At 40.3% G+C, this 243,793-nt stretch overlaps 2 protein-coding genes across 6 annotated transcripts; one reads left to right on the forward strand and one right to left on the reverse strand.

Moving 5' to 3' along the window:
* Positions 1-119,819: 119,819 nt before the first annotated feature.
* HDDC2 (HD domain containing 2) lies at positions 119,820-139,928 on the forward strand. 3 transcript variants are annotated; one of them, XR_011074971.1, is made up of 8 exons: positions 119,820-119,939; positions 121,186-121,307; positions 123,165-123,267; positions 129,760-129,828; positions 133,899-134,037; positions 137,247-137,345; positions 137,987-138,105; positions 138,957-139,928. XR_011074971.1 is itself a non-coding variant. In XM_068551278.1 (7 exons), the coding sequence occupies exons 1-6, from the start codon at positions 119,868-119,870 to the stop codon at positions 137,342-137,344; spliced, it is 603 nt and encodes a 200-aa protein (XP_068407379.1). In that variant the 5' UTR covers positions 119,820-119,867; the 3' UTR covers position 137,345; positions 138,957-139,928. The 3 variants fall into 3 exon arrangements, 2 of the variants coding, with proteins under 2 accessions (XP_068407379.1, XP_068407378.1); XM_068551278.1 differs by lacking the exon at positions 137,987-138,105; XM_068551277.1 differs by lacking the exons at positions 137,987-138,105; positions 138,957-139,928 and having other exon boundaries at positions 137,247-137,594.
* A 2,511-nt stretch (positions 139,929-142,439) lies between these two features.
* TPD52L1 (TPD52 like 1) lies at positions 142,440-240,456 on the reverse strand. Of its 3 annotated transcripts, none has more exons than XM_068551245.1 (8): positions 240,233-240,456; positions 179,367-179,482; positions 170,056-170,204; positions 156,645-156,746; positions 152,571-152,585; positions 150,908-150,946; positions 147,747-147,807; positions 142,440-143,081 (listed from the first exon to the last, which is right to left on the reverse strand). In XM_068551245.1, the coding sequence occupies exons 1-8, from the start codon at positions 240,249-240,251 to the stop codon at positions 142,953-142,955; spliced, it is 630 nt and encodes a 209-aa protein (XP_068407346.1). In that variant the 5' UTR covers positions 240,252-240,456; the 3' UTR covers positions 142,440-142,952. The 3 variants fall into 3 exon arrangements, with proteins under 3 accessions (XP_068407346.1, XP_068407345.1, XP_068407347.1); XM_068551244.1 differs by lacking the exon at positions 240,233-240,456 and adding an exon at positions 196,407-196,458; XM_068551246.1 differs by lacking the exons at positions 150,908-150,946; positions 152,571-152,585; positions 240,233-240,456 and adding an exon at positions 196,407-196,450.
* Between the last annotated feature and the right edge of the window lie 3,337 nt (positions 240,457-243,793).

A 243,793-nucleotide genomic window follows, 5' to 3' on the forward strand; every position in this document is an offset into this window, starting at 1 on the left:
AAAACTGGACAGCTACATGTAAAAGAATGAAATTAGAGCACTACTTAACACCATACACAAAAATAAACTCCAAATGGATTAAAGACTTAAATGTAAGACCAGACACTATAAAACGCTTAGAGAAAAACATAGGGAAAACACTCTTTGACATAAACCGCAGCAAGATCTTTTTTGACCCACCTCCTAGAGTAACAGAAATAAAAACAAAAATAAACAAATGGGACTTAATTAAACTTAAAAGCTTTTGCACAGCAAAGGAAACCATAAACAAGACAAAAAGAGCACCCTCAGAATGGGAGAATATATTTGCAAATGAAACAACAGACAAAGGATTAATCTCCAAAATATACAAACAGCTCATGGAGCTCAATATCAAAAAAACACACAATCCAGTTAAAAAATGGGCGGAAGACCTAAATAGACATTTCACCAAGGAAGACACACAGATTGCCAAGAGGCACATGAAAAGATGTTCAACATCACTAATTATTAGAGAAATGCAAATCAAAACTACAATGAGGTATCACCTCACACCAGTTAGAATGGCCATCATCAAAAACTCTAGAAACAATAAATGCTGGAAAGGGTGTGGTGAAAAGGAAACCCTCCTGCACTGTTGGTGGGAATGTAAACTGATACAGCCACTATGGAGAACAGTAGGGAGGTTCCTTAAAAAACTAAAAATAGAACTACCATACGACCCAGCAATCCCACTACTGGGCATATACCCTGAGAAAACCATAATTCAAAAAGAGCCATGTACCACAATGTTCATTGCAGCACTATTTACAATAGTCAGGACATGGAACCAACCTAAATGTCCATCAACAGATGAATGGATAAAGAAGATATGGCACATATATACAATGGAATATTACTCAGCCATAAAAAGGATGAAATTGAGTTATTTGTAGTGAGGTGGATGGACCTAGAGTCTGTGATACAGAGTGAAGTAAGTCAGAAAGAGAAAAATTAATACTGTATGCTAACGCTTATATACGGAATCTAAAAAAAAAAAAATGATATTGATGAACCTAGCTGCAGGGCAGGAATAAAGAGGTAGACATAGAAAATGGAGTTGAGGACATGGTGTGGGAGAGCAAAGCTGGGGTAAAGTGAGAGTAGCATCGACATATATACACTACTGAATGTAAAATAGTTGACTGTGGGAAGAAGCAGCATAGCACAGGGAGATCAGCTCGGTGCTTTGTGATGGCCTAGAGGGGTGGGATAGGGAGGAAGGGAGGGAGGCTCAAGAGAGAGGGGATATGGGGACATGTGTATACATATGGCTGATTCTCTTTGTGGTGCAACAGAAACTAACACAGTATTGTGAAACAATTATACTCCAATAAAGATCTATTAAAAAAAAAAAAAAGACTTGATGCCACAAAAGGCTGTGTTAGTGGATGTTGCCGCAGTTCTTTTCCTCCTGGATTTTCCTGTATTGGTTTGTCTCTGGAAGCTGTGTGTCCAAATCTACACTCCCCATTATGATCATGAGTTGATTCACCTTTGAGTGTGCTGCCTCGGTAGCTAAGAGATGGGGCCGGGCAACTAAGGGGCTTGTTAGATCACTGCTCCAATGGAGCCAAAGTGTGAGCTCCAGCCCACAGAATCGCTAGGCTCAGTTCCTCCAGCCACCCCACAAAGGCCTGGGCTTGGCCACAGAGGCATTGAGTTAAGGTGCTGGTGAAGTTTCCATGCCACAGTGCCAAGAGAAGAGCCTTAAAAATCATTGCTTCACTGGTAGTAGCGAAGAACTTCATTAAAACTAGGTAGTAGATGTACGTAGTTCCACTTAGTAGTGCAGAGTAGAGAGTAGTTGTAGCTACAGGGTATAGAGAGAAGTGAATATCTGAGAGCATCCAGAAGGCTTCACAGGAAAGGAGATATTTGAACTGGGTCTGGAGAGAGGCAAGATAGCACTGTTGCCCTGTGGAGAGAGAGACAAAGCATGAGCCATGAAACTCTACGGTGCATTCAGGTTTTCTAGGGGACTTAACTTTTTTTTTTTTTTTTTGGCTGCGTTGGGTCTTTGTTGCTGCATGCAGGCTTTCTCTAGTTGCAGCGAGCGGGGGCTACTCTTCGTTTCGGTGCTCGGGCTTCTCATTGCAGTGGCTTCTCTCGTGGCAGAGCACAGGCTCTAGGCACACGGGCTTCAGTAGTTGTGGCACGCGGGCTCAGTAGTTGTGGCTCGTGGGCTCTAGGGCACAGGCTCGGTAGTTGTGGTGCAGGGGCTTAGCTGCTCCGTGGCATGTGGGATCTTCCGAGACCAGGGCTCGAACTGGTGTCACCTGCATTGGCAGGCGGATTCTTAACCACTGTGCCACCAGGGAAGTCCCCACATTTTTTTTTAATAAAAGTAGAGATGATGACATATTTCAGACAGTGCAGTAAAGAAAATTCTTTTTCAGACAACATTAGGAGGCAAGTGAAAGTTTAGCTGTTTGGATGCAAGAGGGGCAGATTGGCCCTGAGAGTCTGGCCCAGAGCGCTTTCTGATTGCACATTCTCTTACTTTCTTTTGGTTTCTGAACTCCCAGATTCTCTCAAATTCTAATTTTTTGTGTTTTGATGTGCAGTTGTCGTGGTGGGGTGGGGAGAGGCAGGAGAGAGGAGAGGGAAGGCACTCAGGTTCCAGGGAGCTGCGAGGCAGGTACTGGCTGCTCAGGGACGTCTCCTCTGTGTGAGGGAGGGAGGTGGGCACGGACGGCCCCTCTGCCCCAGGACGGAGCCTGCAGCGGCCCTCGCAGCTCCTTCTCCAGCCTCACCCGGCGCTGCCCACGCCTGACACTTGGCCCTGACCTCCCACGCTGTGCAAGTCCAGCACACTGGGCTGTTCTGTTGAGTGTGCCCCAGGTCTCCAGAGGGAAGGGAAGGAGGTAAAGGGAGGTAAACAACAGTCCCCGGAACCATACACGGCCGGCCACTACATGTGTCCCCGTGAGACTGAATTCTCATTCACAGGTATATTGAGCTAAAGGGTCCTGTTGTGGGAAAGGGACTGCAGGATGGATTTCATGACTTTTTCACTGCAAGCAAAAGAGGCAAAGAAGAGTGGAGACTCCCCATGGTCATCAGCAAATGTCCGCGTTTCATCTGGCCTGTCTGTGTAAATCTGGTTCCCTGCCCTTGACCCTGAACGACTTGATCCTTTCAGAAGGCAGCTGCTTTGGTGGCAGGGTGGTGCTCAGCAGCCGCCTGGGGTAGGGGGCCAGGGGGGCCAGGAGGTGGCCTCCCCGACTCCAATTGCGGCTGCTCTGGGTGAGCAGTGGCAGCGAGAGGTCCTGTGAAAATTGTCTGGGCTGCCTCTGCTGGCCCTCCTCCAACAAGAGCCGTTCACAGGCCTGTTCTCAGGCGGCCTCGTTCCAGAGGCTCTAACTGGGAACACAAAATGCATGGCTTTTTTTTTTTTTTTTTTTCTACCAACCTCAAAGAGGTCCTTTTATGGACAGACCAAGCCTGCCTCCTTTTTGAAAATTCCCGTTGAGAAGCTGACCTCCTTTGACCTGGGCGAGGCAACAGGTGATGACCCTCTCGGAGAGTGGGTGGTCAAAGCAGCTCTGCCTCTGGGGTGTCCGTGGAACTGAAGACAAATAAAGCTTTCAGCCTGAAAGGACACAGGCGATGCCTCGGGACATGCCCTTGAGTTTGGTGGTGCGTCAGGGCAGTGGGACTCCTGGCCTCACAGAGAAGTTGTGGCTGTTCCTAACCCTTGGGGAACTCACTGGGTTATGGTGACCGTGTTGGCAAACAGGAGAGCGGAATGTGTAACTACCCTTTGGGAAAAGTTCCTTGGGTTTTTACCCACATATACTTGGTTGCATTTGGCTTAAAAACTTACCCTCAGTGCAATCTCCTCTGTAGACAGTTGTGGAGAAGAGATTCTGAGTTAGGTCAAGACTGTCAACATCACTGACTGGATGGGAAACTATACACTAGGTTGAAGAGATTTTTCTTAAAGACTGTGGTGTCTGGGATTTTTCAAATCTCCCAGAAAGCATTAATTTGATGTCGCTAATTTATCAAGACATAATTAAGCACTAAAACAGGAAATGAAATGAAATTCAAAATCAGCTCCAGCTACCACTCAAATGTCAGCAACTTGATGTACAGATCTTGTTCTAGGAAAGGACTAACAGACCTGGATCCATATAACAGAAAGTCAAAAGTTTTGGTTATTTTTGGTGCAAATGCTTTTGAGTCCGTTTTAATGGCATTCTTTAGCCATGTATTTAGATCTCTATATTTATTTTATGTTGTTTTTTTTTTCACACACACACACTGTATTTTATTTTTACAAGAGAAAAATAGACTGACACCAAGCATTGTACATGGATGACCACAACAAAAGCAACAATGATTGCACTTACCAAACATGAAACACACTCATACTATGTCATAATATTGACATTCAGACCAGTAATCCTCCACTGTAACAGCTCCTTTACTTTGCAGTGAAAATTGATTTGTATATTCTTTGCCTCTGAGTCCTTGTGGGATTTTTTTTTTTTTAAATTCAGACAGAAAGTCACGAAAATTATACTCATCCTCATCAGTTCACTCAGTCCCATGTAATTAATTTTTTTTTTTATCTTGATCTTTTGTTAGCACTTTTATGAGTTCATCAGTTTTTCATTAGAGTTCTGAAAATGCTTATTCATTCAGTTCAGCAGTACAGTCAGTTACCAGAAACCTGTACTTGTCAGAGTCTTTTCCATGAATTTTTTGAAGATGAAACCCTTTTATAGGAACATATTTGCAAAATCATCAGAGTACACCCAGAACTGTCTGTAAATGACAAAAGACTTAAAAATGACCACAGTTAAAGATTTGATGAAAGTTCATAATAATGCAGTTGACAAGAAAATTAGTTATTTCTGAGATATACATTTTAAAGTAATAACTAGGATTATTACATATAACATTATACCAGAACATATAAGATTTTTAGAAATTTCATGTAATGTCTGAAACATTTATATTAACATATTTCCATACATATTTCCATACAAATAACCCAATAAAAGTTTAGTATTAGTTGTTTTGTTTGTTTTTTTATACTGCAGGTTCTTATTAGGCATCAATTTTATACACATCAGTGTATACATGTCAATCCCAATCGCCCAATTCAGCACACCACCATCCCCACCTCACCGCAGTTTTCCCCCCTTGGTGTCCATATGTCCATTCTCTACATCTGTGTCTCAACTTCTGCCCTGCAAACTGGCTCATCTGTACCATTTTTCTAGGTTCCACATACATGCATTAATATACGATATTTGTTTTTCTCTTTCTGACTTACTTCACTCTGTATGACTGTCTCTAGATCCATCCACGTCTCAACAAATGACTCAGTTTCGTTCCTTTTTATGGCTGAGTAATATTCCATTGTATATATGTACCACGACTTCTTTATCCATTCGTCTGCTGATGGGCATTTAGGTTGCTTCCATGACCTGGCTATTGTAAATAGTGCTGCAATGAACATTCGGGTGCATGTGTCTTTTTGAATTACGGTTTTCTCTGGGTATATGCCCAGTAGTGGGATTGCTGGGTCATATGGTAATTCTATTTTTAGTTTTTTAAGGAACCTCCATATTGTTCTCCATAGTGGCTGTATCAATTTACATTCCCACCAACAGTGCAAGAGGGTTCCCTTTTCTCCACACCCTCTCCAGCATTTGTTGTTTGTAGATTTTCTGATGATGCCCATTCTAACAGGAGTGAGGTGATACCTCATTGTAGTTTTGATTTGCATTTCTCTAATAATTAGTGATGTTGAGCAGCTTTTCATGTGCTTCGTGGCCGTCTGTATGTCTTCTTTGGAGAAATGTCTATTTAGGTCTTCTGCCCATTTTTGGATTGGGGTGTTTGTTTCTTTGATATTGAGCTGAATGAGCTGTTTATATATTTTGGAGATTAATCCTTTGTCCGTTGATTCATTTGCAAATATTTTCTCCCATTCTGAGGGTTGTCTTTTCGTCTTGTTTATGGTTTCCTTTGCTGTGCAAAAGCTTTGAAGTTTCATTAGGTCCCACTTGTTTATTTTTGTTTTTATTTCCATTACTCTAGGAGGTGGATCAAAAAAGATCTTGCTGTGATTTATGTCAAAGAGTGTTCTTCCTATGTTTTCCTCTAAGAGTTTTATAGTGTCCAGTCTTATATTTAGGTCTCTAATCCATTTTGAGTTTATTTTTGTGTATGGTGTTAGGGAGTATTCTAATTTCATTCTTTTACATGTAGCTGTCCAGTTTTCCCAGCACCACTTATTGAAGAGACTGTCGTTTCTCCATTGTATATCTTTGCCTCCTTTGTCATAGATTAGTTGACCATAGGTGCGTGGGTTAATCTCTGGGCTTTCTATCTTGTTCCATTGATCTATGTTTCTGTTTTTGTGCCAGTACCATATTGTCTTGATTACTGTAGCTTTGTAGTAGAGTCTGAAGTCAGGGAGTCTGATTCCTCCAGCTCCATTTTTTTGCCTCAAGACTGCTTTGGCTATTCGGGGTCTTTTGTGTCTCCATACAAATTTTAAGATGATTTGTTCTAGCTCCGTAAAAAATGCCATTGGTAATTTGATAGGGATTGCATTGAACCTGTAGATTGCTTTGGGTAGTATACTCATTTTCACAATGTTGATTCTTCCAATCCAAGAACATGGTATATCTCTCCATCTGTTGGTATCATCTTTAATTTCTTTCATCAGTGTCTTATAGTTTTCTGCATACAGGTCTTTTGTCTCCCTAGGTAGGTTTATTCCTAGGTATTTTATTCTTTTTGTTGCAATGGTAAATGGGAGTGTTTCCATAATTTCTCTTTCAGATTTTTCATCATTAGTGTATAGGAATGCAAGAGATTTCTGTGCATTAATTTTGTATCCTGCAACTTTACCATATTCATTAATTAGCTCTAGCAGTTTTCTGGTGGCATTTTTAGGATTCTCTATGTATAGTATCATGTCATCCGCAAACAGTGACAGTTTTACTTCTTCTTTTCCAATTTGTATTCCTTTTATTTCTTTTTCTTCTCTGATTGCCGTGGCTAGGACTTCCAGAACTATGTTGAATAATAGTGGTGAGAGTGGACATCCTTGTCTCGTTCCTGATCTTAGAGGAAATGCTTTCAGTTTTTCACCATTGAGAATGATGTTTGCTGTGGGTTTGTCATATATGGCCTTTATTATGTTGAGGTAGGTTCCCTCTATGCCCACTTTCTGGAGAGTTTTTATCATAAATGGGTGTTGAATTTTGTCAAAAGCTTTTTCTGCATCTATTGAGATGATCATATGGTTTTTCTTCTTCAATTTGTTAATATGGTGTATCACATTGATTGATTTGCATGTATTGAAGAATCCTTGCATCCCTGGGATAAATCCCACTTGATCGTGGTGTATGATCCTTTTAATGTGTTGTTGGATTCTGTTTGCTAGTATTTTGTTGAGGATTTTTGCATCTATATTCATCAGTGATATTGGTCTGTAATTTTCTTTTTTTGTAGTGTCTTTGTCTGGTTTTGGTATCAGGGTGATGGCGGCCTCATAGAATGAGTTTGGGAGTGTTCCTTCCTCTGCAATTTTTTGGAAGAGTTTGAGAAGGATGGGTGTTAGCTCTTCTCTAAATGTTTGATAGAATTCACCTGTGAAGCCATCTGGTCCTGGACTTTTGTTTGTTGGAAGATTTTTAATCACAGTTTCAATTTCATTACTTGTGATTGGTCTGTTCATATTTTCTATTTCTTCCTGATTCAGTCTTGGAAGGTTATACCTTTCTAAGAATTTGTCCATTTCTTCCAGGTTGTCCATTTTATTGGCATAAAGTTGCTTGTAGTAGTCTCTTAGGATGCTTTGTATTTCTGTGGTGTCTGTTGTAACTTCTCCTTTTTCATTTCTGATTTTATTGATTTGAGTCCTCTCCCTCTTTTTCTTGATGAGTCTGGCTAATGGCTTATCAATTTTGTTTATCTTCTCAAAGAACCAACTTTTAGTTTTATTGATCTTTGCTATTGTTTTCTTTGTTTCTATTTCATTTATTTCTGCTCTGATCTTTATGATTTCTTTCCTTCTGCTAACTTTGGGTTTTGTTTGTTCTTCTTTCTCTAGTTTCTTTAGGTGTAAGGTTAGATTGTTTACTTGAGATTTTTCTTGTTTCTTTAGGTAGGCTTGTATAGCTATAAACTTCCCTCTTAGAACCGCTTTTGCTGCATCCCATAGGTTTTGGGTCGTCGTGTTTTCATTGTCCTTTGTCTCTAGGTATTTTTTTATTTCCTCTTTGATTTCTTCAGTGATCTCTTGGTTATTTAGTAACGTATTGTTTAGCCTCCATGTGTTTGTCTTTTTTACGTTTTTTTCCCTGTAATTCATTTCTAATCTCATAGCGTTGTGGTCAGAAAAGATGCTTGATATGATTTCAATTTTCTTAAATTTACTGAGGCTTGATTTGTGACCCAAGATGTGATCTATCCTGGAGAATGTTCCGTGCGCACTTGAGAAGAACGTGTAATCTGCTGTTTTTGGATGGAATGTCCTATATATATCAATTAAATCTATCTGGTCTATTGTGTCATTTAAAGCTTCTGTTTCCTTATTTATTTTCATTTTGGATGATCTGTCCATTGGTGTAAGTGAAGTGTTAAAGTCCCCCACTATGATTGTGTTACTGTCGATTTCCTCTTTTATAGCTGTTAGCAGTTGCCTTATGTATTGAGGTGCTCCTATGTTGGGTGCATATATATTTATAATTGTTATATCTTCTTCTTGGATTGATCCCTGGATCATTATGTAGTGTCCTTCCTTGTCTCTTGTAACATTCTTTATTTTAAAGTCTATTTTATCTGATATGAGTATAGCTACTCCAGCTTTCTTTTGATTTCCATTTGCATGGAATATCTTTTTCCATCCCCTCACTTTCAGTCTGTATGTGTCCCTAGGTCTAAAGTGGGTCTCTTGTAGACAGCATATATATGGGTCTTGTTTTTGTATCCATTCAGCCAGTCTATGTCTTTTGGTTGGGGCATTTAATCCATTCACGTTTAAGGTAATTATCGATATGTATGTTCCTATGACCATTTTCTTAATTGTTTTGGGTTTGTTTTTGTAGGTCCTTTTCTTCTCTTGTGTTTCCCACTTAGAGAAGTTCCTTTAGCATTTGTTGTAGAGCTGGTTTGGTGGTGCTGAATTCTCTTAGCTTTTGCTTGTCTGTAAAGCTTTTGATTTCTCCATCAAGTCTAAATGAGATCCTTGCCGGGTAGAGTAATCTTGGTTGTAGGTTCTTCCCTTTCATCACTTTAAGTATATCATGCCACTCCCTTCTGGCTTGCAGAGTTTCTGCTGAGAAATCAGCTGTTAACCTTATGGGAGTTCCCTTGTATGTTATTTGTCGTTTTTCCCTTGCTGCTTTCAATAATTTTTCTTTGTCTTTAATTTTTGCCACTTTGATTACTATGTGTCTCGGCGTGTTTCTCCTTGGGTTTATTCTGTATGGGACTCTCTGCACTTCCTGGACTTGGGTGGCTATTTCCTTTCCCATGTTAGGGAAGTTTTCGACTATAATCTCTTCAAATATTTTCTCTGGTCCTTTCTCTCTCTCTTCTCCTTCTGGGACCCCTATAATGCGAATGTTGTTGCGTTTAACGTTGTCCCAGAGGTCTCTTAGGCTGTCTTCATTTCTTTTCATTCTTTTTTCTTTAGTCTGTTCCGCAGCAGTGAATTCCACCATTCTGTCTTCCAGGTCACTTATCCGTTCTTCTGCCTCAGTTATTCTGCTATTGATTCCTTCTAGTGTAGTTTTCATTTCAGTTATTGTATTGGTCATCTCTGTTTGTTTGTTCTTTAATTCTTCTAGGTCTTTGTTAATCATTTCTTGCATCTTCTCAATCTTTGCCTCCATTCTTATTCCGAGGTCCTGGATCATCTTCACTATCATTATTCTGAATTCTTTTTCTGGAAGGTTGCCTATCTCCACTTCATTTAGTTGTTTTTCTGGGGTTTTTTCTTGTTCCTTCATCTGGTACATAGCCCTCTGCCTTTTCATCTTCTCTATCTTTCTGTAACTGTGGTTTTTGGTCCACAGGCTGCAGGATTGTAGTTTTTCTTGCTTCTGTTGTCTGCCCTCTGGTGGTTGAGGCTATCGAAGAGGCTTGATGGGAGGCTCTGGTGGTGGGTAGAGCTGACTGTTGCTGTGGCAGTCAGAGCTCAGTAAAACCTTAATCCACTTGACTGTTGATGGGTGGGGCTGGGTTCCCTCCCTGTTGCTGTGGCGGTCAGAACTCAGTAAAACCTTAATCCACTTGACTGTTGATGGGTGGGGCTGGGTTCCCTCCCTGTTGGTTGTTTTGCCTGAGGCAACCCAACACTGGAGCCTACCCGTGCTCTTTGGTGGGGTTATTGGCAGACTCTGGGAGGGCTCACGCCAAGGAGAACTTCCCAGAACCTCTGCTGCCAGTGTCCTTATCCCCACAGTGAAACAGAGCCACCACTCGCCTCTGCAGGAGATCCCCCAACACTAGCAGGTAGGTCTGGTTCAGTCTCCCCCAGGGTCACTGCTCCTTCCCCTGGGTCCCGATGCACACATTACTTTGTGTGAGCCCTCCAACAGTGGGGTCTCTGTTTGCCCCAGTCCTGTCAAAGTCCTGCAATCAATTCCCACTAGGCTTCAAAGTCTGATTCTCTAGGAATTCCTCCTCCCGTAGCCGGACCCCCAGGTTGGGAAGCCTGACGTGGGGCTCAGAACCTTCACTCCAGTGGGTGGACTTCCGTGGTATAAGTGTTCGCCAGTCTGTGAGCCACCCACCCAGCAGTTATGGGATTTGATTTTACTCTGATTGCGCCCCTCCTACCGTCTCACTGTGGCTTCTCCTCTGTCCTTGGACGTGGGGTATCCTGCTTGGTGAAGTCCAGGGTCTTCCTGTCAATGATTGTCCAGCAGCCAGTTGTGATTCTGGTGCTCTCGCAAGAGGGAGTGAGAGCACGTCCTTCTACTCCGCCATCTTGGTTAATCCTCTATTTTATGTTTGAAGTGATAAAGAGGAAGGAAGCTACAAAAATGCTGGGCTCTTATATAGAAAACAAGTTTGTGGTTATGAAAGGGGAGAAGGAAGGGGGAAGGGACGAATTAGGAGTATGGGATTAACAGATGCAAACTACTATAAAATAGATAAGCAACAAGGATAGACTGTATAGCACAGGGAATGATAGCCATTATCTTGTAATAAGCTGCAATGGAATATAATCTGTGAAAACACTGAATCACTACGCTGCATACCTGAAACTAACATAATATTGTAAATCAACTATACTTCAATTTTTTTTAAATGCTGTGTTCTTTTTCTACTATTAGGAGATTTGGAGTAGATGACTCACTTATCCCTTTTGTGTATTTTCATTCTACTTTCAAACACATTTTTGTTTTATTTTTTATTCTGTTAGATTCTCATTTATTATACATATATGTATATTAAAAAAATTTAATAGGTATTTAGCACTCATACAGTGCCTTGCACTAAATTAATCATTTCAGTTGGTGTTATAAATCTGGAAGACACAGTGGTTATCACAAGTGATATAAAAGACCTAAGGAAAAAAACAGTGCCAAACACAGAGTTCTTATAGACTGTAGAATTTAGGTGTGTATTATTTCACCCAGACAAGAAGCTGACAAACCAAGTATCATGGCTTCTGGGAGTTGACCCAGAGTCAATCCGAAGTTGAGTCAAATCTCATCTCCAAATCATTTGACTCCTCCTCTTTGCTCTTTTAGCCATTGGTAAGGAGTCTAGGGAAAATCACTGGCAATTAAAAAAAAAAAATTCTTACAGTGCTTGCTTGCTTCTGAAGAACTGAGCCCTGGTCTTGAGTGGCTGTTAGGCTCTAGGTCACTCCCTACTGCCCTGTATATCCCAGCGTCTGCATTTGTGAAATGGGGATACTTAAAACACAAGTTATTCTGCAGCTATGTCTCAGGGGGTAACAATGACAGTTATTTACATAGAGATCATTCTTTATTGTTTGGAAAATTCTTTTTTGTAAACAAAGAGCTTTGAAAGGTAAAAGACTGTACAATTGCAAGTGATTACTGTGCTTCACTTTTTAGAACTCCTGTTTCCCCAACAGTAAAAAAGATGGCTTGTAACAGTCTCAAATATTTAACAGGAGTTTGGAAAGTCATTCAGTGTCACTTGGACAGTCTTTTCTGAGCTAAAGAGATGGTCATTCAAAACATTTATAGAGCATCTGTTATCTGTTAAGCATTGTGTTAGGTACAGGACAGGTGAGCAAAATCCTTAATCCTTTGATCTTGCCTCCAGGGACTTGCATCTTCACCTCACTTCCGCAGTCCATAGTAATTGTTACACCGTTAACCTTGGCAAATGAACTTTTAAATTTCAATATCCCACATTTTTAATGTTATCTTAATGCAAACCAATTAATGTTATTGAAGTCCAAGATAAAAATTGTCCCGTATCACACTACCTAATTTGCCTGTGATATCATCTACTACTTGTCCATATGTTCATCAATTTTTGCATATTTACAGTATTGATATCAATAGAGTTCTTCAAGCTGTACTTTGTCACTTAGTATTATACCAGAAGACTTTATTTTTAAACTTTCCTAGTTTTTCTTTTCTGCCTCTAATAATCTTGTTCTAATATACTTTCTCTGTCCACTGTGGTGGATATAATGGTGGATATTTGCTTGCTTAATATCTATTCTAATCTCCTTCTACTTTTCTTCCTATACTAAAAAGGCTTGAAAACTAAACAATGACATTTCCCAGATGCCCTTGAAGCTAGAGCTGATTGTGATTTACGTTCCAGCACACAAGTTACCAGGGCAAATTTAGGCCCTGGACAGGAATGATAACCAGAGTCAAAGTCCTCAGTAAATGAGAGAGTGATTGGAGAGTGGTGGACAGCAGAAAAGAGGGAAGAAGGATGATGGTGTGAATCTAAAACACGAAAAGTTTAGCATGAGGTTGGGAGACGTTCAGACAGTGTGGGCATTTTATGAAATGGCCAAGGGTGCCCATGACCCTCTATTGCCTTTCTCCTCTGCCCCCAATGCTTTCATTTCAGTACCTGAGGGGAACTTCAGCTCAATGTAGCTGCTATTCCTGTAGATTCCAAAGGGTCAAATTCTATCATTGAGCCTCTGCTCACGCTGCTTTCCCAGTGCCAAAGCCCAATCCCTTCTTCTCAGTTTACACACTTCATGGTCAACCGGAAGCTTTTTCTCTTTCATGATTTCCTTGTCAGTTGTGACTCTAAGAAGTGTGTGCCGTACATGAATATCTAACACAGCTTAGTTGTGTCTTCATCACAGACTGCCATTTATTACTACTCTTCAATGGTTCAGTAGATCTTGTTACACAACAGTAGTGTCAAAACCTCATTATTCTTCTCAAGCCTTCTACCCTATCAACTGCCCATTCTTTTTTCACTCTTTCATTTCACGGAGAAATAAAACATATCAGTTGAAAAAATCCCTCACATTTCTCCCTCCTCACAGTCTTCCTTCATGTCTTCTTATCAGGGAGGAAGAGGTACCCCTCCATGTGTCAAAGACACACATCCTCTACTGGCATCCAGTTCTCTTCATAATTTCCTGAGCACCTAGATGTTCCAGCACCAGCCCAGGTGCCAAGTAGAGGGTGATGATCTACACAAACATGGTCCCTGCCCTCAGAAGTTGAGAACCTAGTAGAGAACAGGTATTTGGTTATTATAAATAGGATGAGTGTAAAGTCACACAGGGATTCTCTCTCCTCCTGCCTTCTTGGAAACTGCCATTGGCCAACCCCTACCATCTTCACTATCTCCAAGCGCTTGCTTTTTATAACATTCCCCACGATTAGTATTTATGCTTCCCGCTTCACCTTAAAAGTAAGATAAAAATTCCTTTATGCCTATTTCTCTCTAAATATAGTCCTACATTGTCTTCCATTCCCCAGCAAAACTTCTAGAAAGAGTTGCTTATAATCACTGTATTCTTTTTCTTACATCCTCCTGCAGCTTGGCTTCTGAAACACTTCCCACCTCCATCATCAGATCCCAGGATCCTCTCCCACCAAAAACAATGACTTTCACGTTGTGAACACAGTGCGTATTTTTCAGTTCTTGTTTGACCTTTCGGCAGTATTTGAAGTTCTTTATCATTCCCTGTTTCTCCAAACCCTCTTTGTTTAGCTTCAGGCACTCCACAATCTTAATTCCTCTCTCCTCTTTTGCTACTCTATTTCCATCTTCTTTGGAGGTTCATTTCAGCTGTTAGACCTCTAAGATTCAGTTCTCCCCTCTTTTCATGTGCTGTCTTCCACCTAGGCAATTTCATCCATTCCTGAGCCCTAAATTAACATCTTCAGAGAACTGTTCCACATTTATACCTCCGGCTCAGATCTTTTCTCTGAATTTCAGACTAGCATACCTAATAGAACTTGGGTAATTTCCTCTGGGAATGTTTCACAGAATTCTTGACCAGCTTAAGGTCTCTTACAGTGCATTCCCATTTCACTTTGTATTTTTCTGTCTACTTTATTGTGATTTTATTATGTCTTCTTCCCTGAAATGTACTCTGTGAGGGCAGGAACCCCAGTATGATATCTATTTTATTCATCACTTTACCCACAGTGTCTAGCAAAGTGCCTGCTTTGTAATTACTATTTATTGAAAGTCTGAATTGATCAATTTAATGATTTTCATTTAAGCCATTGTAGGAATTGTCTGTTTTAAAGGACATCAAAATTAGTGTGTCTTTCATCTTTTACAATATGATAGCCCTTTAATAACTGATACTTTTGTGAAATATTTATAAAAACAAATTACTAAAAAAGTGAAGCCAGCAATAACAAAAAAGACATACAAAATGCAAGCCCCAATTTTTCATTATTAGATGCAGCAGACTTGTTATTACTCTATGGGATAACTGTAAAGGTTTCTAAATGTTTACTCTAAAGTTCTGCAATTTTCCTGATGCTGCATGGTGACAGCTCACAAACCAGCATTAGACAGCTGACCATACTTTGAGTAGTGCTGGGTCGGATGACAGAGGTGGTCATACCTCTCAATTTTTTTGCATTTGCATCTTTCCCTGATCATTTTATTTGCCAAGGAACATCAGAGAAAAGTCCTTTTTGTTTTTGCAAAGCAAGCAAGGAGCTGCTTCTCTAATGGTCAATGAATTGAGTATCCCTCATAGTTCAAGTTGTTGTAGAGGGTACAGATGTCACGGATGGTGCTCTGGGGTGGTGCAGGGAGCATCAGTGTGCACATGTACCACGAAGACTGCTCGAGCCTTTTGCTGCATGGTTATCACATGGTCCTCGACAGCGTGACCACTGCGTCAGTGCCCTCTATCGTGCAGCCTTATCCTTGGCACTGAGTGCCTTCAAACCAAAGACTTCCTGAAGATACCTGCATCCTTTCGTTGTTTATCAATACTACATTCAGAACCCCTCAAACACTACAAATATTATAGCCGTTAGAAAACTCTTGCATTATTTCTGCTAAACATATGAGAACTGCAACTTCTCATGGAATTGCCAAAACTTTTTTTTCTAGGACCAAATATCCATGACACCAAAAGTTCAGGGTGATGATATCTATAGTTTTCCCACATATTTTTTAACAGTAAGACTATGGGGAAGTTTCAACCTCTTCCCCTTGTCAACTTTGGAATATTTCTCTGTTTAATATTTGAAGAACTAATAAAAGCCCAGCCTCACACTGGAACCTCAGATTATCTCAGGCAGAAATTGCTGGACAGAAGCTGTGTATTTAATATCTTATTAAGGTTGCCAGATTTAACAAATAAAAATACAGGGCACTCAGTTAAAATTGAACTTCAGATAAACAACAAAAAATGTTTTTAGTATGGATGAAGCACATATCCGTTGGATGGGACACTAAAAATGTATTCTCTGTTTATCTGAAATTCAAGTTTAACTGAGTGTCCTGTATTTTATCTGGCAACGCTGTCTTGGGTAAATTATTTTATTTAGATGGACGCTTTTTCCTATGTTACCACTGTGGGTTTTTTTGTTGCTGTTGCTTGTTTCTTTTTTTGTTTTTGGACTCTTTTCTTCACTATTTGAACACACTTTTTAAAAGGCTCTCTGCCAATCCCCAGCTCATTATCAATGACATCATTAGCATCACCATAGCTCTAAATTATGTTGAAACAGGATTAGAACTACTGACAAATTGTAAAGACAAGAGGCTCCCAAGGAAGTTAGGATCAAATTATGATCAAGAAAGGAAAGGAAGGAAATGCCAGACTTAGCCTGTAGATAATGCCCAGCATAGTGAATGCTCTGTGAAGGCAGTCAGACACGAAATACCCCTGGGAGGCCCATGGGCACTCAGCCTCGCATTTCACAGATGGAGAAACTTGAACACAAAGGGAGTTAGTGACTTCTAGAGGGGGCAGGAAGCAGCTGTATAAAGGGATGGGGGAAGAGAAGAGAAAGAAAATCTTCTGAAAGCCAGTCTTACCTGGCAGGGTGTGGAGAAGGCAGACATCACTGAAATGTGGATATTTTATTAAAATATTTTTCTTCTAGACGAGTGGGAAAGTTTGGTCTCTACAATCCCACCCTTTACATGCACAAATTGCGGAACGAGCACAGTCTAAAATTTGGAAGGGACGTTAGAGAACATTCATCCCAATTCCTTCATTATATTGATGGAAGAATGGAGGCCAAGGGTTTGAGTGACTTTAACCAAATTGTATAACTTGTAAGACTCCACCTGGGTGTAGGCCTAAGGATGTCTACTTCTTAATGTTTTCATCCAGCTACTTTTTAATTAATAATTGATCCATTAACTATAAAAAGAAAGCCAGGGTGAGTTTTTTCAACCAAAGAAAGTGACTCCAATAAATTGGGGCATAAAAGGGTCTTAAAATATCTCTCTTTTCAGTAAGTTTAGGAGCTGCCATGTAAGAATAAAGTCTGATCCTCTTGTTAAAGGGTAAATTATAAAAGAGATATGACTTATGCAAGTATAAAAAAACATGTCAAATATTTGATTTAACTAATTAATTAATGAGGGAACCAGTAAGATATTACAATTGATTTAAATGGTAGTTTGACATACAGAGATAATATATTATCTACCTGAGTGCTAAGGACTGAATTGTGTCTGCCCCTCACAACTCCCACCCAAATTCGTATGTTAAAGCCCTAACCCTTCATATGACTGTTTGGGGTTAGGGCCTTTATGGAGGTGATTAAGGTTAAACGAAGATTTAAGAGTAAATCCTTGATCCAGTAGAACTGGTGTCCTTATAAAAGAGCAAGAGATACCAGCGATCACTCTCTCCCTGCCATGTGAGGACACAATAAGGCGGCAGCCACCTCCGAGCCAAGAAGAGAGCTGTCACCAGAACGTGACCATACTGGCATTCTGATCTCAGACTTCTAGCCTCAAGACCTGTGAGAAAACAAGTTTCTGTTGTTTAAACTACCCTCTCTATACTATTTTGTTATGGCAGCCTGAGCTAACACACTGAGAAATCCATTTGCATTGCCTTCAACAGGAATCATTTGCATAGCTATGGACAGAAACATTAGCAGTTTTGTACGGTTAACTTCTCTCTACAGAGTTGTAGGAGCCTAGTCAAAGAGAGACAAAGGCACACAACCCTATAGAATTAGATAATCCCCATAAGCTACATCATTCCATGGAAAGGCTATCTAATAATCTCTTTTAGCCATTTAAACATCTTCTATAATTTCCCCTCACGATTTTTATGAAGATACCTCTGTAGGAAAATATTTTACCCTTGCTACTTTGAGCCCGCCTGCACTTCACTGGAGGTCACTCCATTCCTTACAGCACACTTTTTACGGGCTTCTATGGACAGAGAGCTCTACCTACTTCTCTTTCCTCCATTTTCAACTTTTTACTCTCCTCACTCTCCATTCTTTCCTGTGATTGAAAGTGTTAATTACATTTATCTGCAGTTAATTTGTATAAAATAAACATAAAACCTCTTTCCATTGGAAGATTAAAACACTTCCAAAATCAATAACCAGTTTATTTAGGAGAAAGAAGAGGAAGACTCTTTCCTAAATGTGTCATACTTCTCAGAATTAAGAGGCATCTCAATAGATAATTTTGTTCTTCATATTTAAGTACCTAGAAGATAAAGTTTTATTTAAACGATTCAAAAATGATTGAGTCATCCTGTTTCTAGATGATTCATAATAAAAATTTTATAACTACTGATAGAAATATAAATATTCTTATTGTAATGGTACTCATCCTTAGAGAATCACAGATTTAAATTTTTGAAGAAATTTAGAGATTGAAGAATATTTTCCCACCAATTTTTCATTCCTTTTGTATTACTCTTCAGAAAAATTAAGACTGCTTAAATATTTTTGATTATCTCAACACAAGAGGAATTCCTTTCTCTTGTTAAATAGCTCCAAAAATAATCATAATTCCCCCTAAGCCTTAAAACATTAAAAATATACTACTAATGCAAAATAATTTTAAGAACTTAGAGAAAGCTACTATTTCTCTGGTATGATAGCTACCAATTACATATATTAATCCATCTGTTACAATGAAGCTCTTCCAAGATTATTTTCCATCTTCTGAATTCATATCATCTAATGATGAGAAGTCTAGATTTTGGAATATATATATAGGTTACTAAGAAAGATTTCAATTCTGCTTAATTTAATCTTCATGTGACTTTGGCTTCTCTATAAAATTCCACTTATTTTCTAGACTTTTATGGAGATTTATAATGACAATATTATAAATATTTTATATGAAAATGATTATAATTATTCTATTTAGGAAACCTGTAACTGTACTTATGGAAATTAAAAAACGCATCCTCTAAAGTTAACCAATGAGTTCTTTGTAAAGTGTATCTTTACAAACTCATTGATTTTAATGTATTTTTGTATATCCATCCACTGCTGTTCTTCTTTCTCTTTTATGTTCAAAATTTTCCATCTTTGGCCAGTAGCATTTTCTTCAAGTTGGCTCCTGAGTCCCTTTGTTACAATTCCAATAGTCTTAGAAAGCTTTTACGTTTTTTGATATGGCATATTCCATCTTGTTCATCCTGGCCCAGGCCTGGAATCAGCCATTTCTTTCAAGCCCTTGGTTTCTTCTTTAGGAGGAAAATAGTAGTATTATTATTGTTTTTTTTTTTTTTTTTTGGTTGCGCCGGGTCTTAGTTGCGGCAGGCTCCTAAGCTGTGGCATGCAAACTCTTAGTTGTGGCATGCAAACTCTTAGTTGTGTCATGCATGTGGGATCTAGTTCCCTGACCCAGGACTGAACCCGCGGCCCATGCATTGGAAGGTGGATTCTTAACCACTGCACCACCAGTGAAGTCCCAAAACTAGTATTTAAATTGCATAGTCCGTATGCCAACATTAACAATATTACAGAATCAATCCATTATTCTAATAACTGGCAGAATGGAAAAGAATCAAACATCTATATTGCTTTTCAAGAACAAATTGTACCTCAGGATAACCAAATAAGTGAACATTCTTCTTTATGAGAAGATTTCCAATTAATAAGTGCAGAAAGAATGGTAGAATTGGAATGTTACCATTTTCAAGACCCTAATGAGATAATGGATTTAGACAGTTATTAAGTAGAAAGTTGTTGAACAATTTATAATGGATTGGGCTGACAATATCAATCATTGATCAATTGAACAATTACAATGATAAAACAAAAAGAGGGGGCTTCCCTGGTGGCACAGTGGTTGAGAATCCGCCTGCCAATGCAGGGGACACGGGTTCGAGCCCTGGTCTGGGAAGATCCCACATGCCGCGGAGCAACTGGGCCCGTGAGCCACAACTACTGAGCCTGCGCGTCTGGAGCCTGTGCTCCGCAACAAAAGAGGCCGTGACAGTGAGAGGCCCACGCACCGCGATGAAGAGTGGCCCCCGCTCGCCGCAACTAGAGAAAAGCCCTCGCATAGAAACGAAGACCCAACACAGCCAAAAATAAATAAATAAATAAATAAATTAAAAAAAAAAAAAAGAGGGATAACCATAAAATATGTACCTTCTGATAGGATGTAACAGGAAGTACAGAACATCACTTATATAATGTCTCTCTCCCCTCCCCCACCAAAAAAAAACAAAAAAACTGGAACCAAATCAAGCCTCTAGATCTAACTACCAGTTTGCTAATATGCTGGAGACAGTGGACCATGTTAAATGACACAACAAGGGCACAATTCTACATCCTGTTTTCCTAATAATTTCCTAAATTTTAAAGAACTAAAAAAAGGGGGAGAAGGAACTTATAGACTAAGAGAAACTTATAAAGCATATCAACCAAATGAGTGTGCAGACCTTGCTTGATCCTGATTTGAACAAAACAACTATACAATATGTTACAAAACAATCAGGGAAGTCTGAATATTTTTGATAATATTAGGGAGGGGATATGAGGATATATGTATACATATAGCTGATTCACTTTGTTATACAGCAGAAACTAATACAACATTGCAAAGCAATTATACTCCAATAAAGATGTTAAATTAAAAAAGAAGTTATTAATTCGATCATGGTATTTGGCTATATTTTTAAAATGAAAGAATAGATATGAAGCAAGTTTAAACATGTGCTGATAATTGTTGATGGTGGAGGATGGGTTTCTGGGGTGTCGCTCTCTACATTTTGTAATCCCCCTATTTTTGTATGCTTGAAATTTTTCACTATGAAATACTGAGAAAATTTTAAATCCATGTATCCTTTCTTTTAAGAATTGTATTTCTAAGAATTTTGTCTTGGAGATATATTTGCATTTGTGCTGAACAACATGCATACGTGAATATGCATTGCAGTAGTGCTACAATATCAAAAGATTAGAAAGTATCTAAATGTCCATCACTGAGGTACTGCTTATATAAATTAAGGTATATCCATACACTGGAGTACCATGCAGTCTTTAAAAAAGAATGAGGTAGCATTAGATATAAAATTAGGAATGATCTCCAAGACATAATGTTAGGTGAAAAAAGCAAGCGGAAAAACAATTTATATACCCATATATTATTGACTCTGGACATAAATCAGGGAGCACATATTCTCAAGTACCATTGGAAGATATTTTGTCATCATGAGGAAAGCTGGTGTGAGAACTAAGCTGATACAAGGGCAGAGCTGAGTGGATGTCAAAGGCATGGAGCTATTTCATTTTTTAAGTCAACTTGGTTTTCCATGCTTGCAGTCTAAACTAGCCTAATGAATGCATCAGGGCTAGTCCTGCATCACCAGGAGAAGATCACAGGAAAGGATTGGGGTTGGGATGTGGGAAAGACACAAATCACCTCTTCCAAAAAGTGACAAGTCAAGGAGAGATATTAAAATTTTTCATTGATAGCAAAGCACACTTCAGAGCAGTTTAAAAAAACTCCTTTAAAAGGTTACTAGTATAACCCCTGAAACAAATCTAGTACATTCAGATGGGATATCCAAGATTTCTGTCTAATTTTCTGCCCTAAGATCTTCCTATCCACTCAAATGTCCAGAAGTGCATTCTGGTATCTATAACACATAGTGTGCTGGGCAGGACTGTAAAGGTGTTTTTTGAAACCTAACATAAGCAAAAGTTTCCTTGTCTGATTTTTGCTCTAAACACTAACCCAACCTGAGTGTGTGTGCATGATTTATAAACCACAAAGAATTCTGGGCCAAGTTTCAGGTGAAACTTCTTTTTTCCCCCTGGTTTCAAGTTAGGCAAAAATCAATGTTTCGAGCCTATTAAAAGTGAAAGTTATTGAGGTCAACTGACAGGAATTCAGATATAAGATTTTCCAACTCCGGTCTAAGCAGCAAGCTGCATAGAAAAAAGTTCTTTTATTCAGATCATTCCAACTGGTAGGCATGATTCTCCACAGACAAAAGGGCTTTGCTTAGTTATTGTTTGTAAACTAAACTTTAACAAATTCGATCAGGTAACTCATCCAAAGCTAAGAAAGTTTAAGTCAAAAGGATCCCAGGATTAAATTATCAAAGCAAGCCTTTAGGGTGCTTATTTTAGGTGGTTTAAATGCAATCGTTATTTACGGAGTTTGTAGACCTCCGATTTGGTCTACTAAGGAATACAAATGGCTCAAGTCTCTTATTTGGCTTATTAGGTTCCAACATCTTCTCAAGGGTAATAAAGGAATCTCAAATAACATTCTTTCCAAAAGTTCATCCAGGCCTTTAAAGTCTCTGAATTGAAATTACTCTTTTATTAACCAGATTCATAGTCCTAAGAAGACACGTTTCCATGCTGATCTGCAGAAGAGAGAGGTAAACACGTTTATCTCTGATTGTAAAAGGCAGGGAGTAGAAGTTATAAAAGAGGAGACTATGTCACAGATGAAGGGCTCAGATTCCCAACCCAGGAGAGAGTTGTCTTTTCCCTGCTCCAAAAGACTGAGTGGCTCTGAGAAATAGGTGCCTGCCCAGGTCAACTAACTAACATATATATATATATATATATATATTTGTGTATATATATACACACACACACATATATATATGTGTGTGTATATATATATATGTATATATATAAATAGGACCGCAAGCCCCACAATAAGCTTAGACAGGCAAGAGATAGGAAGAAGACCAGTAAGACAGGAGCAGGGCTACCAAAAAGGAGAGTGGAAAAAGAAAGATCAGGTCAGAGAGAAGGACTACCTAGAGCCTTGGAACCAAGGTCAAGTGTTCATATTCTTTTCTAATTAGAATGGAGAGCCACTGGAGCATTTTTAACAAGCCACAGTCTCTCCTTGTAAAGTGGTAAGTGTAACTACTTCAAAGGAGTGAATCATAGAGTGCCTGTTTCTTAGTAAGGGTTCCAGAAATGGTACCGTTGCTATTTTTTTCTGGATGAGAAAAGCACTGCCCACCTCGTCATTCTTTGCTCATCAGCACCATATTCCGAGAGCATCTTACTTGTCCTGTATCTCATTATGTCACAGTCAACTGACAAGTCCGAGAAAGCTACTTCTGCAGCGCTGTGTGGTACGGGAAGCTCCTGGAGGATGGGTGTGCAGTAAAGGTGGCTTCTCAGAGGTCTTACAACATCCCTGTTCTCTCAGAGTGGAGGGCACCACAGGATCACTAGTTTTTAATTGAAAAAAAAAACCTGCGGGTTTAATAGTAACTCCAAAATTGAAAATGTGACTTGAGTAAGCATCTTCAGTAGGGTGACAGCTCATACGCTCCCCCGGACCCCCAGGAGATTTCCTTAACCCCACTTATGGGTCAGGCAACAGCAACGTGTTTTTCCTAATCTTCCAGCCTGAACCAAATTAATAATGTCATAGTTCATCTTCTGTGAAAATACATGAATGTTTCTAATACTATCTCACATTGTTATTTTAAATAAGGATTAAATGACTGTTCCAGAAGAATCATTTGTGGTTCAAGTAGTCTACCCTTGGCCAACGAATACTTTTTGAGGGTTATCACCAGCCAGGCATTAAAGTTATTTAGTACAGTGGTTTTGCACTTTTTTTTAAGGCAGAGACAACTTTCTTCAAGCAAAATCTATCAAATGAATCCAATCTGTGAAACAGACCAACATGAAGCACCTTTTGTGAAAGCAGGGATGGGGTCTCAGGCCTGAGATGGGACTCTCAGATCAGCCATTGCTTTCCAAGGGGATCCCTGAAGGGTTTGGAGGAATTTGAGCACATTTGAAAACTAGTGCCCTGGGTGAAATTCAGATACTGACAGAAAATAGATTTTTAAAAAAATCACTTGGGAATGGTGGCCCAAATGTTAATCCCTCATTCTTTTCTCTGTATAAGATTTTGCGTTGGGGGGGGGGTTATGAATTATATATCAAATCCTTTATAGTTTTAACACTTAATGTGCCTTTTTAGTCAAAGTTCCTACAGTCTACTGTTCACATAGCTATCCTGAACCTTCTAGGTCCAAGAAGCCCCATCCCCTTTCAATCACTCATCACTGCTGCATCCCACCAATAGCATCTAGGAAATAAAATCCCACCAGGTGCAAGACTCCTTCACAAATGTGCATGAGAGAGTCAACTGACTCCTAATGTACCCCCAGTGAGGTTGGACTGATTTAAGTATGTTAAAAGATAAACCGAGGCCTGTTAAAAATTTTAAGAGCTTAATTGAGCAAAAATCGATTCAAATCAGGCAGCACCAAACCAGAAGTGTTTAGTAGCTCTGACAAGAGCTGGGGAAAGTCTTTTACAGAGAAGAGGTGGAAGCAAAGAGAGGAGATTATTTGATTGGCTGTAGCTTAAGTGCTTACCTTATTTGAAAAACGCTAGTTGGCTGTGTGTGATTGGTTGTCCATTAGGTTCCAATTTTTTCATCTTGAGGCATTTACAGGCTTAGGTTTTGCTTGCTAACAAAGGCTGTGAAGGCATTAGAACCTCCTCAGTCTAACGGGCTCCTTGCTTACTTAATTTAATAAGCAGGAACATGGTGGGGGGGTGGCGAGTGCTGTGATTTTAAGTTCTTGCTCTCCCACTTACCAATAGTTGGACCTGAGGCAGGTATTTTAATTTCTCCAAGTTAGCTGTACACAAAAGAAGGATAATAAATAATACCTTTCTTACCCAAGAATGGTATGCAGTCAGTACTCAATAAGTGTAGGTTTCCCCTTTTCACTCTTTCCTTTTCCGTTGTGTGGCACAGTGGTTCCCTCCTGCGAGCCTGCAGGGATGAGGGAGAGCTGGGGAAGGGCTGTGCCACGATTTGTAAACTATACCCCCTGTTTTCCCATGTATGCAGCTGCTGTTGAGCGAAGAAAATAAAAATTCACTTAAAGTGTTTATCAAATTCAAGGTAGCCTCTTTTTAAAAAAAAATTTAATTTATTTAAAAAATAACATGCATCTCCACTCATGTAGAAGGCCACAAAATAGGTTGATATTAAGAGGTCCTTTGACTTCTAAGGAGTGGAAACAGCTTTCGGGTGGAGCAAAACGGCAGCCGCAGAGCTCTGGGCCTCGCATTAAATCCTGCTGGCTTCGTTTCCTCTGGTAGCACCATCTCCGCATCTCTCATTACTGGTTATCAGTGGGTAGGTAAGGACGATAGCTTTGCTTTTCTTCACATTGCCTGTCGTGTTTCCTGGCTTCCTGCCCCTCCTCCTCCCTGTCTAAGCCCCTCGAGAGCACATCTTAGGAGCGCGGCCGCAAGCAGGCCACTGAGTCACAGGCTCCGTGGTGGCGTGGGCCCTGCTCCCGACCCGGAGACAGCCCCGTGGCTGTGTCTGATTGCTAATGAGCCTTCTGGAAGCTGCGCCTTCTCATCTGCACCGTTTGTTTTTACAGGGCGCCGGTATAGACTTGACACGTGTTTTCCTTGCCTCCGAGGCCTCCGAAGGTTTTCCTCTCTCAGCCTCGCTGTCTCCTTTTCTTTTGAGACTGTGTGGGAGCTAAATTTAAACTTGATTAACAACCTTTTAGCCCAAGGAGGGTCAGCATACTATTTTCATGTTAAATGCTGCTCTTTCGGGGGATTCTGTTTTAAGACACAGTAGGCCCTCACGATGGGAGCCCTTCTGATTTTGTTGCTATGGTGTGAAAGACAAAAATAGCATAAAGCCTTGTGTCCTTTGATTCCCATCAGAGATGGAGGGGGAACTGATACCCTTTTGTGAGAATATAGTCTACTCTTGACAGAGATATTTGACAAACCTCACAAATACTTTTAGTAATGACATTTTGACACTTTACTTCTGAATACCTTCTTCCACTCAACATTTGGGGTCCAGCTTGATGTCATTTACTCAGGTAAACTCCCTGACTCCCCAGATATGTCAAGTCCGCTCTTAGGGATCTCTTTCCACACCCAGGAAGCATGGTCTAAGGCCTGATTAAACCATTATTCATCATCTGCCTTCTTCCGCAGCCTGTAAGCTGCACAGATGGGGCATGGCTTCTCTGGCTCTCTACCAAAGGGAATGAATATATAAACGGACACTGGCCAGATCACATAAGACAGTAGAACTCTGACCCTCAACCTCTGCAGCAACCAGTTCCGGAAGTCAAACTGCAACTTCTTTTTTTTTTTTTTTAACTTTTGGGTTTTATTTATTTATTTATTTATGGCTGTGTTGGGTCTTCGTTTCTGTGCGAGGGCTTTCTCTAGTTGTGGCAAGCGGGGGCCACTCTTCATCGTGGTGCGGGGGCCTCTCATTGTGGCGGCCTCTCTTGTTGCGGAGCACAGGCTCCAGACGTGCAGGCTCAGTAATTGTGGCTCAAGGGCCTAGTTGCTCCGCGGCATGTGGGATCTTCCTAGACCAGGGCTCGAACCCGTGTCCCCTGCATTGGCAGGCAGATTCTCAACCACTGCGCCACCAGAGAAGCCCAAACTGCAACTTCTTGATCCAGAATGATCAGGAGAATCATCAGGGCTTGGTTGATGCCTGCCAGCTTCTCCAGTTTTGTCCCCATACCCAAATCAGGACCAAACAGAGAAAGCAAAATATGCTCCCCAAACTCATCACATAGGATGCTTCACTCCCAGTCAGCCCCCCTCCAGCTTCCCCCAGGCCTAAAGCCTTCCTTTTTTTCACTATATTGCTTTACCACTCCCCTGCCTGCCTTGGAGTCAACTAAACTTAAGTGATGGTGGCCGATTCCCTTGCAATAGCAAACTCTAAACAAATGGCCTTTGTTTGTTCTCATTTGGATGGTCTTCATTTATTTCCACACTCTAACCTTGTACTCAGGATAGTGTCTAGCACATAGCAGGCACTCAAAAGTAATTTAATGAGTGAAAGAGTACTCATCAATCCATTACTGGATTATAGTTCAATCTTCCTGAACAGAAAATTCAGGAGCCAAGAGGACCTGGGTCTTCACCTTAGGTCTTTATGTATCTGACTTAGGTCTTTAAGTATCTAAGGCTTTGGGAAAGTCACTCACTGAATCTAGGTATCATTTTCCTCAAGCTGTAAACTAGCAAGTTTTGACATGATGTCCGTGTTTCAAAGATCTCTCATTAAACCTCTCTCTACAGCTGGGAGCTCAGGATATCCACCTAAACTTCTCCACATTGTGCTTAAAGAGAAAACGTACTGAGTGCTTTCTCTGATAACCCACCCTAGCTGACTCATGGAAAGAAAGAATAGCTTTAAAGGAAATGAGTTTTTTCCTCCTGAATTAGGACTCGGTGAGCCATGATGTGTGCAGGGAAAGAGCAAGATCGTTTTTGTTATTTATTTCGTAATCTGCTAAAGATCCTGGGGAAAGCATCATGCTTTCATGTTGGAAGGCCATACTGTTAAGCTCTCTGCACCTCTGCTTTCCTTCAACTTATTTCACTTGGCTAGGATGTTCCCTCCTTCACTCCAGCAATGCAAACTCTTCCAACTTCAAGGCCTACCTCACATTCCATATTCTACATGAACTCTTCCCCAATTTGTCTTGTTCCTGATAATCCTCCTTCTCAATTCTCATAAGACATCATTGGAAGTTCACATACGATCTTTTCAACTAGAATATAAATTGCTTGAAGAAAGGGATTGTATCTTCTGATACTTCTACATTTGGCCTAATATCTTTAAAAAGTATAAAAGAAAAGTATCACTGGATGAGCCAGTATTACATGCCAGCTGTTTTCATTTCTGTTATGTCATTGGGTTTCTGCCACAATCTCAGGTAATGGTTATAGATTCCATATTACAAAAGGACAGACTGACTTTCAGAGAGGGTAGGTGAGTTCTCCAAGGTCACCTGGGTAGCTGTGTTGGGTCTCAAAGCCAGATTTCCTGACCCCTGGTCCAGCACTACACAGTTTACCCCACACATGTTGATTACTAAATCAGTTCTTGTGCTCGTTGACAAATCCAGCTGAAATATCTAAAATGGTAGCAAATACAGACTGGAGGACAAGTTCCAAAGTTTCAAGTTATATTTTCAAATTCAACTGAAATTTTCAGTTGGTCACAGCATTTAAAAAAATTTTTTTTCCTAGATGTTTTGACCACACAGACTTATGTCCATTTGTATGGCAGCAATAATGTTTGTCTTTATGTACTGAGTAATTTAAATATTCTGAAACTTTTTAATAGCTATTCGGTAAAAACCTAAAAACCAAAATAGGCAAATCAGAAGTAATTCCACTGCAATAGAAGTTTAGTTCAAAGTCAATGTATTAGATACTAGGAGATATTGTCACCTCTCATGATTTTTTCTCTTTTCACCTCCATAACAGGGATGTGAAAATAACTGGAAGAAAACCTAAAAGGAGAAAAGATTGAGTAGTATACAATTCAGTAGAGTAATTACTGTTAAAAGTATTTTTAGAAGGCTGGGGTGTAGAATTGGAATAACGCATTTTTTATTACTGGTCAGACCTTTACCAAAACAAGAAGTTCGAGCTCTAGAATACAAAGTTTAAACACCTGGGGAATTTAGAGACAAATCAGAATAGAGTGTAGAAATGTTTAAAATGATCAAAAATGAACCGGAAATTCGACTAAAGCAATTGTGATTATTTGGCCTATAGAATACAACTCCACAGCTCTGAGTGAATAAGGACCTCTAGGAGTATCAAGTACAATAAATAAGACAAATATGAGTGACTTTCTATTTCCACTGAAGACTACAAAAAACAGAAGAAATGGGCATATGTATAACTGTGTCTTTCCCTGGCTATACTCCCTAATACTTTACAGGTACTTCTCCCGGGGTACTCATCACTTTCTCTGTGTCTTGTCAGTCATCCTCCTCTCTTACTTTCAGGGGCTATTTTTTATACATCTTACATTCTTACATTCTTGCATTTAGAAGAAATGAAACCAATGGGAGAACAGCAGAACTGAAAGATGCAAAGAGGCCAAGTCCTGACTATGGTGATGTAGCGCTTGGATCCAGCCAAGTTTTAAGGTGGTCTGCCGTGGACTTTTCAAACCATGATTTTATAAATTCATATTTTTTCTTCATCAAGTTTGAATAGGAGGATTTTTAAACTAGAATTATGGGTAGGTGACCAGGACCATCAGAATAATAACAATGTTTAGCTGGGTTTTTAATTGGCATCTATCCTAAGCCTGGTTTTCACTCTTCATGGTCTTCTTGTCTGGTTTTCCTATCCTCACAGTTTCAGTAACCTCTATGACAATGACTCCAATATCAGTCCATATTCATAGGTCAGGACTTCTCCAGGCTTACACATCTAGCTGCCTACTGTCCCCTTCATGGGCACTTCAAACTCAATATTGTTAACACCACTTGTTTCCTTCTCCTTCAGACCTGTACATCCTCTCGTTTTCCCTACCTCATGTAAGGAATTCAGGCACCCAAGTCAGTCTTTTCTAATTAAATGATCTCCTCATGGGTGGGCATGATGTTTTCCTCTTGTTAGCAGTCCTAGCAGCATACCTAACACTTAATAGATACCTCCCAATTTTTTTGCTAAATAAATTATTAACAAAAACAGAATGAAGAAATGGTAAGACTACTCTGTTATTCAGTGATATCAAGAGCAGGTCTTAATCGAAAAAGAATAAACTAGAGGACCTCTTAGAATTCCTTCCAGCAAACTAACGTTTTTAAAAAATGACTCCTTTGCCTTGTTTTTAAAGTAAAGAGGTAAACCACTTTTACAGGTAAAAAGTGTTTTTGGTTGTTTGTTTCTTTATATTTCATTTCTGATCCATTTAACAAAGTAAGATGTCTAATTGGTGTTGATGCAATACAGTTGGTCAATCATAGACCATAGACTAGTCAATGGACTAGTTTCTTAATTCAAAGATTTGGAGTTGTCCTAAGTATCAATAATGCAACTTTGATCAAAAGTTGTTCTGAAGAAATACCTCTTTTATAAGTAAACTAGGAGGAGAAACAGGAAACTGGAGGAAGTAGACTAAGATGGGAATGGATGAAAAGACTATGGGAAGGTCTTAGTGGCAAACAACAAACAACTTCACATCAAAAAAAAAAAATGTATAAGACAATTCAATATAAAGGGAGTATTGAGAGAAGAATAAAGAAATTATATGCTGGGGGAAGTTCTAGTTTGATGAGCATTCTCTAAAATTTATTCCCGAATATAGCATAACATGTTTTTGTTTAAAAGAAAGTTTATAAATTAGGAGTTTGGACTCAGCAGATACAAACTACTATATATAAAATAGGTAAACAACAGGGTCTTATTGTATAGTACAGGTAATTATATTTAATATCCTGTAATAAACCATAATGGAAAAGAATATGAAAAAGAGTATGTATATATATAACAGAATCACTTTGCTGAAGACCAGAAATGAGCACAACATTGTAAATAAACCACACTTCAATTATAAATAAATAAATGCAGAATGGGCTCCAAAAAAAAGTTTAGAGTAATTGTTTTAATTGCAACATTGTAAGATGTTAAGATTGACTTCTTGAGGAGTCTGTATTTTATTTTTTATTGTAATTGGGGGTGGGAGAAAGGAAGATAAAAAATAGTAAAATTTTCAGAAGCCTAATTTCTTCCCAGGGCAAGTTCACAAACTCTAGATTTAGATTGGAAATGTTGCAATACCAACTACTCCTGTGTACTTATTTACCACACAAGTCTTGTGTTCTGCCACAAAATCCTTTCCTAGCTAGCATATTGCTCCCACAGTGGTTTTAACTCAGGACTCTGAGATGCCAGTGATGACCACCTCTGACCTGGAGAGGCTAATGGTGCTGAATAAAATCACCTGAGAGATCTCACACAAATTTCTTCACAAAGCAACCACTTCCCAAAAGGGCATTCATCAAATTCTTCAGTATACAACCTTAAGATCTAGCCTAGACCTAATTACCATAATCTTCTTGCCATTTTTTCCCTGTAGGACAAAGTCAAGATGCAGTGCTTGTAATCAACGGTAATCTCCTCTCCAGAATGCCATATTTGCTCAGAATGCCCACCAACATGGAGAGATGTGATGGTTCACAAAAAGGACACGAGAGAGAATGATTTATCTGGCAGCCAAGAACACAAACTCAGGCCTAATCTCTATTGCTTAGATGTAGAACAGGGCAATCAGGCAGAAGGCTCAATGAAATACAAACAATAGCCTGAAAAAACATGAATTACACTCTAATATCTTTTTGCTTGTGGGAGAATTCTCTGTGTTTGCTAGGTAGAAATAGCAAACAGATTTCTTGTTTCAGTCAAGAAATCTGGGACTCCGAAAGGAGAAGCGAATACGACTGCAGCGGGGGTGAAAAGGTAGGGGAGATATCAGTAAATGTGGGCACACCATGAGGTCCCTTCAGAACCTCACTTTGGTCAGAAAATATGTTCATACAGTCACTCTAATCACACCTCCTCTCCCCACCATGGCTCTCATGCACATCACTCCCTAAACTTTACTTTTGTTGTACATAGTTATATGTATTCCTTTGTACACATCTATTCATATATATGTTTCCGAGTTGGTTTAGATACTCCTGCTGGCTCTTGAGAATTTTAAGGTCAACCTTTATATCTAAAGTATTTTCATTCCTTCTCCCTTGGGTTACTCCATGATTCCTTTTTTTGAATCAATGTTACCGACTAAGCTGTCTCATTTTCAATCTCAGAGAATCCCTTCTGAGAATAATGAAAATGTTATGGGTATCTATAGCTATCATTATGACTATGAAAGAAGAGTCTGGCTAACACGGGTGTGATGTCATATTTATATGCCAAGGGATATATGTTTTGAGGACAAAGCTACCAATTTTCTTCCCACTATTCATTTGTTTTTAAAATAAATATCTATCAAGTGCCTGAGTATTAAACCTAGAAAAGAAAAGGAGATTCAAAATATTAAGACAGGATCTGACTTCGTTGTACTTTTGCTTTTAGCCCTCTTTTATTGATTAGGACATCAGTTCTCTATTATTGCATAACAAACAACCTCAAAACTTAGGGGCTTGAATAACAACCACTTTTTAGCTCACAATTCTGAAGGTTGGCAATTTGGGCTGGATTCAGCTCGATGGTTCATCTGGTCTCAGCAGGCTCATTCATGCCTCTGTGGTGAGCTGGCATGCTTGCTGGGGCACGAAAGCACCAAGGCTCAGAGCAGTGTGACGTCATTTCCACTACATTGTAATACAGTATTAAAATAATAATTGTTATTAAATAAGTAGTATATGATATGCTATTAAATAATAATTTAATAATTATTAAATAATGTTAAACATAATAATTATTTTTTAAAATCTCATGCTTTTATGGTTTTAGTTTTTTACAGATAATCTTTGCAGTTTCTGGAAAGCCAGGGGCTCTTTATAAACATACATGAAATTATTGTTTTTCATCACAAGCGAATTGTAGCAAAAGCAAAGACCAGAGAGTAAAACTTTAGAAGCAAGCACTGACTCTGACGCTTTAACTCTTCTAGCTCTAGTTTTCAATCTGTTGTCTTATCTGCAAAATGGGGTGTCATGGACTTGTCTCCCACCCCAAATTAACATGTTGAAGCCCTAATCCCCAATGTAACTGTATTTGTAAATAGAGCGTTTAAGGAGGCAATTAAGGTTAAATAAGTTTGATCCCTCATCTGATAGGACTGGAGTCCTTATAAGAAGAGGGAGACAGTGGAGCGCACTCTCTCTCTGCACATGCGCACGGAGCAAAAGCCCTGAAAGAACACAGTGAGAAGGCAGCCACCTGCAAGCCAGGAAGAGAGTCCTCATCAGGAACTAGCCCTGCTGGTCCCTGGACATCTAGCCTCCAGAACTGTGACAAAATAAATTTCTGTTGTTTAAGCCACCCAGTCTGTGGTATTTTGTTATGGTAGCTTACAGTAACTAATCCTGTGAATTAAGATAATACATTTCGGAGGGATTTGCGGGGTTCAAATTAGATTTGCAAGTAAAAGAAATTTATAAACAAAAAAATCACACAGTAGCTAACTATGAGTAATATTTATTGATAATTAGAATTGGTAATTATTTATACTTGAATTTAATAATGGAATTAAAAATTGCCAAATGTATGTTAACAGGGTAGGGACAGGCTTGGTGTAGGGGTGTAGGATTTATTAGCCAGCGGAGATTGTCTTTCTGCATTGCTGTTGTTACTGACTCTGCACATCGTGCAAAGAACCTGCCTACTTTCAGGATGATGAGTGGAGGAACATTCATGCTTTAACCTATGATATGCCACTCAAGTACATTTCATGTCAACAGGGGACAAACGACTCCAGTGATCAAACTCCAAATTATAGAGATCATCATCAAAAGCTAAATGGATTTGCTTGCAATGCAACACTTCAAAGACTAGTAAATCACATACATAAAAGTTGAGAAAACTCATAAGAGTAGATGGAAGAGAATTTTCTGAGATTAAAAAAAATTAATCACGTTCAGCTGATAGGTTTTCCTGATGCTTTTCATGAACATTTACCATTGTATTATTTTATTATTATTATTATTTATTATTAATATTAATAATATTATTATATTATAATAATTATATTAATTTATTATTATTAATATTATAATATAAACATAATAATTATTATTAATAAATTATTTATTATTATTTATTATTATTATTTATTATTATTAGCAGTTCCCCTACAATCTCATTGTCACTATGAACTGGGTTTTAGAATATGGTTTAAAAGATGAGCTCCAGGGGCTTCCCTGGTGGCGCAGTGGTTGAGAATCTGCCTGCCAATGCAGGGGACACGGGTTCGAGCCCTGGTCTGGGAAGATCCCATATGCCACGGAGCAACTGGGCCCGTGAGCCACGACTACTGAGCCTGCGCGTGTGGAGCCTGTGCTCCGCAACAGGAGAGGCCGCGATAGTGAGAGGCCCGCGCACCGGGATGAAGAGTGGCCCCCACTTGCCGCAACTAGAGAAAGCCCTCGCACAGAAACGAAGACCCAACACAGCCATAAATAAATAAATAAAATTAAAAAAAAAAAAAAAAAGAATTGTCATTATTGGGCATATCGAGAATTTCATAAAATACTAACTCATAGGGCATTTAAAAAAAAAAAAAAAAAAGATGAGCTCCAGGCTCTGTCTCAAAATATAAAAGGTCATCCCATAGTATTGGGTGTTTTCTTATATTTTAAGTGATACCTAGTTGGCTCTTTATCAAAACTTGAGGAGAAAACAGAAGTCCTATGGTAATAAAAATAAGATTGCGTCAGTTTTTTCCTTTCCATCTGGGCTGCCCTAGAGAATGGTGTGGTCACTGCAGCAGCTAGACTCCAGAGGCAGCGGCCAAAAACAACCCTTGGACACTGCATGGAGATGCTGGCCCAGGGGCGGCGAGAAGCAGTGAGCAGCCCTAGCTCAGTGACACCTTCCCCACTTCCAACCTGCCTGAAGTCCAGGTGTTCTAGGGTCCATGTGGCCAAGGGAAGAGGAGCTTCCGTCCAGGAAATAAGGGCACCATCTCCTTTCCTTTTCTATTTCAGCCACTCCCCTTGCCCCACTTGTTTTTTCGAATACTTGAAACTGCCTGGCTTCTCTCTTCCTCCTGAAAGGAAAAAAAGTCAATTCCAAAATGACATACTTGTCCAGCATCATTTTCTCCAAAGAGCTCAAAATATATTTTTAAAAACCTTCTTGTTTGCATAGCTCTTGGAAAGATAGATGGCAAATATTAAGTTTACAAATAGGAAAATTTCCAGAAAAAGACTCTCCAGGGACTTTCATGAGAGAAAAGTTATAGAGTTGGACTGAGTTGTTTGAATGTTTTTCTCTATATTATATCCCATTACAAAATGCCTGGAAAAGTATAGTCTTTGTGTCTTGTACCTCTTACAAATTAAAAAACAGGATACTTAACATGAAGAAAGAAGGTATTATAGGTTCTTCAACAGTGTACTTCCAAAATTTCTAATGGGATATGGGCAAAGGATGGATATTATGGTACTCCTTTTCCCTCAAAAATGTCTAAAAATATACAAACTAATAAAAACATCCCAATGATTTATAAAGAATGATTTTTTAAATAAATCAAGTTGAGGTGTGCATGCAGAAGGCCCTGGGTCTTGATGACCATTAAGTGGAAAGACAGGGAAGGATTGTGGTCTATTTGACATATACGATCTTTGGGACTTTTTAAGCCCAGCTGGTGAAGCCATGGCCACAACTGCTGGTTATTTCCATGAGTCATATTAGAGAGCTTAGACCAGTGCAATCATCAAAGAAGCTCTGCCTTCTGGTTAACTCTGTTTATAAATATATCACAGCTAGTTCCTCCCTGGGGCTACAGAAAAATTTGATTTGTTCTTTGGGTCATTTTAATGAAATGCTGACTTTCAGTTTGTGATTCTTGGCACTATCCCAATTGCTAATAAAAAGAATTAGGAAAGAGACCCCTCTAAATATATACCATCATCTCCTAAATATACACCAGTATCTGAGAAACACTCTCAATTCATCACTCTGGGATGAATTTGTTTATGTCTGTGTCTATGTAAGAGCCTACACATGGTCTTAGAAGGAATTATCAGACTCCGGGGTCAAAGTGTATATTTCTTAATATGTAAACTAGTTTCACCAAGCCAAACAATCAAAATAGGCTTTGCTGCCTTGTAAGCAGGGACTTCAGAGCAATTTTGAATATCCAAGAAAGACAATCTTAGTAATGAGGCTAGAGAGAAACATTTTTGTGAATGAATGCATAGAGACTTGTGTGATTGTAGGCAAGTCATTCACTCTTTCCAGGTATCAGTTTCCAAGATTCCTTTCAGCTTTAAAAATCTCTGCTTTATAATCCCCTCAAATTGAAATTTTCAATTCCAAAATTATCACTGAGTACATAGGGTGAGCCAATTATATCCTAGAGCTGCAGGGGGTCAAAATATTAAAGAATTAGATATGGTCCCTGCCTTCCAGGATTATGCACCAGACAGGACATCTAGATGAGAAATGATAAAATAACGATTCAGATTAAGGACACAAATGATAGCAGGGAGTTTTTAGCAGAGAGAGTAATGTGGACAGAAAAATAATTACAAAAATGTCATTCTTAAAGGATAGGTTAGATTTGAATTGAAAGTATTCAGTGTGTTCTTCCTCACTTAATTTCTTCTCTCCACTTTGGCATTTTCCCCTTACTGATGTCTTTCCTTCCGCTGACACTAATTGGTCCAGTTGTCACCAGTGTTGGAATGCTTCCTAGAATTACTTTTTCTAATAAAATTTTTGTTCTTTATGTCATTCCTTCAAAACAAACCATAGATCAGAGCAACATATAACATTTACTAAATGTTTGTTGATGGTGATGATAAAAACTCAGTTTCGAAGGTAACAGCTAAATAATTTGGGGGACTAATCTAATCCGTTCTAAGTTTATTAAAAAGAGAGAGATACATACACAAATTTTATATATGTTATATATAGTTTATATAATATATAATATGTACTTTATACATAATATAATTAATATAACTATAACATAAAATAATGAGCTTCTAGATGATGGAGAAAATAAGGTAGTGACCACTGAGTGCCATCCTGGATTCAGTAGGAAGAAGTCATAGCATGCTAACCTCTTTTCTTTAGTTAGCAGAGTTGATGAAAGAACAGACTATGGAAATGCAGTAATCCAAAGATCTCCATATGGGATTTTTTAAAGGTCTGGAAGAAAGTTTAGTTAAATGGATTCTTGTGATGAACAACAATGCTCAATGAACATTTCCTCAAAATAAACCTGATGGGAGGATTCAGTAGGCTGTTTGGGACACTCTCCTCAAGTTCTGTCCTGCTCTGCATTTTAATCAAGGAGTTGGATTAAGTGATGTAAAATTTGCATATTAAATTTTCAGATGCTTTGAGACTGGGAAGAATAGCTTATTCTGTTTGCAGAATATGAGACACTTTTCAGAGACTTGAACAAAGAAATGAATCTAAGATTGAATTTTACAGAGATAAATATAAATGCCTGTATTTGACAGCAAAAGCCAAAACACAGGATGGACGAGTTATTGGTGTGGTAGGGTTGATAACTTGGAGACCTTAGTTGATAGTTGATTCTTAATCATCAGAGGTGGGATGTGGCTTTTAAATAAGTTAACATGTCCATGTAGTATATAAACGAAGGAGTTACAAGTTCTACTCTCCTCTGGGCTGTTTATCCAGACTGCACCTAAAAGATTTTCAGAACAGTATATTTTAAAAGAAGATAAATCAGACTGCATTTAGCAGAATGTCACCAGGATGGTTGAAGAAACTGGAGATAATTAGATTATTAAAAAAAGAAAGTTTCCAGGAGTGAGGAAAGAATAGAAAAGAGGCATATATATTACAAAGGCTTTCAGATATATATGTTCTCTTTAGATCCAAGGTATTAAAGAAGGCCCAGTAGATTAAAGATCACAGATTAGATGAGAATTTTTAAAGAAAAATGTTTAAAAGTTAGATTGAGTTGCTTTGTGTGAGGAAGAAATTTTCTTTTTGGAAAGGATTTGGGCTTCAGTGGTATTTGAATCAATGGCTTTTAAGATAGTATCTGTTGGGAGACAATTCTTCATGAATCTCTCATGTGTTTGTGCATTTTGTGAGCAGAGTTACTGATTGTATTTTAATCATAATTTAATCTTAATTGAGGTATGGTGAGGTCATACACAGATCAAAGAGAAAGGGGCCTTGAAGTCATGGAAGTTTATGATACTCACAGTTCCCCAGGGGAAAATTCAGCGGGCCATGCAGGACCACATGGGGAAACACCAGGGTCAGTCATGAGGTAGAGAGGAGGAGAGGATGGAACATAGGCAAACAACTTTATTGTGGTTTCCACAGGAAGGAGGAGGTGAATCAAGGAAGGATGCTCTGGGGGTTGGTTAAAAGTGATGCCTCTGCAAATCCTTGCTGGGTGAAGAGTGTGAGGATGCCAGGTGATTAACTCAGGTCCCAATTGTTTACTTAAAGTAGCTGATAACCATCTTGAAGATGTTAAAGCATCGAGTTACATAAAGCCCAAAACATAGTTAATACAGATACTTTTATTCAGAACTATCTTTCAAATTTGTTTTTACAGAAATCAGTCTTGGAAGTTAGATATAGTATCTCCCCCCAGAGCAAGGGGGTAGGCTTGTTTACTCATCAGTACAAAGCAAACAAAGGGCAGGCAAGGTTATCGTCCATTATAAAATATTAGGGTTCCCTAAGTTCAGGGTTCCTTTCCCTAATGCATCCACTGCATGTGCAGGTATCATCTGACTTTCTTTGCGTTACCTTGTGGGAAGTGGGGCTCAGGGAGCCAGAGAAAATGCTGATACTTTGGCTACTGCTATGCCTGTGAATAGTAAACTGTTCTTATCTATGACCCAAACCTCTCCTGTCTTCTGCCAGCACCTAAGAAACTGTGACTGGTTAACCTGCTAGCATGCAAGTAGGATAAAATCTGAGACCCTTCACAGTTCTTTTTTTTTTTTTTTTAATTTGGGTATAGTTGCGTTACAGTGTTGTGTTAGTTTCTGCTGCACAACAAAGTGAATCAGCTGTATCTATACATATATCCCCTCTTTTTTGGATTTCCTTCCCACTTACGTCCCCACAGGAGACCCTTCACAGTTCTTGACAATACCTTTTGACACCATGATTCTGTGATTTTCAAGAGTCTGGAGATAATGCCTTACTGCAAAAAAAAAAAAAAAAAAAAAAATTCTAATGGTGAGAATTCCAGAGTCTGCTATATGATAGAGAGGTGACTGAGAGCAGGTGGGAATTTGAAGAGACTATTGGGACAAATTTCATGGACAATCATCTGTTCAGCCTCTGTCATTGTCCCTTCTCATGCAGTGAAAGATCTTCAGCACAACATTGATGGGGCCAGAAATACAGCCACTTCCCAGGAAAATTGTGTTATTTCAAATTTCTACTGAACAAGGATATTCTGTTTTGAAATATGACATAATCTGAACTGTATTTGAGTTCATACAATAGTGGGCTGCATCATACAAAGTTCCTCTTCTTTTATTGTCCCCAAAATGTATGAAGATTTATCTGGCAAACACATGACCTATTAATTTTACTATCAACACCAGATTACATTTCTTCTCCATGAGACCTTCCCGTTGGTGTGGTTGAAATCATAAAACTATAGTGTAAGGTTTTTTTCTTTAATATCAATTCTTTTTGAGAATAGTGATAGAAGAGTGATTTATTTCCTTGAAATTCCAGCAGCTTTAGCAAGACCGATGTCTGATTATTTTTCCTTTTTCTTTAAACAAATTTTTACAATTATGTTGTAAGTATTTTATCAAGTAAAGGAATGTGAAACATCACATGTACCTGGGAATTTATGTGTGTGTAAACTTACATGTAACATGCACATGTGTTGAAGTGGGATTCACAGTCTAGATTCTTCAGGTCTTGAGCTGGGTGAGAGAAAGCTATAATGAGAGTCAACCCTAGCCACTCATCCCATGTCTCCCATGACTGGGTTTAGGACTGATATTTAGGATTGATTCTTCATCCAATCTTGCTCTCTAATAAGGGGAGGCAACTGATATAACACCCAGACTGGAATGGGAGCAAGGAGTGCCTGGATCTCCTTGTGGACAAGTTGACAGCTGAAGACTATGAGTGCCAAACTGGTGTCTGGCTCCGGAATGCCTCTGGTCTATGACACAACACAGCTTGTACCCTAAAGACTTTGAAAAATGAAAGGGAAAAAAGTTTGCTTATTGAAATACTTATAGTTAGGGTGGGAAAACTGCTTTCATTGTTTATAAAAATAATACATTCCAAGAATGGTGTATAGGGGAGAGCTTTAATTTTCTCACTCTCCACTGGATTTTTTTCCTCTTATTTCAGAGAATAATATGGGGAAAAATGGAAACTGATAGCATGCGTTTCCGTTGGATCGCTTGTAATTGGAGACAGGGCAATCCTAAAGAGAAAAAGAGTTGCTTATCTTATGGAAGAAAAACTTTAGTCATTGGAAACAGAGCAATATTGAGTTGACCCGTTAGAAGCAGGAAAGCATCTGTACTTACATTCATGACTGATCAGTGAGATGCATAAAACCCTGGATCATTCCACTGATCGTGTAAACCATGAGAAGACTGGCTAGCATTGCAGGTCGGGCATATGCCCCAAAGGGCCCATGCCCTGTGGAACAGGCATCAGACACAATTCATGAGGAATATCCCAGTCTCTCTGATTCTTCTGACAGGCTCGGCCCCAGTATTTTTCATGGGTCTTGTATCTAACTGGCTCTGCTTCTCATTAGACAAATCAATTTAGTTCTCAGTGTTCCCTCACCTATTCTTTGGTTCCTGGATTCATCTCAGCTTCCCTTCCCATTCTTTTCCCGTTTGATTCTCAGTTTAAATTGGTTGCTCGTTCCCATTTCCAGTTTTTCTGATATCAAATCTCATCCCTCCCTCTACCCCCATCCACACTTGCGGCTCCCACCTTCATCATAGCACCTTTGTCTAATGATTGACACAAGAGTTTTCTTGCCTCTTAGGTGCATGTGAGCCTACCACTCCAGCAGTGCTTCATTTAGGGCATCCTGTTAGTATCACTTGCTATAATCACTTACAAACACTTTGGCAGCCTGGACTTAACTCTTCAAATTTTGACCCTTATTTATGTCTCGCACTGGAATTGGGGGAAATTTTCTTTCAAAATAGGAATTGGATTACAGGCAGAAGAAAGGTGTAGGCATAAATGGTTGCATTTTCTGGATAAAATGTACAAAATGTATATTCATTAGGAATCAGTACTCAGACTCTTTTCTGACCTTTATTAATTAAATGTTACAGAATGAGGAGTCCAGTGAAACATGTTAGTAAATTAAATTCTTCTTGGAAATGAATGTCTGTGTTTGGGGAGAAAAATCACAAGCAAAATCTTGTAGAAATATGTAAGTAATAGAAATGTGGCAGGTAAATTTCAGTCTGAGCAATTGTAAGGTAATGAATTTTAGAGGAAAAAATCCAAAAGTTACTTATGATTATTATCTTTGAGCTACCAGAGAAAGTCTAAGCTAGCAACTGGTGTAATCATTGCAGACTATTCCAACATCCTACCATGACCAAAAAAGGCTAAACGACATTTTCTAGTATAAATGAGATACATAAATACAACATCACCTCGATCATACATAAAACTTGGTGAATTTGCACTGGAGTATGCTGTCTTGATTGATACATTTCAATCAAGATGAGACATACAGATCTCAAGGAAGCCCAAAGGAAGGTAAAAAAACTCCATCTGTGGAAGGAGCTTTTCATAATAAGAGAAAGTAAAAATATTTTTTAAAAGGGACATCAATCTCGAAAGATATAGGCAAAGAGGACACATTTTCCTGATGACTTTTAGAAAACATAATTTTAAAAGATGACAAAATAATTCTTTTAAGCCAGCAGCCACCTTTACACTTAATGATGTCCCACCAGAGGCTTTCTCGTTAAAAAGCCAGACAACATAACAGTATTCACTCTATAACCCTCCTATCAGGCTACTATTTCACAGAGCTGAAGCAATCAAGAGAGAAAGTTCACAAGGTCCCACCACAACAAATTTGCTCAACTATATATATATATATATATATATATATATATATATATAGTTGTATATATGACTACATACTCTTTCTTGTTTTCCATTATTATTCATGAACTGGCCATGTTCCTACCTATGTCAATCCTGTCACTTGGGCATCAGAGCCCACCTACTTTTGCCCACTCCAGAATATTGCTCCAGCAATTCTCCCCATCTTGCATCATGATTTTTCTCTGTTTACTTTATTATTCTAATGAGTATAGAAATATGCTGTTATTTTCCCCACTAAAAACATTCTCTTGATTTGAAAGCTCAGTATTGTAAAGATGTTAATTCTTTCCAAATTGATTTAAAGATTCAACATAATTCCAATAAAAATATTTGCTGTGTGTGTGTAAAGTGATAAGCTGCTTCTAAATGTTTACAAAATTAAGTAGGACTAAGAGTAACCTCAAGAAGTACAGAATTGGAGGAAATACACCACAGATTATTAAAATTTATTGTAAAGTTATGTCTTGTAACCCTTCAGGAAGAACAGACTTGAAAGGAATGGAATACTGGATATTAAGATTTATTATGAAGTTATAAGACTTATTTTAATAGTAATCTTCAAGAAGAACAGAGCTGGAGGAACTACACTGCCAAATATTTTGATTTATTATGAAGTTATGACTTATTTTAATGTTATAAAAAGTAATCTTCAAGAAGAACAGAGCTGGAGGAGTACACTGCCAATTATTATGACTTATTATAATTTACAGAAAATAAGGTGGAGTATTTGTGTAAGAATAAACAAATAGGCTAATGGAACAGAATAGAAAATACAGACAAATACCCACACATATATGGTCACTTGATTTTTGATAAAGTCACAGTGCAGTGCAGTGTATAAAGAAGGGTCTTTTCAGTTAAAGGTGCTAGATCAACTGGATAGTCATATTAAATAAAAAAAAAGACTCCTACCTCACACTGTACCCTAAGTCTCTTCCAGATGGGTTGTACTCTTTCTCATTTCAATTAATGGACAGTTTATCCCTCTAGTTGCTAAGACCAAAAATTTTGGAGTCATCCTGATTTTTCTGTTTCTCTTATATTTTACATTCAAGGCATCAACAAATCCTTTCAGTTCCTCTTGAAAACATATTCAGCACTAAATCAATTATCCCCACTTTAAGGATACACTTTGGTCCAAGTTATTATTCTGTCTTGCCTGGATTACTACAACTCCTATCCTAGTTTGGGTGCCTCCAGAAACTGTCCCTAAGAGGGTGATCCAGGAAGCATGGTGAGTTAGATGGAGAATGAAACTGGGAAAGTTGATGAAGCCGCACTAACGAGCAAGATACTGCTTGGAACATCAGAGCTCAGTTCTGCTGGGGACCCTCCTAGAGGCTGTGTAGAACACACCTGGGAATTATCCCACTGAGAGAAACTGGAATCTTTATGCACAAACTCCCTCCCCCATTTGTTGAGAGTCCTTCTAGGTGTAATTCCCTGGTGCTTCTGCTCCCGCTGCTGTTTTCAGACAGAGAAACAGGAAGCAGTCAGTATATATGAGAACTGTCTACAGGTGCCTTTTGGGGTGAACCAAGGCTGTATGGCCAGGAGAATGACAGCTTCTGTTCTACTCCCCAAATGGTCTCCTTGCTTTCATCCTCTTCAATCTGTTCTTAACACAACAGCCAGAACCACAGCAGCCTGAAGCAGTTCATATCACTTTTTGGCTCTAAATCTTCTAATATTTTCCCAACTCATTCCAAATAAAAACTCCAAAGTCTTTGCTATGACACACAAAGACCTCCATGATCTAGACCTTCATTATATATTTTTAAAATCTCATTTACTACTACCCTCTTTCTGAACTGTTCCAACTTCTTTACTCAGAAGATATATTTTGGTGAGGCTTTTACTCTATCTAAAATTTCAATATCCACCCTGGTTATTTTATATGCCTCTTCTTTGCTCAATTGTTTTTCCTTTGTCCTAAGCACTACCTATCCTAATTTATGTTATCTTTGTTAAAAGCTGGATTGTTGTTCCTCTCTTGGCTAGAAATATACCATACTCCCCCCCCCGCCGCCCGCCCCCATCCCAGTATTGTGTGCCCAGTGCTTAGAACATTTGGCTGACACAGAGTAAATGCTTAATAAATATTTTCCATTGAATGAATAAAACATAATTTGTAGATTATAAGATTTGCTTTTGAGAAAGCCCAAGATAATCAATCTAAAAACTATATATATAAAACTATATATCAATTATAAGCACTTATAAAACATAATAAACATATAAAGCATGATAAGAACCTAATAATCTAACAGTAAAATAATCTAGTAGTACCTTATCAATAAATGTGAGACTTATGTTAAGAAAACCATAAACATTTACTGAGATGGAAAAGAAAGTTTTGCTATATAAAGAGATAAATCATATTTCATGGAAGATGGAATCTGACAAATACGTTAATTACTCTAAATTAATTTACATGTTTATACAGGTTCCAATAAAATTCCACCCCTGCCCAAAAAAATTGTGTTGTTTTGGGACATTAAAAACTACTCTAAACATTTTTAGAAGACTAAAGAGAGAAAGTTAGCCAAGAATATTTTGGGATTAAAAAACATAGAAAGAGTAGCTAAGAAGGAATTTGTTTCTTTAGATATTAAAACTTTATGTAAAAATTTAATATGGGGCTGAAATCAATGGATACATCAATGTAACAGAATATATAGGTCTGGTGCTGACCCTTTACTCCTTGGGGATAACCTATGCAATCATAATTATCCTATTTGTGGGTTGCCTACCCCAGGAGTGTAGGTCTTGACTATACTAGGTCTCTACCTTTTCTACCCATCTCATTGTGGTTCCTTCTTTATATCTTTAGTTGTGGAAAATTTTTTCTGATAGTCTTCAGGTCGTGCTCATGGATAGTTTCTCTGTAAATAGCTGTAATTTTGACGGCCTGTGAGAGGAGGTGAGTTCAGGGCCTTCCTACTCAGACATCTTGGCCACACCTGCTAGTTCTAAACAAAGTAAATTTCATCAAATCCCTGTAAAACAAAAAGCCTGTATAAGTAGAAAAGCTTTGCAATATAAGTATAGAAAAAACGGGTTCTTCTGAATTAACTTGAACTACTATACACAGTTAAACTTTAGATTTATCTAAACCCATGGCATCACTTATTTAGTATCTTGCTTTTGAATTTTGTTTCTATTAAATTCGCTTTGATCAGAAAAATCTAGTCATCTAATTTTTCTGTTTTTATTAGGGACCCAAAATATTATTTTTTAAGTAAAAATTTTTAAATAAAAAGAGAAAAAATGAAATTTGAGCTTTACCTTCACCCTTAACCTCTTTGTCAGAAAAATAATTCTACAAATTCTTCTACCTGCTAATAAGCAGTCATCTAAAAATAAAAACACTGCAGGCAACAAAGCTTCTGTTCTAAGAAAAAGATTGATTTCCTTGTTTTGATGATTTTAGTCTTTTGTAGCCTGTCTCCACTGAAAGAGAGCTTTCAATTCCCCTCAAGACCTCAAAATACCCCCACTTCTCCCTCATCATTGTGGTTACCAGTTTATTTATCAGTTGTGGCAAATGGTAACCCTTTACACCATACTTAGCTAAATGTTGTTTGCTTTAGGAACAAAGCACAGAGGACAAATATTTCAGTGTGGCTTTTCACTTGGGGAGGGAGTGCGACAAACACTTGAACTCCAGCTGATTCTCATCCTCTCAGCCCCATGTTATTTGGCAGCTGAGACTTCACAGAGCCCTCAAGCCTCCAAGGCCTTGGACCCTGACTTGCACAGAGGAGGCAGGAATTAGACTGGTTGCAATTAACATGAGAAGCCCATAGATTCCAGGCCCCCGGTAAAGAGAAAGTTCGAAAGACCACTAGAGCACCCTAAGTTAATTATTACATAAATAGCTCATAGGGAAACAGTGTCTCTTCTTTTAAGGACCCTCTGCAAGGGATTTTTTGGGTCAGGATTTATGCTGATTTCAGTAAATTTGCAATGAATGTTAACTCAAGCAAAATTAAAATTAAAAGAAACTACCTCTACCCAAGGCCACCCAATATGAATCAAAGAAAATCCCCTTCAAGCCTAATATATTAGTGGGGGTCAAATGGTAGAGGAGAGAATGTACTCTATCTTACTTAATTAAAAAAATACATTAGTTATGACGCACTGAATTGATTTCATGGTGCACTAATGGGTCACAGTCCTCAGTTGGAAAAACACTGGTCTTATGGGAACCCATTTATGAGTGGGAAAAGATTTAGATCTGGTGCATTGAGCCTGTGAGTATCCCAGATGTGTAATTTTTTTTAAAGCAGAATGGCCTGAGAAAAAGGAAGTATAGGGTTGCAGGGCCACCAAGGAGGAAAACCTACATTTTTTTCCACTGGCATTAGATTTCCTGGAGTCAGAAGCTGATGTGCAAGAGTGTGGGCTATTTTACTGGTCTTACCCACTTGTTTTTCTACAAATCGATCAGTCAAGTTTTGATAAGACTATCGGTTCAGGCTTTCATTTTTACCAATGGAAATGACAAAAAGCACAGTACAAATGGGGCAAAAAAAGACTTTGAAGTACTGGATAAGAGCATAGACTATGGAGTCAGGCAGGCTTTGAATCCAGTTCTGGCCCTGTCATTTACTAGTTGGTTATCTTGGCGATTTACTTAACCTCTATGACACTGTTTTCTCATCAGAGTGTCTTGTGACACTAAAGCACTTAGCATAATAGTGGGCACAAGACGCCTAATAGATATATATGATGTGATTTTCATAGCATGGCTCTGTCACTAATAAATTATGTGACATTGTGCCAATCACTCAACATCTGTGAGGCGAGAGGAGCCATGACTTTCTCATCTGTAAAGTGAGGGCTTGAATGAGATGGGTAATGCGTTCCCCAGCTTTAGGTTTCATTAATTAAAATACACTACCACTAGGAATTTAGGAATACTGGGACAAGTTAGTGGAAATATACCTCTTAGCTGGATTTGTGGAGAACAGTCTTTTCGTTTTTCTCTATCATCCAGACACTGACTTCTTTAACAAACTGCCTTGTTTGTAAAACTCGTTTAGAGACCATTTCAGAAACAGAATAGGGCTATAGAAGCCAAACAACAATTTTTCAGCAGGAAAATAAGCAGGCTGCAGTGCCATGATATTGTGTTATTTAGATGCCAGAAGTCATGAAAGATCTTGCTGCATATCACTGGTAAAGGTCTAACTATGAATAAGGTTTTCCTGATCCAGGTATTATGAGATTTTCTGTCTTTAGTACTATAAGGATTATGTATAGGTGCTTCTTTTGCTTTTATTTTTTTTTAATCTCAACCAGTTGCTTTTCCATTAAAGGAGGACATCTTGTCTTAACTATTGGAAAAATAAGTCCTATTTTCCATTTACCCCTATTCTACTTACTGCTTTATTCTAGGCCAATGATCCATTGTTTAATTTAGTGAGAAGTCATTCAAAATGAGATTTTCCAGTCGTCCCTGAGCTTTTAGTCTTCCTCTCCCCTTCACTTTCCTCCGTTCTAAGAGAAATGAATGTCCTCCTTTCTGTGCATTTACCCGCTTTTGGTTAGAACCCATACCCTTCAGCTTCTCCAGCTAGGGTTATTTCTGCCTTATCTATATCTGTAGACTCTATCTCTATTTCTAGGGAATTTATTCTCCCTTCTCTATGCCTCCATTTTGGCATAGGAATTTATTATGTCTCTCCTTCACAATTGAAACAGCGTCTTAAAAGTTCACCTAGCCTCTCTTTTTTTTCTCATTTCAATATATTCTTGCTACAACTGTTAGCCAAAACTTTCTAAATCATATCACTAAGTCACAACCCCACTTCAAAATCACCAACAGCTACTGAGTGTTAAGTAAAAGAAAAATTCAAACTGGGGAACTCACTATTTCTTGGCTGCTCATTACTTATTTGCATTTAAAAGCTACCCTATCAGACTTCTGCTTCTGGCCGTAATGTTGGGACTAATACTAAACTTATTCTAAGGCATAAACAACTATACAACTGGAAAAAATTAAATGAAATAATTATTTCAAATGTTTGACAAAAGGTAGCACAGGGCAGCAAGCCCTGAAAAAGGAAATAAAAATGAGGTGAACCCATTTTTTCCTAAGGCATATAATCTTAAAAGCAGACAGAGGAAAAGACACATCACCTTCAGGGGAATGTAGTAAGAATGATTGTTGCCTTCTAATCAGATATAATGGAGAAAAAATAATGGATCATTATTTTTAAATTACTAAAAGAAAAGAAGACTGTGAACCTAGAATTCTATAAACAGATAAAGTATTTTTCAAATGAAGTTGAAGTGAAGAAATTATTAGACCAAGCAAATCTGAGAGAATTTATTGCCAGAAGACCTGGGCTACAAGAAGTATATAAAGAAGGTCTTCAGGTTGAAGGATACTGTTGTATTAAAATGTGATTCTACACAAAGAAATGAAGAGCTCCAGATATGTTTAATATATAGGTAAATATAAAATCCTTTTTCACATCATAATTTTTTAAAAAAACTAGTTGACTCTTCAAAGGAGAAACAAACTATCATGGGGTTTATGATGTGTGGCAGCACAAAAGATGAGAAGGAAGAAAATGAATTTATTCTGTTGCTAAGATTCTTACGATATACATAAATTATTATAATATTTTTGGTGGCAGAGTCTAACATATTAAAATTCATGTAATAAATCCTAAAGTGACTATTAAAAAATAAAATTAAAAAATATGAAGATAAACCAGTAGAGGAAATGCAATGAAATGCTAAAAATTGCTCAACCCAAAAGAAAGTCAGAAAAGCAGGGGAAAAGCCTACAGATTATGTGAACAAATAAAAAGCAAACAATAAGATAGTAGATTTACAACCAAACATAAACATGCCAACAAAAATAAATTCACCAGGCCTGATTAAATCCACAGCCAAATTATTAGCTGCTTAAGAGAGGAGTAAATTAAGTGTAAAAAAAGCTACAAATAGGCTAAAATTAAAGGGTGGTAAAATATGTATCAGTCAAACACTAATCGTAAAAATTTGCCTATATTAAAAGCAGACAAAGTAGACTTCAGAAAAGAAGTACTGACAAAGATAAGAGGAACATTTCATAATGATAAAAGGGTCAATTCATCAGGAGGAGACAACCCACAAATCAATATGAATCTAAAAAGAGAATACATGAAACAAAGACTTACAGAATCAAAGGGAGAAATAGACAAATCCATGATTGCAGTTGAAGATTTCAATACTCTTCCCTCAGTAAATGATGGAAAAATTGGCATAAATCTCTAAGGATATAAAAATTTTCAATAATACTAACAACAAACTTAACCCATTTGATATTTGTAGAATACTACATCCATTGACAGTAGAATAAGTACTTTTTTCAAGTGCACTTAAGACATTCACAGAGATAGATCAGATGCTGGGCCATAAAATGAGTCTCAATAAATATCAAAGAATTGGGATAGTTCAAAACGTTCTCTGAACACAACAATACTACTTTAGAAGTCAGTAAAAAAATACACCTGGAAATCATCAAATATTTGGAAATTAAACAACGAAGTTCTAAACCATCTATAGATCAAAGAGGAAATTCCAAAGAAAATTGACATATATTTGGAACAGAATGATCCTGAAAAAAATTAAAGTATATCAAAATGTGCGAAACATAGGTGTAGCAGGGCTTGAAGGGCAATTTGTAACTCTAAATGCTCATATTAGAAAAAAAAAAGGTCAAAAGTCAATGATATGTTTCTACTTTAAGAAACCATAAAAAGAAGGACAAATTAAACACAAGCAATCATTAGGAAGGATAAAATAAACACAAGAGTGGAAATCAATGAAATTATAGACAATAGAGAAAATCGAAGAAACTGAAAGCTTTTTCTTTGTAATGATTAATAAAATTGATAAATTAACTCGACTGACCAAGAAAAATAGAAAAAAAAAAATCCCCACAAATTACAATTTTTGCGAATTAAAAAGGGACTTTATTACATACTCTACAGACATTAAAGCAATAACAAGGCAATATTGTAAACAATTCCATGCCAATAAATTCAACAGCTGGAGAAGAGCATGGATTCTAAAAGTAGATAAATGCATAGAAAGAGGAAGGCATTTATTTCTTTTAGACCCAAAGAAAGTGAAAGGGAGAGGAAGCCTTAAAGATCAGAGACAACTGAAGGATCTCATTTTGAATGACTTCTTGCTAAATCAAACAATGGATCATTGGCCTGGAATGAACTGCAAAGGGAGTTGGAGATAAATGGAAATAGGAATTATTTTTTCTGATAGTTAAGACTAGATTGCTTTCTTTAATGGAGAAGCATCTGATTATTGAAATTTTTTAATGCCAAATGTGAATGTTGAATTACTCTTTCATTGAAAATGTTAGAAAATATATTATTATGCTCAAGTTTAAAAGTGGATCAGAATTAGACTAGTATCTTCATTCAGGTTAGACAAATTTTCATGTTAGCTGATTACATGGATTTCAATTCAAGAAGTAATTTTTTAGAAGGAAAAGGTATTTTTTTAGTGGGTATTGGTGCTTTCAATTCAGTCCCCAAACGAGGCATCTATGGGTCCTTATCAGTATGAATTCAGAAAGTATAGATATTAGGTGTTCAGCAGATAGTATTCTCAAAGATCCCCTTCTGTACACACAGAGTAGTCACCAAATGCATAAAATGTAAGCATGAAGAAAGTCTGCCACTGCTTTCCCGGCTGGCTGGGTTTCCTGGACCCAAGTTAAAGAGTGAGCTTTTCCAAGTATCTGCATGTTGTAGGGGGAAGAAGAGTTAAATTCAGCCTTTCCTGGGTAAACAAAAGAACTCCTTTTCCTAGTCTTATTATTTTCTCTGTCTCCCTGTTCTCTCTAAATTGATTCACTTTCTTCTTTTTCATATTGTAAATGAACTTTTTGCCCTTATTAGTCTACTTCTTTTTAGAGTAAATCAATTTGTTCACAATGTGCTATTGAGTTAAAAAAAAAAAAAAAGACAGCATTACAAAATATTGTATATATTATTATATTTTATACACATATATAGAAAAATGCCCAGGATAGATACAAATATGTTAGTCATGGTTCTCTACGGATATGGGATTATCAGTGTGTTTTCTTTTTAAAAAATTTGTTTACTTATTTACTTACTGTAATTTTTCTAGAATAAGCATAATTTTTTTAAATTAAAAATCAGGGGGCTTCCCTGGTGGCGCAGGGGTTGAGAATCCGCCTGCTAATGCAGGGGACACGGGTTCGAGCCCTGGTCTGGGAAGATCCCACATGCCGCGGAGCAACTATGCCCGTGAGCCACAATTACTGAGCCTGCGTGTCTGGAGCCTGTGCTCCGCAACAGGAGAGGCCGCGATGGTGAGGGGCCCGCGCACCCAACATAGCAATCAATCAATCAATCAATCAATAAATCTTTTAAAAAAAAATCAAAAGCTCTAAATATCAACTGAGAAGATATCAGTAATATTGGAATTATCAGTATATTTCTTCTTTTTTTACTTTTTTAGCTCTCTCTTTTTCTACTTATCCCCATTCTCTATTTTTTTCTAGAATAAGCATGATTTTTTTAAATAAAAATATCAAAGTCTATAAAGAATCAACTAAGAAGACATCAAAGGAATTTTTTAAAAAGTTTAATTCCAGCTGTTTTGTGGAAACTGAAAAGATTAATGCCTGAGAAATAATTTCTGAAATATAAATGTTATTGTAAACAGGTGAAGGGCTTGAACTAGTCTTAGAATAAGACAATAGAAGATTGAAGTCCTCATCTCCTTGGCCGGCTCTCTCATCACCCACATTATCTTGTCACTGTGCCTAGGTGTCTGAGTCATCATGTTTGAGGTATGACTAATCTGATGAAGACTCACTTTAGGAAGTGAGGAAAGAGAAAGAGTCTATGTGGCTGACATATAGGAAATCATATGAAAAAAAAGGTTAACTTCCTTTTCCTCCCAAAGTTGTCAATAGTTAGAGAACAGGTCAGATTTCTTTTGTTAGCTCACATTTATTGATCATGTAGCATGTGCATGAGTCATACTAAGCCCTTAACTCATTTAATTCTTACAGCAGCCTGTGAGCTAGGTAAAAGTATTATCCCCATTCTTCAGATGAGAAAACTGAGGCATAAACTTAAGCAGCTAGTAACTCAAGATCTGGGATTCAAAGCTTAGCAGTCTGTCTCTTAACCACTGTGCTATACTGCTTAGAGACTTTGGCCATGTGACAATAGAGGAGATAATGATTGCACCACCATAGTGTATCAGACGGAATTGACCAAGAAAAGAGAAAGAACCCATTTCATTACAGAGAGTATAATCATAGGGGTGAAAGGAACTTTTGAGATAACATCAGTTTCTACCTTCAGGCAGGTGAATACCTGTTCCTTGCCTGACCAAGTGTTGTCTATTCTGTTCTAAAATATCCAGTAATACAGATTTCTTTGTGGAGTGCTGTGGTAGGCAGCCCTGAAGAAGGGTCCCAGGGATTCTTGCCTCCTAACATCGATGCTTTAGCACATCCCCTCTGCTTGAGTGTGGCTGAACACAGTGACTCACTCTGACACATAGGATAGTGCAAAGGCAATGTGATGTCACTTCTGAGATTAGGTTAGAAAAACTGTCGCTTCTGTCTTACTCTCTCTAACATTCTTTCACTCTCTAGCTCGCCTCCTGCAAGGGAAGCCTGGCTGCCATGTTGTGAGCTACCCTATTAAAAGGCCCATGTGGCAAGGAACCAATATCTTCAGTCACCAGCCAGCAAGGACATAAGGCCTGCCAACAGCCAGGAGCATGACCTTGGAAGTGGATCTTCTCCTACTCTCCTACTTGAGATGACTGCAGCCCCAGCTGACTCCTTGCCTGCCACCTTGTGAAAGACCCAGAGCCAGAGACACTCAGCTAAACTACTCCTGGGTTCCTGATCCACAGAAACTGGGAGATGATAAATGTTTGTTGTTTTAAACTGCCAAGTTTGGGATTATTTTGTCACATAACAACAGGTAAATAATACCAGCATAATCACTGATCTCATTGAATCCACTGACAGTTCTTTGGGAAGATGTCTACTTCCTCCCCAAACTAAAATGCACGCGTCCCAGTCTCTGGTGTTGGACAGTGTCTTAAAGATGTTGCCTAGAATGACAGGGCAATGTCCTTCAGGCAGCGCTAGACGAAGGAAGAGCCGTCTGACTTCTTTGGCTTTCCATGTTCCTGCCTTCAGTTCCTGGGTTAGTCTTACAGGTTACAGTTTTTCTGCTCCATCTTCCAGCCATGTCCCTGGCAACGCCCCCACTTGGCTCCTAACCATCAACCTTGGCTGACCCCTCACCCTCCACCTCCTGGACCACAAAATAAACCCAGGCCTCTGATCAGAGCTTCTTCAAGACTGTGTTTACCCTTTGGTTTGGCTCTGCCCGGACTTTCATCATGCCTTCCAGAGAATCATCTCTCTGTCCTGCACCTACAGATGAAGCAAACCATTTATTTCTGAAACTATGCTAGGTAAGGCCAAGTTATATTGTAAGTAAGTTAATAATGTAGAATTTCCAGAGTTATAAAATAAAGAAGTAAGGTTATAATAACTATCTATTTTTAATGGGTTATAAAATAAAACAATGTCATTATTTCCAATAAATTTTGAACAATAGGCTATAAGCATAGCTCACTTCCTAAAGATAAATTTGGGTTCTTGAGGATTAAAAGGTTAGAATTAATTATGAACCACACAATAAAATGTTTATTTTTCAGCTTAGATCCGGCACAATATTTTTTTCTAGAATGAATTTGAGGTGCTCTCTAAATTAAGAATTTGCCCTATACTACTCATAAAATAATTGTGCAACATATATTCGCTGAAAAGCCATGAAATGCAAGACACCAGGTTAGGCTTTATGGGAACATAAAAATGAAACTAGAAAAGTTGGGGGGAAATATTTTTAAGAACTTTCCCCTCCATTCCTCCACTCCCTTGTGAAATAGTTTGAAAAAATATTTTTCTTTCTTACTTATGTTACACTTGAGCCTTTGATCACTGAATATAAAAAATTTTTAAATTTTGAAAAAAACCACTATAAAGTATTTTTGCTCTTCAGACTACAAACTAAGAAAATCATCTTATATTTGTTTTAAAACTGCTAAAACATGTTTTGTATATATTCCAGTTTTCTCAAATGTTTGAGGATTTGTAAAACATTTCATGATGCTAGGACCTCAAAAAATTTTGTATCTTACTCTTGACCTAATCTGGGCACATATATATGAGAGTGTTTAAAGCAAATAATCTCTGATAAATAAAGGATGTTTTAGGGCATCTCTAATTTGCTACCTGACCTCCCATCCCCAAGACTCTCAGTTTCTTAAGGGCAAGGATTTTTACCTGTTTTGTCCACTGTGGTATCTCCCGTGCCTGAAAGAATGAATGCACGACACATAATAGGTGCTCAATAGATGTGTTGATTGAAAGAGCGATCATTCTGGAAGAAGAGGGTTGGGGTTTTGTTGGCATTATTATTCTCACTTGTCTTGCCATCACATGTAGATGAGTGTGGAATAGATATTCTTTCCTGCTGATATTATGATTCTGGCTTTTAACTCCAGTAAAGGAATTATATTTTGCTTTAAATAGAAATAAATGTGAAAACATGCTCAAAGGCCTAAAGTCAAAAGACAGAAAAAACCCTTCCCCAACCTGTTGTTTATCTTAATCTTTTTTAGAGTGAGACTTTGCGGTCCTCAGTCTTTTAAGCACCTTCTAAAGATGAACTAGATCAGATTCAGAAGGATGAAAGGAAGTCAAAGACTCAGATTAAAACACGAGCTAACAACCAAATAGTGGCGCTGCTACAAAGGACTCAGCAGGAGAAGAGCAAGTGACTTGTGAAGAGCGGAGATTCATTTCCTTGTTGGGTCTGACCTTGGCTTTCTCTCCTTTGTTTCTTCCCTTCTCTCCCCTCCATTTCCTTCCTTTCTTCCCTCCCTCCTTTCATTCTTTCATCTTGATTTCAGGGCTTTCTAAGAAACTTGGGATCTTACGGGGAAGGCCTTTCTTCCTACTGTATTTTTTCCACTTGTATTGCATTGTGACATACACAAAATGAGGATGGAATTACTTTTTTCTGGGATTTTCTTTTAGGAAAAAAAGAACAAATTTATTTTTTAAAAAAAGAAAAATTGCTGATGGGATTTTTTTATCTCTTAAAAATATTTTCAATTTATGTCTTGAAGTTGGTACACATTTAGACCAAAAATCTATCTTTTCTTGTCTTCTGCAACCATATCTACATCTCTGAAACAGTAAGAATTAATTTTTAACATTTGGGAATATAAATTTATATAGTTCTTTAACAGCTTACAAATGCTATCTAATCCTCACAATAACCCTATACAATTATAACTCAATAGAGTGAAAGACAATTTTGTTACCACCACATAGAGAATTCCTTGTATTTCACTCATATTTTATTTAAGCAGAATACATGCTGAAAATCACATCTGATTTTCATTGAAATTTCTTAGGCAGTTAGATGTGGGTATGAACTAGGGAATGTGTTTTCTTTGAATTCTGTAGCTCTTCTGCTCATTTCTTTATGTTCTCTTTCTTTCTTAACCATATGTTTTTGTATTATATTAATGAAAAATGTGGGATCCCTTGCTGGGGGGATTAGACTTGAGGGAACTTGTTATATGTTTAGGGAGGGGGAGAGTATGTGTGTTTGGCTTTGTCTTTCTATTGTGCTATCACATTTCCCAGTGCCAATTCTGGGGAGGGTAGGAATTGGTCATGAAGTGCTTCTATTATAAAAAGAATATGCTTTCTTTATTGCCAATTCGATTTTTATTTGTGTAAATGTGACAGGCTGGTGTAAAATTAAATGAAAATTATTATGCTTTGAGAAACAAAATGCTGTGAATGTATAGACATTATTTCTAAATTCTCCAAGTATGAAATATTAATTCAAACCCACTCAGTGCCAAGACACGAGGTTGGTAGTTAAAGGAGGTTGAAAAAACTTTCAGTGCCTTTTGGAAGGTTGTAATTTTATTTGAATTCTTGTGATCATTCCAGTAGCTCCTTCTTCCCTCCTTTCCTTCCCCCCACTGACCCCCGCTGTCCTTACCTCTCCTCTTAGAAGTAATTTAAGAAGGAAAGTAAAGGAAAAGAAACATTATTCTAATTCCTCACTAAAATTCCATCCACATCAAGCCCTATTTCACTCCTTACTAATCTCCCAAAAAGAACAGAGCTGGCTCCTTCCCTGTGTTCACCAGGACATCTCTCTACCAGACGATATTTGACCCCTTGCTTTCCAGATGTCATTGGAAGTGAAACCACATGTAGTCTTCTGAGTCAGAGTCAGCCCTTCTTACATGAGAAGTTAGCCTGGATAGCATGGACCCATGTATCCCCTGGGTGAAAAAGAACAAAAGTTAAAACTCAGTCCCCCACTGCCTTGCCCAATAAGAAGGGAGAGAGTTGGGCTACCAAATTGTGTGGGGTGGCCAGATATTTCTCCTCCAGGGTAACTATTGTGCATCTGTGTTCCTCTGGGCCTGCAGCCTCTTTAGTTTGCTGATTGTTGTTGTGGTCATTTAACCTGGCCAGCTGTGAAGCTCTACTGACAGCAAGAGCTTCCAGGAGGCTGTGGACTTTCCAGTACAGTGAACAGACACCTGCCCATGAGCTACTGAGATCTGGGCTACAGTAAGGCCCAGTATAATTCCATTTATTCCTTTACTCTTTAAAAATTACATGCCAAAGCACTGTGCTTACTCTTTTCTTTTAAAAACTTTAAAAAAAAGAAAAAAAAACTCCCCTATCATGGGCTCATCACAGACCCCTTTAATGCTTTTAGTTACTTTCAAGAACCACCAATCATTAGTCTCACTGCCTGATCAAATCATAGCCACTTCCTTCTATTCTTTCTTCTGTTAAAGTGTTTTAGATCCATTGTGCCTTCTTTTTGTGTTTTCCCACTATTTTCATTTCCATTGTTTGTCCAAGTGACTTTCTGCTTATCTGTAATTTACAACGGTTCCCGTGATCATATTCATTACTCACCTTTCCTCTTTCTCTGCATAGGTCAGCACTGATTGGAGATGGTGGTCTTTAACCTTATTATGGCCCTCCAACCTTCAACTATTCAAGGGAGCCTTGGCTCCTTTGTCACACATGAGACTTAAGGCCTAGGTTTATCCTCACTCTCATGGTCTCAAAGCCAAAGTTGCTGCAAGATCTGGTTCGTAAAACATTGGCTAAGCAATGTGCCATCGTGCAGTGTCATCCTATTATTTAAAACAACTTGGCTTTTCTAGCTATTCTGCTGTCTTATTACTTCCAGATTAGCTGTCTCCCTGAAAAAGGTCTTTTTCTGGCTGGTCAAGAAACAAAGCAATGTATTGGGAGAAGGAAGGTGAAAATTCAAATGTTAATTTCACTCCTCAATGGGTCATTGAGTTCACTGCCATGTTAGAGATAGAAGGACCATCCATTCACTTCATAACCTCACTTATTCCCCCGCTTCCTCAAGACAACTCATGAAAATACTGGGCAACATTTTCACCACACAACACATAACACCCAAAGCCATCTTCATTCTCTTGTCTGATTGGTCATGACAACAGAACAGGCAGATTCCCACCATCCTTGCTTATGAGGTAGAATTTTAAAGACAAAGAGAGACCAGTATTCATCTATCAACTCAAGGTGAGAGCTGTTACTCTTTGGGTCACTTGTCCCATGTTGAATGGTCTTGTGGGACAAGTTTACTTTTTTCACATGGGTTTTCAATCTAGGAATGCTTAGATGATAAACCAGGGGAGGGAGTATAATGGGAAGAGCGCTGTTACAGAAGTTGGAGGGATTTCAATTGTTAAAAGGCGGAAATGCCCGCTTTGTCTCTGGTTTAAATTTAAGTTTACTGCCAAAGGTCACATGATGCAACAAGTCATGCGGGCAGTCTTCAAGGCGCCCAAGGGACAGAGCTTGTTCTCTATGAAATGATGTCCAGGCAGGATGCCCTTTAGAAGGTTGTGGTTTCCACAGCAAGAGGCTGAATTGTGTTGCTGTCTCTAATTCCAGCTTATAAAAGCATGCAAAAAGATTATCCAAATCCTACAGAGTTTAGTAACTATATTAAAGACAGATTTGCTTTGAACATCAGTGGCCAAAATGATCGAGAAGATGAGAGAAGACAGAAGTGGAATACAATCAGAATTTCTATCTACAAATAATGTATCTTTAAAACTAAACCATTATTGCAAGACCTTTCTATACTCTCTGGATTTCAGTCTGCTTTGGCACTCAGCAGATGACCTTTGATCATGTCTGCAAAGAGACCAAAACATGAGTAACTTGAAAATGACAAAACTGAAAACCAGATACTCCCGTTACTATAAGAACCATTCTTGTGTTGTTGTTGTTAGATATTTTAGCTGGGTTCCCAAGTCGCTCTTCAATGGTCAAACCAAGTAAACAATCTTTGGTTGTTTGGCAATATCTATTATAGCTCCTTCAATTGGATAGATCCTTCAAATCAACATTTCCACCTTTAAAAGTTTGTCCCTAAAGTATACTTGCTCATTAGGGAAATGACGTATGTTCAAGGTTATTCCTAAGTTAGGACTATTAAATATATTCTGACACATCTGTTCAAAGGAATAGCATACTGCTATTTAAAAAAAGGCAAAGTGCATTATATATTGATGTGGAAAGATCTCCAATATATATTGTTAAATGGAAAAAAAAAGTCAAGGGGCAGAACAATGAGGATAGTTTTATTTTGCTAAATGTGTTTAAAATAAGAGAGGCAGTAGGAAGGGAAGAAGGAAAAGAGAAAGAGGAGAGAGGAGGGAAGGTAAAGGAAACCTGGGATAGCAACTGGAAGATGGGCATGTACTTTTGTACCTTTTAATATTTTGAAAAATTTTGTAGCTTTTAAATTTTCAAACCAAGTGAACATATTACTTGTCCTATAGAAGTTGAGAAGGTTGCCATACTTCCCTGCTTCCTTTGGAGGAGCTGGAAATGGGCAGTGGTGTTTAGTCCTGTAAAGTGTAAAGCATGAATATAGAAATGGGCATTTTGTTTCTTTCATCTTGATGATTTTACTGTCGTTTGTATTGGGATTTGAACATGTTATGCTTAAAAAGAAGAAGCTTTAAATATCCTTCTCTTGCAACTCTGGCTGGGTGGTAAGTAGTGAGGGCAAAACAATTAGCAAAAATATTAATAAACTGAAGGTAATAATGTTACAAGGAAGTAGAAAGCAAATTGGTAGTTTATAGAGTCTCGTAAGAGGAAATAACATGAAACTGCTGAAGGATAGGCAGTTTGAAAATAAAGCACATATCCGCATCTATATGCAATTGAGTGTGAATGAAATCCACTTCTCCCGTGGAACTTTTTTCATATGTCTATTTACAGTGTCATACAGCTCTGTGCTGTATTTGTCTGTTTACATGTTTCCTGTATTGTGAGCCCAGGGAAGGCATGACCTCTGTGCTAGTCACTTGCGGACATCTATGCCCAGCTCAGCTTCTGATGCCTGGCAGGGATTAATAAATGATTATTGCCTGTGTAACTGTGAGCCCCAAAACAATAGTGTAAGTTTATTGTCAATAAAGGAATCTAATGCTTTGTAACATAAAGGTGCCAGAGTGTGTAGTATTTCCACCCTAAATTCTTTTTACCAAGGCATATACACATTTCCTAGAAATAAAAATATTGTCTAAAACCGTAACAAGGTTTATTTATGCAATTTGTAGCAAGCTTGTGATAGAATACAAATATACAGATAAAATGCTAAAACGGTTTTAACAAGAACCAGTAAAAAAAATAGTATACGCTATGATTTCTTTGCTTTAAATTTCATGAATACTAATTGTAAACATGTTGGCATTTATTTGTTAGTGATGTCACTTTACAAAATATATGAGACACTTAACAAAGTGATTTAACAATAATATAAAGATACAAAGAGCCACAAGAGATAATGCCAGGAGTCCCACTCTTCCCACAATGTAGTGACCATGTTCGCAAAGCTTTTAATTCTACATTTAACTCAAAACCACAGAAATGTCTTTATGATCAACTTAAATGTATAGTTAAAAAGGAGGAAGACATGTAAAAATGCAAAAAACAACCCATACTCTCCTCTGCTTTTGGCTCTTGGGTGCAATCTCAAACACAGATTAGCATTTGGAGTTTGATTAAAAAAATGAATGTCTTTTTCCTGACTAGCAAACATTTGCTAGTCTAAAAGTTGAGTCCATCCAACTGAGAGTTTGAATTATTGATAGAATGAAATAATATAAAGTCAGGAGTGATTGTTTGACTACGGGATTTTTTGCTTTTTCTTTTCTTTTCTTTTTTAAAACCAAAATAGTTTTAATTGGTCTTTCCTAATCCTGGATTTTTAGAGTTGGTGTTTTCATATAAGTCAGAGGTAAGTTTAAATACAGAATGTATGAACTTCCTGTTCCTCAGGGAGAGCTGTGCTTTTGTGAGAAATCCCCCAAAAGGGGCCACAGCAACTGATGGAGACAGAGGGCTTGGGAGGCAAGAATGGCTTTCAGTGTGTGCACTGCATAGGCTGCCTGGACTCCTCTGGTCATGTGACCCTGGATAAGTTTTACAATCTAACCTTAATTAGAAACTCTGTGATGTGAGGAAAGTACTGTGTGTCTTCAATTCTAAGACATTATCAATTATAGGCTGCACCATCAATTTTTGTCATTAATAACTAATATACAACTGAGAAAGCACAATTAATGACTTGTCGTTGTCTGTAAGATGCATTCTAATTTCAGAAATGTTAGAATGTTGGGGACGGTGGGGAGAGTGCATATTAGAACCCTTGAAATGCAGTAAGGGTATGTACCTCGTAGAATTGTGAGGATTAAATGAGTGAATGCATGTATATGGCTAGCACATCTCAGAATGCAATACGTGCCCAATAGCTATTGTTATTATTCACAGTATCCTCAACTTGAGAAATGACTTAGCTTCGGGATGGTGTCCAGCTAAACTGGAAGCAATCTGATACACTGACAAGGGGCAGAAGGAGAGGAGATTGAAATGTAGACCACATAGAATGGAGACTGATTTCATCTCTTGATTCTAAGCTGATTTGCAGCCATATATGTATCCGTTCATACATGGCTTGAGAATAGTCACAAGATTTAACTGTAAAGTAACTCTTATGTCAAGGTTCTACCAAGGTTGCTGCTGCTGCTGCAGACCTGTTGGTTTTTCTTTTCCTTCTCATGTGTCATTTCCTAAAGCTTCTTATTTAAATGTCCTTAATGTTGACAGCCAATCAAATTTTAAATGTTATTGTAATTTTTACATAGGCCTCAAATTATTAGAAACAAAACTAGTGAATAAGGGATTTGAATTAATTTAGGTACAAGCATCATAAAATAAACAAATAATTGGAACAGAAAAGAAAAAACAGACCACATAGCCCCTCCCCTACCCTTAGTTTTGTACTTGATTAAAATTTTAAAAATCTTCCAAATAATGGAGCTAGTTTTCTCGAATAGCTCATACTTTTTATTAAAAAAAAAGCAACTCCTTAGACTGAAAATGTTAAATATATATATATATATATATATATGAAGACAAAGGTGAATTTATTGTATTTATTCCATTTTAATCAAATATATAATGTCATATATTATCTCTCTTTCTTATATAGCAATATTAAGAATAGTACTTCTATGAAATCCCAAGTTTCCTGGAAATCACAGCATTTGGATTCAAGTTGTCTGTTGATTATGTTATTTAGCCTTTCTGAAGTTTGCTCCTTAAATGTCCTCCATATCCAACTCTAAAGTTCAAAAGGGTTTAAAGTGAGAAAATACTATCTATCCACATAAATGGCTCAGGGTTAGGTTTATCTCAGATTTTATTTAATGATTTTGTCCGAATAAGGTCTCAGGCTTTAAAACTTCAGTTTGTAAAGACAAGTGCTATTTATTCCAGCTAAGAGAGGGCTTCCCCACTTGTTCAATGTTCGTGAGGCTATCGCATGTGTATGAAGCTTAAAGAACCCTAGCGCAGGAAGAGAAGTTAACTCTCCACCCCCACATGCTTACTTGCCAAATTCACTTTCATTTTATTCCAAGTTGAAATGTTTCCCAGTGGTCTCAAAGTTCTTTCATGGGTATTTTTGAAATGACTTGCTTTTTGCCCAGGAAATGCTGTCATTTGGGATCCCAGTCCAAGCCTGGCATTTCTTTTTACAGCCATTGAGCAGTTTCAGGGGTAAATAGTGTTCTCTTTCATTCAGTGCCACTTGCTTGTGGAAGCCTCAAGGACCACTGCCCCATCAGAGTCGCACACAGAGCGCCCTGCTTCTGCATCTTTAAATTGGCCTCCTGAGCTGCTGAACATGTCAGCTCTGGTGATCCACTCTCAGATATCACAGGCACCTGCTGTGTCTGACAGGGGCCTTTCTGCAAGTACACATGGGGGTTGGCCTTGTAAAGTCTTTATCGTTTGCAGATTATTGCACAGAGTGGATACGAGCTGTGGTGTGATCCTGTCACATGGAGAGATTGGCCACGTTTTCAGAGCACCAGGAAAGGGACACCTGTAAGCTTAATACTCATGGGATTTTCAAAAAATTTTGTGTTACTCTAGGAAAACAAGACTCAAATAAATTCAATCATTGAGCTGTGAAATAATCTGACAGGAATGCATCAATTGACATTTTGGCCTAGGATTTTAGGCACAAATGAAAATCAGGCACAAAAAGTTTTTTAATTTATTATTATTTCCTTTGATAGTTTAACAAACTTCTAAAAAGTTTCATAAAACTACTTTCTGGGTTTCCTGTGACATTTTCCCCATGATATAAAAAGTTAATATTTGATAGCTTAAATATCAATATTGACAGAAACACAATTATTTAAATAGAAGCGCAGATCATAAAACAACAATTTTATGTGATATAAAATAGTTGAATATTTTTAAAACTCCTTGGAGCAGAGATGCACTTAACATGTGGTAAATATTAGATACTAAAACCATCCCTCAAAAGTTGCTTTGGTAATCCTCCCTTTCTCTCCTGGCCATTTAAAAAACATAGGTTGTGGTCATCTGAATTTCCTTATAGGTTTAAACTAGGAAAATGCCTGCACTTAATACAAAGTGGCCCTTCCCGCCCCTTTTTTCACAGAAATGTATAGAGTTACAAGGAGAGTCTCCTCTTAGGTCTTATAGAAACTTCTTGGATATTATTTAAATCCATTTTAAAAATTCTGTTAAATCTTTAAATTGTATTTGGTTTTATTATTGTCCTTCCCTCTCATCTCCATTGTAATTCGCTACCTACATTTTTTTTTAATGTATGAAATGTCAAACCTGCCAACATACCACCAAATCAAACAAACCAAACAATAATTATGATGGGTGGTTTTCCTTATATAATTTCTTCTATCGTTTCTCCATTCTCTAATTTATATGACTTCTCTTATGTGTTAACTGTCTTCTCTTTTCTCTTAATAATATTGTCCTGATTCCATTGTTTATTTTGTTCTAAGAATGGCACTCTAGTGCTAGCACCCTTTCATTACATTTTTATATAACCTATACCCTCATCCATTCCATTCAGACGTTTCTGTATTCCTCATATTTTGCTCCTCCAAACTCAACATCATCCTTCTATTCTCAGGGGCTCTGTGCTTTATTCTTCTATTTGTAACCATTAGGCACTCCTTCCCTTTGGAAAATAGAACAAACCAACAACCAACAGCTTTTTGTCTTTCTTAGCTCTTAAATAGTTACTTCCAACTATACATCCATTCTTCCTATATTTGCATTTTCTTAAGACTCCTCAACATGTATTTGCATTGTTCTCTTTTGAATCAAGCTTATTTGCAGAAGTTTCCTTCAAAGTAGATGCAAGAGTTATTTTCCATTTGTAGGATACAATTGCCATCTATTTATTACCCACTGATGTTATTTTACTATCTTGCCCCTTTCCCACTTCTTTTTCTTTGAAAAGAGCCAACTCTCCCATCGTGATTTTGAGTGGGAAATTTGAAACATCTTTTTCACCGTGCCCTTTCCCTCTCATTCAAATGGTAGCAACAACAAAAAATAAAAGTCACTGTAAAGGGAAGCTCTGAAATCATTATCTTCAGTCGTTTATTTCTCTTGGATGAAAAATCACTAGGATCCTTTAAAATCTATTTACCCTATCATTCTAGAAGGCAAGAAGATTCTTAAGATGCTACACACATAGTTACGGGAAGTTAAAGATAAATTTGTATGCATAACTATAAACATTTAGATAGATGTGAAATAATTTAAATAGAAAAATAAAGGAAGAAAATGTAAAATACAATCTAAACAAGACTTGCCATGTGGTTGGCAGGCAGGATATTTCTTCCATGAGGTTTTTTTTAAAAGCATGAATGTACGTAGACCGCATGTCTTTTCTTTATCACATGAGATTTAATATCATACATCTTTTAAAATGTCTCCATGTGCTGACACAGATTTTATATGACAATTAAGGCAACTTACACTATATAAATGAGGCTTTTTTGCCCAAATACTAAAAGACATTGAAAATAATTTACCTTTGCAAATGTTCTATTTCATAAAATCCTTTGACATACTATCTCACAGGTTTTTCACAACAACTTTGTGATGGAATAGAGGTAGTTATTATTATCTTCCCAACATTTTAGATAATACAAGAAGCTCAAACCCTACGTGACTTGTCCAGTGTCACAAAGTAGGTGACACCCGGAGCTCCAATGTGGTCTGCTACAAACAAAGCCACAGCTCTCTCTACTTTGGGACTAGTGTAGGATGTTGGCCTTTCAGTTCATGTTCAAGTTTTAAATAAGGAGTTCCAGATGTAAAGACCTTTCTTTGCTACTAAACCAGCTATTTATGCTTTGGAAGGATATTAACCTCTCTCTCTTTCACTTTCTTCCGTCATAAAACTAGCAGGTGCTTCTCAACGGTCTCTGTTCCCTTTGGCTTTCACAGCCTCAGATGCAACACCACCAGTGGTTGGTCTCTTAATACAAATAACTTTCACCACTAGCCTAATTATATTTTTGTCTTTAATTATTCATCCCTAACTCATATTACAGATTCCTTTTTGCTTTACCCCATTTTGTTTCCCGGCTTTAGTTTTTGCTTGGGAAATGTGTTAAGGTTTGTGTCCACAAATATTTATTGAGCATCTGCTACTTCAGATGATGTGCTAGGTACCAAGTCTGCTGATGTGAGCAAGGAATTTTTCTTCCTCTCAAGCCCAGAGACCATCATCCAGGTATACATCACATCAGCTCTGCCTTCCTCTATTCTTTCTCCCAGGTCCTGGGCTGAGGAAGCCTGCATTTCACCTTGCCATCCTCCCCTTTCCAAGGCTTGATAGGCCTTTAAACTCACCCTCAAGCAGAATCCTTCTCCGCAGGGAATCAGCACCACTGCTTTTCATTATCTTTCCCCCTCTGCCAGACTTTCTTCCTCATTTCCACTTCAACATGTCCTCCGTGTTCAATTTGTAATTCACAGTTTCTCACACTCTCATCTTGAGGCTTGAAGCCAACGAGTGTTTGTACTGAGCCCTGGAGGGATGGAGAGCATCTTGCAAACACGAGCAAAGGGGGAGAGTAGATGTCACAATGACACTGATCTGTCTTTATTATCTGCCTTGGCCGTGTGGAGCAGTGTAAAGGAGGAATGAGAATTCCCCATGCAAACGGCACCTAAGGGAAATAGACTTCTGAGAACTTGAGTTCAAGTCTCAGCTCTGACAATCTCTTCCTGAATGGCCTTGCAGCAAATAACTTAACCTTCCTGTAACATAGGAGTGCTAACGGTATATATTTTAAATTCCTTTTTAAGGTGTGGCTCAAATGAGCTCATTTGTCTGGATAGACTCAGTGGGACTTTGTGAGGTGAGCTAAATAAATTAGTTTCTGAGAGCAGCAGGGGCTGCTGAGTATCTGGGAGACAAGGGAAGGAGCAAGAGATGGGAGAGACATTCAGAAAAAGAAATGAAAGGGGCACGAAACCCAATTCTACATATTCTGTGGTTTTGCACAGGTCCCCTCAGTAGCCCACGGCCACTGATATTGCTGCCTTAGCCCCGACTGCTGAAGTTAAGAAATCCGGACTCCTTGAAAGGCTGCAGGCTTCACATTTGCCCAGGTCGAGCAGGCACATGGATGGGGGCTTGCGGCAACATCGTCTTAATTCATGCTCATAATAGAAGAGAATTTCCTCCTTCAGCCCCACCCGGTATCCCCACTCAATTCCATCTCTTCTCTAGTGAAAATAAAAGAAAAAGAAAAGGGGAAGTCATATACCCTTAAGTTCAGTCTCTCTGGATTATGAGGTTGTACACGGGGAGTCCCTGTTCAGAAGAAACATCTGATGGGAATGCAGTGGTGGCACCTTGCTTCTTTGAATTTCTGTCCTCCAGCTTCTACCCGCCCTCACACTTCACTGTCTCTTACCTTTGGGTCTTTCCCTCTTGTATCTACAGTGGTCATTTGGAGGGAACTTTAATGTGGTCATCCTTTTATGCCCTTTTTCATTCTCTGGTTCTCCATACTGATTTTGCCCATCCTCACCAGATGGGATGTATTTTTTGGTGACTATTCACCTCATACCAAGATATTTGCTTCCTTCATGTCCACAGGAATTTGATACGTTTGCTCTCTCCACTCCAAAAATTCCTTTGGCTAAACGTCTTTTCTGGCTTCTTCTAATACATGTTTCCTTCACAGTTATCTTTTCCTGACTAAAAAGGTCAAGAGTCTCACTCATCTGACTTACGATGTTGCAGTCCTTTGCCTCTTCTGGCAACCATTTGATTTCTGGATGCTCTGGACACAGGACGTTTTTATCTGTGACCTACTTATAATAATAGTACTGCAAAATCAAGCCAGGAGTTCTTTCTCTTTTCCAGACATGTCTTCCAAAATCAGCATCTACTACCTTTCTCTTAAAACTCAGCTCGTATGTACTCACTCACAACTTTTTTTTCTGGCCATGGAAATGTCTCTCAGAATTATACCAGCTGCCAGTACAACCAAAGTTCCTACCTTATTATCCGCATGTAGGAGTTTCCTGCCTCTTTTTTGAGCCGCATTTATATTTTATAGAGTAATGGAGTTTCTTTCCCCCTTGTAACGTTAACTAGGTCCTTATTTCTTTTTGTTCATCTCCTTTTTCTTTCTGGAATTTTAAAGAAATCCCATCAAAAATAGTTATTCAGCCCCTGTTGTATGCCAGGCATAGTTCTCAGTTTTGAGAAGAAGTAGAGACATAAGCCATAGTCTTGCCTTCTAGAAAATTATCATCTAGTTGTGGAATCAGGTCATGAATAAATATGGAATTGGAAACCCAGATCCCTGTGGACCATTTCAGTTCTATCCCTAACTCAATTTTGTGGCCTTGATAAAGGTTAGCTTCTTCTGTGTAACCTAATCACCACCCCAGTAACAAAGGATTTGTGAGGTCGACCTTGGTTCAAGAGAATTGAAGTGCACCTGGGGATGCTTAAACAAAATAAAAGCAGAAATAAGGTTAGAGGGACCTTGTTTAAAAGCATAAGTAATCTTAAGACTATCACTAAATGAATTGCTCTGATTATATGTGTCTTGTTTGTTCATTCGACCAGATCCTGAAGGACTGGCTATAGGTTATTAGTAAATATTTGTTATTTGTGAAATAATCACATTAGAATATGTATGAATGTGTGTACAGTATGTGTGCTCATAGCCACATTTGAAAGTCATGACCAGAATCGTGGTCTTTGAAATCGATCACTCAGAACACTCGCCTTACGCCAGGTGCTGGGACTCACTGATATTTTGCTGCCTCATTTCTGGCTTATGTCCTAGAAAGCATCTGAGTATTGATGAAAAGGGGAAATTGAGCGACAGGACTGCCTCGGATTAGAGAGCCGGTTAGGGCTGGAGCCAGGAATAGCCCGCAGCAGGATTCCTGAGCGCTAATCAGGCAGCGTGACCGCGGGCGGGCTTCCCCCCAATAGCGGTCGGAAGGCTTATCAGTCCTCAAGCTCTCCGTCCTCTCCTGAAAGGGGTGCTGTGGGCAGCTGGAGACCTAAGACCTGGAGGGGTGAAGGCAGTGACCTCACTCAAGTCAGGGCAGAAGGCAGCCCTGGCTGATCCTTTCTTCTATGGGTCCTCCTTGACTAGGTACATCCTTGTCAAGAACCTTCCAAGACCCGGGTGCTGGCTCTTTGCCCAAGAGCAGTGCGAGGCACACAGGCCAGCCTGGTGGGAAGACTAGCCAGACGTGCGCCTCCCTTTCAGCCCTTGCTGCCCTATCATTCACTGGGTGACAGATGCATTGTTCTGTGGGAGAGGCCGGCCGCTCGACGGGGCGGCTCCGCGCCCCCCCCACCCGTCCTCGGGCAACCCTGGCGCAGCGCGCAACGCAATCGCCCACCGTGCGCAGCCAGGAGGCCCGGCGTGGTGGTTGGCGCTCCCCGAACTTTTAACAACACCTGCTACAGGAGTGTCTGTTGGTGGCATGAATGAAGGTGGCTGTCCGTGCAGGGGGGCTTTTATATTTTTTGCCCCGAGGGGGGAGGCTGGGAGCTGTCCCGTGGGACCGGAAAACGGCAGGGATGTCGACGAGAGCGGGAAAGCGATAAAGCGTCCGCGCCAGGAGACACTTCACCGGCCTCGGGACTGGCCGTCTTCCTCCTACCTGGCAGAGACGAATGCATTGTCTTGGGAAGTTTCAAACGACCTCATTTGTCCTACTGCAAGGAAGCAGTTGGCCCCGCAGAAGTGGAATCTGCAGAGTTTCCTCCAGGCAGGAGCTTTTCACGGTGTGACTCACGCTCACTTCTCCTTGGCGGGAAGGGAAGGGCCCTGAGTGAAGGAAATTTAATTAAAAAAAAAAAAAAAAATGCTTAATTTGTACCAGGCAAACGCATTTCCAAATGCCTGCTGAAATTTCCTCTTCTAGTCGCTTAAAATAAGACACATCAAAAACTGAACTTGGTATTTTCTCTCCTGTCACTGGTTTCTCTGCTCAACTTACTTATTATGTTAAACGAATTACCATCTCTTCTAGGTTTGCAGATCTGAGATCCTCTTGACTGCCCTCTACCCTGCCTGGCACATCCTGCCAGCTATGAAATCCTTTCCCTTCTGCCTTTGCACCATCTTTCACTGTGGTGGTCTTTTCCTTGATGTTTTCACAGACATGGTCCTAGCTTAGGCCATGATCTCTCTTTGCCTCCTGGACCTTAGCCAGAATCTGCAGTGTCTCACTCTCCAGATCTCCTGCCCCCCCCCCAGTCCAGGGCACACGTTGTTACCATATTGTCATATGGTCACCCTCCCAGTGATATTAGATGACTCCTTATTCTCTATAGCAAAATGTGCAGCTCCTTGGTGGGACATTGAAGACCTTTATTTACCAACATTATTTGCCTCCTCTCTATTCAAACTCTTTGCTTTGGTCAAAATAATCCATCAAAAATTCCGTAAAAATACCTCATGTTTTTTTTTTCTTCTGCCTCTGTACCATGTGCCCTATCCAAGACACCTCTCGCCTCTCTATTGAAACTTTACCAAGTATTCCTTTTACTATGACTACTTCCCCAACTTCTCAGAGAAAAAATTATGTTTCCTTTCTCAAGAAACCTAACACTTGTTTGTATCAGTCTTGGGCAATTTATTATACATTGCTGGCAATTTGTCCACATACCTTGTCTCTTTCTATCTCCTCTTACTATACCCTAGGAAAGATGAGCAAAATGATTAGTTGCCTGCTTAACTGATGCAGCCTTGAAAATATCCATTAAGTGCCCATGAAGTACTCAGTAGTGTTTTGACACTATTCATTGATGAATAACCTACTTAGAGTAAAATAAAGGACATTTTAAAGCGTCAAAGGAACAGTCACATCTGTTTCCCAAGTTCCTTCCAGTGCTGACCCTGACATGCATCCTGCCACACCTACATCTGACCAAGGGTACGCATTTGTGTAGTCTGTAGCCATGGAAGTACTGAGATCAGCTAACATTGGAATATTGGGCTTAGTAGCTCTATGCAGAGCCAAATGAACTAACGAAGCCCAAGTAACAGGGGTTTATAATATGGTCTAGAAGCAAAAACATCTTCTTAAATCCCAAAGTAGAACCAGCTATTACATTTTATTTAATACAAGTAAAGTAAAAACACACATGCCTCCATATGAACTAGTCAAGCAATGCTTCCAAAGTGTGAAGTTCCCCTAGAAATGCTCTTGTTGGCTTAATGTGCTTATGTGAAGTCTGATATAAGACAAAATCTAGACCTCCTACTTCAAAATGCATTATAACCAGAAGATGCTGCAAACCCAAGTGGCCCTGAAAAGGGTTCAGGAAGCAGTGTGTGTGTCAGCAGGGGCAGTGTTCCTCATACCATCAGGCAACGCTTTGAACATCAGCTGGGTGTCCAATAATTCAACTCAATTCTGACACAGTCTATCCCAAAATAGAATCAGATCCCACAAGTTAAAGTTCTACATTTCAGACGTTGCTTAAATCTTGGCATATCTGCCAAGCAAGAAGGTAGATATGACAAAATGATTCTTCTTTTTATTTAGGAGAATTAAAGTACATAATGAATTTTTCATTACTATTGATCCATAAAAGGATCCGTAAAAGGAATACTTCTTTCTAGAACATTTTTCTTTTAAAACTCTAGCCAGTGTTATTAGTCATCATTTTCTCCTCATTTTGTTTGGCCTCCTTATCTCAGAATGTCTCCCGCCAAGCTAGGAGAACGTAGATAATACCTTGACAACCAGGAAAACTCAGTTTCCTAAATCCAGCTTTTATAAGAAAGGCTGCAGTATCATTTCACACCTGCCAGGATGGCTATAATACAAAAGACAGACAATAACAAGTGCTGGTCAGCGTGAGGAGAAACTATAATTCTCATCCACTGCTGATAGAAACATATATTTGGGCAGACATTTTGGAAAACTGCTTGGCAGTTTCTAAAATGTTAAACACAAATTTACCATATGACCCAGCAATTCCACTCCTAGATATTGACTCAAGAAAAATGAACACATATTTCCCCATACATACTTGTACGCAAATGTGCGTAATAGCACTATTCATATTAGTCAAAAAGTAAAATCAATCAAAAGTCAATTAACTGATGAATGGTTAAACAAAATGTGGTATGTCCGTGCAGTGGAATACTATTCAGTAATTAAAAAAAAACAAGGGCTTCCCTGGTGGCGCAGTGGTTGAGAATCCACCTGCCAATGCAGGGGACACGGGTTCGAGCCCTGGTCTGGGAAGATCCCACATGCCGCGGAGCAACTAGGCCCGTGAGCCACAACTACTGAGCCTGCGCGTCTGGAGCCTGTGCTCCGCAACAAGAGAGGCCGCAACAGTGAGAAGCCAGCGCACCGTGATGAAGAGTGGTCCCCGCTCACCGCAACTAGAGAAAGCCCTCGCACAGAAACGAAGACCCAACACAGCCATAAATAAATAAATAAATAAATAAATAAATAAATAAATAAATAAATAAATAAAACAAAACGAAACAGAGTACTCACAGATGCTACAACATAGAAAAAACTTCAAAAGGGCAGCTTAGGTGAAATAAGTCAGGCACGAACAAGCAAAGAAATGTATGTATGATTCCATTTACATGAAATGTTCAGTAAAGGCAAATCCATGAGACAGAAAGTAGATTAATAGTTTCCTGGAGTTGGGAATGGGGATTGGTTGATAAAAGAAAGAGGCGTTGGGGGGTGGTGATAAAAATGTTCTAAAATTGGATTGTAGTGATGGTTGCACAACTCTGTAACTTATACTTAAAACAGGTGAATTATGGTATGCAAATTATAAGTCATAAAGCTGAAAGAAAGAAAAGGGAAAGGAGGGAAGGCAGGAAGGAGGGAAGGAAGGAAAGGAGAGAGGAAGGGGATGCCGCAGTGCAATAACTCTCTAAACCGGAGAGCCCTGCCTTGTAAGCATCATGCACAAGGCACCCAACAGCCTGAACACACAATGTCCCACTGGACTCCCTGTTTCTGGAAGAAGGAGCAAGTTATGCACAGTGCTAAGGAAGTTTACAGGCTGCAAAGGGTGGAAAAAACAATCCTTCCTTTTATCTATTTTTGTAAAAGTAGCAGAAGCTATAAAAATCTTCTCTTTCCTGGGCTGATAATTTTATCCCTCATGACCTGTCTGTAGCCCCAGAGGAGGAAGTCATGTAACTCAAGCCATGAGGATGGAGAGGTACTTGGAGCTCCCTGAAGCCCTCTTGCCAGCACGGAGCTGCCTCTGTGGCCACATCTGCTCTCAGCTGCTTCTGGCATTAATCTTGCCAATCAATGGCAAGAGGGCAGGAGAATTAGCTGTTGAAGTGGTAACCCAGCACAATGGGCTGAACCAGGGGCCCGGGAGCAGTTTATTTGTTTGGTACCATTTCCTCAGAACTGACAGGCAACACTTCCTTCTGAAATCCCTCCTGGGCCCCCAGCACACTCTGACAGTGAGGGCACTCAGCTGGCAAGAAGCCAGACTCGACCTATGTCCTTATTACCCGTTGCCTTAGAAACAAGCCAAGGACTGTGTGGGTGCTTTGCTTCCTGACAGGGTGAACCTCGCAGAGTCCTGCCAAGATGCTGCTTCTGCTGCTGCTGAGAGAAAGAGAAAGGGGGATGCACCAAACATACAGAAAGTAGGGACATGGACCCATTCTCAGAGCGAGCAAACCCAGCAAGGAAATGAAAACTCTGGATGTCCTTGGAGTTAAAAACACACGCACTTGTTCAGGTCTATACAGGGATGGGCTCGCTCCTCGTAATCACATCCTGTGCACATTGAAAATCTCCAATAGAATGTAATGCAGTGAGTGCGCCAACAATGTCACCTTCCAGCCAGAGCAGTGTTTTCTATTTTGAAGAACAATTTCCAAGAGGATGTTTTTCTTTTTCACAGCAAGTCCAATATCAGATTGAGTGTGTTTGGGGAGGGAGGGGGTAGTCTACTTCTAAACAAAAGGCTGTTTACCTTCTTATCTTTTGAACTAAATATAGAGATTTCCCTAAAAATGATCACAGATGATCTATGAATGTGGTGAGCTCAGGACAAGTAAGTGGGGACCTAACCTGTTGTCCACTCCCAGGGAAGGACTTCTCCCACGTGACTGTCAGAAGCCTGAAAATGCTGGTATGTTCAGAACAACCGCAGCCCAGTGTGGCACATCCTAGGGGGACGCATGCTCAAGTTGCATTGGGAGCACACAGAACATGGGTGTAACCTGGGCACAGACGGTCATGTGAGGCTTCCCAGAGGAGGGAGTGTGGGATAAGCCCCATTGCACTGAGACTACTCAGGTAACTCCAGTCTTTAGAAGAAGCACCTTAAGTTGCTCTACATATGCTTTCAGCTACTGCCCATTTCTCTGATCTGCAGAGAAAAATTTCTAGAGTGTTCCATCCACGGTAGCGCCTTTCCTCATCTATTTACTTTCCATTTCCTTCTATCTGCCTTTTGTCCTAAGCCAGTCTTCTGAATCCACTCTGGCAAAAGCCACTGGTCACCTCCTTGGTGTCAAAACCAACGGATGCTGTTTTGGCCTCATCTAACTCACCTTTTCAACAGTGTTTAACACAGTTGAGCACTACCTTCTTCTTGAAACACTGTATGCATCCAGTTGCTTCTGCCTGGATGTAAAGAGCCATCTTTCTTTGTCAAAGGTGACATCTGTCCAGCAAGCTGAGCACCAAGGGGGTTGTGTCTGCCTTAAAAGGTATCTTTGTTATCCTTACAAAGGATCTGTGTAGGTGAATTACAGCCCCCCATCCACCCAGTTACCAAGAATGGAAACCCCGTTACCAAGAATGACACCTGCCAAATTCACCAGCAAGTCCTGTTGATTCCACCTCACTTCCATGGCCACCTTCCTAGTTCACACCACCATAGTCTAGTATACAGACTACCCTAACCTCCATCAGATCCTCCGTTTTTTTCATATTTGTCTCCTCTGATCCGTTCTTTACAAAGTAGCCAAAGTTATTGTTTAAAAACAAAATCAGATGTTTTAAAACATCTCCCTGGGCTTCCCTGGTGGCGCAGTGGTTGAGAATCTGCCTGCCAATGCAGGGCACACAGGTTCGAGCCCTGGTCTGGGAGGATCCCACATGCCGCGGAGCGACTAGGCCCGTGAGCCACAATTACTGAGCCTGCGTGTCTGGAGCCTGTGCTCCGCAACAAGAGAGGCCGCAATAGTGAGAGGCCCGTGCACCACGATGAAGAGTGGCCCCCGCTTGCCGCAACTAGAGAAAGCCCTCGCACAGAAACGAAGACCCAACGCAGCCAAAAATTAAAAAAAAAAAAAAATTAAAAATTAAAAAAAAATCCCTTTTGTCCTGCATAATCTTTTAAAATTATTCTCCATTATCCTTAGAATGAAGTTCCCGCCTCACCTCTCCAGCCTCTTCCTTTTGTGCTTGTCCCCTTGCTCATCACGCATCACCAACAATGACCTTTTGTCAGTTCCCAGAAAGGCCAAGCCTCTTTCCTCCTTCAGGGCTGTAATACTTACTTTTCCTTCCCTTGCTCTTCATGGGGTTGGCTCCTTCTTACCCTGAGTCTTCAACTTAAATACCATCTCTCTCTAACAATCTAAAATGGGTTTCTCCTGTAATGGTCCATTCCAGAACCTAGTTAACTTATTTTATAGACCCCAAAACAATGTCTAGTTAATATGTCTATTTATTGTCTATTTTCCACACTAGACTCTAAGTTCCTGAGGGCAGACCCCTCACCTATCTTGTGTTCCCTCATATCTTCTGGGCTGACACTTTCTGGGTCACAACAGGCACTTAGTAGGTACTTGTGAGTGAACCAATGAATTAATCTGAGTTTCAGATATGAGTTTTGAAAGATAAAGAAGTTATTTAAATGAGACACCATTAGGGGCAGTTCCAAGTGTAGAGACTCAGAAGATAGAGCTTGTGGTTGAATGAGGAAGGTAATTGGTCAGTTGGAGTAGGTAATTAAGTAAGGTTGAAATGTAAATTAGAGGGGGAAAGTAACCTAAAAATGGACAGACAGGGCCATTGTGCCTCAGATTAAACTGGAGGGAGAAATTCTGAAAGAGCACACGAAAGCTACCTTTCCAAAGAACAGAGCAAAGTGGCTTTGAAAGCCACGCATAACTGGAATCTTCTGGTTGTGCTGTCAATTGGTCTTTCATACAATTTTAAAAGAAATAGAACACAACACTAGGACATTTCATGATGATTATAGTACAGTTGGAGCATTCATGTCATTCATCTTGATGTTAAATTTCCAAACTTTTTTTTTTTTTTTGGATTTAATTTCCTGTTGCGAGAACAGTTGCAAGTTTAATACCAGATCCATATTGGATTCTGGAATCCATTTTCCTGTTTCGCTACTTATCAGCTATGGATCTTGAGCAAGACAATTAACATCTCTGAAATGTGGTCATCTTGTTTGTGAGCAGATGAAAGGGAATTAATGATGGATCAGAGATTTGGGAATAGTAGGACACCTATGTATATTTAAGTTATCCAAAGCAGGGTGAATATTGTGTACAGTATGTATGATTGTGTAAAAAGGGGGGAGGGCTAAATATAGATATTTGCTAGTATTGCTGTAGAATACTCTGGAAAAATAAGTGAGAAAGGAGTAAGAGTAATTGCCTCTGTGGTGGGGATCTGGATGGCTGGAAAGGTGGGAGAAGGGACTTTCATAGTATGTCCCACTCTTCCTCCTTCTCTCCCCTCACCCATCCCTGTTGTTCTCATTGCCAGTAATAGCTATTTTAAAAGGTACCATTCTTCTCCTTGACTATCAATCCTTATCTCAGCACTGTGAATTCTACTTCACAGAAAATGTAGAGATCATCTGCAGACATGTTCCTCAATTATATGACCACTTTCTTATATATCACCTGTCTTGGCATTAGATTTTACTTTCCACCATTTTAGATAATAAGATCCCATTCTTTCTCTCTCTCTCTCTCTTTGTACTTTCTTGGTAGTATTAAAATACCCTTATGTTTTCCTATCCTTAAAAAACCTCTCTGTACCCTAGAACTCTTTGCTGCCATTTTCCCTCTTTTCCCCTTTAGAGCTAAGTTTCTTAAAGAGTTTTCCATATTTTCTCTCTCTATATCATCGTTAACAATTTACGTCCTACCTCACTGGATTTTCTTCCCTACACTCCTCTGAAATAGTGTTCCCCCAGCTCACTAAAGACCTCCTTTGTTAATAAGCCTGATGAACATATTTTCTGTCTTTATCTTATTTGACCTCGGCCCAACATATTGTCACTGAAGATTACTTCTTCCTTTCCAAATGTTTTCTTTCATGGTTTCCATAAAGCCTTCTTCCTTTCCCTCTCCCTTGCCTGAGTAGGGAGCTTAGCCTAGTTGTTCTCATAGAAAGCTATATTTACTTCTGTTATGTGATCACCTGTGAACATGAACGGGAATATCTTCTCCATTAAACTGTGGTATCCTGAAGGCAGGAAGTGTGTCATTTTGGTCTTTGAATCCTCAGTGCCTAGGTCAGTGTCTTAATCAATAAATATTTGCTTATTGAATCTTGAATGAGTGAGAAATTTTTCTTCTATAACATCAGTTTTAATATTAACTATGGCAGGAACTGACCATTGCCTCTAATATCTGTTTCCCCCCTTTTCATTTATAACAGAACCCTGAGTGTGTTCAGCTGAAAAACTGCATTTCCCAGCCTCCTTGGCGTGACCATGTGGCCATATTCAGGGTAATGAGATGGAGGTAGAAATCTCTAGAGTACTTACAGAAGGCTCTTTAGAAGGGAGGTGCACCCCTTCTCTGCTTCTTGTTTCCTCTAATGTGAAGTGAATGGCTGTAACTTTATCAGCCCTCTTATGACCCTGAGAACGGAGGGCAAAGCAGCAGAAGAAAAGGAGCCTGGTGCCCTGATATATTTTATAGGGTAACCCCACCAGCTTTGTACCAAATACCGCTGGACTTTTTAAATGTAAATTAATGGACCCTTAAACTGTTCAGTCCATTCTAGATGGCTCTCTGGTATTAGCAGCAGAACTTAATCCTAACCTACACACATCCTACAATAAAAATTCTTAACAGAGTTTAGCACACCTCAGTGATGGAGAGTTGGAGCCTTTGGTTCCTTAATTCACTCACTGCACAGGGAAATGGGGGACAGACAGCAGTTTAAATTTGGGTAATGCACAGAGACCAGATGATCACTATCATGTTTGATGCCCATCGATTAATGGATTTATCTAGAGCAATGGGCTCCTGTAGGGAAAAAAGTGAGAGTTTATCAGACTAAGATACGTGATTATTCAGTAGGCAGTTTTTGAGGGGATAAGTGACTGGATTAAATCTACACTAGATTATTCAAAAGCGTGATTGGATTAAATAAGCCAGTTAATTCAGCCCAAGCAGTTATCTTCTTTTAAATAACTTTAAAATTGCAAGTTGATCATTCTAAGACAAAATGGAAATTTGGTCACTAAACAGGACATTTCAACACCACAGGATCATGTCACCCAGGAGCAGTCCAGGAAGTGCCTTCATTCTAAGTATGGGAGCTAAAAGTAACATTTGGAAGAAGGACTGTGGATCTAAAAGGCATGGACCACAACAGGTAGAGATGCAGGCTGGGTGGTAACCAATTTTTTAGTGTCTTAGAAAGGCATGCAGTTGATTTATTCTTAGCAGGGCTCAAAAGATTTAGCGGACATAATCTTAAAATACATTTTCAAATAATTTGAATACCTGAAGTATGTGAGAGAGTCCAGACTCCTGCATTTACACTGGAAAGTTTGATAAGCCGGAGTTTTTCCCATATAGGCACGCAATTGATTTAACTATAGGCTTGACCCATGGAATTCCCTTGTCAACTGACAGCCATGAGAAAACCCACTCTTGCAGTGGAGTCCTCCTGAAAATAGAGCAGACACTTCTTGCCCTTTCTCACAGGCCTCTTGGCTGCAGGGAAACAAGAATGCCCTTTGTCAAGGCATACCCAGGAGGAGCATTTTGGAGCTCAATTTTCTCATGGTGTATTCAAATAAAAGGAATGATGATAATTCAATTTGAAATATGTCCAAGTGTTTCTAGTATCATCCCTGTGCTGTGGTATGTTTCTGAAGCAAATAAGATAATATGGAATCCAATATGGAGAGTCAGCTAAATGTCTAATATCCTAAAAATAAGATAGATTGTAGATTTTTGCCATGGCTTTCTTTTGTCCCTCCTTTTCTGAAATAAAATGTTTGATAACCTGATCTCCTGAATCCAAGAAACATACAAACAGAAATGATTACCAGATCATGTCTGTGACCACAACCTATCTCAATATATAAAGTAGCCATTTCTTCAGTAGTCCTGCAGCTTAACTAACTGCCTTCTGGACACAGTGAATGAGTCATGAGTCCAAGAAGACTTAGCTGGAGAAAGGGTACCCAGGTGCCATCCACACAGACTAAGCCTACAGGGCCCTGCATTGCTGCCTATAAAGGGTACTTGGTGCCCTGAAATTATCCCATCCAGGAGCCTCAGTAGGAGGCAGCACCTCCGCAGAACATGACCTAGCAATTTGCTGCTGCACTTGACCTTGATCCAACGTGTTACTATAGCTGCAGGCAGCACCTACTAGGCACTCAGTTAAGATGAAATATTGAGGAGTATGTGAAAAGCTGTTTTCACTTTTTCCAACTTATATACACTTTACTCACCAACTAATGTCTCCATAACCATTATTGGTTTAAGGCTGATGGCTGAAAACTATTTTTAAATGAACACATGCAGTGCTTTAAATTTTGCTGAATGTGATTTTCATGCTATTCACATACCAAGAAGGTTAAAAGAAGAGGCTCTGTAGTCAGACTGCCTAGGATCAAATCCACTGGATCTGCCACTTACTAGCTGTGTGATCAGGGAAGGTTACTTCCCCTAGCTGTGCTTATTTGTCATATGTAATAAATGGGGATGATAGCAGCAAGTACTCAATAAAGCTGATTATATATAGTGGAAGGCATCAAATATATAGGATGGAAATTCAGTTGCTATATACATGGAAAGAATTCCAATGTTACAATTAATGTCTGTGTGTGAATGAATCTGGAGATTTGGAATTACTCTATTTCAGTTGTGCACAACCATATAGAACTCTCTAGGTAAAATGTCTTTAACTGGATCACATCAAATAGTCTGATAATTCACTTGGCCTGCTGCAATGACATTACAGATGTGATTATAAAATTGCAGGATGAACTGAAAAAAAAAAAAAGCACAAACTGCTATGCTAAATTTACATATCAAAAGAACTGTTGACTTTCAAAGCTGTCACCTTGTGAGACATTTCTAAAATTTATTCTAATGCTACTCTGAGATTGCTGAAAATATTCTTGGTTCTTCTGTTTGGGAAGACGGTTTATAGGCTACAGGCAAAAAGTAATCAAACCTATTTTAGTTTTCCATCACATCTGACACTGATTGTAACTATTCTCCAAAATCCTATTTAGTCTTAAAAAGAATTGTTAACACTAATAGAAATCCACAGAATGAATAACTGGCCCTGAAAGCAATAAATGAATGAATTCCCCTTTCATCCATAAATATTTACTTCAATGCACTACAAAAGATGCTTTTACAATATCAATCACACTGGCTTTAGTAAAATATTTTAAGTGATTGCTTTGATAGGAATGTGTATAAATTCCTGCCTATATTTAATTAAATAAAAGCTATTCAAATTAGTTTATAGACACACGCCAAACTTGAAAGCATCCACAAGGATGCCTGCTGAGGAGACCACAAGAAAATCATGGTAAATGTACTACTTTTTTAATGGAAGTGAAGTTTTAAAAGTTGGTGAGGTAGACATTATTTAAATTTATTATGATTTAGTGTTATGTTTAAGATTCTCTGCTTAGTTTCCTTGGGCTGCCATAAAAAAATACCACAAACTGGCTTAAAACAACAGAAATTCATTGTCTCACAGTTCTGGAGGTTAGAAGTTCAAAATCAAGGTGTTGGCAGGGCCATGCTCTTGCTGAAGGTGCCAATGAAGGATCCTTCTTTGCTTCGTCCTAACTTCTGGTTTCCAGTAATCCTTGACGTTCCTTGGCTTGTAAATACATCACTCCAATCTCTGACTCCATTGCCATATGGCATTCTTCCTGTGTGTCTGTGTCCAACTTCCATCCCCTTCTTATGAGGAAACCAGTCATATCCAATTAAAGGTCACCCTACTCCAGTAGGACCTCATCTTAACTTGATCACATCTGCAAAGATGCTATTTCCAAGTAAGGTCACATTCACAGATACCATGGGTTAGGACTCCAACATTACTTATGGGGGGAACACAATTCAAGTCATAATACCTTATGTGTCAGTTTAGCTAGGCCATAGTCCCCAGTTATTCAATCAAACATAGACATTGCTGTGAAGATTTTCTTTTGGTGTGATTAAAATCTATAATCAGTTTGCTTTACGTAAGGAAGATTATCCTAGATAATCTGAGTGGTTCTGATCTAACCAGTTGCAAGGCCTTAAAAGAAGAACTGATGTTTCCCTGAGAAAGACAGTCTACCTGTGGACTACAGTGTCAGCTCCTGCCCCAGAGTTTCTAGCCTGCCCTTCCTGATGACCTGCCCTGCAGATTTCTGACTTGCCTATCCAGCCCTCACAATCACATAAGCCAATTCACTGCAATAAACCTCTTAACATATGTATATACATATATAGTACTGGTTCTTTCTCTGGTGGAACTCTGATACAATACCTAAAGGAGTATAAACTTCTTGAAATCAATATTTCATCATTCAGAAATCATTTACTGAACACCCATACGACTGCCTGCAGTATGGTACCGGGGTTAAGTGTGTGGACTCCGGTGTTAGGCTGCCTGGGCTCAAAGCCTGGCTCCACTGCTTACTGGTTTTGTCACTTTTGGCAAAGGAACATAACTTCCCCATGCCTCAGTTTCCTTATCGGTATGAGAGTGTGTGATAATAGTATCACTCGATAGAGTAACTAACACTTGTTAATACTCAAAGCAGTTAGTACCAGTTAATACTTAGTACCATCGGTATCCTGGAGCTGACTTGTACTGGCTCAGGAAAGCCAATTATGATCATTTCTCTATTCCATATTCACTTTCAAGAACTTTGGCAGCTTGAACTATGCTGTGGAGGGAATATTTACACTATGGAAATCGACAAACACTGCAGTTCAGGGCTTTTTTTTTTCCAGAGCTGGATTACCAGCATGATATATACTTATACTAATGTCTGCTAGTCCTTGGTAAATAGTAATGATTAGAATAGGTAAAGTGCAATATGAAAAAAAGAGGATACTGCTGGTCCATTATGGTCCCTTTGTACAAAACAAACAAACCAACAAAAAACACCCCTCCTTCGAGAAACTTCACTGACACTTGCCAGGAAATCATGATATTAAATTAAATCTATAGTGTGAATGGTGACACCTAGAGTTACATCATGCATAACTTAGACAACTAACTACACTCAGTATTCCTGCAAGAAACTACACCCAGTGACAATTTCATTTTTCTATTATTGTTTTAAAGGTAATTTTTCTCAGTAAATATGTGAGTGGTCCCCCTATTTTCATTTTAACCTCAAATGAGCTTTAATTCTTGTGAAGAAATTAATTGAAAATAATGATATTTCTCAAATAAAAGAAAATATTTTCTATTCCAGGACATTTTGAAATACTTTTTTTCAGTGGAGATAAGAACCTCAGCAAGAGCATCAGAAAGAGAAATAACCAGTTACTGGGAAGAGCAATGCTGAAGGGAAGGGATGGGGGCACATATTTACAGAATATCTTGACTAAAGCTGGATAATACACAAGGACAGCCAAACAAAACACGACGACAACAAGGACTTCCACATGAAAGGGCCCTTAGAAACTTGTGAGAGCTAAATCTTTCTTGCTAGTGCCCAAGTTTGCATTAAGATGCCCTGCAGTTCAGCCCTTGGCCTGAGCTGGCCGATCCACGCGGCCAGCAATTCTTCACAGGCCCAGGGTGGCCGTCCTTGCGAGGCACCGTGAAGATAGTCTCCCTGGCACATTCTTGGTGCATCCACAGGGTCTGCTGCTTCCCAAGTCTTGAAGATGTGAAATGAAACCCCAAGGGCTACATTAACAAGGGCCCAAAACACAAGCAACCCCAGCCAGCAAAGCATCCTGGATTCCCATGAGAAACTCTCGGGATCTAGTTCATGTGAGTCACATGAGTCTGCAAACAGGAGGCCACAAGAGTTTAAAAATACTGGGACTGAAAAACGTAAAATAAAATAAAAATAAAAATACTGCGACTGTTGGAGATTTCCGTGGCCATATTTAGTTCATAGGTCTCGCAGGAAAGAACTGGAAAGAGACATAAGGCAGATGGAGGGAGAGAAAGAAGGCAAGGGGTGCTGCCCACATTAGGAATCAGGATGCAATACTGCACCACCTTCCTGCCCCCACCTTCCCTTCACCCCTCACGCCCCACCCGCAAGGCTCCGTTGAGCGCTTGTTTTCTCTCCAAGGAAGCTGCAGCCCAACGTAACTCCTCCGCCATCCCTGGACATCTGCTAGGCTTGTCTATTTTCTGCTACAGGCAGAGGACAGGAAGGAAGAGTTTGTTTCCTGTAAATAGAGGGAGAGAAAATTACAGCTATTATTGTTTTGACAACGGAAGCCCTCCCTGAAGCTTGTACCACGGTTCATTCCTGACAGGCATCGGGTCTGAGTTGCCGGCTCTCGGCAGCAATTCCTCTCAAGGGGTCCCCGGGGAAAGCTGAAAGCCTTGATGGCTTTGCATTAGATGTCTAATGGCCTAAAGATGTAATTCTGGGCAATCTTGATATCGGGCTGTGGAAATGGAATGCAGCCTGTGTTTTGATGAATGTTTTGAGGCAAACCTCTGCTACCCGAAATGAGCGTGCTGGAGCTTGACACACACACACCGGTTCGTGCAAAACACATACCCCAGGGTTGAAAACGCCTTGATAACACAAATTATTTATCTTTTAACTATCTCCCCTTGCTCCCTGCTCTCCCAAACTTCATTTCTTTTGAAGATTCCTGGGCTTTTTAAACTATAGACACATACATATTCAGTGGAAAGGTATAAAATTATCAACTACATGTTGGGTACCCCAGCTTCTACTTTCCACGTTTGATGTGTCCACATGTTGTTGTGAATATATTTGACTGTGATCCTCAGGCATAAATTTGTTATTTTCAGATGTTTTAAAGTCACCTTTTACCTGATCAGTGTTTGAAATCTAAAAAGAAAAGAGGAAGGAATTAACCAGAACTCAGGTTGGGAGCCAGGGGAAAATCTAATACTATGTGCATTTACTAATAAGAATGAGATTTGTTACTCAAAGGGAGAGATTTCTCCTCTTGGTAGGAGAAATAAACTTAATTTTGATAGCTGAAGCAGGATTCATATTTTTGTCAAATATACTAAAGAAGGGTTATTTAGAATTTTTTTTTTTTGCTGAACTTGTAACAATAACAGAACACCCTATGCAGAATTAAATTAATGGGATCATTTTTACTCTTGGCCGTCTTGACAGTACACCCTTTGGTTGTCCTCTCTCACTGGCTGCTCCTTTTAGCATTCTTTCCTAGTCGCTTGTCCTCAACTCCACCCTGAATGTCCCAAGGCTCAATCTTGGACCCTCTTCACTGTTCTTTCTAGGCTTATGGCTTTAATAGTATCTATATGCTGATGGTTTTCCAATTTGTGACTCCAGACATCACCTGTCACTGGGATTCCAGATTCTTAGAAGCCACAGCCTACCTGATACATCCAGTTGGCCATCTAACATATATCTCAAATTTGACATGCCTAAAACAGAGCTCTTGCTTTCCCCATCTCCAAATCTGCTCTTACTCAGCATCCGCTATCTCAATAATTGCTACCACCATTCACCTAGTTGCTCAATAAAGAAATCATCCCTGAGTCTTCTTTTCCCTTTATCTCCTACATCCAATCTGACAGCAATTTTTCTTATTTCTACTTCCAGCTGACATCCTCTATTTGTCTGTCTTCCTCCAACCCCATGGCTGCTCTCCCAGTCCAAGCCACCTGGCCTACTGCAGTAGCCCCTGTCTGATAGCTGTACTTAGACACTTGGACACCTAAAATCCTTCACACACAGCAGCCAGAGTGATCTTTTGGATATGTAATAAGGGCAAATCCTTTCTCTGCTTAAAGCACTTTAGTACCTTCTCATTGTACTTTGAATGTAATTCAAACACCTTACCCTGACCTGCAGAATCCTGCCCCTGGTGATCTCTTCTACAGAGCCTAATCCCCTTCACTTTTGCATTCTACCATCTTTCTACTCTCTAGAGCCTTCCTTCTACCACTAGGTTCTACCACTAGAACCTCTGCTGGAAATGTTCTTCCCTTGGAATTTCATACCATGGGCTCCTTCTTGACACTCAAATCTAAGTTTAGAAGTCACCTTCTCAGAGAGGCCTAATGCCTCACCCACTATTTCTATCATTGAGCTTATCACCTCCTGGTGGTTCTTTGTTCATTTATTTGTGCATTATTTCTTCCTCCAACTATATCATAAGCTCATGTGAGCAGAGGTCTTGTCTTCATGTCCAGTGATATAGCTCACGTACCAAGAAGAGTGCCTGGCATGCCCTGATGCTCGATAACTGTTGAATGAATGAGAGAATCAGTAAACATACTCTCAGGGGCCCTGATCTGTTCTATGATATCAGGAAAGACTTTCCTGAAAGAGTGTTGTCTGAGCAGAATCCTGAAGGATGGGTGGTAATTAACAGGAAGAATTTGGGGAGGAGACAGAAGAAACAACAGGTGTAGAAACCTGGAGTTGGCAGGAACATGGAGCATTTGTTACAGCATAAGAAGGGACCCTGTTCAGCGTGCAAAGACAGAGGAGAGCAGTGTGAACTCAGACTGAGAGAGGTATGCAGAGCTTCTAGACCAAGTTAAGGATTCCCAGCTTTACTATGAAAGCTTTGGGAAACCACTGTGCACTTAAGCAGGCAGATGCCATCTTAAGATTTGCCTTCTAAAAATATCCCTTTGCCTGCGGTGTAAAGAAGAGGCTGAGGTGTGGGCATTGTGGCTGTTATCCTTCCTGCCATTAGGATGCTGCGGCAGTAATCTAGAGGAAAGATCATGGAAGCATGTTCTAAACAAGTGGTGGAGGAGAATGAGAAATTGGGACGATTCCAGAGACAATAAGGAGGTAAAATAAATGGTGGTGTTCAATTCAGTGAAGGTAGAGTGATGGAGAGGGGGGAAAGATGGTCACATTAGGCCTGAAGCTCAGGTTTTTGACTTGCATTCATACTTGTATGGATGGTGGCACTGCTTATGGAGAAAGAGAGTATGAAAGAGAATTAAAGTGGTGAAAAATATCAAAAGTTTGGTTTTCTGTATGTTGAGTCTGAATGCCTTTAATATATCTAAGTGGAGATGTGGAAGTAGACAGTTAGAATTAGGAGTAGAGAGCTCAGGGACTCCCCTGGCAGTCCAGAGGTTAAGACTTGACGCTTCCACTACAGGGGACGTGGGTTCGATCCCAGGTCTGGGACTAAGGTCCCAGGTTGGGGAACTAAGATTCCCACATGCCGGACTTCCCTGGTGGCACAGTGGCTGGCAATCCACCTGGCAATGCAGGGGAATGGGTGCGAGCCCTGGTCCGGGAAGATCCCACATGCCGCGGAGCAACTAAGCCCGTGTGCCACAACTACTGAGCCTGCGCTCTAGAGCCCTCAAGCCACAAGTACTGAAGCCTGCGTGCCTAGAGCCCGTGCTCTGCAACAAGAGAAGCCACCGCAATGAGAAGCCCTCACACCACAATGCAGAGTAACCCCCGCTCTTCACAACTAGAGAAAGCCCACGCGGCAACGAAGACCCAATGCACCCAAAAATAAAATAAAGAAATAAATTAAATCAATACATTTATTTATAAAAAAAAAAGATCCGACATGCTATGAGGTGCGGCCAAAAAGTAAAATAAAGGAGTAAGGAGCTAAAAGAAGAAGTATGGTGAGCAGGAGGTGTAAATTGGGGAACACTGGTTATAGCCTATGAACACTCTGATGTCAAGAACCACCTTGTATTATTTATACTTGCCATAGAATCTAACACACAAATATAAGCTAACGTGACCATTGCAAGTAGTAAGTATGTATGAAGGCAAATTGTACAGATTATTTTAAAGAAGCAAAATAAATGTCCATTTGGAAAGCTTTTTTATTTAAGACTTAGTAAAAAAAAAAAAAAAAAAACAGGAAAGACAGGAAAATCGTATATTTTAAATTTACTGTGAACATTCACAACACTTTTCTGCCAGAATTTCAAACTGGTTAAAAATTACCCCATTAAAAACTCCTCAAATGACTACTTCCTTTATGGGCAAGTTTATTGGGATTCCAAAACTAAATTAGTCATGGGACAAATATATCCTAAAGAAAGATTTTTATTATAATTATATCATAACTGTTTTCTGAGTTGAAGAATGATAAAGGGGTATGTTTTCCTTACTTCCAAAGCAGAGCACAAAGTAGCAGTTGCCCACCTTGCAATTCTGACTCATCTTTCATTTTATTCCAAACAGGACGGCCTGACATGAATTGATTGGAGTAGAGTGGCTGAGTTTATTGTGTTTAAGTTTGAATTGTTTTAAGGGAGACATAACACGAGTATGAAAACGTGTCAGAAGAGGCATACATGAAGTGCCGTGTGAGGGTGTCCATTTCCTAGAAGTAAACTATACTAGTTTCCTAGCGTTTTCATAACAAAATGCCACAAACTGGCGATTTAAAACAACAGAAATGTGTCTCACAATTCTGGACGCTAGAAGTCTGAAATTAAGGTGTTGGCAGGGCCACGATTCCTCCAAATCCTCTAGGGCAGGATCCTTCCTTGCCTCTTGTAGCCCCAGGCATTCCTTGGCTTGTAGCAGCCTAACTCCATTCTCTGCCTCTGTGTCTGTATGTCTCTGTGTCTTCATGATATTTTCCTCCCTAGGTCTCTGTTTTCTCTTTTTATAAGGACACTAGTCATACTGGATTAGGGCCCACTCAATTCGAGTATGACCTCATCTTAACTCTACATCTGCAAAGACCCTACAGTATTTCCAAATAAGTGCCCATTCAAAAACATTGAGAGTTAAGACTTCAACATATCTTTTTTTGGTGGGGACACAATTCAACCCACAGCATGAACTATCAGAGCTAATGGAAATGCACATGTGAATGTGCAAATGAGGGCTCAGTGTAAGAGTGTGTGTGTTTTTGTGTGAGTGTGCATTCATGTTGTAAAGAACTATAACAAAGTAACTAGTTCGTTGATCTCTATTCTGATTCCTAGTTCTTGCTTTCAGTGGTTACTTGGAGAGCTTTTATGCTGTCCCAGGACTCCATTCTCAATGAGTAATGGATCGTTTCTGGGCTCTCACTCCCACTTTTAATGAATACCCACACTAATTAACTGACAGTAACATGTAGCTGCTCTTGGGTGCATGAATCTCTCACTGAGGTCATAACGGCTGTTGGTAACGTAAGTTATTACTTCGTAAGGCACACTCTGGGACTCTCAGCGTGAAGACCATTTTTGCAAGTGCCAAGGCAGCGTAAGGCAGGCCTTTAAGGTAATATGTTCCATAGCTCCTGGGCCTTGGTATAATGACGCATCCAAGACACAATGGTTCCTCTGGAATGCTGTAAAGATTTCCAACCACAGTACCATCTGTGGGGAGGGACAGAGGACTATTGTTTGAACGAGGATTCCTGCTTATATCCTGAAATCAGAGACAGCAAGAGAACCCCCTAAATTATCGGAACACGGTGTATTATTAGTGTTATTTGTATTATCAGCCTTAGAATTGTTCTGGGAGTGAGAAAATTGCATCTCAGGAAGAAACAACACCAGACAAGCAATATCAAGGATGTCTGATTAGGAGAACGGCAGGCACCCGAGCCCTTGTGTGCCCTGCAGTGAGGTCACTCGGGCAGTCTGCTTCAGGACCCAACCCTGTACTCCCCGTGAACTCTACCAAATTAGCTTTACACGAGGAAGCGGCCTTGCTTCTCTAGAGGATCAAAGTAGCTGGACCCAGTCCCAATGTTCTGTAGATAACCAGGTCACAGGATACGTTTGTGCCCTGTTCTGCTCCTAGCACACCATGCTGCAGATTCCTCAGTATTTTCCAGTTTACATCCATAGAGTGAACTTGGGTTCACATGCTTCCTTCTATTATCTGCACTAATCTGGTGACCTGAGATCATTTACGTACCCTCCACTCTTGTTACAGTGCTTCTGGAACCGTGTAACATTTTTTTCTCATGTATGGGGCTACTGTTCCCACCAAGTCCTTTTATCCTCTGTAATAGTACCAGCACCTCCTTGTAACACTTAAAATGCTTGTCTCCCAAGGGCAGCCTGACAAGGGAAAATATGTAAATATGATTTTCAAAATGACATCTGAATAGTGAAAAATCACAAGACTATCTACGCAGCCAAAGTAATAAAAACAATGACTGTGAAAAGATGTATTAACAAAATAAATAAAGAATGGAAGAGAATAAGTTAGAATGAATTTGAGCTGTTCAGTGGTGGGTGTTACTGGTCGATATTCCATGTTTAGATTCATTCTCCTTTTTCTGATGCTCAACTCACATATACCAAGATCAGTCTCTACATCCATCCTTATATACAAATACACAGTAAATGTGACCATAAAGTTTTGAGACTGACTTTTTTTAAAATGTCAGAACTTAAATAGCCAAATTATTCTTTTCCTTAATCCTGGAAACGTGGTTATTCCAATGCAACTGTATTTACCTAAAAGCCTGTGAAACTGTTCTTTTAGAAACAACTTTGAATTTAGTTTCTGAAAACTAAAAACAGAAAGCATACTCATTACTTTGTGTTCACGTCTGAAATATGTCCTCAAACTGTTTAATTATCTTGAATACTTACCATTTTCAGAGAGTTAGTTCCAAACATCTTGTCTTTAACCCAGCCTCTTTGAATGAACATTTGCTATGATATTTTCCACTTTGTTAGATACTTTTAATAACAATACATTCATTATAATAAGTCAAAGATATGTATAAGGAAAAATAATAATCTCCATCCTCTTCTCTCCCACCAATGTCACCCTCATGAATGAATAGAATATGGTACATCCATATTAAAGAAAAATAAACAGCTATATGCATTAATCTGAAGGGATTCCAAAGATATATCTTAAATAAAAAAGAAAGAGAAGGATACAGTATACAATATGACTTTATTTTTATTTTAAATTTTGTCTATAAATGTATAGATCTGTAGCATGGATGCACCATATTTTACTCAAACTTTGCCCTATAGATGGACACTCAGGATATTTGCAGTTTGCCTCCACTACAAGCAGTGTTCCAGGGGACTTCCTTAATCATAAGCCTTTATGCATAGGTACCTTTATATTGGCAGAAGAGATCCCCTAAGGTGGAATTTCTGGGTCAAAATGCATGTATCACTTTTTTTGTGACTCCTAGGAAGAGGAAAAAAAATACATAGAACTGGTAAAGCATAACTGCATTTAATTAATAGAAAAATTAAAAGTCCAATCTGTGTTTCTCTATACTCATGAACAGAGAAAACTATCTAGATTATTGTTCAGTGTTTGGTGAGCACCTGTTCATATGACACAACAAATCCATCACAGTCATGGGCAACTGTGCTTGTTAAGGCGGTCACTTCAACTATGTCTCACTCTTCAAGTGTCTAAAGCCAAGTTTCAAAATGAAAATGACAGTGATACAGGCATAAAAGAAAAAAATCTCCAGCTATACTATTAGATATAACCTAACAAAAAGTACCCAGATAAAGATATGAATTTGGTCATCCTGTTTTATGACCACAAAGTATACAATAATCCAAGTCTAACATATTATTAAATCATTGTAAACTCTGCCTGAAAAAAGCAACCATTTCACCCATTTGTGACTTTCTCTAGTTACTCAATAAATACCCACCATAGCAATGTCTGTGTTTCATCGCTGAGTCATTCTTCTAGCCCTATCACCTTCCTAATGTCATCACAGTGACTTGTCGGTACATAAGATGCACACTGATGAAAAATGCTGCATGCCAGTTTGCAAAGAGTAACTGGTACATAGACCATCAAATAATGTGTCCACTAATAGCCATGAAATGTTTTCTTCCATCTGTAATTACAATTTAGTGCCTTCAACTGTTCAGGAGAGAGGGAATACTCTTCATACTTTATAAAATAATGAGAACTGAGGTCACTGAGAACAGGAGAAAAGTTCTAGTATGTCCCATAATGTATACATTATGTTTCATTTGATAAATACTTACTGAGTGCCTCCTCTATGCCAGGAATTGTCTAAGGTATAAGGGACATAGAAATGGAAAAACTAGTCACTGGCTCCAAAGAGGCAAGAGACAAACCGGTAGCCACAGTTCCAGCACAGTTTGAGAGGAGCTATGATGGAGATGTGTACAAGTTGCACTGGAAACCCAGAGATGGGTCACCTACAGTACCAAAGATTCTCTAAAATACTGTAGAGTCACCACATTTGGCAAAGAAGCCCATAGAGCTGAATGTTTAGTTTGCTAAATAGTACTGAAAGCTCAGTGATTGAGTCAAGTGGCAAGAGAATTGGGCAATAAATGATATAATAGCAAGTCGAAATCTGCAAGGTTACATTTAAACCCTTCATTTTGAAAAACCTAAATACAGACTCACATATATTTATGGTGGAACCCTACCAAGATGCTCATGTTGGGGAGAGGAACAAACTTTCTAAATTGTGACATCAATTTATCAAATAAAATTCTTCTTTGGCCACATCCACGTAATAATACACTACTGTATCATGAGGTTTGACTGTATTTCTACAATCTTAATAAACAAAAGTCATTGCAAATAAAAATCTTATCTTTTTATATAATTTTTACTGACAGGGATAGACTTCCATGTGACACAGCAATTACAGTTTAATTCAGCTTCATAGATGAGCTATAAAACAAAAAAAATTTTTTTAATCTTAAAGAATCTATAAAATAAAAGAATCCCAAGAAATTTTAAAAAAATTGATGATGTGTTAGCCTTAAGAACACCTGCATAATCCACTTAAATGGAGATAGTAAATGATGTGAGTGTAAAGAAGCACTCATAAAAAAATTTCCATCAGTGTTTACTTTTAATCTAAATACAATAATCCATAAAAGCACAATTTTAACCCTTGAGCTTTTCTTTTGAAAAAATCCAGTTTTCTCTGTTCCCCCCAACTCCCCAGAGCAGAGGGGTATTTTCTGATATATCATTTGTTTGTATAACATAAAATATTCTTAAGTAGTTTGTGTAAGTGAAATATTGTGTACCTTCACTTAGTGTTTTCCTGCAAAGGAATAAAAAATAAGGTCTCAATTATTTTTTAAAGTACTTTTGCAAGGACTTCAAGATAGCTTCACTTAGTACTCATCTACATGTGAGTAAATGGCCCCTTCCTTCCTTCCCTCCTTCCTTTCTCCCTCCCTCTCCCTCCCTCCCTTCCTTCCTTCCCTCCTTCCTTTCTCCCTCCCTCTCCCTCCCTCCCTCCCTTCCTTCCTTCCCTCCTTCCTTCCTTCCTCTCTTCCTTCAACAGTCTTGAGCAATAACAATTACATGTTTATCATGGTGCTATCTATACAGATTCCAAAAGTAGACTTAACAATTACATCAAAACTGTTTTATTAAAGGGTTTCACAGAGCAGTGTGGTGTTAGATTGCAAATATACATGATTACATTTAGAAAATTGAACACTTCTGATTCAGTATCATTTCATAACTTCATTAGTAGGATGAATGATTGAATACAAGGCTAGTTTTCAATACCTAGGGGCCAAAACTTTTCTCCTCTGCCTTGGGAAATATGTTCTAAATTCTGAGTGATCATGGAAAATTGGAAATGTGGTCAGATGGAAACCGATCAAAATCAATGAGAAAAATTGCACGCTAATTTAAAAGTAGGAAAATACATTACACAAATAAAATTATTGAGAATGACTTTTTATGTGAAGAACAATAGAAAAATATTCTCCAGTCTTGGACTCAGAGAGACTGCAATATGACTGTTGCAACAATTTGGAATAATCATTTCTCAGAGCAAGCATAATAGCCTGTAGGAGCCCAAAGGTTAATTCTTGCCCAACATGCACGTGTAGAATTACCAAAGTATACTACTCAGTTGGGATACACCTATTGAAAGAAACACTGATGCTTATAGAAAATTCACAGGTAAGTCTTATTTGTGATATTAAGATTATTACCATTGTGAAGCAATTATACTTCAATAAAGATGTTTTAAAAAAATAAAAAAATAAAATAAAAAAGATTATTAGATCTCTTGGGAAAGACTGTCAAGTGGCCCCTGAGGATATTTACAGCATGATCCCAAACCACCATTCCCCACTTCCATTGAGGATGGACACAAGGGACACACAGGTGAGGAAAGCACACGGGTGAAGGAAACAGACAAGAAATGAAAGCTGCCTCTCTGCCTTGGGATCATATCAGATTCTCATCTTTCTGAAATGTTTGAGGTGTGGACCTCCCTAGAAATAGGGAGGAGCAAAATCCAAAACCCTGACTTCAAAGAGCTAATTAATATGCAGGTAGCTTCTCAGGAACTGCAAAAACAGCTATATTTCTCTTTTGACTAGAATATATCTGTATATATGAATTATTTACATGTAACATAAAGGCTTATAAAGTATGTGAAGGAGAACTTTACATTTTATTTAATCACTTGTTTTATAGCCTACATCACATCAGAAAGGATTGTAAATGGCTTACAAGGATTCTGGGAAGATGGCAGTGGTGAAGGCATGGTATTTAAATATCCTTGAATCCCCTTATAAAGAACAGAGCAACTATGATACCAGAACCCAAAAACCCATGGGCAACATGTGAAGCAAACTAAGTGACAAAGTATCCTCCACAAACCTCAAAATATGAGGAGCCAGAGCACCCACAGCTACAAGATCTGTGTGTGGTCATCCTTAGCATAGGAGGAAGCAGAGGGAAGCCAGCAGGCATCTGGCAGCCCTGAGAATAGAAGAGGCCCAGCAAGCTCAAACTGGGGCCCCACAGCCATCTGAGAGAGTGGTTAGGCTGGAGGGTTTCATCAAAGCTCCCTCCCGAGACAAAGCCTTGCAATGAGAAGAAATTGCTGGGATAGAATTCAATTTGGGCAGTCAGGAGCAAAGGAAAGAGAAGGTCCAGATAAGTGCCATGACAACAACAGAAGGACTGAGTGCAAGAGTCATCAAACTAGAAAAGATATCCAAAACCACCGCCACCACTTTAAAATAATAGAAAACTCATTTCCCTCAAAAATTAGCAACAGGAAAACATTAGAGAATCCCATACAAAGTGATGAAATGAGAGAGAGAGAGAAAGACAGGGGAGCAAAACAACATCTCTACAAACAATAAATATGTGTCAAAAAGATATGACCACAAAAAGATGTATAACCTAATGTTTAGAAAAAACCTAAATGGAGAAAATGATAGAAGATATAAAGAATAACAAATTAGAATTGGGAAAAACTCAAAAACAAAATGATCAGATGAAAGGAAAATTTGAAAAGAAAGGTAACAGAACTTATGAAAGAATTAGAAGTAAAAGAAAAATGATATGATTTAAAGACTAAACTAGAAGGGATGCGAGAGCAAGTAAACATAACAGATACCTTTCAGGAGTTAGGTGACTCAACAAACTAGAAATAGAAGGGAATTTCCTCAGCCCGATTAGGGCATCTATGAAAAACTCACAGCTAATACCATATTTAATGGTGAAAGGCTGAATGGTTTTCCTCTAAAATGAGAAACAAGACAAGGATATCTGCTCTCATCACTTGCATTCAACATTGTAGTAGAGGGGCTAGCCAGGACAATCAGACAAGAAAATGAACTAAAAGGCATCCGGATTGTAAATAAAATAAAACTATCTTTATTGCTGCTGACATGATCAGCAGCATGATACAGAAAACCTTAAGGAATCCACTTAAAAACCATTAGAACTAGTAAACAATTAGAGCAAGTTTGCATGATACAAATCAATATACAAAAATCAATTGTATTTCTATACACTTGCAATGGACAATTTGAAAATGAGATTGAGAAAACAACTCCATTTACAATAGCATTAAAAGAATAATATTCTCAGGAATAAATTTAACAAAAGAGTCTAAATTGTATACTCTGAGAACTACAAAACACTGATCAAAGAAATGAAAGAACATGTAAATCAAAACCCCAGCTGGCTTCTTTGCAGGTTGACAAGCTGATTCAAAAATGCTTAAAGGGGAATTCCTGGAGGTTCAATGGTTAGCGCACTTCCACAGCAGGGGGCACAAATTCGCTCCCTGGAAGATCCTGTAAGCTGCATGGAGCAAAACAAAAAACAAAAATCAAAAAAAATCCATAAGGAAATTCAATGAGCCCAAAATGGACTAAATAAATAAATATTGAATAAAGAACAAATATGGGGGGCTTCCCTGGTGGCACAGTGGTTAAGAATCCGCCTGCCAGTGCAGGGGATATAGGTTCGGTCCCTGGTCCGGGAAGATCCCACATGCCGCGGAGCAACTAAGCCCGTGAGCCACAACTACTGAGCCCGCATGCCACAACTACTGAAGCCCATGCGCCTAGAGCCCATGCTCCGCAACAAGAGAAGCCACTGCAACGAGAAGCCCGCACACGGCAACAAAGAGTAGCCCCTGCTCACCGCAACTAGAGAAAGCCCACAGGCAGCAACGAAGACCCAACACAGCCAAAAATAAATAAATTTATAAAAAAAAAACCAGCTGGAATATAAAAAACATAAAAGAACAAATATGGAAGACTTCCTGCTTTCAAAGCTTAATAGAAAGCTACATTAATCCTGACAGTGTGGTAATGGCATAAGAATAGTTATAGAATCATAATAATATCAGTCAATAAAATAGAATAAAGAATCCAGAAATAAAAACACTCAGTCAATTGATCTTCAATAAGGTACCAAGACAATTCAATTGGGGAAAGAATAGGCTTTTCAAAAAATGATGCTGGGACAACTGGATATTTACATTATAAAAAAATGAAGTTGGACTGCTACCTTTCCTAATATACAAAATCTATAATTCAAGAAAGCTTTCCTGAGAAAAAGAAATTCGAAAATATATATTGAATCACCAGTGCTGATAATTACTATTGATTTAAAGAAAAATGTTTGAATGGAGGTTACTGATATGAAGAGGATGAAAGTGGATGAGATTTGGAAGGAATACTCAAGGGCCTCCCTGGAAATTAGTAATATTCTATATGCAAAGCTTGGTCATGGAGATACAGATGTTTGTATCATTGTTCATCTTTATACCTCTCACATACACTGGAGGTATTCTATTCTGATTATGTTCACTATTTACTAAAAGCAATTAAATTGACTACTACCAAAAGACAGCATCTAATGAGTGCCTAATAAAGAACATAGACAAAGTAGGGGAGAGTTATCCTACAATGAGGGTATGAGCTTTTAAGTTGAATAGTATAGTAATATCTAATGATTGCTGAGCTCTTATATACAATGCTGTTATCTAAAGTACTTTACATTCATTAATTAATTTGATCCTCTGAACAATCCTATGAGATGCACACTATTATTTTCCCCATTTGGCAGATAAGAATAGTAAAGTACAAAGTAACTTATCTAATGTTTACAAAGTGAGATGGTAACCAAGAGGGAATTTGAATCCAGGCAGCCTAGCATGAGAGTTCAGGTCCCTTCATTTGCAATGCTCCACTCTCTGGGTAGTGGTGATGGTGGTGAAGCTGGTGGTGGTGGTGATGGTGGTGGTGGTGATGGTGGTGGTGGTGGTGGAGGTGGTGGTGGAGTTGGTGAAGGTGGAGGTGGTGGTGAGGTGGTGGAGGTGGTGGAGGTGGAGGTGGTGGTGGTGGAGGTGGAGGTGGAGGTGGTGGTGAGGTGGTGGAGGTGGTGGAGGTGGAGGTGGAGGTAGAGGTGGTGGAAGTGGAGGTGGTGGAGGTGGAGGTGGTGGAGGTGGAGGTGGAGGTGGTGGAGGTGGAGGTGGAGGTAGAGGTGGTGGAGGTGGAGGTGGAGGTAGAGGTGGTGGAGGCGGAGGCAGAGGTAGAGGTGGTGGAGGTGGTGGAGGCGGAGGTGGTGGTGGTGGAGGTGATGGAGGTGGTGGTGGAGGTGGTGGAGGTGGAGGTCGAGGTGGTAGAGGTGGAGGTGGAAGAGGTGGAGGTGGTGGAGGTGGTGGAGGCGGAGGTGGTGGTGGTGGAGGTGGAGATGGAGGTGGTGGAGGTGGTAGAGGTAGAGGTGGAGGTGGAGGTGGTGGAGGTGGAGGTGGAGGTGGTGGAGGTGGAGGTGGTGGAGGTGGTGGAGGTGGAGGTGGAGGTGGTGGAGGTGGTGGAGGTGGTAGAGGTGGAGGTGGAGGTGGTGGAGGTGGAGGTGGAGGTGGTTGAGGTGGAGGTGGTGGAGGTGGTGGAGCTGGAGGTGGTGGAGGTGGATGTGGTGGAGGTGGAGGTGGTGGAGGTGGAGGTGGTGGAGGTGGTAGAGGTGGATATGGAGGTGGTGGAGGTGGTAGAGGTGGAGGTGGAGGTGGTGGAGGTGGAGGTGGAGGTGGTGGAGTTGGTGAAGGTGGAGGTGGTGGTGAGGTGGTGGAGGTGGTGGAGGTGGAGGTGGTGGTGGTGGAGGTGGAGGTGGAGGTGGTGGAGGTGGTGGAGGTGGTGGAGGTGGTAGAGGTGGAGGTGGAGGTGGTGGAGGTGGAGGTGGAGGTGGTTGAGGTGGAGGTGGTGGAGCTGGAGGTGGTGGAGGTGGATGTGGTGGAGGTGGTGGGGGTGGTAGCGGTGGAGATGGAGGTGGTGGAGGTGGTAGAGGTGGAGGTGGAGGTGGTGGAGTTGGTGAAGGTGGAGGTGGTGGTGAGGTGGTGGAGGTGGTGGAGGTGGAGGTGGTGGTGGTGGAGGTGGAGGTGGAGGTGGTGGTGAGGTGGTGGAGGTGGTGGAGGTGGAGGTGGAGGTGGTGGTGAGGTGGTGGAGGTGGTGGAGGTGGAGGTAGAGGTGGTGGAGGTGGAGGTGGAGGTAGAGGTGGTGGAGGTGGAGGTGGTGGAGGTGGAGGTGGTGGAGGTGGAGGTGGTGGAGGTGGAGGTGGTGGAGGTGGTAGAGGTGGAGATGGAGGTGGTGGAGGTGGAGGTGGTGGAGGTGGAGGTGGTGGAGGTGGTAGAGGTGGAGATGGAGGTGGTGGAGGTGGTAGAGGTGGAGGTGGAGGTGGTGGAGGTGGAGGTGGTGGAGTTGGTGAAGGTGGAGGTGGTGGTGAGGTGGTGGAGGTGGTGGAGGTGGAGGTGGTGGTGGTGGAGGTGGAGGTGGAGGTGGTGGTGAGGTGGTGGAGGTGGTGGAGGTGGAGGTGGATGTGGTGGTGAGGTGGTGGAGGTGGTGGAGGTGGAGGTGGAGGTAGAGGTGGTGGAGGTGGAGGTAGAGGTGATGGAAGTGGAGGTGGTGGAGGTGGTGGTGGTGGAGGTGGAGGTGGTGGTGAGGTGGTGGAGGTGGTGGAGGTGGAGGTGGAGGTAGAGGTGGTGGAAGTGGAGGTGGTGGAGGTGGAGGTGGTGGAGGTGGAGGTGGAGGTGGTGGAGGTGGAGGTGGAGGTAGAGGTGGTGGAGGTGGAGGTGGAGGTAGAGGTGGTGGAGGCGGAGGCAGAGGTAGAGGTGGTGGAGGTGGTGGAGGCGGAGGTGGTGGTGGTGGAGGTGATGGAGGTGGTGGTGGAGGTGGTGGAGGTGGAGGTCGAGGTGGTAGAGGTGGAGGTGGAAGAGGTGGAGGTGGAGGTGGTGGAGGTGGTGGAGGCGGAGGTGGTGGTGGTGGAGGTGGAGATGGAGGTGGTGGAGGTGGTAGAGGTAGAGGTGGAGGTGGAGGTGGTGGAGGTGGAGGTGGTGGAGGTGGTGGAGGTGGAGGTGGAGGTGGTGGAGGTGGTGGAGGTGGTAGAGGTGGAGGTGGAGGTGGTGGAGGTGGAGGTGGAGGTGGTTGAGGTGGAGGTGGTGGAGGTGGTGGAGCTGGAGGTGGTGGAGGTGGATGTGGTGGAGGTGGAGGTGGTGGAGGTGGAGGTGGTGGAGGTGGAGGTGGTGGAGGTGGAGGTGGTGGAGATGGAGGTGGTGGAGGTGGTAGAGGTGGAGGTGGAGGTGGTGGAGGTGGAGGTGGAGGTGGTGGAGTTGGTGAAGGTGGAGGTGGTGGTGAGGTGGTGGAGGTGGTGGAGGTGGAGGTGGTGGTGGTGGAGGTGGAGGTGGAGGTGGTGGTGAGGTGGTGGAGGTGGTGGAGGTGGAGGTGGAGGTGGTGGTGAGGTGGTGGAGGTGGTGGAGGTGGAGGTGGAGGTAGAGGTGGTGGAGGTGGAGGCGGAGGTAGAGGTGGTGGAGGTGGAGGTGGTGGAGGTGGAGGTGGAGGTGGTGGAGCTGGAGGTGGAGGTAGAGGTGGTGGAGGTGGAGGTGGAGGTAGAGGTGGTGGAGGTGGAGGTGGAGGTAGAGGTGGTGGAGGTGGTGGAGGTGGAGGTGGTGGAGGCGGAGGTGGTGGTGGTGGAGGTGATGGAGGTGGTGGTGGAGGTGGTTGAGGTGGAGGTGGTGGAGGTGGTGGAGGTGGAGGTGGTGGAGGTGGTAGAGGTGGAGATGGAGGTGGTGGAGGTGGTAGAGGTGGAGGTGGAGGTGGTGGAGGCGGAGGTGGTGGTGGTGGAGATGGAGGTGGTGGAGGTGGAGATGGAGGTGGTGGAGGTGGTAGAGGTAGAGGTGGAGGTGGAGGTGGTGGAGGTGGAGGTGGTAGAGGTGGAGGTGGTGGAGGTGGAGGTGGAGGCGGTGGAGGTGGAGGTGGTGGAGGTGGAGGTGGAGGTGGTGCAGGTGGAGGTGGAGGTGGTGGAGGTGGAGGTGGTGGAGGTGGATGTGGTGGAGGTGGAGGTGGAGGTGGAGGTGGTGGAGGTGGAGGTGGAGGTGGAGGTGGTGGAGGTGGAGGTGGTGGAGGTGGAGGTGGTGCAGGTGGAGGTGGAGGTGGTGGAGGCGGTGGAGGTGGAGGTGGTGGAGGTGGAGGTGGAGGTGGTGGAGGTGGAGGTGGAGGTGGTGGAGTTGGTGAAGGTGGAGGTGGTGGAGGTGGAGGTGGTGGTGGTGGAGGTGGAGATGGAGGTGGTGGAGGTGGTAGAGGTAGAGGTGGAGGTGGAGGTGGTGGAGGTGGAGGTGGAGGTGGTGGAGGTGGAGGTGGTAGAGGTGGAGGTGGTGGAGGTGGAGGTGGAGGTGGTGGCGGTGGAGGTGGAGGTGGTGGAGGTGGAGGTGGAGGCGGTGGCGGTGGCGGTGGAGGTGGAGGCGGTGGAGGTGGAGGTGGTGGAGGTGGAGGTGGTGGAGGTGGATGTGGTGGAGGTGGAGGTGGTGGAGGTGGAGGTGGAGGTGGAGGTGGTGGAGGTGGAGGTGGTGGAGGTGGAGGTGGTGCAGGTGGAGGTGGAGGTGGTGGAGGTGGAGGTAGAGGTGGAGGTGGAGGTGGAGGTGGTGGTGGACGTGGAGGTGGTGGAGGTGGAGGCGGTGGAGGTGGAGGTGGTGGAGGTGGAGGTGGTGGAGGTGGAGGTGGTGGAGGTGGATGTGGTGGAGGTGGAGGTGGTGGAGGTGGAGGTGGAGGTGGAGGTGGTGGAGGTGGAGGTGGTGGAGGTGGAGGTGGTGCAGGTGGAGGTGGAGGTGGTGGAGGTGGAGGTAGAGGTGGAGGTGGAGGTGGAGGTGGTGGTGGACGTGGAGGTGGTGGAGGTGGAGGCGGTGGAGGTGGAGGTGGAGGCGGTGGAGGTGGAGGTGGTGGAGGTGGAGGTGGAGGCGGTGGAGGTGGAGGTGGTGGAGGTGGAGGTGGAGGTGGTGGAGGTGGAGGTGGAGGTGGTGGAGGTGGAGGTGGTGGTGGTGGATGTGGTGGAGGTGGAGGTGGAGGTGGAGGTGGTGGAGGTGGAGGTGGAGGTGGAGGTGGTGGAGGTGGAGGTGGAGGTGGAGGTGGTGGAGGTGGAGGTGGTGGAGGTGGAGGTGGTGCAGGTGGAGGTGGAGGTGGTGGAGGCGGTGGAGGTGGAGGTGGTGGAGGTGGAGGTAGAGGTGGAGGTGGAGGTGGTGGAGGTGGACGTGGAGGAGAGGGAGGTGGTGGAGGAGGTGGTCGTAGTGTAAGCAGCGGTGGTGTTGGTGTTAGAAAGTTTGGCGTCATGCCAGCTATTCACAAGGACAGTCGGGAGAAGTGCAGACAATTTTTGATATTAGTTTTATTGCTAATTTGGGGCCAGATTTGGAAATGCCTTGGATGCTATGCAGAAGTGGGGGTCTTTATCCTTTAATCAGTGGCAGGTATTGATCATTTTTCAGCAAGCAAGCTATAAGCTAAAAGTCATATTTAAAAAATGATAATAATAAACTGGGCTGGAAAGTTGATGAATGAACTAAATGAAGGCAGTAAATCTATTTGCAGACTTTGGGGGAGGGAGGAATACCTGAATTTAAAAGAGATGACTTTGAACCAGGAGCCAGAATCCTCAGATACTTTTTTTTTTTTTTTTACTTTTTGGCCACACCCTGAGGCATGTGGGATCTTAATTCCCCAACCAGGAACCGAACCCACGGCCCCTGTATTGGAAGTGCAGAGTCTTAACCACTCGACCGCCAAGGAAATTCCTCAAATACTATTTTTGACCACAATGCTGAGCAGTTCCTGAGGGAAACTGTGTACAGAGGACCAGGCCCAGCAGATGCATGTCTTTAATACTACGGAGTCTTGACTCCTAACGAATGACATCTGTTGCTTGAAGCCAGATGGACGGATTGTGTGGAGAACTCTGTCTAACTGGAGGCAGGACTAGAACCTAGACCAAAAGGTGCCAAGAAGTCTCAGAATTCTTAAGCCTCCTCAGCCTACCCTTCTCATGGTGAGTGTGGTGAGAGGAGTATAAGAGGGGCAGCTCAGAGAGGTGAGAGCAAGCATCTGCAAGTGCAAGAGGGCCCAGAGCATCTCTTGAAACAGGCTTAACACATGCCCTCCTGCTACAATTTCATCCCTGGCGACCAGGTCATGCTACCCATCATGGACAGAAGTTGGGGAGAGAAGGGCTTCCAGCCGTACCTGCAGTAGTCAAAGCATAGGTGATCTAAATGCTGATTATGGTGGTGGATATGGGAGCAGAAAAGAAGGACTTGATAAGAGATCATAATGACTGAAAGAATGGAACCATCAAAAGTAACAGTTTTGAGCCAAAATAACGTGCCAAGAGCACTATGGGGACCAGAAAGAGATGCTTGCTCTGAGTAGACAATTATCCCTCCCTTTTTTTTATGCATCACAGTATAGCAAAGCTCACCAAACTTAAACGAAATTTCAAATTCCTGCTGCACCATCTTGAAGGCTTCAACAAAGGCTAGTAATTCAATATGCAAGTTTCTCTACAGGTTTATGTCTTTTTTAATTTGGAGAGTTTTTTTTTAAAGGGAGTGTACGTATAAGATACTCATACTTCTTATTATGAGGTAGGACAGAAAATGATAATGGTTTCTTAATAAAAAATAATAGTTTCTATTTCTTGAGTACTGATTTTGTTCCAAGCATTATGCTAAGTGTTTTATACACACTACAGCAATAATGCTCACAATAGCACTGCAAAGGCTATAGTTCTCATTTTGCTGATGAGGAAATTTAGGCACTGAGAAGTTAAAAATGTTAAGAAATTCGTCCCAAGACACATGGCTAGTAAATGGCCAATTCATGCTGCAAACCTAGATCTGACTTCAACATGTCTTATCTAGAGTTAACAAAATGGTGTTCATAGTGCCTCTGATTTCGTTTTTCTAGTATCTATCAAACCTACAAGTTTTGCTCAGGTGGTCACTACAAAATTAAAAGGTGTTCTTTTAACTAGATCGCAACTCACTGGTTATTTAACTAAATTATTAATCAATCAGCTTAGTCAATACTCTTAATTCTTCATTTATTAAAGCATGAAATCGACCATGTGCCAAGCTTATCAATCTGCTGGAGAAACTGAAAATAGAGACTTTCCTTCCATGTCCCCAGTTTGTCATCCATGGAGAGACACACTTTGAGAAATAAGGTACAGCATTCCAAAACGATGCAGAATATCACTACACAGCATACCAATTAGACCCTTATTATAGTACAGAATTCTATTCTGGAGTCACCAATCTGAGTCCGGTTTGGAGAAAGGCTACACCTAGTATGCAAAATGACGGCAATGATTGGGGTGATAATCTAATGTAAACCCTACCACCAATTCTTGCAAAGAGACTAAGGCAGTAACTTTTTTTCTCATCTATATTTAAAATTTGTTTCTTTTTACCTTTTGACCCCCTTCATCCATTTCTCTCATCCTCCACCCCCCAACCTCTTGACAACCACCAATCTGTTCTTTGTATCTATGAGTAATAACTTTTTTAAAAAATTAAAACTATAGTAAGTCAACAATACTTCAATTAAAAAATAAATAAACGTTGTAAAGGATGAATAAAAGAATACATGTAAAAAATTAAACTTCAATTGATACAAACCAAAGACAATAACTGAAATAATTTTTCAGAATCAGTCAGACAAAATAGCTATTTTTCACTGCATCATTCAGGTACTTCCTTTCCCAAATAGTGATTTGGGCCTGAAAAACCCAAGTAATTAATTATTTCCTTTGCTTTAGCAGCAAAGATCTAGAATGATAAAAATATTTCAGACTGAAATTTTAGAAAGTAAAGTTAGAAGGGAAAAGTCACAGACCTGAGTTAGCTCAGCCTGCACGGGAACATTAATTCAGTAAATCCTCAAGTGCAGGAGAGGTTGCTGACCGCCTTGTCCACTGACACGAGCAGAGAGGGGCAAGGCAGCACCGTGCCTGGCATGTAGCGGCTGCACAAGCAATTCATAATAACAAGGTCCCTTCTAAACAGGAACAATGCAGGAAAAGGTAACCCTCTTGGTGAGAGTTGTCTCTTGCTCAAAGTCGTTAAAAACCAAGTATACTTTAGATCTAGGGATGACATTTCTTGGAATATTCCTCAAAGGGAGCCGGTTATGCTCCCAGCCACGCTTTGGGCCCAAAGCTGCTATTTCCTCATGAAAATCTGCCACTTTTATCTGGTCGCTGCCACCCACGCCATGCTCTATGACCTCAAGAAATGAAACTCACTTCCCTAAATCAATCACCAAAAGGGATTTTAGCCCTAAGTGATGCTAAACTCAGAGAAAGGGAGAGAAAACGGATAGTGACTTCTTAACAAACGTCAATATTTTTCTCTTCAGTTTTATCTTAAAATCACATCTTTTCGATACTGGGGATGAATGTAGAACCCTTGGTAAGCCGTTTCATGAATGCTCAGGCTTCTGGCATTGAAAACAGAGTTAAAGTGATGAGGTAAAGGCCTTGCTCGGGAATGCAATTGACTTAGAGGTGAGCTCAACAGCTCACGTCTGCTGAATCTCAACCCAAATAATACTTTAAAATTTTGTCTCATCTTAAGTCACCAGGAGAATGTATCTTGTGATATCACTCCATTTAATAGGGGATCTATCATTATTCAGAAGCATCAGGGACTTAAGCTCACTTCTCACCATAATAGGTTCCAATGCAGCCCTCAAGTTAGTCACACAGAGAAATACACTGTGTATTGAAATACAACCATTTGCAACCATGTTCCGCAGAACACAGAAGCCATTTTGTTTCACAAGTATAACATGATGATTTTTATGGGGGAGGTGAAGAAGAATTTATCCAGTGGGGGAGGAATGTAATTAGCTTGAATAGAGCGTATTGGAATTGGGCCAGGACAATAGCCAAGTTACTGAAAAAAATATCCCATTTCGGACACCAAAAATTAAAATGGTGTCCCCCTGTAGAAGCTTGCATTCTCGTGGTTATCTTATCTCTCTCTCAAAGTAGAAAATATGTAATAAGGTACTAAAGGACTACATCAGAAATAACATTTGCAGGGGATCCACTGCATGCTAGACACTGTGCTAAACCTTCTTAGTCTTCACAGTTCCTCTGTGCCAGTCTGCACAGGCAAGCTCCCTCCACACCCCCAAAAATGCCTGTCCCTTGGCCCCCTCTTCAGCCTACAAGTGATCCCCAGTGGCGCAATGCTCTTTCAGAAAAACAGACCTGGAAAGAAAGAGGCCTGAGCAGATTGGAAATAGGCTGCGGCTGTGGACAGGAAATTCCAAGGTCCCTGGCACCCGGATGATGGCTTAATAGGCAGCATGGGTGCATAGAACACAAGCTCCAGGGCAGTGTGCCCCTTGAACTGCACACTCCTCAATGTGATGCCCAGAGGCGAGAACAGGGATTTCTAAAATGTGGAACCTGGTGCAGATCCCCATGTACCTTTCCACCTCCTGCCTTGGTCTAAGGCTAGTGCTACCAACCTGGGTCTAACTCAAAGCTTATGTTCTTAACCACTAGGCAAACAGTTTCACAGAACACAACTGGGTTCAAAAATTGCTACCTGAAGGAGTGATTGCATGAGACCGGGGACCTGTCCTCTTGAAGTTTAGTAGAAAAATACTTGTATTTTATCTATGGAACAAAATTGAAAAGATGTTGGGCTAAAGGAGCAAAAGAGCTCTGATCATCACCAGTTTTCATACCTGTGACATTTGGTTAGACTTGCCTTGAGGTGTCCCGATGGCTTAGCTGTCAGGATAGTCACTGGTTTCCCAGAGCGTGGGCTCCAGCCTGGGGCCTTGCCACCACAGTTCAGGACTCAGCGTTCTACCCATCTCAAACAGCTCAGAGGCAGTACTGGGTTATACTGCTTAACCTGTTGTCTACTTTTCGGGGTGGATCAAGAAGAAAATAAAGGAACTGAAAGTCTGTCTAACCAGCATCAAAAACTATCTCAGCAGGGCCTCCTGGTAACAGGTTAAAGTGTTGTTCATTTGTATTGTGTTCAAATAAAATAACCCCTAAGTGTAAGGGAAGTAGAAATTTAGATTCTTTATTAGCCTTTCTACAACACAAGAAAAGGGATTTTTTCTTTTTCTGTTGAAGTATAGTTGATGTACAATGTTGTATTAGTTTCAGGTGTACAGCAAAGTGATTCAGATATATATATGTATTCTTTTTCAGATTCCTTTCCCATACAGGTTATTACAAAATATTGAGGACAGTTCCCTGTGCCATACAGTAGGTCCTTGTTGTTTACCTATTTTATAGATAGTAGTGTGTATATGTTACTCCCAAATTCCTAATTTATCCCTCCCCCACACTGAAAAAGGATTTTTAAAAAAATAATGTTTTCTTTTATGATTACAAAAAAATGACATGCTCTTGGGGAATAATTTTAAAAATGTGGAAATGTACAGTGAAAAGTCAATCATATTCCCACCGACCAAGACAATGACCATTAGTATTTTATTGCACTTTCACATTCTAAAATCATTACCAGTCACTTAATTACAGTTTCTCTTTTCATCTAACATTTAAATAAGCATTCTCCCATATTACTAACAGTCTTTGGATACATTATTTTAATAGCTACATTGTATCCCATTGTGTAGATTTACTTAGGGTTAACAAATTACTTAATTAACTCATTGTTCCCATGTTGTTTTCGGGCTTTGTTTTTTCCTGTTGTTCGTTTTTGCTTTTATTTTCGTTTTGATGAATAATATTGTATTTATTTCCTTATTTTGCCTTTAATATAATATTAGGTGTGAATCTATAGAATATATAAACACATCAAATATATTTGAGGAAGTAGGATAACTGGGTCAAAGGGGCAGACTATTAAGGTTCTGCTAAGTTGCTTTCTAAAACCAGGGATCCAGTTTAAACACCAGATTCTTATTCCACCTCTCCCATCAGCATGGAGCACTAGAGTTTGTTTAAATATTTGACGACTGATAAGTAAGCATGGCATCTCATTATTGTAATCTGTATTTATAAGGAAAACAATTTAAATGAATGGAATTTTGCCACTTTTACCATTAAAATGTATTAAAAGATCATTTTATCTGATTGTCAAAAATATTTCCTGACTTCCAATCAATGATAAAGTCATGAAAAATATCTCTGAATTTACTTTGTTCTTAAACATTTTATTTTATTTATTGCTATTCCTAAAATCAGAGTTGTAGATGTCCTTGGCCTGGTCTACAGAAAGGGCAGACTTCGGGGTGCATGTCTAAAAACTTAAATGAGTTAAAATGATTCCATTTTATTCCAGAAAACTCTAGTCTATTCCCCCCAAATTCAACTTCTTAAGAATCATAGTGGCCTCTAGCACTAGCTGGAATTATTGCTTCTTATCTTTGAAGCTTATTATGAACTTTCATTTTTATTATACTTTCCGTTCTCCAAAGTATTGCATGCCATGTGATTATTTTTCAAAACTCAAACACAATTTTTTGGTGGCGTCGATGAGGATTATGCCTTACCATTCAAGCTAACTGTATTTAAAAACAAGCACACAAAAAAGCACAAGGAAACAGGTATGAGGATTACCAGCTTGAAGGGAGACTCACTTGCTAGAAAAGCATCCACACACTAACTTCAGCAGGATGTGGGACTTTTGCCACTGACTTTTTTCTATTCATGGTCTCACTTGTGAACAGCAGAAGCAAACGGAGCTGGTTGGTGGTCTGCGCCTGTCCAGTCAATGCTGGGAAACTGTCAGGATTACAATGCTCCTTTGTTGGCTGGCTTGGCAGCGATGCCAAGAGCTGAATGGGCCACAGAGACTGAACTAGTTATGATGACTGCTGGGTCCTCCCAAATGACCAGAGGGCCTCCCCACCTCATTGCCCAGCCACCCTGGGATGACAGCATGGACGTGGAGATGCCCCAATTCCTCCTACCAATATGCTGCCCCAAGTTGGCCAATGGAGAATGCTGACTTCCTGATGATCAATCTAATTCAGTAGGGGTACCAAGCTCACTGGAAACTTGCAAAAAGAACGCAAACGGGATAGAAAGTAAATCCTGAAATTGCTATGGTGTAATGATGTGCTAATCTCTCCCACTGAAATTGCACAGAGATTTTTGGAGATGGAGAGTAAAGGATTAAAAAATAAGCTCAGAAGAAAACAGAAAAAGAAGCTCCCCTATGATGATATTCATGGGAAAACTCTGATCTGACCAATTTAGGTCATAAGGATTTTTATGTTTGTTTTTGACAGATCACATGTCCCAGAGCCCCAGTTTTCAGATTTAGATGCAGCCCCCAATAACAGAGAGAAGGAAACGGAAGATTATGAAGCAGGTAGGACAAAAAGATTATTAAACAAAGATGACTTGTTTTCTAACAGCTTTCTGCTAACCCAGACCCCCTGGTTTTGTTTAAGAAGTCCACTGCCTTTGAAAATACACAGGGTCTTTTCAATAGCAAAAGATCAAATGATGTTAATCAGGCAGTGAGGCCTAACCCTTTAATGCAGCTGTCTCTTTACATTATAAACATCCTGGCTATACAAGCTGGAACAATTTTTATCTTAGCCTGTCTTTTCTTCTTCTTCTTCCTCTCTCTTTAAATTTTAGGTTTCGCCAATCTTTCTTCTACCTTCTTTCTAACCCCCATCAAGGAACAATTTGTTGTGCCTTAGAACAAAGGAAGACAAGAAGATGGGGCAGTGAGTACATCCATCTCCCCGTTTTCAACTCCATGTCCTCCACACTTTTGAGTTGGTCATTGTAGACTATGTTCTAGTAGAAAAGCCACATCCACAGGGCACTGCATGTAGCTCAGGGTTCTCCCTGCTCAACATCTCTGCTCCTGCTCAGCTATTGGTTTGGCCTGATGGGTTCAGTTCCACTTACCACAGTTATGGATACATTTACAGATATGATCAGCAGCTTTTTATTTTTTTTTGGATACAATCTTTGCTTCAGAAAGATAATAATCATATTTTGAATTCTGTAGCATGTTTAGCTGAAAGAAGAATTGATTGGGGTAGAGAGAAGGATGTATGACAGTTGTCTTCAGATATCTGACCTACCACCCTGTTGACATAGGATTGGACTTCTATAGGAATACAGAACCATCACAGCAGTGATTCTTCAGTGGGAATGGTGGTGGTGAGTAGAGACAGTTAGGGACGTCTTCAGTTTACATCTCTGCTGAGATGCTAATGTGTCTGCAGCAGAATGCCATTGTTATCCTGAGAGTTTGACCTATTTCTTAGGAGGGTTAGGATGGAAAAAATTGAGATGGATCAAACTGGACTATAAATTTTGCCAAATCAGTTGAACTATATGTAGTTCTCTTATCATTTTACTCCTAAAGCCCAACAGGGCCTGACACGTGGCAGATGCTCAAAAATGCTTTTCAAAGTATTATTTTGTTGATGAATTAAAACAAAACTTCAGGGAAGCAAATTTCACCTTAATATAAGTGGAATGATCTGATAAGCACTGTCCAAGGTGGGCTATGACAGACAGTGAGCTCTCCATCTTTGGAGGAGTTCAAACATAAACTGTGGATACTGTTATGTAAGCTGGGGGGGGTGACCCGGTTTATGAGGCGAAAACAGCACCAGCCCATTAGCCACTGGCCCAGGAAAAGCTCCGACACTTTCTACTTCATGACCATGAACAGATTCATTTTTTGAAGGGTATAAAAAGATGCATCCTGTAATATCATCAGTTTAAGCCAGGAACCAAATCCTTATGCTCTGCTTTCTGGGAGTTTTGTTCAATTTGAGCCACAGTTTATTAAATCCTAGGTTTTTAATTTCTATTCATAATACTAAAGTTTTTTTTTTTACCAAGAATAATACTTGTACCTTTGAAACTCTTCGTGGACATGGTCTTCTTCACTAGAGCACCATTTGAATGCTGATACGTATTAGTCTAGAGCTGTGGTTGATAGGTCCTAAAAACCAAGTTCCTTCTTCCTACAGAACCAAAGGCTTCTAAACCCATCTCTTTGTCACACTAATTTGGAACCCAAATTTCCAAATTAACTTAAGAATGGCCCACAAGAGAATTTCAACGCTTCTTGAAACATTGGAAGTCTTTTAAGATTTTCCCTTCCCTTCTCCTGTTCTTCCTTTTCCTCCTCCTTCCTCTTCTTTCTCTTCTCCTCCTTCTTCTTTTACTTCTGAATGAAATTTATCATCTCAGGAAATGTGGTACCTTGATAATCTCTTTGATATCCATGCATCCCACACTGATTTACACTGAACAACTGTGGTCCATTAAAAAGACTTAATAAGTGGAAGCCTCGTGCCCAACCATAAGATTTGCTGTGATGATCTTTTGGTGAAGAGCGCCACCTCTCAACAGCAAACCAAGGTGGCCTTTCTGTGGGCCAGAGTCGGAGGAACCGTCCGCCAGAAGAGTGAATCAGGGATCGCTAGCATTTTCTCCTTGCACGGCATTCAATTACCTTTTGGACCAACAATGGTAAAGTACCTGAGATTGTACCTCATGACTGTTTTAGCAAGAGTGTCTCTGGGCTTTAAAATTATTATTCACCATCTATGAATTCACTTTTAAAAGACAGTAATTCTTAATCTATTTCTCAGTCTGCACCATTCTTTAAAATCTTGGATTTTTTTTACTGAATAAAACAAGTCTCCAGACTTTATTCAGATTAAGAATTATTTCTTAGCATTTTAGGGATCTCACAGGTCTTCTAGGCTCCTCTTGTTACAGGTGCAGAAGGTGAGGTCTGGAGTAGACCAGGGATGGCATATACCTCCCCTGTTGACCCCACACCTGTTGACTACTACCCTCAGGCCCTCCCCTTTGGGCCACATTCCCCTGTCTTGGGTTCCCAGAATTTTGCAGTTTAGAGGGTAACTGGAAAGACTGTGACTGTACTGAAACTAATTGTGATATCTTAGGTCATAGGCATTTTATCTTTATAACTTTATCATGTTCTGTTTGTGCTAATAAAGTACAAATCTCTCTATTCACAACACATAAAAAACCACAGATGTTGATTCTAAATTGAATTCTATTAATCACTGCCTATGCCTCTAAAATCATTCATGTAAAATTTTTGAAAAAGCATTTTAGATTCTTCTTCCTTTGTCAGGACTTGTAAGTGATTTAAAATATATACCTGCATGTATTATTTGATGTTAATACAGCTTTTCCTAAATAGCATGCTTGACGTTTAACAGAGATTTTTGGAGCTAGTGTATTCTGAGTGCCAATGCAGGGAAATTTACCTCATAATATATGATTTACTATAAAGGGGTGTTGCTACTGCAGAAGAAAGGCAAGGAGCGAAGGATGAGAACTTTGGGTTCAAGTCCAGTGTCTGACACTTAGCAGCTCTGTGAATTAACCCCAGAAAAACTCTCCTGGTGGAGGCATGTGTGTTGCTCGCAGGGACGGGGGGGTGGAGGGGAAGGAGTGGTAAGAAACTCTACGCTGTCTTTCTCATTGAATTGTTGTTAGCATCAAGGGCAATGATATAGTTGAAAGTTCTCTGAAACTTATAAATCAAAGTCAAGTTAGTATTATAATGGCCAGAGCATTTGCTTGCTGCCATGTAGCATGTGAAGCGGAAGTCATATGTTTAAAGGTTAAAATCTGGGCTCTTTGATCTGCCCATTTGGATGGAATCCTAACTTCACTACTTCCTAGCTGTGTGCCCTCTGATGAGTTACTAAACCTGCCTAAGCCTGACATCCTGAGGGAATGTAAATTGGTGCTGCCACTATGGAGAACAGTATGGAGGTTCCTTAAAAAACTAAAAATAGAGCTACCATGTGATCCTGCAATCCCACTCCTAGGCATATATCTGGAGAAAATTTTAATTCGAAAAGGTAGGGAATTCCCTCGCAGTCCAGTGGTTAGGACCAGGCACTTTCACTGCGGAGGGCCCAGGTTCAATCCCTGAAAAGATACACGCATCATAATGTTCATAGCAGCACTACTTACAACAGCCAAGACATGGAAGCAACCTAAATGTCCATGGACAGAGGAATGGATAAAGAAGATGCGATATATATATATATATATATATATATATATATATATATATATATATATATATATATATGTAATGGGATACTACTCAGCCATAAAAAAGAACAAAATAATGCCATTTGCAGCAACATGGATGGACCTAGAGATTACCATACTAAGTGAAGTAAGTCAGAAAGAGAAAGACAAATACTACACGATATCACTTATATGTGAAATCTAAAATATGACACAAAGGAACATATTTACGAAACAGAAACAGACTCAGACATAGAAAACAAACTTATGGTTACCAAAGGGGAAAGGGTGTGGGGGAGGGATAAATTAGGAGTTTGGGATTAGCAGATACACACACTATATATATATAAAATAAACAACAAGGTCCTACTGTATAGCACAGGGAACTACATTCAATATCCTGTAATAAACCATAATGGAAAAGAATATGAAAAAGAATATATATATATATAACTGAATCACTTTGCTGTACACCTGAAACTAACACAACATTGTATTGTAAATCAACTACACTTCAATAAAAAATAAATAAAAGATATAGTACAATGATGCATGCAAGGCACCAAGTGGGATGTCCAGCCCACAGCAAATAAACATTAGTTTGTTTTAGCACTATGAGATTCCTGGCTTTTTCTGTTCATACGGTTCTGTGGGATAAATAATCTGGGAGAGTTGGGCCTTTTAGCCCTTAAAATATTTTACTTAGGTCTCCCTCCCCTATGACTAGAGCTCTAGCTGAGACATCGCCTCAAAGGACACAGAGCAAATGAAAGTGTCATGAAACAAAATTATGAACAGAAGGATTCATAAGTTTGAGGGATAAATCCAAGAATATCTGCTTTTAATTCTGCCCTCCCTACTCTCGTCTTCAGAACCATGTCCCTTACAAAAAATTTCAACTCCAAGAGAAGAGTCGATTTCAGGATGTCTTCTTGACTCTGTTCCTAGTAAGCGTCCCAGTAATCTTAGACCCTTTATAAACCTTATGAACTTATAAATAAGTCATTGTTTTAAAAATTGTTATAAATAACTTGGTTCATTTACCCTATTTCTTCTTTTAGATTATGAACTTTGTGAAGCCTAGCCTCTTCCTGTTTTTCTCACTGTACCCAATGTTTAAGTTCCATGAATGATCCAAAGATCATTAATGCCTTAACATTACATGCACTTGGACTCATGTTGTGCTTTTATCACCTACTTGTTGGGTATCCTTGGGAAAGTTGCTTCAATTCTCTGAACCTTGGTTTCTTTGCTCATAAAACGAAGGCAACCTTGCAGAGTTCTCATGAATCTTGGTAGTAATACCTGGAAAGCCCTTAACACATAATAAGACTTCAATAAAAGGTCACAATCAGTGTTTCTCTCCTTTAAGTTGTCTAATATGATTATTATCACCACGGTGGCCACCATTTCTATGCCTATCATTGGCCCAGATTCCCAAGAACTAAAGGAAAACAGAAGAAAGGATATAGAAAAAGCCAGAGAAGCATGATGAGAGCAGAAAGATTTTGCTAAAACCAAATCAGCAAACACAGGACAATAAATGTATTCCACCATCCAAAGGTGACGGTGGCTTCATCATGCTGATAAAAGAGAACACTGGTGAGATAGTGCCACTTAGTGGTGGTCTCTTAATATTACATGCAGCGACTTCGTGAGCGGTGGGGAAATACTAATAATTGCCAAAGGAGCCTCCAGTTTATTCCTCTTGTCTCTTTTGAGGTGGGGATGTACCGCTTGTGCATTCCTCTCTCTCACCCATCCTGAGTGGGGCTGTGGACAGCGCTGTGCTCACAGACCTGCTCAGCAGCACTTTGTTATTTGCTTGTAACTTCTACATTAATAGTCAGATCCTCTCTGGGCTTATAAATTAGCTCATTAGCAACAAGTCAGCAATCCAACATATTAATCAATCACAAAGCAACAAAGGATGATGAGATTCTTGACATTTGCAAGTTAAGCTGTGGCCTTGATCACCATTTCCCCAACTGCAAAGAAGGAAGAAAATACTCATTTTTTTATGAGTTTATCAAAATTAAGTTCATAAAATTATGAACGTTTAAGGAAGAATGTTTTACCTATCATGATAGCGCATTCTGCAGTTACTTACTCAAAATTACAATCTTTTAAACACAATGATGTTAAGTGAGGGGTTTTACAGTGCTCTACAGACATTCAGTCCCGAGTCCCTGGGAAAGAGAAAATAAGCAGATTCGATTAACTTTATATTATTTATTCACTTGTTCATAGTAGGATCTATGAAGACAAACTAACTCCACCAATAAAAGAAAAATCCAATAGCCCAAGTACAAAGCGGCATACCCTTCAACTGTAAGGAAATCTTTTTTTAAAATTTAGAATTTTAGAATTAGAAGGCACTTTAAAAATTAGAAGGTTCAGCTCCTTCTTTTACAGATGACTCTTTGTTTATCTAACTCACATATTTTGTGATTTTGTCTTTTACCCTTGACTGCTGTGTTCGGATTTGTTACAGAGCAGTCTGGTGCTATTAACAAGTCAGGCTGTAAAACACCTTCTACAATGTGTCATTTATTTGGAGAGAGGGGGCCTGGGAGAGAATTAGAAACAGCTGAAGGCATCTACAAGCCCGTGGCTGCTCCGGTTTTAAAGGCAGTTTAAAAGCTCAGATGAAGAGAGAATAGGCAGAAACAGAAAGTTAGAGCAGGACAGAGGCTGCTGCTGTCTCTCTGGCCCTAGACAGGCCCTGGCCTCAGAGACAGGAAGGACCATCCCTGCAGTCTGATATGCCTCCTCCCCAACACCCTGCCACCCAGCCTCACGTGGGCATGGAAGAAGAGGGGAACACATGTGTCCCAATCCTGAATGCCCTTGCTTTATAGAAATGCCATGGCTTTTGGACCAATGGCATCTCTTCTGGTAGAAGTTGGAAAACATCTCCCAGATAGACTGATTTTGTTCATTAAATTAATATTTTTGAGCTCCTGACTTGGGCTATTCTACAAATCTCTCAACGATTTTCAGGCCTTTGGGCAAGGTGATTCCATCCCTGAAGGGCATCTCCTTTTTACACCTCCACCACCACCATCACCATCTTCTTGTCACCACATCTAGGGGAATGTCGTGCTAGGTTCTAGGTTCTGAAGATAAAAGATGGATCAGACAGAGTGTCTACCCCCAGGAACCTTTCTGTCTAGTATCACCATCATGACAAAACTGCCTGAGAAATATTCCCTGAGCTCAGAAATGTACTTCGAAAAAGTTAAAGAATTCTTCTGTGGCTTCATGGTTTGCCATTTGATTTTCGCACCTTCTGAGGTCAAGTCCCACTTTGAAATGACAGGGGCAACCACCAGAAAAGAAACTTGACCTAATTTGTAAGCTCAAAAATTACCATTTCAATTAAGTTGAACCAAAGACACATGCAGAACCTGATTTGTCCCTAGAGAAAGCTTGAGATGCACTTTACCTAGAAGAAACTTTCTGTTCCATATCCCCTTCCAAGCTCTGAAATATGATTCCTTGGCAATATAGCCACTTCAGTATTTACATAATAATGGCATATTCTGACACAGCCTCTCTCTCTGTGTGTGAAATGATCTCCCCACACGGGAGAACTTGATGACTTCCAGGATTCCCACACTGCTATTCTAGAACGTCCTAGGAGGCGGTATGGATACTAGAAAATACATGAGCTGTGGTGCTATAAAGTTTCAGTCCTGACACAGCAACTTAATAGGTGTAAAATCTTGGGCAAATTATTTAACCTTTCTGAGCCTGTTTCCTCACCTGCAGAAAGCAGATAACGATACTCTTGAAGGATGGTACAAATTTGAATAATATGGCAGAACTCCTAGTGAAGTGTCTGGCACAAATGAGGTGTTCTTTAAAGACAGGTATTATCACTGCCATCTAAATACTCCTTGTACTCACTTCCTGATACCCTCTCACAACGCCATGCAAGACCACCTGCCTGTCCTGTGCTTTCAGTGAGGCCAAACCCTTCAGTTTTAGTATCTGTCCTTGTATCTAATTGTTTTCCTAGAGTCAATGTTCGTTGCCACCACTTGTAATATTCACCACTTGCTGCCTTTGTTGTTTGCTGTTCCCTCGCTTGTTTTCTTCCCTCTTCCATCAAACTTCCTCTACACTTCCTGGCCTGAATGTTGCTGTGGTTTGCCTTTCATGACTCTTAAAAAGCACTGAAGCATCTCTATTCTTTCTGAACATTAAACCAAGAGACCATTAAGTGCCATCTTGGACCTGATCCAATCAGGTTTTGGTTCAATGGCTTAAAGCTGGATGCTCTGGTTCAGTTTGTCTTCTTTTTCCTGTTAGACACACTTTAAAAATTCCCCATGCCCCCCCTTTAATCCTCTGGGTTCCATGCCACTCCAGATGTATAAGATTACTAGAATTTTGGCCTCTGGGATAACTGAGGTGTTGCTACAAAACATATAGGTTTACCCTTTAACAGTTAGGAATGTGCTAGAACAATAGCATTTCTTTTAGTTAGAAGTTGAAAAAAAAATTTCCAAATTGTTGAAAGCTGCATATTATCAGAATTGTTTTCTGGCTTTCTTTTAATATAATTTATTCTATATATTACTTAACTTGGCTGCTGTTTTATAGGAGTAACTATTTTTCTTTATTTAACAGGAAAATGCTACTGCTGAGTACGTACGATAGTATCATTTCTTTTTCTGTGTGCGGAGAAGGATTCTGCTACCTGGTCTAAGACACCTGATAGGTCACCGTGTAGCAGCTCCCAAAACAGTGGCTGGCATCAAGGACCTCTGTGAAATTCACCTGGAACCCTGCCCTATTCCTGATGACGCATGCTGATGGACAGTGGAAAACTGTAACTTCAGTCATCCTAGAGGGATAAAAGTTCCAGTCTGTTCCATCTGATAAGGATGGAGTGATAGAGCAGCTGAAGATTCTTGTACAATTATGAAACACTTTAGTCACTGAAGGTGGGCATCAGTGGAGAAGATTTGGGGGCTTGCCAGAAAACTGGTGTAAGGGATTATTAACTCAGATAATAATTTAAAACAAAAAACAAAACAAAACAGTAATGTTGTCTTTATACATGCAGAACCCCTCCACTCTGTAATCCAGATGTGTCCAGGGGTGACTCTAACACACCCATTAATGGCAATTAGCTTGGAGCCAAACTGTTCTTGCTCAGCTTAAGGTTAACTGTTAAGAAGGCACATCTTTCTTGGCAATGTCCTGCCACCACCCTCAGTCACCACAGACAGGGTACACTCTACAGCTGCTCATTTGAGCAGAAAGCCCTCCCTTACCTCTGTCGTTAATGGCTGGTTTTATGGGGGACTGGTGCCCACTCTGACTTTTTTGCTGCACTGTAATACCGCACCACCGGCAAGAAAAGTGGCAAAAGAGAACAAAGCCCAATCTCTTTCCCTTGAGCAAATATTCCTTTTGTAATATTCCTCCACTCCCAGACTTACTATCCTACATTTTTCTTCGGGGAGCTGAATTGCTCTGCTTAACCTAGTAACATAACTGATCAAAGCCTTCCTCGAATTCCCCTCATCTTTCCAGAGTCTCTGTGGCCAACCTCCAGAGCCTTTCTACACTACTTTAAAAAGGGGTTACATGTGAAAATTGTGTGTTTACTTTATTTCCTCACTCATTTTAATATAAACGTAACATCCATTTTCTGCCAATTATAATTCATCAACAATAGGAGGAGTTTAATTTTAAGCATTTTCATTTTGGACCTATAGACTGCAGCTTCTTAACCGCAACATTAGTGACATTTGTGCCGGATAATTCTTTGTTGTGGGAGGTTGTCGTGTACTTTGTGGGAATTTTATTAGCAGCCCTGGCATCTGCCTTTTAGATGCACACTCCCCTGCTTCGTGACAACCAGACATGTCTCCAAACATTGCCACATGCTCGGGGCAAAGTCACCCCGAGATTGAGAGTCGCTGATATAAACCAACTATTAACCTTTTTATCAATGAAGACATAGCAGGCAGAAGCATCATTTCTTCCTTGGGTGTCTAAAGGAAAAAAAGAAAAGAAAGTAGGTTTTGGTCAGACGTGGTCTCTTTTCTTTCATCAGTTCCTAAAAGTTTTTTTTTTTTTTTTTAAACTTTGGGTTTGTTTATTTATTTATTTATGGCTGTGTTGGGTCTTCGTTTCTGTGCGAGGGCTTTCTCCAGTTGCGGCGAGCGGGGGCCACTCTTCATCGCAGTGCGCGGGCCTCTCACTGTCACGGCCTCTCCTGTTGCGGAGCACAGGCTCCAGACGCGCAGGCTCAGCAATTGTGGCTCACAGGCCTAGTTGCTCCGCGGCATGTGGGATCCTCCCAGACCAGGGCTCGAACCCGTGTCCCCTGCATTGGCAGGCAGATTCTCAACCACTGCGCCACCAGGGAAGCCCTAAAAGTATTTTTATAAATGTTTTCTGGGCAAATTTTCTCAGATCAATCCATTGCTATCTGCTCTCTTGCCCAATGCTTTACCTAAATGACAGTATACGAAATCCATTTTATACACAGGATCTCATTTAATTTCCACAGTAATAAGATGTGGTACTCACAGCCAGTTAGCTGGGAAGCAGCAGGGTGTCATGGAAAGGAAGATTTGGAGGAAGACAGGCCAGAGCTTCAATTCTGGCAGCCCTGTTCACTGGCTATGAAAACTTAGAATAGATACATGAGTATGTATAACTGAATCACTTTGCTGTACACCTGAAACTATCACAACATTGTTAATCAACTATACTCCAATATAAAATAAAAAGTTAAAAAAAAAAAAAGAAAGAAAAGTCAGGCCAGTTCTTCAGCTTCTGTGCCACTCAGTTTTCTCTTGGAAATGTGCGATTATTATCTTGGAGCAATGCTGGGTGAATTAAAATGAGGAAAGATGTGTGACAATATATCTCACTTAGTGGAGGCTTAAGCAGTGATAGCTTTTTTTATTAGAACACCAAGACCAGAGCTTTGTGGACTACCCCACAGCTGCATATTGAAGCAGCTTTCTCAATAGCAGCAGATTTTGCCCCCATTCTGGTCACAGACCTCTTTAAGGATCTGATAAAAAGAAAAACCCTCAAATGCAACACAATTTCAGGAGATTTCCATATTCCCCAGAAGTGTATAATAAACCCAAGGGATGAATCCCTCTAATGAGAGCTTTCTGATTTCACCTTTTCTTCTAGCTGACTCAGTAAGTGATACAAATTGTTTTCCTTGCCCATTGCTTTAAACTGGCACCCCCTTCTGGGGAAACAAATGGGTTCCAAGTCCCCTGATGTTAGTGGTTGGCCAACACGGCTTTGAAATAAGCCATTGGTATGGTAGAGTGCAAACAGGCTTGCCAATCTCCCAGCAATAGACATTTAGCATCACAGAGACGTAAACCTTTGACGTGTTAAACCCCTCAGATACAGAGGTTGCATATTACTACAACATAACCCAGTCTAGACTTCACTTCCTATTTCAGTGAGAAAATAGAGGCAATCAGAAGAGAACTCCACAATCTCCCATGACCACAACTGCTGTTAATTGGTCACCATATATTCTCCCTTCCTCATGTTTTATGGATGAATGCTCCATATTCCTAAAACCAATCTTTCATCTTGTACCCTAGACTGTATCCTCTTCTATCTACTCAAGGCCATCATTCCAGTATTTCTCTCCTTTGTCTCCTACATCATTAATTTTCCCTCTCTACTAGATCACCTCCATCAGTAAACAAAAATACTGTAACATCTCCTGTCTTAAAAAGAAATCTTTCCTCCAGTAGCCCCACTCATTTTAAATGAGTTGCATTTCTCACTCCTGTTCTCTCTGGAACCATCTCCAAGCAGGGTTCTGCTTGCCCCAACAGGCCAAATCTGCTCTTGTCAAGGTCAGCAGTGACAATGAATTTGCTAAATCCAGTAGTCAAATCTGTCTTTATCTGATACAATGTTGACTTAATTGATCACATTCCTTCCTTCATGAAGTATTTTCTTCATTTGGCCTCCAGGACACAACCACCTCTTAGTCCTCTGCCTACTTCACTGGCCACTTCTTTCTGGTCTCCCAAACTCTAAATGTTGGTTTGCTTGAGAGCTGAGGCTTCACACATCTTTTCTTCTTCATCCACACTTTTCCACCAGGTGGTCTCATCCAGTTGCTTGGTTTTACAAACCATCTTATGTGCTGATGACACAAAGTTGTCACCTTTCCCCTGACCTCCCGATTTATCTCTCTACTAGGATCTCTAATAGGTATCTCAACATGTCCTAAACTAAACTTCTGATTCCTACCCTTCCCCACAACCTACTCTTCTTGCAGTTTTCTCTGGCTCAATACATAGCAACTCCATTCTTTCAGTTGGTCAGGCCAAAATTCATGGAGTCATCCTTGACTCCTCTCTTTCTCTCGTACCCCATGTCCAATCTGTCACAAATCCTGTTAGTCCTACCTTCAAGTTGTACCCCAAATTTAACATCTCACCACCTCCACTACTAGAATCCTGGATTAAACCAAAATCATCTCCCCAAAGAATTACTTCAATAGACTCCTAACTGGTCTCCCAACTTCCTTCCTCCCTATACAGTCTATTTTCCATGTTACCCTCTCTCATTGAGTCCTTCAGTATGCACGTCAGTAAGTGCCTTTAAAAACTGGTACCATCGGTTGTTGATAGAATTAGGACAGATAGTTGAGACAGGCCCTGACCAACTTTGGGGGATTCTTCAGCACTTGAGGTGTCAGGGGGTTGTGATTTCAACATGGAATTGTATTCACTCCCTAGCCATTTACACTAATCTCTAAAGTCCTCTAGCTATGGCTAGCCTCCAAACCTTCCAGTACTTTTGTCACTCCTAACTAATGTCTCCCTTCCAAAGCATTTTCCTTATGCCTCTGTTAAAATGTTTATAGATTGCTTGCCTTGAAGTAGAGTTCCTTATCTCTCCCTCTAGTCAGAGGTTGAATTGCTAAAAGGCAAGATTTTGGTGCATTATGGCATAACCTTCCTCCACCTCCTCCACACCCCAACCCCTCTGCCCCTCCCCAAGGAACTGCAATCCCTTTAAAAGTTTGATGGAGTTCAGTTGAACGGACTTTAGCAAACAAGTAATGCATACCTAGATGTTCCAAGTACAGTGCCTCTCCCTTGGATGGTGCGATGCCCAACGGCAGCCACTAGGGCCAGGAAGGTGGAAGACTGGACAGAACGCCCGGAGAAAACCAGGGTGAGGAAATGGAGAAGGAGGAAGGAGAGGAGGAGAGGGAAGGAGGGGTAGGGAGGAAGAATGGGAGGAGCTTCAGTGGGCGGGGCTTCGGGGGAGGAGCTTCGAGCGGCGGTCGCGCTGCCGGCCCAGACCTGTCGGGATCGGTAGCCGCATGGCTGCGCCCATTTCGGGCCGCGGAGCCCGGAACCTGCTGCAGTTCCTGCGGCTGGTGGGGCAGCTCAAGGTGAGCGGGCGCCGGGAGGGCCGCATGGGGCCCGGGTCGCGGCTGCGCGGAGAGAGGCCGGGGCCGGCCGCGGGGCGACGAGGCTCCTGCTCCCCACCTGGCCCGAGGCCTGCCCCCTTCCTCCGTTCTCCCGACCTCGTGGGGTCGGCAGAGGAAGCCCTTCCGGATGGATGCGGTCGTGCGTCCGGACCGTGGGCGGAGGAAGCAAGTGGCGGAGACTGCGTGGCCGGGTTGCTAGGACCGACCCCAGGCCGGTAGGAGTCCGAGCCGCGCTGTTCCCTGTGTCAGCCTGGCGCTCCGATGGGGCCGGCCCAGGCGGCCTTTCGAGAGGTTTCTGGAGGGGATCCGGCGCGGTGATGTGCTGGTCCCTCTGCCCGCGTCTGCTCGGAGTACTTTTGGGGCTCACGACCCCACAACCGGCCAAGTGGGAAGATCAGAACCCATTGGTCCTGCAGGGTTTCAGTGGAGTGCTTAAAATCTGTCTCACAATTACTTATAGAAATAACAAGACTTTTTTTTTTTTTTTTTTTAAACGGAGGATTTTATGTAGCACACACTGGAGTTACATCCCAGGGGTCCTCCTCCTGCTGGCCCACCCCTGGCCACACCCAGTTAATGATTTTGCAGAATTTCTCCAAGTTCAAAGCAGATTATCTGTTTCATGCCATTGTTTCTACAGTTTATAAAATTCTTTAGAAATGTAAACTCCCGAGTCTCACAGGATCACATCATGCTCTGAGTAAAAGGAAGAGTCATGACTGGTGGGTAGCATGAAGCAGTTAGAAATGCCTTATCCTTTCTGCTTCAGAATTTGGAAGTCTGTCGCTTGTTCAAATTCAGAGCTTTCACCACAGTTTCTGCTTGTGTCTAATGAGTTGTTTGAAGTAAAACTTACCAACTCTTATAGTTAGGAAAGATAAGATACTTTACAGTTTTGTTCTTATGTTTTAAGGACTTGTATATGATCTGTACATCAGTACATCGGTAACACGGAGTAACTTGACTTTTGGACTTATGTATTGTATACTTGTGAATTATTCCTCCCTCCCTCTCTCTTTCTCATTCTCTGCCCTCACTGGTTTATTTGATTCCAGAAGTTGATCATTTAGGTTAGTTAAGCGTCTTTTAATATGTACTGAAACCATGACCCAGCTTCTGTGCCCTATTCCCTGGACTTCTCTTGAAGAGCACCGTAGATAGTTAAAATACTTATTTTTATCAATTGTTTTCTGTTCATTTTTATCAGAGAGTCCCACGTACTGGCTGGGTATACAGAAATGTCCAGAAGCCAGAGAGCGTATCAGATCACATGTATAGGATGGCAATTATGGCTCTGGTGACCAAAGATGAACATCTTAACAAAGACCGGTAAGCTGTGAACTTTGGTGCCAGTTAGGGTCTGTGGGTATGCATGACTCTTCATGACTGAGGCCTGTGTCAAATTCTTGTAGCTTAGTGTATATGTCAAGAAAAATTACTTGAGGCAAACCATACAGATTCAGGATGTGCAAGGGGCACTATATGCTGATCGCTTCAGTTTTTGTAAACTGCACTCTGGGTTTTCTCCTGGCAAGTGAAAGAGCCTGCTTTGGTCTCAAGGAAACTTAAGTGTGATGTGAGGGTTTCCAGGGCCTTGAAGGTAAGTGTCTTTTGTCTAAAATTGTATCCATACACTGTGTACCTTTATTTCACCCCTTTTCTGAATAGTAGCACTTATTTGTGAAGTGACCTTTTTGAAACTGTATGTGCAGGAAAGAGCTGAGAAAGATATCCTCTCTCCCTTCAGTCAACCAACAAGTGTTTAAAATGCTTTTTGAGGGACTTCCCTGGTGGTCCAGTGGGTAAGACTCCACGCCCAATGCAAGGGCCCTGAGTTTGATCCCTGGGTGGGGAACTAGATCCGGCATGAATGCCACAACTAAGACCTGGCTCAGCCAAAATAAATAAGTAAAATAAAAAATAAAATGCTTTTTGAGCGCAGGACAAACTTTCCTAGCAATACAGTATAAGATAGTAAATAAAACCCAGATGAATTACACAGGCCCGGAGTGGCTTCCGTACAGAGCACAAAATAAATTAAGTTAGAAAATTTAACCGGAGAGATCACCTGTTCTTGGGCGGTCTTAATGGAGGAGACAGAATCGGAGTTGACCTCTAAGGTGTTGATTAGGTGGAGAAGTAGAAGACAGCACATAAAGAGAAGGGCAGAGAAACCAAATCTCTGATGGTAGGAAAGTAAAGGTCTATTTTGGAGTTGATAAGTAAATCAAATTGATTGAAACAAAGGTCCATTAGGGAGTCTCAGGGGCCCTGTTACTCTGTAGATGGAGTAGAATTTAGGAGATTTTTGGCAGATAGTACAAGATGAGCACGGTGTCAGATGGAGAGGCACGTAAGAACAGTCTGAGATTTGAACTAGATGAGAGAGCAACTGCAGGCAGGAACACCTGTGAGACAGCTGTGAGGCCTTCTTCTGCCTTGGTGGTGGTGGGAACATAAAACAGACTGGCCCTCTGGGGCATTTATCTCATGAGCTGCCTTTATTATTTTGATGATGTTTATCCTAATCACTAATCATTATCACTAATAATTATAATCATTTGTTGAATAATCAACATGTTTCAGGAACATAAATTATCAAATTTAATTTTCATACCAAAGTTATGAAGTATTATTACCCCTTTTTTACAGATGATAAAAATGAAGGCTGCAAAACTCATCATTTAAAGAAATTAAGTAACTTGGCAAAGGTCACACAGCTAATAGTTGTTGATTGCTGGATGCAAACTCAGATCTGTCCAACTCTACCCATTTCTCTATAAAGGGCCTCATTTTGACCTCTGACTAGTACATTGGGGAAATGATAGTTTTTGAATTTTGTATCAGTAAGTAAATGCTATAACCTAGATCACCTCCTGGCTTTTTAATCTAAAGTTATCAACCTTTTAAAGTGACATTTGAGAAACCAGCTATTTTTTTTTTTAATTCATGCTAACAATTTCCCCTGTATTCTCATGTACTGTGCTGAATATTAACTAGCAGTTTTGATTCAGAACTGTTGCGGGCTGGCAGAATATAATTACTTTAGAAAATACTGCATTAAAATAAAATACTCCATGAGTCTGGAGAAAGAAAACTATATTGTGTAACGTCAAAGTAGTATAGAGAAGGAATCTGTAGTGAATATAATTCTGTGTAATTATTCACCATTTCTTGCCTGGTCAGATGTGTACGCCTAGCCCTGGTTCATGATATGGCAGAATGCATCGTTGGGGACATAGCACCAGCAGATAACATCCCCAAAGAAGAAAAACATAGGCGAGAAGAGGTCAGTGTTGACTGTTGACTCCACAAAAGACCACCAGAAAAACCCACTGCTGAGACAAAGCTAAGTTTATTAGACCTGTTGCAGTAAGGGAGAGTACCTCCTTGACAGAGTTTTAGTAGTGTCTCAGAAAGGAGGGTCAAGGGAGGGTATTTATAGAGTTTTAGGGCCTGGGCTGGAGGATGTTTGGATGCATCTTACAAGAGGAGCTACTATCTTACAAGATGGGATTGCACAGAGTTTAGGACATAATAACTTTGGGGCGGTAGGGCTGGTGAGCCAAGGTCTTAACAAGCGTCTTGAAGGGCAAGCTGTTAGTGCTTACTCTATTTTGGGTGGTTTACAATCTTACCTTCCAGAAGTAAGGATTTCTTGGAATAAGCAGTGAATTGGTTTTGCTTATCCTAAGCCTTGTTTAATACAGAGACAGGACATTTTGTTGGTTTCAGTTCTTGTGGAGGGGCATAGAGGGGACCTGAACACAAGAGTACAGCTAGTACGGCTTTCATTAGAACAATGGATATAGCTGGAACTTGAAGGAATTCTCCATGCTAGTTTAAGCTCTTTGGAGAGAAGTTCTATAAAGCCCAAGAATAATCATTATTATAATTAGTATTTAGTAAATTTTAAATTAGTCCTTTAATTTAGTGGTTAAAAGTAAAGAAAAAAATTTTGTATTAGTAAAAAATGAATAACATCAATAAAACATTGTCTGCTGATTTGGACTCTAAATCAGAGCCCAGGGACAAAGAGGAAGACACATTTGAAACAGAGACTGGAAAATCCAGGAAGGTTTCTTTTTTAATGCTGAATGGCTGGTTCCCAATTCAGGGATTATAGCAAGCTGCTTTTATTGTAGGCCAGAGAGATTGATCCTAAATGTCTAAGTCAACAGATCCTTCATCAAGGTGGTTTAACAGGGAAGGTGGGCTTAAATACCTGTTCTGGAGCTGGCGGAGGCTAGAGCTCAGTAGCCAACAGCATTTTTGCCCCTCTAGAGGCAAAAAGATCTATAAGGAGTCTCAGTTTAGGAGTTCCAGCACAACCTAAATTATGGTAGTAAGGGGACTAGTGTAAGGAATGTGTTCTTAGTGTAAATACAGGTCCAGAACACATGAGCATCGTGACAGTCTGTAAAAAGGGAGGAGCTAAGGGAATGTTTCTCTGCAGGAGTCTAGACTGTCCTGAATAAAGAATTCCTAGGTTGATTGGCAGGATTAACACAAAAAGAAACCAATTAGCTCAAGATACTGAGTTGCGGAAAGGAGTTAGCCCCAAACCAGAGGATGTTGGGTATTGACATATGACATAGAGAAAAAGGAGGAGGAAAAGACTCCTCAATTATATAGCACGTTTCAGGATGTACGATAGTTTCATTCAAGGTTAAATGTATACCTTGTGGAGGAGAAATCACATACTGAAGTACCAGAGGGTGATCAGAGACCTTAAAGTGACGCAAAGGAAGAAGATAGCGTTCCCGTATAGGCACACAAGGAATGTGAGGTTCACTCCACAGAGGAGCGAGTCAGAACCTTCTGAAGAAAAAACATTCAGTAGGAAGGATCTCCAACCACTGGAGACAGAGAAAACCTACCTCTGTCCTGACAGAAGCTGAGTCCTGGCTAGTGACACCCCCCGGAGGGGCATAGAGGGGACTTGACACTCAGAGTGCTGCTTCTTCCTGGACGCCGTATCCAGGCAACGATGAAAAACCTGCCCAGCCTCATTAAACCTCCTGGCTGCTGCCCACTCCATCTGATTTACAGGAAAATAAATATCATCAGAAGGGACAGGGGAAGCATCTTAAAGAACCCCAAGTTCTTGGACAGGAAACCAAAGGCTTGGGGAGTGCTGATACTTCCTTGCCTCTTCCTCTGCTAGTTAGGATTTGGGACAGAGAAAAAGATCTGGGAGGTGAACAATTCTTTATGCAAATGGTGTTTATGAGTAAGATTTGGATGTCTGAGCCATAACTTAAGATAATTAAATGAGGGTTTCTTGGCTCCTCAAGGTGGAATGCACATACTGAAAACCAGGAAGTATTATTTGCCCAGAGGCTAGCCAATGGCATCAGAAAGGCTTTAAACCAAAGTAGGAATGGGAGGAAAAATACTTGATAAAATTGGAAGGCTGATTGTCTTGGAGGAGAGTAGGTATTAAGATGAAAGGGAGAATGAAGGTGTAGAAGAGAAAATTCAGCGGGGCCAAAAGTAATACTTGTAGTCTGACTCCCCTCCTAAACAGGATAAAATAAACTTCATATTATAACCCTAGTTGGTAAATGATGCCTGGTAGGGATCATTAAGAAGTAGTGGGATGAAGCTTGACTCTGGAATATAGCAATAGCAGGTTATATTCCTTTGCAAAGGGAAAACTTATTAAAACAGAAGGCAGAGTTATGATATATATGTACCTGAGAGTTAAAGTTGCTGAAGAACTAGAGGTTAAAAGGGGAAGAACCAAACTTTATTATGGGAGTAAACATGGCAAGATGGAGAAAGTGAAAAATACAGTGAACATTTTACAGAGTGCTTTTCCTGTGCCAGATAATGAGCACTTTATATATATTAACTATTTAATCCTCACAGCAATCCTTTCAGGTAGGTACCACTATTAATGGTACAGATAGTACCCACTAAAATGGGTACTATCTGTACCCATTTTACAGATGAGAAACCTGAAGGACAAAGAAGTAACTTGCACAGGGTTCCACAGCTAGTAAATGGCAAGCATGGTTTCAAACCCCATCAGAATCTACAGTTTGTCATTAACTGTTTCACTCTTTAGCCTCACCAATGATGTGTGAGTGATGAATACTGCTTTCTGGGTGCTTGTCACAAAACTGACAGACATTTACTGAAAGCTTCACTCAGCACAGAACTGTAGGCAGATTCTTGACATGCTTTGCTAACAGGAAGAAGCTAGGGAAATTATCACTCTAAATCTGTGTGAACAAGACAAAACTCAGTTTAGAAGTGGGAGTGGCAGGACTCACCATCAGGAAGGGAAAGTCTGACATCTTCAGCCATTTGTCCTGGACTTGAATAAAGTCAATTTCAGTGGCTCATTTGAAAAGGTAGGCATGATTCTGTGGCATATGCGGCCAAACAAGGAATAACAACTAAGAGGTCTCAAAATGCAATTCTGATTGTATAATAACAAATGATATCAATGAGTTTAGGTCCAGAAAATCATTGCTCAATTTCAGGAAAAGAGCAAAAACGTATTCGTTTGCTATGTTTTGTTTTTTAAAAGACATGGTGATTTTAGTCACCAGGAAGTTTATTAATCAGTCAGTAATCACATGTGATGTCTAAAAAGCCAACTCAGCCTTGGGCTGCATTTATAGAAACAGAGCATTTGGCATGATGGAAGCTTTGGTTCCACTGTGTTTTGGGGTCAGACCACATATCAATCACTATATTCAGTGCTGGGTGCATCGCTCTGAAGGAAATAAAGTAATCCCTTGTCAAAGCAGGACTTTTATGTTCATATTCTAAAAGTTTAGATTTTGATATGTCTCTGTACCTATATGTTATTCAGTTCATTCTTTTCAAACAAAAGCAATGGGCAAACTTATGTTTCTAGAATAGTGTAGAGAAAAGCGATCTATTTATAAAGACACTATTAATTTTTGAAAGTGCAAAGTATTTTCTCAAGTATTTTGCTGAGATTTATGAAAAAGAAACAAGGGACAATGCAGGTACAAAATACCCTAAATTTCATACCACTAAGGCTGTTGTAATGCTACAAACCATTCAAGATGGTGATGTTAGTTACAAGAGCAGATCGTTGACACTGGCCAATATGGTTTGCTCTGGAAGTGGTTGTATTCTATAACATTTTTTTCTCCCAGTAATAAATAATTATATATACAAATACTCATTTTTATTTTTATTGCTTTTTCCCATCTCACCATTTGATTTTATGTGAGACCTTTGCCACTTTTATATACCCACTTTGCCAAAAGTGGTTCTTACAACCATATTCTTTTCAAAGAGCCTAAGCTCTAGTTAGAAGAACTGGACCAGATTAAGAGGCATAGGATGAAGACAGTGAAGGAATTGGAAGCCATTTGAGAGTAGATTGCAGACCTCATGCCCCCAAAATGTGATATTTTAGAATTTTGGAGCAACATAGAAATGAAGGAAGAGATGGGAACGAGAGGGGCTCCTGGGACTTGGAGACAAGAAATATGTACTGAACACACCCTCCATGCTCCCACTCTCTCATCTCTGCTTTTCTGTGGGTTTTGGCTCTCCAGGCTCTACTCGAGGCTTCTGTCTCCCAGCCTCTGCTGGGCAACTCATGCAGATGGTCCCTGAGTGGCTGGTTTGAGCTACATGCCCATCCCTTGGACCAATCACTGGTCGCAGAGATTCTGTCCCAGCTGGGCCACTGCCCACCTGTTTGACATTGTGTTTTTATGAGGCAGGAAGGCAGAAGAGCTGGGGCTAGGCATAGTGGAAGGACTACAGGGACAATTTTCAGCTTGATGTAAGAAAGTACTTTCTACCAATGCTGCCTAAAGCCCATTTGGGTAACCTCTTGAGGTGCTGGGTTCCCACCACTGGACATGTTTGTGGAGGGAGGATAAGAAGTGCCCAGGGATGCTGCTGGATGGTTTGCCTCGTTACCCTTTAACATCTCTTTTCAGCCTGTGAGTCTGTGAGCCTACGAAATGCTACTTGTAATTTCCTTTATGTTAATAACAATATCTGCCCATTTGTGTAGTGCTTTAAATTTTGCAATAAAAACATTTTAACAATAAAAAATGAACATAATGGTATACAAAAAATTTCTTTGAGATTTGTAATTCACTGATACTTTCCTCTTCTCCCCACATTCAGGTTTGTTTTAACTCTAGTATGCTTATGGTTGAAATTCATGTGGGCATCTTGTGATTCATCCACAAGATGTAAAATCCATAAAACTCTTAGAGGAAAACATAGGCAGAACCCTCTATGAAATAAATCACAGCAAGATCCTTTTTGACCCACCTCCTAGAGTAATGGAAATAAAAACAAAAATAAGCAAATGGGACCTAATGAAACTTAAACGCTTTTGCACAGCAAAGGAAACCATAAACAAGACAAAAAGACAACCCTCAGAATGGGAGAAAGTGTTTCCAAATGAAGCGACTGACAAAGGATTAATCTCCAAAATATACAAGCAGCTCATGCAGCTCAATATCAAAAAAACAAACAACCCAATCCAAAAATGGGTGGAAGACCTAAATAGACATTTCTCCAAAGAAGATATACAGATTGCCAACAAACACATGAAAGGATGCTCAACATCACTAATCATTAGAGAAATGCAAATCAAAACCACAATGAGGTATCACCTCACACCGTCAGAATGGCCTTCACCACAAAATCTACAAACAATAAATGTTGGAGAGGGTGTGGAGAAAAGGGAACCCTCTTGCACTGTTGGTGGGAATGTAAATTGATACAGCCACTATGGAGAACAGTATGGAGATTCCTTTAAAAACTAAACATAGAACTACCATATGACCCAGCAATCCCACTACTGGGCATATACCCTGAGAAAACCATAATTCAAAAAGAGTCATGTATCACAATGTTCACTGCAGCACTGTTTACAATATCTAGGACATGGAAGCAACCTAAGTGTCCATCGACAGATGAATGGGTAAAGACTATGTGGCACATATATACAATGGAATATTAGCCATAAAAAGAAACGAATTTGAGTTATTTGTAGTGAGGTGGATGGACCTAGAGTCTGTCATACAGAGTGAAGTAAGTCAGAAAGAGAAAAACAAATACCATATGCTAACACATATACATGGAATCTAAAAAAAAAAAAATGGTTCTGACGAACCTAGGAGCAGGACAGGAATAAAGATGCAGATGTAGAGAATGGACTTGAGGACACGGGGAGGGGGAAGGGGAAGCTGGGACGAAGTGAGAGAGTGGCATGGACATATATACGCTACCAAATGTAAAATAGATGGCTAGTGGGAAGCAGCCGCACAGCACAGGGAGATCAGCTTGGTGCTTTGTGACCGCCTAGGGGGGTGGGATAGGGAGGGTGGGAGGAAGATGCAAGAGGGAGGGGATATGGGGACATATGTGTATGTATGGCTGGTTCGCTTTGTTATAAAGCAAAAACTAACACAACATTGTAAAGCAATTGTACTCCAATAAAGATGTAAAAAAAAAAAAAAAGATGTAAAATCCTTGGCCTCGCTTCTGATATCTCTGTAATCATTTCACACCCTCCTCATAGTCCGTTTTTGTGTCTGGTGTGCTGTAGGCCACAAAATAAGTGCTCGTGAATAAATACATATGAACAAATACATTTATTTAATGTACACAACTGCCCTCCCTGTAAGCCTAAATATTGTCCAATATCCTGCTGCCCCTTTGGGAGTTATGTGTAAGGGTTTGGGTCCATTATTTGGCATTTGTAGATGAGTTGTTAAATAAATGTGACTATGATTAAAACAATGATTTGGTATTTCAGGAAGCTATGAAGCAGCTAACCCAGCTCCTCCCAGAGGATCTCAGAAAAGAGCTCTACGAACTCTGGGAAGTAAGTATATCTGATGGGCCGCTTTTTATCGTAACTGAATTTATATGGCTCATCAGTGTTTCGTTTGAGTTAGACTATCTCAATAAGCTGCCTCCAACTTGTTGCTTTTTCGGTCGTGTCAGTTTCTCACCTCCCAGCTGCTGCAGGAACTTCTCAGGACTAATAGTAACTTTTCTTCCCATTTCCCCATTTCCCTTGTCACCGTAAAGCCTGGCACGGATACTGACTCACAGCCCCTGGATCTCCTGATGCACTGCTCTCATCCTCCAGCCTGTCAACCTCACACCCCCCCACCCAGCCCCCGTCTCTGGTCCTTGAAAGGAATGTAGGCTTTGGGGTAGCTCAGAACTGGGTTCCCACCTCGCTCACCACTTGCTGACCTTGGGCTCCTTCCCCTCCCTGAGTCAGCTGTCCATCTCTGAAACCATTAAGGGGTGTTAGGGCTGAGTGAGGTCAAGGCCAGGTGCTGCCAGGGAGCCCAGCATGGAACGTGGGCCCTGTGGGCGCTCAGTCCCTCCCTGGTGCTGCGGAGAGCAAGGACCGCCAAGGCGGGTGGGCTGGAGGGAAGGGGCGGAAAGAGCCCGGCAGACTCTATGCTGCCACTACTCCCCCTCCTGGTGCTGTTTTCCAGCTGTGAAGGGAAAACGACAAACAAACCCCTGCCTACTGCAGTTTCTCACTTCCCTCCAACCCCACTGACCCTCCCTTGCTTGAGCCTCTAGCCCCACCCCTTATGCTTGGGTAGCCCTGCCTCTCACTCTCACTTTTCATGTTTCCTTCAAAGCCCTGCTCCCTCCTCCTGTCTTCTGAACCTGACCTTCCACCTGTTCTTTCACCCCCTAAAACTCATAAGTACCTCCAAATAAGACCTTATTTGGAGCTAGGATTTTTACAGAGGTCATCAAGTTAAATGAGGTCATTTGGGTGGGGCGCTTTTCCAATATGACTGGTGTCCTTATAAAAAAGGGGAGTTTGGGTGTAGAGACACACATATTGGAAGAATACCATGTGAGCATGAAGAAGGCCATCTGTAAGCCAAGGACAGAGGCCTGGAGCAGTTCCTTCCCTCACAGCCCTCAGAAGGAACCAACCCTGCAAATACCCTAAATTTCCAATTCCCAGCCTCCAGAACTGGGAGATAATAAATTTCTGTTGCTTAAGCCACCCAGTTTGTGGTACTTTTTACAGCAGCCTTAGAAAACTAATTCTCTCTTTCTTCCTCTTTCCCTGATACTGTGCAGTGGCTACTTTATTGTATTCTTCATTATTTTTAAATTATCTCTATATTCTCTCTCTTTGGCTCTTTACTGTATCTGTTAGAGTTTTGTATGGTTATAGCTAAAGAAAGCCTGTTTCCAACTCCCTTATTTTATGGATAAGAAGACTGGAGACTAAAGAGCTTTGCCTTGCCCAAGGTCTCTTAGCTAGCTGGTGACAAAGCAAGGCCACAAGCCTGCCTCCTAACTCAGCATTTTCTTTATGTCATTATGCTGTATGTCAATTAACTGAACAAGCATTTATAGTTCTTTTGTATTCATGATACTGTGTCAGTTACTTACTATTAATTGTAAGAGACCCTTGGTTTCCAGGGGCTGCTGTAACAAATTACCACGAACTTGGATGGCTTAAAACAACAGTGTATTGTCTCACAGTTTTGGAGGCCAGAAGTCCAAATCAAGGTGTAGGCAGGGCCATGCTCCCTGAAGGCTCTGGAGGAGGATCCTTCCTTGCCTCTCCCTAGCTTCTGGTGAATGTGTCTTCCAGCTTTGACATCCTTGCCTTCTGAATACGTTGTTTGAGTCTCTGCCTCCTTAGTCAGGTGATGTTCTTCCTGTGTCTGTATCTGTGCCCAGATTTCCCTCTCGTAAGGACGTCGGTCATTGGATTAAGGTCCATCCTAATCCATTATGACTTTATCTTAATTTGATTACATCTGCAAAGAGTCTATTTCCAAATAAGGTTACATTCGTACGTTACAGGTAGACATATTTTGTGGGAACACTATTCAACAGAGAACACAGATTCTCATATTAACTTAGCATGTTTTAGATTCATTTACATTGGCTTCAATACCAGATTTCCAAGGTTCAAATTACTGGCTCCTCTGTTTACTAGCTGTGTGATCTTGGGCAACTTACTGAACCTCTCTGTGTCTCAATTTCCTCATGGTACTAATAGTAGTATACCTATTTTATATACCTATACTATATAATACTATACCTATACTATACTATACTATACCTATACTAATACTATAAAATGGTACTAATAGTAGTATACCTATTTTATAGGGTTGCATGGCAATCAAATGAATATATGTAAAGCAGTTAGAATATTGCCTGACACATACTACACTCTATTTTTCTGTCTCCAGTCCATATGTTCTGATTTTGATTTAAGAAAATAGGGTCATTCTGTACCCAGGGAACTTAGTACTGGTTACATAGAAAATGGCGGTTGATTGATTTCTGAAACGTTAATCACTGCTATTCACAACTGTAAATAGCTATCAGCCCAGAGGGTCACATCTAGTTATAGCAATTAAATATCCTTGATTATAATTTATCTTTTACCATAGAAGTGTGAAGTCAAATTTTAGTAAGTCAAGGGAAAACATTTTCATTTTTTTCCTCAAAGTATCACACAAAGATATCCACCCTACCACCTGCATTTTGCTTTAAAGAAATAACCCTTTGAATCCCAAGGCAAAGCAATAGCTGCTCCCTGCCATATGCTGAATGCCTGGCACACTCACCTGCCCTTGGATTGTTTCCCAACATGCAGCTGAAGATACTGTTGGGTTAACAAGTACCCCTTAAAAAAGCCTCTCTCTGTTCTATCCTTTGAAGTACAAGTGCAGTATTTTGGTGGGGAGTTTGATATACAGCAACATGAGGGTCCTGGGTCCCAGAGGGAGAGTCACTAGGAGGTGGGAAAGTGGAACACATAAAAGACAAACTTTATATATGTCAATACTTCATGTAGGGCCAATCTTTCCCCAAGGGAGAGGGAGGTAACCTTTGATCTTCCTCTCCTTTCCTCTCTTTCTCTTTCCTTCGGTCCTCCATGTTGAGAACCTGGCACTTGTATCTCTTTCCTGCTTGAAATCCTCATCCTTCTGTTGTTCTGCAAACCCCAATCAGAGCTGCATCTAATAAAAACCAAGAAATCTTCAGTGATTCACATCACATCACCCTGCTGAGAAAGCGTGACAGGTTCATTATCTGAACACATCTAGGGTGGAATTACAAATGAGAACTTGGCAGGGAAATCAGTTGGGAATACTTTGGTCTTAATAGAAGAATGGTTCTATATAGTATTAATTGGGACTGGTGGTTTTGTGACATGTGTCATACACTAAGAAGCAGGCTGCCTCTTACTTCTGGTCTGCACTGAGGAGGGAGGGAACAAAGGGAAGAGGAAAGGTAAAAAAGCCACTCCCCGTCCACTACCTTCACCGCCTCCCTGCCACCAACACATGCACATACCCATGGCATGAAGAGTTCTCAGACCCTGGCTGTATCCTCAAGAGTCATAACCCGGAGGGACTTGATTAACTCCTCCCTATCTGGAAAGCAAGGACAGAGATTTCCATTGTAGAGTGGTAACCGAAATTAAATGAGAAAGCTAGAAATTCACTTCAAAAGGAAAAGGAAGTGTGACATTACATGGAGAGGGAAATAATTTGAGAAGCATAAGATGAAATATTAGCTTGAAGTTGAAAAGACCTGCTCTACTCAGGTGGATTAAAGAATAATGATCCTGAAGACAAGTTACTAAACAGGAAGGAAAATGCTTGGAAGTGTCCAGGTGAACACCTGAGGCCTCGCAGGCATCGGGTGGAATAGATGGAGCTGTGAGCACCGCCTTCCCACATGCAGCACCGCTGTTAAGCTGTGGAATTGCAGGTGACTAGTCTCTCTGATGGGTTTGTATGCAGTGGAGAAATGTGGCCCGTACAGAATGTGCTTTTAGCTGTGACTCTGATTTCAGGTACCAGAATGAGAATTTTCCTGGAATAACCTATCATGCAGCCCTAATCGTGTGGCTTTAATTGTCCCTTTACTTAGGAATATGAGACCCAATCTAGTGCAGAAGCTAAATTTGTGAAGCAGCTGGACCAATGTGAAATGATTCTTCAGGCATCTGAATATGAAGACCTTGAGAACAAACCTGGGAGACTGCAGGACTTCTTCAATTCCACAGCAGGTACGCAATGCTGTTTTCAATAAGCATCATTTGAGTTTGGCTTAGTTTACTCCTAGTGTATATAATGTTAGTCATAACATTATATTATACACCCACTGTTGTTACCCTCCTCTGACGGTTTCGTATAGAGCATCTGAGAAGCAAATGGTCGGATTTATGGTATGAGGCGACCTAGTGCACAAGAGCATTGCCGCCCTGGAGTCTGTGCGCCAGGTTCACGTCACACATACTAGCTGTGTGCGTCCAGGCAGTCTCCTGACCTCTCTGTGTCCTCTCTGAAGAATGGAAATCATAATACCCTACTTAAGACATAGGCTGGTTTTGAGATTCAACAGAGATGGTGTATGTCAAATGCATTATAATATGTAAGTGCTTTATAGATGTCAGGCCACGTTATGGTGGAGGTAGAAATAGAGATTTAAGAAGAGAAAACCCCAAACAGCTGAAGTCACCGTCGTCGTTATAGCTCTTCAGAGCACAGGCCTAAAGTCAAACCGCATGGGTTTGAATCCTGGTTCTGCCACATACAATTTATGTAACTTCCAGTAAATTAATACTTAACCTAGCTCTGGGCCTTCGTTTCCTTATTTTTAACTTGAGGATAATCACAAAATCTACTTTATAGGGTTATGTGAGGATATATGTGAAGTGCTTAGAATAATGGCTGGCAACAAGCCTTAGCCATCTTCATTGTGATTCAGCTTCTGGAGTGAGGCACCAGGTGCACTGACCGCTGGTGTTCATGTTGCTCCCTGGAGTAGAACTCCATCTCTCTCCCCCGGGAGTTCTTCAGGCTCAGCCCAGCCTCCATCTCCCCTGAGAATACTGTTAGCGATGATTTTTGGGGGACCTCTCTGGACCCTTTTGTGACCTCATCAAGTAGAGGAAAGTCCCAGCTCCAAAATATGATTTGCACTGTAATGAAGTTGATTTGATTTTCCTTCTCTCTTTTCCAGCCCCACTACCTCTGCCCTAGACAAGGCCCTCATTATTTCTGTATTGGACTGTTGTTATAACCACCTCATTTAACCCGCTAGGCTCATGAGTTCATCCTGCATGTCTCGGTGCTTTCCTCCTTTGTAGATATAGGTATCGTCACCTCTTTGTTTTTTAAACGTTTGTGGCTTTCCTCTTCTGACACTTTTTAAGTCGTCTGAACAGCTCTGCAGGCTAAGGCCGCTCAGCTGTCTGGTTTCCTCTCCTAATCCTCCCTGTCACAGCTGAGCGTTCCCTTCTTTTTGCTCAATCTGCCCTTGGTCTGCAGCTTGCCTTAGCGTTGTCACAGTCTGACCTGCATTCTCCGAAATGATGTTCCTCGCTGGGTTTCTTTCCCAAACCCCACTTGCCCACCCTGCCCTATCGTAAGCTGTTTGAGGGCTGAGACCAACCAGCTTTGTCTGATCTGTCCTTGATATAGGTGATGCTCAAAATGTTTGACTTTGGTTCAATGGAATAGTGTTGTAAACCAGGGGTCAGCCAGCTATAGCCTGTGGGCCACACTGGCTGCTGCTTGTCTCTATCAATAAAGCTTTACTGAAACAGCCACGCTCTGTCTTTCTCTGTTGTCTATACTGCTTTCATGCTACAGCAGCAGAGCTGAGTAGTTGGCAGCAAAGACCAAACAGTTCACAAAACCTAAAATATTTACTATCTGACTCTTTACCAAAAAAGGTTTGACCAATGATTGGGTTACTAGATAGCATATTTCCCCAATAAGGTAATAAAAATATGTCATGTTTATGTTGTTCTTTGCATTTTAATACTATTATCTTCTATTTTGGTACAGTCACAATGAAAAATAGAAAATGAAACATGAGAATACTAGTACAATCAAAAACTATGGGAGCTGGAAGGGTCATCTGGTTTAAACTCCACATTTTATTGAGGAAGAAACTTGAGCCTGGAAAGAGGGTGATGTGCCCACAGCTGAGTTGAGATTAAAATTCACTGCACTTTCTACTCTGGTGCACTCTTTCTAGTAAAAAATTAGTAAACTTAAACAGTGTAAATGATGTAAGAAATGGTTTCTTACCATTTCTTGCCCTGGTTTGGACCAGGGTAGTAATGGTAGAAAAAGTAAGAAGTCAAATTCTGGATATATTTTGAGTATAGAGTCGACAGGATTTGTGTATGGGGGGTTTATGAGAGGAGTTTGAGGATTTTGGACTTCCCACTAGACAGGAAAGATGGGGGGAAGAATAGGTTTGGAGGAAGAAAATCAGGGGTCCCAGAAACCAAGGGAAGAAAGTGTTTCAAGAGGGCAGGAGTAGCCATCAGATTTAGGAACACGGAGCTGATCGGTATCCTTGGTAAAAGCAGTTTTGGTGGAATGATGGTAAGTCTGACAGCATGACTTTTACACAGTGGGGCAGAGGGTGGCCTGGAAGCAACGAGGAGCGTGGAGGACAGGCCCTGGCCTGGTGGTAGGAGCTGCATGAGACAGAAGACAGCCGCGCCTGGAGGGGCTGCAGAGAAAGCTGTATCCTCAGGACGAGTAGGTGTCAGGGCAAGAAAGTGAAGGGGACATTCAGAGAAGAGTTTGAGCCTAGCGAATCAATGGAATAGAGTTAACTGTGGAATGAAGAGCAAGCAACAAAAGGCACTGGCAAGAGAAGACAGGGAAGAAGAGACGGTGGGTTTAACGCCCCCCGCGTGCTAGCCAGCATCTACCTAAGATAGCTCGGAGCTTGGTTGCTGCCCAGGGCAGAAGCCCAGAGGGTGCCAAGGAGCCAGGAAGACAGCACAGACTAGCCGGTTTCATTGTAGATGTTTGCGTCCTGGGACAGCCCAGACCCCCTGGTCTTCCTATCAGTCTTTATATATGTAGGTGCATTGTTCCCCACAACGAATTGCAGATTCAGAATGGACAGCGATTGTTCTCAGTTCTCTGGACTCCATCCTCCCTGAGTTTCCCTACAGTTCCTGGTAGGGGTATTCAGAGGCTGCCTGGTGAGGTTTTCCCCAGCTCTGCCTGAGCTGTAGTTCTTTGCCTGATTCTCATCCTCATGCTTGATAGCAGCTGGGGTGACGTAGCATAAGCTCCGAGTGGTTGCCTTTGGCCTCTCTCCAGGACCTGGAATCTTACTCTGCGTTGGAGTGAAGTATGGGTCAGATCACAGACTCGAGCTCCTGACAAGCCCTAGGATCCAGCCGGAGAAACTGATGTATTCACTTGTCATTATCTTTTTCCCCATCTTCTTGCATTGCAGGAAAATTCAGTCACCCTGAGATAGCCCAGCTTGTTTCTGAACTTGAGGCAGAAAGAAACGCTAACATAGCTGCCGCCGCCAGTGAGCCACACTCGTGAGGTGCACTCCTGTAACAAACATTTTATTTTTCTGTTTCATGGTATTGTGTTTTGCCACTGTTGGTCTGTTGATTCCCCAGATGTGAGTCTGTTTATTTTCAATTGCCGGGACTCCAGCAAGAAACGTGATACAATTTGGACAGTAAAAGAAGCTACAGAACAGGGTGTGGTCCTGAAAATGCCCTGGATGAAGACTTGGAGGGTGGGGGGCTTTTTATGAACTGAATAAATAAATTTTGAAAACCTTAAACTTTGGAATATTTATTACTGACTTTAAGTCATCTTATTCTGAGTTAATAACCTACCTCCCTGAAGGCCAGATTCATTGAACAACAGAAAATTTAATTATGATTGCTTTTAAGAAGATTCTTCAGCTGGCTTAGTGATAAGGATCCAGGAAAGACAAAAGTATCATAATGCATTCTCCCATCAGATGAAATGTTGCTGTATTCAGATTCTGCAGCCAGATTTTTAATTCACTATGATCTGCTTTAGGCCCCTGATCATAGACTTGTAAACCTGGTAACTGGTTCTGACCCCCTGCTCAATCCTTTCTGTCATTTGGGGATATAAATCTGGGCATGCGATCTCAAATGGCATTTCTCTTCCTCTGTTTTTCCCTGGCTGATTTATATTCTTTAGACCTTGATTATGAGAATATTTATCACCAGACAAGAAATATATGAGCTATACTGGGTCACGGGACCTTTTGGAGAGAACACATCCGACCCAACTTCTTCCCCTCATTTCCCTTTCATAGGGTAAGTGATCTGCCCGCTTGCCTTTACATGTTGCACAGCCACTGAGTGGTGAGGAAAGGGAGGCTATCCTTGCAGACCTGCTCAGTAGTTTGGTGGGAGCATAATGCCTGTCCCTTTAATGCAAATGTCAGTTTCCATTTGAAGAAGGCCTAAAAAGGCTGGCAGGGTGAGAATCCTAGGCACCGTTTCTTTGGAAACTGCAGTATCCATGGATACCCAATCTGCCGGAAGCAAGGTGCATGATCTCTTTAGGAGCAACACAAACGTGTACATAGAGCTGATCTGCATTGAAAAGAGCAGTGCTTCTCTGCACTGAAATGCTGTTGCATCACAGCAACAGTATGTAAAAAGCAGTAAATAGTTGAAAGTCAGCAAAGTCTGGTTATTAATTGGAGATATGGTTAAGAAGAAAACAACTGTATCTATCAGTGTTTTGGAGTTTTTTTCTCCTGGCATGAAAACATGCACACAAAATAACCCTTGATAAAGTTCAAATATTTATAACCAGAAGATTTTCTGTGGCCCTGGAGTTTTATTTGGGTTGTTTGCCTGCTGTAATTTTCATAAATCCACACAGAGACTTTCGAAGTCTTTACTGGGTCAGACTTAATACTGGTCACAATCATTATCTCAGTTTTCCATTTACCTACCAAATGAGGGTTCACACTTAGTCCTAAAGCTTCCTTATTGGGCTAATATATTTAAAAACAGAAAATGTAATGGTGTTATAAATAAAATATCCTTTAAAAAGGACAAAACGAAGATCAATAAAAGAAGATAGCTATTGCATTCACCAGCCAGTGTCTACAAATAGTTAAGCATTATCAATCTAATGTTTTTTTTCTTCTTAGATACCTGTGCTACTTGTCTGGAATTGGTCTTCTGAATAACAAACCCTAGAACTATGTTGCCGAGTAAATAATTATTCTTGGGTCGAACTGTTGGTTCGCAGACTGGCTCCTCTACATGGACGGCAAGGAGAGACTGCAGAAGAGGCAGGCACTCCAGCTTAGTAGGTGGCCAGTTCACAAGCAAGGCAACTTACATAGGCAGCTTGTCAGCGGCGGCCTCAAGACAAGATCTCTGCACTCGCCTGTCAGAATCTTGAGTTTATATAGAAGCTTTAACTGGCTTCAGTCAGTCATGTGTACCATCCAGATGGTCTCAATCATTACTGTCTCAAGGCAGCATCCTTGAAACAGCTCCTTGTGTGGGAATGGTAGGTGGAACACACATTACACGCACAGGGATGGGGTGAGGACCCTCCGATTGCCTGGGTCCAGCTCTCTGGTCAGCTGGTGGTCACATCCTCGTGATGACCTCCTCCAGCATGAACTCGACAAAAAAAAGAATTCCTTGTTACCTCTTAGGAATGAGGAAGAGACTACCCTGCACTCAAAAAGAGGAGCAGCTGGAAGGGTTGGTCTGCAGGGGGCACCTCAGGCTAGTTCTCCCTGCCTGGTCCCTGGGGCTGATCCGGGTCGGGTGGAGGTGGGGGTGGTTCCTTCTCCAAAACAATTCCTTGTTTTCCCATTGTTTGTGGGCTACCATTTCCCTAGCTCTTAGGTAATTCTCAATGCCCTTATATTTGACAAATACTAATTCTAACAGAATGGCCAACCTGTTCATCTTAAAGTCTTGTAACATATGCTCTGGGATAAATGACTAACGAAGTGCCTTGGGAAGAGCATCCTCTGTACCCTGCATTTTTATTTAAGTAACTTGCCAGTCTTTATAGACAAAGTGAGATTGGGGATGATTTCTGTGGGAGATTTAGGATTATGTTATTTGTGGTTTGCCTTGATATATATACTCTTTATGGTAGAAACTGAAAGTCAAGTAGAAATAAAATAAAGAACTTTACCATTCTTAAATAAAGATTATCAAAAATAACCATAAGATTTTGCCAAATATAGTTTGAAATTATATTTGAATGCCAGGTTTGAAGAAGTTGCTTTACATGTCATATTTAAATCACTTTTTAACCTTATCACCACCTTCCTTTATTGTACCCATCCACACTCCAATTTAATAAAAAGTGAGAGGAGAGGCTTGGGGTGAAAGTTCACAACCTTATGCACCATTTTACAGTGAAGTTCAACAACTTTCAAGCTGATGGGTAATTTTGGAACAATGCACTGTGGTAGAAGAGCCGCTTAGATTCCCAGAGTTCTCTTCACGTTGACCACTGTGAGTGGCATGGCTTATCAGGACAGTTTGTTCTGTTGTCTACGGTTCAAGAGCAGATTTATAAGAAAATGTGTAATTTAGGGAAAGATACAGATTGCTTTGCTGACATGACCTACCAATTGTCATAGTCTATGAGATACGAGTTTAAGATAAATTTGCAGTGTAAATTTCTGAATATTTTCCATCAAAGCAACAGGATTTAAAAAGTAATGAATGGTTAAATTACGGAATGGCTTACTTAAAAAAAAAACAACAACAGTTTATTTTGTAATCACAATTCACATTGGAATTTTCAATTATTGAGATGCATTTTTGGTATCATACATGTTGTGGCATTTCGTATACTTGGCTGACCTGACCTGAAGTCGTTTTGATTTGTTAGCAAAAGGCTATGTCCATTGTGTGCAAATACTGTTCAGTACTTGTGGAACACTTTAAACTACTGCATGTGAACTAAGCCCAGCTGGACAAAATAGGGCAACTCAGCGGCCAGTCAAGTTGGGACATACTTGCCCGTGCAAAGTCAGGGAGACACGAGCAGCTCCTGAGTGAGTCAGCAGTGAGAAGATGAGACCTACCAGCCAACAACTGATTTAATTATTCTACTCACACATCTCATGACAAAATGAAAAAAGATATGTCACGGCCTTTATATCACTCCCAGATCAGAGGGAATAATTTTAATTAAAAACAAACTTTTCAATTAATAGAGGTGATGTGAATATAGTTTTTACAAAACTGATGAAATTAGAATTTTTGAAGAATGGTTTAAAATAAACAGCTAGGGACTTTCCTGGTGGTCTAGTGGTTAAGACTCCGTGCTCCCAATGCAGGGGACCCGGGTTCGATCCCTGGTCAGGGAACTAGATTCTGCATGCTGCAACTAAGACCCGGCGCAGCCAAAAAAAATTAAATAAATAAAATAAACAGATAAATTATATTTTATTTTATTTTATTTTAGCTTTGAGGCATTAACACTAATTTTCTTGATTATTTTTCTACCTAATTTTAATACTGTGTTTTCAGACTGTAGGGTTGAGACTATTGTGCGCAGAAATGGGTTGGTGAATGAAAATATGTTTATAGCAACATAACTGCATTTTCTAATACAATGCAGCGTGCTGAATGCAATCAAAAAGAAGGTGGCAGTGAGTTTACGTACAAAAGGTGACCAGGCAACTGCAGATTGGTCACAGAGAGACCGAGGACACGCTGCAGCAGGGGGTGAGCAACACAGTCACAAGCCAGCTGGACAGGGTTTGGCTCCAACCAGCAGGCTGGGAGGATAAATTAGGGAGAATGCCAGCGCTCCTACTGGCAGGGCTCCTTTGTCCACTCTGGTTCAAGTTTATAGCCCCACACCTATTGCTCCTGAGGTTTCAGGCCTCAGAGATTATGTGGCCCTGAACCAGTTCGATTTTCAGTTAGGTGTACGGATTGTCCTGCTCCATTAACTTCAATGGAAATTTTTAGGTTGGTCTTATTTCACTATTTACATATATCCACTTCTATTTAATAATAAGTTAAAAAATGAACAATGAACATACTATCTATATTATGTATATTATATATTACTTATATATAATATATAGTTATATATATTGCTTATTTAAATTGTGAATTTTTAGTTGGTAGGTCTATTCTACATTCTACAGTGTATATTAAAAAAATGTAGCTATAGGGTGCTACTAACAACAAATGCTACCTTCTACCTAATAACAAATGTATGTTCCCACTTAGAAGAAAAAAGAAGCATATGATGTGGAAGGTAAACAGTACTGCAGAAATCTGATTGTACTGATTGATGCTTTTTTCATTCTTGTGAGCAATTTGCAAACTGGAAACAGTTGCAGAGCTCTGCTTCTCCCATTTTCGAGCAATTCCCTTTTCAGCTATCTCTTGCCTACTTAACTCAGTAGTTACCAAGTTAACTACTACTCTAGGTAGATTAGAGAGAATTTTAGAATCGTAGATTGTTTCAGCATCCTAAGGTGTCTGAGGTTATAATTACTTACATATCCTCTCTCATATTTTCCAAATTAGCAGAAGTTGATTTAAAATAGCATCTGCAGAATTATACCTACCACCTTTCAAGGTCATCAGCAGAACTGAAACGTAAAGAAATTAAGAATTCAAAGTCGTCATTAAAATCAATTATTTTAATTGCTTAAATAAACATAAGGAATTAAAGTAGGCGAGGGAGATAGGAAGCAGTTTGATGAAATTCTCAGTGTCATCCCATTCACTGCTAGAGACGGTCAGAAAGAGCTCCATCCTGTGGACAGAACTGAAAGGAGGCACTGAGCCTTCAAAGACATGCACTTCGTACAGGAGTCCAAGCAAAAATCAAAGCAAATAATTGATAGCTACATGTTTGGAAAATATGTTGAATTACACAAAAAACAAGGGTCGTGACCAACTGTGTACCTGCTGAAGCCGACATTTTAAAAGATGACAATCTATGAATACTAAAGTGTGATGGTCATGTGGTCCATCAACACAAATTCAAGTGGAAATCATTTAATTAAACTTTCAGGAGAAGGCATTTGAAGAACAAGGTCAAGGCCTGGGTCTTCCAGTGGGATTCTGGTCTTCAAATCCGGATGCGCGCGGGCAGGGCAGGGTCCCTGGAGGCGGCTGCGGGCGCGGGCGGGGCCCTAGCACTGCAGCTCCTCCCCCTCGGCCCGCCGGGGACCGCCGGCCGAGCTCTGCGCGCTGGCTTGGGCCGTGGAGCTCAGCACCTCCTCGAAGCTGCCTCCGCCGTGGTTCGTCCCGCCTACTTTCGTCTGAAACGGGTTGAGACGCACACATGCAGTTATTTCGTTATTTCTGTAATTTTAAAAATAAGATCGATTGCTTTCAAGTTCACAAATATACTTGTTTTCTTGAAGGGGGATGCAAAGGATGTAGAGAAGTTAGTTTCCTTTAGCAGGGGGCTAGGATATCATTCATATTTGGGTTCTGCGACTGGACTCGAAACTTTAATTTGTACAGATTTAGCGACTCTCTCTTTGTCTCTTCTACATCTAAAATTCTCAGTCCCTTCAGGGGCATATGTAGATCTGTGGATTTGCACCATCTACTCACTCACCCAGAGAACCGATTTAATCAAATGGAATTGGATATTAGATAAATTCCCCCAATCTCACAAATGTGTGAACCCCTTTTAGTGACTCCAGCTTGAGTTTTCCATTTGGGATTTAGTAAGGCAATCTGGATTTCTGAAAATTGTCTCTTGAAAAGCAGAGCGGCTCAATGGAACATGATTTCTGGTTTCTAATACTTGGAGAGTTGGAGATGAATCATGGCTTAAGCACTGCTCCTCTCACGTCTTTCCAGGCAGTTGTCTTTATAGGAGGAATATACCTGAAAATGCAAAGTTATGATGCTTTACGAGGCTCTCTTTTTGTGTACTTGTTATTGGCTAATAAGAATATAGTCAGGAAGAAATCAATTTATAGTTAAGAAATATGGTTAAGTATTTTGAAAAATTCCTTATTATAAGGTCTCTCAAAAGAATATTTAATGGTCCAAAATGCTTAATGCAAGTCTTGTTAATGGCCGCATCGGCCTTCCTTTAACCATTAACAATTTGGAAAAATACTTTGAAGAAAAGAAAGGTATAGAATAGAAGATGTTGCTCTTCCCAAAATGCTGCCTACACCTCACTGTCACTTATGATCACTCACAAGGACATAAACCACACTGGGAAATGTACCTGCCAATTGCCTGGCCTGCCCTTTTAAAACCTTAACCAGGATTTAAAAGCAGTTCAGTCATTGCAAATCACACACAAACTTTTCTCCCATTGTCACTAAAATCCCTCTCTGCCTCTGTAAATTCAGTTACTAAGTTGAATTTTTCCACTCTGCTTGAGATTGGAAAACTCATTCTGGAAAGTGACAGATTATAAATATTTTAGGCTTGGGAACCGCATCGTCTCTGTCACAAATACTCAAATCAGCCATTGTAGAAAGCAGCCAAGATAATACATAAGTGAATGAGCATGGCTGTGTTCCATAAAGGCTGTGTGAATGGACAGTGAAATGTGAATTTCGTGTAATTTAATTTTCAAATCACAAAATATTGTTCTTCCTTTGATTTTTTTTTTAACCATTAAAAAAAAAGTGAAAACCATTCTTAGCATACAGACCGCTCAAAAATAGGCAACCAGCTGAATCTGGCCCATAAACCTTAGTTTGCAGACCTCAGGGACAGAGCACTGATTCCTCCTCCACTCTGTGTTATCTTAGCACTGGGAAGAAGCAGGGGGTTGGTTTCAACCATCTGATTGTTCACTATGGTTATTTCTTTTCTGAGAGAGGCAAGATTAATTCAAAGTAATTAACTCTATTAATAGTTCCCATCCTCCTCTTTAGTCGCATTCTCTTTAGCAATAGAAGTCACACACAGTGTTGAAATCAGGTGAATACCAAGTACTGATGTTTTCTTCTGGGCTTTGTTTTGTTCTTCTCTTCTAGTTCTTGATTTCTCAAATCAAAAGAGAAAAATAAAGAAGGAGGAAACCACTTGGAAATAAAGCAGTTTGGCCAAGAAAAGAGTGGACTAAAGGGGTTTCCTAACCATGTGGGTTGAATAACCACACACTACAATACTTTAGCCAAGGACCTGCTTAAGCAGAGATGTGAACAATAAGCTTCTCCCGCACCCTTCCCTTCAAAATGGTTTTTCATCCAAGAAGTTGTCACTGTGTCCCCAACATTATAATTGCTCTTTGCAAAAAAATTTTATTTGAATTACTGAACTGGGCTTCCTGATCTTTCATAATAAAAATATCCGGTTGAAAGGACACAAAGAAACAATAAGTATATCTTACCTTTTTTTCTGGTTTTAATTCAGGCCACACAATGTGCTCACCAAAAAGTAGGGGCACTAAAAATATGTTCTGCTTGACATGGGTGCAGAACGGTCGGAGGGGATGTAGTTGCTCATGATTCACTGGAACATGGTAGAACAATCCAAATATGGTTTCATAGGAGCTGATTCTGGGTCTGTTTTCTGTTTGCTTGTTTCAGATGAAATAGAAATTGTGCTTATTGAGTGTACAGGTGACACCAGCCAAGATGTCAAGTAATACATTGATGTATTACAAGGATGTAGGCAGAAAGGACTAAATTTTATATGATTTTGATGAATTGGCAAGTTTTTCATGGAAAATCAAACTATCTACACAATTGGGTATAAAATAAGAACGATCCATTGGGTGCAAATGCCAGATGGTGTGACAGACAGTGTGAGAAGATGGCAGGAACGGACCTCGCTTCACAGCAGAACACTATTTCTAATAGAACACAAATATGAACACGATTCCCTTTAAGTGGTGTTTGAAAAATCAAGCTTAAAGCAGGATGTGTGAGTGGAAATACAGCATATAGACCTGCAAGGAATTTCACTCATCTGTACTGATTCATGAGTCATTCCCTCAGCAGGAAATGACCTCAGGATTGAAAAGTTACAGAAGTTTTGGAGAAGATTCAGAACACAAAAGAAAACTATGCAGAAAATAAACTATACACAGAAGGTTTAAACATCTATTGTTTAGTCTGGAGGGAAAAAAAGGAATGAGAACTTTGTAATTATTGAGGAAGTGGGAGGTTTGACACACAGCATGATTATTAGCTATTCTCCCGTTGCCTGTGTGGGCAGAGAAAGAGAAACTAGGCATTGGGTGTGACCCAGGCGGTGGGTGGGCTGTGAGTCTTGTTAAACCCATGGACAGTCATGCAGACATAGAATCTGCTGTCAGGGGGTCTTGACACAGGCTAGTATCCAGATGGCTGAGTTAGTTTTGTGCATGTCTGAGGAAGGCAGCAGGCTCTGTACCTTCCATCCAGATGCGGTGAGAAAAGTGAGAGGCTGACAGTGTGGATTAGACACTTAAATCATGTATGAACTGTGAGCTAACCAGAGTTTCCTAAAAGCAAATGAAAACAGGTTGTTCTTTATTCTTCTTTTGCTTCTTCATACCTCCTTCTTCTAAAGGAAACCTAAAAAGTACAACTTCTCCTATGTCAGAACTTGACAACAGAATCTATCCTTCTTGGATTGTCTAAGGCTGAGAACCGAATGTTGAGAAATTAACTCCTGGGGTTTTTGGAATCTTTTGTTTTGAAACTAGATATTCTGGCATGAGAAATGTCTGTGACACTGCAGGTCTCTACCCATAAAAAGTTTTTCCTACAAACAGCGGCAATTTAATGGCTTCTCCGGGTCCCTAAACACTCAATAAACGATAATGTTGACAGGCAGAGCAGTAAAACTGCGTAACTAGAGACTGGTGGTAAATGAAATCAATGAAAGCATGGTAAATGTTGAGTAATAATTTCATTCTTGAGCCTTAAACACCTTATCACAGGTCTGGAAAAGAGAAGACTATGTGAAAGCCTCTTCTAAGGGGAAAGACCCTCCAGGTCAAAATCAGTAAGAGCATCTAAGACCTCGACTAAGGAATAACTTATACCCTCACAGACTCTCATCTGCCAGCACATGTGAGGGTCGGATGATTCAGAAGCAGCTGGGTAATCAGCACGAGCCTATATGTGCTTTTGATCTGATTAAAGCTCACACATATTCTTAATTTTCCCAGTAATAGGGAAATACAGAAATGGATTGTATGTAAAATAGTGATAATGATATCAAGATGTAATTAAGTTTAGGTGGTATCTTTAAAAAATCTTAGTAGTATCAATGACTTTTCGTGTTTTAAACGTTCTGTACATTTAGGACTAGACTGATTTTACTTTTGCTCTTTTATCCTCTGTACATTAACTTACCTATGCTCAAACAATAAATTCAATGAATTTTTTTGTTAGCACCTACTATAGAACAGGCATATTTTCAGTTTATACCCAGGGAACAAATGCACTATTACAAAATAATGCATTTTGTGATTCAGCTTTATTTTCCCTCCATGATACCCATGCTGTGCTGTGCTCAGTACGTGAGTGGGGTAGGCAAGTGGTGTTGATGGGCGGTGGATGGCAGGATAGCACATGGAGCCAAGTTCATTTCTACTGGTCCATGTCCAAACCAGAGGAGCTCTGAGCTGTTATTGAACTTTCACTTACACTCTAATTTCAGAGTTCACAGATCCTTTGTCCTATCCACAGTCATCTGTCACATATCTGCTTCTTGGGGGATAGCATTAAGAGTTCTAACCAGTGAACAGATCAACACAAATCCCAATTCGCTTTCATGAACAGTTCACTTCTGAATGATTCATTTATATAAACAACTTGGTATGGCTACAGTAACACTATTCAATATTGGTTTTCTTTATAGATTTATATGTGAAGAAAAGTGACTCTGTGCACCGCTGCCTTCTTGGCTGCATCAAATGCTGGTGGCCCCGCCTTTGGAGCCAACGGCAGCAACGACTGAGCTGTCCTGATTCAATGAACCCAGCGACACAAAATTCACTTCATCTGTACCTTAAGGCTTGTGACAGTTGTCTCAACCCTCTCCTCAAATGATTTGAAAGTAGGAGAATTCCTAAAATAACAAAAAAAGAGAGGTCAGCTCTGAAGACCTAGCTGTCTTAGCAATCGTGCTGTGCTGCCTAGTTTCTGCTCTTAATTGCAAACATCTCCTCTGCACCAGAGCTAGTTGCCGGCTTGCCACCTACACCAACCATGTTTTAAAATTTATTTCACTTCTGCTAGGTTAGATCCAGAAACCATAACCCGACATGGAATTTTTCTAAGTAAAATAGATAACTATAGAATATATAATATAGCATTTGGCAAGGATACAACTGTAATAATTCCATGGTGCACCGTAAATCATTTCCAGCGAGTCAAAGGAGTGATAGCTTAATTTTTCATTTACTAATTAATTGTTTCTATCATAACACTCTTTTTCCCAGCTCAGTTATTTTATAACCAATAGAAAGTCTATCTGAAGAACGTCACATTAGAGTTTTCCCACTTGGAATTTTAAAAGCCATTTATCTTAGTGAATGTGAGACAAGACAGAAATAGCTAAAGGAAAAAAAAAGTTCAGATGTTTTCAAACTTTAAAGTTTTAAAACTAAGCATTTTCTCAACATCCAGGAAGCAGTGTTTCTGAAAGTCAGTGCGTTCATTATTTTAGGTTGAAATATACTCACTACTTGTTTAATGCTTGATCAACATGGTGCTATTAGCACGTGTTATATTTCCTCCCAAAGAAGATACACTTACTTGTTCTTACCAGACAGACCCTTTGCTGTCTATCGACAATTTATTTGTGACTCATTCATTGTGTTAAATAATCTACATACCATCTTGTAACTTTAAGATTTAGATCTTTCATTTGGTGCTTTTTGGTTTCCTATACTGGATTTGGCCACGTGACATTATGACTTAATGACATCATTACCATTAAAAATGATATCACCAAGTCCAACTAAGGAAACAGGAACTGAATTAAAAATGTGTCTTAAATCTTGTGTTCATGTTGGCTTTCAGCAACAACTGCCATCATTTTCAGGTCAAAAAATTCAACTGAATGTTACTACACTTGATAAGCCACTTGCTATTCTCTCTTGAGTGCAGAAGAAATAAAATAAGAGGAATGGCCTAAAGAAACTTCATAAGGGCGAATGGTTATAAAACACGGGCTTCATTGTATGGTGTGGGCTGTAGCATGGCTCTAATACTATCAAGAGGAAACTAATGTAGAGGATATGTTTTTGAATGAATTTGGCTTCATCAGGGGTTGTCTCCCAAGACTCTGATGCTCCGGATGGTCACAAATGCATTTGCATCCAGGCTGTATGAAGTAACAGTGGTGAGTTCAGAGGGCCCAAGCATGGCGTCACACCTTGTATATGACTCAAGCATGAGTTGAATTCCTGTGAGTAACCCTCCACCGTACCCGTCTCATGATGAAATATTAGTGAAATTACATAAGAATGATTCAAAAGTGTACACTTATTAGCACTTTACTTCCACTGCATGTTTTATTTGGCCAAGCTGGTCACATGACTAAATACCTGTCATCCATCAGTTGCACAGGACCACAGTGGGCAGACAGTTCAGCCTAATGGTTCACGGTTTATGTTAGTTGAGGAAAATCTTTTTTTTTTTTTTTTTTTTTTAAGTTAATTTCAGGCAAGCTCAAGAGGAATACATTTGACCCATAAGTCACTATAAGTCACTAGATGGATTCCTGGTTCGCAGAGGAAAGTCATATTAATTTTTTTTTTCAAGACTTTTTTGGACACCCAGACTTAAAATTTAACAAGTAAAGAAGCTCAGAGCTGCAGGCTGCACTGCTCAATTCTGGTGTTCTTATTCTAGGGGGAGCAAGTCATTCAAATATGCACTAAGCCATCTTGAATCTATGCTCTCTACTTACCACCAAATTAGGGAAATCAAATGCTGTGGTTAAACTTCCAAAGTAACCACATAACACCAGTGTAGAAGAGACATCATCAGATATAATAAAACAGACATTCCCCTAATCAAATTACACTAGAGTGCATGCTGGGGAATAGGGAGAAACTATTTATTCAGATTTAATCATGTCATGTACAACTACAAACTTGTAACACTGCAAATAACCCTGGAAAGAATTTGGCTTCGGTGGGCTCAAACTATTTAGAGTAACTGAACTCCCTCTAGAATGTATTCACACCACAGTATATAATATAAAGCACGAAGAAGAGGCACAGTTCTGACTGAAGTGAGGAAGGGTCCCAGAGACTAGATCCCCTCCCACTGAGCCCCAACCAGGGCAGCCCAAGGGAGCACTAGGGCTCCTGGAAGCACCAAGGGAAGAGCAGTAAATCTGGTTCTAGCCTCTTATTTTTAAACATGATGAAACTGCTATCACTTAGGTGACCTTCCCAAGGCTGCCAAGTTCACCCCTAGCAGAACTGGGCTACAGCCAACACCTTCCGATTCCCAATCTAACATTCATTCCTCTATACTCATTACTATTATTTTGATTTTATCTGATTGTATCACTAAGTCACGCCAACTGGAAGCGAGAGGAACATCTTTCTCAGGAGTTTTCATCTCACCAGTAATTTTAATGACATTTTTATTGTTCAACAGACTCTGTGCCTTAATACATCCCTTAAAAAGTCCTAATGGTATCCGTTCTAGAACTGCAGCCCTCTTTGGCTCCTACCTTTTCATTTAAACTTTCTCCGAGCCTTGCATTTAATTCTGTGGGAGTAAAAGCATTTCCACCTTTAGCGAGTGTGCTTGGAACGTTCCAGGCCCTGTACTGCGTGCTTTACACAGGTTACACATCTCGCAACAGCCATGTGAGGTAGGTCTTATTTATTCCAGTACACCAGTAAGAGAATAGAGAGAGAGAGAGAGAGAGAGAGAGAGAGGTGAATAACTTGTCTCAGGTCACACAAATCGAGAGTGGCTGGAGTTAAACCAGTGGGTCTGGTCACTAGCCCAAGCCCAGTACACCTACAATGCTTCTACAGGATTGTCAGCCTTTTTTCCTGAGGGCCGTCAGAAAAGAGCATAAGATAGGTCATGGCATTTCCCTTTATACAAAGAAGGAAACAACCCCACAAGGTCTCAATAAAATAACACTTCGTACACATTCTGCATTGATATTATGTAAACTAATTTACACAGCTCACCTCATAGCAGGCATACTTATGGAATGGCGAATGGAGTGGCTTCAGGGCAAAAGCAGATTAAAGGGGGAAAGAAAGAAAGAAAGAAAAAAGAAGATAGCACAATATAAGTACATGAGAAACTCCCTATTCACGGTTTCAAAACAGCAATGTCAACTATTTGAAGTGCCCCCCGCACACCCCACCAAGATGAGATTTGTTGTTTGTTGGGTAGGATGGGCCACAGTCACTTCCAAAGGGATAAGGAGACCAGGTGGCCCATGGCTGCATATTATTTCACTTCCTGCAGGTTCCCTGTAGGCCAGGGAGGACAGGAGGAGACTGTCTGGTTTGCCCCAGGTCAGCCCAACAGCCGGTGGACATGCTCTCCTGGCCCAGCTCCCTTCTCCTGTTCAGGAGGACGGTAAGGGGCAAGGGGCCGTGCCCAGCACACAGAGCCAGGCAGCTAAAAGCTAATCATTCCATTGTAGGGAAGCACTCCAGAGGACTGTATGTCGTTAACGTGAGTCAACCAAGGAAACACATGCCAGGTAAACGCAATTCACACAGTCCAACATGGTGGCAGGGCTTCTGCATCCATCCCAGGACATCCGGTACAAAGACCAGAACTTTTCTGAGAACTCTTAAGATGATCAGCCTTCTCACCCTGTTGCTCCTACAGCGGCTAACTCGTCTTCCCTCTGATGGACTGCCTGTTATTTCTATGTGGGTTCCACTCGGAAATCAGGCTGCAGGAAGGGAGGAAGCAAAATGGGGTCCATGTTCCTAGGCTAGCATGCCCTCACCCAATTTCCACCACAGTCCCGGCCTTTTCTTCTCCCAGGACGCTAACAGGTAGGGGATCAGACTCATCACCTTCCCCAACAAGATCCACTGAGGTCATCAGTAGGGGCGGCACTTTACTAGAACTCAGAAAGAAAAGGACAAAGAAGTGCAGTGGATACTTACGGTCTTACCCTAGACACTCCATTTAGAAATCATAGGCAAATATTTCCTCATAAGTTACATTTAAAAAAGAATTACTAAAAGAACTTCATCAGCATTATAAATTATTCGTCTCTTTAAATACAGGTAGTTTTCTTAAGAAAATAATTTTTTTTAAGGTATGTAATAAGGTTCTACCAAAAAGGAGGCTTAATTCAGAGACCTGGGACTGACAGTTGCACACTTGCTAACATCTGAGCTCTTCCGGTGGCCTTTCTCCTCTTCAACTTCAGAAGGTACAGAAAGTTGAAGGTAAATCCTCTGCCTAAGTCACAGTTACTAGGAATTCAGAAAAACACGACGATCTAGAGGAAAAAACTCCTGTTTCTCGACTTCACTCTCTGAAAGTTTCGTAAACATACGCCAACTCGCAATTGCCACTTTCCTCTTCTTCTCTGCATTCTAAGGACCTCTGCCAGGGTAAGAAGGCATGATGCAGAAAGAGATTCCTGAGGGATGGCTCAGCAAGTGAAAGTCGTGTAAATGATTCAGAAGTGAGATACGCAGGGGCTGAAGGAGATTCAAATGCATTAGGTGCCCCCTATACTCTGTAACTCTCCCTGGTGGTGAACACTCTTTCAGGAACAGAGACGTGGTCTTTGGCTGAAGCGCACGCACAGTGGGGCTCTGGGGAGGAAGGGAGCTGCTCGGCAGCCGGCAGGGCCCTGGGGGCAGCGCTTACCCGATGGAGTGAGACCTGCAGCCGCAGCAGCACAGGAGAGAAGAACAGGAGCAGGGTTAGTACATCAGGACGCAAGGAAGCGGCCTCGCTGCCCGCCGTCCCCTCTTTCAAGAGCCCCAAGGAAAAGATGAGGGGGCCCCATTTGTTACTCTTCTTGAGTACACTGACTTTTTAATGTCTTCACAATTACTTTACCAACCTATGGTACGTGTGCTTCTCACTATTTTTCTCATGGATATATAGAGGTGGCTGGATGCTCTAATAAAGTTACATGCCTCCTCCAAAGATATCCTCTCCACTAGATCACACGCAGTTTGAACAGATTCACCAAGAAGTCCCAAGAAGATGGCAACATTATTAATATAAAAGTGATTCTAATAGCTTGCGTTTCTTCAGAGTGCTTTCATAAATGTGACCTTATTTTACCTTCAGAGAAAACAGTCTAGTTAGGTAGCTATTAACCACGTTACCTGACAGGTGGAGAAGGAGGCAGAGCAATTCCGTGACCAGGCTAAGGGGCCTTCGCTTAGTGGCAATCGGGAGAAAACGAGAAGCTTAGCTCAGGAAATATTATTTATTTTTATAAAACATCTAAATTAAATCCTAACATAGCGCTTTTCATCCAGTTATTAAAAGGCCCAAATTCTAGGTTTTCAAAACCTGTAAGCATTAACTTTTAATTATTTTAAAGAAAAACTGAGAGGGGATTCCCTGGAGGTCCAGTGGTTAGGACTCTGAGCTCTCACTGCCAAGGGCCCGAGTTCGATCCCTGTTCGGGGAACTAGGATCCCATAAGCCTCGCGGTGCAGCCAACAACAACAACAAAAACCAAAAAAAAAAAAAAAAACCCCACAAAACTGAGAGGTACTGTTTTTCTTCTCAGGTATCTGAATTTTTCTGGCAATCTTTTTGAAGAAGTTCAGAAATTTGTTCCCAGAATTCACAAAAGAACTTTATGGTATAGCTAACAAAATATAAAATAATATGATACTTTCAAACTGAAAAGGGGTTCAAAGTAAAATGCCTGTGATAAAATTTTAAAATTTCCCCACTATCATTTTATAAATTGGCAAATTAATGTGAACGAAAAATTTAAAACTTACTAATACTAATTGTTCTCTTTTGAGAATCGTTATTATATTAAACTTAAGTACTTTTCAAATATGACTTTTACATATATTACTTGTTCTAGTATAAAAGTAACAATTCTTTGTAAAACTTTTTGCTTTCGCAGGAAGTTATCCTCATTTATTTCAAATGTTAGATATCATAGTTTGAGAAAAATATAGGCCTGAAAATATAGGTCTACAAAATATTACAGGCCCATATTTGAATGTGGACTACATTTCCCAATATTTTTAGCCACAGTTTTTAATGGAAGTTTTGTATCCTCTACACAGAGCAATAGTTAATGAAAAGTTTGGAACTCCTGGGAAACAGGTTATCCATTATGCTAAAACAAAGCCACACTGAAACAGGAGGAAAGGCAGTCAACACAACCTTGATATTATGCCCAGTTCACGTAGGAACATGAGTATGTCAACATGCTGCACGTGTGAAACACGGTCTTCGTTCTTTACAACTTATGAAACACACTGCACTCCTGTTCACCGACTCTCCCTAATTTCCGTCCTGTGGGGTCACCTTGTAACTGAGACAGTCACTTAGTAAAGGTAAAAACTGGCATTTATTGAGTGTTTAATACATAGCAGGCTCTCTTTTGCTACTTGTATATAAACTGAAGACGTTGTTACTCTTTTCCCCATTTATAACTGAGAACAGCCACAGATTCCTAGACGCCACCCAAGACCTACTGAGGTGCAATCTTGGAGAGAGAGGTGAAATCTGAGAATATGCATTTATCAAGCTTCAGAGGTGTCTGTAAGGTCTGCTACCGTTATAGAAACACTATTCTAGTTGGCAGTATTATGCCACTGAATCCCAGTGTTCAAGTGAAAGGTTTCAACTAAGTATGTGGAGAACAAACTTTATAAACATGACAAAATATATTTTCTTGGATATAACTGGTGATAAGGTCTTTCCTGTTTTAAGGAATTATTTAATTAGTTTAGATAAATGTTTTAATGCCATTGAAATGACTGCAAATTTTTATATAATAAAGTTAGGGTTAATTCATAATCCAGAATATTTACCGTTCATCACACACTGCCTCTGAAGAATTTTAACTGCTTTTTGTTATTGCTTTATTAGCAAAAATGAAGATAAAGCAATGTACTCAGATTCATGCACATGTACTTACTTAACTCTAGCCTCATGAATGCCAAGTTGTTAAGATGATGCATGAATATTGGGAACAATCCAGTAATTTTTGACGTCAAAAAATAACTTAAACACAAAGATATAAATATTTGCCTCTAGGTATCAAAGCTGCAGGGTAACAAAGAAAGCAATAGTTTAAGAATCCAGTAAAATAATACACACATATTTTTTAAAAAGAAGAAATATAAAATGTACTTGAGAGGTTTTTAAAAAGTAAATTTGATTTCTAGAGAGAAAAATGACATTGATTTATAAAGAAAAATCTCCTAAGCATATCAGCCAAATTCAAAATAAACTATGATAGGTACTTAAACAAGCAAAAAAATGAGAGTAACAACTCTATGTAAGATAGCTTCCTAGTACATAATATGAAAAATAAAAATGGTCAATACTACATTGTTTTTCTGGTGCCTGTAGTGAGGTCATTTGGTTCTCAGTTCAAAATCTTGATATTCACCCTAATTTTATATAACAAATACTGAAAATAACCAAAATGAGCAAAGGGACTGGTTTAAAAATTTTGCTACAGCTATGCACTGGAAGATAATACAGCTATTAAAAATGAAGATGTAGGGGGCTTCCCTGGTGGCGCAGTGGTTGGGAGTCTGCCTGCCGGTGCAGGGGACATGGGTTCGAGCCCTGGTCTGGGAAGATCCCACATGCCGCGGAGCGGCTGGGCCCGTGGGCCACGATTGCTGAGCCTGCGCGTCTGGAGCCTGTGCTCCGCAACGAGAGGGGCCGCCACGGTGAGAGGCCCGCGCACCGCGATGAAGGGTGGCCCCCGCTTGCCGCAACTGGAGGGGGCCCTCACACAGAAACGAAGACCCAACACAGCCATAAAATAAATTAATTAATTAATTAACTAAAAGAAAAAAGAAAAAAAACGCAACAGTCTTAAAAAAAAAAAAAAAAAAAAAAAATGAAGATGTAAGGACTTCCCTGGTGGTGTTGTGGTTTGGAGTCCGCCTGCCAATGCAGGGGACATGGGTTCGATCCCTGCTCCGGGAGGATCCCACGTGCTGCGGAGCAACTGGGCCCATGAGCCACAACTACTGAGCCTTTGAGCCTCGAGCCCACGCTCTGCAGCGGGAGAGGCCACCGCAATGAGAAACCTGAGCACCGGAACGAGAAGTGGCCCCTGCTCTCCGCAACTAGAGAAGGCCTGCGCACAGTAACGAAGACCCAATGCAGACAAAAATAAATAAATAAATAATTTTTTAAAAAATGAAGATGTAATAGACATTTATTAACATATTCACAATATATTGCTAAAGAAAGAATACTACCAGGAGCACACACTATATGGTACATTTTTAGAATAAGAGAATAAATATCTATGCATTTAGCATAGAAAAAATACATGTACTAGTTGGAATATATACAAAAACGTAACCAAGAATACTTTATCAGAGAATATTCCACTGAAGGCATATTTTAATTTATTGTTTAAATTACAGTGATTAAAATTCAGTGTGTGCTGCATTCTTTTGAAATCTCTCCTTATTACTGGTGATTAAAGGCACCCTCTATCTTCTATTTCTACTAGGTCGGGTCCTAGTGGAAAAGGCATCTCTGGGACCAGGCCCACTAAGCTGACCTTCAGGCAGAAAATGTCCCAATATAAAAATGTATCTCAGTCACCAATACTATCAGCCACATAAAATTTTAATCCAACTTAAAAAAAAAGAATGTGTTAGGAAGACCAGTTGAGATAGATATATATATCTCTAATGCTCCCCTTCTCTCGGAAAGCCAAAGGCTTAGCCCCATTCCCGTGGTTCTTTCCCACAGTACCTCATGTCTCCAAACTTCTTGCTGATGGCCGTCCCAACGTTGCTGAAAGCTGCAGTTGCCTTCTGCCCTGCGTGACTCAGAGTTTCATGTGTTTTCTTGTAGCTAGAAATAAAACAAAAAATAAAACAGAGAAAGATAATAATAATATCATGATTTCCCATAAAACATTCATCGTACTTCTCTCTCCTGACTTGGAAAATTCCCTTTCCAAGACAGACTTAGGAAGATGATCCACAGAAGTAATTGTTTCTATTCATTGTTTGGGGAGGATGGGTTGGTGGCCGCTCATCAGAGGGAAACTCAGACCATTAAATCTGAATTCAGGACAAATATACATATATAAGTCCAGATCTGAATGTGCAGATCTTTAATCACAAATAGTGGAACTGCTCTGAGAGTAGAGAGTTATTCTTAAAGAGATGTATTAACTCTAAGAAGTGACGACGAAAGCTCTAGCCATCGACGGTAACACAAATTAGAAAATGTATATTTCAAAGGGAAATTTAAGCTTTTACTGCTTATGTGGGTAAAAGGAACCATAAAATGGCAAAATAGAACTAGTTACTTAATTTTCGAATACTTAGAGCTGGGAATAAGAAGGGTGCATAATCTTAAGATAATATAGTTACTTTTTTCAAAACAGTTTTAGGAATATAGTACTGCAATGATCTGTTCACAAGCCTATGTCCCCACAAGGCTGACTCCCTGAGGGCAAGGAAGCCATTCATCTTTGTGTCCCCAGTATGTGGCAGAGGGATACAGGGGAAACTTAATAAATACTAGAGGAATGAATCAATGATCAAAGAGCTCCTCTGTGGCTGTGAACTGGGAGTCATGGCAGTAAGAACAATGCAGTGTGATGGATTATAGAGAGAGAATGGACGGACTTGACAGGAGGTTATAAGTGACAAATGGAACAAGACGAAAAAATTGGCTTAAGGTTTTGAGCATGGCGACAGGAAAGGCAGTGGTTTATCCACTGGGCTAGGAAATTTCTAAGCGTTAATTAATAAAGTAGAAAACAAAAGGCACCTAACCTGAGGGAATAAAAAGAAATCAGCCGAAAGTTTCGTATACCATTTCACAGTATATGTAAGTCAAGTCATTATGCTATACAGCTTAAACTTATACAGTGCTGTATGTATTATACTTAATTTAATATATCTCAATAAAACTGAAACAAACCAAACCAAAAAATTTTCAACTGATTTTTAAAAAATAAACTAATTCTTTTTTTTTAACATCTTTATTGGAGTATAATTGCTTTACAATGGTTAGTTTCTGCTTTATAACAAAGTGAATCAGCTCTACATAAACATATATCCCCATATCTCCTCCCTCTTGTGTCTCCCTCCCACCCTCCCTATCCCACCCCTCTAGGTGGTCACAAAGCACCGAGCTGATCTCCCTGTGCTATGCAGCTGCTATGTGGCTGCTTCCCACTATAAACTAATTCTTATAATGCACATACCATCTTCTTCCAATATATGCTGCTCCCAGGTAAGTTCCCCCAAAGCTCCTTGCTTAGCCTAGAACACTTGCATGCATATGGTACAGCTAAGAAGACTATGTCCTGTGAAATTCACTGTGTAGGAACTTCCGTCGTCCCTCCCACCCTTCCACCTCCCACAAATCGTCCGGCCCTAAATATACTAACAGACTCTACACAAATGCTTTAAAACATGCTCCTTGGTCTTCCTTGGGACTGAAATCACTTTATTAACATGGTATTCTATTATTCTTTTTTTGTTAGCAGGAAGGAATGAGTCTGATATTATCAGCACCATATGTTATTTATTTACACAATGCCTGTTTTTCAGGAAGTGTAAAAATCAAGTATTATCTAGATGATAAAACCAAACCAAATATTCATTTACTAAACAGACATTTTCTAGGGAATAGGGAAAGACCTACAGGAATAAGGGTCAAAGCAGAATTTGGTGAACGGGAGGTAATTTGTGTCTCTGGGGAGAGGTATGTGATTAGGGGAGGTGGACCCCAGACGGCTCTGGGTCAAGCAGCAAATGAGAAGTGGGAAGATGAAAGAAAGGAACAGCTTTTAGAATGTTTGCTTAATTTTGTTCTCTGCCAAGTTACAAAAATATCAGTTATTCAAATTACAACTTTCTTTTTACATTTTACTATAGGATGTTAGGTTTTAATTATGGCAGGAGAATATTTTTGATCATGTGAAATCATGGAATTGCAGGCAGATTACACATAAAATAAAATATTAATCTCTAACTTCTTATTAGTGATAAGGCAGTTAATATAGCACTAAATGTGGACCAGAAATAAAAATCTCAATCATTATTACAAGAATTCAGGAGGTGTGATCTTGAAATGGCACATGCTGAGAATTCTTCAGAAGAAACATGCTACTAAACAGGTTCCCAAAGCAGTGTCCTGGCGCTTGGATTAACTAGGCATAGAGACAGCCTTTAAAACAAAGATTTAAAGGTAGTAGTTTTAGCCTTAAAAACAAAAGGATTTATTTACAAGTAAACAAAGAAAAATGTGGAATGCTATTCCAGTTATATTTTTAGGATGCTGACAAAAAGTAGTAACCCGGCCATGAAATCAGATCTATAGAGGGAACTCCCTGGCGGTCCAGTGGCTATGATTCTGTGCTTTGACTGCCGACGGCATGGGTTCGATCCCTGGTTGGGGAACTAAGATCCCACAAGCTGCACAGCATGGCCCAAAAAAACCCCAAAAATCAGATCTATGGAAAATGGCCTGTAAAACATGAAATCCATACATGATGGAAGTTAGGAAGACACTATATTATACACAGATGAAACATGGTCTTGCACTATGGGCTGGAATTCAGAATTAGGCTCAATTCTAATTAGCAAGGAAAACTTTTCCCTATGCAAAAGTTTCTCAGGCATATTGGTGAGGAAATAGAGTAATCCATTAAATAACCCAAAGAGGAGACTTTGTATCTTTTCCCTTCTACTCCTTTCACACTCCATAGCCAACCCATCAAGAGACCCTGCTAGTTCAACCTTCCAAATAGATCTAGAATCTGTCTACTGTCTCACCACCTCTACTGGTCTCTGCCTTAGTTCAATTCACCGTCATCACTCACCTGGGGTCTTGGCCAAGTGAGTGTCAGAGGAACAGAGTTGGGTTCTGGGGGGAAATGGGCACAGAAGAGGGAATCGAGGAAGGCCAAGAGAAGACAGTCAATCGGGTATCCACCCAGTACTGCCTCTGTAAGGCCTGAAAGGTGACTCAAGGGAAAAGTAAAAAATTACTCTGCCACACTGTGGTCTTTGCATGAGGTTGGGACTGGGTACCACTTAGAGAATTCCTTCTTGTGTTGGTCCTGCATTTCTTTCAGGAATTTCTTGCAATTAAAGCAAATATTTAATTTACTTGTAAACTTTCCACATAGTTGAACTTTTATATATTTGAGAATGCTTTGAATTTTGAGGTAAGAAGTGACTTTTGAACACTTTGTGTGTGTGTGTGTGAGAGACATTCTAAATTTAATGTCTTCGTTTAAAAATAGCTAGTCAGGGAGAAGTACAGATAGCCCGCCGCATCTGTGCGTTCTGCATCTGCGCATTCAACCAACCACAGATGGAAAATATTCAGGAAAAAAATTCCAGGAAGTTCTAAAAAGCAAAACTTGAATTTGCCATCTGTGGGTAACTATTTCCATAGCATTTATACTGTATTTAGATCTATTTACACTGCATTAGGTTTTATAAGTAATCTAGAGATGATTTCATGCATATGGGAGGATGCGTATAGGTCATATGCAAATACTACACCATTTTACATAAGGGACTTGAGCATCCATGGATTTTGGTATCTGCATGGGTCCTGGGACAAACCGCCCGCAGATACCTAGGGGTGACTCTACATATAGTAAGCAATAAGTGTTAGCACATTATGTTTTAAACACACTTCTGTATCAAAATGTGAGACAGGTGTTTACAGGCATCTGACTACTTTAGTGAGGTATTAGGGACATTTAAGTCCTCACCATGAAAAATGCATCTCTCTACCTATGTGAAATTTCAAAGTTAAAATTCAAACATATGGATAGCTCAATGGAGTGTTAAAGATTTTAGGAACTGTTAACTCTTTATTTCTGGGAATTATAAAATGTTAAATCTGAAAGGCACTAGAGCCCGATCCGTTAAGACTACAGATGATGAAACTGAGGCCCAGAAGAGCTGAGTGACCCTTTAATGACAGAGGTAGGGTTAGAGTAGGCAGTGTGCCTGTCTTCCATCAGAGTGTCTTGTTGCCTAGGAGATGACAAGGGTGAACTAGATCAACTCCAGTGTTTGTGGAGAGAAATAATAATACTATATTTCGAGAAATTTTAAGATACACATTTTCTACCCACACTTTTAGACCCCTTCCCCTAGGCTAACCACCACATTTCTTGAAAACAATTAGTAGTCCTTATATACATTACTTAGAGATCAATAATTGAGGACAAGAGATTTCTAGGGGTTAGGCAATGAGAGAGGGTTATACATGGGGAAGTGAGCTCCACGAACAAAATAACTAGGGACTCCATTAGAAATAGGTCAGCAGGCTCAGAGCATTTAAAAGCTCCAAGGAGCACCACGCACATTACAGCCTAAGTGAAGGGTCCCTCTGGAGTTGTGCACTGCACAGACCCTGTACCTTATAGTGCATCCTAATTGGGCTTGATCTTAAAACTGAATAAGTAATATACATCCTCATCCAGAGGCTAGGAGCCTGTGTCTTGAAAAAATGCTCTTCTGTCAGGCCACAGATAACCCCAAAGGAAGTCGGTGTATTTGCATTCTACTCCCTTTATTGTGCCATGAAATTCTGTACATAGTTTGTACTATTAATACTGAAAACTGTTTTTTCAACTCTATCACACAAAATTATGTTCAACAGTATTCAAATAATGAAAAACAATTTAAATACTAACATTCTGATTGACTTGACAACCTTATAATTTAAATGGAAGTGGTATTTAGCATTTTACATTACTAGCATCTCTTATTTTAAGCTAAATATAAATTATACCATTGCTGAGTTCCATAATTGATAGAGCGGACAACTAACACATTTTTCTTAAATAAAAATCAAGTGTTAAGATATCCTCAGGGACTTCCCTGGTGGCGCAGCGGTTAAGAATCCGCCTGACAATGCAGGGGACACGGGCTCGAGCCCTGGTCTGGGAAGATCCCACATGGCGCGGAGCAGCTAAGCCCGTGCGCCACAACTACTGGGCCTGTGCCCTAGAGCCTGCGAGCCACAACTACTGGGCCTGTGTGCCACAACTACTGAAGCCTGCGCGCCTAGAGCCCATGCTCCGCCACAAGAGAAGCCACCGCAATGAGAAGCCCGCGCACCGCAAGGAAGAATAGCCCTCGCTCGCCGCAAGTAGAGAAAGCCCACGTGCAGCAACGAAGACCCAACGCAGCCAAAAATAAATAAATAAATAAATAAATAAATAAATTTATTAAAAAGAAAAAATATATCCTCAGGTTGCTGTCAATTGTGCACTGGGAGGCAAGAAAATTGGGAGTATTTACTTCAAGAAGTCTGTGTTGGGTGCCTCTCCTCAGGGTTCCCATAATCCCCTCTGCACAGCTCTTTGCAAACATCCTCCCAATGTGCTGCAATTACGGTTTTTAAACCTCTCTCTGGGACTCGCCTGAAATTCCTGAGGGCAGAACCACGTCTTGTTGATCATCACTGTATCCCCAGTGCCTGAATCAACTAGAGCAAGAGTCACATGAGTTTCCTCTGGACTCTGGAGGCTGGGATGCCCCAGCTTCAGCTACAGGTGCAGAGTCAGGACTTGGCAGTGTGAAGTTTCTAACTCTGGAGAAGAGCCACAGTGATCTTAAGGTGAGTGAGGGCAATTCTTCCTTGCATGCTCTAAAGCAATCCAGCAAACAGTAGCTTTGGAGGAACTGCACTTTCCAACAAGGCTCGAATATGGTCCAGTGTTGAACATTTCTTTGGCAAAAGTTTAACTGTGATAAGCAAATGGCAGCTCACATTTATTAAGCACTTTGTATGCATTAACTTATTGAAGATGCATTTTGTTTGCTTGTTTTGAGTACAAGTAATCTTCCTCTTTTCCAATGAAAGTCAACAGAAAAATAGGCTTTACTTTTCAGAGATTCAGTTTGGCTGGAATGGATAGCTTCCCCCCATCCAGCTTTACTGAGGTATAACTGACAAAACAAAATTGTGAGATATTGGATTTGATATACATATACACTGTGAAAGGACTCTTTTCCATCTAGTAAATTAACATATCCATCACCTCACATACATATATGTATGTGTGTGTGTGTGTGTGTGTGTAGATGAGAACATTTAAGTTCTACTCTCTTAGCAAATTTCAATTATACAATACAGTGTTACCAACTGTAGTCATGATATTGTACATTAGATCCTCAGACCTTATTCATCTTATAACTGAAAGTATGTATTCTTACCAACCTCTCCCTATTTCACCCATATGCCCACCTCTAGCAACCACCCTTGAACTCTGTTTCCAAGAGTTTGATTTTTTTTTAGATTCCACATTTAAGTGATACCATGCAGTATCTGTCCTTCTCTGACTTACTTCACTTAGCATAATGCTCTCAAGGTCCATCCATGTTGTTGCAAACAGCAGGATTTCCTTCTTTCTCATGGCTGAATAATATTCCATTGCATTCGTGTGTGTGTGTGTGTGTGTGTGTGTACACATCTTTAAGGAATGGGTAGCATTTAACTGCTAGAACAGGTGAGCTGTTTGGCCAGCACACCGACAAGGGGCTCTTCAGTAGTGTGGGGTAACGTTCTCTGCAAGCCAAATAAAAGGCATTCTGCTGACTTTTCATGCAGATTCCTCTTCATGTCTTAACAGATTTGAAAGTCAGTGTTAATAATCAAAAGGAGAAAGCGTGTCATCTTCTAACATGTTCTGACTTAAAGCATTTTTCTACATACGGATAGAAGAAAAAATTTTAAATTCAACAGTCTTTTTACAAAAAGATATAGTCCAAATCTGTTTTCTATTATGGAATTTAAAAGAGAGCATTACCTGAACAGTTGCATATGCAGCATTTCACCAAAGACACAAAAACTATTTAGGCTTCTTTTCTTCCAAAGCTTCCCTAAACACACTATCAAAACATAGATTTACCACTTGAATCTAGAAAAGTAGAACCTACTTCCTGCCTTGTGTGATAAGATGAAAGCCGAAAGGTAAGAAGAATGAACGACCATGTGAGAGATGTGCTACACGGTCTTTTTAAATTAGGTCTTTAATCTTCACTGGCACTTCTGAACCCAATGGTGCCACAACTGGCTCCCCATAAAAAGAGATAATAATCTTTACTGACCATAATAAGCTGGAAGTCTTAGAAGCACGAAAGCAAAGAGTAAATAAATCATAAACTGAGCTTCAATTTTCAAGCACTGTGCATTTTTTTTTAATGCTGAATGTTAGAGTTTTACTCCTCTGTATATAGGATGAAGTTATTAAGCTTTCCGAAAAGATGGAATGGTTTAAATTCCATTCCACAACCTTTTCCCCTTTGTAGACCTACCATTTGTTCTACGATACAACTCAGTGTTTATTGGTGGGCAATTTCACTGGTTAGCAAAGGCTGAACACTCACTAAAATGAAGCATATCAGTTGTAATAGCCCACCACGACATCAAGTTTCCAAATTCCTTTTCCTTCTATTTCCAGAAGAGATTCAATTTCTCCTCCAGTGGTCTCCCCACCTCTTCACCCCAAAGCCGCCCACCTCCCCCATGCTTCCTTGAAGCCTAAAAACATTAAAAAGCTTCAGGATGAGGGTGGGGGGAATTTTTTGTGAGTGTTCTTAGATTCTCTGAAATCAAGGCAAATAAAAAACTATGACAAAAACAACAGCAACGACAAACCCAGGGACACAGATGACCTCTTGACCTACTACTGTATGGTTTTCTTTCTATAAAGGAGATAATTTTAGTCTGTGGTGTAGTTATTCCTACTCCTCTGGTCCTATTCCAATTTGAATCCTACCACAGACTAAAATATGCCAAGATCGTTCATTAACATGTCACAGATTTTCTTTTCATTATAAATCAAACTAAATAGGTCATGATTGCTTAATCAGTATGCAAAGTATTGCCTCTGGGATACCTGCAATACTCTGACAGCTGAAATTCTTTTTAGTGCTTTGAAATCTAATTCTCTCCAATCTAACCTTACCCCAGTTCATCATTCCCCCACATCAAAATTTAATTGTATGAGGTACAGATATTGTTCTAGAATGGGTATCATGGACGCTAAGAGCAGGGATTTAAATATTCAGGGGAAAAATAGATTCTGCTTTTCTGTCCGCCCCCCTCCCAACATATGATTAAGACTTTTCCCTTTCCCTCAGCAGCCAAGAAAAAATGGTGGGAGAAAGATGCTCTCCTGAAATTATGTTGCTGATAGACTCATGCCTCCCTCTTAAGAAAGAGATTTTTTCTTCTTTACAAAGGAAAGTTCACATCATTCCTAAAGGTTAGTGAGTCCATGATCATCTGTATTTATTAACTCATCTCTGAGGAAATCTCATCTAGGTCTGCAGCTTTCAATGCATCAATATGTAGATGACTTTCAAATGTCCATTTCCATCCCTGACTTTTCCTCTGAGTTGCCCTCTCAATATATAAACTTGTTTATCTACTGGACGTCTCAGACTGCGCACGGCCAGAACAGAATTCTTGGGTGTCCCCACCAGACCTGTTTCCTAGAACAGCAAACAGGCCTACAGAGTGTCAGACACGGTTCTGCACTCATTGAATCCTCACTACCTACGATCGGTACTAATACGATCTCATGTCATGGAGGCAGGGGACCCAGATTTCAAACCAGGCAATTGGTTGGAGTGCACAGCCCACCAGCTTAACTACAGTGCTAAACCCCCACTGCTGTAACCAGTCTCAGTATTCACCCAGGAGCCCAAGTCAGAGACCTCAGGTCACACTTGATCCCTCTATTTCCCTCACCGCCCACCCCACCTCCAAATCAGTGGGAAGTCCCATTGGGTCGACCTCCAGATCCTGTCCCCTCTCTGCTCATGACTCTCCATCACGACAACCCGGGCCACTGCAACAGTCTTATAAATGATTTTCTGGTTTCCATTCCGGCCTCTTCACAATCTATATTACACAAACTAAACAGAATGTTCTTTTTAAAAGGTGAATTAGAACAAGTCACTTCCTGCTGCAAATTCTCCAGCGGCATCCAAAGCTCTTGGAATAAACTCCTCACTCCTCCCCTTGGCCTGGGAGGCCCCAGAGGCTCTGACCTCAAGCTCCTCTCACTACACTCCAGACACAGCCCTTTCCTCTGCTTCCTGAAACCTGTAAAGCCAGGTCTTGCCTCAGTGTCCTTGTGGCAATTTTTTCCTCAGCCTGAAAGCTCTTCCCCAGATCCTCACAAGGTCATATCTTTCTGTCATTCAGGTCTCAGCTCAAAGAAACCTCCCAGGACAGGATTTCCCCTGTCAGGGACCCATCAAAGCAGCTTCCACCCTCTCCCGCGAGTCACTCTCTAGTACCTCAACCTATGCGGTCTTCATCATAGCATCCCGACAGATCCTCATTTGTTTGCTGCTCGTTTCCTGCCCTTTTCCCTTCCAACACTCATAGAGATTAGGAACTTTGTCCATCTTGTTGAATCCTGTATCCTGAGGGCTTAGATTAGCCCCTGGGTAATAATGCGTAATAGCAGACACTCACTAACACACTTGTTGGGTAAACAAACTGTCAGGACGCCCCTAACAGCTTTCTATTGGCTGTGGATAAAGAATAACTCTGTTATAAACAGATGCCACAAGTCCCGGCCCCTTCTCCCCACCATCTCAACAAGACTAAGTAATTGGACGGATTTTCCTTAGGAGAAGGAGCCTTCTCTGCCAGCCTTAACCAGCTGTGCCTCCCCCAGGACGCTCCTCCTGCCCCCCGTGGCCCGATTAAACTCCAAATCATCCTTCAGAGTTCTGCTTAAACATCTTACTCAAAAAAGCTTCCCTGAGACCCCAGGCAAGGTTCCATCCCCTGCTTTACGTCCCCTACAATACCCTGGATTTGCCGTTACAACCCTGTCACACTTAGCTTTTAACCGGTTACTTGTAAAAACTTGTAAAATAAACAAAAACAAAACTCTGTTTTCCTGACCACGACTTTAAACTCGATAACCCCAGGGAATAAATCTGTTCTACTCATTCAACAAAAAGCTTGATACTAAGGGTACTGCCTGACTATAAAACCAATTGGTTTTTTCAAACATGGGAAAACCAGGAACTATATATTCTCCAGTGCGCAAAGAGGCTACAAGCCTTCCTTGAACTTGCCTGCTCTAAGTCCATGTCTCAGGAAACCATGACCCATTCCCCTCACTCCCCCCGCCGCCTGCCCTGGCAGACCCAGAACAAACTGGCCACACCCTCTGCTCAGATATTCCCTGCTCCCTCCCTCCTCTCAGCAACAGAAGAGCCAGAATTGCCCTCCCTCCATTGGGTTCTCTTATCCTTGCGGTGTGGTCAGGGAGCCCAAGCAGAAAGATCCTGCCTGGTTCTGACACCCCACAAGGAAGTTCAGATCAAGTGACAAGAAACCCCAGACCTGGATTAAATACAGAGGTCACCAGACCCAGGGAATTAGAGATGGCTCGGCCTCACCCTATCAGGGCCATTAATTGGTATAGGTCACCAAAGTGCAAAGACAAAAAGCAAAACTACTGACAGATAAGCTCATCTAATTTAGTGCCTAAAATCCAGCTATCCTAAATTTTCAGGAGATTGTTCATATGGTGTTGGCGATATATATATTTTAAATTGATAAACATCAGTGTGTAGTTTCTTATATTCTTCCATAATCATCAGGTTGGGGAAGGTTGGTGAACCTCTGGAGAGACACTGATGGGCTCCCTGGCTCCATCCTGCCCTGCTCTGGACTGTGTCCTGACCCTTTCTGGATGAGCCCATGGGGTGCACATGCACAGATGCAGATAGAATTGCTAGGCGCTTAGAGCTGGAGAGAATATTCCCCTTTACATGGAAACTAAGGGAACCACAGTGTGGAGACATCAGGCTCCTCTTAGATCTAACTCCTCATGCAAAGGGCATCTTCACTAAGGTCTTAGATCTTAGTTCTCAGTAACCAGCAGGCAAAGTTGGCCCCCAGCCAAACTGAAATAATTGCTGTCCATCATGGGTACCTTTTCTTACTACCAGGCCTCTCTATGCCTGGGAGAAAAGTACCAGCAAAGAGAAAAATTGTTTCCCACTTAGATACTAGCAATGTAATATCTTTACTTTCCAAGGAGTAATACTAGGGAAAAAAATGCATAACACAAAGACAAAAATTTCTTGATGGTGGAATCTGGGGTCAAGGGATAGGAAGCCTCTGTGGTTTCTCCATCGGCCCCCAGTTCCCAACACACAAAAGGAAGAACAATCACATTATGATGCGGGCACCTTCTTCGCTTTGGCACAAGACCCCCTGGTAAGCAAAATATTTTAAATCATTAGGGACGTACCACAATAGTTAAATATTTCACGTAATTTAAAAAGTAACCCCATGAAAGCATGATTGTAGAATACCCAAACCTATTCTGTACCTTGCCTAATATCAGACAGGAAGATAATGGCAAAGCTGAAAACATTTCTGTTGGTCTAAGTAAGAAAAACTTGCTTCTCCTGTGTTTCTCCTTTACTCTCACATTACTATCAGACTCACAATACTTCTGACATCAGCTATGGGGGGGTTTCCACACACCAAGCAATTCTGTGACACCAGCTGGGCGTTCTACAATTTAACTCAATTCTGACACTATCTACCTGGAGATCGAGTTAGACCCCACAGGTTAAGGGCTCAGTCCCACAAGACTGCTCCCCACTCACCTCACTCCAGATGCCAATCGCAAGTCCAGATCATCACCAGTGCTCCTGACCAGTGGGCTATAAATCAGAGGTTCCCACAACCTCCTCCTTGAGTTCAATTAATTTGCTAGAGTGGCTCACAGAACTCAGGAAAACAGGTTTCTTACTAGGTTACCGATTTATTGTAAAAATGATATGATGAAAGATACAGATGTACAACCAGATGGAAGAGGCATGTGGGGATGGGTACCGAGCTTCCATTCTCTCTCCTGGTACGCCACCCTCCTGGCACCTCCATGTGTTCAGCAACCCTAAAGCTCTCCAAACCCCTTATTTTTGAGATTTCTATGGAGGCTTCATCATGTAGGCATGACAGATCACTTCCAGCTCCTTTTCCCTCTCTAGAGAATGGGAGTGTGGGACTGAGAGTTCCAAGCTTCTAATCATGGCTTGGTCTTTCTGGTGACCAGCCCTCATCCAGGAGTCCACCAAGAGTCGCCTCATTAGAACCAAGGATACTGCTATCACCCAGGAAATTCCAAGGGATCTAGGAAATCTGTGTCAGGAACCAGGGTCAAAATGCAAATGTTAGGGGGCTTCCCTGGTGGCGCAGTGGTTGAGAATCTGCCTGCTAATGCAGGGGACACGGGTTCGAGCCCTGGTCTGGGAAGATCCCACATGCCGCGGAGCAACTGGGCCCGTGAGCCACAACTGCTGAGCCTGTGCTCTGCAACAAGAGAGGCCGCGATAGTGAGAGGCCCGTGCACCACGATGAAGAGTGGCCCCGCTTGCCGCAGCTAGAGAAAGCCCTCGCACAGAAACGAAGACCCAACACAGCCAAAAATAAATAAATAAATTAATTAATTAAAAATGAATAATGCTTAACAAAAAATGCAAATGTTAGAACAAAAGATGCTCCTGGTGCTCTTATCACGTAGGAAATTATAAGGGTTTTGGGAGCTCTGTGCCAGAAACCGGGGGCAGAAACCAATATATTCTATTATTTCATGTGGCCTTAACCCAGTTCTATCATTCCCTAGAGTAGTGGGGATAAAAGCACACCCCCAAACATGAGAGGTACAAGCTTTTCTTTTCATGTTAATGGACAAAAAGTCTGTACAGTTTTTAAAGCTGTCAACCATTTTTGATAGTAACTCAAAATATGCAGTGAATGCCAAGTATTCTGAGGATTTAGAATTTTATGAGAAAACATAAGGAAAAAGTATATATTTAACAAATGTTAAAAAATGTATATATATAATGAAGAGAAAGAACTTTAAACTGTACAACTCCATAAAAGTAGTCTGAGTGAAAACAGAGTGTTGGTGAACAAAGTTTTATTTCATGAAGCTGCTTTATAGAGTCTGTATCATGCAACATATTAATGATTATTCATATTTCCTTATTTTACTTCTGGAGAAAATATTTTTCCCTAGCCACCAGTATGAAATCAGCCTCATGGGAAAAAAAACTGAAGAGGCAAGACAGCAGGCTGAGTGATTTATTTTTAAGAAAAAACGTATACTTACGCAGTAGTAGTCTGCACGTCATGCCAGCTTCTGCTGAAGTTCTGTTTTAATTCATTCATCAAGTTCATGCCGAGTTTTTGTTTTATCTCAACCAGGCGCCTTTCTTTCGCTGATAAAACTTGTCGTAATGTTGTAATTTCGTCTTCTAGCTACAGGTAGGAGGGAAAACGGTGGGGAAAGAGGTCAGACCAGCTGAAACACACACGGGTGCCCTTGGTGCTCCAAAGCAGCCTCTGCGTCCTCTTGTTTACATAGCCTGGTTCATGGCCTTAGCAAACACATCCTGTAGAGAAGACAGTCTAATATTTAAAAATGAAAGTAGATTTTTTTAGCTTTAATGATTCTAAAAGAAATCACTACTCCTTGTAAAAAATTCACTCATACAGCAAAATATAAAGAAAATAAAAATCATGTGTAATCTACTAGGAAATAGCCACTGCTTAATTTTTCGGTTTCTAATCATCCAAACGTTTTCTTAAAATTATACATAGATATAATTTTTGAACAAAAGACTGGTTTTGTAGTCTATGCCTAACAACTTCTTTTAAAGTGTTATTAGTCAGTGTTGTTTATTTTTTGCCAACCACACCTAGCGTACATTGTGGTTTGCCAAGGTGGTGCCTCAGGAGAGAATGAACAAGGGAGGAGAGGATGTATGCAAGGGAGTGATTTGTGTTGATTTTTCTTGTTAACAATTTTAATTGACATGTAATTAACATACAATAAACTGTACACATGTAAAGTGTCCAATCTGTAAGTTTTGATATATGTATACTCCTGTGAAGTCATCGCCTTAATCAACATAGTGAAGAAATCATCACCTCCAAAACTTTTCTAGTTCTTCTTTGTAATTCCTCCCTCCCTTTTCTCTTCCCTCACCCAGGCAGTCACTGATCTTTCTTTCACTGGAGTTTAGTTTGTATTTTCTGGAATTTAATATAAATTGAATTACACAGTATAAACTCATTCTTGCCTGACTTTGTTCACTCAATATAATAATTTGAGATCATTTGATTCATCCATGTTGCTAAATCATCAATGGCTTTTCCTTTTCTCTGCAGAGTAGTACTCCATTGTATGGATATACCACAGTTTGCTTTCTATTCAACTACTGAAGGATATTTGGGTTTGGCTAATGCAAATAAAGCTACTATAAACATTCATGTACAAGTCTTTGTACTGATGTATCTCCTGTTTCCCCTGTGCTAGCAGAAAAGCAAATCTCTTCAGCACCATAAAATTGCTCTTGTACACTATGGAAAACAGTATGGAGATTCTTTTAAAAATTAAAAATAGAACTCTCATATGATCCAGCAATTCCACTTCTGAGGATTTATCCAAAGAAAATTAAAACACTAGCTCAGAAAAGATACATGCACCCCTCCCCTCCATGTTCATTGCAGCATTATTAACAATAGCTAAGATATGGAAATAACCTAAGTGTCCATTGATAGATAAATGGACAAAGAAGATATTTTACATACACACATACACACACACACACACGTACAGAAATATTACTCAGCCATTAAAACAAAGGAAATCTTGCCATTTAAAACATGGATGGACCTCGAGGGCAATATGCTAAGTAAAAGCAGTCAGACAGAGAAAGACAAATACCATATGACTGTATGATCTCATTTATATGTGGAATCTTAAAAAAACCACCAACCCCATAGATAAAGAGAATAGATTGGTGGTTGCCAGAGGCAAGGGAGGGGGGTGGGTGAAATGGGTGAAGGGGATCAAAAGGTATAAACTTCCTGTTATAAAATAAATAAATCATGAAAAAATTGCTCTTGTAAATCTAATTTCTAACAAAGTTCTGTAAAATACTCAGATTTTAGAGAGCATTGCTATATTTTGTGAAAATAATTTTGAATCTCCTTAAAGTCTTTGATTCCAGATATCATACTTTATTCCATTGTCACGCTTTGTAACATATTGCCCTACTTTGTAACATATTGCCCTAGTAATATTGCTTAAATTTACATCTTTCTTTTCTGAAAAATATAAATATTTGTGACTTTCTTTGTGAAGCCAGAAGAGAATCAATAGTACTCCCTTAGTATCCCACAGGCACAGAGGTAAAAAAAAAAAAGTGCCTGACACTTTACGAGATTATTACTTTTTTTAATGGAGATCTGTGTCTCATTTACATTCTAAGTGTCACTCTACTTCTGACCACAAGGAGCGTCACTAACCCTGTCAATCATCTTGCAAATGTGTTCCTTGGGTCACCAGAGACGTAGCTGCTAAAAAACAAATATCAACAATGACAGTTACCTTTGCAAAAATTAGTCCTTTTTATTAGAGCAAGGAAGATTTTACCCCAATGGTGAACAGACAAAAATAGCATTGTAAACCTTCGTATTCACAAAAAATCACTTAAGCAAAACAGGCAGAAATACTGAATCAAGCATCTTAAATAATCTAGTAGAAAAGAACAATATCTTGGAGCTTTTAATATCAGCAAAATGTCCTAGTAATCTAACATTATCCATTTTTTTTATGGTTATGGAACATTTCTTGTATGCTCATGGAAATCTTTCTAAAGTCTTTCTAAAATGAATTTCACCTTCCATAAACATGTTATAATCAATAGCACCCTGTCTTTTCTTGATGAGCAAGAGTCTTCAGGACGCAGACATATACTCATTACTGCAAAAGGAGTGCACCCAGGGACCACCAAAGGGGATCATGTTTTTAGTTTCTCCATTAAATGAGAACACACTGTCATTTTATTTAATTAATTTATTTATGTTTTAATAAATTCATTTATTTATTTTTGGCTGTGTTAGGTCTTCGTTTCTGTGCGAGGGCTTTCTCCAGTTGCGGCGAGCGGGGGCCACTCTTCATCGCGGTGCGCGGGCCTCTCACTATCGCGGCCTCTCTTGTTGCGGAGCACAGGCTCCAGACGCGCAGGCTCAGTTGTTGTGGCTCACGGGCCTAGTTGCTCCGCGGCATGTGGGATCTTCCCAGACCAGGGCTCGAACCCGTGCGCCCTGCATTGGCAGGCAGATTCTCAACTGCTGCACCACCAGGGAAGCCCCACACTGTCATTTTAAAATCAAACCCTTCTATCCTTTTGCTCTCATGTTATATTCCACTTTTCCATCTTTGTCAGTGTGTTCTTCCGCATTTAGTTTGCTGCCTAAGATTTCTCAAGGTTGTATCTCTAGCTCTCTTACCATAGAAAATACGTGGGCTTCATTCCAGCCTTTTATTCTGTACTAGAAAGACCTTTTGGGCTTTCTTTCAGTTTGAGTGACTGAAGTGACTGGGAATCTGGTTTTGTACATGTATCAGGTGTTACTGTAGTTTCCAACTTGTAACAAAATTAATGGGAAGTTTTTTAACTTGCAGAAAGAAATTAAATATGTAGAGAAGAAGAAAGAGCTTTAAACATCTTGGTATTCTCAATCTTATATCTATGGAACCCCAGAAATTTATTCAAAACTATGGGGGACAGTAAGATATTCATTAGTTATTTGGGGGTGGGAGGAGTGGGTATTCACAATTTTCTAATGAAATCCACGATCCCAAAAAGTGATAGAAACATTGAAGTGACCAATTTACCAAACACCATCCTAAAGAAAGATAAAATTCCACACCTAATAATTTTAAAATTGAAGCATACATTAAAAGGCATTTGTAGAGAAAAGACTTCTAATGATGGAAACATGAACTCAGTTACTCAGTTGGGTCTATTGTCAGGTTCTATAATGAAAGTCTCACCATTTCAATAAAATGTAAGGCTCACACTTCTTAAAGCTTTCATTTATTTATCAGTGATCTAAATATATGCCAAAATATCTATTAAGCAAAACCCAGAAGGTGAAAAAACAGATAATCTTAAATTACATTAACATGCAAGACTGAACATGGCCAATCTCATCTCCTTCTGCAGAGCAGAGAGTCCTGACACAGCAGAAAGGCCTTCAATCACAAATGCTTTAAATGACAATCCTGGTGAGATTCATTCACTTATTTGACTAATGAGAATTTTTGGCCTAGTTACACCAGTGGTTCTCAATTTCAGTTTATATAAAAGTCACTCAGAGAGCACATTTAAAATGCAGATTCCAGAAGTAGGCCCCTTTTAGTTCCCTGAGATTCTGATGTCTCAAATTTGGTGAGGCCAGCCTACATATATTTTTTAACAAGCACCCCCAGATATTCTGATGCAGGTAGTACGCAAATTCTACATTGTAAGTACCTCTGCAGCCATATCAAATTTGTTTTGGAATGAGCTGGAGGGCAGGTAAATCATCAATTAAAGTATTTAAGATATCCTTTCCCCTTTAATTTTAAATGAATCATATCTTCACTAGAAACTGATAGTCTGGTTCTTTGGTTTCTTGACCCCTTAGAAGATCTTCTTATAGGATAAATATTTATGCACAAGATTAGATATTTCAACTTGATTACTCAGATATGAATGAATAGGAATGTAAGTGTTGGTGAGGATGTGGAGAAATTGAAACCCTTGTTCATTGCTGGTGGGAATGAAAAATGGTTCAGCCACTGTGGAAAACAGTCTCTCAGTTTCTCAAAAAGTTAAACATGGAATTACCATAAGACACAGCACTCCTGCTCCTAGGCATATTCTCCAAAGAATTGAGAACAGGTACTCAAACAAATACATGTATATGCATGCTCAAAACAGCACTACTCACAATAGCCAAAAGGTGAAAACAACCCAAATATTCATCAAAGGATGAATGGATAAACAAATTGCAGTATATACATAAAATGGAATATTATTCAGTGGTAAAAATGAATGAAGTACTGATATAAGCTACAACACAGGTGAACCTCAAAAACACTAGGCTAAGTGAAATAAAGCCAGCCACAAAAGGTCACATATTGTATGATTCCATTTACATGAAATACCTAGCTAAATCCATAGAGACAGAACGCAGGCTGATGGCTGCAGAGAAGAAAGAGAAATGGGAAGCAACTGCTTAGTGGGTATGCGGTTCCCTTTTGGGACGATTAAAATGTTTTGGGGCTGGACAGAGGTGGTAGTTACACAACACTGTAAGTTTCTAAATGCCATTGAATGGCTCAATTTAAAATAGTTAATTTTATGTTATGCCAATTTATTGCAATAAAAAATGAAAAAATTTATAAATTAAGTAATGAGTTAGTTTCAATATGAAATTTATATTAGAATATTGAAAACTTACTTTTCTATTTAATCTGCTATATTACATAAAATATCTAACTTAAATCCAGAAAAAGAAATACTTTCATAAACTATTAAGTATCAGTATGATGTTTAGGAGTAAGAGCATTTGGTCTCTTGTACACACTGCTTCAAGTCCTGTCACTTCTCCTGGTTACTCCTGCCTTGGCTAAGAATATGGGAGAATTAAAATTAAAATGCAAATAATATCTGGGAGGGTGTGACAGGCCATGGGGTGCCCAGACATTTGGTCAAACATTATTCTGGGTGTGTCTGTGAGGGTTAGTCTGCATGAGATTAACATTTGAATTGGTAGACTGAGTAAAGCAGAGTGCTCTCCCAAAGTGGGTGGGCCTCATCTAATCAGTTGAAGACCTATATAGAACAAAAAGGCTGACCCTCCCTTGAGTAAAAGGGAACTCTATCTGCCTGTCTGCTTTTGAGCTGGGCCACTGTTTTATCTTGTTGTTGTTGTTTGTTTTTTTGTTTTTTCAGATTCAAACTGTAACATTGGCTCTTCCTAGGCCTTCAGACTGGAGCTACACAATCAGTTCCCCTGAGTCTCCAGCTTGCTGACTGTAGATCTTGAGACTTGCCAGCCTCCAGAATCACAACAGCTAATTCCTTACAATAAATCTCTTTCTATATACATATATATATATCCTACTGGTTCTGCTTCTCTGGAGAACCCTGATTAACACAGAGGGGTGTTACAATAAGACAGTATTGGTTGTAAAGACTTTAGTTGTTCACTAGCTCAGTCCAGAAAAAATGAAAGTCTTGAAGGAAAAAAACTGAGAGAGGAAGGAAGAGCTTAGGGCACTTCTTTGTAAAGGCTAAGAGACGGGTGGCTTGAGGGCACTGTGCTTTTCTTGGGGAACGACACACTGAGCAACAGCCATTGCCTACTTGATAATGCTGTCTGGTATTTTTCCTACTCTTATTAATGCTCATTTTTCTTGAGTCATTTTATCTAGGGGACATTGGCAGTACTTGATTGTTATATAATCATAAATTTACAGTTCTAATGCCAACACTTCATCCTTTTCAAAAGGCAAGCCACATTATAGAATACTGAGCATCAAATGCAGCTTAGCGAAACGAAAGTGGGAGTGGGATGTTAGTAGCACAGAAGTATTGAGCAAGTTTATTTAAAAAGGGAGAAAGGAAAAAATAATCCACAGAATAGATGCATAAAAACCTCAGAAAAGATGTTAGGAGCAGCTGGTAATAAGACTAATGAGAACAAATATGTGAAACAAAATAGTATTTCTTTATATATTGACAAGACTTGGAAAAAAAAATTCTTCTTCCAGTATTCACAAATATAAATGTTTGTTGGCGCTATGATTCAAGTTAATTATAAATCTTAATTGCGCACCTTCTGTGCACAAATCACTGCACCAGATCAGAAGTGATATTGGCCCCGCACTGAAGGAACTTTTAAAAACACACATATTGCATGAACATAATAACAAACTCGAGACTGAACTGTGTTAACGACAGATTCCTCTTTTAAGGTGCAGACCTCGGCTAAGATGTATCCCCTTGGACAATACCGGCTCATTTTATGTCTCTCCCCACAAGGACAGGTCTTCCTTCTGCCAGCACTTGGTAAGCACAACAACGTGCCGGCTGTGTGGCTGAATGGGGTTACAGGCTCGCCTGAAGTCTAAGGGCGTCCTCATGGGAATATAGACCACAGAACAGTGCAGGGTAAAGCAGTGGGGCGGGGATCCAACACAGCCAGCAAACAGTGGGAGAAACTGAGGAAACGAGGGAGAGGAGTGTACAGAAGAGGAGAGCGGGTGCCTGGCACACCCCGAGACCCCTCTAAGCAAAGCAATCAGACGTAAGAAGTCCCCCTACACAAAGCTCTTGCTTTGGATCACGGCCACAACTTACCGCCTGATTCAAAAGCAGTCTAATAGGCTGACCTGTGAGGTGTCCTGTTACCCAAGTGGCTAACAGACCCAGTAGGATCTTCCCTCAAACAGAGAGGGGTTGCTTATGACCAGGGGCCCCAGAGGAGTATCTGTGGAGAATTGAGGCAGAGAAGCTGAGCTATCTGCACGATGTCTCAGTTCTTCATAGGGCCAGCCGTGGGACTGCTGAGATGCCCTTGATGCAATTAAACCCTAGCATTTAAGGTAATCTGAATGCATGTGTGATCTGAAAGAACCTAATTTGTGGTGTGTGTGTGTGTGTGCGCGCGCACGTACGCTGTGAAAGGGCAGAGAAAGTGGATTTAAGAAAAGAATGAGCAGAAAGCAGAGGTGGCCTGAGATGGAGGGAGAAGAAATGGAAATGTGAAGATGAAAAACAGCAAAGATCCCCTCCTTTGCTTTTTGCTGGGCCTGAGGCAAACAGCTGTGCCCAGTGCCCCTGGGGGTTACACTGCTACCTTTGGCAAGACGTGGTGCTTCTCCATCCCTGAGGAATCCAGAAATAAGAGACAAGAAGCGTGGAGGCTAATGCATCCTAAAGGATGAAAACACCAATCCTGGTAACATGAAAAAGTAACAAGGAGTCTGGTGTTACTTTCAGAAGTCAGCCTCAGAAACTCTTAGGAATGAGACACACTGGAGGGTCATTAATGTGGCCAAATGAGACAAGAATGTGTGAAAACACTGGTTTTTTATATTCACGGGGGCATCCATTGAGAACCAAGGCTTACTGTTTCTTGATTATAAACATAATACTTGCTCATTGTTGAAAGTTTAGAAAATACGGCATGCAGGCACACAAAAAACACAGATGTATGTATGTGCGTGTGTGTGTGTGTGTGTGTGTATATATATATATCCCAGTAATCCCAGAACTGAGAAAAATCAAGTCATTTTATAAAAGTTGGTCTGTTACAGAGGTTGTGTATGAACTTAAACTTGGATGATAACAGTGAAGGAGTTAAATTTCAGCTCAGAATCAGTTAGCTGATGCCAGTCTGCAGAATATAACTTTTGGCAACACAATTGACAGGAACAAGTCATAATCCAGGATTCCAGGCCTTAAGAAAACGTGGAGCTCAGATATTCTCTGTTTAGGTTGACTTTGGTCCGTGCACTCTGGTAGGTGTGGCCAATCTGAAATAAACGAGGTAGTTCTGGATCAGTGGCCACAGACAGATCCAGCTCAAGAACCAGGCTATTTGATCTGAGGCACTGTCCTTACTAAAATAATTTCTGCTGTACTAGAAGAACAAGCTGCTCTTTCATTTTATCATGAGGTTATTGTAGGGTGTGTCTTATGAAAGCACCTGAAATGTCTTTAGTATTATTATGAGCTGTCATAAACACACACTATCAGAACCTTAGAGCTTGGAGAGTCTGGGGTGGACACAGCGGGGTGAAGGTAAGGTGAAGCTTAATTTAAAGCTGTGTCTCCAGCCTGTAGAAGAGGCCAGAGGAAGAAGACAAGCTTTGTTCCAGCTGGACCAGGAGCTTCCTCCCCTCTGAGCCAGGGATTCAGATGGGGAGGAATGCTGGCCTCTTCCCCTCTTGCCCTACTGCTTCTTCTACTTGAGAAGCTCCCTTCTCCTGCCCTTTCCTCCTACAATGTAAATGCTCCCTAGCAAAGTATTTAAGAGGTAGCTAAGTGTCTGTAGTGGGTGCTACAAACAAATGGCTTGAACAAAGAGTTGTCTTCATGACAAGCCAGGCACCCTCCTCATCTCTAGGTCAAGATGCCCACGGCAACTACACAAGCTCTAATGAAGCCTAAAGAAAGCATTTGTTGAGCTAAGCTGCTGACCTAAATCAACAACTGCTCTTCAAAGGCAGCTTGCGCCTGTACCAAGGTCTTGAAGGAATCCATAAGGTTTGTAAGTGATTTATTGTCCCCATAGCATTGTGATACTAAGGAGAGTAAGAGGTGCATATTTACAACTAATCATTGTTGCTTAAGCAGCATAACCGTTTGTTTTCTTATGGCCACCAATGGATAATGGACAATTAGCATTACAAAAATACCTCAGAAAAATGAATTATCTTACAATATATCACTTATTAAATCTTATTAAATGAAAGACAACATAGTTGTAATATGCAACTTATATCAACTAACAATAATTCTCAGGATTTGGAGATAGACATAGCAGCAATAAGAAGATTACTAAACATACCTGAACTAGTTCTGCCTTTAACTCCTCTTTTTCCTCCTCAGAGAGCATGCTAGGGAAGTCAGCACTGGCTACTGTATCTTCATCTCTTCCTTGCAGTGGTTCAGTCTCCAACAAACCTTTAGGCAAGATTGGCAAAGCATAACGCAATTTAAAAAATGAATTTAGCCAAATTCTACTTCCATGGTCTGAAGAGCTAGATACTCTGACTGACTCTCCCATTGAAAAATAACTAAAAATTCCAGAAGAAAGAAATCCTTCTAAATGTGTCATGAGCTGCCAAGAAAGTAGACTAAGAATCCCAAAAACTAAGTGAAAGTGGGAAGTTGAGATGTAAACAAAACAAGTCTTCATTAATTCTACATTTACCACCCAGATGAATCCCAGCCTCGGTTTTTACTGTCCCATGGGATGCAGGGGGCAGAAGACAAAGCCCAGGGCCACCGAGGGAGAGGAGGTTATGGTGAGACCCCTCCATAAATCCTCCTGCCCACAGGGCTACACCCTGAGAGTAAGGTGACCTGGAAGTAAATACCCTCACTCCCCACAGGCATCTGCAAGGCAAATTGCCTGCCTTGACACCCAGCATGAAATGGACAGGGCAAAAGGGCTTCCCCTGAGAATTCGCAACCTCCCAGGTGGTCCAAAAGAAACTCGAGATAAGAGAGTATTAAAACTTTTTTCCACTTCGATGTGGAAATATGCAGATATGGAACCTGGAGCAGCTGCAGCCGTGAGGAAGTATTGTGGCCACACTGACTCTGTCAGAGGGAGGTGGGAAGTGCCTGGACAATGCAAACACACATGTCCTCTGTAAACAGGCGCACATACATACGGAAGCTTTATTTATGGCATGAATTATGACAGGGCTGGCATTTATACATCTCTGGAAAAAGGGAGGTCTTTTAATAAATTGTCCTGGAACAAATAGTTATCCATATAGTAAAAATAAAATTGGACACCTTGACACCATTCACAGAGATTAAATTATAAATATTTTAGAAGACAATATGGGACTTTATATTTATGAACCTCTGGGTAGGAAGGGATTTCTTGAGACACAAAAAAAGGGCAAATCATGAAAGAAAGGACGGATAAGATTGAGAATGAGTTATCACTTCACACCTGTCGGAACGGCTATTGTCAAAAAGACCACAAGTAACAAATGCTGGTGAGGCGAAAAGGGAACACTTGTGCACTGTTGGTGGGAATACAAATTGGTGCAGCCGTTATGGAAATAGTACGGAGGTTCCTCAAAAAACCAAAAATAGAACTACTGTATGATCCATCAATTTCACTTCTGGGTGTTTACCCAAAGAAAACAAAAACACTGACTTGAAAGATATAGGCACCCCAATGTTCATAGCAGCATAATTTACAATAACAAAGATTTGGAAGCAACCTAAGCGTCCATCAACAGATGAATGGATAAAGAAGACATGGCATATATATATATATATATATATATATATATATATATATATATATACACACACACAGACACACACACACACACACACACATGCAATGGAACAGTAGTCATATAAAAGAATGAAATTCTGCTATTTGCAAAAATGTGGAGGGACCTAGAGGGTATTATGCTTAGTGAAATAAGTCAGACAGAGAAAGACAAATACTGTTTGCTGTAACTTATATGTGGAACATAAAAAAATAAAACAAACAAATAAAACAGAAACAGCTCACAGATATAGAGAACAAACTAGTCATTACCAGTGGGAAGAAGGATGGAGGAGGGAAAAGATAGGGGTAGAGGATTAAAAGAGACAAACTACTATATAAAATAAATGAGATACAAGGATATATTGTACAGCACAGGGAATATAGGCAATATTTTTAGAATAACTTTAAATGCAGTATAATCTATCAAAATACTGAATCACTGTATTGTACATCTGAAACTAATATAATATTATAAATCAACTCAATCAAAAAATAAGAATGTTTCTTCATCAAAAACACTAACTGTGTGGAAAATAAAAAGACAAGCCACTAATGGAAGAAGATATCTCCCAGATGTATAACTAGCAAGATTAGTTCCCAGAATAAACAGAATTCCTACCAACCCACATAAACAATGGAAATAACCCAATAGAAACATGGGCCAAAAAACCCAAACAGATTCATTACAGGGAGAAATCACAAGTGGTTAATAAATCCAGAATAACATGCTCAACCTCATTGATATTCCGGGAAATACAAGTTAAAACATTTCATACCCACTGGATTAGCAAAAAGTTAAAAGTTTGATGATATTAATAAAAGTTGATGACTATGTAGAGGATGGAAACTCTGATACACTGCTTGCAAAAACATAAATAGATACAAATAACTTGAAAAAAATTTATCATTACCTAGTAAAGTTGAACATTCACACACCCTACAATCCAGCATTCCACACCTGTGGATATACCCAAGACACTCATACATCAGTACCTGAGGTCATTAATAAGAACTTTCATGGTAGCAAAAAACTGTAAATCAGCAAAAGTCTATCAACAGGAGGATATATAAGCACACTGTGGTCATTTACACCAAGACAACTCGACCTAGTGAGATGAGTGAGCTACAGCCATGAACGCCACATGGATGAAACGCAGAAACAAGACACTGAGTGAAAAACACAAGTTGCAGAAGAATAATAAAGTATAATTGCACTTATATGAAGTCCCCAAACACACAAACTAAATAAAATACTGTTTAGGAATAAAAGTAAAAAGACAAGCAAGGCTATGGTAAAAAATTCAGGACCATGGTTTTCTCTGAGGAGTAGGGGAGACCAGTTTCAATGCTAAGTATTTATTTTTCATGAGTAATACCTGTTCGTTGTAAAAGATAATAAAATAAAATGACCCATTTGTCATTAAAATTACTATTAATCACACTACCCAGAAATAATGATCATTTTGTCCATCCTTTCTGGTATTTCTTCTATGCATTTGTTTATATTTTCTTGTATATACTTATATGCATTTACTGTTGTGAATTTATTTTTTCAATAGGATAACATGAATATCCTTTATGTCTAAAAACACATATTTACCTTTATTTATTTTTATGCTTGTACAGTATTTTGTCTCACGTACGACTGATAATTTATCCTGTTTATTGGGGAACTGCAGTGAACATCTCCTTGCCAAGTCATTAGGCAAAATCTTGATGATTTCCTACACACTGGGTCACAGAGGCAAAGGCCATGGACATTTTGAAACCTTCTGCCTAGTTATCCCCCCGAAAGGTGGTGCCAGTTTTATGCAAACATCAGCAACCTAGGACAATATCTCTAGATTCTCGGTACAAGAATGTTAAGTAGGTCATTTAAAAGGTTTTAAACACTGTCATTTATTTCTGCTGGTAAATATTTATGTTTACATGTGGCCAATATATTTTTAGTCAGTGTTCTAGGATAACTGTAAATCAGGAATCAGCAGTAATTCCAAGCACAGTTTTAAGAGATGGGCCCAGAAGGTAAGCTGCCCGCCTGCACTGGGGGCTGGGGAAGAGCCATAGGAGGAACCTGTAAGACACTCTGGTCTTCTCCCCAACTCAGCCTGGCCCAGGAACTCAGCAGATACTGCTCAAACTTAGCCAGAACCTAAATTCTCCATCTTCTCCTTTCTTGACAGTATGAGAGGACATGTACCAGGGAACAGACAATAGTTCCAGGCACTTAGACTTTTCAAGACATCAAACATCTTTAGTATCTTCCTATAGTCTAGGAAGATTCGAAATCCATTTTAATTGCTGATATGTGAATTGGGAAACTTCTAGCAAATTTAGGGAAGGACAGACCTCCCCTTATCCAGCAGGTAGCTTCTACTTTTCAGGGGGAAGGGATATAAATCTTATAAAGTGAGATATTTCCTGCGCTGGCCTTCAGCTCTGATCTGTCACACATGCCACGCCTCAGAGACATCAAGAATCTCAAAGTTACTCCCCCAGAAAGCAGCCATTCAGGAAATCTGCCTGGAGCCCAGAAGCTGCTAGTTAGGTCAGGTCTAATTAGACCAGCTACCTTCTTTACTCTTATCTTTGAAATAAATGCCAGTTCCCCATCATTTTTTTGACTCACTGGGTTAGGGAAGTAGCAATCACTCATGAGGTCAAAGGATAATTCCAGAATCAAGGAGTAGGGGAAAAAAGGAGTTCGATTTTAAAAAGTGATTAAACAGTGAAAGAGTCAAAATCAGAAAGAAAAAAAAAGCAAATAGGAAGAGATACCAAGTGACAGATGATAATGTGAGAAGGGCAGTAAAATGAGTATAAAATAACCTAGTTACTGTGGAAGAAGATATGAGAGAAGATTAAAAACATATTTTTAATAAAAGCAATAATTAGTGGGCAAAACTGTTCAAGAAGCACAATTTTTAGCAGGTACCAATACATTATGAATTTTGTTCTCTTTTCCAAATGTGCAGACTACGCCACCTTTATCTGGCATAGAAGAAAGAGCACTACAACAGGAGTCGGGACACTTGGAATTCTGCCTACCTGTGGGCTTGCCACTAACCAGCAGAGGACACTTGACCTCAATTATCTCATCTGTAAAATGGGTACCTTACAGGATTGTTGTTAAGATTAAATGATGTTAAATCAGATAAGATATGTGAAAATGTTTAAATTTCCATACAAACCTCAGCAACATATTGGTAAAATTTTGGGGTGACAGTTTTTAAAAGTACTAATGGGCTATATTCTCTTTTGTGTTTTAGCCTCTCCAAGATCTAGTATTTTCCTAGCTGGTCTAAGGCATCCATCTGTCTGAGGTAGAGAAAGGAGCAAAAGGAACACAAAGATTAATATTTAGATTTTTGGCATTTGAAATTGGATTGGCCAGGAAGACAACAGTTTTGCAAAATGGGCAATATTCTTAGGAGGGGATGTTCTCCACATCTTTGTTTCCCTCTTTGTACATCAGAAGCCAAGACCAGGACATCCAGGCCAGGAAGTTCCCCTTAGGTACACAGTGCATGAGGACTTACCAAGGATGCATGTGCCTCCTGCTCTGTGCCGGGGAGCAGGCGGGAAGAGGGAAGGGAGGAAGAAGGAGAGGAGCTGTGAGGCATGGATGTCCAATCTTTCACTTTGGGTTTCGGCCCAGAAAGATTTATAGAGGAACCTGCTGGAGGTTCTGTTTGCTTCTCCAGACCCACCCTCTATCCTCTTCCACTCTGCTCTGTGCCCGGGAGACTGGCCTAAGGATTACGCCAACATGGTTCCCTCACCCTTCTGCCTCCTTTCTGCATTGGCCATCAGAGCCCCAGCGGGACCCTGCGGGGCAGAAGAAAGGGGCAGGGACTGCCTCTCTCCCTGCCAGGCTGCACTGTGCAGCTTTATTTTTCCACCACCAAAGACCACAGCTTCTGTTGGGTAGTTTTCTTCTACAGCTCAGCTCTTGTCAAGTTCCTAGAACCCCGCCCTGTCCTCCAGCCTAGGGATTGTATTGACTTCCCCCTATTGCTCTGAGGAGCTTCAACACCCCTGTTGGTTTCCCTTAATTCTTCCTATCTTTCTAATAGTCCCTTCATGAAACTCTTGAATCAGGCACCCCTTTTGAGCATGTCATCCATTTACTTCTTTCCTAGTCCCTGACTGATAGAGGAAGCCTGCACCACTCTCATCTGGAGGGCAGTGGTTGCTCCAGAGAAAAATATCTTTCAGGCTGTCCTGCACCAACCTGGAGCACAGCCACTTCCCTATCAACAGGTGCTGGGAGGCTGGGCATCTTGGCCCTTGGTGTTTAGTTCCCCAGTTCACTCTTCTGCAGTCAGTTAACCACGTGTGGGATCCAGAACTCCCCTTAGCACTTAGGGAGAAACCTGCTGCCTTGGCAAAGGGTTGGTGCCCCTGCAGCAGGAGCGGAGGTTACTGGCCCTGGCCAGAGGTCTGGGTGGAGGGGGTGGAGAAATCAGCCATCAAGAGCCAAAGTGAAGCTGAATCAGCTTGGAAAAGTTACTGGGCCCAGACTCAGGTAAGGAAGACAAGATCACAAGTAATATCTGCAGAAAACGTCAGCATCGGAAGACTTCATGGTCCCAGAGGCCCAAAGAGCCAGAGAAGAAGCCAAGGCACTACATGGGCCCTTCCTGCTTCCATATACCAGACATCCCCTTAGCTGGGACAAGGAAAAGGGGAGCTGAAAAAGGAGAATTCTGAGCTAGAGGGTAATTTTACTAAGGAATTGATTATTATACAAGGGGCTTTAAAAATGACTGTATTGGAATGGACTAAAGCAATTTTTTCTTCCCCACTATCCAAAGCCCAAGGGTAGTAGAGGTATAGGTATAGATCAGGTATGGAGCACATGTGCACCAAGATGTAGTGTGAATAAATCTTGCAAACCTGCTGTGGAGTATTTTGTACTTCAAGATGCCCATTTTACTTTCATTAGTACATGCAACAAAATATATAGACTTGTCTTAATAAAAGTAACAAATATTCACAGGAATGACTCTACTGCAGGAACTGTGCTTCTGCATTGGCCGGGTGACATCCTGGGGAAGCAGGTAGGTCTTTAAATACTCGTCAAATGCTACCATCCGCCTGCTTTCACTATACCTACAATGACCCAGTGATGACTCATTTAAGTCCCACATATGGGACTAAATGATACAACAAACTGAACCAGATCCAACTGAGAAGTCACTGTGGGCCGGTCTCAGCCTTTGCTAATGGGGACCTTCACTCATGGGACCTGGGTTCAGAGTCTGGCTCAGTTACAAGTCGCTGTGTTCTAACTTAGGTTAGTCTGAGTCCTAAGCCTATGCCTTTCCCTGGCTTACAACCATCTGCAGAATAGTAAACAAAATGCTGCTGAGTACAAATCAAGAGTGAACTTTGGATTAAAGTGCCTCCCCTCCAACCTTGAAATGAAATCACCTATTGGCATCAACATACTTGAATGCATCCTGTCAAGCACTCCCCTGGGTTAGGCTGTGGCTTCATGCACATGACTGAAACAGTACAGATAGCTATGAGGTAAAATGATTATGAACTGTGATTTCAGATGAGTGACCATACCCTGAATTGTTGGCAAATATATAAAACTTACAGAATTTCTTTTAAATAACAAAAGAATCTTGCATGTATGTGCACCATATTCAGGAATTAAGAAATAAATCCAGCGAAGGAAGTGCATATTTTCAAAAAGAATACAAAGTTATCCTAGGACTTAATTTAAAAAAAATTCAATAAAATAGCTTAAATGAAAATTCACCATGTTTTAAATAATAAATTTACAACTGTAATATTTATTACTTAATTATATTTTCTTCATGATGTTTGGTAAAAATAGCTTCAGGCATTCTTTTAACATAAAACTTCAAAATATCTCCATTTATTCCCTAAGGGAAAAGCTATTGAGCTAATCTCATTATTGTTGGATTTATGATTATCTCTGAGTACACACACAAAAAGCTAATACCTGTTAATTTGAGGAGGGTAGAAATTAAAGCTATAAAACAAATTTATTTATTAGAATCCCTTCTGCACATCTACTAAATCTTCCACACAAAAAACCAAAATATTATTTCTTACGCACCTCCCTTCTTGAACTGCTTTTCATTCATTTACCAGAAACTCATATCTAGCCTATTGTTGAATCACACGTAGAGCAGATAGGGCTTTGAATGCTTTTCCTTGCTGCCCTGTAGTTTTGGCAGAGGGCTCAAATGCTAAGAACAATATAATGAGAGCTTTACACCCCCACATCCTAAAAGCAAGGCTGGAACCCTAATGCAGGACATGCCAGTGGGATAACCTATCTCCAGCCTTTGAGAGAGGGGGTGACACATAAACCCCAGCTGCCACCTATGGCAGTCTGTAGCTTTAATATATGCAGGGTCTCCCACTGTTGAGCACTGGGAAGAGTCCACGGTGGGCTTTCATCTCCCAAACCCTCTCATATAGGAGTTGCTCAACTAATATTTGTTGAGTTAATCCCCTAGAATAGAAAATCAAGCTATCAACTCTTCTTTTTTTAAAAACATTGAAGTATTGTTGATTTACAATGTTGTGTAAAGTGATTCAATTATACATATATATGTCTATATATTCTTTTTCATATTCTTTTCCATTATGGTTTATTATAGGATATTGAATATAGTTCCCTGTGCAATACAGTAGGATCTTGTGGTTTATCTATTTTATATATAGTAGTTTGTATCTGCTAATCTCAAACTCCTATTTTATCCCTCCCCCAATCCCTTTCCCCTTTGGTAACCATAGGCTTGTTTTCTATGTCTTACCAAGTCTTCTTGATGCCCTTTCCGTATCTTTTCATCATCTATCATATCTGTCTATCCTTTTGAATTTTCATTGCTATGACACAGTACTGCTTGCTGTGCATACTGCTTGCTGTGATTTAGGGCTTTTGTCACTACACACTCAAAATTATTTAAATCTTAGCTAAATTTTACCTCCTTGCTTGCAGTCTCTTTCTCCATCACCCAATCTACACAACACTCAAATGAATATTTTGAACACATGACCTTCATCATGTTAAAACCCAGTTGCAAAAACATTACATGGATGGAATGGAATTGCTTCTAGCCTAAATTTGAAAATTCTTACACTAGCATTCAAAACCTTCCACGGCTGGCTACAAGTGGTGATTCCAACTAGCCTGCCTGTGATTCTCCCGCCAAGGCCTCAAAACCCACTAGGCTGTCATATGCAGCGTTCCTCACTCATGTTCTATTCATTCTTATGTTTTTGTGCCACTCCATCTCTCTCGAAAGCCTCTCTCCCCTTCCTCCTCAGTTTCTCTTCTAAGAATCCTACCAAGTTGCCAACAACACTAGAATAACAAGTTAACATGTCGTGTGCCTTAAATTGATCTAAAATGGCTTTTTTGCTTTCTCTATGTACTACAATGTACATTACTCTCTATATTATGATATACATTATTCTATATATTACTACTAAATAATGTATAGAGTAAAAGCTACATTACGACTTGCATTTCATAAATTGCACTAATACACATAATACTATATATTACTATATAGTTAAACAAGTTTATGAAGAAAATATTTCAGACACTGTCCTGTAAAATTTTATTGTCCTTCTTAAAATATAAGGAACACATGAGTCACCACTACTAATAGCATTATTTTCTAAAGCTTTGGTGTCATTTAATAATGTAGCTAAAAAAGATCATCTCTGTAATGCTCAGCCTGAGAGTGTACTAATCAGTTGAATAAAGACTTTATGCTTTTTACTAAGTATTTTATCTAAAGATGCTTCTGAGATTGTAGACGACTAAATTAAATTCTTACACTCCATCTTTCCCCCTTTTTTTTAAAATATGTTGTTTAGGTAATAATCCACATAGTTAGATGCTGGTTAAAATAGACTCTACTCTCTAAAGAAAAATTTGTGACTGACCAAAACCTAACGTTGGCTAAAGATGGAAGTGACATGCTATTAACAGATAGAGATAAACAAATATATGGAAATATTTCCTTCCATTTCTCATTTACCCATATGTACAAGGTAACTGTCTTCTGACTGTAAGAGGAAACACACCTTTGATATAAAATTTTTAGGTGCATTGTGTATTGATGAGGTCACCAAAATTCAATAGGATACTAAAGTTAGCAGAAAGTATATGGCACGCAAGAGTTAAATAAGTACTGCACAGCCCTGAAGGGCAGGCCATCTTCAAGGAGCTCAAATCAATCAGGGATGCACATAAACCTAAATTATCATTTCTGTGACTAAGGTCTGACCAGGACTCTTACCTACCGTCAGGGATAAGAATCCCAGACAGTCTCAACTGGCCCCATTTACCCAAGGCTTCCCTGGGCTCATGCCTAACCCACGCCTTTAGGGTGCTCCTGAAGGCACTGAGAGCTGTGGAAATTTGAGGGATGGAGAAGCCCTGCTCCCCTATGGTTACAGTGGCACTGCCCAGGCCCATGGGAGTGGCTTGCTTTGTGGCATCATTTTACTGGGCTAACTACAGAAAATGTCCTTGCATTAAGACATGGCTTCAATTATTGTGAAAGACCAGCTGGCCATTCAGGCTGGGATCCCTAGGTTGGCTGCATCTTTGAGAGATGTCATATTCTGTGGTCTGTTAGGCCCAGATATTTTATTTCACTACTTCACATTGTGGTAATCAGCCTCTTAGAGGATAGTTTCCACTAACAAATCTTCTGGGAGACTGATTTGCCAAGAAGACCAAATTTCTTTCGGGAAATTCTGTGCTCTTTACTTTCTCAGAACAAAATCTACTAGAGAAACCAAATGAACAGCAAAAGATTATTTCGTAAGCATTGGGAAGAATAAGGAGAGTTTGATGACTTCAAGATATTTATCACTTAGGCTATATTTTAACCACACAATTCATTGTCTTTCTCCTCCTTCAGATTATGAGGTACTTTATACACTCTTAATATGAGGTTCTCCATAAATATCAATATTTGTGGACTAATTTAATTAGCTCTCATGACCTTACATATGTACTGTTCAAATGCCTATAAATTAAATCTGATATTCAGTCAGGGGAGCATCTGTCTTTTTGCAGTGTTGAAGACAAAATGATCAAGACTTACCACCAATGCAGTGGCCATTGACAGAAGTAGTAAATAACGCAGCAGAGAAGTAACAATCAGCACACATCAATATATCAGCTGTCCTGGCACCATCACTACATTGTTGTTACTGCATCTAGTCCCTTCAAGAACGACATTAAGCCAGAGGCTAGCTTTCATTCTATCAATGTTCTGCCTGAGTTTATACCTTTATATTCCCCAATAAAACAATTCTAAGTTTCTACTTCCTTGATACAAGTAAGTAAAGGGATAAAGTTTAAGAGGAACTAGGATCCTCAAGACATGATGGGTGTCCCTAGAACATTAACTCCATTTGGTAAGAGAAAACACCTACGGCAGGATCTTACCCAACATCCTGACAAGTTGAAAATTGACATATACCTGGGACTATCTGTGGTAGAAAGGTGTCCCTTCGTGTCACCCAGGACATAGTTGTGTTACACTGTCCAACCTCTGTGTTAATTTAGGTTGTTTAGAATATATCAATAAAAGAAAACTTTAGTTAACTGTGAATACTGTAGAAAAAAATTTCTTTAAATGTTTAAAAGTGGGTCAAGGGAACAAGTATAGAAAACATTGGGTTTTCTTTAATGAAAGCCAGAAACAGAGAAGCTTAAGTCCCTTACGGTTGATGTGGTAGATGTGTCCCTCTGGGGGCTGCTTCTGAAATTCACTCGCATGAGGCCAACATGAATCACAACCAAAGAGTGAGCCACTCAGACTTGAGTTTTTATTCCTCACCTGAGGTCACATGGCCTTATCCACACCAATGGCTTCTGCTGGTTACGAGCATTTCAAGTGACCACACTCAAAGCCATGGGAAAAAAACATGAAGTCAATTTTCAGTTAAAAGATGTGACACATTTATCATGAATCTTCTTGGCTTCTCCAATTGCCTACGTTTCAAGTATAAGATTAAGGCACTTGGAATATTCTTCCCATTTCAAACCAGCATTTGCTATTCTAGAAAGGCACAGTTTGACACACACAAAATAGATGCACAGTGGATAAATTTGCAACTCAGACCAAAACACTCCAAAAGCAGAGTGATAAAAACGTAGCAGGCACAAATCTGTGAATAAAAAGCCAAACAAATAGTTATGGAAAAACAAAAAATAGCTAATCTTCCTGATGGACAGACTCTAGGAACTTCCTTCTCTGAATAAACTCCTACATTGATGTGGAAAAATAAAACTATTGCAAGAATGTGTATAGACAAACCAAAAATAGGTAGATCATTTAACCTTTAAATAATCCTTTTTTTTGTATCCCCATCCTCATTAAACAACCCCCAGCCCTATATATACATATTCAACTTTACCTCTCATGAAACTTGGAAAAGGAAACCAAACCTGACAAAAGATAAATCCTCGGAATTTAACACCCAGCCTTAGATTTTTGCATTGAACAAGAAGGAAGACAGTCTCACTTACATTACAAGAAAAGCCCAAGGTAATAAACTATCCTGGATTCAAACTCATCAACAAAAACTAACACTCATTTTAAAAAAAGAAAGAATCCCTTCTCCTTTTCTCTCTACTTCTCCCCTCTTTCTTCTTACACCATCAGAAATAGACTTGAGAATTAGATTTTCCATTCATTTATTTGGTGAGTCATCTTGAGATACCTGAGCTACAGTAGAGGGACCTGGGACCAGTTTCTCATTTCCTCCAACCCCTGAGGGAGTGAGACAGACACAAGCTTGCATATGGTCAGCTTCACTGAACAGGCTACACTCCCATCCTCGGTCATTCCTTGAATTCTCGTGGGTCTTTGTAAAGGTCTGAGTCATTCTTCAGGGCAAGTTCAAGCAAAAAAAGTAAAACCATTCCCTTTACAATAGAAGACATCTTCTAGGGACTCAAGCAGAACAAAATATAACTTCCCCCCCACCTGCCCCCCGCATATTTACAGAAAGGGGTAAATAGTAAGAAAGACCTCCACGGGCCCAAGGTGTTTTTGGGTTTTTTTCTAATAAGCTTTTAAAAGTTCTTTAGTCCTTATACAACATTATGGCTATGGTGAGAGTTAAAGAATAATGCCAGGATGCAGCCTATTAGTACCACAGCCAGACTTGAAGGCCTGATCATTTAAAAAGCATTGGTCAGAGTTATAGGCAGTCTTCCCTTTACTGTAAACAATCAGTTCAGTAGCATTCACATTTCCCCAGTTTTGCTTATCAAATCTTTAGCATTTCAAATAGCTGCTATTGACAATGTCCAGGAGAAAATCTTTTTCTCCTTAAATCTCAGTAGGAAAATAAATGTTAAAAGAGATGGAAAGATGTGTTTCTGTATCACGAAATGTTTAGCAGAAATAAAGTATGCAAGAATTAGGAAAGTTTAAGGCAAGTCATACACAAGAAAATGCAATGGCTAAATAATATATGAAAAGACAACCTTACCAGTAGAAGGAAAATGCAAATTAAAATTGCAAAGTGGTATGATTTTTCATCTAAGAGATTAGCAAAAATTCGAACGTTGGAGGACAGCCTGTGTTGGCAAGGTTGTAGAGAAACCGGTCCTCCACCACATCACCGGCTTCCGGACTCTGACAGCTGACTGGGAGAGCCTCTGACCCTGCCATCCCACTCTTGAGAATCAATCTTACAGAAATAAAGGAGAAGATGTAAGAAAATAGGTATAAAGTATTTACTGCAGCATTGTCGGTAGCGGCAGAAAACTAAAAAAACCTGGCTACCCATCAGTAGGGGAACACCTGAAACAAGTACAGGATACCCATACTGCGTACTATTTTTCAGTTATTAAAAATAATGAACTGGATTGACATTCATGGACCAGGAGGAATGTTCACTGTATGTTGTTAAACGTGTAAAGCAAGCTGCCAAATCATGTTCACCCATGACCCATTTGGGGACAGCAATAAAAATTGTTGGGAAAGGCAGTCTCAAGCATGCAGTCTTTGGATCCCCATTTGGCTGAACGAGAATGGGCCTTGTGCCTGGAACACTTCCTTACTAAGAGATAAAGAGCCCACATAGCCTGTGCTGGGCTTATCACCTCGTGAGGGAATCTCTTTCCCTAGCTCAGGCTCAGTGGGTGCTCTGCTTAAGCATGTGTGTCCATGGCCTTCAAGCACACCCCAGTTTTCAGTATTTCAGACTCCACAGGGGTGCAGTTGGGATCATTCCTCTCTATTGCTGATGGTGGTAGAAAGGAGAGGGGTGAGTAAGGTCAATTGCCCCAGTCAGCTGCCGGGTGAGGGAGGGGACCTGCTAGCCATGAAGGACATAGGCACAATACTGAAGCTGATCTTGCTCTCTTTTCTATACAAGTAAAGCACTGTTCCATCTAGAGCCTGACCGCGTTGTTGTATTTTCCTTGGCAACTCCAATATCAAGACACAATGGACAGGAGTGTTTAGAGTCCTCTCCTAGCACTGGTGCACAGTGTTCTGCTCCCGTGGGATTAATAACCAGCACACAGTACTCTGCCCAACAAAAATACCTTTTATATGTGGACATGAATGTCTGTGTGTTTGTAAGAACACTGAGGAAGGTGAGAAAAGATATACACCAAATCATTAATGCTGTTCACTGCAAAAGGGTAAGATTGGATAGGGAAAAGATTAACTCTGTTTTACATACCTCTGTATTACCTGGCTGGTTACAGTAAGCATGTGCAAGGGACTGAATGTTTGTGGCCCCCAAATTCACATGTTGAAATCATAATACCCAATGTTATGATATTAGGAGGTGGGGGTCTTTGAGAAGTGATTAGGTCATGATGGTTGAGCCCTCATGAATGGGATTAGGGCCCAGAGAGATCTCTCCCCACTTCCACCATGTGAGGACATAGCAAAAGATGACCATCTATGAACCAGGAAGTGGGCTCCCACCAGACACAGAATCTGCTGGCACCTTGATCTTGGACTTCCCAGCCTCCAGAACTGTGATAAATAAATTTCTATTGTTTAAGCCATCCAGTCTATGGTATTTTTGTTATGGCATCCCGAATGGACCAACATAGCATGTAACTGTTAAAATTTTTCAAAATTTGTCATTTAAAATTTCAAATTTATGTATAAGTAAAACTTAAAAGGATTACAAAAGTATAAATATAGATATAAGATACTACCTATCCTAGTCAATTCAGGTAAGAAAGATAATACTTAAATCTTGGCTATTAATTTTTAAAATATCCAGAAAATGGGTTCAGGAGTCCCATGGTTGCAAATATGTCTCACAGTTGTTATAGTAAGGAAGTCCTTTCTAATGTCTAACTCAAATTATTCTCACTACCATCAAAGCAAATGCCTCATTTCCATTCAGGTCAACCAACATTTATTTGTTTACTATTTATTACCTTTTGTCAGTGGAATTAGTGAAAAAATACACAATATCACTGATGTGGTATTTTTAACAATATTAACTGGTATGCTCAGCAAACTATCTTAAAGACAAATATTGAAGACTAACAACAACAAAAAGGGTGAAATATGTTAAATGCCAAAAAATGGAGGATTATTTATACACTCTATGGTAAATCCATAAAAAGGAACATTTTGCATCATAAAAAAATCATTTTCCAGAAAAACAATTAATAATAACATTAAAAGCTCAAAATATTGTTAATTTTAAAACATATAAAACCATGGTTTCAAATTTTATATCGAATATTAAAGTGCATATATTTTCTATGCGTAGAAAAAGACTATGTGAAGGAAATCCACAAAAATCTTTATAATGAATATTACTGGGAAGTGGATTTACAGGTGATTTTTTTTCATTTACTTCCATACTTTTCTGTATTCTTCAAATTTTCTAAAGTAAATATATGTTAAGAAAAAAGTACAGATCTTTCTAGTTGAGTTCCTCAGGGGCCCTACGTCATTCCTATCCTGGTCTGTAACGTCACAGTAGAGCCTTTGATGTCTCTTTACTGGATTCAGAATAAAATATAACCCTCGAAGCAGAGCATCGAGACTGAGTAGAGCCCCTCTATGCTGGGCCCTTCAGCCTTTCTCCATCAGGCAGCCTACTCTCCAGCTGTACCAGCTCACCAGTCATTCTCAGAGCCCTGGGCAATCTCTGCTCCCATTCCTCTACTCACGCTACTCTTTGGTAAGTCATGCCCTTCCCTACCGTCTTCATGTGTCCAACACTGCTTTGTCCGCTAAGCCCAGGTCAAATGGTGCCTACACTGTGAAGCTTTTCTCTGAATTAACTGCTTCCTCATGTATGTGTCTTATCTGTTCTCACTGGTTCCGTTCCAGCACTTATCACGTTGAATTTAGGGCTTATTAGTCCTTACCCATGAACTCTTCAAGAATAGAGACACTGTCATAATCATGTCTGAATCTCCAGCACTTAGCACCGTTGTGGCATATAATAGGAGAATTATTGGAACCTCCAGCCAAAAATCACCAAGAAAATAGAAAAAACAAGAAGGATCACTGGATCAAGGAGACCTTTCTGAGCAAGAGAGTCACAGAGTCTTACAAATTGCAATCAAAAATCAAAATCAAGGACCATTTTTAAAAAGCCATACGTGGGAAGATAGATTTTTTACATACGTAAGAACGAATATGTAGAATGAATAAATGAGTCTTTTCAATTGTGTCAATGTTATCATCAAAGAACAGTATATATACAGTATATGTATAAACCATTAAATAACTCATTCACTTTACAGTTTTGGTATCAGTGGGAGACAATGCACACTTCTAAATCATGAATGGTGGTTTTTATTTCAAATATAGAGTGGGCGAAGGAACATGCATGAAGAAATCCTAACTTACACAAACTGAGCGAAATGGACCCAGGCAAAGGGGGTCTGGCTTTTCGAAGGGGGCTGAGGAGACAGTGCCTTTGGACACAGCCGGGAGGTACAGGGAGAGCATACAGTTCCAGAGTTCCCGCCCTCCCTCTCAGGCAGTGCTCACATGCCCACCACAATCAGAAGTCTTCAGAAGCCGGTTGACTGTCCCACACTCGCAGACACGCAAGCCTTTGCTCACTCTGGGGATAAATGACTATTGAGGAACATTTAAAAATTAGGTCACACTGAATTATTGAGAAACTGTGTATATCATTTGTCTCTATTTTGTGAAAACATTTCTGATATTTTCAATGCACATTTTTTCAAAGAAAATATGTAGTTAAATCTGTGGCTAGTACAATTTTGTACACATGTAGTCAATTTTCAACACATTTTTAACAAATGACTAAATCTAGAACTATTTTTTTAAAAAAGATCAAACTATCTTCAGAACTTATGAATGGAACTTATGGCATGCTAAACATAGAAGCAGGAAGCATCCTAGCCCTCTTTCAAAATCCTTCCCAGTCGGTGGCAAACAAAACTTAAAAACCAGTCTTCAAGTAAGATGACTGAAAGAAGGGTTTAAATAATAATCATGGCTTTAAAATGTATGTTCTTTTAGAAAGGTGCCACCGCAGAAGTTCAACACAGACTATAAAACATGGCAGTGACGCCAGGCTCACCTATGTATCCCAGGCAACCCAACCCAGGCAGGCAGGTGGTAATCATCCACTAAGGAGACTTCATCTAATGATGCAACAACGTGGAAACACAAGGCAAGTCAAGCTTTAAAAACTGCCCTATGATTCTAAAGCATTCTTGTGCAGTAAGTCATTTAAAAATTTTCATCAACGTCTGATATTTTGTGATACAAGTGCTCAATTCTAGCACATTTTCTTGTATATTAAGGCAAGCTAAACTTGATTATCTTTTTCCTTTAGAGTTTCATTTGAATTGAAATAAGTGTCTAAACACAGAATTTAACAATTGACCTTTTCTTGGTTTTGTGTGTCATGCAAACATCAGTAATTATTTAGTAAATCATACAAATCTAGCAAAACATTTTTTAGGCTGTATGATTGGTAAAAATTAAAATCAATAAAATCCAGCCTTAGATCCTTCAATCCACAATCAAGAAACCAGCTGAGTAGATAGGATTGCTTATTTAAATTCAAACAAGCAAAATACCTTTACTTTTTTCTTTCACCACAGTCAGATTTAGTTTCATAGCATTGTCTAGATTTTATAGGCTCTTTGTTTCTTTAAGTGCCAGAAGAGGTCAGTATTGTTATGTTATCATAATGTATGTTCTTTTTCCTAAGGACGAAGGAAAATGAGCCAAACTTGCCCTTTTTTGCTATGACTTTTCAGTCAGATGGGTTTCTCAACCCCAGCACTATTTGACATTTGGGGCCAGAGGATTCTTTGTTGTGGAAGACAGTCCTGTGCATTGTAGGATGTTCAGTAATTTATTTAATTTATTTATTAATTTAATTTAATTTATTTATTTATTTTATTTAATTTAGGGCTTCTGCCAGATAGATACCAGTAGTACCTTTCCCACAGCTGGGACTATCAAACTGTCTCCAGACACTGCCCCGTGTTTGCAGGGCAAAACCACACCCAGTTGAGAACCATTAAGGAAGCTCTCCTGGGGCACAGAGGCAGCCCCACATCCACAATCATGGCTGCTGGGAAGGAGCTGACACTTGTGTTCTTCAGGTGTCAGGCCTTAGGTCAAGGGGTTCGATGCTCATTAATTCATACGGTTAGGCATCACTACCCCTAATTTATACATGAGAAAACTGATGTTCACAGAGAGAAAATGGTCGAGCCAGGCTTCCCTGCTTTTTCTATATTCAGGCAACTTATCATCTTAGTGTGTCCCTAGGCCTCCCAGCTCTGGAAGCTGCTCATGTGTTTGCAAATAGATTTCCCTTACTCCATGCATCCAAACGTGTGTAGAGGGGTAGAATTGGGGCAGCCACTGCAAGTGAGTAGCAATGTAAAATAAAGAAGAATTTTGTGATTTTTTTCCATCTCCAGTGAACAACTGAAAAATCACTTAACCTGGCCACTACACGTTTCAAATACTACACAAGATGCCTTCAAAGACAACAGACACAGAAGACTCAAATTGCCTTAAAGGGTTTAAAGTACTGTAAGAGCCTCCCAGTGGCTGACAGCCTTTGCGGTTGCCTCTGCTGTAATCAGGATTCACTGGAAACTAACCGCAGATATTCTGTCCCTAAAGGTGGACAGACCTTGAGCTCCTCCATTCAGGGAGCAAAGCAGAGTTCAAGATCAAATGAAGATGGGGCTGAGAGCCAGGGTCTCAGCTTGAAGCCCTGGGCACAGTCCTACTTCCTGGTAGTGCTTTGACAGTGCTGACCTTCCCGGATCCTGACCCTTACTTATGTAACTGGGGCAACGGGCTCACTCAGAGGGCCCTGGGCTACATGATCCCTCGGCCAGCCTCACGCTGACCCAGAGCTGCAGAGGCGCTGGCCGGCCTCACCCATGTGGACACCAGCAGTGACTGTTAGTAACCACACTTGGTTGTGACATCCCCTACCTGTCTCTTTTATTTTCTTTTTTCTGAAGACACTAGTGACTCTACTGTCTCAGGTAAAGGACACCCAAATGCCTCTTTGAAAACTGGGTGGTGCAACCCCTCACCTCTGAGGTTTAGTGGGCTTCATTCAATTCCCTTTGGGTTCTTCCACGTCACCAATTACGTATACTTCCGTTTACTTAGTTCCTGCCACCCATCTGAATCCTTAGCACTAAGATGAAAGGAAAAGTAACTTGGCAAGTTTTTAATAATCTTTTGGGGTACAGCTTAGTTGAGAGTAATCACTGGAAAAGCAATCTTGTTTCTGCAGTGTGGTCTAACTTTAAGAAAGTATTATATGTTATTTTAGAAATAACTAGCTTGCACACCTGATTAGAACGTTGTATTTTACTTTGGGTAGAAAATAGCCTTTGCTTAAAAAAATTCGTCCAACTATTCTGCCTCTTACAGTCCTGAATCGTACACTTGACCCTCAAAAAAGTCTTTACTTTAGGGTCTGGCAGGACGAAAGAGGGAAATGCCTCCTAATTTGGGGGACAAACATTTCGCTAAAATACTCCACTGTAGAAAAGGAACTCAAAAGAGACATGAAAATGAGAATGCAGAAAAATAAGAAAAGTTACATTTCCTGCATTTCTGAGCATGTGAGCTTGATTCATACCTCTCAATATTGAACTGGATCAAGGGGCAGATATGTGCTGTTTAGAACTATTTAATTAGAGATTATGAAGAGAACAGACCTACCAAGATGAAAAAGTAAAATGGTTCAAGGATTTAGAAGGTCAAAGTGATAACACATAAACAGATTTTAGTCTAGAAAAGGGACATCTCTAGAGACTGTTCATATAGGGAGGCGTGTTAAAAGGAAAAGGACAGCAGCTCTTCTTTTCAGCAAGCAATAAGAAAGATGAAATAAAATTTCAGCAAGCAAGATTATGAGTCTATGTTTGGAATATTTTCAGATTATAAATTAAATGTAGTTCCTCATGATCTAGAAAAGGTTGGGAAAATCCTTTCCGGAGCTCCTTAGTGGGAGATTCACCACGTGCGCGTTCTGATTAAAAGCACAGACTTGTCCAGATTATCTCTGAGGCACAGTTATAAGGTTGTTGCTTTTATTTCCCTGCCTAATGATTTAGGAATATGACTACACTTTTGCTACTAAGGGGGAGGAATCCGGATGCTGGGTCTGCCACTCGCTGGGTAAGTGGCTCCGAGAAGGAATCTGCCTCACTCTCACCTCTGTGCCCCATGTGTAAAATAAGCGGCACAGCATGTCACAGTCATAAATCTGTTTAGATACCATGGTGATGAGGGAGGTGGAGAGTCTAAGAATAAAGTCTGATATCAAATACACAAATATGAGGAAAAAGAAAAAGTTCTATTTCCACTGAAACTTGTTATACAATTTTAACGGACTCTCTGATAAATACCAAAGTACATATTATGGATAAAATAAACACTTATTTCAAGTACATTACTCAGTGTCATGTATCTTATATGAGCTAACAGAAAAATAACCATTTAACATGTAGTATATTTCTTAAAAATAATTTGGTGATTGTTGGTCTTGCATTGAGACAGAAGGCCGGATGATAATTATTTATATTTCCTTTATTTGTAGGGCAACATACCCAAACTTGTTTCAACATTCAAACTGTAATTAAGCTCTTACAGTACTGAAACGGTAATTAAAACTTTGGAACTGCCCCAGATGTTTCTTTGGCTAATGTAAGTTCATGTTTGATCTTCTTATTATCTCTCTGTGACAGTCACAAGGATTAAGGATATGAGATGAGGTCTTAAAATAAAATATAGAAAGTCTTATAAACAACCACAACTTTGGAAGCTGTGGAAAGCTTATCTTTCCTTGTTTTCCTGAGCCTTTGATAATTCATACATTTAGAGCTAAATTTAAGGGCATCACTCCAGGTCAACTGAATTGGAATCTCTGAAGTCAACCTGGCACATCTGTGTTTTTTTAAGCCCCACAGGTGACACTGGTGTGCAGCCAATGTTGAGAACCACTGATTTTAAATAATATAATATGATGTAAGTGGTGCCACTGTGAAACCGGCCCTGGTCTAGTTCTTAGATAAAGGCTCTGCTCTCATGAACCTTAAGAGACGCTTGATGAGCAGATAAGCAGCAACTCTCGTGGCTGCGGCAGTGCTATGGTACAACAGGGCACCGTGACAGAGCAACTGGAAGCAGGGTTTCTGTCTCAACACATGACCAACAATGATTTGAGAAGTCAAAGGAAGCCTCGCTAAGATGGGTCAGGTGTGCTGGCCCCAAGAATGGGGTGAAGTTTAAAACTCCCAGAAGGAAAGAGATCTCCAGGGAGAGGTAACAGCTAGTTCAAAAGCCCTAAGGTTAAAATTTCTGCTTGGAGCATCAAAGAATCAAAATATGCAAGTGATGATTAGAGCAACTCGAGATGACAACGCTGATTTGCCCAGTATTATCAGGGAATGTCACATCAGTTCCTTTTCCATAGATCTAAAGTTTACTTAATGTTAAAGCATTTTATACAAAATCTTTCTCTCATTAAAGGGTGATACAAAAAATGCATGACATGCTTCTTACCCTCAAAGAACAGAGTAGAGAGCCTTAGTGTACTCAGCTAACTATAAATTAAGAATGTATTAAACACTTTAGCCAAGGTCTAAACAATGTATTATTAGCATAAATAAGAAATGTTTAATCCAAAAACTAATCCTGAAGGTCTTCACAGAGATAATGTTGTTTGATTTTGGTCTTACAAAATAGGAGAATTTTGACAGGGAGAGATGGGGAGGGAGGTCTTTTAGGAAGAGCACTGGCAAAGTATAAGAACCAAGAAAGTTCAGGTATAGTACAAGAATGAAGAGTTGCTGAACTATCTGAAGTTAGGCTTTTAGGGGAAGGGGTTAAGGAATGTACCAAAAAGGATGTTTGGTCTAGATCACAGAGGATCCTGAATTGGAAAAAAGATGGAAAGGAGACTGGAGGCAGGAGAGGAAAAGAGAAGCACAGGTTTTTGAGCAGAGGAGTGACAGGATGTGCTTAAGGAAGAAAACACGACTTTCCTGATGCTATGATGTGCTCACGGATGACCTCAGGGGCTGCTGAATTATGAATGGCCCTTTCGTCCTTAAACAGAAAGCCCAGAAATGCTGAGCTTCCAGATCTATCCCTGTTTCTTCCAGATTTTTCCCTGTTGTGAACTGCCACTTCTAATTGACTGCAAACTAGACGTTGCCAAGGGAAACAAAAAAGTCACACTCAATATTAATCATGAATTGAGTAAATAAGCTTGAATTCCGAAGGTGGTCCTAGTCAGCTCTTAGGGACTAAAAGGCATGGAGCCTTGTATTAGTTTTCTGGGTTTTTGGGGGGTTTTTTTTTTTTAGATTTTTTTTTTTTTCACGTGGACCATCTTTAAAGCCTTTATTGAATTTGTTACAACATTGCTTCTGTTTTATGTTTTGGTTCCTTGGCCGCAGGCATGTGGGATATTAGCTCCCCGACCAGGGATCAAACCCGCACCCCCTGCATTGGCAGGTGAAGTCTTAACCACTGGACAACCAGGGAAGTCCCTGTATTCATTTTTTAATTTTTTAATTCTTTTACTTTTCAGAAGACTTTTCCACAGAATTCTCTGGCTGTCTAAATCATGACGATCTAAAAGAATGGATCTATAAATAGAACTGTCAGTATTATCCTCAAGAAAAACAAAAGCGCTTTGGGTTGTGAGATCCTTGAAGGCCTGGGCGTGGCCTTCACCCCCACCAACTCCCCACTCAGTCTTGCAAGTCTCAAAGGAGAACTGCTCCGCAATGAACATATAACAGCTTTGCACCTTTACTAAGGTTGATGCTGGAATTGGGAGAGGAGGAAACACAAACCTAGAGTCCAACATATACACATCAATATCTATACCTAGGTATATAGATTCATATATAAAATGAATATATATTTTCTCGTATATGTATTTTTTATTTTCTCATATATGTATGTTGCTCATATATGTATATTTTCTCATATATGTATTTTTCATGTATATGTGTTTTGCATATGTATGTTTTCCAGGTGTATATGCACTTTATATACATGTTTCCCGTTTTATATACATACATTTCTCATATCCATAGAGGCTGTTTTCCAGCCTGCCTTAGCACTCTGCTGCTGTGTGCGCCCCCTGAAGCTATGCCATCACAGAGAGAACGCCTTACACAGAAAGTCACAGAAAAATTGCTTGCGGATTTGTTAGCCTTCCTTCAGCCCACTGGTTCTCAGCTACTTTCCATCACGGTGCCCCTAAGGGCTGTAGCACAGCCCTCAGGAACAGTACTCAGTGTGACAGTGAGTGGCAATGGTGAGGACAGGCACTCCCCTATTCTGTCTACCCAGGAAAGTACATCAGAATAGGACAAAGGAGGGGAGCAGAGAGGAGGGAGGAGGGACATGGGAAAGGAGCATATAAACACAAGCAGCTTGAAAACAAATTCTCTAAGTCCTTGTGCCCTACCCCACTGGGGACAGGTCGTAGCCCCAGTCTCCACCCTCTATACTGAGAATCGCAATATAACTTAAGAATGTCTCTTTTGGAATAAGATGGGCCTGAATCTAGTCCTGGCAACACAATTATTAGCTGAGCAATCCTGGCTATCTCACTTAGCTTCTCTAAGCTTCACTTTCCTCATCTGTAAAATAGAGAAAATAATAGTAACTACCTCAAAAAGTTGCCTGGAAGATTAAATGAGATTAAATTATGTAAACTCTTGGGTACAATGTTTAACATATAAGGATAATGAATAGATGTTAGCAATGATTATTATAAACAATCAGCCAGGCAGAGCTGAACTGCTCCATCAGTGCCCTTATAATTAAATGCTTGCCAGGGAAGACATGGATGCTAATAAAATCTTTCAAGAAATCAGGTAGGACACTTGTGACAGAACCAGCTCTCACTGGAGTGGCCACACACGGGCCTGACTTTATCAGTAAGGTATGTGTGCAGGTCCAGTGCAGAGCACGGGGGAGGCGAGCCCCACAGGGGTCAGTGCAGACTCAGGCCCACCACCAAAGCAGACCACTGTGGCAAAGCCCTTGGCTGGTGTTTGGAACCACGGTTAATATTCTCTTTTCTCTCCGAGTTTTTATTAACTCTCAGAAAAGTGGACTTAACCTAGCTGGTAAGTTAACAAAGGGGAGAAAAATCAATGCTTACTTCCTTAGAATTGAAGACGGGCAGACAGCAGGAAGACTCCCTTATGAGGTGCTGCTGTACTAAAAAAAAACAAAACAAAACAAACCCAACCCCTTCATCTTTCCCATGAGGTGCTAGTAGCACATCCCCTGGTGGCCAGGTGATGTCATAGCAGGTGTTTTTCCATTACGGGGACAAAGTCTGCATAAGTCACATCTGCATGTCTATTTCTCCTCCCCTTAGTAGATTACGTTTCAAGTTACTAGCATGTACATTTGGGGATCCTGCTGAGGCACTTGCAGATAAGGAAAATAAGGATTTTCCTTTTTTCTCAAAACTTGTATTGCTATGGATTAACCCAAACGAACTTCATGATGCTGGTTCTAAAACCCTTGGCATTAAGGGCAGGTGTCAACATGGCCGGGTGATAGTCACATGCCTAGAGCTAAATGTCTGGTGTCCTGAGTGCTAGCCCGGTTCATGAGGAGAACACCAATTTCCACCTGGAGTCAAAGTCATCCTCAACCCCCCCTACCCCCCACTATTCTCCTGCAACAGAGGCCCTGAGGGAATAATGATGAGAGGACAGGTTTCTCCAACAACATGATCAGGAGAGCTTGGTGGCTGTGTAATAGCTATTTCAGGTCCTTCATTCATAATTCTGTTCACATCTTTTATGATTCTACTTTGTGCCTTGAATAGCTAGTTCCATATGTTATTATACCATGTGAATATTGGTTCTTTTTTATTTTTCTTGAACTTACCTTTTAAAAAATAGTAATAGTTCATAATGACAAGGTATATAGATGTCCAGTGAGCAGAAGAAGGAGAGAGAAAAGTCAAGTATCAGAAGGCCAGGGAGGACTTCGATGTCCCACAGTTGTTCATTTCTTCCTTTGCTCTGAGCTCTCTCTCTCCTCAGATGTTAGGGAGAGAGACACACTCAGAGGATGTTTGGCTTTACACTTAGGATATCTGCACCCTGTTTCTCTACTTTGACAAACTACATGTGAGAATAGCCAGCCAAATGGGAAATACTGCTGTTCTTGGGCATCTACAATGCTGCACCAGTGATACCAGTGGGTAGGTTCCTCTACACTGTTTCAGTTAGAAGAAATAATATTATTCACCCAGTTTTGAACGCATCATTATCCCTTCACCATTTCCTTCTGAAATTAAAGAAAAATAATTAAGTCCATATTTTGATGGAACCTGGAAGGGGACATTCAGTCTCTCTCTTCTTCATTTAGGAATGCCTGTGCTCATGGAAACACATCAAGCAAATGGACGATGGGTGAGATCCAAGTGTCAAAGGACAGTTTGTTCTGCAAAAGCATCCACTAGGAAATAAGGCTAGGAATATTATTGACAATAAAAGAATGGAGAAAATATAATTTGAACAAAATAACCAAACACAGACACCAAGAACAAAACAAAATCCCAAGGGAACCAAGGAATGATTCAATTTTAGAGAAAACGTTAGTTATAGTTTGGAAGACAAGTGAATTTAAAATCTTGTTAAGATCCCATATAACATCCTATGATACAATACAAACCACTGTAATCAGTAAGTAGAGTGGAGGCAACAGTAATGGATGGCTCTGTATTGTTTCCTTAGTATAGCAAAAGAGAATATATCGAGCACATCATAAAAACTCCGAAGCATGCTGATGTAATGTTGATGGCGTTCAGCCTCATCGATTTCCTACCATCAGTCTGGGTTTTGCAGTGACTCCCACATGCCACCTACTTCAGTACTATTTTCAGAGAGTAAGACCTAGGACTTATTCTGAAAATGAGGCACCAGGGACAACAGTTTATTTCACTTGGGACTGGTCGTAAATTTGGTACCTTATTTTTTGACAGTCCTACAAACCAAGAAAGATGTATTAATTCTTGCCAGCCACAAAATCACAGCTGATAGAAATAGTTCAAATTATGACCAATATAGTTCAGAGAACCTATTTCTACCATGGTACTTGAGGCTGTCTTCATCTATAGAAAGATGTGGACTTAGGAGCAGAAAGCTCTATCTATACTTCCTCTCCATCCTAACCTAAAATACTTCAATGTTGGTAGAGAATTCTAGGATGGGAAGGCAAATGGAAAGGGAAATTTTAGGAGGACCTATGATTTGACTTTCAATGTCTCAGCATACCCTTTTTGTTATGTGTTTTGTCAACTATAAGTATTGCTATGGCTCTTACTCTACATTCTTCTTTCTGTGATGCTTATTAAATAACATGAAAACAAAAATGGCTCAATTTATTTCAAATACTTATGTTATAAGGAAACAAAATCAAGTCCTCCCTACAATATTAGGTTTGGATCTACTTAGGAGTAAAAAGGGAAGAACAATGAGGTTGTTGAAAGAAGTCTTATGGAAAAGTACCAAGAAGAGAGAGGTTGCCAATCCCCTCTCTGTTCTTTCCCCCTGTGATGAACTATCTTTGGACAACACCTGAAAAATCAAAGGCATTAATGTTAATCACTAAGAAAAACATGTTAGATGAAAAAAATAAAGTTGATGGCAGGATATAAAGCCTTTTTTTCCTAATGAATATCTAAAAATGTTTGTTATACACATCTTAAATTAGGTATACTATAAAGGATGCCGTAGGCAGAGTCCATTGTCCGCCTTCTTTTTGAACTTTGCTGCTCCCAAATCCTGTTAGATATAACACATGTCATTTTCCTTTGTGGTCAAAGTATGAGTCAGGTTTTTAAACACTTCCACCTTCAGTGCCTGCATCAGTCACCTCTGTGATTATGACCCACACAAATTCTGTATTTGGAATGAGGTGCACAAGTGATCTCTACTGGTCCTGAGAAGAATTAATTGAGTAGTTTGCCCAACTGGGATAATTACTATAAGAGAATACACTTAATTGTTGTTATGTATGGTTTGGAAATTCTTTTCTTTCCATTTAAGCATATAATTTTAAAGCCTAAGTGGAAAAGATAATCTAAGAATGTTTAGGGCAGAGGTGAAATCAACTGAGATGCCTTCTATTTACACCAAGACAACCCGCCTTCTTATGACAGACCCAACCGTTGGAGAAAAATCATTACCTAAGGCATCTACCACAGCAGGAAAAAAAGTATTTGCTCCCACTTTAAGCTAATTCTCTAAAAGTATCACAATGCTTTGCCTAAGACTGAAAACTATCTTAAGGAACCTGCTCCCTGAATGTCTTCCACATAAGCTGGCCTTACTGGCATGTACTCAATAAAGCAAAGCACACCTAGGTCTGGATTTGACCTCACTGAGTTACTGCCTTGCCAGCCCGGTGGAAATCTTCTGACCGTGGAATGCCACGCACGCAGCTTGATAGGAATCTTCTAATGCAGTATTTTTTTCAAACTGTAGGTCACTACCCCATTTAGTGGATCACTAAGTCAACTTAATGGGCCGTGACTAGCATTTTTTAAATGAAATAAAACAAAGTAGCCTAGTAATATGACAGATGTATTAGTTTTATTCCTTTTATCTGTTTGATGATTTCTGTTTAAAGTCCTCATTTGTTTTCTACATATTTCTATATGTTTCTTCTTTGTTTTTATAATGTGTTCTTTTTAAAAAATCTATTTCACTGAAATATAGTTGATTTACAATGTTGTATTAGTTTCTGCCGTACAGCAAAGTGAATCAGCTATACATATACATATATCTCCTCTTTTTTGGATTTCCTTCCCATTTAGGTCACCGCAGAGCACTGAGTAGAGTTCCCTGTGCTATACAGTAGGTTCCCATTAGCTATCTATTTTATACACAGTATCAATAGTGTATATATGTCAATCCCAATCTCCCAATTCATCCCACCCTTCCCCCCTTGGTATCCATACGTTTTCTCTACATCTGTCTCTATTTCAGCTTTGCAAATAAGATCATCTATACCATTTTTTTTAGATTCCACATACATGCATTAATATGTGATATTTGTTTTTCTCTTTCTCACTTACTTCACTCTGTTTGACAGTCTCTAGGTTCATTCACATCTCTACAAATGACCCAATTTTGTTCCTTTTTATGGCTGGGTAATATTCCATTGTATATATGTACCACATCTTCTTTATCCATTCCCCTGTTATGGACATTTAGGTTGCTTCCATGTCCTGGCTATTGTAAATAGTGCTGCAATGAACATTGGGGTGCATGTGTCTTTTTGAATTATGGTTTTCTCTGCGTATATGCCCACTAGTGGAATTGCTGGGTCATATGGTAGTTCTATTTTTATTTTTTTTGAGGAACCTCCATACTGTTCTCCATAGTGGTTGTATCAATTTACATTCCCACCAACAGTGCAAGAGGGTTCCCTTTTCTCCACACCCTCTCCAGCATTTATTGTTTGAAGATTTTGTGATGATGGCCATTCTGACCAGTGTGAGGAGACACCTCATTGTAGTTTTGATGTACATTTCTCTAATAATTAGGGATGTTGAGCATCTTTTCATGTGCCTCTTGGCCATCTGTTTGTCTTCTTTGGAGAAGAGTCTATTTAGGTCTTCCACCCATTCTTTGATTGATTTGTTTTTTTGATATTGAGCTGCATGAGCTGTTTGTATATTTTGGAGATTAATCCTTTGTCAGTTGCTTCGTTTGCAAATATTTTCTCCTGTCTGTCATGTTAGTAAATAAAATGGGATAAATTTGCCTTAAGAGAAAAATTTCTCCAAAGAGATCATAAAGCGCAACCCAACTACACCTGCATAAAACTATCTAAAAACTATGTGAGTTGGAGGAGGTCAAAGATAAAAGTATGGGAAATGGTATACCAGATGGAGGTAAATGGTGAAAACAAACAAAAACAAAATAAAAATAGACAGCTGAAAATAATAATAATACAAGGCAAGATTATAGTCAAGGTAAAAACCAGTCATGAGATAAAGAGGAGCATTTCATAAAGAAAACCATCACAAGTGGATGCCTAACCAAATCACCCCAAGATCAAATACTAAACATGAACAGTAGAGGTAATACTAGCATTGCAGGGGTGGATCCAGGCCATTTCCTGGGGCTACTGGTTGTGACATCATGGAGCGTATAGTCAGTCCCCCATTGTCCCCTTCCAGGAAATCTGTTGACACCTTATACCCAAGGCTCTTGTTGGAATATTTCAGTTGCCTTATATTTTCTGGCTGCTGTAGTGAAAGTGTGAGAAGAAATCACTTCACAATGCCTTGGTTTCCAGGCTCTTGCTGTGAGGACCTGTGACATCTGAGATGGCCTAGAAATTACTGACAAACATCCACTGGCCTTCCTTGAGCAGAATATTTTGGACTTTCTTATGATTTTCCCATATTATTTCCTTTCTTTTTGAATGAATTGCTGTGTTTAATTCCAGTTTCTCCTCTATTACATTGAGAGCTATGTCCTCTAGTTTTGTTTTGTTTTTGTTTTTGTCCTCTAGTTTTGTTCTATTGATTCCTAGAGGATTTTAACACTCATACTTAAAAATATATACTTAAAAGTCCAAAGTTTAACAATATTTGTACACTCTCCTTAAAAATTATAAAATGCTGAACATAATCCCTCTTCCTTTTACATATTTATAAAAACTCAAATTTTTAGTTCTGTCTTTTTAAACCTAAATGTTTCATTTTTCTAAACAGTCAATTTTCATTTGGATTTCCTTACCTATACTGATTTAATTTTCAGAATTATTTCTTGTATCTTCTTCTCCTCCTCCTTCTTCCTCTTCTTCTCCTTCTCCTTCTTCTTCTTATACTTCCTTTAGAAGTAACTTTAATGATGGCTTATTGGCACTAAAATCATTTTTTTCCACTAAAATATTTGCTGTGGGTACATTTCTGGGTTTTCAATATTCTCTGCTGCATTCTGGCCTCCATTGCTTATAAGATGCCCACCATCCAGTGGTTCAGAATCTGCCTGCCAATGCAGGGGACATGGGTTCGAGCCCTGGTCCAGGAAGATCCCACATGACACAGAGCAACTAAGCCCACGCACCACAGCTACTGAAGCTCACGCGCCTAGAGCCCATGCTCTGCAACAAGAGAAGCCACCACAATCAGAAGCCTGCGCACCGCAATGAAGAGTAGCCCCCGCTCGCCACAACTAGAGAAAGCCCGCTCACCACAACTAGAGAGAGCCCGCGCACAACGATGAAGACCCAATGCAGACCCAAAAACTAAATAAATAAATAATTTTTTAAAAATTAAAAAAAAAAAAGATGCCTGCCATCAATTTTTTTTCTTTGTAGTTAATCTGTGTTCTCTTTATGGATACTTTTTTTTTTTTTTTTTTAGAAATTCACGTTCTTTTATTTATTTATTTATTTATTTATTTATGACTGTGTTGAGTCTTCGTTTCTTTGCGAGGGCTTTCTCTAGTTGCGGCAAGTGGGGAACACTCTTCATCGCGGTGCACGGGCCTCTCACCATCGCGGCCTCTCTTGTTGCGGAGCACGGGCTCCAGACGCGCAGGCTCAGTAATTGTGGCTCACGGGCCCAGTTGCTCCGTGGCATGTGGGATCTTCCCAGACCAGGGCTCGAACCCGTGTCCCCCGCATTGGCAGGCAGATTCTCAACCACTGCACCACCAGGGAAGCCCTATGGATACTTTTAAGATGTGTGTTTTACCTTTATTGTTCTCTGCGGTATACCTCGGAGAATTATGGTTTAGTTCCAGACCACCTAAGTAAGGTGAGTGTCACAATAAAGTGAGTAATAAAAATTTTTTGGTTTCCCAAGGCATATAAAAGTTATGTTTATACTATAGTATAGTCTATTAAGTGTGCGATAGCATTATGTCTAAAAATATATACTTTAAAAAATGTAGACTAGAATAGAGTAGAAATTATTAGGAATGCACATAGTAAGGGCAAGTAATGTTTCAGGAACTTTTGTTTCAGTTTTAGCCATTATTGTATATATATATAAATATACACACAAACATATACACACACACATATATGCACACACACACCAATATAACAGAATGTAATATAAAATGTATTTGTTACTCTGTATCAAGATTTTAAAAGTTTGAAAAACACATCTAAGAAGGATGTTTAACTTTGTTTTGTTTAATACAGTATCTAAATTTTCACATACTATCACTATAATTACCTCTTTCCAACAAGGTAAGGGTGGGAGTCAACCAGGACGAGTGAGGCCGCTTTTAGCTATACTTAGAATGCAGCTGTGGGAAGAAGAATCACACTTACTACAGGAAGAAGATCTACTGAAGGATAAAGATGTGCCCTTCCACTTAGATAACAAGTTGACAGAGGAAAGAGGCACTGTAAAGTTTCCACTGGAGTGACTAGTGTTCTCTGCTATGGTAACTTGTCCGAAACCTACCCAGCTGTGAAGGCTTTGGCAGAATGTACAATACGCTTGGATAACTATGGGATATCTTATTCAGCAGGTGATGCCATAAAACCTGGCCACCTTCTCAACAGAAACTTCCCAAACAAGATCTCTATTAGTTATTCTTAAAGGTGAAATGCTCCCTTACTCCTCCTTCTGAATCCCAGCTAAAACCCTTTATGCCTTAACACTATAAAAATCCTTGGTAAATGAGGAGGTATAAAAATAAAAGTGCATCTGACAGTTTCTGGATTTGAGATAACACAAGACTTTGTTTATTCTCTGGCAATGCGTGTATGTATGTGTGTGTGTGTACATGTAGAAACATCTAATTACGCGTACACATGCACTTTTTTTGCCACTGTTTGAGAAAAATAGTATCATATTTATATACTCCTCTGTCTCTCGCTATTCTTATTTAACAATTCACAATGAATATACATGCTAAATGGTATAGCTATAGCTAATTGTTTTAAGGGACTGGTGACTATTTCATGATAAGCAAATACTATATGTATTCAAGCATTGCCCCTTTGATGGACACTTACTTACTTCACTTTTTTCTGGATGGGGAAGTGCCTACTATAATCAGTGCGGCAATGAGTATCAGTGCATGTATTATTACACAAGGTAGTTTTAGTTCCAAAAAATTTCAAGAGAAGAATTTAAATTTTAATAGATGTTGCCCGATTGTTTTCCAAAAAGACTGAAGCAATTCACACTTCAACCAGCAGCACGCGAAAGTATTCCTTTCCTCCATCCTTCTCAGTTACTGGAGTTATCACACTTTTAACTTTTTACCTATCCAAAGTATATAACACAATATCGTGTCATTACCCAAATCTGCATTTGTATAATTAATTTAAGCATCTTTTCATATGCTGTTGGCCAACTGCATTTGCTTTTCTGTAAACTGTCCATTCAAATAATTTGCCTATTTTCTATTGATATATGAAAGTATTAGATTTATTCATACTTTATTGATATTAATCCATTAATCCATTAATCCATATATGATGACATTTTTTCTCCCACCTATTATTTGTTGATTGAATTTGATAATACTTTTTGTGATGTAAATACTTTAAAATTTTATGTAGGATAAAATGTTTATTATTTTTCTTTTCTGTGTTTCCTTTCTTAGTAAAAACAGTCTCCCCAGTTATTACATGGTACATAGCCATGTCACTTTTCTTTGAATATTTGCATTTTTTTACAGTAAAGATTTTAATCTATGTACAATTAATTTTTTAAGGCATAGAATAAGAGTCTGACTTTATTTTTTTCAAATAGTCAATTGTACTAGGACTTTGTTATTAAATATTTTCCACTAAATTGCATATATTAAATTCCAGAATATTCTAAGATCCATTCTGGACTCCATTTTGTGGTACTTATCTATGTTGGCAATACCATGCTGTTTTGAGTGACTTTAGGGTATATATTAATACTACATAAGGTGGGACTTGCCTGGTGGTGCAGTGGTTAAGAATCCACCTGCCAATGCAGGGGACACGGGTTCGATCCCTGGTCGGGGAAGATCCCACATGCCGCAGAGAAACTAAGCCCGTGCGCCACAACTACTGAACCTGCACTCTAGATCCCGTGAGCCACAACTACTGAGCCCACATGCCACAACTACTGAAACCTTCACGCCTAGAGCCTGTGCTCCACAACAAGAGAAGCCACCGCAATGAGAGTGTGCACTGTTAACAAAGAGTAGCCCCTGCTTGCCGCAACGAGAGAAAGCCCGTGCGCAGCAAAGACCCAATGCAGTCAAAATAAATAAATAAATAAATATAAATAAAATAAAGTAGTAATATTAAAAAAAAAAAAGTCCATAATGCAACTCCCTCCCCCACTTAGCTGTCTTTATCATAATGCCTTGTCTAATCTCACATATTTATTCTTTATAGCGACTCTTAAGAGCATTTGTCCAATTCCAAAATATCTTATCTATACTGGAACTTTAAATGGACTTATATGAAATACAGTTATTAATTAATCTATTAAAGTTTTCAATTCTCCTTGGATTAATTTTGGTAGTTTATATTTTGCTATACTTCCTCTGGTTCAGGGGTCAGCAAACTACAGCTTGCAGACCAAATCTGGCCCATTGTCCATTTCTGTAAATAAAGTTGTATTGGATCATAGCCATGCCCATTTGTTTTTATAATTTTTGTAGCTCCTTTTGTGCTACTGTGACAGAATAGAGTAGTTGTGACAGAGACCGTATGACCTACAAAACCTAAAATATTTACTATATGTTCCTTTATAGAGAAAGTTCACAGGCAAAAACCAAAATAAATGAACAAACCAAAACAAACATGTAGATACAGAGCAGTGATTACCAGAGGGGAAGAGGGAGGCAGATGGTGAAATGGGTAAAGGGGGTCAACTGTATGGTGATGGATAGAAACTAAATTTTCGTGGTGAGCACACTGTAGTGTATACAGAAGTAGAAATACAATGTTGTTCATGTGAAACTTATATAATGTTATAAACCAAGGTAACCTCAATAAAAGAAAAGGAAGAAAAAGAAAAAGTTTGCAGATCCCTGCTCTAGGTTTAAAATTTAGTTTCCAAAAAGTTATATGTGGTATTCTTCAGCTTCTAAAATTTCTTCAATCTTTTAGTTTTGTTTCTTTTTTTTACTTCTAACTTTGCTCTCTTTTTCTCTGGAAATAGGCTCTCAAGGGATGTGTATCTTTCCAAATATTAATATTAACTTTTGATTTACCCTTTCTACTATTTTTGTTGTTGCTGTTTTCATTCATTTCTGTTTCTATCTTTTAAAATTCTCTCTTCTTTTAGTGTGTTTTTTTCTAGTTTCTTAAGTATTAACTTCTATTATTTGTGGTTACTTTGTATCTCATAGATTTTGGAGTGTTTTCCTTTTCATTGTTTTCTAGACAGTTCAGAATTCATTTTGATTTTTTCTTCGGCCCAAGTATGTTTATTTCGAAATTTTTTAAAATTTGGGGTTATATTTTAATATGTATTTCTAATTTCGGTGGACAATAAAAAATGTGGTCTGTTATACACTAACAACAAAATGTCACAAAGAGAAATTAAGGAAACAATCCCATCTACCATCACATCAAAAAGAATAAACTAACTAGGAATAAACCTACCTAAAGAGGCAAAAGACCTGTACTCTGAAAACTGTAAGATGCTGATGAAAGAAACTGAATATGACACAAATAGATGGAAAGATATACCGTGTTCTTGGATTGGAAGAATCAATATTGGTAAAATGACCATACTACCCAAGGCAATCTACAGATTCAAAGCAATCCCTAACAAATTACCAATGGCATTTTTCACAGAACTAGAAAAACACTTTAAATCTGTATGGAAACACAAAAGACCCTGAATAGCCAAAACAATCTTGAGAAAGAAGAATGGAGCTGGAGGGATCATACTCCCTGACTTCACACTATACTACAAAGCTGCAGTAATCAAAACAGTATGGTACTGGCACAAAAACAGACATATAGATCAATGGAACAGGATAGAAAGCCCCAAATAAACCAATGAACCTATGGTCAATTAATCTATGACAAAGGGGGCAAGAATATACAGTGGAGAAAACACAGTCTCTTCAATAAGTGGTGCTGGGAAAACTGAACATCTACATGTAAAAGAATGAAATCAGAACATTCTCTAACACCATATACAAAAATAAACTCAAAATGGATTAGAGACCTAAATGTAAGACCATATACTATAAAACTCTTAGAGGAAAACATAGGCAGAACACTCTTTGACATAAGTCGCAGCAGTGTTTTATTGGATCCGCCTCCTAGAGTAATGAAAATAAAAACATAAATAAACAAATGGGACCTAATTAAACTTAAAAGCTTTTGCACAGCAAAGGAAACCATAAACAAAAAGACAACCTTTGGAAAGGGAGAAAATATCTGCAAATGATGCTACAGACAAGGGATTAAGTTCCAAAATATACAAACAGCTCATACGGCTTAATATCAGAAAAAAACAAACAACCCAATAAAAAATGGACAGAAGACCTAAATAGCCATTTCTCCAAAGAAGACATACAGATGACCAACAGACACATGAAAAGATGCTCAATACCACCAATTATTAGAGAAATGCAAATCAAAACTAAAATGAGGTATCACCTCACACCTGTCAGAATGGCCATCATTAAAAAGTCTACAAATAATAAATTCTGGAGAGGGTGTAGAGAAAAAGGAACCTTCCTACACTGTTGTGGGGATGTAAATTGGTGCAGCTACTATGGAGAACAGTATGGAGGTTCCTTAAAAAACTAAAAATAGAGTTACCATATGATCCTGCAATCCCAGTTCCTGGGTGTGTATCCACAGAAAACTCTAATTCGAAAAGATATATGCACCCCAATGTTCACAGCATTATTTACAATAGCCAAGACATGGAAGCAACCTAAATGTCCATCAACAGATGAATGGATAAAGAAGATGTGGTGTGTATATATACAGTGGAATATTACTCAGCCATCAAAAAGAATGAAATAATGCCATTTGCAGCAACATGGATGGACCTAGAAATTATCATAGTAAGTGAAGTAAGTCAGACAAATATCATATGATATCACTTCTATGTGGAATCTAAGAAAATGACATAAATGAACTTATTTACAAAACAGAAATAGACTCACAGACAGAAAATAAACTTATGGTTATGAAGGAGGATGGGGGGGATAAATTAGGAGTTTGGGATTAACATATACACACAATGATATATAAAATAGATAAACAACAAGCACAGGGAACTATATTCAATATTTTGTAATAATCTATAATGGAAAAGAATCTGAAAAAGAATATAAATGTATAACTGAATCACTTTGCCGTACACCTTAAACTAACACAACATTGTTAATTAACTAAACTTCAATAAAGTAAAAAATAAATAAATAAATCCCATTCCACATAAGCTAAAAAGGTAATGTTACTGTCGGAGCATGTAATAAATTCCTCATTTTCAACATTAAAAAAGTATGTGGTCTGTAAAAGGTGTTCTGAAATTTTTAAGCTCTTTTTTGGGCCAAGTACTTCACCAACTTTCCCCATGTTTCATGGCACCAAGAGAGTTAGGGAAAGAACATGAAGTTCTATAGAAAGTTCCATAATATATCCTACTAAGTCAATTTAATTGGATCACCCAAGGCCCTTTTGTCTTTACCTATTATCTACTATCTCCTCGTTAAAATACATCACTATAAAACTGAATTATTAAACAGTTCTCCAGGCAATTGTGATAGCTTTTGATTATGCATTTCTAGTTGCTCTGCCATTTGGGCATAGAAGATTATGACATCACAAAGTGTGACTCCTTTTATTGTTTTGTGCTTTCCTTCCAATACAAATATTGTTCCTCATGCTTTTAGTTTGTTTGCTCTTTGCCTTGTATATTTTTGCCTATCCCCTTCTTCCCTCAACCTTAAAAAATATTGCTTAAGTATATGTCTTGTAGCAACTTTTCTCATATTTTTATTTTTATCCCAACAGTCTCTTTATTTAGATCTTTTACACTGTAATGTAACAATGGTATACTTGACTTTTTTAATTTTATAGTTACGATTTAGTTTGTTTTCTCCTCTTTTTTTCTTTGTTATTTTGCTGGCTTGGTAGACTTTCTGTTCATTCCTTTTTCTCTTGTTAATTTGAAATTTCTACTACTCTTCTCAATTCTATAAGTTGTTGCCTTTCCTTCACAAATAGTTGTACTAAAATCTTCTGAAAACAAAGTGCCTAATACTAGTAATCAGACAAAATCAAATGTTGGCTATCTTATACAAAGCCAACTATTGCTTCCTTCCAGATACATTAATCCTACGTCACTTCCTCCTTTGTCCCTGTAAGGCGAGAATTTGCATTCTTCTCTCTGTGGATACGCCCGCCTCTACTGCAAAGTCCCAGAAGCTGGCCTCCTTGGATGACGCCGGAGGGCCTCATGTGACTTTGGTTTGGTCAGCCAGAGGTTTTCCCAGGAGATCTGTGAGAGCAGAGAGGTAGAAGACTCACTTCAGCCATTTCTGCTGTTCCTGCAGCCAAGCACAGTCTTGAAGGCATCGGCTTTCTGCGGCTGAGGTCCCAGTGTTTGCCCCCCACCAGCTTCATGACGTGAGCCATTCATTTTGCTGATGCAGACAGGAGCAGGTGTAGCTCTGGAGCCAATGGCAGGAACGGCAGCTTGGTGGCAGCAGGTCCCGATGGCAGTGGCTTCCTGATTCCAAATGCTTCTTAATAGTAGCTGTGGCAGCAGCAATATGGGGCCCCAGTTCTGGGAGTAGCTTTAAGAGTTGTTCCTGAAAGCTGAGTCTGGAGTCTACTCCTTTGGCCACTATGATTCTGCGGCCTTTTAACAGGGCTCTGTAACAAATTTCTTCCTGTTTAAAATGGATGGGTGCATTCTGTCCTCTGCTGTTGGACTCTAAATGACATGCCCCCTTCCTCCCCAAAGGACTCCCAGATTTTACTGAGATAATAATTGAGTACATTTGGTTTAAGACAAAGTTTCCCTTTCAGTATGTCTATTCTGTGTCAAGACTCCTTATTTAGCTCATATTACACATTCCCAATCACTATCATTATTTATTTACATTTAATCAACATATGAGTGTCAACCAAGTTGCCAGGGATTGGGCTCTGCAGGAAAAACAACTGCTAAAACTTGATCCCTGGCTCATTGTTCTATAGTCACCTTCACAAGTTTCACAGGTTTTATAAATATTTTCCAATTTCATTCTCATACAATCCAGTGACGCTTTGTTCATTGTTTTCATTAAACGTCCTTCCCTTACGATCTTCCAGTGGAGTCATACAAAGAAATACCAACAACATCAACCCATGCTTCTGCTCAAGGCCCTTCAGTAGGCACTCTTCATCCATCTGTGCTTCTTTCAAATACTTATATCCTATCATTCCTAACTACAAAACCTAGCTCCAAGCTCACTCCTCCAAGAAGTTCTCCTATATAGTTCTGACCCAGGCTGGCCACCTGGAACCTTCTGGATGCTTCAGTGTTGTATATGCACCTTCAATGCTGCTTTCATTCCCATTTTTCATTCCTATTTTCTTTTCATTTTTGTTTATTGTATAAGGATTGGTTCTATTGGAAATTCCTCAAAGAAGGGGAAGTTGTCTCGTTGGCTGTCCTCAGAGTTTATAACGCAGTGATTGGCATGAAGTACTCAAAATAACATGCTTTGCATTCTTAATCCCTACCGTGTGTGTGTGTGTGTGTGTGTGTGTTCCAATGTGGTATATAAACACACACACACACACACAGTAATTTTTTGAGTACTTGGTGTGCAAATTACTTAAACTCTCCAGGCCTCCATTTACTAATCTGCAAAGTGAAGATGTGTCACCTACTGCTTAGCTATGTTTTGGTGAACATGAAATGGGATCTTATATGGCAATGCTCTGAGCAGTGGTCCAGGGTCCAGAGGTGAGGAAATGGTAGGGATGATGACGTCTGACAGCCAAGCCAGTGCTCATAACATCCTGACTCCCTCAGCTGTTCTCAGCCAAATTAATTTATGTCTTCTTCTTTCCTTGTACTCCAAAAGCAGAGGCTCCTTTAAGAAGCTGCACCCAGAGCCTGGAATGTCATCATCCATCCAAATGGCAGGTTCCCTCCCTTTCTACCTTCAACCACCTCTCAGAACCACCCCCTCGGCAGGCAATCCTCTCCTGACTGCCTATACAGAGGCAGCCACTGCTCTCCACCTCACGGACCTAAAAGCGTAACGCATACACTTTGCTCACGACTTCAGCTCGTGAATCCTGAAAAACAACTTGTGCTTAGATAGCTAGCGGGAAGCAGCCACATAGCACAGGGAGATCAGCTCGGTGCTTTGTGACCACCTAGAGGGGTGGGATAAGGAGGGTGGGAGGGAGACGCAAGAGGGAGGCGATATGGGGATATATGTATAGCTGATTCACTTTGCTATAAGGCAGAAACTAACACACCATTGTAAAGCAATTATACTCCAATAAAGATGTTAAAAAAAATAAAACTAGAAAAAAAAATGACACAGCGCTGTGCGTTTGTTCAGGGTTTACATACTTCCCCTGTGCCTCTATGTGCTTTGTACATCTGCCTTAGATGCTGTTTAAACCGCTTTGTACGATGTCCAGCCAAGTAACACACATTTACAACTACTGGCTTAATAAAGTCCTCCCAGCATTGACTCAGCATCTATGCCTATCTGCCTTCCTAGGGACTCTTGGTCATTACATGCTTAACTGGTTTCTAGAAAGTACAGCTGCAGAGGATCATAGCAGTGCCTCCCAAAAGTCAGAAGCGTCCTAGAGTTAGCCTTGCCCATAAGAGCTGCCCCAAAGGGGCGATCTAGGTAGGAGCCACCAGGAGAGGGGCAGTCCAAACTCAACTTTCCGAATGAAAGCCAACTGCCCCAGAATCTCTGTAATGTCCTAGAGACTCCTCAGACCCTGAAATCAGTGCACCATCTAATAACAACTCACTCCAGCCCTCCTTTGACAAACTGAGAGAAGAGAGAAATTGTCCAGAGATCTATGGCTCATACCACATCAAGGGAAACAGATCAAGCCTGGATGCTCATTATCTGTGCTGACACATTTTAGCATCCCTCCTAGTTCATCACTGTATCCCAGAATCTATACATTACTCAGCGCCCAGAAGATGTTCAGGAAATGCTTGTCAGTAAACAAATGTTATCACAAAACAACATATGCCTCTATCTAGTTCTGTCCTCAGTGCTAGTGGAAAACACTCAAATCCTATAACTATTCTTAGTCTGATATTTAAATCCCATGATGCTCGTTAAATCTCAGTTTGGTTTCCTCTCTTTTTTCTCTAAAAAATAGCATGTACATAATCAGGTAAAATAGCTGGTCTGCCTCGACACTATCGCTGAAGTCCCCAATGGTTAGCTCTTTTTGTACTGTGGCTGATATGTTTCTTGATTCTCTTAGATAGGTCTGTTATGTAGTTCTCTTGTTTATTCCTAAATCCTCCTGAAGGTCTTATATTACAACCTCTTAGTCTTTCTGAATTTTGGTCTTGGCATTGTTACTTATGCTAATCATTTAGATCACGTACTACCAGGTTTGCTACCTCATTGCTACAAATTAATCACTACAGTATATAAATCAATCAATTAATTTGACATCATATTCACTACTTGGTTCACTGCCATCAGATTCTTTACCCTTTCTAAATCTTAAAGACAAAAACAAACAGTGGGCTTGAACCCAACTTCTAAGATTACTTTAAGCCATCATTGTTTCCCCTCTTCTGGTTCTAGCTTTGTAACCTGCACAAGAGCAACGCCAGCCAGCCTCCTTCGCACTACCAGAAAGTACTGTGAATAGTCACAATTAGATGTACTGAATAGCATTCAGCAAGTATAAAGGGCTATGGTAATAGCAAGTCATTTGGCTGCCATTCTGTGGGCCACCAGAGCTGGAAACTGGTGGGATTCTGTTTCTTTATTTAAAAGAACTTTGAGCAAGTAAATAGAAAACATTTTTGATACCTGAATGTATCATTAGAAAAGCCAGGAAACAGTGTTTTATATAGATGTTAAACAGTCCCACTCATGTTTTCAATTATAAGTTGAATTCTACAGAACAGGGTAATTCACACTCTCCTTTATATTCTCTGATAAAGAAAAGCTGAATACACAACACACACATATGCTGAATTTATTTATTTATTTAAAAATTATGTATCACATTTAGTTTGCAAATTCCAATTTGTCAGTAATGTCACAACCTTCAAAGTTAAAGTGAAATTTTGCTCAATTTAGAAAAGTTATAAACCATGCTTGGCACTAACTGCCCAATTAACCATAGCAGATGGTAGGTAACTCTGGGAAAAGACTCACTTTCAAATGTCTATCTTTGAAATCTTAATAAGACAAGCCTGCTTTTCTTTTCCTTCCTTCCCTCCCTTCCACCTTCACTCCATAACAGAGTCGAATTGGCTTACGACATCATATATGATGAAATCATAATTACACAAAAATACAATAGGGCTAATGCAGCACTTATGAAAAGACAGAGAAGAAACTGAGACATCTGATGATTCACCAAGACTCTGAGTAGAACAATTATTCACATGATAGAGCGTCAACAGAAGAACAGCAATAACCAGAGCTATGGATTAGAGGTAATGAAAAGGTAGTATCGGGATGGTATCAGAGTTCTGCCTGGTGGTGGATTCAGGTGCACTCAGACACCAGGTAGAAAGTGACTCTCCTTGTTGAAACGGCTTTCAACACTCTCCCTTAACCAGATTGCCTCTAAGAAGCTACTCCCCAGAGCAACACAGCCCTCTTAAAAACCATTTCCGATTTTTTCTTAGAATGCTCAAACAATGCTATCATGCACGAGAGCAGAAAAGACTCACTTCAAATAAGAGCTGCCTTCTCAGCATTTCTGTCCAAAAAAAGATCGCTGGCATTCAGAGTAAGTAAATTGAAGGACTAGAAAAAGAAGTTAGCACCACCGAAAAGAAAGAAATGAAAGATCATTCTGCCACATTGAAGCTATCCTGTGGGAAAAAAAAAACTTGTGCCTTAAATATATACCAGATACAATAAAATTATCAGCATTGTAAAAACAAAACAATAGTACAACTCGCATTATCCTAAAGCCTAAACAGAAAGGGAAAAAGATGATCTGCTTGTGAAGTGCTTTGAGGGATTTACAAAACAAACATTCAACCACGAATACCATGGAAAATTAGCATTCCTATAGTGGTTCTTAGTTAACAAAGGTCTTTGAGGCTTGTGGGGATTATTATAATTCTTATTCACACTTCAGGGAGCCCAGCCGCTGAGCAATTGCCTTCACCCCGGAGGCTGAGTGGGACTACCCTGTCTTTCTTTGAGCAGCACTATACTTACTGCGTTAAGCAACAGGGTCTACTTGGGTAATCCTCTGTGTTCTAAGGGTCTACTTGGGTAATCCTCTGTGTTCTATAGAACACAGTGATAAACGAGAAACGGAACAGAGCTAAGGCACAGTGTTTTTCCTCTTGAAGTTCACTGTTGCCTGGAGAGTTAAAGTTGATCAGGCAAGCGACTGGGGAAGCTGTGTCCAAATTGCAGGAGAGAACCATGAAGGATGCCTGGAATGCAGTCAGGTACGTCTGTTAAGATTGAGCGGTCTGAAGAATATGAAGGATTTCAGAGGCACGTCAAAGGTCTTTAAGGTTGGGTGAAAATAATGTTTATATTTTGTAAGAGGCAAAGAAATAACGAAATCCAATCAAGTGATGTGGGGCTGCAGGTTTCCCTTTAGAATTCACGGAGTTGTGGACACAGCAATTATAAGTTCAGAGTATTCACCAGGGTCACCAGTGGGAATGCAGGCAGCGTCCCAACCCAAATCTCTTCTCCTTGTGCAACTTCAAGTGTACTCAGAAAGCCACATCTCTCTTCTGGAAAGTAAGCTCAGTTAAAGGCTCTGTGCAGCGTTATCAATCCCAGAGAGAGGCAGAATCATCTACAACCATCACTCCACCCACCACCTTCATCACTTTACGGTTTTCTTTAGCACTGACCAACAACTAGTATACTACATCTTCAATTAATTTATGTTGTTTACTATTTGCCTCTTCCCTAGAATATGAACTTCCTGAGGACAGAAATTTTCATTTTGTTTGCTTGTGTTTTTCTGGAGTCTAGAACAATGTCTTGGCACATAGATATTTTATTTATTTATTCACTTATTTTTTAGATTTCTTTTTTTTATTGAGGTAAAATAGGTTTATAACATTATATTAGTTTCAGGTGTAAATATTTTAGATAATTATTGCACAAAGAAATGAATGAATGAAAAAATGAATAAAACCAAAGCCACAGAACTGGGGTACTTGTGGGAAGACATCTGAGTATTTGGTATTTTATATTATGTTTGAGAGAATTTCGTCTATTGAGAGACGATCAGGTTTAGAATTACAATTTTAAGTGTTTAATTAGGAAATTGATTTAAATGTGATTTTTAAGTGGAAATCTTACTAAATTTGTAAGTAATATTAGAACATTCAAGAGAATTTTAGATTTACTATATTTACATATTTAATTTTTAGATTTACAAGATTTAAGTAATTGGGAAGGATGTCAACTAGAAAACTGAAGTACTCAAATATGAAATTGACTATATCAGCTAAATTTGTACATCACACTATTTGACTGTCATACTATTCAAAGTTCCTTTAAGAGTAATTATTAGCATTTGCTAATTTTATAAATAGAATAAGATTTGCAAGCTGAACTTAAGAGTGTAAGTTTTCTGAATCTGACTGTAACGAATAAAATGTTAACGTTTAAATGAAAAAATAAACCTCTAAATAGTCTTTTCAACAAGACATGGGAACAAATCACCACAATGTGCTGCAGAAGGTGGAAGGCTGCACGTGACAGGATCACAGGGCTGCGAGGCAGGAAGGAAACCCGTGTTCTGTTCTAGTGTCTCCACTTATAAGAAACTAGCCTGGGTCAACACCCCCATCCCCACCCCAGATCTCTTGGAGTGTTTTCATCCACAAAATGAGGAGACTGTATGAGATCATCTATTAGTCCCTCCCAACTCTAAATTATGGTGTTGCCCCTTAAGGACATAAAACAGATTCCAAATGCCATGGAAGTTGACAGAAGAGGGGGATTACCTCCAGGGAGAAGATCAGAAGTTCATTAGTAGCTGGATGGGATCTGACAAGTCAAAATGAGAGGAACCAGCATTCCAGGTGGACAAAACCACCTGAGCGAAGGGTCTAACATGGGAAAGTAGAAAGTGGGCTTGGAAAACGAAGGGACAGGAAAATGTCCAATGATGAGCAAGCCATCCAGTGCGGTCAAGAGAGCACTTCACCAGTGCGTTGATGAATACATCTCATAGCTCAAAAAGCTAATGTGTCAGTAGCAGCCTTTACTGTGTCTGCTAGGATGCCAGAGATATTTTAATAGCACAATGGTAGTATTTACACAGGACCTAAACAAACACTTGATTATCAAAATTAATACATCTATTTGTATTAAGATTAGATTTTGGAAGAAGGATATGCTTTTACATTACACAGTTATTTCTTGGGAGCTTATTTTAAAATGACCTTATACTGTACTACTTTATTAGTATAAAGGCTAATCATGATTCAAGTATTCATTTTACAGAATTCATCTTGAGTTCTATGAAACAGAAAGAATACCCACATAATCTGATATTTCTGTAAGAGATTTCCTCTTCCCTAAATTCTCAAATTTAGCAAAGCTAAAAATACTCTCCAGTGAAAGGTCAGTGAAAATGGGAGAAAAATGGACTCATATTCATCAGTATTTCAAACCCTCACAGGTTATCAGCAAAGACTTGGGGGAGGTGGCACATTCAGGGAAGGAAATAAGTGTTTTTCAAGTTCAGTAACTTCTTGCAACATGCAGAATAGTGGTCATAAGAATATGGACATATTTTCTCATAAATCTCTACAAAATAGAAAGCAGAGCAGGTCACATGCACATTACAGAAGAAAATGCTACCAAATTATTGTAGCTTTTATTTCTATAAATGAGATTTTCATTTGTCCAGTTAAAATAGTTTGAACGGGTTTGCTGATCCGAGGTTTTCGACTGCACTGAAAATCAGCTGCTCGGGTAAAGCATCCCCACGGGACTGGGTGGCAGTCTCTCCTTCTCGTCCCTCCTCCGCCCTGTTGGACCCTCCGCCCCAGGACAGTCAGAAAAACCTGGGCACCCAAAGCACACGGTTCATTTGCACATCTCAAACTGAAGACTATTAAGTATTTGCTCAATATTTGCTTAATGGAGATTGGGAGAAACTGAATATCTATTTCTTTGTTTGGAAAATATACATCAGGTGTCCAATGACCTCTTCTCTTTTGAGCTGTCTCACGAACAAAACTCTACGAAAAAAATGTGAAATTCTATACTGAATAAAGATATCACAGGGGAAACTAAGAGGTGATGATAGCATTTCCTGGGAAAGCACCATTAGAAGCATCTCTTGTCCTAAGTTTCTCTCCTCAGCCTCCAGGCATTTCTTCTTCTCTCCTGCTGTATTTCTTTTTCTCCTGCTAAGGCTCACTCTTTGTGGGTCCTTCCCTCCTTGCTTTCCATATTTCTCCCTTACCCTCTCCACAGCCCTCTCCCTCTCGTTTTCTTAAGAGGAGCAACTTAGTTCTACCCCAGCTTCTATTTTTATGTCGACATTCCCCAACACCTAAGCTTAATATCTTCTTCAGCATTTCAATCTTGGAAACATTCTGTGACAATGAAAGAATACTGAGAATTCTTACTATCACTCTAGCACTTCTTTAATTTGGAGAGCTTTTATGAGAAGTTATAATAAAAAAATTTTAAAACTATTCATTTCTTATAAAAGTTGAAATGTTCATCCCCTATTACACCCTGCCGGGGTTATATAAGACGTTATCCACTCGGTACTATTCATTCATTCATTCATCGTTTCCTCCACAAATATTTACAGAGTGCTTTCCATGGACCAGTCATTGTTCTGGACACTGGGGATATGGTAATAAAGGAGACAAAGCCCCTGCCCTCAAGGAGTTTAAATGATAGTTGGGAGAAAATGAAGACAAATAGTTATGCATAATATAACATGCCGTAGTGCTATGAAGAAAAAGAAGGTAAAGTAAAGGGAATAGATTGTGATGGGGTTTTATATATTTATATTTATATTTATACCTAAATAGCTTTCATTTGTGCATTACTTATTTTTTGAAACATCTGAAATAGCAAGAGCAGAAATCTGCATTTGTCATTAGGAGCTTTACAGAATACTCAGAAATCTCAAGCATGCTGCTAAGCAACAGAAACCGGGATCTTCAAAGGCCCGCCATCCGGAATACACGCCTTGCTCCACGGGCTCTGCATTCCTTCAGCAAGGCTGCACTGTAATAATCAACACCCAAGCCACGGAAGATCAGAAATAAGATCAGCTAACTGAAAAGATAAGCACTGCCGGCGCTCCCCACCACCCCGATGATTTATTAAATTATTATGAGAGAAGCAATGGAAATGAAAGCAAAAAGTTTAACCTGTTCGTCCTCAAAACGTGTCCAAACGATGAACATTGCTTTGTTATGCCTGCGTATCTCTAAGCTTTTACCCAAATAAATAAAGAAGGACCCAAAGAGCAATCATTTAAAATATCCTCTTGGGACTTCCCTGGGGGCGCAGTGGTTAAGAATCCGCCTGCCAATACAGGGGACATGGGTTCGAGCCCTGGTCCAGGAAGATCCCACATGCCGCGAAGCAACTAAGCCCATGCGCCACAACTACTGAGCCTGCGCTCTAGAGCCCACGAGCCACAACTACTGAGCCCGCGAGCCACAACTACTGAGCCCGTGTGCCACAGCTACTGAAGCCCGCACACCTAGAGCCCGTGCTCCACAACAAGAGAAGCCACCACGAGAAGCCTGCGCACCACAACGAAGAGTAGCCCCCGCTCACTGCAACTAGAGAAAGCCCGCACCAGCAACGAAGACCCAACGCAGCCAAAAATGAATAAATAAATGAATTTATAAAAATAAAAATTAAATAAAATATCCTCTTGTTAGCAAAATTGCAGTGTGCTTTAGTAGGTAAAATTTATACTTCAGAAAAGAACTTTGCATGCTGGCCAGATGTCCAAATTCCATCAACTTATATACTTATTTCTGTCTTCAACCTACTCATCTTTCCTTAGCTCCAGAGAGCTATATTTAATCGTGTGGTAGGTGGTGTACCACATCCAAAGAATTTTCTGATAAAAGAATGCACTAAACATAGTAACTTGACACCTAACTGCTTCAATAAAAATAGGGTGGTAAGCTCACAAAGAAATGACATTTGTTTAATAAATAAATCTCACCTTTCCTTGTAATTACCGTAATAGTACCCAAGCGCCATCCCCAGTGCCACCCGGGCATCATCTCCCTCAGTCACCACCAAACCCCCTGGGTGGCCACAACTCTCACCGTTCTGCAGATGACCAAACTGAGACTTGGTTAAGTTAAAGTTCACACAACCAAAAAATGACTGAACTGGGACACGAATCCAAATCTCTGTGACAACATCTGTGCTCTCCACCACTAGGTTAGAGTCCCTTTATCTGACAGAACCTTTATCTTCCTTCTATTTCTTCCTCCTGACTTCTCCCCACATGACCGCACTCATCTTCTCAGCCTGGAGAAACAGCTTATGTGGGTGTACAGTCAATCTCTAAATGAGAAGTACCAGCATCCAGACTAAAATCTTAGGAATTACATTAGGAAATGAAAATACCTAACTTGACCGCAAACTTTCCATATAGAAATGGAAGCAAGCATAGTTCCATTATGGTTGTTTTATATATATAGGAACAGCAGCTTTATATATATAAACATACACACACATTTGTATGTGTACATATATACATACACAGATACATACACATCTTTTTTATTTTTAGAAAGCAACACGGATAAAAGAACTTGAATGAGCCTTTCAAGAACGAGCTAGTCAGGACCTCAAAGGACATCTGATCCAACTCCTCAGGTAAGAGGTGAGCAAACAGACCTGAGAGGTGAGTCATAATGATGACAAAGCCGAGACCAGACACAAGTCTCCGGGCTCCCAGGCCAGTGCCCTCTCTCTACGTCAGATTGCCTCCCAAAAGGGTTTGATCAAGAGACAGATGACAGAAACAACAGAAGGCATCTACCCAGGGAAAAATGTAGATTTATATTGGGGAAAACAGCCAGGGCTCTCTATAGCTATCCTTTGGACCATGTGCCTGACTCAAAGTAGAGAGTCCTTTGGGGCAAATGACTGAGCTGGCACAGCCTGGTAATTAAGGGAAGGGAGAGAAGAAAATGGGGCACAGACCAGTGGGGAAGCCGGACTCTCTCTTCCTCCTGGATTCCTTCTGTGAGCACATGATCACATCTACAAACCGACCGCACAGCCGCCAGTCTGCCACAGAAAAAGAAGATGCCTGCTGATAGAAAGTAAGGGTTACATTTCATGGTGATACTGGTAGATGGACTCTGGTCTTGCAAGAATGGCAAACCCTGGGTCAGTTTGTTTTTATGGGGGAAGTCGCAGGGAATGGAACACATTTTTTCATTTATTTAACTACTATGCTTCAAACTATTTTCTTCACATTCATTTTTTACAATTCATGCAATTATCCAATACTGAGCTAAGTCAGTAGAAAGAGCCAGTTGATTTCAGTGGAGCATGAACAAGGAACCAGTAGACCCTCAAAAAGATTGTAGCTTGCTTCATTCATTTAATAAATATTGATTGAATCCCTATTATGTGTAAGCTCTAGGTATTGGAGATTGAGCAGTGACGAACACAGTAAAATATTTTGGCCTCAGGGAACTTACTTTTAGGAGGGGTAGGAAAAGCCAAGGAAAAAAATACATTAGGTAAAATATATAGTAAGTGAAAGGGGAATAGCGGCTAAAAAGAGAAACGGAAAGCAGGTTAGGGAAATATCAATAGTAAGTGTCTCTGTGCGCGTGAGTGGTGAGGGTGTAGGGTGAAGTGTTATGTAGAGAGGCCACGACACGATCATCACTAACCTTTGCAGGGCCCACGGCAAGAGCGCAAAGGAGGCACACGGCCTGTCCTTTCTTCCCACAGACACCCTGCACCATGTTAGCTACCAACTGCCACATTCATGTTACCATGAAGTCAGCTGCTTCAAATGACACGCTTCTATTATCTCTGAGTTTCTGTGGGTCAGAAACCTGGGCACAGCTTGGCTGGGTCCTCTTTCAGGGTCTCACAGGGGAGTAAGCTGTAACCCAGATGCCAGCCACACTGCACTCTCCTTCTTTTTTTTAATTAATTAATTTATTTATTTTTGGCTGCGTTGGGTCTTCGTTGCTGCGCGCGGGCTTTCTCCAGTTGCGGCGAGCAGGGGCTACTCTTCGTTGCGGTGCGCGGGCTTCTCATTGCGGTGGCCTCTCTTGTCGTGGAGCACGGGCTCTAGAGCGCAGGCTTCAGTAGTTGTGGCTCGCAGGCTCTAGAGCACAGGCTCAATAGTTGTGGTGCACGGGCCTAGTTACTCTGCGGCATGTGGGATCTTCCCGGACCAGGGCTCGAACCCGTGTCCCCTGCACTGGCAGGCGGATTCTTAACCACTGTGCCACCAGGGAAGCCCAGCGCTCTCATCTAGAAGTTTGACTGGGGAGAATCCACTTCAAGTCTCACTCAGGTTGTTGGCAGAATAATTTCCTGGCATCTACAGAGCAGCAGGCCTTAGGTTTTTGCTGCCTTCCTCAGGTCCTAGAAAACACCCAGTTTCTAGAAGCTGCCCAAAGTTCCTGGTCACGTGAGCTTGTCTAACACAGCTGCTTCCTTCTTCAACCCACCAGGACAGTCTCAACTCCAGTCTGCTAAGACAGAGTATTATTAAAGTAACATAATCAAAGGATAACATCCCATCATGTCTGTCACATGCTATTAGAAGCGAGTCACAGGTCCTGCCTGAAATCTCGGTGGAAGGATCATACACGGGTATGAAAACTGGAAATCATTCATCACTGGGGGTCACCTAGAGGTCTGTCCATCACAAGCACAAACAGGGGCTCCTGTGCACGTGCATGGGGAAACCTAGCCCAGTGAGTTTATATCGGAACTCTCAAACAGAGTGTGCATCAGAATCATTGGGAGGGCATTTTAAAACACAGGTGGCTCGCCTCCAAAGTCTCTGATTCAGTAGGTCGAGAGTGGGGCTTAAGAATTTGCATTTCTAACAAGTTCCCAGGTGAAGCCCATGATGCTGGTCAAGGGATCACACTTTGACAACCAGTACCCTAGCCTGTATGTCCAAGCGACTCCCACTGCCAACTCCGTCATCTTTCAGGATGAAGAATGTTCACGCTGGCAGCATGGTCTACTCATGGAAGGCACAGGCAAGCCTGGTAACACACTGAGGGCTGTTTGGGCAGAGAATTCTGGAGTCCCGGGTACCTAGAGCTCGGTCTAGAAGAGGAGGCATAGGTTCTAGGTGGGTCTATAGACTACTCATTCCAGACAAGGCTCACACAGAAGGCTAAAATGGGGTCCTCTAAAGTTAATGGCTCAGGAAAGGTGTCAAGAATTGTGAAGTGTTGGATTTCACCCCACTTGCAAGCAAACAAATTAGCCTGCCAGTTTCATAGATGTTGGCAGAAGATACAAGACTCCTGGGTCACAGAAAAAAGAAAATGTATTACTCACAACAATAGCAGTAGCCATAGTAACATCATTGCACCAGTTCCCTGAGCCCTAATTCCACAAGGTGATGTGCTGAGGGCCAGGTGTTGCCTGATTACACAGTGGGACGTGTTTCCGAGAGTAACACCGAGATTAGGATGCTCTGATTTTATACAGGGGCTGCTAGGAAATCTGCACGACATGGGGTCCAGAGGGAGTCCTGATCTTTATTATTTTGGACGGTAAATCTACCTGCCCCTAAGGGAGACAGTCTCTGTCTTCCAAGGCTGCCTGCTATGCAAAACCTCCTTGAAAAGAGAGTCAAGGGAAAATTAGCTGTGAATGCCTTTGCTCACAAGACCAGTTGTGCAGAAACTTGAGAGACCGACAGAGAACTGTCTCCTGACAACAGGGGCCCAGTTGCCAGGACTAAGGGTAACACTGGCTGGAAACGAGGATGAGGACTCAAGCCAGGAAGGTAGCTGAGGGAGAGTTTCTGAGGCAGAAGGATTAGTAAGTTGAAAGGCTCTGAAGAAGCAGCAAAGGGAATTCCGAAGGAGAGCATTAGGAGATAAGGTCGGGGAAATAACGAGGAGGAAGGGGAATCACGTGGCACCCTTGTGCCCATAGTAAGGACCCTACTCTTTATTCTTAGTGAAAGGAGGAGTTACTGCAGAGTTCTGAAGGGATGAATGGCATGATACTACCTGTTTTGAGATGATCACTCTCGTTACTATGTTGGGAATAGACTGAAGACAGGCCAGGGCCCAAGCAGGGAGACTAGCTAGGAAACTCCTGCAGAAACTCAGGTGAGAAATAATGGCGGCCTGGACCAAGGCACGGCCAGCAGAGAGGGTGGGAAGCTGTTCCGCTCTCAATATATTGTGAAAGTAGAGCTGGCATGACAGACTGGAAATGGGATATGGATATGATGGGGGTGGACCCCAAAACAAAAACCTTTCCTGGGATAGGTTTTGGGCTTCCATGTTTGAAATGGAGTTGCCATTAGCTGAGATGGCAATAACTTTGGGAGCTATTGGGATACTAGGGTTATTTCAGAGGAAGAAGATCAGAAATTCAATGTTAGACACGTTAAGTTCAAGATTTTATTAGACATTCATGCAGACATAGTAAGTGAGTAGGCTGAAGGTGAGGGGCCAGGTCCAGGCTGGGAAAATAAATTTGGGAGTTGTTGGTCTGTTGGTGTATGGATGGAATTTAAAAGCACAAGTCACGAGGAGCTCACCAAGAGAGCGAGTGCAGATAGAAGGCAAAGGAAACTGAGGAGGGGCTTGCGAAGAAGGAGGGGGGAAAAGTGCTTGGCATCCTGGAAACCAAGAGAACAAAGTGCTCCAGGGAGGAGGGAATGAACAACTGCGCCAAGAGATGCTGGTAGGTCAACTAAGATGGGGACGGTCGGAGGACTGACCACTGGATTTTTTTTTTGTAAAGAGAGAGAGCTAATTTTCTCTTTCCTCAAAGAGAACCCAAATTCAAAGCAATTACATGGGACCATTATAACTCCACTCTATATAACAGGTCCCATTACATTAATCCAAAATATTTATTTTCCCTCAGCCTTGAGGAAGAACTAAGAAGAACAGACAAAAATCTGAGGAAGGCAACTCTGCAGAGGCAGGCACAGGGCGTCATCGGGGAAGAGAGGGCCAAGCAAAACACTGGCATCAAGTTCTTTTTTTCCTGACGTCAGATCTCTACAGGAGGTAGTTTTTGTACTTTTACATGTTGTGAATTCCTGGGTCATTGCAAACAAGCATATTTAACTGTAGGTACACAACATGTGGGATGACACTAAATATAAATGGGTTTTTTCTCTACAGTAGCAAAGGTCAAAAAAAGTTATATTTGTATCTAATTGTAAGATTTGGGATAGTAGATTATAAAATGTTAGTGCTAATACCACTATTGTTTGTCCAGTTCTCTTAATGAGGGAAGTCAGCAACCCCATAACATACATAATCAAAGAACTTAAGTCAATGTGGTGTGGGCAATATTGTGATTCCAATTCTTTTCAAATGTATATCTGAATCTCTTTTCAGATGTGTGTTTTACCGCTGTTTTTTACTGTTACTCAACCGACCTCCCTTTCTTTTCCAATACGAGATTTGCTTTTCAAATGTATTGGATTTTTTATTTGTAAGTACAAGGGCCTTTCTCCCTTGTGGAGGACAAAAGCCTTGCTCGAAAGGAGGGGCCTGGGTCTCAGCCCTTCTCCTGCATGCAAGAGAATCTGTAAAGCATATGCGTTGAGCACTGCCATGAAGTAACCACCTGCCTTCTGGCTGGTGGACACATTCCCCTTACCTCTCCACATGCAGATTTTATCAAAATAGCAAGATCATATTTCAAAAAATTTCTGCATGTGTGTTCTGGTCTCTATACATTGTATCTATGCATCTTATCTCTCTTATCTGTATACATTCTCTGTCACAGGGAAAAAAACGCAAGTCCTAATGCTCAGAATAAGCTTCCTTCTTTCAGGGACAGTGTCATTGAGAGTGGACTATGGGAACCTGATGGGACATCTCATAAATGACTGCAACCATGCCTGGCACACAGTAGGCCCACAATAAATAGATATTTTCCTTGTCAGTAATGTCCTTCATGGAATGAGGAAAATAGAAATAGGTGAGTGCTTATAAGAACCTTCCAAACACTTGAAATAAACTTTGCAGGAAGAATGAATATCTTGAAATTTCCAGATGGAGACCTGGGGTATCAAAAGAGGAATAATGAGGCCAAAGACTTCAACTTCCTCCTGGCCTGTCCTAACTCTTAAGTAAGGGAACCATCTTTCCATGATGTCTTCATGTAGAAATGAATCCATTTTGAAATACTGAATGTTGGAAATACTTATAAACAATTTTCTTTTCTGCTCTCATTATTGCTACTCTCTCAGCTCATTCATGTGCAGGGGGGGAAATCAGTGAAAAACAAACAAATATCCAACAGCCAAAGACTCTGAGACTGAGAAATCTGAAGAGATCCCTTCTCACCGTCCCCAATCCCTAGTTATCTTTTTCTTTTGAATCAATCAGTTCTGCTTCCAGGATTCTTGACAAGGTGCTCTTGCTATTGATTGACAAAAGAGGTGTCTAATTATAAGAAAATTGCATTTTGCAATTTCCAAGAGCTTGGAGGATTCTATGTTTCAGATACACAGCAGGGAAAATGTAATTTGTGTAAGGTGCAAATAACCATGGATAAGTCTGGAGATAAGGTGTAACATATACACACGTTTTCAGTGTGTTGGTACATCATTTGGCTATAGCACAAATAGTCAAGTGTCAGATTTTTGTCTTTTGAGAAAGAAGCAATATGGTGGTGATGAAGGGGTACTCTTGGAGATTTGTGGTTTTATTCTGGGAATTTCACACCCTCTGCATCAAAATGTAACACTTATAAACGACTCACACTGTGAGAAACTATTTAAAATTCATCTTTCCTTGAAGACCCAAAGCTTTCATTTAGCCAACTCAAATTCATTAAAATGTCCTACTGCCTTCCCTGGTGCATGAATAATGATTCTTAATTTAATGCATAGATTTTAAATAAGTTACACTTCATTTCTAAAATATTCAATGAAAAGTAGAATGACAGGCTGGAAAATGCACAGATTGGGGTCATCCTTTACGTGTTCTTGACTGCATCCTAACTCCATAAGTTTAAAAGGTGGCTTCAAAGTGTTGCTGGGGACCTTCCAAAACTGCAGTAATGATGAACGCCCACATACACGGAGAGCAAGCCAGGCTGATGCCTGGGACTGCCACCCTCTTTTCTTCAATTGCCATTTTTAAAAATTAATTTTTACTGGAGTAGAGTTGATTTACAATGTTGTGTTAGTTTCTGCTGTACAGCAAAGTGAATCAGTTATACATATACATATATCCACTCTTTTTTAGATTCTTTTCCTATATAGGTCATTACAGAGTATTAAGAAGAGTTCCCTGTGCTATACAATAGGTCCTTATTAGTTATCTATCTTATATATAGCAGTGTGTATATGTCAGTCTCAATCTCCCAGTTTATCCCTTCCCCCTCTTTCCCCCTTGGTAACCATAAGTTTGTTTCAATTGCCATTTTAGACCACAAAAATTTAACACAGAGATTGCTACAGTAGCTTAAGGACAAACCCTCTGACGATTCCATTTTTTCCACTAGGTACCTTCTTAAAGTAGGTATTCTGCTAACATGCTGGGAGACAGTTAAATTAAAACATATTGGGGTAAACAAGTAATTATAATACTCATGAGACTATAAAAATCTTTCATTTTTGGGTATTCATTGAGATGAGTCCTTTTAGTGGGCATCTAGAGTGTACAGACCCTACTTTCTGGAGACAAGCATGTAGATCCTATGTCTTTTATTTATTCTAAAGTCCTGAGATTACGAGATATAGATGAACACAAAGTGGAATAACATATGTGAACCATTCCACCTTTGAACTGGCTTTTCCTTGCAGCTGCTGATAAAATTCCGTACTGGTTCTAAGAATCACATGGCCTGTGATTTTACAGAATTTCCCATCTTGAAAACAGAACTAGAACAGCAAGCTGTTGCTACAAAAGCACCCCTACCCCAACTTGCCCTAATATGGGGCTAATTCTTGCAGACCTCAGCTATTCTGGGTCATATTCCCAGACCTAGACGCTGCCCATATATGCAATGGATAGTATGGTTAAATTCTGCCCTTTTAAAACCCCCTTGACCATACAGAACGTCAAGAAAAATCTATTATTTTTAACTTTGCACACTGACCACTTATACACACCAACTTAGGAGATGGTATAGAATATTAGTAAAATCCCAAAGTGTGGAGTCAAACTCTCTGATTCCAAATCTGGGCTCCAACACATCCAAGACCTATGAATTAAAGGAAGTTGTGTAACTACTCTGTCATTTAGTTTCTTCATCTGTAAAACGAAAATAACATTACCTTTCTCTTGACTTTGTTGTATTTAGTAATAACATGATTTTTTTTAAGTGCATAATAGCATGGTATCTGGCACTTAAAAAAACAATACAGTATTATTGTTTTTATCACCCTCAATGTGAATTAGTTCTAATGAGTACTGTAATACTCAACAAGTCCCAATGAGATGGAAATATATCATCTAGTTAGTTCTATGTGCCATTACCCATAGGAATGACTCTTCTTGGTTGCCCTCAATGGAAAGATGACCCATGTCAATCAAACACATCTTTGCTTCCCGTTGGCATATACTGCCCATCACATACTGAGAAATGGTGTAGTATAGTGGTGGAGCTTACGCTATGGACTCAGATGGACTTGCAACTGAATTCTGCCTTCCTCAGTGAATTTTTCTGACCTTCAGTTTTCCCTGTCTATAAAATGAGTTAAAAGTAATAGTATCGGGCTTCCCTGGTGGCGCAGTGGTTGAGAATCTGCCTGCCAATGCAGGGGACACGGGTTCGAGCCCTGGTCTGGGAAGATCCCACATGCCGCGGAGCAACTAAGCCCGTGAGCCACAATTACTGAGCCTGCGCGTCTGGAGCCTGTGCTCCGCAACAAGAGAGGCTGCGATAGTGAGAGACCCGCGCACCGCGATGAAGAGTGGCCCCCACTTGCCGCAACTAGAGAAAGCCCTCGCACAGAAACGAAGACCCAACACAGCCATAAATAAATAAATAAATAAATAAATTTTTTTAAAAAAGTAATAGTATCTATCCCATGGTGTCATTAAAGGATTCAATAAGATAATGCATGTAAAGTTCTTGGCACATGCTACTAAAAACATCAGCAAATGTTTATAGGGTACTTACGAAGTGTCAGGTACCGTTTTAAGCACTTTGCATATATTAACTCGTTAAATCCTCATTACAATCCTATGAGATAGCTGTTATTGTTTTCCTCACTTTATGTATGGGGAAACCAAGGCCCAGAGAGATCAAATACATTTTTCAGGGTCATGTTAATGATAAGTGACAATGGTAGGATCAAAATACAAGCAGTTTGACTTGATTCTGGAATCTTAACCACTATCCCCTGCTACCTCTCAACAGTAAGTGCTTGTTGAATATTTGTTATTACTATAGTAATCAATAAATATTTGTTGAAATATTTATTTGACAAATCATTGTTTGTATCAAAGTATCAATACTTATTTATTATTTACTTAGCTCCCTAAGTACCAAATCTTACGACTGGCCAGAAAAATGGACTCTTTTGCTTATAAGTTTTTTGAAGCAACTTCTCAGATTCTGCCTACCAAGAGTATCAAGAAAACAAGGTGTATATTAGGGCATGCAATTCAAAATAGGTTCCAATATACTATAATATCTATGATTTGTGGTTCCAATATACTATAATATCTATGATTTGTTATGACTCCATTTTATAAGATTTTAATTGCAATAATAGTACATGATTTGTTGCAAATGATTGACTTTATCTTATATAAACATCACTAATTGCTTTAAAACTTTTATTTAGAGGGAAAATAAAACAATAGAAGGTAGCTTTGAAGACACTAAGAATGCTCTTCATAATATTTTCAAAAGTCATTAATCAAAATGTGTAATACCTAGCTTCCACAGTTTGAGGTTTATGATTATATGGCCTGAAATGCGGAAAGCAAATTTTTTTCCTTGGGTAATCTGATCCCTACAATATAAGAGACTTGACCTGTTACTATTTAGGAGAGAAGGGATTATTTTACTGTTTTGTAAAAAAAATAACATGCCTTGTTTACAAAGCAAGAATTTGTTTTCATGGAATATTAATAAAAAGGATATAACTGTATTCATTTTTCTAGAGCTCATTCCTTGCTTCATTTTCTGTTCTTATCCTGGTTTGTTTTCTTTCATCTATTTCTAATTTACATTACCTTGCTGTGTTTCATATATCTGTATAAACTGCCCTGAGTTCTTCCTGGAACAAGATGAGTGCAAATAAATGTCCTGTGAGCAAAGTAGAAAGTAAGGTAAATATGACATTTTCACTTTAATGGAATCTGCAAACAGGATTAATCTGATGTTTATTACTTTACGTCATTCATGGACTTCTGAGAATCCTTCTGAGCAGAATGTCTGAATATAAAAAATAGTTACTGTAATTTGGCTGAATAATGGCACCCAAAGATATCAGGTCCCAATCCCTGGAACCTCTAAATGTTACCTTATATGGGAAGAGAGTCTTTGCAGATGTGATGACGTTAAGGATCTTGGGATGGGGAGATTATCTTGGATTATCCAGGGGAACTCTAAATGAAATCACAAGCATTCTTAAAAGAGAGACAGAGGGAGATCTGGCAGACAGAAGAGAAGGCAATATGACCACAAAGGCAGAGACTGGAAAGATGCAGCCAAAGAATACCAACAGCCACCAGTAGCTGGAAGAGGTAAGGAAAAATTATTCCTTTGAGCATCCAGAGGGATCGAAGCTTTGCTGACATCTTAATTTTGGTCCAGTGATAGTGACTTTGGACTTCTAGCCTCCAAACTGTGAGAGAAAACATTTCTGTTGTTTTAAGCCACTAAATTTGCAGTAATTTGTTACAGCAATTATAGGACACTAATACAGTTATTAATCTGAATATATACAAGTGTTTAGTGAAATTTTGCCTTTTAACATTCAAGACAATGGGAAAGACAAAAAGTTATTTCCTAGAGTAATGAAATATTGAAAGGTAGTTCAAAAAGATCAGGAACTTTTTACTTTAAAGGACTGCCATATGTTTCAGGAAAATGCTACATTCCTAAATAAATTCTCTCTCTAATATATCATTTTTATGAAAGCAAATTCTCTACTACCAGGAAAACAACTGGCAACGTTGGCCTCCTGTGGGCCTCTCACTGCATACTGTTCTCCAGGCCCTCTTCGGGGAATGGCTCTGCTCCTAACCCCACTTCTGTGTTTCACCTTCTACCAAAGTCAAAGAAAATATCTGCAGCATTTCACTTAGGGAAACGTTTCTAGGACCCGTTGCTGCACTTATGGAGCGCTGTGAGCAAATCATGTCCATAGCATTTGTGGGCGGGTGGTCCCCTGCAAAGTACATGGGGATATCTTATCAGCAGCTGACCACTTAACGTCACTCAGTTTTGCTTTTCTCTAGATCAAGAGGCGAAAGAGAAGCCATCCCCACTCGAGATAATTCTAAAATAAACGGTGTTGAGGATAGAAACTTGCATTTAGGAAATCACAGGACTCTCTTAGAATCTAAGAGGCAATTCATTTAGCCAGAGAAACGTGCCAAGGGGCAAGAAGATCTTGAACTTGATGTTACAAGAAATTTACATCTTTGACCTGTTTCCTTTCTGGAGAACGGGAAGGACAACACTACCTAGCTCATGAGACTGTTGTGAAGAAGAAATGAGTCAACACGTGTAAAGCACGAAGAGCAGAAACAGGGACACAGTAAACAAGCTCTGCTGGTTTGATTATCACCTACTAGGCCGGGAGGTATTTCAGGCTCTTGCTACACTGTGGCCCTCTTCTTATCATTAAGATGCTTGCAATTTTACATTTTACTTATCAAATAACTATCAAATTAATGTCCATCTCTTCCTCTACTGTAAATTTCATGAAGCAGAGATCAAGGCCATGTTTGTTCCTCCTAGCACAGTGCTTGGCCAAGGAAAGCACTGGAGTATTTGTTAAATATATTTCTCAAGTAAAGCAAACGAATAACACTAGTGGGTCCAACCTGCAGTTTCAGAAACCTGATGAATGTTTCCTATCTGCTGTAGTTTTTCTCCAACCTCACTGAGTAACAGATTCACCTGGGAAGATTTCAAATATAGCCATGCCCAGGCCCCAGAGATTCCAATTTGATTGGTCTGGAATCTGCCAGGGCCTGTATTTAAGACTGCAAATGATTCTAATCTGCAAAGCAGGTTGGAAAGCTCCAGCCTTGTTTCCACCTGCTTCAGCTTAGGAGTGAAGGCCTCCAACCTGACTTCTGCTTTTGAATCTGACCAACAACCCTTGGTTGAATTCTCCTTTCCTATTTAGAGAGTGGGGAAAAAAATACTGGAAGTGGCAGCTTTATGCACAGGATCTTGGCTGATGGTAAGAAAGAGGATGGTTTGTACTGTTCAGACCATCGTAATCCTGGCAGCAAACCTGTTGGGTGGCTCCAGGCCCAAGTATCTGCCAAGTCGCTCACACGCAGGGCGCTTAGGCCTCTAAAGGGCGAGCACATACAGGCATGAACCTCTGCTTCTTTTTTTTTTTTTTTTTAACGGGTTTTTTATTTATTTTAAAAAGCCTTCACAGGATTTCCCGCAGTGTGTTAGAAAGGTGGTGGTGATTGTTTTAAAGGCTGAACTCTGCCCCCCATCCCTTCTTGGCGTTGCTCCCAAGACAGACTCCAGAGTCCGTGTCCTTCCTACCAGTCTCCTGCTTCACCTCCGCCCACCTCTGTTTCTTTCCACCGACCATTTACTTCCACTCTTGTACGGTTCCTTCGGGATTCCCTAACCCTCGTCCGTGTGTGACCCCAAGACACCAGGTGAAGCGGTCTCGGGCTCCTCGAGCGGGCGACCCCAGGAGCTGGGAGCGTGGCGGCCAGACCGTGGCCGGCGGCCCTGCGCGCCTGGGGAGGCAGAGGTCGCTCCCGACCGTGGGAAACAAGGACACCCGTGTCGAGCTGCTGAAGATCAGCGGGCGGTAACGCTCTCCCGGCCTCGGAAGGCAGGTCCCGGCCCTGCAAACCCCTCGCGTAGCCGGGAGAGCCGGGTCCCCGCGGAAGCACCGCCGCGGCGCGCGCCGCGCGCCGCGCTCAGCCCGGGAGTTGGGAGCCGCGGGACGCGAGCCCACCGCTCAAGGCAGGAGGGTCGCGCTCCCCCCAACTCCCCGCGGGGAAAAGGGAACGAAACGCGGACTCCGGTACCTGCCCAACAGGTCCTTTGGGCGCCCACGAGGTTCGGGAAGCGCGTGGGCGACGGGCTGGGAAAGAAGTAGAGCCTTCCGCTGGCGCATTCCCTGCGGAGGGTCCTCTGCACTTCATGCGTCCTTCACTGGTCCCCAGCCCCACAGCAAATCCTGAGTTTGGGGAGCAGGAATTGCCCCGCAGGCGCGGGTAGGAGCAGAGTTGCGGACGTGTGGAGCGGTCACCCATCAGCTCGGTCCGGGAGCAAAGTTAAGTGATGCAAGGAAAGGGCCTTTACGCTCCCCAGGGCCTGACCCTCAGGGCGGTCGGCGACCACTCACCTCGTGCCTGCGCCTCCATGGTGGCCGACCTCGGACTGAGCGCGGCGGGGACGCCCGGCGCTTGGAGGAGAAGCAGCAGCGGGGCCCGAGCTCGGAACGCAGCTGGCACAGCCGCTCGCGTCCTTTCCCGGCACGCTCGTAGCGAGCGCAGCGCTGAAGGGGTGGAGACCGCGCAGCTACCTCCGTCTGCCCGCCTCTGGTTACCTCCGCCCCTTCCAGTGCACCTGGGCCCAGGCCTCGCGGGGAGGCAGCCCACCGCTGGGCGCCACCTGCCGGCCGCTCCGCGCATCGGGCGGACGGCGCCCGCTCCGGGCTCGGGGCGCGTGCTCCGCCCTATGAAGGCTTGAGGTCGGCTGTGTCTTCACTTTTTTGTGTGTTTGGTTTTTTTTTTAGTGAGTACATTTATTGATACCCATTTTATGTAGTTCAATGAAATAATCCACAAATTTAAAAACATATTTCTTTTGGATATCACCATGGTCCATGTAAATACTTAACCGTCAGAATCGTCTGCAAGTAGCACTCCAAGTCACATGTTTAAGTTTACAGACCTGAATATACATATTTCATTAAACAGTGGCACTTATGTACTCAAGTGATCCAGTGGCTTTGGAATCTATGACTACTGGGCATGTGGGATAAAAATAATGTGTACGTTTAAATCAAGGGAAAAGGTATCAATCATCAACAAAAAGAAAAATTATGAATTAATATCCTAGGTGAAGAAAGTTCCACAGTTGACACTTGGTGTCAGAATGCTGGAGATGAACTTTTGTGTGTGTGTGTGTTTTGTTTTTGTTTTTGTTTTTATGGGACAGTTTATTGTGAATGATGTTGCTAGGCCAATGGCAAGATCCATGGGCTGCAGCACAGTGGGCCAGTGCCCTGGGGAGAGGAAGGAGGGTGGATTTACAATAAGGAATCATTGCTCCTGGTAGAAATACAGTGTTAGGTTCCTCTGACATTCTGGACCCCAAATTTTTGTCAACTGATCAGTATATAACTGTTTTATGTGTGTTTTTGTTTAAAGATACCTCATTTAATACATGCTGTTAACTCATTAACATTGAACTCCCCGGCCAACAGCGCTATTAAGCTTATTTAACTTAAGAAACCTGAATGAAACTTCTTAAGCTTATTTAACGTATGCATTTCTCCCTAAGGCACAGACTGCCTTCTGGCACTTAGGATACCTGACAGCACTTCAGCACTAGGCTTGCGGGTCATTTTAAATAGCAAAATCACCCTCTATAACACACAAAAATAGTCTGTTTGTAGTCTGTGAGAAGGGCACTTGTTTATAATCTGAGTGCTGAAACAAGAAGGTGGAGCTTAGCCTTTTTAGACCTTTGCTGGGAGGTGTGCACCTGTTTACCCAAATTTTTCAGGCCTCTACCCTTGTCTGGGAGGGACCGTGAAAGCACTTTATTGATTCTGGTGTCACAAATAAATTTTTGTGGGGAGGCAAATTCACAGATATGGAATCTGCAAATAAAAAGCATCAACTGTGGATATATTTTCTAATCTGAAACCCATGGGCTGTACCTGTAAATTGATGAAGCAGTCATATTTTCAGAGAAAAGACCAGAAACTTACAGTTCTGTTCCTGGCCTGGCCTGGCAATGTGACTAGAAAGCATGGCAGGGACTAAGAAATATCACCTCCTGTCTCACCTCCTCAGGTCTTTAGCTGTCACAGATCTTCCCCTTTTCTTCCCATCTATACCATCCTCATCTGCAAAATACAATGTAGTATTTACTTACATTCGGTCTTGAATGATTTTCTGTATTACTCAGTCTTTTTTCTCTCTTAGATGGTAAAGTCTGTCAGGGTCCGGTGTGAGTCTTATATTGAGCCTCTCATATTTCCTGCCAAAGAGCCTTATACAAATTCATAGCTAAAAAAAGATTTATTGAATAAACAATTAACTAACTAGTAGGTTCTATAGTTACTCTCAGAATATAGTCTAATAAACATTAATAGAATCTTACATTTTTGCTTGAAAGAAGGAATACTCATGATTGCCTGGCACATGTAAAAACACATTAGTGTTTTTTGTTATGTTGAAGATGTCCCTGATTTGTAATCAGTGCCATTAAAATTCCTCTATAGGGCTTCCCTGGTGGCACAGTGGTTAAGAATCCACCTGCCAATGCGGGGGACACAGGTTCGAGCCCTAGTCCGGGAAGATCCCACATGCCGCGGAGCAACTAAGCCCATGTGCCACAACTACTGACCCTGCGTGCTGCAACTACTGAAGCCCGTGCGCCCTAGAGCCCCTGCACCGCAACGAAGAATAGCCCCTGCTCTCCACAGCTAGAGAAAGCCCAAGCGCAGCAACGGAGATCCAATGCAGCCAAAAATAAATAAATAAAATAAATAAAATTATATAAAAATAATTCCTCTATAGCGCACCAGGCATAGGGCTTTTAAATGGTTTTTGGTGATAGTGACCATGGATGCGCCAAGTGATGAATCAGAATCGGTGATTAAATCACTTTTTAGAGTCTATTCCGTTGTTCTGGTCCTCTCTACACTGGAGATTAAACACCAGGTTACAGCTGACTCCTAGCTGTTAAAAGGAGCTAAAAATAGTTAACGATGTTCTAGCTTGAGTCATCTAAACTTCTTCTAAACTCTGACTCATTTTTCTGATTTATAAAATTTTAAGGTCTGCCCTCTTAAACTCTTCTATCATTGTTCATAATAATGAAATATTGATATTGATTCAGAAACAGCTACTGAATATCTTCTATGTGGCAAGGACTGTGCTAGATGCTGAGGATACAGGTAGAGCCGTGATCCTTTTTACCCGGGGAGTTTATGGTCTCGTGAGAAGGAGGGGTAAAGAGATGCTTTATAAAGCAGTGCAATATAATAAGTCTGTACCAGAGTTAAGTCGAGTATGCATGTGAGAAATGAGGGAGGTCTCCTAACTCAGACGGGGGAGGAGATAAAGGAAGGTTTCTTTGGATGCTTGCCTCACCTGAGTCTTGCAGGATGAAGGAGTTAACCAGGTTTGCTGTGTTATTCCCCACATAATGGTTCAGGCAAGGAAGACTGTGCCATGTCCTTCTTTTTCCTTGCCACTTAGGATGATGAATTTCCTTCACATCTTTAAAGCTTAGGGAAACAACCATCTTCACCCTCTTGTTCTTTGTCCCTGTAGATACTCCACATGGAAAACAACGGGAGGGTGTTTGGTTAAGTCAATGAAAACCTGGTTCACCCCTCCAGAATTGATCTTTATACAGAAGGTGGGGATGCAGTGGAAATCTCAAGTGTCCAAAGGGAAGGTGTACTCAGCAGTCTTGCCTAAACGAGTCCTGGTTACTTGTAAGCTGCTGAGGATGCCCTTGGGAGATGGGCAGAAAACAGAAATTTGAGGAAGGAAGGGGAAAGGACGTAAAGCATGCTGCTTTGACCATGATCCTTACTAATACACTGAAGGAGAACGTGGCCTTTAGGGCTTCATTTGATTCCCACTCTGAAAATTACCATCTGTGTGTATACCGAGGCAAGTTTCTTCCCCTTTTTGTGCCTGAGTTTCAACATTTTGTG

This window comes from Eschrichtius robustus, chromosome 9 (genome assembly GCF_028021215.1).
Source record: "Eschrichtius robustus isolate mEscRob2 chromosome 9, mEscRob2.pri, whole genome shotgun sequence".
NCBI classification, from domain to species: Eukaryota; Metazoa; Chordata; class Mammalia; order Artiodactyla; family Eschrichtiidae; genus Eschrichtius; species Eschrichtius robustus.

Coding starts and splice junctions, on each gene's coding strand:
- HDDC2 (XM_068551278.1), top strand. CDS start 119,868: ATGGCTGCGCCCATTTCGGGCCGCGGAGCCCGGAACCTGCTGCAGTTC. Junction 119,940..121,185: donor GGCTGGTGGGGCAGCTCAAG/GTGAGCGGGCGC, acceptor CATTTTTATCAG/AGAGTCCCACGTACTGGCTG. Junction 129,829..133,898: donor AGCTCTACGAACTCTGGGAA/GTAAGTATATCT, acceptor CCCTTTACTTAG/GAATATGAGACCCAATCTAG.
- TPD52L1 (XM_068551244.1), bottom strand. CDS start 196,452: ATGATTACCACCTGCCTGCCTGGGTTGGGTTGCCTGGGATACATAG. Junction 179,483..196,406: donor GGGTTGCCTGGGATACATAG/GTGAGCCTGGCG, acceptor TCTTGCCTAAAG/GTTTGTTGGAGACTGAACCA. Junction 143,082..147,746: donor CAACTGTCACAAGCCTTAAG/GTACAGATGAAG, acceptor AACCCGTTTCAG/ACGAAAGTAGGCGGGACGAA.